Source organism: Vipera ursinii (genome assembly GCF_947247035.1).
Source record: "Vipera ursinii genome assembly, chromosome: 2".
NCBI classification, from domain to species: Eukaryota; Metazoa; Chordata; class Lepidosauria; order Squamata; family Viperidae; genus Vipera; species Vipera ursinii.
In genome coordinates this window covers 146,647,946-146,903,712 of record NC_139513.1, presented here as the reverse complement: position 1 = coordinate 146,903,712, position 255,767 = coordinate 146,647,946, and the positions used below count along the sequence as shown (strand labels likewise).

At 42.8% G+C, this 255,767-nt stretch overlaps 3 protein-coding genes and 1 long non-coding RNA gene across 4 annotated transcripts; 2 read left to right on the top strand and 2 right to left on the bottom strand.

Moving 5' to 3' along the window:
- Positions 1 to 16,445: 16,445 nt before the first annotated feature.
- Positions 16,446 to 142,265, top strand: KMT2D (lysine methyltransferase 2D). The gene is made up of 55 exons (XM_083353039.1): positions 16,446 to 17,272; positions 48,961 to 49,025; positions 50,916 to 51,048; positions 51,595 to 51,812; positions 52,592 to 52,701; positions 55,965 to 56,127; positions 56,368 to 56,533; positions 56,634 to 56,748; positions 58,958 to 59,106; positions 61,326 to 61,492; positions 61,859 to 61,990; positions 62,650 to 63,551; positions 63,742 to 63,855; positions 65,486 to 65,596; positions 66,297 to 66,401; positions 67,096 to 67,277; positions 69,779 to 69,943; positions 71,183 to 71,292; positions 72,660 to 72,707; positions 72,802 to 73,041; positions 74,772 to 74,918; positions 75,024 to 75,140; positions 78,139 to 78,275; positions 79,603 to 79,786; positions 80,506 to 80,586; positions 82,806 to 82,922; positions 83,334 to 83,495; positions 83,935 to 84,022; positions 84,137 to 84,372; positions 86,384 to 86,457; positions 89,657 to 89,707; positions 90,103 to 91,833; positions 92,089 to 92,265; positions 93,830 to 93,978; positions 94,860 to 97,009; positions 99,002 to 99,125; positions 100,950 to 101,040; positions 101,967 to 102,030; positions 104,803 to 105,035; positions 106,797 to 109,829; positions 111,362 to 111,505; positions 114,680 to 114,844; positions 119,261 to 119,417; positions 120,895 to 120,976; positions 121,490 to 121,665; positions 123,406 to 123,533; positions 124,182 to 124,308; positions 124,411 to 124,535; positions 125,637 to 126,780; positions 129,702 to 129,838; positions 131,403 to 131,533; positions 132,537 to 132,822; positions 135,347 to 135,420; positions 136,319 to 136,427; positions 139,002 to 142,265. Exons 2-55 carry the CDS (start codon positions 48,977 to 48,979, stop codon positions 139,092 to 139,094), a joined length of 15,603 nt encoding a protein of 5,200 aa, XP_083209165.1. The 5' UTR covers positions 16,446 to 17,272; positions 48,961 to 48,976; the 3' UTR covers positions 139,095 to 142,265.
- On the bottom strand, positions 114,808 to 117,582 carry LOC310634577. The gene is made up of 3 exons (XR_014491265.1): positions 117,455 to 117,582; positions 116,288 to 116,364; positions 114,808 to 114,884 (listed from the first exon to the last, which is right to left on the bottom strand). It is a non-coding gene; the product is annotated as an uncharacterized lncRNA (long non-coding RNA).
- A 7,282-nt stretch (positions 142,266 to 149,547) lies between the features above and the next one.
- On the bottom strand, positions 149,548 to 159,633 carry ORMDL2 (ORMDL sphingolipid biosynthesis regulator 2). The gene is made up of 4 exons (XM_083353968.1): positions 159,512 to 159,633; positions 157,373 to 157,547; positions 156,497 to 156,648; positions 149,548 to 152,854 (listed from the first exon to the last, which is right to left on the bottom strand). Exons 2-4 carry the CDS (start codon positions 157,544 to 157,546, stop codon positions 152,719 to 152,721), a joined length of 462 nt encoding a protein of 153 aa, XP_083210094.1. The 5' UTR covers position 157,547; positions 159,512 to 159,633; the 3' UTR covers positions 149,548 to 152,718.
- Positions 159,634 to 159,897: 264 nt separating this feature from the next.
- Positions 159,898 to 255,054, top strand: SARNP (SAP domain containing ribonucleoprotein). Its single transcript, XM_083353045.1, has 11 exons — positions 159,898 to 159,949; positions 160,878 to 160,977; positions 170,355 to 170,401; positions 173,485 to 173,552; positions 178,375 to 178,426; positions 191,364 to 191,437; positions 195,055 to 195,083; positions 197,954 to 197,979; positions 201,754 to 201,822; positions 253,184 to 253,273; positions 254,821 to 255,054. The coding sequence occupies exons 1-11, from the start codon at positions 159,914 to 159,916 to the stop codon at positions 254,860 to 254,862; spliced, it is 633 nt and encodes a 210-aa protein (XP_083209171.1). The 5' UTR covers positions 159,898 to 159,913; the 3' UTR covers positions 254,863 to 255,054.
- Positions 255,055 to 255,767: the final 713 nt, after the last annotated feature.

Sequence of the window (255,767 nt, the reverse complement as noted above, 5' to 3'; positions counted from 1 at the left end):
AATATGTGTCTATAAAACCCTATAAAACGCTGCATGACCATGCTGAGGTGCAGAAGCAAAGCTAAGAAGCAGCAGTTTGAGCTGAAACTTTTACAATTTTTGACTTCCCCTTTTGCGAAGCTACCTTTTGCCTTGAATTAGGCATGTTAGCTTAATAATGTAACATACATACATAGAGTTTGTGTAGATAGATGTATATATAAGAATGAAAAATGAAGCTTTTTAAGTAGTTTCTTGTCTATGAAATGGCCAGTCTCTCTGTTGATCACATCCTTAGTCTGAGCCTAAACAACATCGCTGTGATTTTCCTTTGGTGTCTTTCTCTGACTTGGTTGGGCACACACGAGCATTGCATTTAATGCTGGAAATGGGATTCCAGGCTAAAACTGAGCGCTGAACACTGAAGGGAATGAGTGTGCCTAAGCTTCGTGGACTGCAGGGCGAGCCTTTAGAAATGAGCTCTCCAGTGAAGCACAATAAACTTTAGTCTAGAAAAAGTGGGGAGAATTGCTTTGATGTTGTGGAAAGTATGTGCATCTTAGCAGCCAGAGTCTTACCAAAAGCACATCCTTTATTTTCATAGTTCTTCCCGTCGAAAGCTGGTCCTTTGTGCTGAGGGGACTTGAACCTTGGGCCATCCTCGCCTTTTTCTGCAGTCCCTACACAGCTATTTTCCAGATGAAATTTTTTTTATTGTTGTGTCAGTGCATATGTTAGTTTTGATTATGCTATTTTTCAGAAAAGCTTCTGTCTTTTAAAGATGTTCCCAGAATGCTTTTTGCAAGGCCACTAGGAATGTTTTATGCATTCAGAATGAAATTGGATGCATAGATAGGGAAAGGGATAGGTAAAGATTATTGTTAAAAATCCTGTTTTGGGACAAATAGTCTCCTTGTACATTATTTTCAGTCGTAAAAATTGCTTTTTTGAATGAGTGCTTCGAGCTGATAGATGAATTGCTCTCAGAATGAATTCACCTGATCCCTGTACTTGGTGGGTGACCATTCCATAAAGGATTTTTTTGCATTTTATTGGGAGTTTCAGGAAATACTGGTTGTGTGTGTTGTTGCTTCATTTCTACAGTGCTGACTACTTTTCCCAGATCTTGTTTTGAACTATAAAAACCTTCACTCCAAATTTCTTCCCTTCCTGTTAATAAATATGACCATTACTGCTAGCCCTGAAGAGGAGACGTGTGGAACTTTGCCCACATCTTTGTCATCTCCTGATCCTTTTTCAACAGACTATAGCCAGGGCTGAAATATCTCACCTATCTTATTCTCTGGATCCTGCAGCATTTCCCCTATTAAACCTCTGTATTATTGTATTATACATATTATTGGATAGAAATATAGCAGTCTACAATCTGGCTGTCAGTTTAAGTAGGAAGAGAGTCGTGGATTTCCATGCCAAAATATCTCCAATCGCATTGCAATAAACTAAAATAAATTGGCAAATTCCCTTCATGGAACAGATAGAAGGCATTTGGCCAGATTTAGTATTCCTAATTAAAGTGATCTTTCCAAACATGGCTTTGTTTTCCAGGAGCTGGGTTTTGAACTTAATTCTCCTTGCACCCATGAAGTCTTGCTTTCAAATTGTGGGTCAATTAAGGAGAGGGATGGGAGGTAAACAATAAGCTGGGTGGGAGAAAAAAAATGGGTGTTAGCGAATCTAAGTTCTGCCGTTCAGGATGTTGGCTGGCTTTGCCAGCCAGCATCTCCCTCGAAGATGTGGATGCTGAGGGCTTCTTTCCAGCAATGTCACCCACTTGGAAAGTCTAGTCCAGGGCCCAGAGGAGATGTTTTAAAATAGTGCAGGCTGCCTCTATAAGCTCACTTAGTTGTGGAGTGCTTCCATTGCCCATTTGAAAAGGTGTACAGTACAACTCTGTTACAGAATTTACATTGTTGCTTGCATTTTTTGGAGGAAGCCCTGAATGGGGTGAAGCCTCTTTGTCTGCCCTAGAAACTAGTGTTATAAAGCTGTCTGCTTCTGAATGCCAGTTCCCTTGGGGCTGTTTTAATGATGAAAATGTAGAGTGTTTCCTATGAAATAACTGTTAATGCTAGCCGTGAATTACAGTGTATCAGCAAACCTGGCATTTACACAGTTGGGAAAGGCTGTGTCACATTGGTATCTAAGACCTTTTTTATTGCCATGTACTGTATACTCATGATTAACAGGAGCGCATCATACAAGATTGAAATTGATAAATCCATGGGTTTAATTTCAAATCTAGTTTTGTATCAGTGAAAAGGCAGCCTTGTAGGTGTCCTAAGATAGAAGTTGGCTTTTCCAGTGACTGCCATACAGGCCTGCTTAATTACCTGGCCCAATCGATGTTACTGTAGGATGTGATTTCACTCTAGCATCTATTTGTAAAGGTGGATCTATATTTTTGTTTTGCAAATCAGTATGAGGCTTAGGTTGCATTGTAAGAAACATTCTGGAAATAAAGATGATGCTAGAGGCTTTACACTGTGCCAGCTTTCCATTTTACCTTGTCCCGTTTTCAGTGTAAATACTCTATTAAAGTGAATCAAGGTTTTCCTTTAAATGAGATTTCTGTATTGAAATCAAGAACTTGTGGGGGGGGGGTGGCATTAGACAATAGGACAAGGATTGGGAGGGAGCTTCTGTGCTTTGCTTTGTTTCTGTAATTAAACCCTTGTTTTCCCTTATGGCTTCAGCCTCCTAATTAAGACTGCCTGTACATTCTGATTTATGTATATAAAAGGAGGAAAGACTTTCAAAATGGTTTAAGATTGCAAGGATTAAATTTGCACATTGTACACATGTAACATGTACGTGTAATCGTGTTTTAACAAGCCACACCATATGGCTTACGGGTTTAACAGGCCCCACAATTTAACAAGAGACACATCATGGGTTAGCACAATATGTGGGCCAGGTCATTGATGCTACCTGAATTTGCAGACATTGCAAAGGAGATTTCTTTTACCATCCTGAGAGCTGGAAGCAGCAACTTGAGCATGATGATTTCTGTGAGTTCCAGCCAGGCGTCTTGTTTTGCTATTTCAACGTTATTCTGAGCATGGCCTATATTGGAGGTGTCCAACCTTGGCAATTTTTAGACCTGTGGACTTCAGCTCCCAGAATTCCCCAGCCAGCCATGCTGGGAGTTGAAGTCCACAGATCTTAAAGATGCCATGGTTGGATATCCCTGCTTGTATGATCAATGGCTCCTGCCTATTTTTGCCGTAGTACACCTATGTCTAATGGAAACCATAAACGCAAATGCACCTCTACCTTTTGTCAGCTGTGCTGGGAACTTGGTAATGATCTGCCTTGCTGAGCACCCAAAACTGAAGAAGCTTTGGGCTTCAGGCATCTTTGGTACTTGCTGTGTCCTGCTGCCGAGGGTAAAGCTAATTTGATGCTAATTGTATCAATTATGTTATTAGCAGCGCAGGAACAGTATTGAGCCACCACCATCTTGGGTTTTGGCTTTCTTTGAGGTTGCATCAACAGCCTTCAAGAATTCCCTGGGAACCAGCTGAATCCCACTTCTTCCCCATATCTGATCCAAAGAGCTATGGGAGAGTTGATTACAGCCATCCATTTCAAGGATGGTGAGCTCCCCCTCTTTCCCTGGCATCTCCCTTATGCATTAGGCTGTGCTTGCTGCACTCGGATCGTTTGTGCTCTCTCATAAATCAGGACACCAATGCTGACAGCTATTCTTCTGGGCCAAGAGGGGACAACTGGTAACCTTCCAGATGGCTGAATTATAATTACCAGCATTCTTCTCCACTGGCCCTGCTGGGAGTTGGACTTCAGCATCTGGAGGTCCCCAGGTCTTCCCCTGTTTTGGAACTGGATTTTTCTCAAGGGGTATTATGGTCTACCATCATGCCAGGAACTAGAGCTTAGGGCACAAGGATGCAAAATAGCGCTAGTTTCACTCTAGAGAGAGAGCAGCCATAGTAAAGTAGGGAAAAGGGGCCTTGGGATGTCACATACCTTTCTCTGTGGGCTGGAGGATACCTTCCTTGTATGGGAGGTTTCATTATCAAATCTGTGTTTGTATATAGAGAAATTGCTTCAATCCACTAACTACTGGACCTTTCTGGAACCATGATGCTCTTCTATCATTCTGGCCAGCCTCATTGTTGTCTGCTCTGCATCCACTCTGCATTCCATAATAGAGAAATGTTTTTATTGTACTAATACTCTGTTGCAAGAATAGAGGACCCATCTGTTGGCAACAGATCTACACCTTTTTAGAGGGGCGAGTCTGCAAACTTTATACTTGGAAAAGTAAAACTAGTGCTTCCCAAAACAAAAATGTTTAGAGAGCCATCAAGTCCCATTATTTGAAACTATTCTTAAATTTGTCACTGCAGTTGTTAAGTGCAGGTGAGTGGCCCAAAATTTGATCATGCGATCCTCGGGGTGCTGCAACGGCCATAACTTTGAGAACAGTCATAAATGCCATTTGTTCAGCACAATAATAATTTTGAAAGGTCTTTAAGTGAGGACAACCTGTGTGTTATAAATGTGTGTTATAAATATGCACATTCAAACATTTTTGAAACCATAAAGATAATTTTTGTTTTAGGTTGCGCATATATACATTAAATATTGGAGTATACTTCTTAACAGTTTTAGATGTTCATGTTATGGTAAACTATATATCTACTGTGCAGACACATAGGTCCTTAAGTACTCCCCGTTTGCTGATAGGAAACCAACTGGCAACCAAGAGAACAGATTAAGTAGCTTTTCCTCCCATCTTACAGTTTTGACTATTAACATGTTAATACTAAAATGGAACAAGAATATGGAAGTTTCCATTACTGGAAAGGTGCCATGAAAAGGAACAGATTAAGCCAAAACTGAATCACATTTGGTTGAATATAGAGTGGAAGCCAAACTTCTGATGTGAAGCTTTATATAGGTACCAAACAAAGGTACTTTTGCTTCTACAAGTTTTTACAGTCATGCTCCTCATGATTTTCACATTGAAATGATTGGTGGTATCCTGTTCCACATCAGTATTTATTGCTCTACTGTAGTGTACACTGTAAATAAAACAAAGATGAGAAGGCGTGGATGTTGTTTTTTTAATCATTGTGCTAACGCTTCTGGATTTCATAGAAATAAAACCTAATTCTTTTCTCTTGGATTTGTAAGAACGGACTGTTTTCAGATCATGACATTCCTCAGTAAAGTTCAATAAATGCTTTCCTGACTATTTGAATAGCCACTACATCTATCTTCAGTAGGCAATTAAATGGCATTAGATGTACTTAACAACTTCAAATACATTTGTCAGCAACAATCTCCCAAGCTTTTAGTCCTGCCCATATTTGCACACTGCACAAAATCTGATGTGGACTTGACCCAGTGGAAATGGTATATCTTTGCCCTGTAATATAGATGTTCCAAAAATATGTATATGCTTTTTAAAAACTGGTGTAATCTGGCATATCATCCCAAAAGTAGAGTAGAGCTTTATAAGAAGTGCTTGCTGATGGTCATGGAGCAAAATATCGCCCTTGCCCTTCAGAAGTTTGGGCATTATCTCCAGGTAATAGGTTATTGACATTGATGGCAAAAGAGACATTTAGTGCAAAATACCTGAAGAGCAGTAGATTGCTTGTTTTCTGCTTTTGGGAAGCACAGAGGAAAAAGGGTTGTACATAGCCCATCACAGTCTATTTTATGACTTGATTTTTTTAAAAAAAACCTTCAGATTTATTTATTTTATTTTTATTTTATTGAATTTGTATACCGCACTATTCCCGTAGGACTCAGGGCGGTTTACAGGGCAGTATTTATGGTATTCTAATACTAATCAAGTATCAAGCAGATCTAGAAAGTTGCTAATCCTAGACAAAAACTGCAGGGGAGTTTGGTCTTTTGGTAACCAAGTTCTCTTCTAGGAAGGAGACAGCTCGTCTTAAAGCAGGGGTGTCAAACTCAATTTCATTGAGGGCCGCATCAGCATTGCGGTTGCCCTCGGGGCCGGGTGGGTGTGGCCAGGGTGGGCGTGGCCTACCAGGTGGGTGTGACCTACCAGGTGGGCGTGGCTAGAGTGCATATGGCCTACTGGGTGGGCGTGGCCAACTACATGGTTCGCATCAAGGGTACCTATGGGGGCCTGGGCAGGAGTGGGACAGATCTGAGGGTCTCTGGCAGAAGGAGGGTCTCTGGGCCAAGGCAGTGGGGGCCGTTCCCTCACTGTTTCCAGGATGGCTTCGCGGGCCGCATGAAACCACTTCGCGGGCCGGATCTGGCCCCTGGGCCTTGTGTTTGACATGTCTGTCTTAAAGCATTTAGGGGAGGTTTGACATCTGAAAGTTACACAGAGCCCTCTAGTGACTAAAAATTCCATTTAGTATCAGCTTTGCCAAACTAGGTGTCCCATCTCTGTTGGATTTAAGACTGATTTTCTTTTATCCGTGCTGTGAAATTTCTGCTTACAGAAATTTAAGTCTTTCAGGTTGACAGTCCTGTAGTCTAGTTCAGGCACTTGCAAATCAGTCCTTTGGAAGTATGTGTTAGACTTAAAAATAAACGACTATCATTACAGATATAAATCTAGTTCAGCTTTCTTTGATCCTTTCCATCTAGTAGATTAACCTTACTGACTGGAAACTCATGAGCTTAAGCAATGCTAGTGATGAAACTACTGATGAATTTAAGCAACAGATCACTTGTTTATAGCAGTAATAAAATATGCGCAATAGCATTTCCATAGGCACACCAGGACTGGGCAGAATTCAGGGCAAATAATTTCACTACAAAATCAAATACCTTAAATACGCTGCAGATTGTTGGGGGCAATAAGCTGACTTTGTAATAATGCCGCTGGGGGGGGGGGGGCGAAAGCCCTAATAAGCAGGCATATACATAGAATGAAGGCTATTGCTAAGGACATTGGTTTGTGCTTTAGATTGTAAGCCGCCCTGAGTCTTCGGAGAAGGGCGGGATATAAATAGGATTTTTTAAAAAATGCATGTTTAAAGCTGGGCAATACTTAGAGCAATAGCAATAGCACTTAGACGTAAACCCCTCTCTACAGTGCTTTACAGCACACACTTGAGCAGTTTACAAATGTCAGCATATTACCCCCACTAATCTGGATCCTCATTTTACTGACCTCGGGAGGATGGAAGGCTGAGTCAACCTTGAGCTAGTCAGGATAGAACTACTTGTGAGCAGTTACCCTGCAATACTGCATTATAACCACTGTGCCACCACAGCACAAACAAACAAATGAACGTATTGGAAGGAACAAAGTTAAGGCCAAATCTAAGTTCCTGCTTAGTACAGAATTCAAAACTAAAACATTGACAGGACTGTTCAGGTTGCACTTAAATCTACCAGATGAAGAGCTACTCATCATCTCATTTAGCAATTGATCCTCCTGTTGAACTGTTCTTAGTGTTAAGGAAGTTTAACAATCAGTTGGAATCTCGCCTGTCTACAACTTGCCTTGGATTTCTGGACAGTAAAGGACAAGACACCCCACCTGCATGGAGGCACCCCTTCAGGTGCTTGCTGTACCACATCTGTTCTAAAGGCTAAAAGTGTGTTCATTAACCATCTATTGTAACAGTAAGTTTCCAATTCCCTGTCTAAAGCAGGACAATTACGGTATGTCCTGCAGTTTGGAAACTAGGCAGGGTCAGATTCCAATTTAACCAAAATTAGCCATGTTTAATTTCCTTAACTTTGCTCACATGCAGACCCAGAACAGTAACAAAATTCTAGGCACTGGAGGTTTCCACATCATGGTTTTACTTTTCCTCCTCATCTCTCCACCAAGGTAGAGGGGGAAAGGGTAAAATAGGTATAGAAAAAAAAAGATTTCAGCACTGACCTGACTATTGCAGATTCTCCCTCCCTCCCTCCCCCCCTCTCTCTCCATTGAAAGACATGCTCATGTCATTTTCTAGGTAAAGCCTGTCTCATCAGATTCACAAATTCAATCAAATTTGTAAGACCACGTTAGGATACTGTGACAGAGACATGCATACTATAATTATCTGTGGTGGATAAAGCTGTGAAATATAGTTGATTATTTTCGTAGCAAATAGGTAGTAGAAGCAGTTAGGCATTTTTGATATTCTAAACATCTGCCCCATTTAAAAATATTTTTTCCTACTCCTAATTGCTCCCTGCATTTTAAAAAAAAGCTCTATACAATTTGGCAATTATTTGCTGCTGTTGCAGGACAGATTTTTGAGTAGTTTTGGCTCCAGAATTCAACCATCTGAATCAGTCTCCTGTTTTTTGTGTGGAAAAAACAACCCTGGGCCAGAGGTGCTTAGTAGTGTTTGAATCTTGAAATAATCCACGTATTAATATTTTAAAGGGGAGATCTGGGAGAACAGCAGATGTGGAGCTTGCTAATCTTTTTCCATTGAGAGCACCGAGGAAACTCATCCCATTTGCTAATCCTACTGTTTGTCTGTTGACCTACTGAGCGGAATAGTTCTATGGACGTCCTTTCTGCATGTATGTTTTCAGCAACAGAAATCTGTCTCCTTTTAACACACTGGTCTTGCTGCTCAATTTCCTTAAGTTTGCAAATTACACACAGTTGCCCAGGTAAGTTACACCCTCTGGACTCCAAACCATCAGTTCTCACATAAGCCTCGGAATTCACCCAGCAAGGAGAAGATTACAGCCACGATATTAATGCAAATTGGACTATCTCATTCAACCATCAGCAGCATGAATCTAAGAGACAGAAATACAATCAAACTCTTGTTGTTCTTATGGAAGCCCTCCTTTAGTAGGAATTAATGTATGGTTAGCTACTTTTTAGTACAATGTAATTATTCAAAATACTTCAAAGACAGCTTTAAAGGTAAAATGGTTTCTGAATTTAAACACAGGACAATGGCAAATGAATACAAAACACCAATAAAACAGGTAACCCAACCAAGAAATACAGCATCAACGATTCAGATAAAACAACAAAGCAAAAATAAAAAAACAAAAAACCAAGTGTAAGATTTTAGCAAAAGCTTGGAGTGATGGGGTTATACAACAGAAACCTTTGTGTGTGTGTGTGTGTGTGTTTATAAATAAATATTTACTTATAAAATGTTGCATTTGTTTATAAATACTATAGATACACAAGGTTTCTATTGCAGAAGCTGCATTAACCACCTTTTTTGTTTATTTTATGGAACAAGCCAGCAAACATTAAAACATATACAAAAGTTTAAAAAGGTCATATAGTATAAATTACATAGAAGCCACAAAGCTGTGAGGGAGGTATCAGCTGCCTTTTGTAAGCTGTAGCTTCGGATAAAAATAAATTGCTATTGCCCTTTAGAAATTGGACTCTTAAAAGGAAAGCAATGATCTGTTCATCATCAGGGGAATTCAATATTGAATTAACTAAAGTTAAAAGTTTTAACTGACACCATATAGAGAGTGGACATATTAACAGAACAAGGGATGCTGGTTCAACCTCCATTTTTGAACAGATATAAATCTAATTTTCATACAGAGGTTTGAAACTCTTTCCGGTTGTAGCCCTGATGGATAATGCATCAATTTAGGCCACAGAAAAAGGGCCTCCTGTGATGAGCATACATAATCTTTAAAAAAAAAATAACAAGGGAGAGCCCAGGAGGAAAGAGCAATTTTATAACAGAGATGGGAGATTCTGTCCCTACTTCTCCGTTTTGAAAGGTAGTCCAGATAAGAAACAACCCAGGAGTATTACAGTAGTTCTTTTATTTTAAGATTAAGAGAATCTTGCAAGTCTGAAACTGCCCCTCCATTCCTTTACTTTTACTCTCCTCTATTTCAATAGGCAGTTAAGGCTCCAAGAGGCATACACCCCCCCCCACTTTTGATATAGAGAGAATGGCTGCATCATCAGTAGCCATGGGGCAAGAGGAGGAATAGGAAAGCTTGAGTTGTCAAAAACAAGCCTCAACTATGTTGTTCATATAATTATAAAGATTGAAGAGAAAGAGGGCAAGATTGCATCCTTGCTTATCTCTTGACAGATAGCAAGAGGTTCTGTCAGGTCCCCATTACTATTACCATTGAGCTTTATGATACTGTAGTGTCTTCGTGTAATTGTATAATCAATGCAAGTAGATGGCGGTCTAATTGTTCAGGCTGTTAATTTTGTCCTGAGTTCCTCTTGGGATATAGAATCAAATGCCACCTTTAGCTCTAGTAAAGTGATATAAAGTGATATAATCTCAGTTTGGGAGATTATCAGTAGCATAGCAAGGACGTGCAGTGGGAGATGGTCCACCCCAGGTGCAGTGCAATAAGGGGGTGTATGTCTGGCAACTTAGGGATTACAAGGAGAGTATCTGGAGGATTGATGGTGGGGATGGAGTTGAATTCTTCTGCCAGCATGTTGATCAGCTGTTTTGATGGTGCTGTGGCACAGCAACACCAAAGGAGAGGGTGTTAAAAATAATCCATTCTGGGCATCAAACATGTTAGGTATGCTACTGTACAGCATTTTTTGCTAAATGGTGTAGAATTATACACTGGGTGATTGTTGAATATGCAAACCTGAAACCAGCCTGCTCTGGAAAATGTGTTTCTTGGACCTTCGGAACCATGACCAATATATTGCCTAAAGAATTTCAGAGATTTGCTGTTGCCTATTTTAAAGATTTGTTGCTTTGGATAGTATAAGGAAACTCATTATATGTAGATGTGAGCTGGAAAAAAAATGTCTCCCTCCCCGCAAATAGCATTCATTGCTGCTTCAGTGGTCAGGTTGTGATATAAACACATACAGATAGTCCTTGACTTGCAAGCACAATTGAGCCCCAAATTTCTGTTGCTAAGCAAGACAATTGTTAAATGAGTTTTGTCCCATTTTACGACCTTTCTTGCCACAGTTGTTAAGTGAGTCATTGCAGTTGTTAAATCAGTAACACGGTTAAGTGAATCTGGCTTCCCTATTGACTTTGCTTAGATCCTGGGATACTGCAACCGTCACAAATATAAGCCAGTTGCCAAGCGTCAGAATTTGGATCACGTGATTACAGGGATGCTGCAATGGTGGTTAAGTGTGAAAACAGTCATTAAGTCACCTTTTTTCAGTGCTGTTGTAAAGTTGGTCCCTAGATGAATGGTCCTAAGTCAAGGACTATCTGTATGCTGTTCTTCTTATATTGTGAACCTTGAATAGCAATCCAGACTGATGCACACCAGATAGCTTTCTGGAACACAACACTTTTGTGGGCCATGATGCAAGCAGAGCTCAGTCAAGAATCCTGTGGGGTTCTCTTACCAGTTTTAAATTCTCATAAAGTGACTTGTTCAGACACAATTTCTAGGTGGTTCTAATTTTTAACATCTCCAAAAAACTCAGGACCATTTTGAGGGAAACCATTGAGTCAAATGTACATCTCATTATTGGGGAATATATGGCTTAAGTTGCTGCACCTTAATCTGATCCATTAAAATTAAATCAAGAAGTCAGTCTCATTGACCAGAATGCGACTAAAGCACAGGTAGTCCTTGACATACAACTTACTCACTCAGTGGCCATTTGATGGACCATGAAAAAGGAACTTACAACCTTAGATGGCAACTGCATGTTGGGCACTGAGCAACCAGCCTGCATTTATGGCCATTTGTAGTGTCCCGCAGTCATGTGACCACATGACAATGTTTTTGCTGGAAACTGGCATTTTCTTCCACTTTCCCACAAAAAATACCCATAATGAAAAATGGGTTTGTTAACAACCACAGCATTCTCTTAATGACTGCCACAAAAAAATGTTGTAAAACTGGGTGCAGTCATGTGATGATCCATTTAACGATGATCACATCTTATGATGCAAAAGCAGACTCCATTCTGGCCGCACGTACGGAATAATAAATAATATTCAAAGAGCACAACCTCTTAATGACAATAGTGCTAATAGGAACAGCTGTATAAAACAAAGCAAAAGTCTTTTGAGTTCACTTGATCCTCATGGACACATTTCTCTAGTTTTCTTGTCAAGAACATACAAGAAAATGGCCATTGCTGTCTTCCATAAAATGCATTTATTTTGTTAAGTACTACCACCAGGCTTCCCCCCCACCCCACCCCAAATTCTAAAACCACTCAGATGCAGATCCCTCTGATCGAAGTTTCTTCATCAAACTCTTGAGGCTGACTGGCTGAGCAGTCTGGGCCTGGTACAACCATGTAAGAATTTGAAGGCAGGAGGCTATGATCACACATTAAGTAATGGTCTTTTGGATCTCTCTCTCTCTCTCTCTGTGTCCGTATGTCTATGGAGATGCTTCACGGCCAAATAAAGCCCAGTTTTGTACCCAAGCTGAGTTGGACGAGTTCCCATTGTCCTTGGGAGGCCAGCTGCCTGCAGTCCAACCAAAGACTCAGCATGGATAGCACCTGGATACACAAAGGATACACTAATCTGTTTGATGAGAGACCAAAATATTAATGACATGGGAAACGCCATGTCAAATCCTAGTGGCTGCTGAAGCTTGGCACTGTAGGGATAGTCAAAAGAAACATATTTGGAATCAATGTAAAGTACCATTCTGTGGCAGGTATGAAGTTTTTATTAACAACCCAGTACCACAGGTTAACATAAGCAATAATAAAGAATACAAAGCATTGCAAAACATGTTAGTCCTCAAGCTACAACAGTTTGTTTAGTGACCTTTTGAAGTTACATCACTGAGAAAAGTGACATCGTTGATTTTCACACTTATGACCATTGCAGTATCCCAAAGTCACATGATCAAGATTTAGACACTTGGTAACTGGTTCATATTCATGACGCTTGCTGTGTCCCAGGATCATGTGATTATCTTTTGCAACCTTCTGACAAGGAAAGTCAGTGGGAAAGCCAGATTCACTTAACAGCCACTACTAACTTAACAACTGAAGTGATTCACTTAACAAATGTGGTAAGAAAGGTCGTAAAATGGGGGCAAAACTCACTTAACAAATGTCTCACTTAGCAACCCCAATTTTGGGCTTAATTGGGGTCGTAAATCGAGGACTACCTGTATTCGGTCCAAATCTATCATCCTAAAAGGGTCCTGTCTCATGCACTAGGGAACCTTTTTTTTGAGGAATAATTGTTTATTATATAAGGATTGGGGGAGAAATACACAATTTTTCTTGAGGAGAAAATGCACACATATAAAGCAAGTAACTTTACACTCCTCCCAAAAATGAAATTATTATGAAGTAAAAGTATAAATACAAATAAAAAAATACCAGTATTGTGAAATGCAAAGGAAATACTGTAATCATGAACAATATAGTACTGGAGTGGATTTCCAAAAACAGAGAACCAGCCCAGCTGAGACAAAATAATAAAATTATTTTACCCTCAGAAGTCCTCACTTCTGAAAAGCAAAGGTTAATGACTCATGCCCATTTCACCACTTGGTTAGCCTTTTACAATGCACCATTTGTTCGTTCACTCATTCATTCATTCGTTTGCTACCTATCTCACCAAGACAACTCCACATCAGGTCATTTGTGAAACACCCCTCAGAAAATGGCTGGTTCAAATTGGTATAAACTCTTTTACAGATGAACTCTGTCAATACAGACAAATCATGTAACAATAAATGTTGGAAATACCATTACAAAGGAGGAACAACTCATCCTGCATGGTGGTGATGTTAAAACAAAAATCCAGTATTGGACAAATATACATCAAAATAGTCTGAAAATTCTCAAAATAAAATTTACTCTGAAGCCACAAATACTTTTTTAGACATAATTCCAGAAAACATAATTGAGAAATACAGTTAAGATATGTACTGACAATTGCAAGAACAAATATGATACAACATTGGAATAGAAGAACTTGGCCGAAGGGAAACCAAAATGCAAAATTATGGAGCAATGGCAAAATTAATAGTATAAAGCAGAGTTCCCCAACCTTTCCAGCTTTGTGGACTGGCCAGGGGGAGTGGAGGAAGAGGGGATGGTTCTGCACAAATGGAATGCAGTTGCCTGCTGCTTGTGCAAGTGTGTGTGTGTGTGTGTGTAAGCACGCACGGTCACCTGCTACTTCTGTGGCCCAGTTGCAAAGGGCTCAAGCCCTGGTAGTGGGCCATGGTCTGGGCATTGGGTACCTCTGGTTTACAGGGTATAGCAAAAATCAGGCTTCACAGTTTATCATCAATTATATTAAACATTTGAATTGGCTGCCATTTTCTTTTAACTCTTACTTGTTTGATGCGTGAATCTTTCAACACTCCTAAACACTTTCTCAGGAAAAAAATAAAATATATAGGGTCTGACTTTTGATATATCTTGTATATCCATAATATGATAGTATCCATTGGTCCAGTGGTTAAAGCACCAGGCTAGAAACTAGGAGACTGTGAGTTATAGTCCCACCTCAGGCACAAATACTGGCTAGGTGACTTTGCCTCTCAGCCCAACACACCTCACAGTTATTGTGGGGAAAATAAGAGGAAGAAAGAATATTAAGTATGCTCATTGCTTTGACCTGCTTATAAAAATAATAAAGGTGGAATATGAACAAAGAAATAATAAAACCTTGTGCTATTGTTACTTTGAAAAAATAAATGTTTTTGGTGAAATCTATCATTCAAGATTTTTAAGAATACTAAAGATAGCCAAAGGATTAATCAAACTTTTATTTCCTCCCTATATTTATATTCCAGCTCAGGACTGCAATCAGAACTATCACATTAATTTATATAAAACCAACTGATCAGAAACACATACAGTACAGCATCCAAAAAATAGAGATGAATCTACAAAGTACATTTGATGAATGAACCCTAATGTATTTTTTTCAATAATGATAAAAGCAAGTCGTGGGTTACAATGTTGCATGAATCAGGCCCAACAGGCCTTTTTAAGAATTCAGAACTTCTGAAAATGACAAATGCTTCATAATATTTACATTTAAAAATTCCCAGAAAAAATGAAGCTGATCAAAAGGTGGTTTTGATAACCCAAAACAACCATTTACCAAAATATCTCGCTGTACCCAATTGCTTCACAGTGGCAACATGTGGAAAACAAAGGCATTCTAGTTTTTGATGAGTGAATATGAATGCGGGGAGGAGCGGGGACACTTTTGCTGGTCAGTTCCCAGAAACAGTAGTGTCTAATACAGACATGTCAAACACAAGGCCCCAGGGCCAGATCCAGCCGGCGAAGTGGTTTCATGCGGCCTGCGAAGCCATCCTGGAAACAGTGAGGGAAGGGCCCCCACTGCCTTGGCCCTGGCTCAGAGACCCTCCTTCTGCCAGAGACCCTCAGATCTGTCCCACTCCTGCCCAGGCCCCCAAAGGCACCCTTGATGTGAATGAGGTAGAGCTGGCCATGCCCACCCAGTAGGCCATACGCACTCTAGCCACGCCCACCCTGGCCATACCCACCCAGCCCATTGAGGACAACCACAATGCTGATGCGGCCCTCAACGAAATTGAGTTTGACACCCCTGGATATTAACATTAGAAGTGGGCAATATTTTGGAAATAATCAGGAAAGGAGGCTTCAGAATGAACAAAGGCCCAAGAAGTGTATAGTATCTGCAACTCTTGAAAGTAGCTACCTTATGTCTTTTTCTGGAGTTGTGTTTCTGCTGAGAAAGAAAGCCGGCTGCACTAAGGAGTTACAACGAGGAGCTTACATTTAATGCCTGCATACTCTAAAGCGTCCGTCCAATCCAGAACATTTGCACACCGCCTAAATACGTGCGTACACCACACACCCACCCCACCTCAAAGAGAACTTTACAGCACGGTGCAAAAGCATATGCTTTCCATGCAGAGATCTCAGATTGAACCGGGGGGGCGGGGCGGGGAGAGAATCGCTCCTGTATAGAGTCTATATAGAGCCCCTGTAGAATGAGGGTCGAACTACCGACCTAGAAGGGGTCGATTCAGTCTAACGCAGCTTCCTACGTCGGCATCCTCTTTACCAGATCTGGGCAACCAAGCTCCACAGAGATCGAGGTGGATCGGAGAAGTCGGCTTGCAAACGAACCGAAACCGTTCGAACGACAACTCCCAAGTCCACCCGATCCCAGCCCCCCACCCCACCCCACCCCACCCCACCCCGCCACCCCCGAGACCTCGGGAGAGTTGTAAGCTACGACCGCTGGAGGGCGCAGCGGGATCTCACTTGGAGAAGTCCCCGAGGCCGGCGCCTGAGCGAGCGAGCGCCCCCTTTCGGGCTCGGCAGAAGGCTTCTCGTCCTCGGCACGGGCCAAATTGTCCCGGGATCTCTTCCCTTGCATCGTTGGCCTCTTGAACATCCTTCGCCTCCGCCAGGAGGAAGCCGCAGCGCCGCCATCTCTCGCCAGAGCTGCACCTGCCTCCCGCTCCTCCCGCCGCCTCGGCCAGGGCGGAGAAAGGAGGAAGGGACCTCTGAACCCAGCCCACGTGCTTCTGTAACCCACCCGGCCCGGACACCGAGGGGTTAAAATCGGCGAAGTGATTCGCCCACCGAGCGTGCGCTGCGGCTCCGTACGGACGCATCGCTCACTTTCCCCCCCCCTCCTCTCAGCGCGCGCCATTTCGGCGTCTCCTTCCGCCATCGAGCTTCCAACACAAAATAAAGTACCGGGTCGCTTCCTTTTGCGAGACATCGCGCCCGTCTCGCGCCGAAGGCAAGGGGGGGGGTAGGATTTGGAGCGGGCCTAAGCTAGTCCCTTCCCGTCCAGCGGGGAGAGGAAGCCGAGCGAGAAAGGGGGCCGAAGAGGAGGGACGAGTCCCTAACTCCGGGATCCCACCCTCCCTTTGCATAGGAGGAGGAGGGAGGAGGGAGGAGGAGGAGGTTAAGCAAACCCGGAGCTGGCCCAGCAGGACCTACTTTCCTCTCTGAAAATGGCTGCCTCGGTGAACACTTTCTGTTCAATTCCTTAAAGCCCTTCGTTGGGTGTGTGTGCGGGGGGGGGGTGGGGAGCGGAGGGGGAGAAAAGCTCAGCCACCGATGCTTCTTTGACGCCCCTTCTCCGCTCGAGCTGAGGATTAGAGCGCGAAGGGAGCAGGTGAGAAGTTTAAAGGAGGAAAAAAAAAAAGGGAAGGAGAGCGAAACAGGAAAAAGAAAGAGAAAGAGGCCTGGAACAGAAGCTGGGGAGGAGATTAAAGAAGGGACAAAAAAAGAAAAAAAAAGAGAAGGGGAAATCTTCCCCAGGCCCGAGACACGGAGCAAAAGCCTGGGTCGCGGCGGCTTTTCTTCACGAGCGAGAGAGACGATGAGGCCATTTAGCCTGCTTGGGGAAGGTTCGGGCCAGCGAGTAATGATGGTGATCAGCTAAGACTCCGGGTTAGTTCGGGGGCTGCGGGGGCCTAGTGGCGAGGGGAGGCTTGGCGAGGCCGGAGGGAAAGTAGGAACGTTCCGGCAGACGGGGAAACTCTTGAACGTTGGCTTTCCCTCCCTTCGCTCCCCCTCCCTGGGTAAAACCTCAGCGTTCCATCCGGAGGGCTCCAGCGTTCCATCCGGCCTCCCGAGCGGTCGGTTTGGGCAACCTCTCTCGCTAGAACGGAGGGGGGGGGGGGGAAGTGGGGAGGTCTAGGAAGGGCGACCGAGGCGGCGGCGGCGGCGGCAGCAAAGCAGGGCTCTTCTTCCTCGGATGCGGCTGCTTGGAGATCAAAGGCGAACCCGGAGCTCCCTTTGTGTGCCGTCCTAGGAAGAAGATCTTGCCTCTCTCTTGGCTCTTTCTTTTGGCCTTATTTTGAAACTCCGAAGTATCGTGGTGGAAAGGAAGCGAAGCACCCTCTCCCTCCTTCTTGTAAGGGGGCTGGGCTGCCTGGTGGTGGTTGTGTTTTTGTGTTTTTTAAAACCACCACCCCCCCCCCCCGGGTGGAGAGAAAAAAATATCTTCGAATATTTGGATTTAGCATCCTTTCTGAACCTTTTTTTTTAAATGGGTTTGTGGGTTTGTGTGTTGTTGTTGTTTTTTTTCTTTCCCCTGAGTGGCTAGAAGTAAACAACCAGCATCTATTTGGCATCTGGTGTTTTTTTTTGTTTTTGTTTTTTTTTCCGGGAAAGGAGGGGACAAATGCAAATCTTTCCTTTCCCCCCCCCCCCTTTTCGATTTTTGGGATAATGATTTCTGCTGTATCTTGCCTATGGATTTTGGCGGGTGAGAATTCCTGGATCGTCTTGTAGAAGAAGAGAGGTAGGTGAGGGTTTGCATTTTTTCTAGCCCCAGTGCTAATTTCTTTAACTGTATTTGAATATCGATGCTCTTTGTATCTTGAGGCTGTATTTACTTCAAACTTCTCGACCTTGTTTGTTTATGTTGTGGCATTTTGGTGCACGAGAAGAAATCTGTTTAGAAACTGTTCAGGAAGGATGCATGGTAAAAGGCCTTGGATCACAAGCAAACTGAAAATAGGTCTATGTACCCTTGAAGCTTAGGCCTCATGTTTCCATTGGCTTATATAAATAAGTGACTGTGTGGTGGACGGTGGTGGTGGTGGGAAGTATGGCTCCCTTTATATATCCTTCTTACTGAGAGAATCGAGTTATATATTTTTCAGCAGGAGAATCTGTTAATTTATTTTCCTGTCCATTGCATATCCGCTGGTATGTTTTGCACAAAGAATTAAACCAGAGGGGACAGTACTTGTGTGTGGGGTCAAAATGGTTGGTCTCATCATTGTATTATTTTAAGGGTGGGGGGGATAGAATTAGAAATCATTTAACACAGAGGTGGAAGTGTTCATTCCTCTCCCATTTATTTACATTTCTGTTTTGTTTTGGGATTTGGATTAAAATGCTAAGAGTTTGTTTTTAACGTCTAGCTGGGTGTTTCTTAACTCAGCTGCATCTGTGTGATGGGGGTTTGTTTAAATAGAGAGCTTAACTGCCCAAGAGGTTATGGCTGTTCTTGGATGGAGTAGTTCCCTTCTGTCCTTTACATAGAACTGCCCTCTTAAAAGCAATGCTGTCCAGTTTTACAGCCAGAAGCCTGTTTTTTTTTTCCAAAGCAAAGCAGCCAACTGGAAAGCCTGCTTTACCCAGCAGTCCTTTAGTGACCAGTGCAGCCTGCATGGGATTATGGAGGACTCCAAAGGGATTTACAGGAGAAGAAAGGGTGGGTGGAGAGGAGAATCGTATTGGCATTTTCTCTCTCCCTGAACCAGCAGACACCAAGGTGGTTTCATGCTTGGATACAGGGTGGCGGGGTTTCTACTCATCTCTGAGCTGTTGAAGTTCAGATTCTTCCTGTAGGTTATTCTAAATGCAGAGCTGCATAAATTGAGTGGATGGCTTTCCTGTTCTGGTTTAATGGGAGGAGGGTTACTGATTTTTGTCCCTCTGGCTGTCAAAGGGGACTTTGTGGGCTACACCTGTTGCATGGATATCTGATCACTCACAGTTGGACCTATGCTGCCTGGGGTTTAAAAAATGGAGAACTTTGATTTTCTTAACAGTGGGTAGAGAGCAGCTGAACAGCAACTGGTTTTGAGGGGAGTTAACATGAAGGGACAGATCTCACTTGAGACTGCACTGGATGTTTAAAATCCCACTGCATACATAAATAGATTTGGCAATGTTATTACTGAGTAGAAATGGCTGTACCCTACCTAGAGCTTTCCAGGCACAAGTATTTCCAGAGCATTTATTAAAAAATGCAAAGGAGTTTGTAAGCGTAATATATACTTGTATATAGGAATACTTTTTGACTACACAAACATACCTAGATGGACACGCATTCTCTTTGTATGACTGTGTTAGAGAAAGATCTGGTGATGATGTGAATTTTATGTTCAGTTGGAAGGAGGTCAGGGAATAGACCTGGTGGAGCACACTCCTCTAAGGCGGGCTGTGAATCTTCCTTTGATGTCAAGGTTTCATGATGTTCAAGCACATTGATTGCAGTGACTGTGGATGCCAGATCTTTTCACTGTGACAGTTGTGCCTTGATTATATCCTGACAAGATACTAATAGCATGTTCTGTGGAGCTGTCTTTGAAAAGTTTTTGGTAATTTCATGTGGTCCAGAGGATGCAGCTAAGTTAGACAGTAAGGCTACCTATGTTGAAACAGTTCCCCAGAGTACTATTGCTTTGAGGGATAATGTTAACTACTAGTTGTAAACTATGTATCTCTTCATTGAAAGGCCACAATAATTCCCTCTATACTTGCCCTGCCCCTAAAGTCTTGATAAAAGAACCCCCTTCCTAGTCCTGGCACCATTTGAGGAGCACATGAGAGAAGCAGAAGGCCTTTACATGGGCTGCTTCTAAATTTTGGGAGAAGTTCCTTCTGTTATTCTTTCCAGGCCAAGCAAAAACATTTTTAATTAGGGAGTCCCAAGACAGTTTGCTAAGTCATTGCTTTTTGTTTTATTACAAACATATTTTAAAACGTTTTCACATTTGACAATGCAATTTGTAGGGTGCTTTCTATGTTACTTGTTAGTCATGTTGAGCACCAATAATTTCCGCAAATATGCAATATTTTAAACTCTATTGGTCATGAAACCAGGGTTATGATGATGATATGGGAACCAGAAAAGAAATAGAAGACACCTTATTGCCACTCTGCTGTTTTTTTACTAAATCCTCAAGGAAGCAAAACCTGAATGAAAAAAAAGCCTAGTTGAAATATCTCCTGGAGTTTCTTGAACAAAAATATATACCGGTATTAAAGAAACATTCCATGGAAAATATGAATGGCTACCTTTGCTTTGAGGATTTTGTCTGTATCTGGAACCAGACCACTGAGAGTAGTGTGTTTTTCTGTGTATACACACAAAATCTAAGGCTCTGAGGTCAGTAGTTGAGGTGAAACATTACAATGTAATGTCAGTGAATTTCTAATATTTATTCAAGTTTGGCCAAGTAGAGACTTCAAGCTGTTTGCCACTAGCAGAACTTAATGTTAATTACTTTATTTCTGCTGTATCTAAAGAGTGCTGCAATCTAAATGTGCATTGGTCCATGAAACTTGTTATGCAAAGTCCCAGCCTTAGGTTCTTGGTTTAAATCTGTAATTATTTTAATATTGAGAGATCCTAGTATAGAGAACATTTGTTTTTGAGTTCTTTGCTTTTTCACACTTCATAATTGCATATACTTGTTGCCAAATTATAACTTTTGCATACCAGTCTCAGCCTATCTCCTATAAGCAAACAACGATTCTTTTGGAATGCCGGGTTGATATTTCACCTTTTCCATTTAAATGTTTGGGGGAAAGAATGTTCTGTTAAGTTTCCAACATTGTAGAATAACCTATATGTAATTTACACAGTTTGGAATAAAGATAGAAATCAATTTGCTATAGCCTAATTGAGGATGACATCCGCGGAATCTTTATCCAGTATTTGATCTACTAACCATACTTATATACTTTGGTCAGTACACATGGATAGGAAGAGAGTTGAATTGTTATGTAGGCAGATGCAGGATGCTGGGGGTTCTATAGATAGTCCTTGACTTATGTCCACAATTGAGATCAGAAACTGAGATCAGATCAGATCATTTTTTAGATACTTTTCATAGTGTCATTAAACAAATCATAGGGTGGTTAAGTGAATGGCACAGTCGTTAAGCAAACCATTATTCTGAATGGGTGTTTTTTGCCAGAAATGCCAGAAATTGGCAAAATATCGCAAATCATGGTCATATGACTGTGGGACACTGCAACCAGTTATAAAGGCCAGCCAGTTGCCGAGCGCTGAAAATGCGCTCATGTGACCTCGGGGGAGGCAACATGACGGTCTGAAATGCTTTATGGGCTGTAAAGCACCCGTTCTGAGAGAGTCCTAACTCCAAACAGTTGTAAAATGACTGACCGGATCCATCAGTTGTAAGTCAACTACCTGTAGTTCAGCATCTGGAGGGCTATAGGTTCTGTATTACTAGGCTACACATGCAAATGTTGTTGAAATTTGAAAATTGCTAATTCTGTGATGCCTTCCACACTTATTTTGGCAGAAGTAGAGAACTGCAGCCATATATGAATAGAAAAAAACCCCAGAACCAAGGTTTCTGTATTGTAATTACAAATTGACAGTGTAAAATTGACCTTACTTGAATATGAAGTGCTAATGTGCTGTAGGTTAACTTTCTTCGATTTTGGATTCTACCTCTCAGTTCATTGAAGCTTCAAAATAATAAATAATAATAATAATAAAATAACTTCTTAAAATAATACATTGAAGAAGGGATATCTACATCAACTTAGAGACTACAAGATGGTGGTAAAATCGCTCTGGGAGAGAGAATGATGATCTCCGATTATAGAGAGGCATCTAGAACTGAGGTTCTGAATATTTCCAATGGTAGATTTGGGCAGGTTCATGCATGGGCAGACTATATTTAACTTTCCCAGAAAGCATGAAATTCGCACTTTTAGCCTGGCAACCATAGAATTGCATCCTGGAGAAGGCAAGGAATTCCATGCAAGTGTTTGGGAGAGAAGAGGTTTATACAGTATGGAAAGAAGACAAGCTCCTCTGCCCTCAATGCAAGTGTTAGACCTTTCCGGATTTTTTTATTTGACTTTATTACAGTGCAGACCTGTCCAGCGATTCTTTAAACAGTCTTCAAAGTCAGTTTCATGTGCAATTGACTGCATCAATCTAGTCTGGAGGATTTCAATCAATGGATAATTAAAATTAAAGGTAAAGGTAAAGGTTCCCCCGCACATGCGTGCTAGTCATTTCCAACTCTAGGGGCCAGTGCTCATCTCTGTTTCAAAGCCGAAGAGCCGCGCTTGTCCGAGGACGTCTCCGTGGGCATGTGGCCGGCATAACTAGACGCCAAAGGCGCACGGAACGCTGTTACCTTCCCACCGTAGTGGTCCCTATTTTTCTACTTGCATTTTTATGTGCTTTCGAACTGCTAGGTTGGCAGAAGCTGGGGCGAGTAACAGGCGCTCACTCTGTTACGCGGCACTCGGGATTCGACCCGCCAAACTTCCGACCTTCTGTTCGACAAGCTCAGCGTCCTAACCCACTGAGCCACCGCGTCCCTCTAATTAAAATTATCTCTGTCTAAATCAGGGGAGTCAAACTGCCAGCCCATCACGCTGAAACCACACCCACCCCATTGTCGGCAATAGGAAAAAAGTCACGATATGTCGCGACAGGTCACATGACATTACGAGTTTGACACCCCTGGTCTAAATGGATTTATAGCTAGCCATATTACCCAGTGTTTCTCCTTCTATATTCAGAGCACAAGGAACTTTATTTTTTATGATGAGAGCTTTCAATATTTTGTGACATAGTTTTTGTGTTTAAAAAAGAAGTCTCAAAACTTCAGTGCTTTAAAGCAACTTTTCATATTGTTGGGTCTCTGAGTATATAATATTTGGAGTACAGATAGTCCTCAACTTAGAATAGTTTGTTTAGTGGCCATTTGAAGTTACAACGGCACTGGAAAAAATGACTTACGACTGCTTTTCACACATATGACCGTTACAGTATCCCCTTGGTCATGTGATCAAAAGTCAGCTGCTTGGCAACTGATTCATATTTATAATGGTTGTAGTGCCCCGGGATCAGGTGATCACCCTTTGTGGTTTTCTGAAAATCAAAGTCAATGGGGAAGTCAGATTCACTTAACAACTCTGTTACTAATTTAACAGCTGCAATGATTCGCTGAACATCTGTAGCAAGAAGGGGTCATAAAATGGGGCAAAACTCACTTAACAAATGTCTCACTTAGCAGCAGAAATTTTGGGCTCAACTGTAGTCATAAGTCAAGGAGCACCTGTACAACTTTAATCCTCTTGAATATAGAATGCGGAGGTTATGGGAATATTATTTCAATGGGTTCTGGAAGTTGAAGATTAGGAAGTGCTGGATGACTGGATTATAGTTGGTAATCTTTGTTGTTGAAAATGTCGTAAGTGGTGTGCAATGTAGAAAAAAGATGTTTTCATGTATGTGTAAGGACAGGGTGATGTAAAGCAATTCGTAATTTTGACCGGATGGCTTAGAAAAATGTTCTTTTTAGGCTTGAAATATATATTTCCTCTTCCAATGAAAAAGTATTATGTTCTTGAAAGCTTTTCTAGAATTGACCTAGAGGCCCTTCAAGGACTGTTGGTGAGACATCCCTCAAACAAGGACAAGCAAAGAATCCTAAAGATTGATTTAATTTCTTGATATATTTTGTGAGTGTGTTAAATACGGAATAGTTCTTAATGTTAACATTTAATCTAAATGAAGCCTGCATGGGGTATTTATTTATTTATTTTAATTCCATTTATATCCCGCCCTTCTCCGAAGACTCAGGGCGGCTTACAAGCTTAGCAGTAGCCTTCATTCTATGTATATGCCTGCTTATTAGGGCTTTCATACACCCCCCAACCGGCATTATTACAAAGTCAGGTTAATTGCCCCCAACAATCTGGGTCCTCATTTTACCTACCTCGGAAGGATGGAAGGCTGAGTCAACCTTGAGCCTGGTGGGACTTGAACCTGCACTAATTGCAGGCAGCTGGTGTTACTTAAGGAGGCATTAGCCCACTGCTCCACCAAGGCTCTTGGTTAAGCTTTGCCTTGACATGGTGCTGAGCGCCATGGAGGCCATGGAGGTTTTCCATCTAGAGTCCAAAAAGTGATGTAGTTGTGTTTTTTTTTTAACCAAGCATTTTGCATTACCTTGAGGCTTTGTTCTGGGTATCTGGAGGAGATTCTTGCACCTGTGGGTGTGCGTGGTGCGTGCTGGCAATTTTTTTTGACGATTCTTGTAGTTAGCATTAGATTGAGGAAAAGTTTTGAGTGATGCAGAACAACATGGCAGCTTGGCTTCACTTTTAAGGAAAGAGAAGAGGACTACGCTATTTCATTAAGGTGCTTTAAACAGTGCATGGGATGAACCTTTGTGGAAGGGAAGGACTCTTTCAAAGTTTTGCATAGCCATAATATCTATTGATATGTACGGTATGTTGCAGAATTAATGTTGAAAAAAATAGCAACTGCCTGTGATAAATAAAGATAGACACTCTCACACTGAGGTAATTCTTTAGCAACAAACTGGAAATGACTTGTCCTTGTTTTTTTCTGGGAGGTTTTAAAATATTTTTTAGACTTCCCCGTTTAGTCTAAGCCCTGGAATTGGCTGGTGATTTCTCATCCAAGTACTATCCAAATATGATCTTCCTTAGCTTCTAAGAACAGGTAATGTTGATCAGATGGTATTAGACACAGTGGTATGATTGTACAGTTCTGTAAAAAATTATTAACTCTTTCATATTTTTGTGATTTTTGCCTGACTTTACTAACGAATATTAAGGGAGCTTCATTTGAGTCCTATTGATATACGAGGGCAATTTGGAAATAAACCTCTGTTTGGTTATCAATGACAGACACTCACAGATGCAGAACTTTTATAATACACATTAGAAAACTGTAACGTTACATTACTTTTGGACATAATCGTCATTGAAATTGAGGCACTTGTCATAACATCTTACAAGGTTTGAACTTCCTTAGTAGTAGTCGCTTGGTGCCAAATCTGGGCTATAAGGGGTGTGTGTGTGATCAAAAACATCCCAACGGAACTGCTTCAAAAGTTCTTGGGTGCGTCTAGCGGTGTACGGGTGAGCATTATTGTGAACCAACACCACACTGGAAGTCAGCATGCCCTGACGCTAGTTATGGATGGCTCGTCTGAATTTTCATAACGTTTCAGACTTCTGAATTGATGGTCGAACCACACTCCATGAACTTCACTAGCAGTACTCCTTCGTCATCTTCGCGAGAGTGGTGTTGGGAGTCTCCCGATACTCCCACGTTACGCCTCTGCTCCGTGAGCTGCATTGGTTGCCAGTTGTCTTCCGGGTGAGATTCAAGGTACTGGTAACGGTATTTAAAGCACTCCATGGCATGGGGCCGGAGTACCTCAGGGAACATCTGCTGCCGGCATCAAGCTCCCTGCGCCCTGTGCGTTCCCACAGAGAGGGCCTCCTCAGGGTGCCACCGATCAGAGAATGTCGATTGGTGGCCCCCAGGGGGAGATCCTTCTCTGTGGGCGCTCCGGAGCTGTGGAATCAGCTACCGGTTGAGCTCCGGATGGCGCCCGATCTTCGCTCCTTTCGTCGCGATCTTAAGACATTTCTGTTTGTACAAGCCGGCCTAGCCTGAGGGGGAGTGTTGGGGTTATTTTATTTTTGTTTTTTTAATTTTTCTGGGGGTTTTTAGTGTTGTATTTATACTGTTTTAATTAGGGCAATTTGTTTAATCTTTTTTAATGTTTGTATTCATTATTTTATTCTGCCCTGTGAACCGCCCTGAGTCCTCAGGGAGAAGGGCGGTATATAAATGTTATTAAATTAAATTAAATTAAAATTTGGCAGGATTTTCTATGGCAACACTTCCAGTGTGGTGTTGATTCATGATAATTCTCACCCACACACTGCTAGACGCACCCAAGAACTTTTGAAGCAGTTCCATTGGGATGTTTTTGATCACACACACCCCCAGCCCAAATTTGGCAACGAGCGACTGCTACTAAGGAATTTCAAACCTTGTAAGATGTTATGACAATTGTCTAAATTTGAATGGCGATTATGTCAAAAAGTAATGTAACATACCGTAGTTTTCTAATGTGTATAATAAAAGTTCTGTATCTGTGAGTATTTGTCATTGATAACCAAATGGAGTTTTATTTCCAAATTGCCCTGGTATGAAGGGAGCTTGAGTAAATGGACAACACTAACGTTGTGGTGCTTATTTTGTGCAAGTCATCCAGTACATGATGTATCAGTGTGAAAACATAATTACCGCCTTCCAGTTCAATTAATTCAATAGGGTTAGTTATGTGATTACTTAACAATCCGGATTGGTTTGGGTAACCCTTGTATAAGGCTCATAAATGGCTCTCTTCATCACAGTGACATTCTTTTCTTTAAGATAATTTTTATTAATTTTAATTACAGTAGTCAAAAGTAATAACTTAAACTAGGTGAGAGAAAAGAGTGGAAATAAAGAATAAAGTGCAGGAAAAAAGAAATATATTTTCCAACCTTTATCATAAGAAGTCTAAGCATACTTAATAACTCTTCTCTCTGTATTAGGTTAATTAGTTATCCCTTACTCCCATTTCCCATCCCTTGTCTATAAGCAAATGCATAAACATCAACTTTTCAATTTTGCTATCAGCAAAAAAGTCAGAAGCTTGCTAAAAATGTCTTATTTTAACCTTGATCAAATAAATAAACTTTATTACTTCCTTTTCACTTCTTAAAATTTAATTCAATCAAATATTGTTATAGGCTTTATTTTCTTTTCAATTCTTCATCTGCACAGATTTCCTCAAGGCTTTAACAAGTTTCTTTTGTAGACTCAGTAAGAAAATAGTTTCTGGGTCGTTCTCCGGGTTTATTATTTGTATTTTTCTTTAATTTTTTAAAACTTCAACCAGTTTCTGTTGCATATCCAGCACAGGTGGTCCCTGATGTATTATTTATTTATTTAGATTTATATACCGCCCTTTCCCGAAGGACTCAGGGCGGTTTACAGGATATTTAAAAGAAAATCAATACAAAAGTTAAAACAAATTTAAAAAGATTAAACGAAACCCTGAGAAAAAATAAAAACCCAGTTAAAATTAAAAATTAAAAAATTCTCAGCCTGGGCCAGAGAGCTCGAAGAGCCAGGTCTTCAGGTCCCGGCGGAATGAACGGAGGTCAGGGGCAGTCCTCAGCTCCATGGGCAGCTGGTTCCAAAGGGCAGGCGCGCCCACTGAGAAGGCCCTACCCCTGGGTGTTACCCGCCGGCAATCTTTAACCGGCGGCACCCTGAGAAGACCCTCCCTGTGGGAGCGCACTGGACGAAGGGAGCTTGATGCTGGCAGCAGGTGTTCCCTCAAATATCCCGGACCCTTGCCATTTAGGGCTTTATAGGTCATCACCAGCACCTTGAATCTCACCCGGAGGGCAACCAGAAGCCAATGCAGCTCGTGGAGTAGAGGTGTTACATGGGAGTATCATGATCAGTAGAATGGCTTGCCTTCAGAAGTTATGGGTGCTCCATCAGTAGATGATTTTAAGAAGAGATTGGACAGCCATTTGTCTGAAATGGTGTAGGGCAGGGGTGTCAAACTGCCAGCCCGCGGGCCGGTTGCATCATACAGAGGCCGCGCCCACCCCAGCTCTGGCAATGCAAAAAAAGTTGCGATACGTCACGACATGTCACGTGACGCGGCAAGTTTGGCACCCGTGGTATACGGTCTCCTGCTTGAGCAGGGGGTTGGATTAAAAGAGTGGTCCCCAACTTTTCCGGCTCTGCAGACTGGCGCAGTGTGTGTGTGGGGGGTAGGGGATGGTTTGGGGCATGTGCACGCTGCTTGTGCAAATGCAGCTTTGCACACTTGCCTGCTGCTGCTTGCACGGCCCGGTTCCCAACGGGGCCGCGGCCCAGCACCAAGCCTCGGACCGGGGGGTGGGGACTCCTGGACTAGAAGACCTCCAAGGTCCCTTTTAACTCTGTTGCTCTTTTCTGTTCTATCATTTGCCCCGGTGACCACTACAAGTTATGACAAGGCTGAATGTAGTTGGTTCTGGACTCCTTGCAGTTCTAGCCATCCCAGCACCTTTGTGGTCCTATGATTGTGATCTGGGTTCTTGGCAACCAGTTCACATGTAGAGCCAGTTGCAGTGTCCTGCAATCCACATGATTGTCATTTGCTACTTTTCCTGCCAGCCTCCCCAGAAAGTGAGTGAGGAAGCTGCCACGAAAGGTTGCAAAACCATTGGGGTAAGTCTTCCCCATCCACCTACCCTCCCTAACCTGTGTCATACCTCTCTCGCGTATCCTCTCATACCTTGGCACATCTTCCCCAATTGTCGTTGTGCCTCTCACACACCCCTTTGCCCCCTTGTACATCCTCTCCAGCCCTTGTGCATCCCTCACATCCCCTTACACTCTTGTGCACTGCTCCTTCCCCATGCCTCTTGCAAACTCCCAGAAACCCTTCTCACAGCCTTCCCAACCAATGTTGTGCTTGTTACACACCTTTGCTCTCTCTCCCCCACCCAGCAGCAACCACTTACATGCCTGATACAAGTTCTTGCTAGCTTCTTCACTGATTTTGGTTGTGGGAAGCTGGCAGGAAGTTGCCTCGCCTAATAAATGTGGGATTCAGTTAACAATGGCAACCAGGACTGTAGGGATTGCCGTTGCTAAGTGATGCTGCTTCACTTTACAACCACATAACTCAGTGATGGAAATTCCAGTTTCGATAGTTATCATAAGTGGAGGATTTTCTGTAAAATATCTTTTTCTGGTTATTATCTCAGCCTGTCATTTATAGTGCCACATTTTGTACTTTTATCTTATCAGGTAAATTTTGTTTCACATCTGTTATTCCTTCATTAACCATCTTTTAGACATATAGTCTATTCATAGAAGCAGACTTCATTATGGGTGGTGTTGATATTATAGATAATGATTTCTGGTTCTATTCTTTAAAGTTCTCCTTTAATATTTTCAATATTATAATATTTTGTTTTCTGCAAGTCCCAGTATTAATTGACATTAATTGTTATTGATCTAGCTTAATTTGGTCCCTTCTAATGTCCAGTTTCTAAAATCATCATTTATCTTTCATTGTGACTTGCACTTGCCACGATAACCAAAATAAGTCTGTTTTCCCCAAGATCATTTTGTTATAATTAATTCCAAAATCAATATTTATCAAAAATTTATCTGGTCCCTTAATCTGTTGATAACTTTGGGATCAAAATCTTATTTAATGTTTTGCTTTTTATTTCAAGTTCTTTAAATTCTTAAGATTATAATTAATTTTTGTTCAGAGCTGAAAAACTTGTCCAATGAAGATTATTTCTCAAACTTGCATTTATGAAGATTTCTTAATACCTTTAGAATAGTTTAGGCAATTTCCAAAAGTGAGTAATAAATGAGCTTTGTGAGCTTTGCGTTGTTTAAAAAACTCTGCCACAGTTGCAAGCAAGATAACTAATCCCTTCACCCACAGGAGACCATTATCCTGGGGTTTGTTGCGAGAAGCAGCCATCTGGAGCACATGTGGGTGATCTCTTGTCTTCTCCTTATCCAGAGAGGTTAGAAAGAATTATCTACTCATTGGTTCCTTGTCAGCTCCACTTTTGCAGAGCCATCTTCAGTTTGCCATACAATAAGGCATGCTAGAGGTTCCATCTGTGAGGAACCTACTTTTGATAGGTCCCAGGTGGTGGGCCTTCTCTGCCTTGAGGCCCACTTTATGAAACTTTCCCTCCCCTCTTCCCCCTCCCCCCCCCAGGTTAGGTTAGCTGTATCCCTTTGAATGTTCAGGAGGTCCCTCAAGACCTGCTTATGTCACCAGACTTGGGGAACCAGTGACATTTAAAGGTGATTCCCGTATTGTGGGTGATATGTGATTGCTATACTTCTCTTTCCATTTGTGGTTTGTATACTCTTAATTCTTTTAATAATTTTTAAATTCTTTCTAATAACTACAGTTGCAAGAAAAAGTATGTGAACCCTTTGGGATTACGTGGAGTTTTGCATGAATTGGCCATAAAATGCGCTCTAAACGTCATGTAAGTCACAACAATAGAAAAACACAGTCTGCTTAAAATAATACTACACAAACATTAGCTGTTGTCATGTTTTAATTGAACATAAGATGGAAACATTCACAGTGCAGGGTGGAAAAAGTATGTGAACCCCTAGCCTAATGACTTCTCCAAGAGCTAATTGGAGCCAGGAGTGAGCCAACCTTGACTCCAATCAGTGTGATGATATTGGATTTGTTGCTGACAGCTGTCTTGCCCTTTAAAAATACACACCTGTTTTGGGTTTACTGGTCTCGAAGCACTGTCTGATGTGAACCATGCCTCGCAGAAAAGAGCTCTCAGAAGACCTACAATCAAGAATTGTTGACTTGCATGAAGCTGGAAAGGGTTACAAAAGTATCTCCAAAAGTCTTGATGTTCATGTGTCCACGGTAAGACAGACTGTGTACAAATGGAGAAAGTTTAGCACTGTTGCTACTCTCCCTAGGCATGGTCGTCCTGTAAAAATGACTGCAAGAGCACAGCGCATAATGCTTAATGAGGTAAAGAAGAATCCTAGAGTGTCAGCTAAAGACGTACAGAAATCTCTGGCACATGCTAACATTTTTGTTGACACATCTACAATAAGGAAAACATTAAACAAGAATGGAGTACATGAGAGGACACCACGGAGGAAGCCATTGCTGTCCAAAAGAAATATTGCAGCACGTTTGAAGTTTGCAAAAGAGCACCTGGATGTTCCACAGCACTACTGGCAAAATATACTGTGGACAGATGAAACCAAAATTGAGTTGTTTGGGAAAAATACACAACACTATGTGTGGAGAAAAAAAAGGCACAGCACACCAACATCAAAACCTCATCCCCACTGTAAAACATGTCGGAGGGAGCATCATGGTTTGGGGCTGCTTTGCTGCCTCAGGGCCTGGACGGATTGTTGTCATTGATGGGAAAATGAATTCCAGAGTTTATCAGGACATTTTGCAGGAAAACGTACGACCATCTGTCCGCCAACTGAAGCTCTGCAGAGGATGGGTGGTGCAACATGACAATGACCCAAAGCATACAAGTAATTCAGCAAAACAATGGCTTCAACAGAACAGAATACGCCTTCTTTGCTGCCCTGTAAACCGCCCTGAGTCCTTCGGGAATAGGGCGGTATAGAAATCTAATTAAATAAAATAAATAAACAGTAAATCTTCTCAACAGTGGCAGCTCTCTCAAAATTACTTAAGAGCACAGCATAGAATTGTCGTGAAAATCAAAACCCCAGACCAACATCCAGGGAATTGCAGGCCTCTCACCTGGTTTGTGTATGTTTGTGATTCCATCAGCAAAAAAGAATAGGTAAAAATAACGTTATAGAATAGCAAAATGCATATAATTGCTTCCTTGGAGGAATATATTAATTTTTGTCTCAAATTTGTCAAAAAGCATCTGGATGACCCTCCAGACTTCTGGAGAAATGTTGTACAGGTAATAACGGAATTACAAGCGTTCACTTAACGCTCATTTGAAGTTAACGCGATAAGCATCCCCTAGTCTCTTGCGGCTCCCAGCCGCCCGGTGCGCGCGCACCTCTTCCAACGGGCAGTGGTGCGCGCGCACCTCTCCAAATGGAGAGTGGCACCGCCCGTTTGGAGAGGTGCACGCGCACCTCACCGAATGGGCGGAGGTGCGCGCGCACCTCCCCAAACCTTTGGAGAGGTGCGCGCGTACCTCCGCGCGAATGGGCAGCGGTGCCGCTCTTTGAGGAAGCTGCCGCGGCCCGTCTGTGAAGCTGCCGAAAGCGGCAGCTTAGCAGACGGGCCGCGGCAGCTTCCGCAAAGAGCGGCGCCCCTGTGCAAAGGGGCAGCGGCGCCGCTCTTTGAGGAAGCTGCCGGCACCGCTGCCCGTTCGCGCGGAGGTACGCGCGCACCTCCCCAAAGGTTTGGGGAGGTGCGCGCACAACTCCGGTCGTTCGGAGAGGTGCGCGCGCACCTCTCGGAATGGGCAGGGGCGCCGCTCTTTGCGGAAGCTGCCGCGGCCCGTCTGCTAACCTGCCGCTTTCGGCAGCTTCACAGACGGGCCGCGGCGGGCTTCCTGAAAGAGCGGCACCGCTGCCCATTCGCGCGGAGGTACGCGCGCACCTCCGGTCGTTCGGAGAGGTGCGCGCGCACCTCTCGGAATGGGCAGGGGCGCCGCTCTTTGAGGAAGCTGCCACGGCCCGTCTGCAAAGCTGCCGAAAGCGGCAGCTTTGCAGACGGGCCGTCGCCATCGGGCAACCGGGAACCGGTTCCATCTCATTTTTTAAAAAATGGCAGCCGCGTGCGTCCGCGCATGCGCAAAAAACCTTTTTGCGCATGCGCGTGCATGGACACACGCACGCGGCTCCCTCTTTTTTTAATTTGTGATGGAACCGGTTCCCAGTGGCTCTTTTTCTTTTTTAGGTTGCCGACCCCTGCCCTAGTGCAGGGGTCAGCAACCTGAAACAGTGAAAGAGCCACTCACAAAAGGAAAAACTGGGAGCCTCAAAAATTGTGTGTGCATGCGCGTACATGTGTGCATGTGCAGAACAGGGTTTGATTGAAGAGTGGAGCCAAGGCGAGATATGCACCTACCCTGCATATTTGAATTGATTGGTTGAAATTTTTTAGTCCCACTTTTTTTTTTTTTTTTTGACTGCACATGGCAGAGGACTGGGAGCCGCAGGAGATGGCTGAAAGAGCCGCATGCGGCTCCGGAGCCGTGGGTTGCAGACCTGTGCCCTAGTGCTTAGGAGCAAGAAATTACAAATATTGCAGTACCACCACAGTTTTTTGCCCTTATGAGTGACCACAGTGGCACTGCAACATTCACCCTGACTATTCCCTCCCCCTTGCCCCCCCAGGTCTCTCTAAGCCAGTGTTTTTCAACCTTTTTTGGGCAAAGGCACACTTGTTTCATGAAAAAAATCACGAGGCACTCCACTGTTTTCCGCACCGTTGGACCTCCCCACGGTCACTACACGAACGGTCGTAAGTCGAGGATGGCCTGTGTTCTCAAGGGGTTGGACTAGATGACCTCCAAGGTCCCTTCCAACTTCTTCTTCATTATTATTATTATTATTATTATTATTATTATTATTATTATTATTATTATTATTATTATTATTATCCTCTTTATTTTATTTTATTTTATTTTGGGGCTTTTGTTTGTTTTTGCTGTGAAGGAAAAGGAAAGCTTGCATTTCTTTTTAATTTATCTTTCTGTATTTTCTTTTTTCTCTTCTTTTCTTTCTTCCTTCCCTCTCTTCCCTCCCTCTCTTTTCTTTCTTTATCTTCCTTCCTTCCTTTCTCTCTCCCACTTTCTTTCCCTCCCTCTCTCAATTTCTTGCTTTCTACTTGTTGTGGAAATTGGAAGCTACTTGCATTTCTTTTTAATTTTTCTTTCTGCATTTTTCTCCTTCATTTATTTTTTCTTTCTTTCCTTCTTTCTTTCTTTTCTCTTTTTCTTTCTTTCTTTCCTCTTTCTTTCTTTCTATCTTCCTTCCTTTCTTTCCTGCCTTTCTCTCTCCCACTTTCTTTCCCTCCCTCTCTCAATTTCTTGCTTTCTACTTGTTGTAGAAACTGGAAGCTACTTGCATTTCTTTTTAATTTTTCTTCCTGCTTTTTTTCCTTCCTTCCTTCCTTCCTTCTTCCCTTCCTCTCTCTCTTTCTTTTCTATTCTCCTTTTTTTCTTTCTCCCTCCCTTTTCCCCAAAGGTTTTTAATTGCTTTGGTCCAAAGGATATTTTATTATGCAACGTATCAAAAGGACAGGTTAAAAAAAAAATCAGCCATGTAATTTTTCAGACGCAAGCGAAGCCTCCAAGAGCGAAGCGGTCAGATCCCTCTATTTCGGGCTGGGGTGAGGGGTCGCGGCGAGCAAAGAAAGCGGAGCCAGGCAGCCGACCAGGCGGGAGTCTCGCATCCTCAGCCGCGCGGGGAGTAAGGAGTAAGCGGCGCGTGCTGGGGAAGAAGAGCTTTTTCGAACGTTGCAGGCAACCAACCACGCGACAGCTCAGGCGAGCCGGGCTAGCCGCCCGCCCGTCCTCTTCCAATAAGCGAGCCGGTCGCCTCTCCCCAGCTTCTCTCTCTTCAGCAAGAGACCCTCCGAAGCCAGAGAAGGGGGCGGAGCTACGCTGCCATGGAGCCCTGGTGCCTAGAGAGGTCGAGCCCACTTCTTTTCCCGGGCTTTTGCTTCCAGCGAAGTAGGGCCGTCAGCTTAGCCAAGGCTCCCCGCCAGAGAGAGTTGCAGCGCCGCTCTGCCCGCGGCTGTTGCTCCTCCTCCTCCTCCTCCTCTCACCGCTGTCTCCTAGGTCAGTGTTTTTTCAATTTTTCCCACGGCACACCAGGCAACATCTCGCAGCACACTAGTGTGCCGCGGAACAGTGGTTGAAAAACACTGCTGTAAGCACCAGGCCTTCAATACTCATCTTGTGAAGATTGAGATCCTTTGCTTTAGTGGCTGCTCCAGGCCTTTTGTGCATTCACAGAGAATGGAGGCCTAAAGTAACGCAAGATCAAGCGAGATCAGTGGGGGGAGATCTCACGCTACTGTTCTCACTTTATCTCATGGTACTTTAGGCCTCTGTTCTCTGCAACAGAGAATGGAACCGAAGCTGGGGGAATGCTTCTGTGGCCCGATCCGGGCGCCAGAGGCCTTTTCCAGGCCACTGCCGCCTGGATCTGAGGCCGGAGGATGTGTCCGCAGCCCTCTGGTGGCCCGATCTGGGAGCCAGATGCCTTCTGCAGGCCACTGCCACTTGGATCTGAGGTCGGGGGACGCTTCCGCGGCCCTCCAGCAGCCCGATCTGGGCGCCGGACACTTTTCCAGGCTGCAGAAGCGTTTCCCGGCCTCAGATCTGGGTGGCAGCAGGAACCACGGCAGAGAGGAGATGGTTCTTTTCAAGCTGAGTCCAGCGTGGCAGGACGGGAGAGGGAAGCATGAGTTATCTTAGTGGTTCGGGAAGGTCTTGGGGGCCTGTTCCATCACTAGGCCCTCCATGGCCTACTCCACCCTGACATACCTCATGTTCACTTAACGAGCCGCGTGTCTTAACGAGCAAGGGAGTGATCTTGTTCAAGGTATGAGATTCACTCCCACAAGTTTTCAAGTTACAAGTGGAGTGGGGAGGCTCCATTACACTTGTAATTTGAGGACTAGTTTCTGGATGACTTGCCATTATTGAAGGAAGCAGAACATCATGCTATGTTTCCATCACTGGAAAGTGAAGCATAAGTGCGTTATGGAACAAGACAATTCCAAGCATATAAGCAACTCTTCTTGTAGACAGTAGATGACAAAGTCAACTCCATAGAAAAGTTCAGTAGCACAGTAGTTCATGTGAGAAAATTCTCAAATGTTAGTGAGTTGAAGCCCTTTGTCTTGGAGGAAATGGACTATGTAGTGATATGAAAGGCTAATCACCAATTATTGCAGCTAAAAGAAATGAACCAGCCACTGAATTTAACAGGTAGGCTAATTTATCCCACAGGCAGGTTGCATATTGAATGACTTTGTTTATAAACAAATTCCATACTTTGGTATTATTTGTTCACTCAGGTTCCCTTTATATAGTATAGCTATAAGACTTATGCAGAGTATTCATGGAAAACTGTCCAAAAATTCAGATAAATTCAAAAATGAATTTTTTAAAAGAACAGCATAAATTGCTGTAGTTCCATAATTGCTGTAGTCTGGCAATGAATGCTATTTTAAATATCTAAAATAAACAATATTATGATCTACTATAATCACAATTCTGTGACACAGAAATTATTTTCGTAGATTTGATTTGCAATTGTAACGTGACAGAGAGATCTAATTGTTTTTATTAATTGAGACTCATATAAGTGAAAAAAGTTTTACGTTTTAGTTAGAAGGCGTCAGTATAGAAAGATAATCACATTTGCTGTTAGTGAATTGTAATGTTTAGCCAACTGTCTGGTTCAAATAATTCATTTAAAAGCTTTAGTTAAAAATGTCAGGTGTGAACAACCAGATCTACATATAAAGAGTTCAGTTAACTGTTCTACTGTTCAAGCCTACACACAGGAGACTTTTCAGATTGACCATTTGAACCTGGATAAGACTAGATAAGGTTCAACAGCATTCAAGGGAGCGTCAGACTAATTCTGCATTTGATTTTTCCCCAGCTCAGCCAATCTGTCCAACAAAAACTAGACAATCCATGATTCATTGCGTCATCGTTTCAGAAATATTTCCTTACCAGATTCCTCAATGCTTTCAGCATGGCAGAGCTTCTAATATACTGCCTTCAAAATTCAGAGAGATAATTAAAAATTCAGAGAGATATTCATAAATGAATCTGCCTTGAAAATAGCCCATGTTCAGTACAAACAAACACCAGGAGTTGACCACAGGAAATGTGTTATGACTTTCTATCAATCGTAAAATGTTTTATGATAGTTTTAATGATATTAAATGTTTTGTAACATTTGCCAGATTTCAATTCCATGGGAGTGATTGCTTCCAGATTTTGGATGTATTCTGTAAGTTAACCCATTTGTGGAAATATCTTGGTTCAAAAATTATTATCCTGCAATGCACTGTTTCACCTAGTTAAAGGTTGCACACAGACAAAGTTTTAGTAGTATATGGATGTCTTTGGGTAGTGGGTCATTTTTTTATCAGGATTGCTGCAAATGTAAAGCAGAAGTCATATTGGAAGGAAATACTTTTCATTTTCCCCCACATATAAGAGAGAATGACTCTTTAGTTCTGTGAAATGTATTAAAAAATGGGTGTTTTTCTCAGAATTATTTTAATGCAAATTTGTTGTTTATGATGAAAAAATGAAGATTTAATTTATGTGACCTGGCTGTGGTAGAAAGTGTGGAGAAATTAATCTGTGAGTCAAAATAGTATTGTTAAGAATATCAGTGATTAAATTTTGAAGGCAATTTAAAAATAGCAAGACTACTAAAAGTCATAAGTTGTGTTGGTTGTAAATCGAGTCACCCACTTGATCTACCTGAGTTTTGCAGCAGTTGTTAAGCGAACAAGGTCGTTAAGCAAAACAGTGGTTCGCTACTGGCCAGTTTTGCTGAAAAAGCGAAATAAATGCTGATTTTGGGAAAAATGTCATAAAATGCTGTCATTTAACTATGGGACATTGCAAATGACTGTAAATGTGGGCTGAATGTCAAGTGACCAATATTTGGTCACATGATTGCGGGGTTGGTGGTTGTCGGAACTTTGAATCTGGGTCATAAGTACCCCCCAGGGAGATCTGAGTAGCTTTGAAAGATAAAGTCGAAGACTACCTGTAATGCCAAGTTACTGAGTATAGGAGAAGAGCAGGCAGAGCTGAGGGAGCAGAATTAAACAAGTTATCAGCCTAGAGTTGTTATGTTCCCACAAATGGTCTAATTCCAATCCCTCTTGAATTCTGTTAATACTTATTTGGCGCCAATTTAATATTTAACTTTGGTTGAGTAGGTTCTTGTGTATAGGTTTAAGCAATAAATCTAAACTGCAACTTAATGTATGGTCTTGATTCTTTGTGCTGACACTGCTTTTATTTTAACAAAGGAAAACTACATCACTGTTCCCCACCCTGGTGCCCATCAGATGTATCGTGATTTTCTCTAGCCAAATTGGGATTGCAATGATATGACATCAATTTGAATAAGATTGAGCTTCAGACATACCTTGGTTATGGGGAAACTTATTTATTATACTTTCTTTTATACTCCTTCAGTCATCAGGATTATGGTAAGCACCCCACAGCAGCAACACAAGACATAATAAAACCATAATAATACAATTTGTCATAGTTAACAATTACGTAATCATGTTAACTATTGCCTCAAACCTTCAAGATGGGAGGCATATAAATTTAATAAATAAAAATAAATTATATTGAATTCTTTTTTTTTATTGAAAAGTTTTGCAAAATTTTAATAATAACCCCCCTCCCCATCAACCCTCCCCCCCCCCCGGACTTCCCAAAGCAGAATACAGGGTATTACATATTTTATTTTATTTTATTTTAATTCCATTTATATCCCGCCCTTCTCCGAAGACTCAGGGCGGCTTACAAGCTTAGCAGTAGCCTTCATTCTATGTAAATGCCTGCTTATTAGGGCTTTCACACACACACACCCAAGCGGCATTATTACAAAGTCAACTTATTGCCCCCAACAATCTGGGTCCTCATTTTACCTACCTCGGAAGAATGGAAGGCTGAGTCAACCTTGAGCCTGGTGGGAGTCGAACCTGCACTAATTGCAGACAGCTGGTGTTACTTAAGGAGGCATTAGCCCACTGCGCCACCATATAGCAATCTTATGCAAACATATGCTAAATATCTATTACAACGTTAACAAACCTTCCACCCTTTAACTCCCTTATAACAAAACTAAAGTAATTATAATAACACTTCTATAATTGTTAAGAATTATTCATATGCTGTTTGAAACTTTTTAGTCCCATATTTGTTCTGAATATAATCAATCCATCTTTTCCATTCCAAAATATATTTTTCTTGTGACTGTTCTTTCAAATATGCTGAAACTTTTGCCATTTCAGCTACGTCCATTACTTTAAGTATCCATTGTTCTATTGTAGGTAAATCTTCTTTCTTCCAATGTTGTGCCACCAACAGTCTGGCTGCCGTTATTAAGTGTAACATTAATTTAGTTTCTATAATTCTTGAACCTGGATTTCAGAACCAAGCCTGCTAATACTTTAAATTGGACCATCCCACAGAAGTAAGAAGAGTGCAATATATCACACTACATGAGGGTTCTCCAAAAGGGAGAACTGGTGGTACCACCTGTGGTACATTGGCACCTGGCAGGTGGTACGCAACCATCCTAGAAAAATGCTAGCGGGGGAGGGGAATGAGCTGAACTGATGGCAGCAGCGCACAAGCCTGAACGAGAGACGGCTGGAGCTGCAGGGCTGTCAGGGCTCAGCGGAAGCGCCAGGATCAGCACTGCTTTCCAGCTGATTGGCGTTTCTTTGGGGCTGTCAGGGCTCAGTGGAAGTGCTAGGATCAGCGCCCAGCTCCAGCTGGAGCTCAGCGCTGATCCCGACATGTCTGCTGAGCCCAGAAGAAGCGCCGATCAGCTGGAATGTTGCAGCATCCCCAGGGTCTTGTGATTTACATTCAGATGCTCGGCAGCTGATTCATATTTATGACGGTCACAGTGTCCCAGGGTCATGTGAAGTGACCAAAACCTGCTGCAACCACCCAGCAGACGGGGGAGGGAATAAAAACCAAACAACCCCCCACCCCACCCCCGCTACCAATCCTCAACAGAAATGCTCACAACAATGAAAACCTCAGACAGGAGGAAAAGCGCTGCCGGGCGGGCAGGCAGGTGTCTTGCTTGGCTGTGGCTTGGGGGACACTTTTCAGAGCCACTGTAACTTCAAACAGTCACTAAGCAAACTGTTGTAAGTTGAGGACTACCTGTACTTCATCACTTTTTTCTTTTCTTTTTTAAATTATCCAGTTTTTGACACCCTGCTAGGCGACTGGTGGTACTCAGATGTTGCCATATCCTAAAAGTGGTACAAGGGGTGAAAAGGTTGAAAAGCCGTGCTCCAAAGCAATCGGTATTGACTCCCAAAGTTTGTTATTATTATTTGTAGTACTAGTTAAACTCATATTTAGTAAATGATTTTCATATAAAAAATATTTGGGGTCAGTGAACAATCTGAAACTTCATGGTGGGTTCAGTTTGAGGATCTCTCGCACTACACCATCCATTGAGCGCAGGAGAGCAACAAGCATGGCATCTGGGTTGCTTGTCAATTTAAACTCATAATATAAAGTTCTTTCATATTTTGTTTTCCCAAATACTGCCTGCATCTTGCTGAACATTTGCTGAAAGCATAAAAAGTTCCGGTCCCTTCTAAAAGAAAAGCATTATTTTTCTTTAGTAGGGGGAGCTGTGAGGGTGTTTCTCTTGGGGTGAACTGGATCCCCTGGTAACATCATGGACTTGCCTGTGTATTTTCTTGCCAACAATATTTGGTTAATAAGAATATGAAAAATAAAAAGTAAAAAGGACTTGTACCTACTTTTTAGAATATGGCCTTCATATTTGCTGCCGAAAAGAGCACGCATCAAGACAGCTGAAGTAGTGCAACCCTAAACTACCCTAAAATGGCCTACAGAAATTATTAGTCATCTCCAGGATTTCAGGCTGATGGTTGGAGTCATCACACAATATTGGCTCTTTGATGGAGATGCCAAAGACTTGTTGATGGAGACCCCATTTGGCCTAGTGGTTAAGGCACTGCGCTGGAAAGCTGGAGATTGTGAATTCAAGTCCTAACTTAGCCATGAAAGCCAGCTAGGTGACTTTGGCGAGACACACTGTTTCAGTCTAACACACTTCACAGGGTTGTTGCTGTGGGGAAAACAGAGAATATTAGGTTTGTTCACTGCCTTGAGTTATTTATAAAAATAAAGGCAGGATACAAATAAATACTGCAAGTTGTGGCTCTTTTCCCTTCCCTACTTCCCTATTCCATTTGTCAGCAAATACCCTGCTAGATATTGGATAGGTCCATGCTGTGCTAAAAGTAGCCACTGAAGCCAAGCCACATCCTGGTTCTACAGTTTTCACTGAGCCATAAGGACCAAAGAGAATTAGACCCCTGCTATCAAAACAGACTTATTGGCTTTGGGCTAGTGATGTCTTTCAGCCCCATGTACTTGTCAAGAGGTGTTGTGCTGGGAGAAGATTGGAGGAGGGTGTGTTGCTTTGAAAAAAATGTTACATACAATACTTATATACCGTAAGTCTGTCTGTCTGTCTGTCTTATTTGATTCTGGATTAGCATGTTGTGTTAAGTTGGCCAATTGCAATTAAGTCACAAGTTCTATTTAAAATGCACCCTGCTCACCGTAGCATCTTGCAGTGTCTATTTCAGTGTTAGGAGTTGTGTGTTCTAATCATTGTAGGTGGACCTCTCTTTGTGTAGATTTTGGTGCTGCTATGTTGATTCTGGAATTTTGGTTTGGCAACAGTAGTGTAAGTGTTGGTTCTGATAGTTACAGCCCAAACTATTAGCCATTTTACGGAATCAGCTCTGTATTTTATACTCCAACTGAAAATTGTGAACTTTGATTAATGTGTGTAGCTACATCTTTAAAGCAATCAAAATAGTGTGGTAAAACCACTTTACTTCTTGTCCTCTTTTTAAAATAATTTTAAAATAATTAATACAGACCCAGTAGCATTTGGTAGCATTATGCTGCAAATAGTCTAACTGGGAGAGAGAACTCGTAAGCGGAAGAGTGGTGACTTTTCCTGTGATATGTGACCTTTGACCCAGGAACAGAATTCACTTCTGGTTCTCATCTTTTCCTCTGCTCCAATTCAAAAGTGTGCTTGAACATCTTGAGTTCCCTGAACACCTCCTGACAAAAAATGAGAAACAGGTTTTTTGTTGCAGCACTCAGTGAAGATGTTACTTGATTTATTTAAAGAAGCTCATGGCGGAAGTGAGCAGAATTCTTTTTATTCCAGTGCACGATGGGTGGGTAGGGGGGTTAAAATGAAATGTAGCTAATGTGATCCCAGTTTTCTTTTTTCTAGTTCAGAGGTCCCCAACCTTTTGGGCCCCAGGGACTGGTTCCGTGGAGAAAGGTTTTTCTGTGGACTAGAGAATACGTGGTTTTGTGTGCTGCCTGCATCCCATGGATGGGGCTTTGCTTGTTTGTGTGGACCGGTTGCTGGCGTGCCGCGGCCCGGTATCGGTCGATAGACTGGGGGTTGGAGACCCTTGCTCTAAATCTAGGGGAACTTGAATGATTCAGTGCGAGTGGTGATCTTCTGTTTTATCAGCCTGGGTCCTTTAGCTTTAAACGGCAGCATTCTTGCAAACTGTATATTGTACTTAAGATCTTTGTCCACCTCTCCCTCTTCTCTTAAATTTCAGAAAAATGGCATTGCTGGGATGACCCACGTCAGAAATGTATGGCATCTTTGGGTGTAGAATAATGAATTTTAATATAATTGCCACCCACTAGTTTTTCATTGGGAAATTATCAAAATCCAAACTATGTTGACTTGCATGTAGTGGTTGTTTGAAGAATGATATTATTTACAGTATTGTTTTTCTATTTCTCACTAAGCTGTTTACTCTTACAGCAGTTGGTGGTATCTAGCTGAGTTTAGCTGATTTGAAAATTGAGCAGGGTCAGGCCTACTTAGAACTTTGGATGAAAGAGCACCAGGAAATGTCAGAGCTATAGGCTAGATTGGGAATTAAAAACAAAAAAAAATCTGACAAAAGACAATAGCAAACAATTTTCATATTGTTGCCAGGAAAGGAAACTAGATAGCTATGTCCATGAAGTCAAGAGACATCAAATTTGACTTAAGGGAGACCTGGCTGGTTTCACCGGCTTGCAAACACTGGTTGTATTGTGTCAAGTCATAATGTTGCTTGTTTGAACTCAGTTTTTCTTTTTAAATGTGAAATTCACTAATATGGCATAGTTACCAAGTTATTATTAAAACCTGGTTAAGGCCCATTTCAGTTTGGCTCAAGAGGTTCTGTATGATAAACCTATTAACTAAACAGGTCGGGATTTGTTAGGATCTTGTTTTTTAAGCTAATTCTGAAAATAGTGACATTACAAGTTATGTCTAGCTTTGACTTTGACTTGGCAATGAATTCTAGATTGATAGAGATGACCTGTGTTTGCTTCCCACTTTCCTGTTAGTTTGAAAAGGTGCCTAGTTCAAGCTTTCCTTCAAAATGGGAGTTTCCATTTGCAAGAGCCAAGGATTCCGCTGCTATGGCGATAGTGCAATTCAGGCCTAACAAAAAAGCAAAACCAAACTTTTTCAGTGGGGTAGGACAGGGTATGGTGCAGTTTGGACAGGAGAAAGGACAGAGAGTGGCATGCTTGTCTCTTTATTCATCCTGGCATAAAGTAGCCCAAGGTAGCTGATGATTAAAGGAGAATTGGGTTCTCTTGAGCTACAAGGCCTTGCCTGGAACCTAGGCCCTAAAATAACGGCTTAAGAAAAGGCTCCTCTCCCTCACCACTCTCCACAAGGTTTTAAGCAGCTGCCTTCTAAGTTATGTTTCAGGAGTAGTCCAGGTTATCAAAGTTGCAGCCACTTGCCCTGGAAAGTCGACAAAGTACTTAGTCTAAACGAGGTGTAGGCAACCTAGCTGGCTCAGGAATTCTGGGAGTTGAAGTCCACGAGTCATAAAAGAGCCAAGGTTGCCTACCCCAGGTCTAAACCAATACCTTTGGCTTACTCCCTTGCTAGATGAGGCTCCAGAATTTATTTTAATGCCACTAGTTTTTATATGCTTTATTTTATGAAGTCACCATTATTAAGGGAGCATGTGACAAAATCTCCACATCAGTAAAGAAAACATGAAGGAAGGGTCTAGCTTCTCAAGAAACTGCAGATTAATTGCATGCTTGGTCTAATGTCCTTTGAAAATGAAAAAAAAAGGTTTTTGGGGAGGCAGACTAAGTTGCTTTTTCTACATGAGGCCTGCAGAACCATGCCTGAAATGAAGTCTGGAGAGCACGGCTGGAGGGAAAAATGAAGTGGGAAAGCAGCTTGGGTGTAACATTTTGCAAAGTGATCAAAAGTATCCCAAAGGATCCAGTAGTGACTGGCTTCTTAGCTTTCTCCAGGTCCCTCTCCTTTTCTTTTCTCTGCCTGACTCTGTATATGTTTTTCCTTGCATGAATTCAGTGCCCTTTCTATGCTATTCATCCTGTTTGGCAGAGCTGTGCATAGATCCAAATTTCAAGAGCCCTGTGTGTTTCTTAGTGCACACAGACACTTTTTTGGCCCTGAGCCCAGGAAAAGTCACATCTGTTTTAAGATGGTACTGACAGATGTTACATGGGCACCCATACAGTCCCCAAGTCCCACTTTCACAGATCATTGCACAGTAGGACTCTTTGGCATTAGGGTGCCTCGGTGCTTTGCATATTATTTACACCACTTAAAACAGCTATTTTTCTTCCCTTTGTGTGTATTTGTCTGTATATGCCCTTTTGAGTTGCCTGACTCCTGGCAATAACATAAAGAAGTCCCTGGAGCTTTCCTAGTAATATTTTAAAAAAATGGTTTGCCTTTGCTGCCTTCTTGGTTCTGAGAGTAAGTATCTGGCCCAACCTCACCCAGCTGGCTTTGTATCTAAGGTAGAACTAAAGGTAAAGGTAAAGGTTCCCCCGCACATGCATGCTAGTAGTTTCCGACTCTAGGGGCCGGTGCTCATCTCCGTTTCAAAGCCGAAGAGCCAGCGCTTGTCTGAGGACATCTCCGTGGTCATGTGGCCGGCATGACTAGACGCCAAAGGCGCGCGGAACGCTGTTACCTTCCCACCGTAGTGGTCCCTATTTTTCTACTTGCATTTTTACGTGCTTTCGAACTGCTAGGTTGGCAGAAGCTGGGACGAGTCACAGGCGCTCACTCTGTTATGTGGCACTCGGGATTCGACCCGCCAAACTGCCGACCTTCTGATCGACAAGCTCAGCGTCCCAACCCACTGAGCCACCGCCTCCCTAAGGTAGAACTAGAACTCCCAATTTTCTGGTTTCTAGCCCAGTGCCTTTAACTACTTCACCATATTGACTCTTTAGTTACAGTGCTACCCTTAAATGTATTTCTGGTATCTGCTGAGGTCCTTAAGGATCTGATAAGGATGAAAGCCCAGTTGCACCATTAAGACAATCCTATTGTATCTTCTGAGTCATGGTTTTCAAGGAGGACTGTTTCTTGGAGTCTATATCTTATAGTCAAACCAAAATGACCGAAGAAAAAGCATAGATGGAGGTGGTCCCTAGGGCATTTGATTTCTAGTCCTTTCTCTAGTCCCCTTGGCTTAATGAGTTTTGCAGATCTTCATTCTGTGGTGGACATCCTGCTGGTGCAGCCAGAGGGTTGGGATCCCTGCTTCTTCTACAGTTTTGGACTGCCTTTTGTCTCCTGCTCTTTCTCATCCCTGCTTCTAGGAGGAACATCAGCTGAAATATTTTCTGTTGCTTTCTGTGTTTTTTAGTTGAGGTCAGTCTATATACGGTAAATGCCAAAGGACTGTGCACAGCTTTGCCCACCTGTTCCTCATAATGGAGGGCTTCTTCCTGTTCCCTTAACAAGGCAGTTCTTCCATTGGGAATTATTGTTTTGAAAGATGGCTGTGAGGCAAGTATCACTTTCCTGGATTATAGCAATAAATGTGAATTACAGTATTTGTTATCTCTCGCAGGTAGGGATGGAAACTGTCCTAACCTGACCAGCTGTTTTTGAATGGTTTTGCCTTGAAGTCATTTTCCTTGGTTGGGATTGCAGAATCTACTTTAGAGGCAATAATTAGAGAAGACTACAGAAAAGTTAAAATGTGGAATGAAATTCAATAGCCTTGGTCATGTTTGGGCACAATTTAATAATGGATTCTCATTCTCCATAAATTCAGTTTAATGTTATGCTCTTACAAGAGATCTTGGGGAATTTTTTTAAAGCAATAAGGATTCATTAGTTGCCTGTTAGCTTTTTGGCGTAGCTCCTGGGTACCTAACTTACCTTCCTGGACCACCTGATTTTATATATCTATTTATTTTAATTAAATGATAAAGTAGTATTGCTGTAAAGCAGTGTGCCAGTTTTGAGCATCATCTGCCCCCAAATGCCAAAGACAAGTTAAGGTGATAGCATTTTGAAGGCTTAGAATGATTGGAGAATGATAGAATACTGGAGAAGAGAGCGCTGAATTCAACAGAGAGTAATCTCACCAGTTTGTCTTTTGGAAAATGGATGTACTATAATTGGCTGTGTTCTCCATGGCAATTTGGTGAGAGTGCTTCTGTATTGCCATCAAAATTCCAGATGTTCCCATTGACTGAAAAAATATTACGAATTGTGCATTTTCACAATGTGAGCAGAATAAGTGAATAAACCAGTTTGTTTTAAGATTGTAAGTCATTATTGTCACCTTACTGATTGCAATCGTAGCTTACTGTTTGGGTGATGGGTAAGTATAGCATGCCTTTTATAGGTTTCCTGGTTTAATCCTAATTTATTTTTGTATCTTGCCCAAACCTGAAATGTTAAAAGAATGGAAACTAAATCAGAAATACTGCTTCTGCCAGACTGAATCTGGTTTGTTTAACTAAGTGTGTCCCGGTTTAAGTTGTTATGAGATCAAGATGAGCATAGGAGTAGGAAAACCATAAATGACTTTACTTAGGGTGGACATGTCAAACTCACGACATCACGTGACGTTGCACGACGTGTCGGAAGAGTTTTGCCATTGCCGGCAATGGGGTGGGCGTGGCTTCTGGATGATGCGTCCGGCCTGCGGGCCGGCAGTTTGACACCCCTGACTTAGGGATTTTGCATGGTTTTTATACAAGAACTTTAAATGGGGCATTGAACTAATTGATTGCTCTAGTAACAGCAGGATGGTCTCTGAAGGTTACTTTCAGGTAATTTATGTCAACATACCTATTAACGGGTAAATGGAATCCATCTCCTCGTCCACTTTCTTGTTTGCCATAAGAAATAATAAGCATGATTCTTATTTACTGAAAGGACTTTAATTTGAGAGATGCAGACACTGCTTCTTAGTATATTTGGTCACACTTGTCAGAATATATTTGGAATTGGCTGGGGATTTTAAGAGTCTTAATCCAATATAATGTTATATGTTTCTGGTGATCTTTCTGATTTTTGACGTTGTTGGCCTTTTGTCTTTTATTTTTATTTTTGTGGAAATAGTGTGATCTAACCTTGTTTTACTCGAGCAGTTTTGTGTTTAGCATTTGGGAGTTTCAGTTTAAGTTTTTGCTTATATTCGGATTTATCTCATACCTTTGTACTGAAAACTAGAGATGTTGTAAGGCAAAGGCAGACATAATCTATTAGGATTACTGTAATACTATGCATTATTAAATATATATTATTTAAAATCCACCTGAGAAACCAAGTTCCAATAAACTACATTCAGAGGTCTTTTAGCTAGACTGCTTTCTTTCCTTCCCATAAGGCCATTATTACCTACTGCCCTTTGGGAAGATTCCTAGAATTTTTTTCAGTCTGTTTTTAAAAATGCACAGCCCCCCCCCCCAATATTTGTTGCCTATAGCCAATGCTTGAGGGGGGCGGGCAGTCTTTTCTTCAGAGGCAATGTAGATATAATTTTTAGTAAATAAAGCTCACCCAAGCTCACCTAGAGCTTGGGTGAAGATACCATTTGCAGTTTTACGTACATATCTTTGTGTTGGTTACAGAGTAATGTTATTTTCATACAAGGAACTTAATACAAAGTTGTGAAGTCCTCTTTTATGGCTGGAGCTCATAAATTAAATGTCAAGAAAAGGAGGGGAATCTATTCCCCCCACCCCCATACCACTGATAATAATCCTTTGAGCATGAGATTTCTCTCATATAACACTTTTTAAAAATATTTGATTTGTATTTGATTTCATAATGCACTTTAAAAAGCCCCAAAGTTGCAATATTAAAAGCAAAGGTTACACGTTTTCATTTGCACTTGACATGTAGTAGCAAGAATATCAAACTAAATATATTGTGTTATATACACAGTGGATGTTTGTGTTACAGTGCCCTGCAGTTACATTTAAGATAACATTTTAAAAAACGGTAAGAATCTCTGCACGCTGAATGAACCTATTACTTCTATGAAACTATTATAGCCCTTAGAATTTTAATACTAAATTCAAAATACCATAAATATGTTTAGTGGCATAAATTGAAACTGGGTTTTTGTAGTGTGCATTCAGGTATGCTTGGATGCATTGATCGGGGCTTTCAACATCAGAGAGGCCAGTGATTTGATCTTCCTTTTTGTTCCCCCACAGTTGTTGTTCTTTGTTACACTGCTTATGCTGTTGCCCAGCCCTCCCCAATCTGATACCCTCTAGATATCAGGGGTGTCAAACTGCCGGTCCATGGGCCAATTTCATCATACCGAAGCCGTGCCCACCCCATTGCCAGAAATGCAAAAAGAGTTGCGTCATGTGACGTGGCGAGTTTGTCACCCGTGCTCTAGATGTGCGAGACTGAAACCCCTAAATATGGCAGCCAACATGGCAGTGAACAAAGGGGATTGTAGTTATCACAACTAACAGGACTCCAGGTCAGGGCATGCTTCCTAGTTCCAAGCTCATGCCAATCTTTTTTTTGGGGGGCGGGGTATCCTCACTTCATCATTCAGATAGTAGACTAGATTATGGAAGACAAGTGGCTATGAAATTGGCAGACGTAACCATGTGCCTGTGTTAACATAAGTCTTATTATATGAACATATTTTATTATATTTATACGTTACTGCAACCAAACAGCAGCTCTCTCAGCGATTAACACAGTATAAGGAGAAATGATTTGAAACACCCATCGTGCTCCATTAACGCTCCTCCATCCAATAGCAGCACAAAGGATGTAGTCATGAATTAGAGTAGCTACTTAATGAAACTGGTGAAAGAAAGTGAAATGAGCTGTTTTCTGTGTTCTCTAGGTCTCTCTGAGACAGAATGGATGATCAGAAACCACCTGGTGAGGACAAATGCTCTGGTACACCAGGTAGGTATGCCCATTTTGGTCTTTTCTCTTGATGAGCAGTTTTAGGCAGATCTATGACATCATGTAGCACGAAGGTGGGTGGATAGTAGTATTTAGAAAAACATGCAGGCCGCAGCTATAGAACAAAGGACATCCTCCTCCAAATTACACCTACAGTGGCTAGTCACAAATTTTCTTTGAACCTGGCAAAATGGCAGTACATGCATCATACCTGAGGACAACAGGCTAGTTTAGGGTGCATAGGATAGGTTATGGGGCTGGGATTTGCTGTCCAACAGAAGTGGCTATTTCACTCTGACTAACACCTGAGCTTACTCTGCTATCACCAACAATTTTGTGCTTACAGAGAGGGTGCATTTATATATCTCTTGGACTCCAGTTAATCCACTTTCTAGCATAGCCAAATAGATGGGAGATGACATGGCGAGGGGGCACGTTTTAGACCGAAGAAGATAAAAGACCTGCTTTACACTAGAAAAAAATGACTTTTGAAAATGGTACATGTTTTACCCTTGGGAAGAGTAAACTGTGGTGATTAACAGATATTCTCAAACTATTTGACCGGCCTGGCCATGTGAATAGAATTCAGTTTATCTTCAGTCCGGTACTGATGAGTAGGTTCTTAATATGCTTTTGTACAGGGGCAGGTCGTTTGGGCTATTTACTACCTGTTGTTTTTCCCAAGGGGCATTCAGCTTATCAGAGGTTTAGCATACTTTTATTTCTCCCTTAATTTCCACTGGAAAATTCCAGAAATACATCTTTATATGATAATTTGCTGCTGGCTATCAGCAAAATGTTCTTGGAGGCCCCAGTAGTGTCAAACCAGGGTGGGTGGGTAGGTTGTGTATATAAGCTTGAGATTGTCTACTTTTAACAGAAGGGTGCTTTTCATGTTAGAATTTTCAGTGATTGTTGTTCTCTTTCAAAACTAAAATGTCAAAAAAGGTTTAGATGTTCCAGGGCTGTGAAAAGTGGCCCTTTGATCTAAGTCACTTTCTCCTCATTTTCAAGCAAAGCTTTGTGCAGATGGCAGGGCTTCCTATCAGCGTGCTCCTCCGAGACTTCTTCACGAGAAGGATTGAGGGTGGTGGGCTCTTAATTGACAGAAAGGCTTAAGTTTTCCACTTTGAGAGAGAAATGGGCTTCTGTGAAATACGACTGAATGGAATCAGAATATAAAGAACAATGTATGTTACTGATTCTGCGGTCTAGCGAAAGAAAAGGGATAGTTTTGACTTTTCATCATGGCTTTTGGGTGTGTTGAGACTGCAATGTCCACAATTCCCTATAAATGTGGAGACCGTGTGAGATCACTGAGAGCTGCAATCCCAACACATCCAGAAGCTGTCTGGTTGGGGAAGGTCTTATGGGATGGTTCCAGTACTCTGCTTAAATGATTTGTAAAGATGTATTTTATTCCATGTTCATACCTGGGCAGGAACGGTAGTCGCTCATGTCCTTTTCTTACGAAAGGTTAATGGAAGAAGTTTTATTTGCTACACGTGAGCGTAGTCTCAACGTTGTTTTCTTTTGTGCGATTGGGAGAAGAAAAAGCAGGTTGCAAAGAACGTCTAGTGTGGTGGAATGTTGTGAAATAACCTTTTGTTCCTTCTCTAATGTGCCACTCAGTCCTGCATCCTGATACTTCATCTGTGTAATTTGTATGTTACATATCCTCCACTTTCAGACACTGGATTCATAGTTTGGAGCTAAGGAAATGCCCATCATTATTTGTCAGGAAATACTGAAATAGATATAGAACTTGCTGATTTTTTTTGGAGGAAGATCCCCCTATGCTTTGACGTCCTCAGAGCAAGCCATGTGGCAGAAATCAAGAGTCTTATACCAAGGTGCCACACCAGAGTCTTAACAGATGTCCTCTTGCAGCAGCAGATGGAATTGTGTCCTCAGAAGAGCAGGGCAGCGTGGAAGCTGATCCTCTGAAGCCGCCAGAAGAAGGCCTTGTGAGAGAAGCACTGGACACGGTGGATGTTAAAGAGGAATTCCTCCAGACTTGCAGGTGAGAAGTTATTTAAAACCAGGCAGGTAGTTTTGGCTCAGTTGATTAACACTGAACCTAGGGGGTAGATTAGCCTGGATGAATGCCAAAGGTTCAACCCGAGGTTTGTAGGACCTTGCTTGCGCTGTAGCACTGAATGTGAAGCGGAGTATACATGATTTTGATAGCAGAGAACATTTCTAGTTCAGGGTTGAACTCCCGGGTCCTTGGTATTCTCTGAGCTTGGTTTTTTTTTTTCTTTCCTGAAGACATAATGAAATGCCTGCAAGAAAGCCACCAAGCTCAGAGAGCACCAAGAAACCCCCCTCACCCCCACCCCCAGGATATACAAAGCTGTATGGGGATAAAAGAAGCCTGGAGTGTTTATGTGTTATGGGGGTTGGTAGGATCCCACAGATATTTCGATCTGGATGGCTCCTCTTAAGAAGGCTTGGTATTTTGGTTGCTTGTGGAATCAGAGAGATTTTCATTCCTTTGCAGTGATGAGCTTTCTTCTTCTCCTTCTCCTTCTTCTTCTCCTTCTCCTTCTTCTCTTGCCTCCTTCAGCCTCCCACCCAAACGCTGTGCGTTCTGTAACTGCAGCAAGTGGAGCTTACATGGGCAGCGAGAACTGCTGCGATTTGATCCTGCACCTGGCTGGACAGCGGATCTTTCTGATTTGCCAGAAGGGAAGCAGCCTGCCTCTACAGAAGCTGGAAATGATGATCTTACTCTGATTGGCTTTGCAGACAGTGTGTCAGCACGGGAGATTTTTGAGCCAACAGGTGAGTGACAGGCGGGGGTGGGGGGGAAGCTTCCATCAAGGGAAGCCTGGTTTTTATATTCATTATGAAGTTCAATGGTAACACACAAGGCTCCTAATGATCCAGTGAAAGCTCCATCCTGTCCCTACGTGTAGAATACTGTCAGTAAACTGGAGTGGCAATTATTGCAGCTTCTTAACTTTTATTTTCTCCCTCCCTCCTTCTCCTACTTCTTACGTGTGTGTGTGTGTGTGTGTGTGTGTGTGTGTGTGTGTGTGTGTGTGTTACAGTTAGGGAAAATTATATGAGGAGAGGGAAGCCTGTTAGGCTCAGCTTCCCATTAAGTGGAATCTGAGGCCTCCATACTAGACTCAAATGGCAATTAATGGACTTGGAGACATGTCTAAAGAAACAGAACTTGACCGGCATATACTCAGTCCCAGGAATCTTCTTTTCCATGCCAGAGCCAAGGTTTCAGTACTTTCACAAAACCACTTCTAAATTTCTCCCCTCACCTGTTTTCATGTCAATAGTTCTGTGGAAAAGGTGTTGGGAATAGCTGCTGTTTCTGAATAATTAGGGATATGAAATGGTAATTCCTGTATGGAGGTGTAGCAGCAGAGCTTGGAATAATAATAATACATTCTTCCTCTTCAGTTATACCTCCTTGTTCATTCCAAATTCTCTCCCTTATCAACTACCTCTAACCGGTAGGTCTCTCTCCTTGTCTGAACTTCTCACTCTCATAAGTGAAGTTAGCTTTGCATTTACCTATTGTTTTCTTTGCCTTTCTTTTCCAGGGCACTTCTGGGCTCATCACTGGTGTGTGGTGTGGTCAGCTGGAGTTGTACGTGCAGAAGGGTCGTGGCTGAGCCTTGTTCACAAGGCTGTCATCTCAGGGATTGCACAGGTCTGTCCTGAGGGAGGGAGGGAGAGTTCCGTTTTAGCTGCTAGTGAACAAGGACAGAGCTTTGCAGACTCTTGGTTAAAGGGATTCCACAGGATGCGGTATCGTGTACCATCAGTACAGGTAGTCCTCAACTTATGACCATGGTTGGGGCTGGAACAGCTGTTTGCAAAGCAATGCAGTCATTAAGTGAGTCGTGCAAGGTTGCTAAGTGAATTGCCACGGTTCTTTAGCGAATTATGTAGTTAAGCAAATCTGGCTTCCCCCATTGCTTGGCTTGTCAGAAGGCGCCCCCCCTTCCCCCCTCAAAAAAACAACAACAAAACAAAACCCAGAAGGTTGCTAATGGTGATCACATGACCCCATTTATAATTTATTTATTTTATTTAATTATATTTTTATACCGCCCTTCTCCCGAAGGACTCAGGGCGGTGTACAGGGCAATAAATATAAAAAAGCGGAATACAAAAGTTAAAAAACGATTAAATATTTAGCCCAGTTTAAAACAGTATTAAAACATATTAAAACCCCAACCGTAACCCATCAGACCAGGTCAGAACTGCTCGAATAGATATGTTTTTAAGTCGCGCTGGAAGGAGCGGAGGTCGGGGGCCGTCCGGAGCTCAACCGGCAAGCGGTTCCATAGGTCTGGCGCGCCCACAGAGAACGCTGTGCTATCGTAAATATACCGCTCAAAAAAATAAAGGGAACACAAGATAAGGCATCCTACTATTAAATACAGTACATTGTGTTGTTTAAGTGTTCCCTTTGTTTTTTGAGCAGTGTACATGCCAGTTGCCAAGTGTCCGGATTTTGGTCATGTGACTTCAGGGACGTTGTAAGAGTCTTAAACGTGAAGACCAGTTGTATGCTCCCGTCATTGTAACTTTGAATGGTCATTAAAAGAATGCTTATAAGTTAAGGAGTACCTGTCGTTAAACTCAAAGAAACAAGAAATAAGTATATGTTCCTCTGAAATGCATAATCTAATCCTCAGTCTTATTAATATTTAATAAATGTATTTAGGAAGATAGAATACCCAGTTAATTGGTCTGAGTTGGAATTGATGCAAATGATTTAAAAAATCTCTTTGTTAATTCGATCAGTTATCAGTTTCATTTTCCAATAACCAGTGCTTTTTTTGTAAAAAGAAAAAGGTGCCGGAACTCACATACGTCATACAACCCGCCTTGCCTACCCCACAAGGTTCCATCCAAAAAAGGTGCCGGAACTCCGTTCTGAACGTTCTATGAGAAAAAAAGCCCTGCCAATAACTATATTGACTCAGTTTCAACTTGATAACTACTTACGTAGTTGAACCTACAAATAACTGTGTAAACTGTCAAGGTTCTTCCTCCATGTGATGTTTTGCTCATAAATATGAATTAAATATAAAAAGAAATTTGTTTGGATCTTGATAGGAGACAGGATTTTAATTTTGTCCTTTGAGCACGATCAGACTCTTGAAATGAATGTATTTCTTAGAATGTTATACATTTTGCATAGAATTCCTGTACTATCTCTAAAATATTGACAAAAAAATTATACTGCTTTATAAATTTTTAAGGAAGGAATCTTTAATTACAGATGATAGATGTTTATTAAAAAGAAGGGATTTGGTTTTCCAAATCTCGGAACTGCATCATTCTGCATTTCCCTTAGCTAACATCAAATTTTGGATGGCTCCCCCTGGTGGAAAATCTCCTTGGGTCCCTCTAGATTAGAATATTCATACATTACACCCTTAGTTAATTGGAATGCTCAGGGATGGAAATATAATAGTTCTAAAATAGTCTCTCTTACTATTCCATCAATATAAAGATTCTGATACTTTATTTATAGAAAATGACCTTTGGATGCTTTTACTCATCCTAGGCTAAGACTGTGGTAATTGAGATCTTGAAGTTAATTAAAAAATCTCCCAATTGTGCAGAAAATTTGGATTAGGACTAAAATTTTATGTTATGGATTTATTAGATGAAAATGATGAATTGAATTATCAGTTCTATTTAAAGGACAAATATTATCTGCCCAATATGATTCAGTATTTATGATTACAACATCTGTTCATGTCCCTGTTTGCATTTGCAGCATTTTTGGCCTTGGAAATACCTATTCTACTACAAATAGTTAAACCTAAGATATAATTCTGAGGACCCAGATTGTTGGGGGCAATAAGCTGACTTTGTAAAATGCTGCTTGGGGGCCCCCGAAGGCCCTAATAAGCAGGCATATATATAGAATGAAGGCTATTGCTAAGCACATTGATTTGTGCTTCTTAGATTGTAAGCCGCCCTGAGTCTTTGGAGAAGGGCGGGATATAAATGGGATTAAAAAAAAAAACTACAATTACTCTTTATAAAATTCTGTTGTGGTGAATCAATTTAAAATAAAGAATTGGACCTTCCTTTCTTTGCCGTGTTAATGGCAAGCAGTGTTAACACCATCATCCAAAAAGATCTTGGATTATACTTCTTCAACCAACAATAATATTTCAAATTTAGTAGACTCCATGGGACTCCAGTGTTTATGTAGAAAAAGCTACATAAATCATGATGTTGGAAAGTTAGTGAGATATGTTGTTGAATTCAAATATATGTGCAATATCCTATAATTGTTCCATTTTGGGAGGAAGTTGTTACATGTAATTCATCTTTGAGGCAAGATTTCAGATGTCCATATTCCTACTGTGTGGAAATTGACATCTGGGCAAATAAAGTGGATTCTCCATGCACTATTTATTCTGTGTTGGAAACTACACTATGGTCTGCTGAACTGATGTCATTAGTAACTTATGAATGAATTCCTTACCAATGTAGATTAGCTATGTACGATAATAATGGAATATGGTTAATCATTCATTAAAATGCCTATGTAGCATGTATACTTATAGATATATGCCCTGTTTGTTTTGGGTGTTTTGACCCCTTTTTAAAAAAAATTCCATATTTTTTATTTTATTTTTGTTTGTGTGTTTCTTTTTTGTATTCAATTAATAAATGCTAATGAGAGTATTGGTACTGTGTTCCCATCCCCAGTCGGCAGAGTGTGTTTAGTTCACATCTTATAAACAGTGGCCAAAGTGAAATCATAATAGTATTATTCTAAAATACGTTTATAGCTCATTCTTCCTTAAACACAATTGCTTGGACACAGTTATGTGATCATTGGATAGGTGACACATTTCTGGTTTGTTATGGCTACTTTTCTGTGCAGGAATAGTGCTTTTATTCTGCTAGCTATAATTGTACCTTGCTCTTTTACAGAAATGTGAACACTGTAAAAGGCGGGGTGCTACTATTCCATGTCATGCCGAAGGGTGCCAGCGCCACTATCACTTCCCCTGTGCCGCGGCTAGTGGCTGCTTCCAGTCCATGAAGAGTTTGAAACTTCTGTGTCCAGAGCATCTTGATCAGGCTGTACAGATGGGTAAGTTTTTGCAGGACTGAGCCAAGAGCGGTGGCTCCCGTGAGCGTTTAGTCACCAGTCACACTGGTCACACTCTAATGGGTACAGTTGACACACAAGGATGAGAACAAGAGAAGTCCAGAGTGAATAGGATGTTTCCGGATCTGGTTGTAAATAGAGGGTTAGGATTAACGGGAGAGGAGCTGACCCCAGTATCTTTTTCTTTAGTGGTGTTCAGTCCTATTTCTTTTCTTTCTGCAGAGGATTCACGCTGCATGGTGTGCGATGCTCCAGGGGAACTTCACGATCTGCTCTTCTGCACTAGCTGTGGCTTGCACTATCATGGCACCTGCTTGGAGATCACGGTAACGCCACGGAAACGCTCGGGTTGGCAGTGTCATGAATGCAAGGTTTGCCAAACCTGCAGGTGCGTGTAAAGGTCCTCAGCAGGTGCTCAGTACCTCAGAAAGGACTGAGGATGAGGACACATTGATTTGACTGGGATGTATGGTGTCTCTTCCTTTCAGGCTGTCTGGTGAGGACAGCAAGATGCTAGTGTGTGAAGCCTGTGAAAAATGCTACCACACCTACTGCTTGAAACCTGCTATTGAGAGCCTCCCCACAGACTTCTGGAAGTGCAAAGTAAGCCATGCCTTTTTAAGCAGATAAGCAAAAAACGAGGTACCACTTTTTGATAATTTTTCCTCAATCCTGAATCTCCCAGCTTCAGCCAATTAGACACAGAAATGTGCGTATTTGCTGATTTGGTTCATTTGCTGTGGACAGGTATACATAGTTCTTGGCTTATGACCACAATTGAGACCAAAATTTACGTTGCCAAGTGAGACATTTGTTAGGTGACTTTTGCCCCATTTTACGACCTTTCCTGCCGCTGTTGTTAAGTGAATCGTTGTAGTTAATTTAGTAACCTGGTTGTTAAGTGAAGCTGGCTTCCCCATCGATTCTGCTGGTCAGAAGGTCGTTAAAGATGATCACATGACCCTGGGACACTGCATCTTTTATAAATATGCACCAGTTGCCAAGCATCCGAATTTTGATCATGTGACTGCCGGAATGCTGCGGTGGTCGTAAGTGTGAGAAACAGTCATAAGTCACTTTTTTCCAGTGCCCTTGTTACTTTGAAATGACCTGTTGTAAGTCAAGGATTACTTGCATTTGAGGAGGTGAGTGTTAATGCAACTTGTTTTTTTCTGTCCAGTGGATATCTGGAGGGAATCCCATAATGTATCTGTATATTTGCTGGTCTAAGGATTAGAAACCATGTTCTTACACTGCTATGAAATTCTCCCTTAACTAAATAACACTCCATGTAAATGACAGTCCGTAAGCTCCTACCATGTTTATAGTCATGGACCTGTTTTGAATATGACACCAAACAGCAGTTCAGTGTGAACAAGCCATCATCTCCTTTCCTGCCCCTCCTTTTTGACATGGTTGCAAAAGGCGATTGTAGCATTTGTGTCCAAGTTTTGAGTAACTAAAGCTCATGATTTCATTCACAAAGAAGGTATTGCTTAATATTGGTTAAAGTTTATTCAAAGAAGCCAGGGACAAAATGGATTACAGTCCTGGCTCTTACAATGCCCTATTGTTAAAATTAACGAGTTATTACAGTGATAAACTCTGCTTAAAGTGTCGTATAGCAAATCTTCTAGTCTCTTTTTCATGACATGTTTGAATGGCGGCGGGGGGGGTTGAGGGGTGTAAATGCAAGGCTAGGGCTTTCATGAGTTATATATTTTGCTTTGGATAGCAAGATAGAATGAATGAGTGAGTGAATGAAGGAATGAATGATGGTGTATATCACGGGTGTCAAACTCGTAACATTGTGTCGCGACGTATCGCAATTTTTCCCCCATTGCCGGCAGTAGGGTGGGAGCGGTTTTAGCGTGATGCATCTGGCCTGTGGGCTGGCAGTTCGACACCCCTGATGTATATAAAGGAAAACACTGGGAGGATAGGATGTTGATAGGTCTGTTGGACTGGGATTTTAGACTACACTACACTACTATACTACACTACTATACTTGCAAGAAGGACAGCCATCTGTGAACATTCAGAAATTCTCTTTTCATAAAAACAAGCTGTGAATGTTACCATTTTCAGTGGTCTTAAAAGAGTGTCCTAGTGACCAACCCAGAATGGGTCTAAAAGATTTTCCCGAGTCCAGATCATTTCTTAAGGTAAGGCAGTGCACCATGTTTGGCTGTGATTCCTTACTTTTAAGAATTCTTATCTTCAGCCTGAGCAGAACTGATTCTCCCGCTGAAGAGTTGAAATGTTATATTACAAGACTGCAGAACTCTGGAATCTTTGAAAGAGTTGGTAGGGAGAGCAGATATTTGAGATTCTGGGTTGTACTTTTAAGTAAGCCTCCTATCCCTTGACTGTTGCAGAGGCGTCCTGCAAAACATTGCAACAGAATATCAGTATTCAAAGAGAGAGACTGCTATCCTTTACATAGTTGGGCTCTTGAAATTTGGCAAACCTCAAATTTTTGTTGCCTGTGTAGATTGAAAACATTTAGCTAATCTCTCTACAGTGCTTACATAAGAAAAAAAAATCCCATATACTGTGGCTGGTCTTTCCCATCCAGTCAAATGGAATTGATTGCCCCAATGAAAGAGAAGATTCTCACTCCCAAGTAGGCCAACATTTGTTTTTCGCTGCTTCAGTGAGGTCTATTTACTTGCACTGTCAAATTACACCTTACCCTGTCCTAGTTTATTAGTCCCAGTTTTGGGGAAAACCCAATATAGTCAGGCTGTCTGTGAAAGGCCCTCGTGCCCTTTTCCTGTTTGGAACGCCTGTATTTCTCCTTTTTTTTCAGAGCTGCCGTGTTTGTTCTGATTGTGGCTTCCGCCCATCCTCGTTGGAGTCCAGCATTCAGTGGTACGAGAACTACTCTCTGTGTGAAGGATGTCGCGAGCAGCGGTGCAACAAAGCTAACAGTACAGAGTCTGTGCAGCACAGTCTGGAGTGAGTTCCTTCAGCTGTACTAATCCCCATCTCTTTGGCCTCAGTTAAATGGGTTGTCTGCAACGATGGCCCACCTTGTTTTCTGGTCGTGGTGAGGGTGATCGCAAGATATGTTTGCACTGAAAATAAATTCGAAACCTCATATGACAAGTTACAGGACCTTCTGTCCTTGCATTCATCGCATTCGTGCATCATATGCGATCTTTTTATCTCTTTTCGACTTTTTCTTGATTTCATCAGTTTTGTCCAAACCACCTTCTCAACCATTCACTCTTCCGTCATATATTGGTTTTGCGATTCGGTATACATTCATTCATCCTATGTGAGACCAAACTATCTTAGTTTGATTTTTAGATTTAATTTGTATTCTCTTACCACCTTATTCTTGCCCTTATCTCTTGCCCTGTTTTACCACCCATACTTAAGTACTTCGTTCCTACTACTGAACATTCAGTGTACTTTTATGTTTTCCTCACTGTGTAACAGAGGGAGCAGGGCACACACTTTTATAACTTAACCATTTTTAGTTCTTTTGACAAACATTCATTCTTCATAACATACCATAGGATTTCCACTACTTTCTAGCGGTTATTTACACATCTTAAGGTATCTCCCATCTTTAAGAAACGTTCTGCCTGTTTTTTGTTTTCACAGTGTATTTTTTTTAACTTATAATCATTCACACTTTGACCTTTTGCTTGTCAAATATACTCTCTTTGGTCTTTGATAGATTAAATTTTCAGATCCATGTTCACTGTTGCATCATACAGTTCAATATTCACGGTCAATTATTTTGGGTTTGCAGTTGATGTTGTGGCACCAACTTCCTACAAAAAGACAACATGGCATACGATTCCTTGTATATTTGTCCACAAACATTTCATTAGATATTATAAAACCTATGCTTAACTGATGTGGAGAGAATTGCCATTATTTGCGCAGCTGAGAGCGATGTAGTCCGATACTGCCGAGGTTAATTAGGTGTCTGCTATTTGAATATCGTGTAAAGAGATATCTGTTACCCTTCTGTCTAGGCCAGGGGTAGGCAACCTTGGCTCTTTTATGACACGTGGACTTCAACTCCCAGAATTCCTGAGCCAGCATGGCTCAGCTTGGAAACCTCTCACTTTCCCCTCAGCATGGCTGGCTTAGGAATTCTGGGAGTTGAAGTCCACGAGTCATAAAAGAGCCAAGGTTGCCTACCCCTGGCAATAATGGAACACTGAACCTTCTGATAATGGTTCCTTTGGCCCGTATGAAGCTGGTCATCCAGATGCTTCTGGCAGAAGTTATGTTTTGACATGTTCTCAGTGTATAGGTTTGTTTTTTCACCTGGATTACTATTGAAACTGAAAGAGTATCTCCCCCTGGTGGAAGCTTCAAGCTCTTGTAAGCTTTTCTTCCATTGGCTTTGGGAGCTCCCATATTGTAACTGAATTTCCTATGCTTTTTGAGTACAAAAGACATTGGCAATAAGTTCAGGTTTTCACTTTGGACTGGAGGGCTTTCAGGAGAATGGAATATTTCCCTTCACTCTTTTAAATGAAACGCTAGATTTTACTAGATCAAGGAAAGCAGAAATCCAGTTTCCCCCATTCATATTGATGTAGATTTGTTGGAGATTAGTCATACATTCTTTGCTCGTGAGTGTTAGAGCAAATTACCAATTTCATCTGATAAATAATATGCCAATACGAATGGGGAGAGGACAAACTTCTGCTTCCTTGACCTCCAAATATGAATGGACACAATAGACAGCTTCCTTGAGAAGCACAAAATGCTGGAAAAAGATGGAACGAAAGGGAAGAAGATGGCAACTACTAGCAAAGTGGAGGTACTCCGTTACGGTGATGATGGCTGGACTGGGGTGCATCAGGAAGAATTGAAGACCCTGGTTTAGGACAGATCAAGCTGGAAAAAGGCCACCTGTGGTGGTTAAAAATTGACACTGATGAGATGGCAATCTGTGAGTGACTGTCGAGAGAAAATTTGGCAATAGCTTACAAGGCTGAGTTATAAACAGTTATTATGACTACCACAACATTCACAAAGTAGCCTTAGGCTACCACTCTCCACCCTTCTCAAGCTATAAAACAGAAGTAATAACAAAAGCATGCTTCATAAGATTTTTAGAAGGAACATTTATAGAGAAATCTCAGGTGAATGGAACTTCTAACCTCAAATAATTCATCTCAAATGCTTCCTTTTGAACACCTTAGGCATATTCCCCCAGCAAGCAGCATCCCCACAGCCGACGAGGTGATTTCCCCTCAATCCCCAGAAGAAGTTGATGTAGCCAGTCAGGGACAACTAGAAGGTCACGTCAGCCCTGTCAGCATGCAACAAGAAGAACAAGTGCCACTGGAGACTGGCCAGCAGCCCCTTGGTGAGTTACTTTCTTTCTACTTTTGGAAGTGGGCTATACTGAATCTGAGATTAGCCATCATTTGCTTACGCTTTTTACAGCAGTTGGCTAGGCTGAAACATGCCAGAATTGTACGTGAGGTTCAGGACAAATCTTACTCGGCAAATTGTTTTTGTTTGTGTCTTGGTGGCTTTAGGCTCCAAACTCTTGCATGAATAGACTCAGAAATCCTGGAACAACTCTAGGGCAAGGAAGCTTTGCTACTATCGTGTTTTACCTCCCTGCATTCATTTTACCCAGGAGTTGTAGGTCGGAAGAAGAACCAGGCGGGGTTAGATTTGATCTGTGTGCAGATTGTTTTAAACAAGATGCGTGTTTCTGTTCCAGAGGCAGACAGACCTTTAGAACTGTGCAGTGTGGAGTTGGAGGCCATTAGAGGACAGGAGCAAATGGAAGTGGAAACAGCATTAGAGCCTGAAAAAGCCCCCTCCCCACCACCCCCTCCCCCAGTACCACCAGGTGAGTTCCACGTCTTGGATAGTGCTAAATTTTAGAACACAAAAAGCCTGCCCTACAGTCCAGTATTTTAGAGATGGTGAGGGCAGATTTAGTTCCTTGTTTCGATTCTGTTAGTGGGATTCAAGGGTGCTGGTTGTCACCTTTCAAGCCCTTTGTGGCTTGGGACCAGTTTATTTGCAAGACCATCTTTTTCCTGGACTCATCGACCTGACCCACTAGAGCCAGGAAACAAGGAATGTTGTGGGTCCCGTCTCCTAAGGAGGTACATCTAGCAGGACCCAGAAGAAGAGCTTTCTCCATGGTGGTTCCCTCCCTTTGGAACACCATCCCTGCAGAGATGAGACTGGCCCCCAATTTGACATTCTTTCTCAGAGCCCTGAAGACCTGGTTCTACTTACCGGCCTGGGGAACCAAGGTGGGATGGAGCCCGTCAAGTAGGCTTATCTGATGGATTGTTGTTGCCAGGGATGTGGGGGTTGCTGTTTTTATTGTTTGTATATTGGTTTTTTTTATATATATAAATTGTTTGAAATCCGCCCAGAGTCACTGAGAGTGACTCTGGGCGGCCATGTAAATCTTCTAAATAAATTATGTTTGGCTCCTTTCTCCTCGGAGTTCCTTATCTTCCTCTCATCTTTCTTCTTATATCCACCCCTCAGATCCAGTGTTTTCTGCTCCCCTGGAGGAGTCCCCACTTGGTGCCAAAGAGCATCCTGCCTTGGAATTGCTGCCCACAGAGCCAGAACCCCCCGAGAGTCATCTTCCATCCCCACTCTTGGCCCAGGGAGCAGAGTCCTCTCCAAGGAGTCCTCCTCTGCTCCAAGGTGTGCTCCAAGGTGGCTCCTCAGAAACCGTTGAAGGAGGAGAGCCCAGCGAAGAGCCCATGGACACAGAGGTGGAAGCCTCAGGCCTCGACAGCCCTGACAGGAATAGAATCCAGCCCAACCAAGAGGAGGAGGTGGAGGAAGAGGAGGAGGAAGAGGTAGAGGCGGCAGCGCCCCCCAAGATGGAACACGAGCAGAGATTCTCCCCGCAGCTGAGTGAAGAGGAGGCATTAGATGAAGGGCATGTCACCGTTGAAGCAGAACCCAGTGAGATTCACCTCAGCTTTGCCAGTGAACCCAAGTGCTGCTCTCCTTCCCCCGTAGAGGTGGAGTTGTTGGACAGAACGTCTCTTCCAGTGGAAGCCTATGGGTCTGCCCTCCAACTTGAAGGAGGGGCGGTTGGAGAGGAGGAACTAGGACCAGCATCCCCAGCCCCAAGGCCTCACCACCTAGTGAAGTCGGATATTGTGAATGAGATCTCCAACTTGAGTCAGGGGGATGCCAGCGCCAGCAGTTTCCCCGGCTCAGAGCTCCCCTTTGCCTCCCCATATCACGAAGGCGGAGGCTCGCTTTCGCTAGAGATGGCTGGCTTGACCTCCACAGACGTCAGTCTGCAGAGGGAAGATGGGGCCTCTTTGCCTCTGGGGGAAATGGAGGACTCTCTGCTATTTGATGTAAAAGGCGAATGTGAGAAGGGGCGACGACGTAGCTCCCCAGCCCGCTCTCGTGTCAAGCAGGTAAGTGGATGCCTTCAGCCGGCTAATCTTGAACGTTGTTTGCTGTCTTTTCCGTGCTCTCGTTGAAAACCCCCTCCCCCACCTGCATGTCAGGGGAGTCCTGGAGGAAGGGTGGTGAAATAGAGGATGTCTATAACTCCCCTATATCTCCAGCCATTATTCTCCCTCCCTTTTTTTCTTTTGGTCGTAGGGTCGCAGCAGCAGTTTTCCTGGGAGGAGACGGCCTCGGGGAGGGTCTCACACGGGCCGCGGGCGGGGCCGATCACGTTTGAAATCCACCACTTCTTCCATCGAGACACTGGCGGTAGGGGCGGCTTTTAGAAGGCAGGATAAATAAACCTTTGGGACTGGGATCGGATGGGATGAGTGGGATCCAGTCCAAAGAGACCCTTACAGTTCCCATTAACGGGAGATCAGCCGATAATACAGAGAGAGAGCCAGTACAGACTTACGAGCAAAATTGAGCCCAAGCTTTCTGTGGCTAAGCGAGACAGTTGTTCGTGAGGCTTGCTCCGTTTTGTGACTTTCCTTGCCACAGTTCAGTCCCTTCAGTTGTTAAGTTAGTAACACAGTTGGTAAGTGACTCTGGCTTCCCATTGGTTCTGCTTGTCAGAAGTTCAGAAAATGTAATCACATGACCCTGGGACAGTGCAAGCGTCATAAGTACGAACCAGTTGCCAAGCATCCAAATGTTTGGTCGAGTGACCGTGGGGATGCTGCAATGGTTGTAAGTAGGAAAAACAGTTAGAAGTCACCTTTTTCTGTGCCATTGTATCTCCAAACGATCCCTCAATGAACAGTTGTAAGTCAAAGGCTACCTGTAAGGCCCTCCATTTTACTTCTTTGGGTGGCTCAGACAGAGAGGCAGGTAGCAAACCGTTAGCCGATCTGCCTACCGTTGACTGGTCCTGTACTCCTTCCTGCAATGATTGGAGCTGGTGGTCTTGAGTTTTGTCATCTCCCTTCCTTATTTTAAATGGTTTTCTAGGGGATTCCTCCTGATTGGCTGGTTGTCTCCTAGCTGTGACAAGATTTCTCCCCTTTTGGGAGCAGTGCATCGTGAGGAGAATGGAGAAGCTCTACCTGTTGAAATTGCCTTCCTTTCGTGATCTTTCAAGTGTAGGTTTGGGGACAGGGACTTCCTGCTGAGGCACCTTGCACTATATCGAGAGAGAAGAGGACACAGAGTTTGAGTAGTTGGTCGGCCTCCTCTGCTGTAGTCCATAGACAGGACTCTGGTGCATCCGTTAGTTAGCAGGCTGAAGCTACCTGTCCATATGCCCTCAGCTATTAATGCTTACCAAAATGACAGTGCAGAGGTTCTTCCTAAGTCTTGGGTCTCTCCTAAGTGGCCCCGTTCAAATCCATCTCTGGCAGCAAACACAGCAGATCGTGAGTAAGAGAAAGAAAGCCTCTTACTCTTCAGCCGCCATCTTGGGGAGGAGTCCCAACAGCTCATAAGTTCTGTCAGCTGAAGGCCACAGCAGGTCCTTTGCAGCAAGTCTAGGGCCACGTTCCCAAAATGGAATGCATTTTGGGGAGCGATGTCTTATGAGAATCTTAAGGAGTAAAATGGGTACCTTAAACCAGGGGTCCCCAACGCCCGGTCCGTGGGCCGCACTGGGCCACGGTGTGCGGGAAACTGGGCCATGCAAGCAAGCAAAGCCCCATCTGTGAGCTGTAGGCAGCATTGAAAACCCCATCCCCTCCGGTCCACAGAAAAACCTTTCTCCACAGAACCAGTCCCTGGTGCCCCAAAGGTTGGGGGGCTCTGCCTTAAACCCCATTTTCATCAGCTCCACTATGGGCAGAGAAACCCTGAAAAAAAATTGGCCCCTCCTGTTCGGGAAATGGGATGCAGGCCATACTTTTTGCACGCCCGCTCTAAATGCATTTCAACCCTTACTTTGTGCTTCTGCACTCTCTTCTACAAGCTGGCCGATATTGACAGCTCCCCAAGCAAAGAGGAGGAAGATGATGACGACGACACAATGCAAAACACAGTGGTTCTGTTCTCCAACACAGACAAGTTTGTGCTAATGCAGGTGGGTCAGCTAACCACTCAGTTGGTTTCTGATTGCATTAATTACATCAGTGGAAGGAAAGATTGATTTTTTTTGTGTGTGTGTGAATAGGACGCATAGGAGGGCTGAAAGAAACGTGGGTTTTTTTAAAAATGTAAACCTTATATCATGCAAAGCTCTGGAATGGTGCTCCCTGCTTTAAAGAGGGAAGATGCTGCCTTGCAGGATGAGGCTCTGTCTGTTTCATATAAGACAGCCTGCAGTTGACTGATGGCACCCAACCGAAGTCATTATCATTCTTTCCAAACTTGGATCGCATATAGTTCTGACAAGCCTTCAAAGTTACGGAGACATTCAGTTTTGTCACTGCGTGCGTTCCATTCTCGGGCAGTCTGCTTTGTTAGGCAGCAAGCTTTTTTGTCTTCTGGTGGCGAGTGGCAGATGTCCTCTACTACTCTGAAATCAGAGAAATCTTCCAACCGAGATATATTGTAGGCTTGGAAATAATGATTTAACCGGTTAAAAGCCCAATTGCTACGCAGCACCAGCTTTTTGCGGCCAACAGTCCGTGTGTTTATGGGAAGGGGTGGTAATAACGTACCATCCATAGAGCAGGCAGAGTTTTAATAGAAGAGAGAAGTAAGGGTGGGTAAGTAGACGCTTCCCCTAGGCTTGGGGAGACCTGAGGTTCGTATCCTGATTTTTCTTCTTTCCTGGACAGGACATGTGCGTAGTGTGTGGCAGTTTTGGCCGTGGCGCAGAGGGCCATCTCCTGGCTTGTTCTCAGTGTTCCCAGTGTTACCATCCTTACTGTGTCAACAGCAAGGTAAGGCCTGACTTCAGCTGCTCTCCTTCCCCACCATTTAGAAAGCAGCTTTCGACGCTTTGCCCAACACGTGCGGTCAGAATTGCCAGTCTGACTGCGAGCTACCCCTCTTCCACAACGAACGCGGCAAACCAAAAGTGAGGAGTAGAATCCAGCTGGAATCTGGAAGATATGCCGAGGAGGGAAGTTTTGAAAAATAGGATTCAACTTCTGAGGTGTAGCGATTATCATTTGGTTTCCCATGGGTCTGGGGACTTCTGCGTTTGGAGAGAAATAACGGTATGCAGGGAAGATTGGGTTAGGGTTCCCGATAGAAGGGAATATTTGTAGCTGAGGATTGAACTGTTGGGGTCCTTGAGACTCTCTGAGCGTGGTTGTTTTCTTGCAGACCCTACGGGAGAGTAGTTACACAACAAATTTACAAGCAGTGGGTCCCAAACATCCAATCCCCTTCTTATTGTACCGCAGTTTCCATCATCCATAGTCACCTATCCTACAGCATTAGCATTCAAGGCTGAGAACCACCGACACAAAGGAGTGGCAGATGTTCTGAAATCCACATGCCTTGGATCCCAGTAAAACAACACTGCATGCTCTCAATAACCCCTCTTCCCCCCCCCCCACAAGACCCACCAAGCTTTCCACAATGTGTAAGCCCCCCTTTCTCCATGTCTGCCTCTCTTTCTGTGTTAAGATTACAAAGGTGATGTTGCTCAAGGGTTGGCGTTGTGTGGAATGCATTGTGTGCGAGGTGTGTGGCAAAGCATCGGATCCCTCCCGCCTTCTGCTCTGCGATGACTGTGACATCAGCTACCACACCTATTGCCTGGATCCACCTCTCAACACCGTGCCCAAGGGTGGCTGGAAATGTAAATGGTGAGAGACAGATCAGCATTTCTCTAGGCAGCTCTGAAGGGCAGATCACAATGTATATTATTCACTCATCATCCGATTTGCTTGGGCTGTTGGCTTAGCACCATGTATGGATCCCATAGGTCGCAGCTTAGCGTATGCAAGAACAACAGCGCCTTGGATTATTTAATGGAACATGCTTTAACAGTATTTCATTCACATGATATGCAAATTCGTTTGATGTGTTTTGCTGCAAATAAAGCTGACATTAGGTATCATAATGAAACCCTTTTTTCCTCCCAAATTTTGCTCTTACACTGAATTCTCAGTAAGAATCTTACTAGGAATTCTGGTGAGGTTAGCTGAAAATGTACCTAAGTCCTAGTTAATAAGCCCGAGCATGATTTTTTTAGTGTGCGCCTAATATAAGCCCTGCCCCCAAAATAAACCTTAGTTAAGAGCCCGCCCACTCAGTCCCACCATCCAGTTGCTTGCTGCCGCAACGGGGCAGGAGGCCACGCGGTGTGCTGGTGCCGCCGCCATGAATTGAGGCAAGTGGTGGGGATGTGTGGAACTGCCCCCCACGCCCCACATCCGTGCACCTCAGGGTCCCTGCAGCCAGCCCACTCCCCACTTGGCGACCTCTCCCCACCCGTTCAACGACCTAGCTGCCCGTCTGCCTCTTCCCTTTCACTCCCCTCCATAGCATGGATTGCCATGCTAGAGAGGATGGGAGGGGGAGGCTTCTGCCATTTTGGAGCCAGGGGGGAGTGATGGCGAAAGGCTGCCGCCGCCACCGCCGCTGTGCAACAGCTACATCCGCCACTGGAGGGGCTTTCTTTGGTGTCCGCCGGCCCGGCTTTGCCCTGCCCCGCCGATCACCTGCCCAGCAGCAGCCTCCTCCTCCTTTGCCTGCCGCTTGGGTTCTGTGGCGCCCCCTTGTCTGGGCGAAGCTCCTCTTTGGGCTCCGTGGCCTTGTGAGCTTTAGGTAAATAGGTAGTCCTGGTTCCCCTCCGAGGAAGAATGGAACAGAGAATATCTTCCACTGCCTGGCTGCTGCTCTTGGCTGTGCCGCTTAAAAAAAAACGCTGCGTTGCAAACAGAAGAAACGTGCAGGGAAACAAAAGAAGTTCATGGGACTAAAAAGTTCAAACGGACCTTCCAGCTTCTCACGATTTTTCGCCCAGACATTTGAAGTCAGCCTCCCACCCTCCCTGGGCTGCCTCCGCTTCCAGGTTAGAGGCGGACGCCGTCAATGAGATCCCAGACTGGCGGAGTCATGCTTCCATGAGGGGCGAGCTGGTTCCGTCAACCTGTAGTACACGAAGCTGCAAAGGCATTGCCACCCCCACCTCTGCAAAATCTCGGGTTTAGGAGATCTTGCAGCAAGGCCGTGGGGAGGGGAGGCAGGACCGGGACCAGCCAAACCTCGTTCCTTCCAATCTAGAAGCCAGACAGGGGCAGCCGGCTTGCTCTGGGTGGCATCCAGACGAGTGCAAGTGCTGCAGAACGAGGGGAGCAGGGCGGTGGCGCACCAAGCTCTCCAGCTCTGTGGCAGTGGAGAAACACAACCGAGCTGGAGAGCAGAATTGTTTAGGAGCCCCTCTTGCAATTTGGAAAAGGACTGAGTGCTTCTGGCAACCGAGGGGAGCAGGGCGGCGGCGCGCTAAGCTCTCCAGCTCTGTGGCGGTGCAATTTGTGAAACCCGGGTAGGTTCGGCACTCCCGCAAGTGGCGGAGCAGGGCCGCCCCCCCCGCTTGTGAGAGAGCCTGGGGCTCGGCAGGGATAGGGGAGAGATTGATCCGGCACTTCCCCACCTGGCTGGACAAGGTCTTCGACACTCAAGGGCGTGTAGACGAGCATGGGAAGTGTAGGGCTCTCAAACATGGCACCAAAGGTAAATTAGCAGTCACTGATGGGGTGGAGAGGAAAGGCCCACGCAGTGGTCTTGTCCCTGCACTAGCCCCCCCGTGGCCTCCCCCCCCCCCCGAGATGCCTGTGCATTTGATTAGCGAATGTGTGGGCGAAAGCAGGGAGTGATGTGTTCAAATTACGCGATTCACTCCTACGAATTCTCAGGTTACAACTGTAATTGGCAGGCTCCATTACATTCGTAACTTGAGGACTACCTGTATTTATTTTACTAGGACCATTCTTTTTTCTTTTTTTTTCCCTTTTTTTTAAAAAAAATCTGATATACTTACATACTTGCACAATTTGTAGTGGCAAACTGTAATGAAAAATTAGTTTCCCACAGTGTAACCCCCTCCAGATATTTTGCAATTACAACTCTTATAAATCCCCACCATCACATCTCTGAAGTGTACTGACTGGGCATTATGGCAGTTCCCATCCAATAGAATTGGACGACAGGCACCTCTAGAACGCTGAATATAAAAGAGAAAATTCCTGAGCTCTTATTGCCACTTTAAAGTATTTCTGGCTTTCTGTTCTTAGAGATGAGGAGGGAAATAAATTGAATCTTACAGGCAATAGTAATTGTTTGCCCATCTCTCTTTTATCAGGTGCGTGTGTTGTGTGCAGTGTGGAGCAGTTTCACCTGGCTTCCACTGCGAATGGCAGAGCAATTACACCCATTGTGCTCCCTGTGCCAGTCTTGTCACTTGTCCCATCTGCCATGTGAAGTACGTCGAGGATGACCTCTTAATTCAGTGTCAGCATTGTGAACGGTAAGCCCCAATCCCTTTGCCCACCTGATATTACCATTTTTATCGTGGTATTATATTTATGGAAATACTTTGTTTCCTGGAACATCCCTTTAATGTAGTTTGTTTATTGCTATACTTGTGGACATTTCAACTTGCAAAAGGGTAAAGCTCAAGGAGGCTAGTATAGCCTAGAATTTTCCTTTACTTCATTTTCATTATTCATTACAAATTCTTGACACAGGTGAGTGACACAGATGAGAGGGTATATTTGAAGCTGTGAAAATGAGAAGGAAGGGGAAATACCATCTAGAAAGTTTAGTATGTGGCATTTATGTGAGCAACAGGATGGTTTTAACTGATAGATGAGTCTTCCCAAACCTAACGTCTCTAGAAACATGGATCTCCATCCTGGCTTGGGGCTAACAGGAGCTGAAATCCACCACACCTGGAGAATTTGCCAATAAAGGGAAGACCGAGCTACAGCTGTTCACTACTATGCTAATTATGACCGGTCCCCAAAGTTACGGCCGTTACAAGGTCCCATGGTCATGTGATCAAAATTCAGCACACTTACGATTCAGTTTTTCCTGGCCACCTATCTTCTCTGAGGACAACTACTAGTACTGTAGTTTATTTCTCGGAGAAACCACAGGTTCACCGCTACATTGTATCCTGTCGTGGCTCCTAATTCTGGATTAATTCTAATCCGGGGGGGCGGGGGTCTTCAAACTTGGCCCTTTTATGACTTGTGGACTCTGGGAGTTGAAGTCCACAAGTCATAAAAGGGCCAAGTTTGAAGACCTCTCTGTTCTAATCCCTTCATAGTACTTGCCTGTCTGGCACTGGCCAAGGCCATCCTGGGAAAGGTGTAGGGAGCATTTCCTTCTGTAGCCTGTCTGTCCTTTGAGGACTTAGTATTCTTCTTGGATCCCTAGTGAGAACAGAGTTGAGAACTAACCAGAATAACGAAAGGTGTGAGTGGCAGTGTGGATCTGCAGCAAGGGCTCAAACGTGTTAGCTTCCTCTCTTTTCCCTTAAAATGAACTAGGGTGCTTGAAATGTGTATGTACGTTTCCCTTTGCCCTTCCTTTTTGCCTTGTGCTTCCTGTCCCCAAAAAGATAATTGAAGGAACAGCCTTACTCCTAGAAGGACAAAATGTATGGCAAGAGCCGCACCCACGTTTAGCCTTTAACATTAGCAGTGTCCACAAAAACAGGAGTGCAGGTGGTACCACCCTCCTCTCACTCTCTGTTTCTCAGGTGGATGCACGCCGTATGCGACAACCTTTTCACTGAGGAAGAAGTAGAGCAGGCAGCAGACGACGGGTTTGATTGCACTTCATGCCAGCCATATGTAGTCAGGCCTGTGGGTGAGTACTACAACGGGTACGAAACTTTTGATCCTTTCCTCCCCCCCCCAATAGGGGAGGCAGGATCTGTTGGGCAGAGGATTGGAGAGTGGAGATCTGCATTACATCCTTTTTAAGGTAGTTGTGTACTGGCAAGAGTATATAGATCCTTGCCTTGGCTGTGTTTTTGTTGTCGTCGTACTTCAAAGACTACCTGGAGGCTGAACCCAGGAATGGTTCCTACAAATAAATGTAAGAAATAATAAATAAATAATAAATAAATTTGCAAGAAATTAGGAATGTTGCTCCTAGAAGCAGCTGCCTGATGTGCTCATAAGCTGCCGGCTTCCCTACCACAAGATAAGTCCACCATGGACCATTTTGAGAGAACGGTTTATTAAAGTTCTCTCAAACCTGGAGCCCTCCTAAGAGGGAGACTTCGCCTCTTAAAAGAGTTGGCAGAATGGATCTATTTCACTTAGAGTAGAACACGGGTGTCAAACTCGATCGTCTCACATGACTTTGTGAGTTATCGCGTTTTGTTCCTTTGCGGAGCCGGGGTGGGCGTGGCCTGCGCATGAAGCATCAGTTTGACACCCCTTCAGTAGGACTTCATCTAGGTGATCCCCAGCTAACTCTCACTTCTGCAAAGTCTTTTTTTAAGCCAGGCGTGTCAGAGGCAGGAGTCAAGGCTACTGATAGCCTCTAGACGAGTGTTAAATGGCATGAAGACATTGCCCTCCAGATATTGGAGAACAGGAGGGAAAGAAGCAGATCCTGGCTACCTGATAGGTACAGCAAGATTATTTGGGGTGCCCATTTTAAGGGCATGCGCTGAATAAAAAGAGACTGAAAATTATAAACAAGTATATGTTATAACACGGGTATAATAGGGCAACAATGAAGCTGCTGCAGTTAGAAGTGAAGAGAGTGCGGTTGGGTGTTGGTAGTAGAGAATAGTGTGTGGGAGCAGAACAGGGGAGATGTTGGGTATGAGGTATGCTCTTAAAATATTTAAAATGGGACCTCTGGGATTACATTTATCTAAGACAGAGGTGGGGAACCCTTTTATGCCCTTGTGGACTTCAACTTCCAGAATGCACGGCTGGCTCAGGAATTCTGGGAGTTGGGCCACAACTCTTAAAAGGGCCATAGTTCCCCATCCCTGATGTAGAGCAGGAGTCTTCAAACTTGGCCTTTTTATGACTTGTGGACTTCAAGTCCCAGAATTCCTCAGCCAGGCACGCTGGCTGAGGAATTCTGGGAGTTGAAGTCCACAAGTCATAAAAGGGCCAAGTTTGAAGACCCCTGATGTAGAGGGACACAAATCGTATTAGTAAATTGACTTACTGCTCCCAGCAATGATTTACCTTTTGCTTTCTTCCAAGTTCCTGTTCCCCCTCCAGAAATTATCCCAGTGAAGATCAAGGAACCAGGTAAATTGCTTCAATTCAAATACCTCAAATTGCATGTATCTACTTTATCCTCAGGTAGGTCCAAGCAAGCTTTTCTTTTATCCTGTCCGTGCAGAACCCCAGTATTTTCGCTTTGAAGGTGTTTGGTTAACGGAGGCAGGCATGGCGGTGCTACGTAACTTGTCTTTGTCACCACTGCACAAGCGTCGGCCGCGCAAAACCACACCAATGACAGCCATGATGTCACGGCCAGGCGTTCTTAACGGGGAAGGTGGACTGGATTGCATTGGCCCTCTGGGTGCAGATGAAAAAAAGGACGGTGATGTGGAGGCAGATGAAATCCTGAAAGCTGAAGGTTCGTGCTTATCCTACTAGTTCCTTGGAAAAGCAGTAGAATAGCTCAATACCGATTGAGATTACATGCCGCAGCTTCGTACCTGAGTTCTTGAAATCGGACCCTGTTAGTCTGGTCATCTGACTCTGCGAGGTGGGATAAGCTAGGATGCAGTTGGTTGGTTACAAACTAGAAAAAACTTGTTTTTCTTTTGTTTTTGCGCTATGGAGAAAGATTTTCCCCAAGTGGTTAGTTCTGAGTAGTGAGCTTTGGGGCTTGCTATTTCAAGCAGAGGCTGGACAGGCATTTGTCCAGGATGCTTTAATTTGGATTCCTGACCTGAGCAAGCGTTTGGCCTAGATCAGGGGTCCCCAATCCCCAGTCCGTGGACCAGTAGCGGACCACAGCGTGCCAGCAACCGGTCCTCACAAACAAGGAAAGCCCCATCTGCAGGATGCTGGCAGCACACAAAACCACGCCCGTTGCGCAGAAAAACCTCTCTCCACGGAACCGGTCCATGGTGCCCACTAGGTTGGGGACCTCTGGGCTAGATGGCCTACAGCACGCGTGTCAAACTTGATCACGTCACATGACGTTTTTTGTCTTTGTGGAGCTGGGGTGGGTGTGACCTGCATGTGATGCATCCGGCCCCGTGGGCTGCTAGTTTGATACCCCTGGCCTTACAGTATGGCCTTTTCTAACTGTGTTTTTGAGATTCTAGGACTCTTAAGTAATCAGTTCATCTGTTTCCAAATATAATCTGACTTCTCAGTTAAGGAGTGCTTGGTCTGCTCAGAATGTCTGAACCACGACAGTGCTATAGTTACAGTCTTAATCCTAGTGGATTTGTAGGAGAAGGAAAACTGAGACCTTAACCCTATCCCCCACCCCCAAATTAGCTTTGAGTGCACATGAAAACTCCATTGTGGTAAACCTCATTTTGTAAGACTGCCATTCACCAGGCTTCATATGTAAGGAACAGTTCTGTACAAGGGTATGCATGCAGGTGACTGGTGTGGTCGGGCAGGAGCACAGAGGGGAAGAGGAGACTCACCGAAGTCTCCTTCCGTGCCAGCTTCCCCACTGACCTTGATGGTGGGAGCTGGCAGAGAAGGTCGCAAATTGCGATCCTGTGACCGTACGATGCTGCAGCCTTCACAAGTGCAAGCTGGTTGCCCAGCAGCCAGATCACGATTACGTGACTGGTGGGGCTGGGATGGTCAGAACTTTGTGGATGAGGCGTAACCATCATTTGTTCAGCCCTCTTCTAAGATGAACACTGACCGAGGTCATTAACTGAGAACTACCTATATGTAAATTATGTGATTTTTTTTTACACAAATTGTATACCTTTCCATATAAAGCAGGGGTGTCAAACGCAATTTCATTGAGGGCTGCATCAGCATTGCGGTTGCCCTCAGGGGGCCGGGTGGGTGTGGCCTGGGTGGGCGTGGCTAGAGTGCGTATGGCCTACTGGGTGGGCGTGGCCAGCTCTACGTCGTTTGCATCAAGGGTGCCTATGGGGGCCTGGGCAGGACTGGGACAGATCTGAGGGTCTCTGGCAGAAGGAGGGTCTCTGGGCCAGGGCCAAGGCAGTGGGGGCCGTTCCCTCACTGTTTCTAGGATGACTTCGCGGGCCGCATGAAACAACTTCGCGAGCCGGATCTGGCCTCCGGGCCTTGTGTTTGACATGTCTGATATAAAGGCAGCGGGAGACATTGAACCGTTTTGGTTTTTTGCTCCCATTGCAGTTAGTGTTGAACACATGGAGTGTGAGATCAAATTGGAAGCCCCGCCTACTCCAGACAGGGTAGCTGCAGTGGAGGCTGAAATGGGAAAAGGCCTTTTGGAAGACTCTGAGGAGGTCAAGAAGAGGAAGCGGAAGCCCTACCGCCCAGGTAAGTACTCCTCGCTTTGGCCAGGCACCAAAGAATCTGTCTTTCCCACACAAGATAATTTTCTAGCTCCGTCTCTTGACTTGTTTCTCCTCTGCACCGGAATAGGTATTGGAGGTTTCATGGTGCGACAGCGGAAGTCACACACACGCTTGAAAAAGGGCTCAGTCGTCTTGGCTGAAATCTCTCGGGAGCTGACAACTGCTGAAGGGCAACCAGAAGAAGGTAAGTGCTGTGCTTGTTTTGTGCTTCTCCCCTTGCTTCATCCGCATAATCTGAACAAGTGTGCAAGGGACTTCCTTTTAATCGAGAGCAGACTCACCCACATGGCATCCTCCAGCCCCAGTCACTGGAGGGATGCAAGTTTGGGAAGGCTGTTAAAACTCCCCTAATAGCCATAATCTTATTTTTAAAGAAAGAGAATTACCTTTTCGGACATTCTTCAGATTCAGTAGAAGAGAATATTTGTAGTTCAGGATTAAATTGGGAACTTTTTCTAGCAAGGACTGATGATGTTATCTAGTTGGGAAATGAAGTATCTGTGAGTAAAGAACCAAGCTCAAAGAGCACCAAGGACTCCGTGCCTCAGTTTACTGGCTGAGTCATTTACATCAGTGTTCTTCTTCATCATCATCATCATCATCATCATCATTCTAGCCATTCTCTATCCACTGCAGGATGAAGGCCTCTTCCCCATGTTTCCAACCAATACGGTTGTTCTGTACCAGCCTACTACCGGCCCTGCAGAAAAGGCAGGGACAACCCCTTTACAAAACGGCAAGAGGCTGGAACTAAGCCTGCCAAATTTATTAACATAAAACAGAGCAAACAGAGCAAACACGAACCATGAAACAGGAGCTATTCAAACGGTTGCCTTCAGCAAACCAGCCTTCCCACACATTTCCCTTTTAAACAGTTCAGGGCGTGGCTTCTCTCTGCCTCCTTCCGAGGTGCCCCATTGCCTTCCTCTGTTTACTCCTGCTTGACTGCCTCCTGCGTCGGGAGTCCTTGAACAGGGCCAGCTGTGGGTCATCTTCATCCACGCTGTCAGGCTCACACAGCTGGGTCTGCATCGTAACCAGATGGGAGGGGCCTGGCTGAGGGCTCTGCGGAGCCTCAAGGCTATCCTCAGCAAGCTCTCCAACACCCCCCTCCTCTTCCTCTGAATCGTCCAACCCAACTGCCGAACCCACAGGCTGACCCTGAATCACAACACTGGTCTTGAGCTTTCCTTTGCCAGTTGGGCCCACAATACTTGCTGATGTCGTAGATCCATCTTGTTTTGGGTCTCTTTCGTGGATGCTTTTTATCAAGTGGGACCCATTCTATGACTGCCTTGGTTTTTCTATCTTGTCTTGTGATGCCGAGCATGTATCTTTCCATGGCTCTTTGCTCCACTCTTAGCTGTTGTATGGATCGTGAGTTTAGTGTCCCTTTTTTCACTGGCATAGGTTAGAGCAGGTAGCACACACTGATCGAAAACTTTTCAGGCATAGGGGGAGGTTGTTCTCAAAAATTTTGCTTAGCTTGCTGAATGCCTGCCAACCACATTTAACACGCTGTTCAGTTTCCTTTACTGTATCACCTTCCATTGAGATCCGTTGGCAAAGGTATATGTAGGGGTCTAGTGCGTCTAGTTCTTCTCCAGATATAAACCTTTTGCTTTCTTTTGTTAATTTATTAAATGTAACCTGGGCCTTTTTTTAAGCAAAATGGTTTTGCTTTGTGCAGCCCTTGTATGTGTCTTTGTAGCTCTTCTGGGTCTTGTGAGAAGAGAACATCATCTTAAGTGATTTAAATAGGTGCCATTGATTTTTATTCCAGCTTTTGCCCAGTCTAGTTTGCAAAATAGTTCTTCAAGGCAGGCTGAGAAAAGGATAGGTGATATTGTATTGCCTTGTATTGCCTGTGGCGGCGCAGTGGCTAGAATGCAGTATTGCGGGGTAATTTTGCTGACTGCCAACAGTTTGGCATTTCACCAGCTCAAGGTTGACTCAGCCTTCCATCTTTCCGAAGTCAGTAAAGTGAGGACCCAGATTGTTGGGGGCAATAGGCTGACTCTGTAAACTGCCTAGAGAGGGCTGTAAAGCACTGTGAAGAGGTATATATTAGTTTAACTGCTATTGCTTGTCATACACTTTGTTCTATTTTGATTTAATATCATTAAAGTAAATTGTTGCCATTGTTTTTTCATATATTGATTGTAGTAAGTTTATATAAGCAGCATCTACACCATGGTTGAGCAATGTATTAATTATTGGCTGCTGGAATACTGTGTCAAATGCCTTTTCGTAGTCAATGAAACTTGAAAGCCATTGCACAGAGGCAATGCACTCATGCCTTTCAATGACTTGCTGAATAATCTAGATGTGATCCATTGTGCTGTAGCCACTTCTGAACTCTGCCTGCTCCTTTGGCTGGGCATCATTTAATGTTTTCAATATTCTTTTTGCTATTATCTTGGTGAAAACCTTCTAGATGACTCATATTAGACCCCTTTCTTGTGTATAAGAATCACCTCAGCATTTTTCCATGCATCAGGTATTTTTTCTTCTCTGAGGCATCTGAAGTATAGTTTTGCTAATATCTTGTGTAAACTATGATCACCAGCTTTCAGCATTTCAGCCGTAACACAGTCATTTCCTGAAGCTTTGCCATTTTTCATTGATCTTATGGTACTTTCTCCACTAGGATATCTGACATTTCCTCTTTCGTGGGTGTTGTTGCTCTTGAGTGATCTTGATCTTTGTATAGCTTTGTATAGAATTTTCCAATTATTTCTAACATTTCCTGTCTTGTTCAGTTATACCTATTTTTACTTTAAATTATAGTGCATATTCCGATTTATAGACCTGTATTTTCAAATTTGGAATAACAGGTAGAGGGGGGGAGAGAGAGAGAGGAGTGTCAGCAACTAGAAGAAAAATAAATTATGGAAACAAAGGCAGGAATAGGGATCCTTTGGCCCTCCAGATACTGGGCTCAAAGTTTATCATGTGTGAGTTTTGGTCTTGACGGATGGGGCTCCTTGCTCCTAGAATTTGCTGAGAAAGATTATTAAGGTGCAATTATCATCAGTCCTCTATGCACTTCCTTACCCTTCCTTTCCTAATTTTCCTGACCCTAAAATGTACTGCAGCAAAGCCTGCAAATGTGCTTAGCATTCCCAGGCTTGGTTGGTCCACACAGGACCATGCTAAACTCAATCCTCTCTCCTTATCAGGGGTGCAACCTAACCCACCTGCTGAAAACCCTGCTGAGTCCTTGGCTGAACAGGGAGTGGTTGAAGCTGATGAAAAGAAGAAACGGCGGGGGCGGAAGAAAAGCAAGCTAGAAGACATGTTCCCTGCCTATCTTCAGGTAAGAGGTTTTTTTAGTGCTGTACTCCCCAATCTTCCAGCTCTGTTTGGATACAGAACCTCATCACCAGAATGCTCAGTAGCTATGGATAATGTGAGTTTTAGTCCTACACATCTGAGGAAAAAAAAGCCCAGGAGAGGGCTAGCTTAGTGGCAAATAAATATCTCTGGGTAAGGATTACCAAGCTTCCTTAAGTCCAGTTCTTGTTTTAGTAACATTGAAGGAGGGCAAGGAAAAGGGAGGTGGATCTCATAGACCAGACGTGTCAAACTCGCGACGTCACGTGAGGTCACGCGACGTATCAGGACGGTTTTGCCATTGCCGGCAATGGGGTTAGCGTGGCTTCCGGATGACGCATCCGGCCCGCGGGACGGCAGTTTGACACCCCTGCCATAGACCAAAGAAAACAAGTAAAGGAAGTAGATCTCTCTCTATGGACATTTTCAAAAGGAAATTGGGGGGATTCGGTAGCTTGGAAGATGGCAGGAAAAACCAGATGCACAGGTGCAGGATAGGTGGTACCTGGCTTGACAGTAGTGCCTGTGAAAGGGATCTAGGAGTCCTGGTGGGTCACCACTTTTGCAGCTGCCAAAAAAAGCCAACACAGTCCTGGGCTGCATCAACCGAGGGACAGAATCAAGGCCACGCAAAGGGTTAGTACTGCTCTACACTGCACTAGCGAGGCCACACTTGGAATACTGTGTCCAGCTCTGGTTGCCACGATACAAAAAAGATGCTGAGGCCCTAGAAAGACTGCAGAGAAGAGCAACAACGATAAGCCCCCCCCCCACCGGAGGCTAAATTGTGTGATTTATGGCAAAGGGAGCTAAGTATGTTTAGTCTGTGAAGAGAAGGCTTAGAGGTGACACGACAGCTGTCTTCTAGTACTGGAGGGGCAATCACAGAGACGAGGGGAGAGATGCAGACCTATTCTGCCAAGTGGCTGAGGACAGGACAGCAAAGCAGTAGGTGCGAGCTTCTTAAAGAGAGATCCTACCTAGAACGAAGGGGAGAAATTTCCCGACAGTTGAGAACAATTAATCTACACAACAGAGAGGTAATTGTTCTCAGCTGTCTCCTAGAGTTGTGAGTACTCCCATTGCTGGAGGTTTTCGAGAAAAGTTTGGGATGATATACGACTCCTGCCCTGGGTAGGGAATTAGGCTAGATGACCTCCAAGGTCCCTTCTAGCCCTGTGATTCTGTGTTTGTTATTAGTTAAAGCTATAGCCCCAGGCAATTGGAATGAGGGAGTTTCCAGAAATTCATTCATTGATTCACCAGGCCCTTTATCGTATTTTTGTTCCTTCTTCAACCTCTTTTGACAGGAAGCATTTTTTGGCAAAGCACTCCTAGACCTGAGCAGGCAGGCTCTGTTGGCTGCTGGTGGTGTGGGTGGAGATGGAACTGCCCATCCTCCTGTCGGCCAGGGAGCTCCCAGGCCCAAGGTAGATCCCATCAGGCTCCAAAAAGGGCCGGAGGATGGAAAGGCACTTACAGTTCAGCCGAAAGGTAAGTGAAAGGCTGAGGGAAAATAACTGGATTAAGGAGGTAGAAATGATGGGATTTACGTTGAGCTTGTCGATCAGAAGGTCGGCAGTCGATCAGAAGGTCGGCAGGGTCGAATCCCGAGTGCCGTGTAACAGAGTGAGCGCCTGTTACTCGTCCCAGCTTCTGCCAACCTAGCAGTTCAAAAGCACGTAAAAAATGCAAGTAGGAAAATAGGGACCACCACGGTGGGAAGGTAACAGCGTTCCGTGCGCCTTTGGCGTCTAGTCATGCCGGCCACATGACCGTCCTCGGACAAGCGCTGGCTCTTCGGCTTTGAAATGGAGATGAGCACCGGCCCCTAGAGTCAGAAACGACTAGCACGCATGTGCGGGGGAAACTTTACCTTTACCTTTACCTTTGATTTGGATCCCTAGTGGGGAAGGAAGGGAGGGAGGGAGGAAAGGGAAGGAAGGAAAGAAGGAGAGGGAGGAAGTAAGGACAAAAAGTGCATGCTCTAAATACATTTGCTTGGGAATTCAGAAGAAAATTTCATTTGATTTTGAAGAAACATTGGCCAAATAAAATATCCTCAGGCTCATAGGTGGAGGCAAGCTGTGAAGTGAACTTTTATTCCGTGCAGAAATGGTTGGTCCTCAGAAGCCAGGAGCCATTTTTAAAGTCAATATTCGGACGTTAGCTGTCTGTTCTAAAAGATCAGCTTATTGTCTTTCCATCTCCAGGGGATGAATGCCTTAGTAGCAGAGAAGCAGCAGCTCCTGAAAGCAACTTGAAAGCAGCTGATGCCAAGACTGAGAATACTAGTGGGTATCACGATTTTTAAAATTGCATAGGAGGCTTTTGGTCCTCAGGATATATTTCCATGTTATTTGGGGGGGAGGGGGATAACACTCCACCTATGTACTTCAATAAGTATGCGTAGCATTGTGCTCTAGAATAGCGCCCCCCCCAACCCTTTTGGGCACCAGGGACTGGTTCCATGGAACAAGCTTTTTCTGTGGACCAGAGGGTGTGTGTGTGTGGTTTTGCGTGCTGCCTGCATCCCGCAGATGGGCTTCGCTTGTTTGCATGTCCCGGTTGCTGGAATGCCACGGCCCTGTGCCGGTCCACGGACTGGGGGTTGGGGACCCTCGCTTTAGAATACTTGAAATGATTATTTTTATTGCCTTTGATATATTTGCTGCTTATTAATCTGTACAATTTCTTACAAATTCATACCCAAACATCTTTCTTTTGGGAAATCAGGAAAGTTATGTGACATGCACAAAAATCAATTAAGAATTAGTAAGCCAAAAAAAACCTGAAGATATAAGGGGAAAAAAACCATAGCTAAAATTAGTTTACTTCTAAACACCATATCATATATTGTTGTTTATCCTTTAAACTTCTTAGCTCGCTCTTGTTGTGGAACTCATCATCTCCATCCAACCACAATTTGCTTGCTATTCATCAGCTCTACTATACAGGATCAGATTACTTTCATTCTGATCTGTTACCTACTTTTCAGCTAATTTCACACAAAAAAACACAGCATATTTTTTTTTTATTTCAATTGATCTGTTTTCCTGCTCTTTATTCCTGTTACATTCTAAATTGCAGTCTTTCTTATATTCTGGAAATTGGTAGCTGGACCTGTATGTACTGATCACTCCCACCTATCGTGACTTTGATCTATTGGAGTTTTCAAGTAACACTTTTTAGTAATTCGGAGAAGATGGAGCCTAGATTACCGATCTTAGTCACACTGGTGCCATGTGCATCATCCCTTGCTAGAAGTTAGCATGAAGACCTTCAGTTAGGGCACATCTAGGCCACTAGAATTTCCAGAACCCAATTTTTACGCCCAAGCACGGTCTCTCTCTAAGTTGTCAAATCTAGAGATTAATTTGCAATCTTAAAAGCCTGGAGCCCACAGCACAAAATGGATTCTTTTGACATGTAAGACGAAAGAAGATGGATTTGCTGCTGCTCCTTCCTGTCATTTTGTCCCAAGGTCTTGGGAATGGAATGAGAGGCTCCCGCTTTGTCTGCTAGTCTAGTGCAATAAGATTTAGCTGGAAGCTTTTGAGTGTGGCCTGGACATGGTTACAATCAGTGTCACTTTGTCAAGAAATGCTAACTAGGAGGCAATTTTCCATAAAAGGTTTAGACCATGATTAGAGGAGAAGGCAAAACTATTCCCTCTTAGTTCCTTTTAAAAGGATAGATAATGCTTAACATCTCTGCAGTGCTCAACCATAAAATCATATTGTCCATATAAGCCCACACTCACTAAAATACCTAAGAAAGATAAAAACTCTCCCCAACAAGTATCCGAATGGTAACAATCAGTCCTTGTTTTATTTCCGAGGCAATAGGTATCCATAGTGTCTGGGCAGTTCTTTTTAAGAAAAGTTTCCTGTCACAATTGTTTGGACCTTAGATTACTATCAAAAACCTTAAACCTGCCCCAGGGGCAGTTTAGCCTCCAATGTACATTTTTTTCAGCAATAGTGCTAGTTGGCAGCGCCTAAGACGTAAAGTGTAGGAATTGTATTGTTGCATGTTTCACTATCTACAGTAACTAGAGGCAGCGTCAAAGCAGTCCCTGGTGGCATGTAAAGCAGCAGCCGTCGAGATTTATAATTTTAAGTCTCATCGTAGTTCTAAAAGCCTTGCTTGCTAAATACCTAGCTATAGGGCAGGGGTCTTCAAACCTGGCCCTTTTATGACTTGTGGACTTCAACTCCCAGAATCCCTCAGCCAGAGTTGGTAGCTGAGGGATTCTGGGAGTTGAAGTCCACAAGTCATATAAGGGCCAAGTTTGAAGACCCCTGCTATAGGGGATTTGGGACCAGACTCTTCGACAAGCTCAACTTGTTTCCATAAGGATGCAGTCAGCTTGGGGGGGGGGCGGCAGGGGGGGCGCTAACCTTTCATTTCAAGGAGTAAGCCATCCTTCCAAGATATAGAGGTTAGACCTCTTGCCCGTACTGTGAGTGATGCCGTGTGCTGATTGACATGGTGTGCTTGCTCTCTACAGGCACGGAAGAGCAGATGGTACCCAAGACCTCTCCAGAACCTACAGGTGCCGAGAACCCAGCCACACCCCCGGGGGAGGGGGTGCTCAGCTCCGACCTTGACAAAATCCCCACTGAAGGTCAGGCGGGTCTTTGAACAGACCCTACTGTCCCCACCCACCCACCCCGCCAAGGGTCTGCCGCGTGGAGAGGAGCAGAGAAGGAAAGCTAGGTTTCTCGTCTGGCTTCCCTTCTGACTGCTGGCGAAAGGCTTAAAAAAAAATCAGTCTCAGGTGCTCTCGTTTCCCCACGTTTCTTTTTTTTTTTTATTAAAGAGTTTTACAGTTTCCCCACGTTTCTTGGTTTTGTTTTGTTTTGTTTTGGTTTTTTTTTGCTCTCCTCATTTCCCCATTCACCTCTCACTTTCCCGGTGATTTAGCCTGCTGCGATGGGAGACGGCCAGATCCCCTGCCTTACTGAGCTTGCTCCAAGGGAACTCCACGGCCCCGTTGATTTCACCCCTGGCTTTCTTTCTTCCTCCTTTTTAACAGAGTTGCCGAAAATGGAGAGCAAGGATGTCCAGCAGCTCTTCAAAGACGTTCTGGGTTCTGCTGAACGAGAACAGCAGCTTAATTCGGTTGGGGTAGACGGGGAGGCCAGAGGCATGCGGGATCCGAACTGCTCCCAGCTTGCCCAAAGGCCTTTTCTCCAAGGTGAGCTGGGGATGCCGAGATGGGGGTGTTAACACGGATTCTTACCTGCCTTGAGGTATTTTGGATGAGGGGCCACCTGGTCCTCTCCGAGCTGGCTGGTTTCCTTGCAGACGTTTCATTACCCTAACGATATTTTGGCTTTTCTGCAATAATAATAATAATAATAAAGGGTACTAGGACAGCCGGTCAAATAAATGTGCTTTCTCCCATAATAAGGCAAAAATACGGTATCTATTTTGTACACGGCACATATTTAAATGTTCTTTTACCCGTGACCCCGTTAACTTTTAAAAAAATTTAATTTTTAAGATGACTTGAAGACCTCACCTGCTTAAGCTCACACTTTGGTGATATTCACCAGAATATCTGGATGGTACTTTATTTTTAGGTGATACGTATGTGAACTCTTTTTGATTCAGTCTCTCAAACTCATTTATAGCTGGTGGTACATCTCTTGGGCCCCTGCAGCCTGCTGTACCCTTGGAGACTTACTCTGGAGTTTGCCAGTCCCCATTTCTTGATAATAAGTAAGTCACCTACATGCACAGCATGATAACCTCGGCTCAGCCCAGCCCTTGACAGTTTCCCTCATTGTACCCTGGTGTCATTGTGTTTTCCTGTCTTCCCTCACCTCCGTGTAGGGAGAGGAGTGGCTTCTTCAGCCCTGAGCAGTGTGAACCAGAGAGTCCTTGGGCCAGCAGCTCTGCAGCTTCCACACCAACTACACCCACCACAGAGGGGGAAAGTGATGGACTCTCCTATAACCAGCGGAGCCTGCAACGTTGGGAGAAGGATGAGGAATTGGGAGAGCTTTCTACCATCTCACCTGTCCTTTATGCCAACATGAATTTCCCCAGCCTGAAGCAGGACTATCCAGGTGAGTTACCTATCTTTCCCCTTTTTTTCCCTTTGTGTTTGAGGCCCATCTCCTTTTAATGACCTCTCTTGTCAGATCTGCGGAGATGGGAACAATATGCTTCCCTTTTGCTGTGAGCCTTCTGTGCAACAGAAGTCAAAGTCAACAGCTCAGGGATCCCAATCGTCGTCTTCAAGAAACCAAAAATTATGTGATTCAAAGGATCCAAGTAATGCCACTAGAATCAAATAAATTTGCAGGGCATAACTACCTTACTTTGGGATGCTTTTGCTTCCTTTGTTGGTATTATTGTTGTGTATTATCATTATGTGACCCTGCTATTGCCAAATGCTAATAAATTTCATTCAGTTGTGTTGTTATTGTACAGGGGTGGGGCAACTGGCCCATTTTCAACCTGTGGACTTCAACTCCCAGAATTCCTGGGCCAGCCACAGCTCTACATTTGTCAGTTTGGATCAGCTGTCCTTAAGCTGTATGTCCTCCTAGCACAGGGGTCTTCAAACTTGGCCCTTTTATGACTTGTGGACTTCAACTCCCAGAATTCCGCAGCCAGGCACTCTGGCTGAGGAATTCTGGGAGTTGAAGTCCACAAGTCATAAAAGGGCCAAGTTTGAAGTCACCTGTCCTAGTATATATATACAGAACTATTAACGTTGCCACTAAAGAAATCCTTGATTGAACCACTTTTTCCTATGTGATAATAAACTAGATGGAAAATAAATCTCTCTCCTTAGTTCATCATATCCCAAATTTGTTTCCAAATGACACATCTCATTTTCCCAGTTACTTTCTATAGTATATCCTTTTTATCAAAGAGATCGCTAGGAGATGATACTTTAGAGTTAGTTATGGTGTTGGTCTCAGAATATTTTTCATGAATCTTGAGTTCTCTGCAATGTGATTATTTGTAAAGGAGAGTGTCCAAACACTACTACATCTTAGTTTTATCCAGGTGGTTAAAAAGCCAGTCCTTCCATGGCTATTTGTAGCAAGGTGATCAGAAAAGCTGATGATAGATATTTTTTCAGAAATGGTTGGGGGAGCAGTGGAATTTGGGAAGAGGCCTTGGACATGGGTGGTTGTGCAGAGGTAGGGAAGGAGGATAAGGAACATGCTGGGGAGATTGTGGAGGTAGGTCTGTGGGGTATGGTGTTCTGGGATATTGGAGGTAGCAGCTGAGGGAGGGCCCAAGGAAGCTCAGCAGGGGCAGGCAGACCTGGAGTGGTAGAATGGGCAGCAGCTGTGCGACCTGCAGCAGTCTAGCCCTGCTGGCTTTGTTCAGATTTGTTTTTCTGAAATAACCAAAGTGTTCTGGATTTCAGTTGATGCAAAATTGGTTTCCAGGTTCCAAGCAAGAGATTTCCCATTTCACGCACACTGTTAGTGCTTCTCATAACCTGTGAAACAAATTCTACTGCTTGCCTCGCTGCTGAAGCCTTGTGTTACCTTTATGATTGCTCCTAAGAGATAGTGGTTCTAACCCTAATTTGTCTTCTGCATGGCATTTTCTTATGCATTCTTCTCTCATCTGTTGCTTCTCAGATATATTGGGCTTCTAGTACCATTATGGCATTTAAAAATCCAAGACATCTAAAAGCCATTGATTGAGGAAAATTGGCACAGTCTATTATCTTATTTTTCTCCAGATGTTGCTGATTATGGCCAGTGATGAGGGATACTAGGCAATGTTGTATCCTGTGGTTGTCTTGGGTTGACAAAAAGGGCTGGCTGTTTTTGTTTTCTGAGATGCGTTTAACAAAGCTGTTTAAAAATATATAGATAGAATAAGCAGAGATCATGGAGATACTGACTGGGAGACTAGGCAGATGTGTTGCAATAAGAATAAAATTTTGCTAGCTGGGTGGAATAAAGTGAACCTTTCCCTAAGTAGACTCCTACGCTGGCTTTATGATAAAATGTTTTTGTAGAATCCCTGGACAAAATTAACCTGGCCTTGGCATATGAGTGTTTCCATTTCATTTCAATTTTATTGTTGTTGTTCTGCCTTCAGACTGGTCTAGCCGTTGCAAGCAGATTATGAAGCTTTGGCGAAAGGTGCCAGCTCCAGACAAAGCCCCATATTTGGTAAGTGGCCCGTGTAAAAATGAGTTTTGAATTGGATGTTTTGTGTAGCTTTAAAAAAAAAGACTTTATTTTTTTCCTCTTATATTTAACAGAATTTATTAGATTTCTTAAGGGGAGGGTATGCATACTCTCTGCATCCTTATATCAGTGCAACTCCTACGTTCTTAGTACAACCACTACAGAATGTTGTGCTGTATGTAGAGCATTTGTGTTTAGCTACTCCCTCTTTACTACACACCCTATTTCATTTTCTCCTAATTCTCATCCTATCCCAAGCTTTCTTTTTGGGAGGGTTCCCTCTTTAATATTTTTTTTTACACTTCTCCAAACTGAATGCCTTGATTCAGGCAATACCACTCTTGCTTGCAAACAGATAGCCTGTGCTGAAATCCACCCTTGGAAAATGAGATTGTTATTATGAGCCTCTGAGGGGAAAAGAATCATTTGTTCTAAGAGTCTGTTGTGCTTTTCTCACAAATAGAAGTAAAGCACTTGTGCCAGTCTTTGAGCTGCTTTAGGAGCGGGACAGATGAAGTTCCGGAGTTTCTCTATGAATAAATGAAGAGAGTGACAGGCAAAATAACAATCCTGGTGACAGTGTTTCACTCAGAGGAGCCGGAGGGACACCATTAACACGAAGACTCTGAAAGAAAGGGGGTTTCTTCGAACTATAATAATCTAATTTTTGGGTTGGGGGACTAGAAAAGATTAAAAAGGAAAGGGAAGACAATTACTAAGTAAGGTTGGGTGGGGGGGAAGGGAAGGGAAGAGAAAGAGCAAGGTGGCAACTCCTTGACCAAAAGAAAGACAGAAGTCCTAATTCTAGTCCTCCTTCCTTTCTCTTTTTCTTCCCTTCTCTTTTTATACTTGAAAGATTTGCTGTCTGGTAATTTGGTCTAACGAATCTAGTCTAGATGTCTAAGCTAATGAAGAGAAGAACTGGGGTAACTTGAGAGCAGTCTTCCAGTATTTGAGGGACTGTCAGGAAGAGAAGGAGGGTCAGCCTCCAGGGCACCTGGGGGGCAGAACAAGAAGCAATGGAAGGAAAGTAATCAAGGAGAGAACCAACCAATTATTCCCTGACAGTGAGAATAATTACCGTATTTTTCGGACCATAAGACGCACCCAGTTTTTAGAGCAGGAAAACAAGAAAAAAAATTCTTTCTCCTTCTCTCTCTCTCCCTCTCTTTCTCTTTCTCTCTCTTTCTCTCCCTCCCTCTCCCATTGTCCCTTCCTTTCTTCCTTCCTTCCTTCCCTCTCTCTTTGTCCTTCCCACTCTGCATTAGAGCAGTACCCGCGGAGGCGGCCCTGCAGCCCGGCTTTCTCTTGCAGAAAGCAAGCTGAAACGGAGTGAGGGAGATTGCCAGAAATGCGAATCGGCCGATCTCGCGCTCCTGCAAACTCCCTCGCTCGGTTTCAGCTTCCCTTGCTACAAGAGAAAGCAGGCTGAAACGAGGCAAATTGCAGCAGCGCGAGATCAGCCAATTCGCATTCCTGGCAATCTCCCTCACTCCGTTTCAGCCTGCTTTCTCTTGTAGCAAGGGAAGCTGAAACCGAGCGAGGGAGAGTGCAGGAGCGTGAGATCGGCGTTTCTCAGCACGTGCCAATTCGTGCTTCACTTGCGGAGGTTGGGGCTGGCCATACGGATCACCTTCGGACCATAAGACGCACCCTCGTTTCCCCCCCCACTTTTGGGGGGGAAAAGTGCGTCTTATGGTCCGAAAAATACGGTAATCAGTGGAACGACTTGCCTCCAGAAGTTGTAGATGCTCCATCACTAGCGGTTTTAAAGAAGAGACTAGACAGCCATTTTTTTCCAGGATAGTATAGGATCTCCTGCTTGACCAGTGAGTTGGACTAGAAGACCTCCAAGGTCCCTTCCAACTCTTGTTATTCGGTATTCTGTGATTTGTGATCCAAGGGTCTTTAAAGCCTGTTTGACTTGCAGAAAGAAATTCCTAGTTAGGTCTTCCTTCTCTTCTGTTGTAGCCAAAGCTAATCAGCTCCGTGGGAAATAGCAGGGCTTCTCCTGTTCTATCTTGTTCGATGTTTTGTGTAGTATTCTAGTATTTCTTGGATGACTCCTCTGCTTCTGCATACCCAGAATAGAACAGTTTTGGGTTGTCACCTTCTTATTTTCTTTCTTTTCTTCCATTCTGAGGACAGCTGCAGCCCCTGTCATTTGCTCAACTGGGCAACAACTGTTCAGGATTCCTCCCCCCCCCTGTGTTGAACGTTTGCTGCATACAACAATGGCAAGAAAGTGAGGTTAAAGGAAATACTCTCTATTGCCCTCCTCTGCCACAATACCTATTCAGATTTGTCTGGATTTGTCTGCTAAATGCAGACAGATATCTGATTTTTAAAACATTAAACCATGCTTTTGACAGTTGATTTTGATCCCGAAAGGATGTTATATACTTAAAAGTATATGATTTTGAGTGACTATATAATTAAGAGCCGTGCTGGCACAGTGGTTACAATGCAGTGTTGCAGGCTAATTCTGCTGACTGACAGCAGTTCCATACTCATCGGCTCTAGGTTGACTCAGCCTTTCATCCTTCCGAGGTCGGTAAAATGGGGACCCAGATTCTCGGGGGCAATATGCTGACTCTGTAAACCACTTAGAGAGGGCTGTAAAGCACTACGAAGCGGTATACAAGTGCTATTGCCATTGCCAGAGAAATAAAAGCTTTGAGACAAAATACTGTTATCTTTTTTTCAAGTGTTTTGAATTGATAGCTATTAGCTCTGGACAGTTACATATTTTATGTTGCACATACCTATTGTTATTCGTTTGATTTGTATCTTGCCTTTATGATTTTGACAAATACCTCAAGGCACTGGACACATCCAATGCCTCCTCCTCCTCCTCCTCCTCCTCCTCCTCCTCCTCCTCCTCTTTTTCCCACAGCAACAATTCTATGAGGTGGGCTGAGCAGAGAGAGAGAGAGAGCACGGGACTGGCTCAAGGTCACCCAGTCAGCTTTCACAGTCTCCTGCTTTCTAGCCTGGCGCCTTAAGCACTAGCCCAAACTGGCTCACATAGTATTAGAATACTATGTATTTAGATGATTTGAAAATAACAAAATTATGTTATGTGACGTGTTCGATAGCATTGGGTGACTTTGGAGGGGGGGGGAATGTGTGGGAGGGATGTTGCTTTCCTTCTCTCATCTTATGCTTATTTCTCTGACAGCAAAAGGCCAAAGATAATCGGGCAGCCCATCGCATCAACAAGGTGCAGAAGGTAGGTAAGACAAAGGAGAGATGAATTGAGATTGGTTGCAAGTGGGACAGGGAAATTTAGGTGGGGAAACCAGGCCTGAAGTGCCGTGGTACCCATATGGGATACGTCCTTGCCGAGGTTGCATGTAATTCTGTGTCGAGAAAAGCTGAAACCTGTTTTTCAGTACACATGAACCAAATTTAGGGAGGAAAAAAAGAACGGAGACCACCTGACAGGTTCTTAAGGGTTTTTCAAAGGCTACTCAGATATTCTTCCTCTCTGACCTCCCCAGGAATATCTGGCTTCCCGCATCCCTTAAAGCTTTAAACTCTTCACATTTCGCCTTTTGAGTTTGCTCTTCTAGCATTGACGATGCCTTTGTCCCTCCGGGGCCCTTTCTTCTCCCTTTTCCACAGCAAGCGGAGAGCCAGATCAGCAAACAAACCAAAGTGGAGGTGCTGCGAAGGCCTGAGCGCCCCACCCTTCATCTGCGCATACCCTCCCAGCCGGGGGTGCTGCCTGGCGCCCCTCAGCCATTGCCGCCTCCTTCCTCTGCGGCTTCAGCCTCGGGACAGCCCCTCTACATTAATCACGCTGCAGCCCTGCCAAGCGGGCCGGGTATTGAGTCGCCCAGCGAGCTCTTCCTCAAGCTTCCCTCTTCTGCCGCCAGTGCCCAGCCCCCAGTGCAAGTGCCTTTGCACGAGCCCTATGGCATGGCCTCTGCGTGCCCCCCACCAGATCCAGGTTTTCCTTCCCCCTCCTTGGTGGGCCAGAGTCCTACAGTGCCTAGCGGCTTTGTCTCTTCCTCTTCTGCCTCCTCTGGACAATCTCCGCTCCTACCAAACCCTCGTCTGGTCCCGCAAGGTGGCGAGTTGCAGCCCACCCCGCCTGGGACCCCAAGGCATCAGCCCTCTACGCCGGACCCCTTCCTTAAGCCCCGCTGCCCTACTGGATCCCTGGAAAACTTGACTGTGCCTGGAAGCCCTCAGCGAGCTGCACTTCTGCTTTCCCCGCCGCCCTTTGGGGAGCAGCAAAAAAAGGGGCTGGATGTCAAGAAGGAAGAGACCGGTCCAGGGATCAGCTCTCCTAGTTACAGCTCCAGCTATAGCAACTCCCCTTCCAGTGCTCTTCCCTCCAGTGAAATGAAGGCCCCGGATGTTTTTAAAGCCCCGCTCACCCCCCGCCAGTCTCAGGTGGAGCCACAAAGCCCGGGCTTAGGGCATCGGCCCCCAGATTCTCACCCTCTCTCTGCTTCCCCGCCCAGCCAGGCCGATCTCTACAGGCAGTCGCCTTACCCAGATCCCTATGCCCAGCCCCCACTGACCTCGAGGCCTCAACCCCAGCCCCCGGAGGCCTGCTGTGTTTTGCCTCCCCGTTCGTTGCCTTCGGATCCCTTCTCCCGCATACCTGCCAGCCCACAGTCTCAGTCAAGCTCCCAGTCCCCTCTCACTCCCCGTCCTCTCTCCACCGAAGCCTTCTGCCAGTCTCCCGTCACCCCTCGCTTTCAGTCCCCTGACCCCTACTCCCGACCCCCCTCCAGGCCCCAGTCCCGGGACCCCTTCGCCCCCCTGCACAAACCACCTCGCGCTCAAATTCCAGACGCTGGCTTCAAACCGATGCCCGTCTCCCACAATACCTTGGCAGTTGGGAATTTTTCAGCAGTGCCACCCTCCTCCGAGTCCCACCCAAAGACCAACCAGCAGTCTCAGTTTATTCGTTCCCCTGGTGCCAGTGTCTTTCCCGGTGCTCAGCCGCAGATGCGGTTCACCTTCCCTCCCAATGAGCCCGTCAAGAACTCTCCTTCCCATGGGGTCAACAGCCATTTTGCTCCCGGCAAACCTCAAAGCACAAGCTACGTTTCTTCACCGGGCTTCCACCAGGCTGGGAGCCCTCTGGGCCCAAGCAAGAACACCCCAGACTCTTACACGGTCTCCCCGTTACGACCTCCATCGGTGCTGCCCCAGCCGCCACCTTCACAGCAAGATGGCGCTTTGTCCTTCCTGCCACGAGGAGGCATGCCTTCAAGTGACAAGAGGGAGGAGGGGACAATAGGACCCCCCAGTAGAGAGCTGCAAGAACTGACAGCTGGCCAGGAAGGGTCCGTTGGCAGCAACGCTACCCAGACGGAGATGGAAAAACAGCGCCAGGTAAGTTGATTACCTTGGGGCAGGGAAGTTGAACTCTAGCTTTATGGGAACTAGAGGAGATGGACCAGGAGACGGCAAGGGCCTCAATGGCTCTTTTCTCGTCCTGTTACCCGAGCGCGTAGCAATGAGGTGAAGGAGGCTAGGAAAGAATTATGCGTGTCCTGAAGGAGACAAGAAAGAGAGATTTGCTTAAAGGGCTTCTGAGCACAAGCTATTCATAACTGCCTCTGCCCTGTTCCTTTGGTCCTCTACCAGCGTCAGAGGCTCCGGGAGTTGCTTATCCGTCAGCAGATCCAGAGGAACAACTTGAGGCAAGAAAAAGAGAGCGCAGCAGCTGCAGCCACCAATGTCCAGTCCTCCTGGAATGCTGAGGGCACCGGACCAGCCTTTGAGCAGATCAGCCGCAGCATGACTCCTTACCCGTCAGCACAGGTAGGCCCATGGCCACAGAGAGGCCTGGATTCAGCCGGGCCGTGAATTGTGGAATCTGACTTTCCGTACAGCCTTTTGATATATCGCCAAAAGGATTCTGTCGGGCACGAAAGACGAGATCCACGCTTGAAAGACCAATCAAACTGATTTATTGGTATTGGTAAGGAATCGTCTCAACTAGCGGTCAGCACCTGGGCAGAGTTAGATAAGGGTTGACAGCAGGCAAGAAGGGGTTGGACTTGGTTCACTTGTGGCTGGGTAGGGATTCTAGGCTGATCTCCCTTTTCACCGTGTCCTCGGGTTCTGCCATTCATTCTCCTACCGATTCCGTTCAAAGATCTGAAAGAGGTCCTCTTTCTGACAGTCTGGAACAGAGACGGCACCAGTGTCGTTAAGTCTGGCCTATCCGTTGCGTGCATAACTTTTTACGTGTGCTGCTGGGTCCAGTGTTTTAAAAAAAAATGATACCGCCCTGGTGGGTTAAACCTGTAATGCTAAAATCGCGTTAAATCTGGCGAGATAAACGTTCAAATGAATACAATCGGGCCACAGTCCTTATTGCGCTAAACTTTTTTTACATTATTACTTTTTTATGCCGCCCGTCTCCCCCTATAAGGTGACTCTACGACCTTATGACTTTCCTGAAAGTAGTTTACTCTACGTAAAACTCAATATGAAGAGAAGAGAATATTTGTAGCTCAGGGCTGAACTGTGGGGTGCTTGGTGCTCTCTGAGCTTGGTTGTTTTCTTGTACATGTTTCATTACCCAACATGGGGCTTCCCTTGAGGACCACCCGGAGGCTCCAACTGGTACAGAATGCAGCCGCGAGAGTTGTGTTGGGAGTCTCCCGATACTCCCACGTTACACCTCTGCTCCGTGAGCTGCATTGGTTGCCAGTTGTCTTCCGGGTGAGATTCAAGGTACTAGTAATGGTGTTTAAAGCCCTACATGGCAGGGGTCCGGAATACCTTAGGGAACACCTGCTGCCGGCATCAACTTCCCTCCGCCCTGTGCGTTCCCACAGAGAGGCCCTCCTCAGGGTGCCTCCGGTCAGAGAATGTAGATTGGTGGCCCCCAGGGGGAGATCTTTCTCTGTGGGCGCCCCAGAATTATGGAACCAGCTACCAGTTGAGCTCCGGACAGCGCCCGATCTCCGCTCCTTCCGCCGTGACCTAAAAACATACTCGTTCGAACAAGCCGGCCTGGCCTGAGGGGGGATTGGGGGGGGGTTTATTATTATTTTATTGGGGTTATTTATTATGTATTAATTGTTCTTTTAACGGGCATGTATTTAATTACTTTTAACTTTTGTAATTTTGTATTTTATTCTTGCCCTGTACACCGCCCTGAGTCCTTCGGGAGAAGGGCGGTATAGAAATATTAATAATGAAATGAAATGAAACAAGGTAAACGTAGACACTGCTACTACGATGATGTTACCTAGTTGGGGCAGTGAAATGCCTACGAGAAAAGAACCAAGCTCAGAGAAACAGACGACCCCCAGAACTCATACTGTTCTGTCAAGTAGGAATGGTCTTGAATGTTGACTCTTCCTTTCCATAGGACAAGGGGCTACTGGGCAGCCTGGGGAGCACTCCAGGAGGCAGCAAGCTGCCCAGTGGTGTGATGGCACAGGCACCCTACATGCAGGATGAGCGACTGGCTCGGCCACCTCCGGCAGCAACACCCTCTGCCATGGATATCAATGGCAGGTAAGACTCTAGTTGGGGTTAGAAAAGCTCCCTGCGCCCTGTGCGTTCCCACAGAGAGGGCCTCCTCAGGGTGCCTCAGGGTGCCACCGATCAGAGAATGTCGATTGGTGGCCCCCAGGGGGAGATCCTTCTCTGTGGGCGCTCCGGAGCTGTGGAATCAGCTACCGGTAGAGCTCCGGATGGCGCCCGATCTTCGCTCCTTTCGCCGCGATCTCAAGACGTTTTTGTTTGTACAAGCCGGCCTAGCCTGAGGGGGAGTGTTGGGGTTGTTTTATCTTTCGTTTTTTTAATTTTTCTGGGGGTTTTTAGCGTTGTATTTATATTGTTTTTAACTAGGGCAATTGTTTAATCTGTTTTTTAATGTTTGTATTTCCTATTTTATTCTGCCCTGTGAACCGCCCTGAGTCCTCAGGGAGAAGGGCGGTATATAAATGTTATTAAATTAAATTAAATTAAATTAAAAGCCAATCCAGTCACAATAGCAAGATGGACCAAGGAAAAGAGGCCAATCGTTGATCAACAGAACCCCCTTTCTAGCCAACAAGAGGTGTTTGTGACTCACTCCACCCACTTTTATGCATTCTCCCCAAAGCACCCTAGGATTGTGCCACAGAAATTCCGTGATGAAGACTGTGATATTGATTAGCGGAAGCAAGCCTATTATTCCACCTGCTAGGGAAAACTCTCCCCTATTTTTGAGGATTTCTCCGTCCTGGCGCTATTGTATTACCAGAGGGGGTGGGGGGACTTATAAAGGGTATTCATTTATTTATCAAATTTATAAATTTCCCGTCTTGCTGTTTGGGTCGACTCCAGATAGCTTTTCGGGTGGATTGGTAATAGGTTACCTAAACCGCTTTTTAAAATGTCTCCTTTCTCAGGCCATCGGTGACGGCAGCGGGCCAGCCCTTTTATGCCCGCAGCGTCTTCCAAACACCACCTACACAGCAGCAGATGTGGCAGCAGCAGCAGCAGCAAGCAGCATCCATGCGCCTCCCAATCTCTTCACGTTTCCCCCAGCCCCCCAGCCAAGACCTAAGTCGACAGACTTTGGGAGGCCTGGCTCCACGCCTGCCTGGCCCTGGTGAACAGTTTCAGAGTTCCTCTGGACCACTGGGAGCCCAGTTCATTGAGTTGCGGCACAATATCCCAAAGGGAGTGCTAGGAAGTGGAGCTGGCCCTCCCTTTGTGCAACAGAATCTGCAGGCTCGACCCAGATTCTTCCTGCCTGGGAATGACAGCACCAATCAGGCTTTGAAAGCTTCCGTTATGCCTGTGCAGGTCTCTGTCCTGGGAAACCAAGGCTTACAAACACAGAAAATCCCTATTTCATCCTCTCTTCAGGGTTCAGAGATGAGCAATAATCATCACTCTCATGCCAAGGCTATTCCCCAGTTGATACTGCCCCCTGGTAACATGGAGGTGCGACACATCGCAGCTCGAACACCCTCTTCGTCTGTCCCTAAAGATGTACCCCTCGCCTCAACTAACGTCGATTCTACCCCAGCCACTGGCAAGAATCAATTGAGCCTGGTCAGTAGACCGTTAGCTTGCGAGGTCCCAGTGGAACCCGATTTAGATGACGATTTTGATTCTCACAAGGATCTCGTTGAAGATGATGACGACTTGGCCAACTTAAGCCTTGATCCAGATGTTGCCAAGGGTGACGATGACCTTGACAACCTGGATAACCTGGAAACCAATGACCCGCACCTTGATGATCTATTAAACGGGGACGAGTTTGATTTGCTAGCCTATACAGACCCAGAATTGGATACTGGAGATAAGAAGGATATCTTCAACGAGCATCTGCGGTTGGTGGAATCTGCCAACGAAAAGGCTGAACGTGAGGATCAGCTTAAAAAAGAGCCCTCCGTAAGTCCCTACCTCAAGGATGCTCCTGTTGGTCTTGGCAAGCCAGATGAACAGAAGGCACCGTTAATGCCCAGAGATCACGTTCCCAAAGTGAAAGAGGGACTTGGGCTTCTTCAGGTTCCCTGTTCATCTTCTGCAAGGGTCTCTCCATCTCCCACCCTTGCATCTTTCAAAGCCCCAAGTGACATGCTGGACAACAAAATGGCTAGCCTGCCAGCTGATATCAAACCCAAGGTAGAGGAAGGGTGTTTAAAGCCCTCGCCCTGCCAGTTTAATACCAGCACTGTAGAGAAGCCGCCTGTGAAATCTGAAGGAGCAGAGAAAATGATTGCTACCTTAGGGGTAAACATAAAAACCAACCAGAATCTCATGAGTCCTGGCGGAGTGCAACTTGGCATGACTCAGTTCCACAACAACAATCACCCTCCCATATCAGATAAGGTCCTCTACAGCACCCAAACGCGCCCATCACTTATTCCTGTCTCAGTGCCCAACAACACTAATTCCATCCTGGAAAAGTTTGAGCTAGATGGAGGACCCTTGAGTCTGAGTAGTAGCCAGCAGCATTCTCCGGCTGATGAACTGGACAAAATGGAAAGCTCCTTGGTGGCCAGTGAGCTCCCTCTTCTGATTGAAGATCTGCTAGAACATGAAAAGAAGGAACTGCAGAAGAAGCAGCAGATGTCTGCCCAAATGCCGGGGGGCTCCCAGCACCTCCAGTCCCACACTGTCTTGGCACATTCTGCTCCCCCTTCCCAACCTCATGATGGGCAGCTAGTAAGCCCTCAGCAACAGCTTCAGTTGAGCATTGTGGCTAGACCACAGGGCATGGTGGGCAACCAGCAACTGATGCATCAGCAGCAGCAGCAGCAGCAACAACAACAACAACAACAACGTCTGGCTGGTCCGCAGCAAAACCAAGGACTAGCACCACACCTGGCAGTGCCTCAGAACCAGTCTCAACTGCTTACCGCTCAGCATGGCATGCAGACAACTCGCAGCCAACAGAACCAACAGCAGCTCTTAGCCCAGAAGAATATGCAAGGTGTCCAGCAGCAGCAGCAGCAGCAGCAGCAGATGATGGGACTTAAGCCTCAGCAAATTGTGATGCAACAGCAGCAACAGCAGTTGGCTAACAGCTTCTTCCCTGATACTGGTATGTGTCACGTGCAAAAGATCAGGACCACCTGCAAAGTTCCAGTTAAAGTTTATTACCATGTTTCCCCGAAAATAAGACCGGGTTTTATTTTTATTTTTATTTTTTTGGACCACAAGATCCATTAGGCTTTATTTTCGGGAGATGTCTTATTTTGCAGCTGCCTGCCTGCTCCCTCCCACCATCTGCTTGTCCATGACCGCAACGGTTTACAAGGCTTCCCAGGCCAGAGGCACTTTTCGCCCAGACGGAGAAATGATGGAGACTGGAAACTTTGTCTACTTGCAAATGGGGTGCTTTGAAACGGAGTGATCCGCTCCATTCCGAAGTGCCCCGTAGACGCCCAACCACTTTTTGCTCAGAGGGAGACTGGAAGCTTTGTCTGCTTGCAGTCATGTCTGGGCACAAAATGCATGGAGGAGCCAGAGACACGGGAGGGGGACGGCAGGCAATCCAGATGTGCTGCGCGACCCCCTGGCTCACAGGAGGCTTGTGCGGAGGCAGCAGGGGCGGGGGGAGCTAGGCGATCCCGACGCACTGCCCACTCCATCCCACAGTCTTTTGCCTTGCCTGCAGCCGCACCTGGATTGCCTGCCTCCCCCACCCCCGTGCCTCTGCCTCCGCCTGCTGCCAGTGTTGCCATGCAAGCCTCCTGCGAGCTACGTGGCTGCGCAGCACGTCTGGATTGCCTGTCTCCCCCTGCTTCTGCCTCCGTGCTTGGATTTACCTGCACTGCGCTAAGGGGCCAGAGGGCTGCGGCTGTGCCAGATACCGTCAGTCCCTGCGTGCTCACCGTCTCTTGTGCTTATTTTTTGGGGTAGGGTTTATATTAGGTCCACCCTAAAAAATCAGGCTAGTGCTTATTTTGGGGGGTGGATTTTATTTTTGGGGAAACATGGTATTAATCATGCCTATACACAAGCATCTACTCAGCTAATGGTTATCATTAACTTGGCATTAGATAAGGATCAATGGAATTCAAGAGGGATTGGATTTGGTCCATTTGTGGCTACGTAGAGACTCTAGGCTGATTCCTCTTTTGACTCCTCCCCTAGGTTCTGCCATTCTTTCTCTTATATGATGGGAACTATATTAACTTATTCATTTTGTTTGACCAGGATATCCAGTGTTCTTAATTGCCATTATGCAAGTCCTACTTTAATTGCAAGTTAAAATTTGTTATTCTACTAATTGGCGGGGGCGCAGGGGCTAATTGAAAAGAAAACATTCGGAGAATTGAATCATATGACATTTTCAATATAGTTTCATCAGGCCAAACCTGATCTAAATTCAAACACAGTCTTTTCTTAATCTGTTAAGAAAAGCACACGAACAACAAATGTTCAAGACTGCAATATACGTGTGTGTCTACATTCTGTTTTAAATGTGATATGAGCGAATCAGCCTTTAATTTCATCTTATCACTCCTATCTACTGATTTAAATAGTTCCAGCCAACTGGGAACTATGCAGCAACACATCTGGGGAGTGCATCAAAATTCCATAGGGCATATCTATATGTAACTATGTGTACAGTGAGGATATTATGTCATTCAGGTGTGATTTATACATATGAAGGAAAGAAGACTTAGAAAAATTACCTTTACCATGTGGTAGGGATCTTAGCTCTAAAGACTTAGTTCTCTGTGAATTTGGAGCTGTCATATGGTGAGTTCAATTCACTTCCATATTAGTAATAATATTCGGAAGCTGCTGTGAATTCGTGGTGATGTTTGTTTGGGTTTACTGTATGTAGATAATAAAAATCCAGGTGATCACTAAATGGCAGCAGAGAATTATAGTTGATTATTTCCAGCAAGTCTTTAGCAAGGAGTGGTTTTCCGGTCAACTAACTCTTTGTTTTGGTGAACTATGGATTAGATCCCAAATGCTTTAATGTTGAGATAAGAGCAATGCATAGCCTGCTCACATGTTGGTCTCTTTTCTCTCTGTTTGTAACCTCCCACCTCCTGTCCCCCATATGTTTGTAAAGATCTAGATAAATTTGCTACCGAGGACATAATGGATCCCATTGCCAAAGCCAAGATGGTAGCTCTAAAGGGTATCAAGAAGGTCATGGCGCAAGGCAGCATCGGGGTTGCTCCAGGCATGAACAGGTAAGCAGAAAACTGGGTCATTGATGGAGCAGAAGGTCATGAGGCAGGACTCCCATGTGACAGTAATAGCAGTTGCTTACAGTTTGAGCTTCCTCCTCATCTTTATTACATTCAAACAATGAGTTTTATATGTAAAAGATAAACGATAGATTTGCATCAGCTCTCCTGCCTGACTTAATGGAGTAGTCTGGTGTCTACTAAACTGGAAATTTTAGGGGCTGTGCTGCAGAGTAAGTAGAGAAGGGCTACTCTGTCATTCGTAGCAGGGCGTTTTTAATTTTCATTTGATTACTGAAGAGATTGTTGTTGTTACGATGATGATGATGATGATGATGATGATCTGGAAGCAAAGACAGTGGCTTTCTAACAATGGTTTCTGATGAGGTGTTTACATTGCAACAATGAAAATAGAAAAAGGCCATCTGTCCCCCACGCCTAGTCTGTTGCAGGAAGTCCTCGCTTAACAGCCAACCGGTTGCTTAGTTGTTAAGCAAAATCGCTTTATGGTTGTTAAGCAGAGTTATGGCAGACCACCCAAAGGCTGTTTATGACCAGTCCTGAAATCGGAGCTGTTGTACCACTCCCGTGGTTGTTTGTCCTTACGGCTGACCGCAGAAATGCTGCAGTACTCTCCCGCCTAGCTCCCCCACCGGGTCCCCTCAGGTCTTTCTCCACCCTCACCAGGGTCTCCACGGGCCTCTTCTCCCCCAATAGGTCCTTGCAGGGCTTGGGCCTCCTCCCACCCACCCTATGTTACTGATTAAACACTTTGAAAATCTTGGGAGCTCTGGAGCTTTCTGCAGTGCTGTGTAACCTTTCCAGAAGCAGCTACCATTTCCCAGGGGATCAGAACGGCACGCGTCCACTTGGAAAATGGCAGCCGATTTTGAATCGTACCATGCAGCGGCCCAACAAAGCAGTCCCTTCTGCTTCCCTAATGCATTCTGCACAGCACTGCGGTTACCTCCTCGGACGTTTTCACCAATCGGGAAGGGCATGAATCTCATAAACGGGTGACCAAACTCGCACCTTTTTTGCTTCCTTGGGGCCAAGAGGCTGCACCTTCACCCCACGGGTCCTGTACCAAGGCTAGCCTCCCGTTGGAAACAAATATTTTGTTCGTTCTTTTGGTTCGCTCGATGTGCCAACGATTTGTCAGCATTTTGTAAGCCACCCTGAGTCTTCGGAGAAGGGCGGGATATAAATGGAATTAAAATAAATAAATAAATAAATAAATTTTTTGCCGGATTCCCAATAATTTAACTTTATCCTCCTCAAAGCAGTTTAACTTGCTCAGTGTAGAAATCAGCCAGCTCCATCTTAGCTAACATAAAAGCATTATATGTTCGGTAGGATATTTTTTTTCACTGACTGAAAACAATGATCCAGGTCCTTCAGTTCACCTTATATGCATCCCAAATTAATCTAACACTAGTTGGATTACAATTGGTTTTTTTTTAAAAAATGGTAATGTTTGTTGTCTAATATAAATAGAAAAATTACTACACTATTACAAAAGTATTACAATTTTAGCATCAACTATCATTTTTAAATTGAAGTGTTTCTATGATTGAAGTTTTATCTGATATCAGCCTTAGAACCTAAAACACAATCTAATAAAAGACAAAAACCAAAAAAAAATAAGCACAAAATATTTGCCCCAGACAATGTGGTCATATGTGAAGGAAGATGGGAATTGCAGTCCAAAAATGTAACGGAGGTCCAGATGTTGCCCATCCAGTCCTAGACTAATACTAGCTGTATTCATTATATTTAGTGGTATTTTCCAATCGTTCTGTGCCCTGCAATCCTTCTTCCTTCTAGGCAACAAGTCTCTTTGCTGGCTCAGAGGTTAGCTGGAGCTTCATCTTCATCCGAAATGACGAATCACATTTTACCTGTAACTGGAGGGCAGGTGAGTGAGATTTTCTGTTGGTGGGTTTGGGGGGAGTTGAGGTGATTCACTGGGTGTCAGGTGCAAAACCAGACTCACATGTGCAGAGTTCAAGCTAACTATTTGATTCTGCCTTTATAATACAGGAATCTCCCCCAGTCTGGCAACCTTTTCTTGGGAGCTATTACATAGGGCTCCAAGGAACCTGGGGGTGGGGGGCGGGAAATGTTATTGGTCCTAGCCCTTTTGCAGTTGTGCAATGACTCCAGGCTGACTCCACACTTGATGTCTCCTTCCTGCCAGGCTGAATGCTTCTGAACAATTGGCAGTGGAGAATAAGGGTTTTGGGTAGACATGCTATAGAGCCGTGGTGGCGAACCTATGGCATGCATGCCACAGGTGGCACGCAGAGCCCTCTCTGTGGGCATGCGTGCCGTCGCCCCAATCCTGGGCCTTCAAGCTGGGTTTTATAAAACCTTTTTGCTTTAGGCCTCCGCTGCCGTGTGCAAAAAAAAAAAAAGTTCAATCAATCAATTAATTTCAAATTCTCGCGGGGAAAAAAAATCTTGCAAAGTTGGAATTGATTGATTGAACTTTTTAGTCCCACCCAGTTGGCCGTTACCACCGCAGCCACGCCCACCCAATGGGCCATGCCCACCCAGCACCCGACCATACATAAGCGGGTTTTGGGTTGCAATTTGGCCACTCAGTCTCTAAAACGTTCGCCATCACTGCTATAGAGAAAATAGGCGGAGATTCATTTTTAGCCATGAAGTTTATTAGCTTAAACTTTTAAGTTATCTCAAGGAATAACGTATAGGAGGAGGAAGGTGTTTTTTAAAAAAAAAAAATCCATTGTGAGGTGGTTTGTGCATAAATGAAAGAGCTACTGTAAAATATTAAAAAAAAGATGACTCATAGTTCTTACAGTGTAAAATTCCTTGCAGGAACGCAACAGTGATCCAGCGCAGGCTCGTCCAAACCCTCCAACCTTTGCTCAAGGTGTCATCAGTGAGTAGCTGGCAGTCTAGGCTGGGTTCAACCGGGTAGTGCTTTTCTTCAAAGCCTCTTTTTGCTCACGTTGCATACAATACTGTCACGTGCTGAGATTGTTTTGGGTTGCTTAATCTGGAATAATTATTGCTTTCTGGTTCCAAGTGCAATTTCTGTGCTGCATAAATATTTTTGCTCATGAGTGTGGAAGGTTGACAACAAAAGGCTAGTAACATAATTCTTATTTGTATTGGTTTTTGTGTTAAAATCAGTTCTTTCAGCTGTACGTGGAAAGTACATTCTCAGAAATAAATAAGGACTTTTTAAAAAAAAAATCCCATTTATATCCCGCCCTTCTCCGAAGACTCAGGGCGGCTTACAATCTAAGCACAAATCAAATGTCCCACATTTGACATTTCAAGGTCCCACATCAGTTCTCAGCAGATCCTAAGCTATCTTCTGGGAAATTTATGAGTTCTGAAATAATGGACCCAATTGGACTATATGCTAAAGAGAAAAAAAAGGAATTTTTTGGAAGCATACTCCCTAATCTTCATTTTTATGTACAGTGAGGGAAAAACAGTCCTTTGATCCCCTGCTGATTTTGTACATTTGCCCGCTGACATATATAATTTTAATGGTAAGTTTATTTTAACAGTGAGAGACAGAATAACATCAACAAAAAATCCAGAAAAATACATTTCAAAAAAGTTATAAATTGATTTGCATTTTAATGAGTGAAAGAAGTATTTGACCACCACGCAAAACATGGCTTAGCACTTGGTGACAAATCCCTTGTTGGCAATCACAGTGGTCAGACGTTTCTTGTAGTTGGCGACCAGGTTTGCACACATCTCAGGAGGGATTTTGTCCCACTCCTCTTTGCAGATCCTCTCTAAGTCATTAAGGTTTCGAGGCTTTGGCAGCTCGAACCTTCATCTCCCTCCACAGATTTTCTATGAGATTAAGGTCTGGAGACTGGCTAAGCTACTCCAGGACCTTAATGTGTTTCTTCTTGAGCCACTTCTTTGTTGCCTTGGCCATGTTTTTTGGGTCATTGCCATTCTGGAATACCCATCCATGACACATTTTCAATGCATTGGCTGAGGGAAGGAGGTTCTCACCCAAGATTTTATGGTATGTGGCCCCATCCATCATCCCTTTGAAGTGGTGGAAGTTGTCCTTTCTTGAGCAGCGGGACCATGCAGGCACTGCAGGATTTCAGTCGTTCACGGTGTAGTGTTACCATTTGTTTTCTTGGTGACTATGGTTCCAGCTGCCTTGAGATCAATAACAAGATCCTTCTGTGTAGTTCTGGGCTGATTCCTCACTGTTCTCATGATCACTGAAACTCCATGATGTGAGATCTTGCATGGAGCCCCAGATTGAGGGAGATTGACAGTTATTTTGGGTTTCTTCGTTTTGCGAATTATCGCAGCAATTGTTGTCACCTTCTCACCAAGCTGCTTGGCGATAGTCTTGTAGCCCATTCCAGCCTTGTCTACAATCTTGTCCCTGACATCCTTGGACAGCTCTTTGGTCTTGGCCATGGTGGAGATTTTGGAATCTGATTGATTGCTTCTGTGGACAGGTGTCTTTTATACAGGTAGCAAACTGAGATTAGGAGCACTCTCTTTAAGAGAGTGCTCCTAATCTCAGCTCATTACCTGTATAAAAGACACCTGGGAGCCAGAAATCTTGCTGATTGATAGGGGATCAAATACTTCTTTCACTCATTAAAATGCAAAACAATATATAACTTTTTTGAAATGCATTTTTCTGGATTTTTTATTGTTATTCTGTCTCTCACTGTTAAAATAAACCCACCATTAAAATTATAGACTGATCATTTCTTTTGTCAGTGGGCAAACATACAAAGTCAGCAGGGGATCAAATAATTTTCCCCCTCACACTAATGTGTCCCCAATTGTTATAAAAACAGACTGTGAATATTTTAAAAACTGGCTGAAGTTTGCTGAAAAATAATATGCCACCTTGAAAATGATGTCATTCAGTCATATTTTCTTTTTTAGTCTACATACAATTGATAGATAGCTTTTAAAAGCACTTACTGAATGCTAGTTGGCCTGCTGAGAAAAGGAAGAGAAATGCCTGTTGTCTTTAGCTCTATTGAATAAGTAGTTTGTTTGCCAATACAAATAAGTACTTTTAAGGACAGCTAATACTTTGTGATGTTTCTGGGGTGCCTTAGTTACCCACAGATATGCCTGAGCAAGAGAATGGCTTTCGCCCACAATAAGACTGTCACATTCCAGTGCAGTAATGTGGTTTGCTGAATTCTGACTTAGTGTAATGTGTGAAATCTGCCACTGTAGTTTGATATGTAGGCTTTATTACAATGCACCATGTAAACCAGGTTATTGTCATTCAGGAGACCATGTTGTAGCTAATAACATTAATATTAATAACAATGTTAATATGATGGAGGCAGCAGTAGTAGCGCATAATACAGCTTTTGCGTTCTTTCTGATCCCGAGATAATAGTCCCAGTAATATTTGCTCAGTGCTTTTTTCTTTATCCATGTCTCTTACCGTTCCTTGCACACACCCTAAAAATCCCAAAAATCTGAACTTGAGAAAAAAAAACCCTGAAGATTTTACTATCAAACCAGCAAATAATACCTATCCTGTGCTGCTTCCTGCAGTGTTTGGTCTTGACTTGCTGCAGATGTTAGCGCTTTTCTTCCCCCCCCCCCCCCATGCAAGGTGTGATTCCCAGGCGTGGCTTTCCAGCTACCCAAAATCCTCGTCTTCTCTTTCCACCTGCAGATGAGGCTGATCAGCGCCAGTACGAAGAGTGGCTTTTCCACACCCAGCAGCTTCTCCAGATGCAGCTAAAGGTGCTGGAGGAGCAAATTGGGGTGCACCGCAAGTCCCGCAAGGCCCTGTGTGCCAAGCAGCGGACAGCTAAAAAAGCCGGTCGTGAGTTCCCTGAGGCTGACGCGGAAAAGCTGAAGCTAGTAACTGAGCAACAGAGCAAGATCCAAAAGCAGCTGGATCAGGTATGTTCCCAGTATCGGGGCTCTGCATACACGCAGTTCCTAATTTGACCAAGAAAGTGGCACATGTGTATTTGTTTGCACATGTATATACAACGTTAGCAGGCCCTAGATTACGTATTCATGTATGTTTTAGTTCACCCGATAAGCAGAGCTCTCTGTGCAGTTTAAACTGGCTGAAAGTTCGTAAGAGATAATTGCCCTCTATGGAAACAGAATCAAAATAACCTAAGAATGGGCGAGATGGGTGGCACACAAATTTAATGAATAACAACAACAACAACAACTATTAACTAATAACCTATAAGAACAAGAGATTTGTTGTTTCTCACTAACAGAGGAAGAGTGCGAGTTTGACAAATTAAGGTAAAGATCAATCAATCAGAATAGAGCGGGAAGGGACCTTGGAGGTCTTCTGGTCCAACAGCCTGCTAAAGCTGGAGACCCTATATCAGAGGTCCCCAACCTTTTGGGCGCCAGGGACCAGTAATGTGGTGAGAGGTTTTTCCATGGACCGGAGGGGGCGTGGTTTTGTGTGCTGCCTGCATCCCGCGGATGGGGCTTTGCTTGTTTGTGCGGACTGCTTGCTGGCATGCTGTGGCCTGGTACTGGTCCACGGACCGGAGGTTGGGGACCCCTGCCCTATATCTATTTTATTTATTTATTTTATTTTATTTTATTTTATTTTATTTTTTTATTTTATTTTATTATTTTATTTTATTTTATTTTATTTTATTTTATTTTATTTTATTTTATTTTATTTTATTTTATTTTATTTTATTTTATTATTAGATTTATATACCGCCCTTTCCCGAAGGACTCAGGGCGGTTTACAGGGTATTTAAAACCAAACCAATACAAAAGTTAAAAACAATTTAAAAAGATTAAATTATCCGTAAAAAATAAAAACCCCAGTTAAAAATTCTCAGCCTGGGCCGGAGAGCTCAAAGAGCCAGGTCTTCAGGTCCCGGCGGAATGAACGAAGGTCAGGCGCAGTCCTAAGCTCCACCGGCAGCTGGTTCCAGAGGGCAGGCGCACCCACAGAGAAGGCCCTCCCCGTGGGTGTTATCCGCCGGCAGTCTTTTACTGCCGGCACCCTGAGAAGACCCACCCTGTGTGAGCGCACTGGACGAAGGGAACTTAATGCCGGCAGCAGGTGTTCCCTCAAATATCCCAGACCCAATCCATTTAGGGCTTTATAGGTCATCACCAGCATCTTGAATCTCACCCGGAGGGCAACCGGAAGCCAATACAGCTCACGAAGTAGAGGTGTTACATGGGAGTATCGGGAAACCCCCATCACAACTCGCACGGCCGCATTCTGCACCAGCTGAAGCCTCCAAGTGGTCCTCAAGGGCAGCCCATGTAGAGAGCGTTGCAGTAGTCTAAACGGGAGGTCACTATATCATTCCAGACAAGTGGCTGTGTTTTCTTAAAAACCTCCAACACCCACAGCTTCTGAAGGCAAGCTGTTCCACTGGTTAATTGTGTCCTCACTGTTAGTAAGTTTCTCCTTAATTCCAGGTTCCAGATTGAGATGTCCAGTGAGAACAAGGAAGGGGAAATTGCCTAGTAGTGAACGGGGCCAACTGCCAGGTGGAAGAGTGGGAGGAGATGGTATATTTGCAGCGAGGAGGTTAGAGTTCAGAGTGAGGCAAATCTCCCTCCTTGACACTTCAGAGCGAAGAGAGTTGCCCTCTCCTAAGGAAAGAGAAGGAAATAAGCAGTGGAATTCCTTCTGATGTACTCTTTCCCACTCAACAGGTCCGGAAACAACAGAAGGAACATACCAACCTCATGGCTGAGTACCGCAACAAGCAGCAGCAGCACCAGCAACAGACCTCCACAGTCATGCCCCTCAGCCCCTCCCAAAGCCCTCGTCTCATGAACAAGCTTCCCGGCCAGTTGCTTTCTGCTCACGGCCTCCAGCAGGGGACACAAGGCCTGCCTGGCCAGGCAGGGGGCCTGCGCCTCCCTCAGGCTGCGCCTGTGGCCGTGCAACAGGGCTTACCATTCATGAGCCAGCAACAGTCGCCATTGCCACCACCATCCGGGGCCACCCCTGCCAGCAATTTCTTTCCTGGCAACCGCCTATTACAGGAGAGGCAGCTGCAGCAGCACAGACTGCAGCTGGCTCAGAAGCTGCAGCAGCAGAACTTCATGGGACAAATGACAATGCAGCAGCAGCAGCAGCAGCAAGGCATGATGGGACAGCTATCTGTGCAGCAGCAGCAGCAGCTTCAGCTTCAGCAGCAAAACCTGATGGGACAGGTATCTATGCAGCAGCAGCAGCAGCAACAACAGCAACAGCAGCAGCAGCAACAGCAACAAAGCACAATCAGCCAGTCTGGTTTGATGGGTCAGCCGCCCCCACCCCCACCCCCCACCCCACAGCCAAATCAGAACCTGCTCCCTAAGCAACAAGGGCTGCTGAACAGCCAGCCAGGAGCTGTGGTCCAGCAACTCTCTCCGCAGCAGCAGCAGCAGCAGCAGCAGCAGCAACAAGTCATACTAGGGCACTCCATGCTGCAGCAGCATCAGGGTGTGTTAGGCCACCAGGCTGGGCAGAGGCCAATGTTGTTGACTCCTCAGCAACATCGCACTCTGGGTTGTCCTCAGCAGCTGGCCCAGCAGACTCAAGGGATGATGGGGCATCGGCTTCTTTTGTCTCCTCAGCAGCAGCAGCAGCAGCAACCACCGCCACCGCCCCCACTACCACCACATCAGGCAGGGCTCCTTGGCCAGCAGAGGTTGCTAGGACAGCAGCAACAGCAGCCACCGCCGAATTCCCTAGCCCAGCACCAGGCCCTCCTGAGCCAGGGGCAAGGCACGCAGCCAGGAATGTTGGCTCAGGGCCCTCCACCGAGTGCCCTCAGCCAAGGGCAGGGCATAGCCCCCGAGCCTATCCAGCACTTTGCGCAGCAGGGGTCTCTGAACCAGGCGCTGCACTCAAGTCAGGGAATGCAGCCGGCCTTGCCAGCGCAGCAGCAGCAGCAGCAGCAGCAGCAGAGCTTGGCTGTGAAGGAACAACAGGGAGGGCCAGAAGGCTCCAGTGTCCTTTCCCAGGATGGAGCAGTTGGCGTCCTCCAGCAGCAACAGCTTCGGCCCCATTTAGGAGGTCAGGAGCTGGGAGGGCAGATGAATCACCCTGACCAGCAAGGGATGCCCAGCCACGGAGCCCCTCCGCAAGAGCAGTCCTCTCAGCTGATGCTCCAGCAGCACGGGGAACCGCAGAAGCAGCCAGCTGATATGGGCCAAGCACAGCAGCTTCTCCTGGACTCTCAGCAGAAGAGCCTGTTGGGCCCTCTGCAGATGCAGATGCAGCAGCAGCAGCAAAACAGCAACTTGCAGCAGCAAAGCAGCCACCTGCAGCGGACTCACCCAGCAATGGATGGCATCTTGCAACAAGAGGCATCTCCTCAGCAACCGCCACACCACCACCATCAGCACCGGGAGGCCGCTCAGCCTCCCCACTTGCTCAATCAGCAAATGGAGCAGCAAAGCCAAGGGCAGAACACCATGGCTCCACAGCAAAGGATTGTGGGCCAAAACCTGGAACAACCTCCCAAAGGCTTACCGGGCCAACTGGCGCAACAGCAGCAGCGACTTCAAAGCCCAGCCGGAACTTCCAAAACTCCTGGGTTGACAATGTCATTGCAGCAGCAGCAGCAGCAGCAGCAACAAAGTATGATGGTTCCACAGTCATCACCCCAAGGCCAAAACTTCCTGGCCAGCCCTGTAATGGGTCAAATCCGGGCTCAGCTTCAGGGAGTCATCTCTAAAAATCCACAGCTCCGGAACCTCACTCCTCAGCAACAGCAGCAGTTACAGGCTCTGCTAATACAGCGGCATCAGCAGAATTTGCTGCAGCAGAACCAAGCATTGCGGCAAGGCAGCCCTTATCCAGGGCAGGCCCAGGTGTCACTGGACCAGTGCCGGCCAGGTGCTCCTCAGCTTCCCCTCCCCAGCTCCATGGGACAGCAGATCCCGAGGCAGCCCCCTCTTGCCGTATTCCAGTTTCGTCCAGAGCAGGGATTTGCTGCATCTGCTGAGCAGCAGAAGGTCCCAGTGAACCAGCAGGTGGCCACCAGTCCTCACCAACAGGGCGCACCAAGGCTTCCTATTCCTCAGACTCCCTCTGTCCCCTTGAGCGTCGCTGGGGTGGCCTCTCTCCCACCACAGCAGCCCAGCCCTTCAGAGCCAAAGAGACCGTCCCCTTTGCTCCTGGTTAAAAGCCCCGAACAGCAGCCGGCGCCCAGCCAGAAACATCAGCCAACCACTCCCAGTCCCCTGCTCTCTCCTAACCCAGCGCTTTTAGTTCCAAACACAAAGGAAACGGCTCTCGGCCCCGGGAGCCTCAGAGACTCGGTGTCCCCCAGCAAAGTGCCCATGGAGCCATCAGCGGTCAATGGGCAGACAGGGGAATTGGCTTCCTTAGATGTGGGAAAAGCTTTGCCCCAATCGGGACACCCTCCCCTTGTTTGTATCAAACAGGAACCCAGGGAAGAGGTAACCCAGTGTGCACTGATGAGTGGCCCCCAGCCAGTCAAGCGGGAAGCCAATGGGGAGCCCGTCTCCCAAGCCGCCACTGTGGCTGCCGTTGCTGCCGCCGCCGCTGGGCCCACTAACAATAACAGCCTCAGCCGCACTGAAGCTGGCCACCTCTTGCTACAGAAGTTGCTACGAGCCAAGAATGTCACGCTGGGGACTCAGCGCTCGGGGGACGTCAACGGGCACGTGGATGGCAAGTTTGCTGGCGCGGAGGGCCGATTGCAGATGCTGCCAGATGTTCGGGAGGTGAGCATAAAGGGGAAAGGGAATAGTGGCTGCGGCAGTGACAGAAATCCCAGCTTTCCACCCCACCTACTTTTCTGATATCTCTGTGGCTAATGAATACCCAAATTGAAAACTATTATCTGAAAAGCCAGTCCCGCCTACCCAATGGTAGAGAAGGTTGTTTTTTTTTTTTTGCTTGATGGGATAGATTTCACTAAGAATCTGTTGGAAAAAGCTTAGCAGGCCTTCTTGGAGAAGAAAATCCTTTATAAAGGAGAGAACTGTGACGTAGCGCCATCCTCAGCTTTTGGTGGGCATTTGCTTCTCTGCCACTGGCTAGTTTGGACCACCCTTTTATTATGGTTTAACAGTCACAGTCGGTGGAGGGATAATATCACTAAAACGGGCTGAGTCAAAATGTCACGAGTTTCTCCCCCCCCCCCCAAAAAAAATAACCCAGAAGAAAGATTCGCATTTTATTTACCTATTTATTTATATCCTGACTTTATAATTTCTACAAATAACTCAAAGCGGCAAACAGATCCAAAGTGTCTTCCTCCTCCTGTTTTCCCCATAGCAACAGCCCTTTGAGGTGAACTGGGCTGAAAGAGAGAGGGGCCAGTCCAATTTGGTAGTCTTAATTTCTGCAAATTCTAGGTACTCTCATGAGGCTGCAAGATGGCCTCCTTCGGTCTTTTTGACTGGCTTCAAATGTTTGCGGTGCTTTTCCAAAAGGCATCTGGACTCTCTTGGGGTTTTTTTTCCTTGAAAATGTTTCGGTTCTCAAGCTTCTTGGATGAGAAGCAAAATGTTTTCAAAGAAAAAAACAAAACCAAGAAAGTCCAGTTGCCTTTTGGGGAAGCACCTTTGGAACGACATTGCCTTTCGTTCTGGTTTTGAAATAACTTATTTCTGCCCTTTATAATGCTAGTTCATTTCTGCCCTTCTTTCTCCTGCTGCAACCATTGAGACGAAGAGTCTTAAAAAATAGGGACGTGCTTCCTTTCCCCATTATTTTAAAAAAAGGATCTTCCTTGACTGTGGTTGAATATGTAGATTGCCTAGTTCAGGGGTAGGCAACCTTGGCTCTTTTATGACTCGTGGACTTCAACTCCCAGAATTCTTGAGCCAGCCTGGCTCAGCTTGGAAACCTCTCCCTTTCCCCTCAGCATGGCTGGCTCAGGAATTCTGGGAGTTGAAGTCCACAAGTCATAAAAGAGCCAAGGTTGCCTACCCCTGGCCTAGTTAGTAAATCAGCAAACTGAGATGAGAGGTTTGGCATAGCCACCGGCAGGGTTCTGCCACTGGACGCATAAGGAAGCAACGTTTAAAACGGCCCCTCTTCATCTACAGTGTAAAATGGGGCTGCCTATAAGTCTGTCCCTCCTGCTTGGGCTTTTTGGTACTTTTGCTTGTGACTCACTTAGCCCATCTGGCGCAGGGATGGTTGGGTGGGTGAGCTTTGATAGCTCCATAGAATGACTCCCTTCTGGGAACTGGAGCACATTTGCTGAGGAGAGAAAGGGACTACTGCCTGCCTCTCTCCTCACCAGGATGCCCTTGTAGCAAAGAAAATCCCCCCACCGAAGCCAAAACGATCCCAGAAAGCTGGGGAGCGACTTGTCAATTCCCGCAAGAAATTGCGCAAGGAAGATGGCGTGAAGTCCAACGAAGCCCTCATGAAACAACTGAAACAGGTACAGCTATTTTGGGTTTGCTTGGCTGACAGGCTGAGTCGAAATCAAGTGTGTTAGTGTGTTCCGTGAAAAAAGACCACAACAGTCTTAACCAGATACATAGGGCTTTTATTTTTCTGACCGTGGTCACGCGGTTTTTTTTTCCCCTGCAAGAATTTGTGTCATTAATATTTGAGTACATTGAATATGCAATATTGAACATTGGATATCCCACTCTTATTAATCCTGGGAAGAAATTAATTTAGGAATGGTATTCTCTCCCCCCCTTTCTTTCTATTCCACTGCACGGAGTAGAGCTATCCTAAACTCATGTACACCTCCAATTTTTCCTCATGTTTTAAATCCATTTTATGAATCTAGTGAAACATGTCAATTATTTTCTGTCTTTTCACTTAGGGTTGATTTTTGGTTAGTCAGAAAACAAAAATAAGTGGACCCATGCAGTTGAATTCATTTTACAAATCGTGCTTGTTTTTCATTAAAAACTCATAAATTACATCTCCAAAATGTCTGAAGCTATTTTCCCTCATTAATTTACCTTTAATAAATAAGAAAACAAAGTGGCCTAATACATTTTGTGCTAGAGTAGAATGCCTGCAGCTTCTTTCAGCACAGTGAGGGCTGTACACACTTTCCTCTCATGGTTTTAAGCCCTGAAAATTTAAATCTGATTTTAGGAATGATCTCCTACTTTTTGAAATTCAACTCCTGAGTGTGAGATGTTGATGCTGATACATTACCGTTTCATTCAAAGACATTTAATTGAAACAAAACATTTAGCAATTCTCATCTGTTACCACAGAGGCAGGTTTAATCTGTATCTCTACTTTATTATAATACAAGTATATACTTTAGTCATCATGAAAGATGAGGGACTAATTCAGAAAAAGGTTGACTCAGCCTTCCATCCTTCCGAGGTAGGTAAAATGAGGACCCAGATTGTTGGGGGCAATAAGCTGACTTTGTAACAATGCCGCTTGGGGGCCCAAAAGCCCTAATAAGCAGGCATATACATAGAATGAAGGCTATTGCTAAGCACATTTGATTTGTGCTTAAATTGTAAGCCGCCCTGAGTCTTCGGAGAAGGACGGGATATAAATGGGATTTTTTTTTTTTTAAAAAAAGAGGAAAACAATTTTTTTTGAAAGACTTGTGAGGTATTTACTACACCAAACTAATAAAGAGTCTTATGTTTTCTTTCAGCTAGCAAAATTGCTTGTATTCAGATTATTATTTTTTCCTTACCGTAACTGATTGCTGCAAAGAAGTAATTGCAGTATCTCTCCAACCCAAGTGGCTTCCTTATACAGGTAGACCTTGCTTAACAACTGCCCTTTTAGTGACCATTCAAAGTTATGACAGTGCTGCAAAAGTAACTTCACAGTCAGCCCTTGCATTTATGAGCCTTGCAAGATTCCTGCAGTTGCATGATTGCTGTTTGCTTGCTTTGTAACTAGCTTCCAACAGGCAAAGTCAGTGTAGAAGCCAGCAGTAAAATTGTAAGTCATGGTCAGGTGATGTCTTGCTTACTAACCCGTGGTGACTTAATAACCTAATGAGAAATGACTTAAGTCCACCACAGTCACATGATACTTGCTTAGCAACTGCATCACTTAGTGACAGAGTTGTGGGCCCCAGTTGTGATTTGCTAAGCAAGGGCTACCTTAGATGGGAACTTTTCTTAAAGAATACTTAGTGTTCAGATGCATTCTGGTTAAAATATGGTGATTTAATTTTTTTAAAGCAAACAGTTACATGCTTCAACAATATTATAATTATATTACAGTGTATACAATGAATTTACAAATACTCATTTTAACTACTCATTAAAATCATCACGGTATTATTGAATGGATAGCATGTATATAAGACATATGAAAAAGAAAAGGGCATTTATAAGATGAGAAATGAAACAGGAAATTGAAGCTTATGTTATTTCCATTTGTTATTCATTTCTCCCCAGATTTTTTTTGAGGAATTATAAAGTACTAAACATAAATTGCTTTTTGTTAGAGCAGGCTGTGCACAAATACGCATAAGCAAAGAAATTGAAAATCGGTAGAGTTTCAGGGGCAGATTATTTTCTTACAGAATAAGATAAGGCAGAAATAGATAAATGGCTTCTTAAATGTGAAAACTTTTGCCACACAAAGAGTTTGAATGTTCCAGTTTGTTTTAATGAAACCTACATTACTGTAAATTCTAAAATCAGAAAAAAAATCCATAAATGTTGGGCTAATTGCAGAATCAAATTGGTATATGGATTCTTTCTAATTAATGAATTCCAAAAGTAACAGTTTTCCTGTTCAGCCAGGATTTTATTTGTCATAGACAAGGAGTTGATAATTCCGCGCATCAAATTTATAGCTCTTTTGACTGAAAATAAATCAATACACATTTTTCATTCCTTCAAAAAAATATATTTTCATACAGATTTCTAAGTGCGGCCCATAATTTTATATTATTTTTGAAAGATGAAAAGAAATAGTGTTATGTCTTCTCAACCTTATTTGTAGAAGAATGTTCTGCAACAGGGCGCTGTCCTTTTCTGTTTTGTGCAGATGCATACTAGGAAGTTGTTTTGTTCCTGGATGCCCTATTGGTGCTCATTCATAACCTTGAATGTTACATATCTCAGTAAAATAGATTTGGTATCCTTTTCTGAGTGTAATATTAGAAGTTCAGAAGCAGCACAAACAAGTCATAATTCAGCTGCGTCAACACACACTGCCTTAGAAAAGACCTGAGCTGGTTGTGTTAATCCAGGGGTCTTCAAACTTGGCCCTTTTATAACTTGTGGACTTTGACTCCCAAAATTCCTCAGCCAGGCAAGCTGGCTGAGGAATTCTGGGAGTTGAAGTCCACAAGTCAAAAAAGGGCCAAGTTTGAAGACCCCTGGATTAATCTAATGTAGCTTCTTGTTGTCTTCAGCAAAATCTCACCAGATCTGGATGCTATAGAGAGAGAAATATATTTTCAAAAATCTTGCAGGAACTACTTTTTTCCTGTTAAAGTCATGGGAGAATAGCCCTAGATAGGAGTCCATTCAACCTTCAGGGCCTGTGAACTCATATTGTTCTTTTTCATTTAAATCAGAGAATTCCTTTAATATGGTCTGCAGGATGTATCGGCATATGAAGAAGCCTTGGTTTGATTCAGTTATTTCCTCCTCAGGAACTCTCTTTGCTGCCTCTGATGGAACCAGTAATCACCGCCAATTTCAACCTCTTCCCTCCCTTTGGAAGCAGTCCAATCAATGGCAAGAGCCAGTTGAAAGGCACGTTTGGCAATGCAGCCTTGGACAGCATTCCAGATTACTACTCCCAGCTGCTCACCAAAGTAAGGCCAGCTGAGTGGCATCTTCTTCTTTTTTAGCTAACTGAATATAGAAAAAGAGGGGGGGGAAAAAGAAAACATAATTATAATAAAAAGAGGGAATTAGCTGAGAAAAAGGGAAAATTGGCACAAAACGTTCTACAGATGGTATACCACTCAACCAACAATTGCTAAGATGGATAAATCCTGTAACAAGAACTGTTGGAAATGCTACCACAAAGAAGGAAAGTTTTTAGGATCTAGCACAACTTGCCACAGCCAGCTCGCCACTGCCAACTTGCTTCTGCCAACTTGCCACTGTTAAGTCGCCACAGGACACCTGCACATGGCCAGTTGGCCACGGGGACAACTCGCTGCGGGTGGCCAGAGGGAAAGTGAGGCAGGTGAGCCAGCAGGTGGGCAGAGTGTAGAGGGTGCGATGAAAGGATGGACCGCGTGGCAGAGCTGGGTGAGCAAGTGAATGGATGGGCAGATGACACTACCTTTGTGGAAGATGCCAGGGGGAGGCAGCGGTTGCGGTGGGGAGGTGGGGGCATTGCTCAGAACATGTCTTCTCAGCAGTTCAATTTCTTGCCATTATAGAAGTCAGAAACAAAGCATCCAGTGGCATCTTACAGGCTAATTTATTGTGGCACAATGTTTGAGGGTTCCTCTTTCCCAGAACGTTTGTTTCACAATCGACTCTCATCCCTGGTGGCCCCTGTGCCCCCGGCTGCCACCACCTCTCTGCCACCTGCTCCAACCACGCTCTGCCCACCCACCCACCCACTCGCCCACTTCTCCCTCTGGCCGCCCACCCAATATATCATCTTGCCGTGCCCTGCGCACTCTGCCCACCTGCTCGCTTGCCCTCCATGTGCTCTACCTGCTCAGCCACCCTCGGTGAATTATCCCCACAGCGAGTTAGCTGTACAAAGGTGTCCCGCAGCGAGTTGACAGTGGCAAGCTGTGGTGAGCTGGTGCTTTCTGAAGTGTTTACATCTATAGAGCCTTGGTGTAGCAGTGGGCTAATGCCTTCTTAAGTAACACCAGCTGCCTGCAATTAGTGCAGGTTTGCGTCCCACCAGGCTCAAGGTTGACTCAGCCTTCCATCCTTCTGAGGTAGGTAAAATGAGGACCCAGATTGTTGGGGGCAATTAAGCTGACTTTGTAATAATGCCGCTTGGGGGGGTTGTGTGAAAGCCCTAATAAGCAGGCATATACATAGAATGAAGGCTACTGCTAAGCTTGTAAGCCGCCCTGAGTCTTCGGAGAAGGGCGGGATATAAATGGAATTAAAATAATACACACACACACACACACACACACACACACACACACACACACGGTGGTACTGGAAAGAAGTACCCCCAAACAATCTGAAAATAAAATTTAAATTAAAACTACAAATATTTTATTAGGTTTGATCTCAGAGAATATAAATGACATGTGTCATAATTAAAATACCTGCTGACAGCAACAGCAAGAATCAATCTGGTGCAACATTGGAAAAGAAACCTTGCCGTCAAGATAGGATTGGGAGACTAAAATTGAAGAGTATGTAGCAGCGGAGGAAAAAACAAAATGACAGAAATAAACTAAGCAGAAGTGGATCTCACACAGTGTGGCAAGCTTCTTGGTATATGTTTTTTAAAGAAAAGGAACTTTTTAAATAATAATAGTAGCAACAAAATGATCTAAACAGAAATCAGTAATAATGTCCAGAGTAAAATAAATAAATATTGAAGTAGTAATTAGTAGCATTTGCCATGTGCTGGAGCTGATGGCTCAGTAATTTTTTAAATGAATGAATTAAGTTTATAGACAGTTAACAAAACAATCTTTAATCTTAAAATGATTTTTTTAAAAAAAATAAAAGTGCAAACTAAAATTGGAAACTAGTTCTGCTTAATAATTATAAACTTTCAGTAAGTGTTTGATCTGTTCTATAATCCAAGATTCTTCCTGTTTGTCAATAAAGGAAAATTAGATATAAACATCCTCATTATATTTTACTAATATAACAATATCAATTCATAAATCAATATCCTTTTTTCATGTTCTTATTAAGGTTTAATTTCCCATCAGTATTTGAAGTATCTTTGATAGTTACAATTTTCTCATTGTTAATTACATTTAGCTAACAATTTTTATTCATGCCAGCGATCCTCTTATTTTCATGTTTCCCATATCAAAAAAGAAAGAAAGAAAAAAATGCTATTTTAATTTTAACTCATATCTTTCATTCTAAAAGTCTAATTATATATAAGGGTCATCTGTTCTTTTAATCATATTCGAACAAATATTTAAACATGCAATGCCCCCTCTTAATAGGTCAAATCTTCTGTTTTTTAAATCTTAACTCTCACTTTCTTTCTTTGCCAAGTAGCTTTCCAAGCCAAGGCAATTAAATCACCCAGGAATTTTCTTTCTATTTTTGTAAAAGTTGCTCGGCATGAGGAAGACAATTTAGGTAGGGTATTTTTGGTGGGGAATTCTGCAACTCCCACTTTCCTTCTCCCCCAACTTCTCTCTTCATTTTTTTTTGTCTCCAAAGTTGTAATATTTCCCCTGACAGCTCTACATTCCATTTTTTAAAGTCGTCTTCCTTATTATCAGGTATATTTTTCAAACCTAAGGGGTAAAGCATCTTTTCCATTTTCGTTGTTATGGCTAAGTCTTGCAGTATTTTATATGTATATGGTAGTTTATATTTCCCTTCTTTTATCTCTTCCATCTCTAGGTCCATTTCCTCTGCTTCGTCTTCTGATTTCTGGTTTATTTGTTCATTTCTTTGTTGTCGTTGTCTGGGAATTTTCTAGGTGCAGATTTAGATTGGAGATTTGCTCATTTATATTATCTAAATTGTATTTAGTCTCACTATGGTTTCTTTTTATATCCTCTTTGTGTGGGACAATTGTTTGGTGAATTAGTTGTAGCATAGGGTATATTTCCTTCTGAAAGGTGTTTGTTTTTTCCTGAGGCATCATTCCTGGAGATCCTCTGGGATCACCAATCTTAATACGAGTAGAACCAGTCCTAAAAGCAATATTTTATAGTAATCTTTTGTCTCAAGTGTGCAAGAACTGTCGGTCAGGCAAGGTTGTAATCCACAATGTTCAAAGTGCTCAAAATGTTCAACCACCCTGAACACAGCTCAGAAGTCTCTCTCCCAGTCAGACGTACTCAAAAGTCAAATTTTTCTTTCTCTCCCAGTAGTTCTTGAGATTAAAAGTTCAAGCTCAGTAAGTAAGTATAGTCCAAGAAGGTCAGGGTGATAAGTATGCCAAAATATTCTCCTATATTGCCAGCTGTTCTCCATTGAGCTAGGAGTCGCCAAGCAGCCAGGAAGCTAGTTGTAGTGCTATACTCAAATCCACCACTAGGTGACATTCAGAATCCGTTTTTGCACTCTTTAAGACAAAGGATTAATTTCTTACATTTCACCTGGATGTTTTGTTTTTTTTCTTCAAAGAGAAAATCTTAACAATTTTCTCAGTTCTCAAATTTATCAAAGTTGTAGCTTTATATTACTTCCACTTCAATATTATGTATTTCTGTCCCGCATAAAAAAATAAAACACCGCTTCCGTTTGTTCACGTTCGGAGATTTTAGCTTCTTGGGAGCCTTTCCTAGGAAATTCAGTTGTAAAATAGTAAAGAAAGGATCAGTGTTCTCACCCAGTTCCAAACAGGCTGTTTACAATGTGACAACTGAGGCTTTTCCTTCTTCAGTTGTCAGCAGCTAATGGCTGGCCATTGGAATGGAGCCAGCCTTTCCCCTGCCGGGTTGGAAGGCTTTCCTCGGATCCAGCGGAAAGACCACCATCTCTCCATGATTGACAAGGCACCCCTCCTTCATCACCTCTTTGGGGTGACTTTAGGCTCTTTTAGGGCCCCCGGCAGGGTGAAACTTGGCGCTGAAGGCAGAGCAAAACTGGAAGTTGGCTATAGTTTAGTTTTTCCCTAAACTTCTAACGTGATCTTGGGAAGGTCAAAGAAAAGAGAGGAATACCGTATCACTTTTGTTCTGCTATGCTTAAGTAAATCAGTGCAGAGAAGGGTTGCGTGCGTTTCCATTCAGGGGCAAATGTAACACAATGCTGCTCAATAACCATTTAATAGAAAAAGGTGTTTTTTCTTTTCTTTTCAAGGCAGGGCATAGAGTGGCAGACCGGGCCTCCAGAGAACCGTTGTCAGCAAAGATCACTCTCTTAACAGTTCAACCGTCTTTTAAAATGTGTTCATTGCTTTGCATGACTTACATGCTTCTCCATCACAATTTTGGGGCAGCTCAAACCGTAAAAGAAAGAATGTAAATGCAGCAGGTGACGGAGCTGTCTGTCAGATCTGTGTGCAGCTTTGGAAATTAAGAGCGTGGGGGGGGGGAGAAACAGGTGGTGGATTGTGGTGGGTGTTGATTCCTATGTTCTCTGTCTAGAACAACTTGAGCAACCCTCCAACACCACCTTCCTCACTGCCCCCCACACCCCCACCCTCTGTGCAGCAGAAGCTGGTGAATGGCGTCCTGTCTTCTGAGGAGCTGACCGGGCAGTCCAAAGAGCCAGAGCTACCCCATGAGCTTGAAGGACAGAAGGGTAAGAGCTATTGTATGCTGTAGCATAGTGGATATTCAACATGTGTTGTGTTCTGTATCTGGTGGGATAACACCAGGAGCTTCTGATTTTAGTGTTTGTAGTGCAGGACGCGGTGGCTCAGTGGGTTAGGACGCTTGAGCTTGTCGATCAGATGGTTGGCAGTTTGGCGGGTCAAATCCCGAGTGCAGAGTGAGCGCCTGTTACTCGTCCCAGCTTCTGCCAACCTAGCAGTTCGAAAGCACGTAAAAAATACATGTAGAAAAATAGGGACCACTATGGTGGGAAGGTAACAGCGTTCCGTGTGCCTTTGGCATCTAGTCATGCCGGCCACATGACCACGGAGACGTCCTCGGACAAGCGCTGGCTCTTCGGCTTTGAAACGGAGATGAGCACCGGCCCCTAGAGTCGGCAACGACTAGCACGCATGTGCGGGGGAACCTTTACCTTTAGTGGAGGAGGAGAAGAGGGAATTAAAAAATTGGTTCAGTAGAAGGTGCTGTGATTCCAAAAGGTTTATCTTAGCAGTGAAATGCATTATAAGCAATACAGGTAAACCCTCAACTTACTACCACAATTGAGCCCAAACTTTTCATTGCTGAGCAAGTCATTTGTTAAGCGAGTCTTGCCCCATTTTACGAGTTTTCTTGCCACGGTTGTTAAGTGGATCATTGCAGTGGTTAAGTTAGTAACACAGTTATGAAGTGAATCTGATTTACTCCATTGATTTTAGCCATCAAAAGGTTGCAAAAAATGACCACATGGTCCTGGGACACTGCAGCTGTCATAAATACATGCCAGTTGCCAAGCATTTGAATTTTGATCACCTGACCATGGGGATGCTGCAACGGACGTAAATATGAGAACCGATCATAAGTCACTTTTTTCAGTGCCCTTTTAACTTCAAATGGTCACTAAATGAATGTCGAGGATTACCTATAGAGCAAACATTTAAGGCAAAGTTGCAGTTAGGGAGAAGGCAAAGGGGAAGAGCTTTGAGGAGGTCTCTGGAAATGATTTTGTACGGGTTGAGCCCTGAGAAAAGTTACAAATATAGAGTATTTATAAATTGCTGTTTTCAATTTTTTTATACACAGTTTATTCCCATCTTCTGAGGATCCTTCACTTATTTTTTATTTATATTTTATAGGAAATTTAAAAAGGGAATTTAAAAAATGATAAAGGGTGGCCAAGAGGAAAATAGAAAACGACTGCAAATTTCTGAAACATAAATGGTGGTTTATCTTTTCTTGTTTATAGAATGGCATTTTGCCAGGTACTACTGTATCGCTGAAAAGGCCTATTCCTTGCTTGCCATTGACCTCTTCTTTGCCAAGAATTGGGGAAATATATAGAAAAAAAGCCTCCGGGTGTATATTAGTGCAGATTCAGGCTGTGGATTCTCATGCTGTAGGCGTGGTTAATGGCAATCTTGCAGCATCTGATATTTGATCTTTTCTTTCTTATTCCATGTGTGCAGATGCTCCCCCTGTGGAAGTGAAAAGCTTAGATCTACTTGCAGCTCTGCCTACCCCGCCACACAATCAGACTGAGGACGTCAGGTGAGAATAGAAGTCTGATTGAACACAAACACAAAAGACAGACTGGAAACGAAAAGCTGTTTAGTTGTGTGCCATCCAAAATGTTCCCCAACCCGGTTTCCTTCAGATTGTGCTGATCATTAATTCACACCATCCCCAACTAGTGTAACAAAGTCGATACATCGGGGCAGAGAGGGGGAGGAGGTATGAAATCAGGAGATATTGCTTAGTTTATAGGAAGCAAATGAGACCTGGTACATAATCTTTTGAACTTTGGAAAATATAAAGCTTCTTTTGGGGAGCGTTAGCCTTTTTTTGTCTGGGCGTAGTTGGGAGTCCCTTGCTGATTTACTGGATTTCATCAATTCCCTATCAGTAGGTCCAGTTCTACATCCTGCCAACCTCTAACTCTGGAACTGGCAAGATGAGTTGGTATCCACCAGCACCCCCATAATGCCCTAAATAACTTTCACAAAAATCGGGCAGGAGCAGAAGCGTCCTAAATTGCATAACCGTTCTCCAATATCTCTGCAGGATGGAGAGCGATGAGGACAGTGACTGCCCTGACACCATCGTCCCAGCCTCGTCTCCAGAGAGCGTCTTGGGAGAAGAGATACCACGCTTCCCATTGCTGGTTGGAGCCAAGTCTGAAGTGGAGGAGTGCCCCATGTCCCCTGTCATCCCCATAATTCCAAAGGCCAGCATCCCAGGTTGGTCAAAAGTGATGACTTGTATGGAAGATAACCCATGAGCTAGAACAACGGTTCTTGACCTGTGGTCTGTGAACTCCTGGGGGGGGGGCTGCGATGTTACAGGAGGTCTGGGAGGACGTGAAGAAATGCTATGATTTAAATCTTAAGTTAAATCTTGAGGGGAGGGGATCCACGGCCACAAGAAAAGCCTGAGAACCGCTGAGCTAGAATAATCTTTAATCCTTGTTGCATCTGCATTTCCCAGACGAGAAGTACACTGTAATCCAAACTGTTTTAATCTGGAAAGATTCTACATGTTATATACCTGAGCAATGATAACAGCATATCAATGTCGATAATGACCACAATAAACTGTTGCATTGTACACATTATAAAGGTAACAATAAGAATTCCAGTTTGGCATTAGACATAAACTCTCAAGACATCTCAAGATAGCCATGTCTTCACTAGGTTATGAATGGGTGTGGGAGATGACAAGGTATTCTAGAACAGGGGTCCCCAACCCCCAGGCCACAGACTGGTACTGGCTCATGGCCCATTGGGAATTGGGCCACGTAAGTGGCAAGCGAGTGTGAAAAGCTTCATTTGTGCGTGCGCAGGAGCTATGTTGCATGCAGAAACCATCCCCTATCCACCACTTGCCACTGCTGCCGGTCCATGGAGCCAGAAAGGCTGGGGACCGCTGTTCTAGAGGAGAGGCACTTCTGTGACCCCACAATGTCCCATTATAGATGGAGAACTTCAGCAGACATTCTATAGTTGCTCAGATGGACGGGCAGAACCTAGCTTGAAAAAAACAGTACATTAGACAGCCAGGCCCTTGAGAGGGTAAGGAATAATCAACGTTTCGAATTGCACTCGGAAACAGACTAGCAATCAGTGCAGCTCCTGTAGCAGTAAGTAGTGTTAAATGATAGCAATGCGACAACTCTGTAGGCATCCAGAGCATTGCATCATATATACTAGTACTTGAAGTTTCTGGGTTGTCTTTACACTGTCCTGTGTAAAGTGAAATACATTAAATGAATGAGGTCAGTTAATGAGGTCTCCTAGACGGTGAGTTCCCCTAGCTCCTTGGTGGCGAACCTATGGCACGGGTGCCACAGGTGGCACGCAGAGCCCTCCCTGTGGGCACACGCGCTGTTGCCCAAGTCCTAGGCCTTCAGCTGGGTTTTATAAAACCTTTTTGCTTTAGGCCCCCGCCATGTGCAAAAAAAAAAAAAGGTTCAGTCAATCAATTTCAACTTCTCTTGGGGAAAAAAAAAGATCTCGTAAAGTTGGATTTGATTGATGGAAATTTTTAGTCCCACCCAGTCTGCCGTTACCACTGCAGCCACACCCACCCAATTAGCCACACACACACCAATTGGCCACACCCACCCAGCACCCGGCGATACATAAGTGGGTTTTGGGTTGCAGTTTGGGCACTCGGTCTCTAGAAGGTTCGCCATCACTGCCCTAGCTTATTGCTATCATTATCCTCCACTTCATCTCTGACCTTCTGCTCTGATTAATTTTTAATCTCCCAGACTGACACCGGGAGCCGCCACACCTTCAGGAAAACGCTGGCATTGGCATTGGTTGATCTATGACTTAATTCAGGTTACACGATTTTGGGTTGAGTGCTGAATTACCCAACCTTAGATAAGCGATTTGAATTACTGGAATAAGAGTTTGAGCAGCGGCTTCTGACAGATTTCCTCCCCCCACCCACCCCTTTTGCTTTCCTTCCTTCAGCTTTCCCAGATTCCAAACCCTATGGGACTGTAGAGCCAGTGGGAAAGGAGACACCCGGCACTTCCTGGGACAGAGCCAAAGGGAGTGAGGTTTCTGTCATGCTCACGGTGTCTGCAGCTGCTGCCAAGGTATGGAGCGAGGACCAAAATTTGTCTTCAGCCTTAGGAATTATAGACCAAGATCAGGGGTAGGCAACCTTGGCTCTTTTAAGACTCGTGGACTTCAACTCCCAGAATTCCTGAGCCAGCTGGCTCAGGAATTCTGGGAGTTGAAGTCCACGAGTCTTAAAAGAGCCAAGGTTGCCTACCCCTGACTGAAGATATTTGAAGGCTGTGAGTTGGCAATACAGTTGCTGTGTAGATATTTTAGGCGTGATAATGTCCTCATGATGTGACTTATCTGCCTTGCTTGTCTCAGGGGCCCTCTCAGCTGGGGCAGTACTATCAATTTCCCACATCTGGTAGAAATGTGAGGAGTCTCTAGTTTTGTTTTGTGCTATAGCCCCTTTTTTGCTGAATGCTGCCCATTCACTTATTGTGACAGCTTTTGCTGCTTTTCTGGTCTCATTACTAAACAGCTGTCAAGCACTTGGCAGATGTTCAGATTGATGGGTCCCCGCATCAACAAGGTACTAACGTTCTGATGTCACACGACCTGCGCAATGGATACTTGAAACCAATTTTTTTTTGGTGATTAAGCTACACTGAAGGGTTTGGGGGGTTCCATTTCTTAATCTGCTCAAATATTTTCCTGACCACTCCCGTCGTCTTCTCCAGAACCTGAACGGTGTCATGGTGGCAGTGGCAGAGCTTTTGAGCATGAAGATTCCCAATTCTTACGAAGTGTTCTTTCCGGAGCGAAATGTAACCAGTGAACCCAGGAAAAGTGAAACTGATGCACAAAGTGAGTATCCTAGTCAAGATAGCCTCTTGGTAGTATGTCTTTTTTTAATTTTTCCAGTCTTGTCTTTTATTGGTGCCTGTTCCTCTGTCCCAACCTTCTTAGGCAAAGAGAAGCCAGTAGTTTCAAAGGGTCCTGAAGGTGGACCAGAGTGGCTGAAACAGTTTGACGCCATGTTGCCTGGCTACAGTCTCAAGAATGAACTGGACATCTTAACGTTGCTCAAACAGGTAAAGGAGGAGCCGGGAGCTATTTCCCCCACCCACCCCCAAAAATAAAAAAAATAAAAATCTCCTTTGTTACTGAGCAGTTTTTAACTAGTTGCGGTAAGCTTATTTGAAAGAAAATTGTTCAAGCTTTTTAGCGTAATTCTTCCTTTTTCATGTAAGAATAGATAACAGTTTATCACCACAGCCTCATATTTTGATGTGTATTTTGTTCAAATTAGAAAAAAAAAGATCTTGAAAGAAGATAATGATACTTTACAATAGGGCCACATCTCTCCCTCCACCCCCCCCATTTCGCTTTTTTGCACAAGGACCCTATTGAGAAAAGATGTTGATTACCTCAAGTAGCGCTTGTCGTCTTCCACAGACTTTGTTGCTTTCAGGGTGGAACTCCTCTTTCTTGTCTGAGGACACCCATGCTCTCCTTTCACGACATTCAGTCACTTCCCCTAGCCCAGGGGTAGGCAACCTCAGCTCGTTTATGACTCATGGACTTCAACTCCCAGAATTCCTGAGCCAGTAAAGCTGACTCAGGAATTCTGGGAGTTGAAGTCCATGAGTCATAAAAGAGCCGAGGTTGCCTACCCCTGCCCTAGCCAGACCTCTCTCTTAACCAAACTCTGAAGAAAAAAAAGAACCATCAAATTTCTGATAACCAACTGGCTTTGGTGTGATGGAATAGTGCTCATATTAAAACCGTATGCTGTCCTGGTAGGATGTCTCCTATCAAAGAAATTGGCTGGTGGCCTTAGTTGCCTCTGCTTCTTTTTCAAAGAAATTTGTGGTTGAATCTCCAGCTAGAGTGGGAAAGGAAAAGTGAAAAAAACAACTTATCAAGGATGGAGTCCTTGCAGGATAAGGAAGCCAGAGAAGCCAGATTCCAACACACACACACACACACACACACACACACACACACACACCCTCCGAATTCTGAAGCCTTTATTTGATGGTTCCCAAGAGACCGTAGTCAGTCTGATGAAATTCTTGTAAATAGTCAAGCAGCAATAAAGGAGCAGCTCTGATCAGCTCCTAAGAGTTGTTCTGGTTCTTAGTACCTGACAAGTTGTTTTTTTTTTCTTTTTTCCCCCCTTTCTTCTTTAGGAGACTTCAGTTCCAGAAAAAGCTGCTCAACACTGCTACATCAACAATGTTGCCAATCTGGATGTCCGGCAACTCTTGACGCTTCCTGAAGAACCGTCTCCTCCTCTGTCCCCTTTTGCACCCTCTCCACCGAGCCCCCCCAAGATTCCTGAGCCACCCCCTGAGCCCGAAGCACCTCCCCCGGCTGTGACCTCCCCTCCACCCGCATCTCCTAAAGAAGAAGCTCCTCAGTCTCCTCCTAAAGCCAAGCCTCGCTCCAGGCCCCTGGAGGATAACGAGGAGAGCAAGCCAAGGCTCAAAAAATGGAAAGGGGTGCGTTGGAAACGATTACGTTTCCTCATCACCATTCAGAAGGGTGGTACCAAGCGTGACGGGGAGAGGGAGATTGCGGAGTTCATTGAGCGCTTGGCCACTACTCTTCGGCCGGAGAAAGTGCCACGCGATTTACGGAAGTGCTGCTTTTGCCACGAGGAAGGAGACGGAGCCACAGACGGTCCAGCCCGCCTCCTTAATCTTGATCTGGACTTATGGGTGCACCTCAACTGTGCCCTCTGGTCCACGGAGGTTTACGAGACTCAGGGCGGGGCCCTAATTAACGTGGAAGTAGCACTGCACCGGGGCCTGCTCACCAAATGCTCACTTTGCCAGAAGACGGGTGCCACTAATAGCTGCAACCGTATCCGCTGCCCCAACGTCTATCACTTTGCTTGCGCTATCCGTGCCAAGTGCATGTTCTTTAAGGACAAGACGATGCTGTGCCCACTGCACAAGCTCAAGGGCCCCTGCGACCAGGAGCTCAGCACCTTCACTGTCTTCCGACGGGTGTACATCGAAAGGGACGAGGTCAAGCAGATTGCCAGCATCATCCAGCGCGGGGAGCGCCTCCACATGTTCCGAGTGGGTGGCCTGGTCTTCCATGCCATAGGGCAGCTCTTGCCCCACCAAATGGCAGACTTTCACAGTGCCACAGCACTCTACCCTGTGGGCTATGAGGCCACCCGCATCTACTGGAGTTTGCGGACCAACAACCGGCGTTGCTGCTACCGATGTACCATTTGTGAGAACAACGGCCGGCCAGAGTTTGTGGTTCAAGTGATAGAACATGGTTTGGAGGATTTGGTCTTCACAGATTCCTCGCCACAGGGTAGAGATCAGCTTGGGCTCTTGCTTTTCATGAGTTTGCTGGTTGTGAGCTTTCGAGCAAGACCAGAATTCTTCCTCTTTTAAGATCCCGAATGTCTAAAATTGTGCGAGGTTGACTTGAGAAAATCCACTTCCTCTGCCCAGAATTAGTGGTTTAAAAAGCACAGCAGCTGTAGGCGTATGTTAAGAGGGGTCTATTTTCTGATGCATTGAGCTTATTTTAAGGTTTGAAAGTAGGAGGAAGACTCTTGGGCCCCGCAAAACTCAACTGGGATGTCCAAAGATGTCCTCTTGGGTACATGTAAAATTAATAACACTTTAAAATAGCTGCTTCAATGTAAATCTTGCTTTTCAGACAGCCAGTCTTTAAAGTGGCTAAAGGTGTGTGTGGGGGGGCTGTTTTCATGTTTTCGATCTAAAAAGACTATATGGAGGAGAAGGAAGATTATTTTCAAGATCAGGAAGATGAGGGAGTAATACATTGGCATATAGAGGCAGTTCAGGCTAGCCCAGAGGTAGGCAACCTTGGCTCTTTTATGACTCGTGGACTTCAACTCCCAGAATTCCTGAGCAAGCCATGCTGAGGGGAAGGGAGAGGTTTCCATCCTGAGCCATGCTGGCTCAGGTATTCTGGGAGTTGAAGTCCAGGAGTCATAAAAGAGCCCAAGTTGCCTACCCCTGGGCTAGACTAACTATTTCTTTGTGAAGTTCCTATGGAAGTAACAATCTGTCACCATTCCTGAAGGAACTTTGGTGGTGGGGAGGCTGAGCGTTTACCGGGGCTGACACAATATAGGCAGTCCTCAACTTGCGAGCACAGTTGAGTCCAAAGTTTCTGTTGCTAAGCAAACCAGTTGTTCAGTGAATTCCCCCCTTATTTTACTTCCTTTTCTTGCTGCAGTTGTTAAGTGAATCACTGCAGTTGTTTAAGTCAGTAACACAATTTAATAATTGAATCTGGCTTCCTCAATGACTTGTGCTTGTCAGAACTTTGCAAAAGGTGATGATCACACGATCCCCAAGACACCGCAACCATTATAAATACCTGCCAGTTGCCAAGTGTCCAAATTTTCATCACATGACTACGGGGATGCTGCAACAGTTGTAAGTGTGAAAGACGGATATAAGTCACTGTTTTCAGTGGTGTAACTTCAAACGGTCACTAAAGGAATATTTTTGTGAGTTGAGGACTACCTGTATTTGCCGATATGAGAGCAATCTTTTCCCCGAGCCTAAACAAGCAAACAAACAATCTCTACCCAATTTAAAAGAGGTAACCTAGTGCGTGTGCTTTCTCTTTCTCTTCCTCTTTCCTAATTGACAAGGTGAGTCACTTTCCCACTAGAATGACACATGTACTAGTTGAGAAGCATAGCTGTATAGTCTTACATCTCAAACAGTTGCTCCCCTTTAGGGTAAATTTCATTTTCCAGGGATTTTCTTAAAAGTAAGACAGCTTTCACTCACATCCAAATTTTTGGCCTTGTTCATGTCAGAAAGTAGTATCTATTCCAGTATAAATTATAGTTCTCGTTTAATGACGGCTCACCCGTTCAAAATTACAACGCAACTATGTGACTGGTACTTAACGACCAGTTCTTGAAGGTCTGGCTGTCCCAGCACCACTGCAGTCGTGTGATCAAATCTGGGTGCCTAGCAACCGACTCACACTTTTGAACGCTTGCAGCGTTCAAGGGTTACATGATCACCATTCGTGGCCTTCCCTGCCTGCTTCCCGTAAACAAAAGAGTCAGTGGGGAAGCCAGAAGGGAAGGTTTGCATGTTGCTCTGGTAAGTCATACGCGATCTCCCCCACCTGGCAGCAGCCAAGCCACCTACGCTCCTGTTGTACCTCACTGGCCACCTGCACACACTCCCTCACCCAGCTGCAGCAGCGTACCTGCCTGTCGGCCTACTTGTGAGTCACCTGGGACTTATTTAATGATCCTTCTCAATGACAGCAACGGAGAGTGTGAAGATTGCTGTCACTAAGTGATTTAAGTCATGTGATGTTACGCTTTGCAGCTACATCACTTAACAGTGGAAATTCCAGTCCCAATTACTATTGTTAACTGGAAGACTACCTGCACTCTTTATATTAGATGGATTTTTAATAGGAATAGGAATAGAATAAGAATAGGATAGAATAGGAATAGAATAGGAATAGAATAGAATGGAATGGATTAGAATAGAATAGGAATAGGAATAGGAATAGAATAGAATAGAATAGAATAGAATAGAATAGAATAGAATAGAATAGAATAGAATAGAATAGAATAGCTCTGAAAAAATACCAGTGCATATACCACATACCCACACCTATATGATACAGAGAAACATCACAGTCTAGTTCGAATGTATACATATGCATGGCGAAAAAAAGAACCCTGTGAAATTTCAAGACGGCATAAGGAACAAAACTGTTACGGAATCTAGTGGTTCTGCTATAAATTCAGATACGAAAAAAGGTAATAAAGTAGAACAAATTGTTTTAGTGGAACGAATATTGGGTGAATGCTTTTCGGCATGGACATTATGAGAGGGAGCTTTTTGCCCAATTCTGCCCTGCTGTCAGTCAGTTTTTAGGGACCTGGCTGCATGTATCTACTTAGCGGTTGTTAAAGGTTGCCTAATGCACGCTACTTTTTATTTTATTTATTTATTTATTTATTTATTTTAATTCCATTTATATCCCGCCCTTCTCCGAAGACTCAGGGCGGCTTACAAGCTTAGCAGTAGCATTTTTATGCCTGAATTTCTCAATATGTGTCTCAAATCCTGGAGGGCTGTCCTGTAGCCAAGCATGTTGACAAATTTGGAGTCTGGTTTCTGATTCTCCCTCTCAGTAAATATGTATGTATCCATCGTAGATGAATGAAAATGTCTCATCTTCAATTCTTCCCTTTTCCTCTCTTGTAACAGCTGTCTGGAACCGCATCATTGAACCGGTGGCTATGATGCGCAAGGAAGCTGACATGCTGCGACTTTTCCCCGAGTATCTAAAGGGAGAAGAGCTCTTTGGCTTGACAGTGCATGCTGTTCTGCGCATCGCGGAGTCCGTATGTACCAAATGCAAGAAACAGGAACCCTGAATCAGGAAGTACAACTGGTGCCAGCAGCCCAAATCTTGACAGGAAATAATCTAATCATAATAGGATCATTCAACTCTTTTATGACCGGCTCACCTCTAGCAACTAAATCAGATTGAGGATGTATCTTGCCTTCTGTCTGGGCAGAAGGCTGAATTCACGGAGACCATGAAATGCCAAGCTAACAACAATCTTGGCATGGATATTAAAGCCCCCCAAGATTACAGCTACTACCTGTAGGACTTCCCTGGCCATTTTTCAGGAATAAAGCTGTGAAGTAGAGTAGGTAATGGTAGAGTAGCAATATTTGACATTTATCTCTGTGACCATCACTAGATGCAGCCTGCTCAGATTCTAACACTAAGAAAAAAAAGAACTAGTAAAATTGATAGTCTTTATGGACCTTAATAACACCTCATTCAGAAGAGATTGGACAGCTGTTTGCCTGAAATAGTGTAGAATTTCCTGCCTTAGCAGGGGGTTGAACTAGAAGACTTCCAAGTTCCCTTCCAACTCTGTTATTCTATTCTATTAATTTAGCAAACTATATGTTTTCTTGATTTTTAGTAACAAACTGAAGATGCCTGATAACTAAATCCCATCCTTGCCCCCTTTTTGGGTGGGGTCCATGCAATTAATGTGTACTCTTGGTAACATTTTAGTTCTCACCAAAGGGACTTTACATTCTCTGAGAGATGCTCTCATTGTGTCTGGGTTGATCCACAGTTCATAAAAAGTGTAATAAAAGCCACAGTCCCAGAAATACAACCGGTCCGTGGACCAGTACCAGGCCACGACATGCCAACGACTGGTCCGCACAAACAAGCAAAGCCCCATCTGTGGGATGCAGGCAGCACACAAAACCACGCCCTCTCCGGTCCATGGGAAAACCTTTCTCCATGGAACCGGTCACTGGTGCCCACAAGGTTGGGGACCTCTGACCTACAGCATGTTTTACAGCTGATATTGATAAAGTGGTCAATGAGACGAGTCCTGGAAGTGAGGATGCTAAATTTGATCATGTCATATTTTTACCACTTAAATTTTGCGCTCTAGGAATAGATTTGCTTTGGTGGACACACCTGAGGGACTGGCTTATTCTCCATTCATACTCTGTTTTCTCCAGGAACCCTGGCAAGATGGCATAACACACACACTTCTATTTTTTTTCCATACCGCCAATCCTGTGAGGTAGATTAAGGTGGCAGTGAGTTGCAAATAGTTACCGAGTCAGCCTCTCTAATTGAGGGTAGACTTGGCTCTGGGTCTTCCTATGTCTTAACTCAGCACTAAGAGAAAGGACTTCTCGTGTAGTAGAAGTATTGATGCTCTCCATTTCAGTTGTGTCCAGTTTTTGGAGAGGCTATGGATCAGCTCACTCCAATCTTAGGTAGCTTCTGCCAGTTGTTTTTATTCTGGTTGGTTTTGGTTTTGGTTTATCTATCTAGCCATTGTGCCTTTCCTTTTATTGCTGACCATTCTGGGCATAATTGACCTTTAAGTGAAAAAAACCCACATCCTCTTCTCTTCCCAGCTGCCTGGTGTTGAGAGTTGCCAGAATTACCTATTTCGCTATGGACGCCATCCACTCATGGAGCTGCCACTCATGATCAATCCCACTGGCTGTGCTCGATCAGAACCCAAAATCCTTACACACTACAAACGGTGAGTGAACACCATCTATGTTACTCCCTTGATTGCTGATCTTCAGTGAAGAACCCGTGTTGAGACATCAGGCTGAGAGAGTGAAATGTATCAATTGTAGGAGCCCTTCCTTTGTACGCAGAAGTTTCTGGGGCAGAATCATATTTGATAGGAAAGATGATAACCAGTCACTTGTGATTTAGAACAAGAAAGCTTCCTGTGTTGCTGTGGCTCTGATGTAATGGCACCAGCACCTAGGCAAGAGGAGCCACTGAGAAGCTTTGCCAAGGATAGAATGAACCCGGTATTTCTCTTCTTTCTAAAATACCAGGGGCAATTTTGATCACCACTTTTGGAAAGGAATTGTAATACAGCTGTAAAAGAGGACAATCAAAATGTTTAGCGGAAACCAAAGGTTTTTATTAGAAAAAGGTAGAACATTGGGACTGTTCAGGTTAGGAAGAGGTGACGTAATGTGTACAACATCATGGATGACATAGAAGAAAATAACAGGAATATATGTTAGTTTTGTTATGGTCAATATACTAATACCAATAATTTCCCAGTGAAACTAGTTAGGATATTTAGAGCAGATGAAAGAAGGCACAGAGTGCAGAATTAAGTTGTGGAATTCATTGGCTTAATGAATGACCTGTAACTTAGATGGTTTTACAAGGGTCCAAATTCATATAATCTTTGAAGATTCTTCTTCCAGCTGTGTGATGCAACATAAGCAGATTCTTGATAGTTTTGTTAGATTTGGGGGACAAGTTTTTTATTTTAAACTATATGCCTATTTTATAGCTTATAGTTTAGAGGTCTTCTTTCCACTTTGAAATATCAAAGAACTTGGTCAATGGATTTCAGCAATTAGGATCAGAAGACATTGAGTGCTACATATCCAACACAGTCCCAGTGATTGTTGCAACTCAAAACTCTGTATTTTATCCTAATTCTTCACTACCCTTACTGATGGGCTTAATATCCTTTGTTTTTCTCCGCTCTCCCCCTACATATTTTGAAGGCCCCACACTCTGAACAGCACCAGCATGTCCAAAGCTTACCAGAGTACGTTCACAGGTGAAACAAACACACCCTATAGCAAGCAGTTTGTGCACTCCAAGTCCTCACAGTACCGCCGTCTCAAGACCGAATGGAAGAACAATGTGTACCTGGCCCGGTCCCGCATCCAAGGACTTGGGCTTTATGCTGCCAAGGATCTTGAGAAGCACACAATGGTTATTGAATACATTGGCACCATTATCCGCAACGAAGTTGCTAACAGGCGGGAAAAGATATATGAGGAACAGGTAAGGGGTGGAATAAGGACTCTGTATTGGAATATAGTTGCACTAAGGAAATAGAAACATCCACTTTTAATTATTTTATTTATTTATTTATTTGATTTGATTTGTATACCGCCCTTCTCCCGAAGGACTCAGGGCGGTGAACAGGGACATAAATATCAAAATGCCCAAATACAGAAATTGAAAACAAATTAAACCCTAGTGCCCAAATGCAGAAGATAAATTACATGAAAACAATAATTAAAACAAAACCCATCAGACCAGGCCAGATTGTTCAAACAGATAGGTTTTTAGGTCGCGTCGGAAGGAGCGAAGGTCGGGAGCCATCCGGAGCTCAACCGGTAAACGGTTCCACAGGTCAGGCGCACCCACAGAGAACGCCCTCCCCCTGGGGGTCACCAGACGGCATTCTCCGAACGGCGGCACCCTGAGGAGGCCCTCTCTGTGGGAGCGCACTGGGCGGAGGGAAGTTGATGCTGGTTGCAGGTGCTCCCTAAGGTACTCTGGATTAGAAGAGGGATGGGTGGCCTTAGCTTGGGTAGTAGGTCTTTGTAGACAAGGGTGTCCTAACCGTGGCAACATTAAGACATGTGGATTTCAACTCCCAGAATTCCCCCTCCAGGGTGAATGGCTGGGGAATCCCGGTAGTTGAGGTCCACACATCTTAAAGTTGCCAAGGTAAGGAAACCTGTTGTAAAGGGTATTCTAGGGCTAACGTTTGTAGTGAGAAAGTTACTTGACTTAGCTGTTGGTATGAAGAGTCCTCAATCAGAATCGGATTCTGATTGGATATTTGGCATTTCTAGATCTGCGATTGCCACTGAACTTGGATGATTATCTCCCTGAATTCTGCCTTGTCCTTTAATTGGAGAAGAATAGCTTACAATAGAGATGTATGAGTCATTATCACATAAATGGCATCGGTCCACACCATCAAAATCCTATAGATTCATTAATTTTACAAAAAGAAGACGCTGCATTTTTTTCATATGCCATTTCTTCTGACATCTTTCTACATACTTTGGCTGTAACATACGCAAAGTTTTGAGGTGGGAGGCTAGCAGGCTTGGTGAGTTAGCTTACCCAGATTCTGTTTTGACAGAACTCGGATTTTGCTTGTGAGGAAAGGTGCAGTGCGCTGCTTTCTGAAGTCGAAGAAACCAGTCTGTTTCTGACTTGTTACATTTCCATGTGGTTATTTACTAAGTTTGTTCTAGTTTTTCCCATATTCATATGTTAAAAGTACACACCTTGCTTTCTGGTCATTCTTTCAGCAGCCATTTGAAGTTACAAAAAGGGACACATAGAGCCGACCCTTAAAGTACCAGTTGTTCACAGCACTCATGTAGTCATGTACAGGAAGTCCTCGACTTATGACCACAATTGAGCCCCAATTTTTTTTTGGCTGAGTGAGACATTTGTTAAGTGAATTTTGCCTCATAGTACAACCTTTCTTGCACAGTTGTTATGTGAATCACTGCAGTTGTTAAATTAGTAACACGATTGTTAAGTGAATCTGGCTTTCCCATTGACTTTGCTTGTCAGAAGGTTGCAGAAGGGGATCGCATGACCCCGGGACACTGCAACGGTCTTAAACACTTGCCAGTTGTCAGGCATCTGAATTTTGATCATGTGACCATGGGGATGCTACAACAGTCATCAGTGTGAGTCAGTTCCCAAGCATCTTGATTTTGATCATGTGACTATGGGGAGGCTGCAACGGTCGTGTGAAAAACGGTCATAAGTCATTTTTTTTCAGTGCTGTTGTAAGTTCGAATGGTCACTAAATGAACTATTGTAAGTCGAGGACTAGCTGTATCTGATACAGGTGACCTGGATGCTTGGCAACTGGCTCAACTTACAAAGGTTGCAGTGCTCACATGATCGCCATTTGTGATCTTCCCTACCAGCTTCCCACAACAAAATCAAAAGACCTTCCCCCTGCCTGGCGGCAGCTACCCCCAACCCCATCATGCTTGCACCGCATCTCTCAGGCCACACACACACACACACACACACACACACACACACACACACACACACACCCTCCCCCATGTGGTAACAGCCCCCCCTCCCCCCCAGCCATGTGCTGCACCTTACCTGGGTCTCGCGAGCCACCTGGGACTGATTCAGTGACCTACGATCCTCACTTAATGGCAACGGGGAGTGCTGCTGCTAAGTGATGTGCTCACATGATACTGCAGATTACAACCCTGTTGCTTAGCAACTGAACTTATGGTCCCAATTATCATTGATATTCAAGGATTACCTGTATAGATTAAACATACATTGATGTTTCTTCAGCCAATGGATGGATAGATTTCGGTCTAAATATTTTGGTGCTGGATATGGATGAAGTCAGCTGATGTTTTAGGTTTTTCCAAAGAGAGTAATCTCATGCTTCTCTCCCTAGCATTTGTGCTACTAAAGCAGTTAATCTGAATTCAGCTAAAATTGATGGTAAATCTGTGAGGCCTGAAGGAAACATAAAACGTGCCGTATAATTTCTCTTTTCATGCCTTTCCAGAACCGAGGCATCTACATGTTCCGTATCAATAATGAACATGTGATTGATGCCACCCTGACGGGTGGCCCTGCCAGGTGAGCAAATTTGAATTTATAAGTGTTTGTTTACAAAATTAAAAGTTATTAGCTTTATCGATCCATTTAAATGGGATTTTGATTTGATTTTAAACAGGAATATGTTTCTTTAGTTCTCAAGTTCTCATCTGAAGCATAGGAAAAGCAACTTAGGTAAAATTAATTGATTTCAATATGCCCCGGTTGTGTTTTTCATTACTGGTTAATACTGTTTATTCATTACTAGTTAGAACATTTTTTCCAGCGAGAAGAAACAATTGATAGAGTGTCATAAGCACTTCTGAACTTCTGCAACTAAGAGTTGCATAGCTTATTGACCAATTAAGGTTCACAACTGAATACTAATTTTCATATTTTGTTCCTCTCAAATAGAAAGCTATTATTTTCTTAGCACTTTCTTAAAAATACAATTGTTCATATTTTATTAATTGTATTATTAGTAATTAAAATTTATTAATAAAAGGTTAATTTGTGTTACTGTATTTTATAATAAAATAGTGTGCAAATCAATTAAAACAAAAAACAAAATGTAAAAGCCATGATAGAAAGCATTCAGTAAGCAAGGTGATAGTAACAGTAAGAATAATAAAATAAAGTTAATGTGAGCGATCATTATTAAATCCTGCCCAAGGTAGTTCCTTCAGAGCAAAGGATTCTTAATACACCACATATTTTTGCATAAGTTCTTTGGTCTCATAAACCCCCGTAGTCCTGTTAATGTTAAAAATAGAATGCAAGAATCCTGGGAGGAGGAGCTTGAGCAAGCACCATTCCAGAGTTTCAAGAACGTTCTGAAGAATTCCATGCTGAGCTCTTCTGACTTTTCATGGAATGGGCTTCCCACAGTGACAAACCCAAGGGCCCCGTTGCATGATTTTCCTTCTTCTTCCCCTCCAAGGTACATTAATCATTCCTGTGCACCGAATTGTGTGGCTGAAGTGGTGACTTTTGACAAAGAGGACAAGATAATCATCATCTCGAGTCGCCGAATACCCAAAGGAGAGGAGGTGAATATTGGATTATTGTAGGCGCAAATGGCACAAACATGAACATGCAGGTAGTCCTTGACCTACGACAGCAACCGATTCAGTCAGCAACTGTTCCAAATTATGACAGCATTGAACAAATGCTGGTTACAACTGGTCCTCAGAGTTCCAGCTATCCCAACACATACACACACCCCTCTGTGGTCATGGGAAGGCAATCTGGATGCTTGACAATCCATTCACGTTTGCAACTGGTTGCCAAACACCTCACAAACATGTGATTGTCTTTCTGGAGTAAGTCTCCCCCATCTGCACACCCTTCCACAGCCCTTCTGTACTCACACCACACCAGCTATTATCACACACACACCCCAGGCCCTCTCCCTAATTTGGACTGTAACTCTCACGTGCTGCTGTGAACCCTTCCTGATCCGCACTGCACCTCTTGTGCACCCCCTTGCACCTCTCGGGCATCCCCTTGCCTCATCCCTGACCCGTGTGACACCTCTCACACCTTTGCACACCCTTCCTGACTATCTGACCCAGGCTGCACCTCTCATGCATGCCCTTGCATCCACCCTGTATCTTGCCTCTCACATACCTCCTTGCACCCTCCCAGACCTGTGTAACCCCTCTCACAGACATACATGCACACCCTCCTTGAACCTTCCCAACTCTCCCTGTGTGTCTCACGCACCCTCCCTGACCCATGTTTTGCCCCTCACACATCCTCCCTGACCCGTCCCTGCACCCCTTCTGCTCCCCATCCTCCCCTTTGCACTCTTCCTCACCCAGCAGCAACCATTTGCCTGCCTTTGGACCTGGCGCATACGATTTCCAGCCGACTTCCCCACTGCCTCTTGAAGTTGCCTCATCTAACTATTGTGGGATTCAATTAACGATGGCAACTGGGACTGCAGGAATTGCCGTCACTAAGCGATACTTTACATCATTTAGTGATGGGAATGCCTGTCTCAATTGCCACTGTAAGTTGAGGACTGTCTACATGGTGCGTAATTTCCCTTAAAATGTTACAAAGAAAATACCTGTCTGATGATAAGAGGGTAGATTTCATATTCTAGTTCACTTTGAGCTTATTTACTTAGAATGTTCTATTTTTCATCAATTCTTGTTCAACTCAAGCTAGAACATACAGGCTTCCAGACATCTCTCACCTATATATTGACAAAACTGACCTGCTAAGCTTCAACAAAGTTTCTACATTATGTTCCCTTACATTATACTTTGGAGAAAGTTTTTTAACCATTCTCCCATAATGAATACATTGCTTTAAAATGGTAAGAGCCATATGTATCCTAAATGAGGAGAGAGGAATACATCAAAAAGAGTTATTTCATTTTGGTTTTAATGCTGCACAAACTCTTCACTTGGCTTGCTTATTCTGGACATGGGGATATGAAAATCACGTTTTAGGTGTTTGCATTCAATCCTTTCCTTGTCTGTACCAATATCTTGACAGGTATGTGTGTGTGTGTGTGTGCGTGTGTGCGCGCACAGTCATGTGAAAAAGAAAGTACACTCGTTGAAATGTTTGACTTTTTTTTAACATCTAGGTATTCCTGGAGTTATGACCATTCATTCAGCAAATGTTCAAAGTTATCCTGACATTGAATAAAACAAAAGTTACATCCAGTCCCTGAAGTTATGGCTGTTGCAGCTTCCCTGTGCTTATGTGATCAAAATTTGGGTGCTCAGCAGCTTGCCTGCCCTTATGACTGAGGAGTGTTTCAACTCCATCCACCCACCATCTCCCCCCACCCACATCTGCCCTTTTGACCATCCTGCATAGCAGTACTTCGTGGTGGGGTGTTGAGGCTGAAGTAGAGATCTTGGGCCTTCAGCAGCCTCAGCTGGCCACCATTGATCCCAGACTTCAGCCCCAGTGCCCTTGCCACAAAGGAGGGCCACCTCAAGCCCTGTGCTGTGGCCAGCAGACATGCTGCAAAAGCCATTCCCCCATTGACTTTGCTTGCTGGAAGCCAGCTGGGAAGTTTATAAATGTTGATCACATAATCCCGGGACAGTGCATCTGTCGTAAACACATGCCGATAGCCGAGCGACTGAATTTTGATCACGTGACCACAGGTGATGTTGCAAAGTGCCGTTGTAACTTTGAACGGCTCACAAATGGTCGACTTACAACGGGTCATTTAGTGACCCGTTCAAAGTTACAACCGCAATGAAAAAAGTGACTTGCGGCCATTTTGCGACATTTATGACTCTTGCAGCATCCCCAGGGTCACATGATCGAAATTCAGACGTTTGGCAGTTTCAGTGTCCCAGGGTCATGTGATTTCCCCCCCCCCCTTTTACCACCTTCTGACCAGCAAAGTCAATGGGGTGGAGGGAGCCAAATTCACTTAACAACCATGTTACAAACTTAAGGATGGTAGTGATCCACTTAACAACTGTAGCAAGAAAGGTCATAAAATGGAGCAAAATTCGCTTAGCAACAGAAACTTTGGGCTCGATTTTTGACTGTGCGTCGAGGACTCGCCTGTATTGTAAGTGGTGCCAGAAAAGGGCTTGAATTAAGCCTGAGCCTTACCCTGACCTTGTTTCTTTCTTCCGCAGCTGACGTACGACTACCAGTTTGACTTTGAAGACGATCAGCACAAAATCCCATGCCATTGTGGAGCCTGGAACTGCAGGAAGTGGATGAACTAGATCCCAGGGGCTCTTTGACGAGGCAGAGGCCTACCCCGATCACCTGGCACAGATGGTGCCCTCGGCTGGGCGAGAGAGGCCTTTTCTGCCAGCTCTCCCAACTAGCCAGCATGGCCGAGAGTCACTCGGGGAAAGCATGATTGGAACTTGCCATCCCAACATGCTCGTGGGGTAGCCGGGACCCAGATTTAAAGGGGGTGATGTCAGCCTACCTGCCCCTGCGAGCCAATATTGTGGGTGGTTTACATCCAGTTGGTTCTTTTGGCAGCTGGGCTTGGTTGCCTCCTGCTTCTTGACAAGGCAACCCACGTTTTCCCCCAACGAAAGGCAGCAGCCGCTAGTGACTCCACCTGGGGTGGGAAAATGGATAAACTGGAACTCAGGGTTTTCTTTTTAGTATTTTTCTTTTGCGGGCAAAATGGGGATCCTTCTACCCCTATGCACCTGTATATAATGGACTATCAGAAATATACTGCGGTGGGGGGGGGGGAGAGAGCCCGGGGCATTCTGTCTAGCAGAGTTGGGGAAAGAGGGCTGCAGCATGGCTACGGAATCCCCAGGGAAGAATTTGTAGGGTTTTTTTTTCTCCCCACCCCCCTTTGTGTGTGTGCGTGTTGGACGCGAGAAGAATTAAAAAAAAAAACCCCTAATCTCTATTGCTTGCTAATCTACCAAGGTAACAAGAGACTTCAAAGAGACTTGTTTTAGCTTGACAATCCACCTTCCAGAGCACCTCCCTCTGGATTTTCTTTAATGTAGGTGTTGGATTTAAACTGTGTGCGAGTGCGGGTGTACATACGTGTGCTTTTTGGAGTCGGTCTGTTTCTGAGAGAGAGCAGGCACTGTGCCTTGCGGAAACTGGAAACAGATCCTCCCTGTCTCTAGCCCTGCTCCCACCCCCTCGCCTCTCCCCGAAATCTTCCATGTGCAAGGAGCATCTGCACTTGAACCTACCTCATTTGAAGCGTTAGATTTTGGTGTCTTTCCCCCCCCCCCTTTCCCCTCTCTCTCTAATGTGAGCCCCTCGCTGTGCCGCCCTTCTTCCCAAGCCCTCCGAACACGGAGAGCCACAGTTGCTCTGTTTTCCACGGGAAGTTATTTGGAGGTGAGATGGGAGGGGGAAAAGAAAGTCTTTCTTCTGGACTTGTCCTTTGCCTTTTCTCCTCTTCTCTCTCCGGTCTCCCTTCAACCCCAGGTAGTCCTCAGTCTCCTGGACCTCTTTGGAGACTGAACTGCAGAGCTCCGGGAATCCCCATCCGTCCACAGAAGAGCCGGACACGCTGCGAAGCAAAGAGGTGGCTTGACTAGGCCAGGGCATCCTGAGGAGACAGAGAGAGAGAGAGAACTTCAGGTCACCTGAGAGCTGCTTGGCTGGTAGACCCAGACCCAGGAAAGGGAAATGTCCATTGGATTAAGAAGGCAAGGGTTAGCACCCGGTGAACTCTCGACGGTGTCGGGTGCGGGTGGGTGGGGGAGCTGGTTCCCAATGAGACTCGCCCCCCCCCCTCCGGTCAAGAGGCAGTCAGCTCCCTCTCTCGTCTGTCTCCCCCTGGTTAACGTGCTGCTCTGAAGGCTCACCGTGTGGATGCGTGCGAGTGCGGGTGTACAATTATGTCTTGTGTATATAAACGGAGGAGATTGAGAGACGTGGGCACATTGCAGAGTTTGGGATTATTTATCTATTTATATAAATAAATATATAAATATATATATAAATATATAAATATAAATATATTGTGTATATATTTGATATAGCACGGGGAGGAACAATACCCTGCCTGCAGGGTTTTTCTGGACTGCTGGGTGGATCTCTGCAGAACCTTTCCTGCCCTCCCTATCCATTGGGTGGGACGGGAACTATGGAAGAGAGAGAGAGAGATTTGTTTATTTGCAGAATTTTGGGTAGGAAGCCTGTAAAGAGCTTGTTTCTATGCTTCCTGTGTATATACATATATATTTTCCTTTTTTTAAAGAAGAAAAAAAAATCAGTTTATAACCAGTATCTAAAGAGCCATCTGCCCAGCAGCATCTCCCTCCCCCCCAACTCCATAGGGAAATTCCTTATTAACCGAAGGCAAACTATGGGCATTATACAGGTGAGACAGTCAAGACATGTGTTTTCGCCATGTAAAATACGACACCTGTTCTCCCTGCTGCTGAACGAAAACTTTGGAAGACTGCTGTACCCTTGAACTGAAGTTGACGCGCGAGAGGAGCGAACGTCAGAGGGTCTTGATGGAGAAGGCTCTCTCGACTGACAATTGTATCATTCAGATCTTTTAGCGCACAATTGTACCACTTCCCTTCTCCAGTTTCTAAACACACACACACACACACACACACACACACACACACATCCCCCCAATACGCCCATAAGAGTGGCATCTAACCGACCACAGTTCACAGATGATCGATCAGACAATGCAGAGGGAATGTGTGCATAGTCGAAGTCAGAAGAAGGACGAGGGGGAGGGGTATTAAAATCAGGGTTAGCATGCAAAAGTGTCTTTTTTTTAAAAAAATGGCAAGATGAGAACCATGTTCTTGAGTGCAAAGCTGCTTCTGCAAAACCGATCTAAGCTATGACGGTTAGAAAAACAGTAAGAGATAATGACAGATTATTAAAGTAATTAAAGCTGTATATAAGATGACATTTGTGTAGAGAAGGGGGGAATTTTTATCATTTACAAAACCACTGGACGTTGTTTTAAAATAAAGGTTTGAGTTAAAGCCAGTATACATTTTTTGTCTTTGGATTTTGTTTGTGTGTCTTTCCATTAATTTGGAAAGCTGTAAAGATGTAAAAAAAATAAATTTTAAAGAATTGCTACAAAGGTTTAAAAGCTTGAGAGAGATTTTAAAGATGATGAAATGACTGAATATAATAGATTGTCAGGATTTTTTGGGATGACGGTTAGAGTTTAAGATAATTCTGTAGATTTTAGCTGATGAAGAAAAAGACTATACAATTTTTAATTTTTATATAAACTATAACCTGGTCTTGAAGCTAAAAATTTTTTTAAAGTTCTCTGCCTGTATAACCGCATTTGACGCCTTGTCCCATACATCTGTTTACAGTTGCACATATTATATATATTAAGTTTTATCCCTTTTATGAACCTAAATAATCACTTTTTTAAAAATAAAGTGTGGACTTTGTGAGGAATAATATTTTGTGTTGGGGATTTTGTTACTTTGTGTGTGTGAGTTCTGTATAGCAAAGTTATCTTTCGTAATGAAAGAACTGAAAATAAAATAGACCTATTCCTTAAAAAGCATAAATAAAATTCAAAAAATCAAAAATCAAATCCCATTCTGGCTCCTGCTATGTTCTGTAATTGGTACAACTTTGAAATATATATAATTTGGGTTCAAAGATGAAAAAAAATGGTCTCATGATTGCTTTTCTGAGAAGACTGTGTAAATCAAAGAGATTTCTTAAAAATGTTAAATGACAAGCCTGATTTTTTTTTATACTTAATATGTGCTGATGGAAAATAGACTCACGTCTGCTGTTAAATGTTTATTTTCTTATTAGCTCTCTTTCAGTCAGTAGAGCACATCAAGACAAGGCCTGACTTGCCAATGAACATATATTTGAGGCAATATCTGAGTTACCTTTTTTGGTGGCCAGTCAGTGGATACTTCCTGTTCTTTCCTACTGTTTTGTGTAAAAAAAACCCTTGGATGGCCTGCTTGGCAATTGAATGGGAGCCACCATGAATGGTTTAATGTTTAATTTTAGTTTAATTTCTCTGCTGAGTTGCCAATGCCTAATCACCATCTGCTGTAAATTATCTCTGCTGGATTAACTGACACTGCCCTTATTCCCTCTCTTCCTCTGTATAGATTGCAGCAAGAAGGGCAGGCAGGAAACTCATTTAAAACAGAAATGTCCTTCAACCTCATGACTATAGGGCATCTCTCTTTGGTGATCACCTTTGAAATAATTTTTTTGCATTTCTAGCACTATTTTCTTGTACAAAATAGTTTTATCACCACAAGTACTTTTTGGATGAGAGATTTTAAATTAGCTGTGCAAAGAGCTCTTTAGAGCCAGACTAACCAGATGCACACGGATTAAGATTGATGGAATACTTGGTACTCTCTGAATTCGGTTGTTTGCTTGCAGATGTTTAATTACCCAAGTAAGGTAAGTTTTTAGTGTTAGAAAAGAGGGGTTTGCTCTGTTTATAAACAGTAGCTTGCCCTGTCATGTTGGTGGGGCTGTGTTTTCTCCTTGGTAGTTCCTTGATTTGGCTGCTGTTTATTGTTTGATGGTTGCTGCTTGGGTGGGAAAGGGAGCAAGGGATTGTGAGACTGGCTGGGAAACTGTCACAGAACATTGAAAATCAAAATCGCATGACCGCATAGAATTGAAGCAGGCAGCTGCAGCTTCCCCAAATTTCATTCCCTTGAGAATCATGGGTTCCAGATTTTGAACACATTCTGTAAGCTAGCCATTTGAGTTACCTTGGTTCAAAAACTGTTGCCCTACAGTGCACCATTACACCTGATTAAAGATCATGATGAGAGTTTTAGTATATATATATATGCTATGATAGTAGAGTGACATTTGCCTTCTCAATAGAACAGAGGTCCCCAACCTTTTGAGCATCAGGGACCGGTTCCGTGGAGAGAGGTTTTTCTGCAGACCGGAGAGGTTGTGGTTTCATGTACTGCCTGCATCCCGCGGATGGGCCTTTGCTTGTTTGCATGGCCCGGTTTCTGGCATGCTGTGGCCCAGTGCCGGGGTCCACAGACGGGGGTTGGGGACCCCTGCAATAGAAGATTGCTAGTTGGAACTGAGCAGATTTTTTTTTATTCACTAAGCTAGTTTGATCTTTTTTCCTGACAAGGTAGAAGGGCTTCACCTGAATGCAATTCTTGTCAAGATCAAGTAGGACTTTGAAACTGGACCCACTGAACTGACTTAAATATTTTTAAAAACCCAAAGAAAAATAGCAAAATCAATCAATAAATAGGCAGTTATCCCTGGAGTAAATTCCTTCTAGTGCTACCCAATTATTTTCAAGAGCAAGTTTATCTGAGACCAAGGACTGAGACCGAGTGGGCAAGATTACAGAGAAATTCGCAGAGATGAAGCCAGGACTTCAATCGGGGCCTATCTCCAGTTGCGACCCTATCTGGACCGAGATGACCTACGCACAGTCACTCATGCGCTCGTGACCGTCTAGACTACTGCAACGCTCTCTACATGGGGCTGCCCTTGAGGACCACTCGGAGGCTTCAGCTGGTGCAGAATGCGGCCGCGCGAGTTGTGATGGGGGTTTCCCAATACTCCCATGTAACACCTCTACTCCGCGAGCTGCATTGGCTTCCGGTTGCCCTTTGGGTGAGATTCAAGGTGCTGGTGATGACCTATAAAGCCCTAAATGGCGAGGGTCTGGGATATTTGAGGGAACACCTGCTGCCGGCATCAAGTTCCCTTTGTCCAGTGCACTCACACAGGGAGGGTCTTCTCAGGGTGCCACCGGTAAAAGACTGCCGGCGGATAACACCCAGGGGAAGGGCCTTCTCTGTGGGTGCGCCTGCCCTCTGGAACCAGCTGCCCGTGGAGCTTAGGACTGCCCCCGACCTTCGCACATTTCGCCGGGACCTGAAGACCTGGCTCTTTGAGCTCTCCGGCCCAGGCTGAGAATTTTTAACTGGGGTTTTTTAATTTTAGGGATAATTTAATCTTTTTAAATTTGTTTTTAACTTTTGTACTGGTTGTTTTAAATACCCTGTAAACCGCCCTGAGTCCTTCGGGAAAGGGAGGTATATAAATCTAATAAAATAAAATAAATAAATATCTCACAGGCACAGGAATCATCAAAGCCCTTTATACAACCCAGGGCAAAAAATTTCTGAATTCACCCAAGCAGGAAGAAATGTATTAATCAGGAATTGGTCCAAAGACATACAGTGGGACAAAAAAGTTTTTAGTCAGCCACCAATTGTGCAAGTTCTCCCACTTAAAAAGATGAGAGAGGCATGTAAATTTCATCATAGGTATACCTCAACTATGAGAGACAAAATGGGAAAGAATCCAGGAAATCACATTGTAGTATTTCTAATGAATTAATTCGTACATTCCCCGGTAAAATAAGTATTTGGTCACCTACAAACAAGCAAGATTTCTGGCTCTCACAGACCTGTAACTTCTTCTTTAAGAGGCTCCTTTGTCCTCCACTCGTTACCTGCATGAATGGCACCTGGTTGAACTTGTTATCAGTATAAAAGACACCAGTCCACAACCTCAAACAGTCACACTCTAAACTCCACTATGGCCAAGACACCAGAAACAAAATTGTAGACCTGCACCATGCTGGGAAGACTGAATTTGCAATAGGCAAGCAGCTTGGTGTGAAGAAATCAACTGGGAGCAATTATTAGAAAATGGAAGACATACAAGACCACTGATAATCTCCCTCGTTCTGGGGCTCCACGCAAGATCTCACCCCGTGGGGTCAAAATGATCACAAGAACGGTGAGCAAAAATCCCAGAACCACACGGTGGGAGCTAGTGAATGACCTGCAGAGAGCTGGGACCAAAGTAACAAAGGCTACCATCAGTAACACACTACGCCGCCAGGGACTCAAATCCTGCAGTGACAGACGTGTCCCCCTGCTTAAGCCAGTACATGTCTGGGCCCATCTGAAGTTTGCTAGAGAGCATTTGGATGATCCAGAACAGGATTGGGAGAATGTCATATGGTCAGATGAAACCAAAGTAGAAGTTTTTGGTAAAAACTCATCGTGTTTGGAGGAGAAAGAATGCTGAGTTGCATCCAAAGAACACCATACCTACTGTGAAGCATGGGGGTGGAAACATCATGCTTTGGGGCTGTTTTCCTGCAAAGGGACCAGGACGACTGATCCGTGTAAAGGAAAGAATGAATGGGGCCATGTATCGTGAGATTTTGAGTGAAAACCTTCCATCAGCAAGGGCATTGAAGATGAAACGTGGCTGGGTCTTTCAGCATGACAATGATCCCAAACACACCGCCCGGGCAACAAAGGAGTGGCTTCGTAAAAAGCATTTCAAGGTCCTGGAGTGGCCTAGCCAGTCTCCAGATCTCAACCCCATAGAAAACCTTTGGAGGGAGTTGAAAGTCTGTGTTGCCCAGCGACAGCCCCAAAACATCACTGCTCTAGAGGAGATCTGCATGGAGGAATGGGCCAAAATACCAGCAACAGGGTGTGCAAACCTTGTGAAGACTTACAGAAAACGTTTGACCTCTGTCATTGCCAACAAAGGGTATATAACAAAGTATTGAGATGAACTTTTGTTATTGACCAAATATTTTTTTTCCACCATAATTTGCAAATAAATTCGTTAGAAATCCTACAATGTGATTTCCTGGATTCTTTCCCCCCATTTTGTCTCTCATAGTTGAGGTATACCTATGATGAAAATTACAGGCCTCTCTCATCTTTTTGAGTGGGAGAACTTGCACAATTGGTGGCTGACTAAATACTTTTTTGTCCCACTGTATCTCTGCTGTAACATGTTTGCCTTGGGGCAGGTAAACAGTGATTGACCTATCATGGGGCTCTTGGATAATATGACCAGACCAACGACAGAACTAAGTTAAACACATTCCCAAGTTTACTGAGGATACAATCCTGAATAGAAGTTAATCTGCCTGCTGTTGATAGTCAGGAGAGGCATGGTGGCAAATACTAGTGGTGGCGCACAAGGTACTTTTTGAGGAACATTTAGTGGAGTCTGATGATTTATATAGAGGCAACCATGATGGACAGGTGTCAATCTCTGACAGTTAAAGGCAAACCATGAGGAGTTGCCCAATTACCCGACTAATTGAAGCAAGGATTCCTAATTTTTTTTTTGCCATCGTACCTTGGTGTGATCTCAATGTACATTTGAATCCTATGGTAAACTTTCAGCTGAGTGAAATGGGATACCATCGGGCAAAACGTTTTGAACCAAGGTAGCTCATATGAACTAACTTAACAGAATGCATCCAAAATCTGGAACCTACATCTCCCAGGGAATTGAAATTAGGCAGATTCTATAAAATGTTCTTATGACATAAAATATCATAAAACCGTTTTTGACATAATGCAAAATGTCACAAAACATTTTATGTGCTAATACTTGACTCTGCTCTAGTTCAACACGGGCTGTTTTCAAGGCAGATGCATCTCTTCCAGGGAAGACAGTACATTAGAAGCGGTCATTGTTGAAGGCATTGAGGAATCTGGTAAGGCAGCAGTCCCCAACATTTGCAGCTCGGCCCAGCGGCGTGGGCGTGGGTGGGGATGATTTTGCACACACGTGTGTACAAGTGGAGCTTTGTGCACTCACCTGCCACTTGTGTGGCCTGGTTCCCAACGTCTGGGGATTGGGGACCCCTGTGGTAAGGAAATAACTCTGAAATGAGGACCCAACAGAACACAGGTTGACTATTAGAACCTCCCCCCAAAAATCTGGAACACCAAAATGAACCCAAGTGAACAATGGAACAATACAATGAAGTTTTGGGAAAGACGGATTTATTGTAACAATGTAAGCTAAACTAAAGGCTGCTCAGACTCTCCTGGACTTTGTGGATACCTGCCCAGTAGAAGGACACTTCATCATTTGGGAAACACCCACTTAAAGCTATTCACCATAACAGTGACTGTCCGAAAGAGGCTACTGGTGTGCCTCTGACTTAAATGGGAACTGATCATCCAACGTCTGGTTTTGTACTTAGCAAAACATTATCAGAGAGAGAATCCCATTGGAGCATTGCAGAATGAGAGTGCTATAGCTTTGGTATGCTTTAGAGAAGCTGGGCCTCTTGGAGCCATAGATTCCTACCGATAGACTATTTGTGTGAGGGGCCCTTGGTGTTCTCTGAGCTTGGCTGTTTTCTGGCAGATGTTTCATTACCAAAGTTAGGTAACATCACCAGTGCTGAGGCAAGATATCAACCAAGCTCAAGAGAACACCAAGGATCCTTCATTTCAACCCCAAGTACAAATATTCCCTTTTATTGGGACTATGCTGTGTGGCAGTGGATGAAAGAGTCCCAAGATGTATTTCATCCACTGAAAGAGTGTGACTTCAGGTAGAAAGATGCTATAATCCAGAGAATTGTTTAATGAAAGGAACTAGTGCCCCTCATTGTTGAATGCTTACCAAGATGTTTTGCTTCTCTGATTTGAGAAGTGTTAGCTGAGGTTAAAAACAGCAACACAATGAGCCAAACATATTTTCCTCTTTGGGTTTAATTTTATTTATAAGCTGCTCTAATCAACTCAGAGCAGCATACATCCCAACTATTGTAAATCAGATTAAAAACATACAGTAAAATAGCAATAGTTAACAATGCTTAAAACAGGACATGGTGACATATAAGCCAAAATTTAATTCAACTACCAGGCAAAAGGCCATTTCTATTGCTGGAGAAAACAGATTGTAGTAGTACTCCCACCTCCAAGGCCTGTATCTTTTGATAGTGTTCCTAAAAACCAGCAGGGAGGGAGCCTGCCATTTGGATATGTGGGCATTTTTGGAAGCAGTTAAGGAGGTATGTGATTGTTGCATGAGCAAAATAAATGAGAAATGTCATTCCCAAATGTATGAGTTAAAGGATGGGTAGAGATCATCAAAATGCTAAATAGCCAATCAGGAAGATTCTGCTCTTTAGACAGACCAAGAAGAAACAAGAAAGATCAGCTTTATTCTGCCTTTTGCCTGCTTTCTCATGCAAAGGAGCAACTTTTTCAGAGGTGGTTCAAAGCAAGGCAGACATAAGCTTCCAATCCACAGAAATGTGGGCTTTTAAACCTGGAAAAATACAGGGACTACAAGATTACAATTTTATGGAAAATGATTTCAGCAATGATGCCTTTGTTTTGGGGGTTAGGTTTTATTCTATCTGTTCTGGCTGAAAGAACACCAGTTGGAATAATCATTTAAAAGTTATTATTTCCCCTGTGGGTTTTCAACCTTGGGGAATTCTGGCAGTTGAGGTTCACATGTCTTAAAAGTTGCCCAGTTTGAGAAACACTGATTTTCTAGATAATCCTATAAAATCTTATCTAGTTGGGGAGGGTGCAAACATAATTGTGGGAGAACCATCTCTGGTCATGAAAGCCAGAAGGTTAAAGCCACACTTCAAACATCTACAGTGAGGGGGGGGGAAGTATTTGATGCCCTGCTAATTTTGTACGTTTGCCCACTGACAAAGAAATGATCAGTCTATAATTTTAATGGTAGGTTTATTTTAACAGTGAGAGACAGAATAACAAAAAAAATCTAGAAAAACGCATTTCAAAAAAGTTATAAATTGATTTGCATTTTAATGAGTGAAAGAAGTATTTGATCCCCTATCAAAAAAGCAAGATTTCTGGCTCCCAGGTGTCTTTTATACAGGTAACAAGCTGAGATTAGGAGCACTTTCTTAAAGGGAGTGCTCCTAATTTCAGTTTACCTTTATAAAAGACACCTGTCCACAGAAGCAATCAATCAATCAGATTCCAAACTCTCCACCATGGCCAAGACCAAAAAGCTGTCCAAGGATGTCAGGGACAAGATTGTAGACCTACACAAGGCTGGAATGGGCTACAAGACTATCGCCAAGCAGCTTCGTGAGAAGGTGACAACAGTTGGTGAGATTATTCGCAAATGGAAGAAAAACAAAATAACTGTCAATCTCCCTCGGTCTGGGGCTCCATGCAAGATCTCACCTCGTGGTTTCAATGATCATGAGACCGGTGAGGAATCATCCCAGAACGTCACGGGAGGATCTTGTCAATGATCTCCAGGCAGCTGGGACCATAGTCACCAATAAAACAATTGGTAACATGCTACGCCATGAAGGATTGAAATCCTGCAGCCTTGCAAGGTCCCCCCTGTTCAAGAAAGCACATGTTCAGGCCCGTCTGAAGCTTGCCAATAAACATCTGAATGATTCAGAGGAGAAGTGGGTGAAAGTGTTGTGGTCTGATGAGACCAAAATCAAGTTCTTTGGCATCAATTCAACTCACCATGTTTGGAGGAGGAATGCTGCCTTATGATCCCAAGAACACCAACCCCACTGTCAAAACATGGAGGTGGAAACATGCTTTGGGTGTGTTTTTCTGCTAAGGGGACAGGACAACTTCACCACATCAAAGGAACGATGAACAGGGCCATGTACCGTCAAATCCTGGCTGAGAACCTCCTTCTCTCAGCCAGGGCATTGCAAATGAGTCGTGAATGGGTATTCCAGCATGGCAATGACTCAAAACACTTGGCCAAGGCAACAAAGGAGGTCCTGGAGTGGCCTAGACAGCGTCCAGACCTTAATCCCATAGAAAATCTATGGAGGGAGCTGAAGGTTCGGGCTGCCAAACATCAGCCTCAAAACCTTAATGACTTGGAGAGGATCTGCGAAGAGGAGTGGGACAAAATCCCTCCTGAGATGTGTGCAAACCTGGTGGCCAACTACAAAAAACGTCTGACCTCTGTGATTGCCAACAAGGGATTTGCCACCAAGTACTAAGTCATGTTTTGCGAAGGGGTCAAATACTTATTTCACTCATTAAAATGCAAATCAATTTATAACTTTTTAGAAATGCGTTTTTCTGGATTTTTGTTGTTATTCTGTCTCTCACTGTTAAAATAAACCTACCATTAAAATTATAGACTGATCATTTCTTTGTCAATGGGCAAACATACAAAATCAGAAGGGGATTAAATACTTTCCCCCCCTCACTTTATGTTTACTCAGTTGCGAGAGTATTTAAATAGGTGTTTAAGCTTATCAAAGTTATACCATTCTGATTTGGTGATTTATTTTATTTTTTTTGGGGTGGGGGTGGCTCCAGGAAGCACAAGAGGGCTGCTCGCTTCTATCTTAACTATTTCAGTGATAGAGACTCAGTATTCCTCTAATACGCTCTCTCAACTCTTTTATCTATATAGCTATAGACAACAAGATCTTCCAATAGCTGAAATGTGGTAATATAAATATTGACGGGCCAGAGTCTCATATAGGAGATTCTACTGTGCTTCCCCTCTTTTTCTATGGAATGTGCCTAAAAGGTACAAGTGGGAGGATTCCCTAGGCATCAGGTCATTTCCAATGACTTTTCTCTTTTGCCACAATAAATAAACAGTGTAACATAACCTGTAAGCTGCCTACAGTCACCTTATAGGGGAAATGGCTGGCATAATAATAATAATAAATAAAATAAATAAAAATATTCCTGCATAGCTTGAGTTGGGGAGCTGGGACTAATCTAGTCTCTATGGTGTGAGTGTAAGTATGCGTCTACCTTTTTATATTACCATAACATAATAGTAGCACATCTAGTTCTTAGACTTGTAGCCCCCTTGGATGTTTTTAGTCTTACACTATTATTAGCTATCTCCTTAGTTAATGGTAAGGAATGACAGAGTACAGTCCCTTGTGGATTTTTGAAGCCAATTTAAAATCACCATTTTAATATTTAGTACAAATTTTGATCAGAAAAAAATGGCTATAAAGAGTTTGCTGACAACTATAAGCTTTTGTTTATTTTGACTGTCTTTCTTGCTCTAGAATAGATGGCTTATTTGTAATACCAGTAAATAGAGCGCTCATCTTGTACTTCAAACCAATCCCCTCAACCGTAACATTGGATCACTTTCACAGATGTGTGAAAAAGCCTCACAAGAAATGAGATTCCTGTAGCTTGTCAATAGCAGGTTAGAGATGTCTGCCCTATAAAAATAAGGACGTTTTTCTAGTACTTTTTTTTTTTAACAAGCTGGGGAACTATGATAGAAACTAACAACAAATAAGGTTCATACACAGATGGAATAAGTCATCTGCACGTGTCATTTATCTTTTCAGCTTTTAATGTTGACAATTTCATGGGGCTGGTATAAGCGGGGCTGATAAAAGAACAAAAGCGGTGCAGAACACTGACTGAACGTATCATTTAATTTGCATCTTCCAACCTCCATGTTGTGTTACATTTTTCCTTTATAACCAGAAGAACCTATTTTAAAGGGGGGAGGGAGTAGAGGGACAGTTGCAAGGGGGAGTACTCTATACTTTGCATTCAACTGGAATGAACAAAATTACGCTAATACTGTATGTTCCTACCATGCAAGTATTTACAAAATATAGTATTTGCACAGCTTGGAACCCTAAGAATGAGACCTGTCACATACTTACAGTTCTAATTCATCTTCCTGAGTGGGAAAACTCTATAAATTTAGCAGCACAACCACGTTTGAAAAAGAGAAGTTTTCAAACCAAAGAACGGTGGTCTTAAGCAACATGAAATCCCTTCCAGTCCCCCACTACAAATAGCAAAAGCAGGAGTTTTACACAGGAGAGCTAGAGAACTCATGTTCACATGACAATTCAACTATTGTTTTATTCCACCAGAGAATTCCACCCGTAGTATAGACTAGCCGCAAGAAAAATGGCTTAGATTTCCTTGCCAGAAACATCGAAGAACGCTCCATACTGCTCAGTCATTTGAGCAGTGGCAGCTTGCCCTTCCTTGCCCAGTGAAACCTGGTTCCAGAGAGTCCGAGGTGATGCAACCACAGCTTTGCCCACACTTTCTTGGAACTAGTTTTTCTTTGGAAGAATAACGTCTCAGCGATGCCAAGATTCCTTCTGCTTCAATACTGGTTGATACCAAAGAGACGGACCCCATGGAATAGGGGTAATTTGGGCAAGAGGACGCTCAGGAGCGAAGTGGTGTTGATTACGAAGTGCACAGGGTCATATTTTGTATAAAAGCTGGTTAAAATGTAGCTGAAAGTAAGAAATACACATAATTAGTTACAGATATGAATTCCAGCCTCTCCAATTCATGTTTCTAGTTTTTCTTTAAGGAAAGATGATGGAAAGAGTCACGCAATACAGTCATTACAGGTAGCCCTTGTTTAAGGACTGCCTTGTTTAGTGACCATTTGCAGTGGTGAAGGTGGCAAAAAAGTAACTATGCAAACAATCCTCGCATTTATGACCTTCACAGGTCTGTGAAAGAAAAGCTGAAGTAAGGTCATAAGCACAGTCATGGTTTCATTTAGCAAAGACTCTGCTTAATGACCAAGTTCTTGGTCCCAACTGTGGGCATCAAACAAGGACTATGTTTTAAGAAAATGAAATTACTAGCAGGCCAGCATTTAGTTTATAGACAATCAGCAAATACCTCTGAGCAAATCAAACCTCAGTAAATTCAATTAAAATGCTGCATTTCTGTTGGTGGAAGTTTCAATCCGAGTAAAGAAATCACAATGATAATATGGATTTTCCTACCAAAGGAACTGCTATTTCACATCAGGTGAGTGACCGGTGGGGAAAAAACCATTTCATCTAACATCTAAAATCTGGATGAACATATGCATCTACTGTATGTAACAGTGAACTAGGTGCAGGTAGAATTGGAAATCTTTTTCAGCTGCTCAGCCTATCAGATTACTCCACATTACAGTACACTAGAGGGGGGTTACTATCTACGGAAATTCTTTCTTATGTCTTTGAGCACCTGTTGTATGACTGAGTAACTCAAAGTGTGAATGAATTCCAATTCCTATTGTTGCCCAACAGTTTCTCTGACTAGGGGAACAGGTCAATCTACGGAGAGGCTTTGCTTAAACTTGGAACAGAGCCTATTTTTGATTTGTTATTCTGTTGAAGCTAAACTGAATCTCTGAAGACCCAGGTAATCCCCGAGTTACGACAGCTCAACAGAGATTCCACTTCCTCAGGGTCTTGTGGAAGAACAGGGTAGAACAACGGCTAATGACCTTTTACCGGTCTACTATAGAAAGCGTCCTCTCGCACTGTATTGTGGTTTGGTATGCTGGCCTGACAGCCGCGGATAGGAAGATTTATTTATTTATTTATTTATTTAATTTATATACCGCCCTTCTCCCGAAGGACTCAGGGCGGTGTACAGGGCAATACAATAAAATACAATGTACAAAAATTAAAAAATATTAAATACTACAGAAGGTGGTGAGCGCAGCACAAAACATCATGGGCTGTCCCCTGACACCACTGGATGACATCGCCAGGGCTCGCTGCCTTGGAAGAGTGAGGAAAATTCTCAGGGACGACTCACACCCCAGCCGGTCCCTCTTTACTCTCCTACCATCAGGTAGGAGATACAGAAGTATAGCCAGCCGTACCAACAGGCTGCAGAACAGCTTCTATCCATGGGCTGTCAGGCTCCTGAACTGGGAAATAACTTTATGTATGATAGACTTGCGAGGCTGGTGCGCTGTGCAATTAGCTCACATTGTGTAACAAGATGGTGGATTTGTTGTCACTGTGAGTTGTGGTGAAGGGGGGGCACGAAAGGGGGCTCAGCCAATCTCAATGTATACATGGTTGTACTTTGACAATAAAGGTTCATTTATTCACTTAGCGACTGTTCAAAGTTATGAGCTAACCCCTCCCCAAGTACTTACGACATGGTCCCGAAATTGCAAATGTTGCAGCATCATGGCAGTCATTCACACTTACGAACAACTGCAGAGGCTCTGCAACATTCGCCTTGCCTATTTCTCCCCCCACCCACCTTCCCTCCATTTGCAAAGCCTTTTGCTGTATTTGCAAAAACACTTTGCCGCTGAGAACAGAGGCCAGGAGGAGCACGTGCATCTTTTCGGGCCTCGTTCCTTGTCGGCAAAGGCTTCTGCCACTCAGAGTGAGACCTGGAGGGATGCGCACGCCCCTCAGGGGCTCCTTTTTCGTCAGCAAGGGGCTTGAGGAGGCCTTTGCTGATGAGAGCGGAGGCCTGGAGGGACGCATGCTCCCCTACAGGGCTCTGTTTTCATCGGCAGAGTGCTTTGAGGAGGCCTTTGCCAAGGCGCACACCTCTCTGGGCCTTCGTTCTCATTGGTAAAGGCTTCAAGCCTTATAGGGCTCTTTGAAGCAGTGTCCCATAGGTGTCTAAACACTTTTCGGCCAAAAACGTCTGGGGGCCACGATCTCATGCGACTTCAGGCACCCATCCGCTTTTGCAGAGAATGGGTGCCTGAAGTCCTGCAAGTTCCGGGCACCCAGAAGCTTCCAGTCTCTGCACGAAAAGTGTTTGCGCACCAACAGAAGGCTTGAAGCAAGGCCATTACGCTGCCCCAAACCTCCCTTCAGTGTGCAGATGTTTTACTGTGCTAAAATCTTAGGAGGGAACTCCCCGAGACTACCCACCATTCCAGAAACGGCAGGCAGCCTCGGTGAGTCAAAGAAGCTGAGCAGGGGACATTTGTCCTGCTCTCCCCTCTGCTCTCCCTGCTCTCTGGGAGCAGGCAAAGAAACAGAGAAGCTGGTGAGGAGACAGAACTTCACAAGGTAAGTGACCCAGAGGAGCCGGATGGGGGGGCGGGGAACTGTGGGGACCCCAGGAGAGGGAGAATGAAGTATCTCAGTGGGTCGGGGGAGGCCTCGGGTGGTCTGAAGCAGGTGGCCTGTTCCATCACTATCCTTCATGGCCTTCCCCACCCTGAGATAGCTCCTGTGCTCTTAACAACCCACGCGTTCAATTAGCAAATGCGTGGGCGAAAGGGAATGATTGCGGTCAAGTGACGTGATTCACTCCTATGAATCCTTGGGTTACAAATGTAATGAGCTGGCTCCGTTACATTTGTAGCCCAAGGACTACCTGTACAGCTATTACGGGTGGCTCTATTATCACAAACACATCACTTTCTACTTGCAATATATGAATTTCTACCATGAGAATAGATTGGTGTTTAACATCAGAAATAGTTAATTTGGATATTTTCGAATTTAGATCATTTAAACATCCCAAGAATGAGAAAAGTGCGTCTGGAAAAAGCACAAGGTATTCTGCTGATATAGTCCTGGCGAAAACTAGTTTTATGATTTAGAACAAGGAGCCTTCTTTGATTCAACAAACCTGGGAAATTCAAAGTCATTGAATGTACATTCTTAACTAAGAGTTGAGAAGATAATAGCATTGAAATTCCAGTTGTACATGGCTGATAATCATTATGAGCTAAGGCTCCAATTTCAAATGAATATGGAGACCATGTTACATAACATGTGCTAATAGGGGGCTCAAATTCATACATATGCAAAATGTAATAAATACTAAGAGCCCTGGTGGTGCAGAGGTTAGAATGCAGTACTGCAGGTGAACTTTGTCCACAGCCTGGACTTCAATCCTGACAAGGCTTGAGGTTGACTCAGCCTTCCATCCTTCCAAGACTGGTAAAATGAGGACCCAGATTGTTGGGGGCAATATGCTGACACTGTAAACCGCTCAGAGAGTATTGTAAAGCACTATGGAGCAGCACTATGGAGCAATAAGTGCTATTGCTATTAAGTATTAAAAATTAGTTAAATTAAATTAATAATACAATTAAATCAATTATAGCAGCAATTTTAATAGCAAGGCTGGACTGAGCAATACCTAACACTTACAGGATGATTGGGGAAATGCTTAAGAATTTGCGGGAGGATGTCCATTGTGTGCCATAGTCAATCTGCTCCCAATGTGTGAGTAGGCGATCTTTGCCCTGGTCAGACGTTTCGAAGGGAGTCCCTTTCACTGTATGGAGAAACCAATACATCACCTGAGAGGAACAAAAAAAAAGAAGTAATAACCTTTCTTTCCTTCCTTCCTTCCTTCCTTCTCTCTCTCTCTCTTTTCATAATTCTTAACCGTCCATCTCCCTTTCTTACTTTCCTGAAGAATACAACAAGAATCATAACAACAATAATGATGCAAAATTACCTAGGGCAGGTGTCATGGTTCTGACAAATAAAGCAGAACTCCAAGGCTTGCAAGTTCCTCAATGAACATGTTTATTGATACAAAGTATCAGCACATCAAAAGTGAAACCAAATCTGAATAGACACATAACAATCTCCAATACAAAGTTAAGAAATCTCACCCCTAAAGCTATGCAAGCTACTACGTTCCAATACATCTTCTTGGCGGGCTTTTCATGAAACACCCAGCCTGCAGTCCCGGGAGGAGCCGATGACCTTGGTTCCCATGGGAGAAAATCTGTTTAGTCTAGCAAAGCACCTGGTAAACCCCGCTCCTTCCGTGCTATGTGCCAACCAAAAATGAGTAGAAAAAATGGAAGCAGCCACACTCATTTTCAAAGTTAACAGGACCATTTTAGAAAAAAAATATTCCTAAATAAATTGTGCAGTGAATGAAACCACAGTTGGATGGAATGTGGTCATTTGTGGCAGGCCTTATAGGAGGCTCCAAGATTAAAAGCTGTCTATTTGTATCCTAAAAGCTCAGAATACGGCCAATAACAGGATTCAAGAGTTTTGACTTACCAGGTTATGGATAACATTAGTTAGAGTCCAGACCACGGGGACACTGAAGAAGGGTATGCTAAGAAAGATGATATGGAGCACAGCCACAGAAATGCTGTAAGCCAACCAAATGCCTCGGCTGTTCATCACCCGTGTGTTGGGATTCATCTCGCTGTGGGCTACTCCAACATTCATGCTGTTGAGAAAAGATACACTGGTGTGTATATTTGTGGTCACCCATATGTTGGTATATGTGTGTGAATGCACATCAAAAAACAAAACAGGCCCTGTTTAGGCTCGCTAGTTCGGGGTGGGAGAGAACAAACCTGAGCTATATGAAGCTAAATCAAAATACTGTCTCAGAATCACTCAGTTAATCCTTGCACATCCCCTAATTTCCTCATAACAATGGGTTAAGGCAAGCTGTTAAAATATTTGTACACTAGTTGACAGTAATCTTTCACAATGTTCTTTTCTCACAGAAAAGGCAAGCATCTAGGAGTTGAACCAGAGCCTTCACGACATCACCAAGTCAGCCCTTAGTGGTGATATAAAGCTGGATATCATCAGGATCACAATACCTTATCCCAGGGGTTTCCAATCTTGGCATCTTTATGATTTGTGGACCTCAACTCCCAAAATTCCATGGCTGTCTGGGGAATTATGACAATTGAAGTCCACAGGTCTTAAAGTTGCCAAGGCTGGACACCCCTGCTTTATTCCATATGGTAAGATGACTTCATCCAGCAGCCTCCTGTAGATATAAAACAGGAATGGAAGACTGTGGGCTAGAACAGCACCCCCCCCCAACCTTTTGGGCACCAGGGACCGATTCTGTGGCGAGAGCTCTTTCTGTGGACCGGAGGGGGCGTGGTTTCATGTGCTGCCTGCATCCCATGGATGGGGCTTCACTTGTTTGTGTAGTCCCGTTTCTGGCATGCCGTGGCCGCTGCCTGTCCACAGACCATGGATTGGGGATCCTGGGCTAGATCTTTCCCCACTATCAACTCCAACTGGACAAGCCCAGAGGAGGGAGTCACTTCATTTTATTATCAGAGCCATAACCGCCAGGCCGTAACAAAACAAATGGCGACAGCAGTTTTTCGTTATTTGCTTAGCTTCCTGTTGCTGTCATAGTAAGGAACGGCAACACAAATCCTTTCCACCCCGAATCTGCAGAGCACAGCGACGACTGGAAGGAAACGAAGTATCTCCCAGTGGATTTCATCATCGTGGTTTCCTCCTAAAGAAAGACTACACATATATAGAAACACCAAACTACGATGACTTCATGGCTGTTTTTTTCCAGCACAACTGCCTTTTTTAATATATATATATATATATATATATATATATATATATATATATATATATATATATATATATATATATATATATATATATATATATATATATATATATATATATATATATATATATATATATATATATATATATATATATATATTAGTGTTGCATTTTCCGTTTAAGGACTATTTTAATCATGGATATGAACAGCTTTGGAATTACGAACGTTGCCGGAAAGCACAAGACATCCCGGAGGTGGAGAAACCCAGGGCGTCTTGCGATGGTACGTTCACTAGCCCTGATGAGGTCCCCTAGGTTTGCTAACGAAACGCCTGCCAGAAAACAAACAAGCAAGCTCAGAGGGCACCCGGGAGTCCTCACGTTCACTTCTTATCTCAGCCGTCCTCGGTCGGAGGTTTAAGGCAGGGGTAGGCAACCTCGGCTCTTTTAGGACTCATGGACTTCAACTCCCAGAATTCCTGAGCCAGCTTTGCTGGCTCAGGAATTCTGGGAGTTGAAGTCCATGACTCCTAAAAGAGCCGAGGTTGCCTACCCCTGGTTTAAGGCAACGAACAGCTTGCGTGGTCAGCAGGCTGTAGCTTAGTAGCTCCGTCCCATCTCCAGGGCCCGGCAGCTGGGAAAAGAAGGGGAGGATATTCTACTCCGCTCGGGATGGGTCCCCGTTTTGTTATTTTAGAAAGCGCGTGGGAAGCTTCCTTCGACAGGGAGGGAAAGTAAGACGGCGGTCATTCTCGCTCCCCATTCGGTCCCCTAAAAAAAAAAAGGATCTTTTTCTTCCTTTTCTCACTGGGAGCTCCACAGTTCTGCTCCTAGCCCTCATCGGCTGCCTACCTGCCAGTTTCCGCGACGGCGCCCGCCGCTAACTGAAACGAGAAGAAAACCCCCGGCAGTCTCCTCTTCCTTCTCCGCCCGCAGGTCCAACGCGGCCGGTTTTCTAACAACACCCTCCACTCCCTCCCACCCTCCCGCCGCCACTCAGTCCGCCCACCGTCTCTACTTCCTCGACCTCGCCAGTCAGCGAGCTTCCTTCCTTCCTATTGGCGGTTTCCTTTGCCCCCCCCTCTTTACCCTCCATCCGGTTCCTCAGCTCGGAACCAACGGCGAAGGGCGATGCTTGGAAGGCGCCGGGTTCCGAGTGAGAGCGCGGCCAGGATTGGGCAAAACTCGGAGCGGGGTTCTGGAGGGGCGGGCTCGTCGACCTGGGCGTGGACTGTGGAGGGAGGCGAAGCTAAGATGGCAGCCGAGACGGTCGAGTTGCACAAGTTAAAGGTATTGAGGGCGGTCTCGGCGGAAGCGCGCCTTCCGTTTGCCCCGGAGAAGCAGCGCTCGGCCTTCTCCTCTCTCTCGACTGTCGGAGGGAGTTGCCTTCCGTTTGTGGGTGGGTTAGTGGACGGACTTCTTTGTCACCGTGCCGAGAGCGCGGGAAAGAGATTGCTGTGGTTCTCCTCACGCCGCGCGTCTGGAATCCTCTCCCGCCCCGGACCTGATCTTGCCGATGGGCCCTTCTCTTCCGCCGTTGTCCTTCTCTCCCCTTTTTCGGAGAACGGCGACCCTGCTTTCTCGCCTTCGTTTTTCAGGAACTACAAACCGCCTGAAAGTGCTACGTGTTGTTGTTGGTTTTTTGTTTTTTTTTTTTGCTGCTTATGCTCCAGGAGCTTGTCTCAGCAGTTGAACAACAACAAGTAAAAGCTTTTTGTGATAAGAGTGTGGAAATTCAGGGTTGCCTACTTGTCGGGCAGCTGTTAGCGTGAACTTTTAAGAAAATCATTAACGTGTCATTACTGTGCTCTTAAAATGATGGAGTTTCTTGAGTTTCCTCATTGACCCATGTTAATATATTTTTGAAGGAAATTCTTCGGGTTTTCTTGGTTTCAAACTCCCAACTGATGCTTTTCTTTCGAGGTCATGTTGATGTAAAAAAATTGAGACTCATCCTTAAACCACGGCATCTGCCTGCACAGGAGTGCCGCTCTACAGGTAGACCAGATCAGGAAAAAAAGCTCCACAGGAAAATTAAAGCTATACTTTATTGAAATAGGCTATGTAGTAACAGAATCTTGCCTGTTTCGCTGAAGGTCAACTCTTTCACTTGTTGAAAGGAGGCTTTGGCCTGATTTTTAGATATTAGCTTTATTTTTTATAAGTCTGTAGGAAATCACATATTTGATTAAAATTGAATCTTTTCTACTTTTAACAGCTTGCAGAGTTGAAACAGGAATGTTTAGCCCGAGGATTGGAGGCAAAAGGAAACAAACAAGATCTCATCAACAGACTCCAGGCATATCTAGAACAGCATGGTAAGTTCCTTGCTGTTCTTTGTTAAGATCTTCCTTGGTTGAAGTGTACAGTGTTAATTTGTAGTATAAGTAATCTGGTATTCTGTAGAAAAGATGGTTGTTAACAACAAGAAATGTTAATGTATTTACTTCTAGTGGAGGTGTCACAGGCTTACACCCACTCTTAATTCTTTTTTCTTAACTCCAGAATAGAAGTAATATCTTAGTTTCTTGAGTAGCGACATGATGAGAGGAAGATGATGGTGACAGCTGCATTCTTAAGAATTAAGCTCATTGGGGATTGCTTGCTAGTATGATTAGAGTCTGTGACAAACGTTTATTCTTCGATAGGAAGATTTTTTTCTTTATACCGTATTTTCCGGCGTATAAGACCACTGGGCGTATAAGACGACCCCCCAACTTTTGAGATGATTTTCAAGATTTTTCGTCTTATACGCCGGAAAATCCGCGAGCCCAGGAAGGCACGCCCTCCCCTCTCACTGTGGAGGAAGCAGGGCAGGCTGGCGTCTGGCGGGAGCCGGCAGGGCAGTCCTGCGCACGTGTGGGCGCAGGACTGCCCTGCCAGCTCCCACCCGACGCTGTTCCCTCTTGAGGCAGCATCGCTCCCCGGCTCCTAAGGAGTCCTTGGGGATGCTGCCTCAAGAGGGAAGGACTGCCCTGCCGGCTCCCGCCCGACGCCAGACGGCTCCGCCGATGCTGCTTCAAGAGGGAAGAGCGTGAGGCGCCTGCCATGGCTCTTGAGGCAGCATCCCCAAGGACTCCTTAGGAGCCGGGGAGCAATGCTGCCTCAAGAGGGAAGAGCGTCAGGCGGGAGCCGGCAGGGCAGTCCTGCGTGCGTGCGCAGGACTGCCCTACTGGCTCCCGCCAGACGCCAGCCTGCCCTGCTTCCTCCACAGTGAGAGGGGAGGGCGTGCCTTCCCGGGTTCGCTGATTTTCCGGCGTATAAGACGACTGGGTGTATAAGACGACCCCCCCAACTTTTGAGGTGATTTTCATGGGTTAAAAAGTCGTCTTATATGCCGGAAAATACGGTAGTTTAATCTTGGGGTCCCCAGTCTGGTCCCTTTGACAGCTCTCTTGATGTCTTCAGGGTTCTGTGTTCTACCTGATATTTTTACTAATGTCATTGACTACACCACCATGGCAGCTTTTTATAAATTGGGTAGGTTTCCTAGCTGCTGTAGTGCCCAAGTATTATTTTAATTTTAATGAATTGCACAATGACTGCTTTTCACTAAGGGCTAAGTAAGTGCAGATAAAGTGGAGGCTAACGCATAGTAAGAAATATCTAGTAATGGGAATCCAGTCAAAGTACAAATATGTACATCAGCAATTTCCATAGACTCTTACAATAATAAGCCAGTTTGGTATATCAATTAAGGTATTGGCCTAGAAACCAAGAAACACTGAATTCTAATTCCATCTTAGACATAAAAGCCAGCTGGGTGACTTTAGGCCAGTCACTCTCTCTCTCAGCCCAACTCATCTCACAGGGTTACTATGGGGAAAATAGGAGGAAGGAGTGTTATGTTTGTTCACTGCCTTGAATAATGAAGGCAGTGAACGTATGCTATTATAAAGGTGGGATAAAAATCTTATCAATAAAGGAACAGTTCCATAAATGGTGCTCTACAGCCTAGATGTCTTCAGCTGTGATGACATTTTATAAATTGACAGTTCCTAATCATTTGCTGCCAGACAGCAGTTGATGATACCATAAGCCTTCAATTGACACTGGTCTGCTACATGTTTCTCACAAACGATATGTTCCTCTATACATATTTGCTTTATTTTCTTTATGTATATGGTTGACATGCTGCCTTTTTTTGCAAGAATTCAAAGTAATTTGCATAAAGATAACTCTTTAATTTTTCCCTACAATAACAACCCTATGAGATAGGTTGAGCAGAGAGTGAATAATTGACCTAAAACAGTGATGGCAAACCTTTTAGAGACCGGTGCCCAAACTGCAATCCAAAACCCACTTATGTGTTGTCGGGTGCCGGGTGGGTGTGGCCCATTGGGTGGGTGTGGCTGTGGTGGTAACGGCAGACTGGGTGGGACTAAAAAGTTCAGTCAATTCCAATTTTGTAAGATCTTTTTTCCCCCCGCAAAAAGTTGAAATTGAATCGATTGAACGTTTTTTTTGTTTTGTTTTTTTGCACACAGCAGTGGAGGCCTAAAGAGAAAAAGTTTTATAAAACCCAGTTGAAGGCCTAGGACTGGGGCGACGGTGCGTGTGCCCACAGATAGGGCTCTGTGTGCCACCTGTGGCATGCGTGCCATAGGTTCGCCACCACTGACCTAAAACCACTGGGTGAGCTGTGAGTAACAATGGACTAATCCTAATAGAGCTAATAGCTCTATACTATTCTGTTAATAATTGCCTATAGTCCTATCTAATATATTGTAAATGGTAATTTTGAATAATATAGAGACAAGCAGAAACCTTGTTTTGTAGCAGTGAACTAAAATTATTGTTTTATGTGAGGACTAATTTATTTTTCTTTATGAAGAGAGCCATCCATAGTCGTCTTATTGGGGAGATGGGCAGCATAAAAAATTAATAAAATAAAAGAGGAAAGAAGCTTTAGTCAGAAAATGAAATTCTTATGAATTGAAGAGAACAGGAAATTTGAGCAAAAAAAAGTACAAGAAAAGTAAATGGGATGCAATAAAGAATTTGCAGAGCCCTTTGACATAATTTGTAACCCATTTGATTTTCAGTTTTTTAATTTATCTTTTAGATTTCTGTACCACAAGAAGTAGTATCTAACATAAAAACACATTCATAAATATTAACATTATTAAGGCTTCAAAAGCACACTTATATCAGAAAAAAACTAATAGTGGTACAGTACAAGTACTAATATATCTAGGTAAAATTGCAAAATATTTTTCCTGTGGTTTCTAAGTGGGGAAAAAAGAAATAATTACTTACTATATTGTTGAGAAGCAATTTGACCTTTAAGCAATTGGAAACTAAAGGTGAAGTAAAGAAAAATAAATGGACATTTATCCAGGGAAGATATGTTGGGGTGGGTGGTGGGTTGGTGTCTGTGTATGTAGGGCAGATAACTGAGCTAAATTTTTCAGAAAAGAACTGAGCGAGATAATAAGTATATTCTAGGATCATTGGCAAAAAAAAACCTGGATTCAGGTATCTGCTCATGGAAAATTTATCTGTATCATGTTTGAATTCTTAATTGTGGGTAGCGGGTAGAAGGAGCTAGGAAATTACAGCCTGGATAGTTTAACAACTGGACTAAGAAAATTGATCAAACAAAATTGTCAAGCATGTTTAATAATACATTTTCCTGAAAAAAGAAGCTATATGATTGCTGCATGAAAGGATGGCTTAATTCAAAAGATATGGTAGGCTGACTCTGAATGTGTCATTTAAGTCAAACTGCACCCAGATTAAAAAAAATAATGGGTTAAAAGAAGAATATGCAATAAATTGCCACTATGTACAAACATCAAATGTAAAATGTAAAAAATGTGATGTCTGAGGGCCTGAAACCTGTGATGGAGAATGTAAATTAAAACATCAAGAGGAGAGGATCAGTGTAATAATGATGAATAAAATATGTGTTGTTACTTGCTTACGTTAACAACTGCCTTGTTTAGCAATCAATTGTTCAAAGTTACAGCAGCGCTAAAAAACTAACTTTATGACTGGTCTTCACATTTATGACCGTCAGAGTGTCCTGCAGTACCATAATTGAGATTTAGGTGTCTATGGAGATTCTCAGTCATCCAGGTCATACTTATCCCGAAGATGCTTTTTCATGAGGTAACTGTACTTTCTTGTTTTTCTTCGAAGATGTTTTGCTTCTCATCCAGGAAGCTTCTTCAGCTCTGACTGGATGGTGCCTCATCCAGTTGCCTCATGAAAAAGCATCTTTGGGATGAGATTTGGGTACTTTGCAACCAGTGGGTGTTTATGAGTACAGTACTGTAGCACCCTAAGACCATGTGATTGCCATTTGCACACTTCACAACTGGTTTCTGATAAGCTGTAAATAGAGAAGCTGGGAGTAAAATTGCAAGTTGCAATCATGTTGTGTCTCACTTAACTACTAGTGACTTGCACAATGACTATGGCACTTATAATGGCTAGCTAGTCCCTATTGTGGTAATCAAACAAGGGCTATCTGTAGTTCTTACCTGTAGACTTAACAATTGGTTGGTTAGCAATTGTTCAAAGTTTGATGGACCCCTCCCCCCCAATTATAACCTGTTGTGAAGCCATTCCAGCAGTCACAGCACATATTGAATGCTTGGCAACTGGCCGACATTTAGAGACATTTATAGCATCCTGTGGGCATATGACTACAATTTACAGGGTTTTTGCCCCAAAATTGGCCTTTATTTTTGGTTTTTGGCAAAAATGAATTATAGCAAACAATGGGTTTGCTTTATAACTGCAGAGTTCACTTTGTGATGATGGCATTCATTTTACAACCACTTTGTTTGCTTAATGACTATTACAGTCATAAGTCAAGGGCTATATCTACTTGCACTGGAATTAGGAACCAAGTACAGTTGTAATTATAAAGAAAAACGTTTGATTCACAAACTTTGGGTACAAGAGGCAAACTTTCTGTCCCAAATCCCCCCCATATAATATATCCATTCCATCTAAAGTAGCTTGGATTAGGCAATTAAATATAATTTTACAATATCCGCAGTTATGTCATAATGAAATCTTTGTGTACACCATGTAAATGGATATGAATTACATCCTTGTGGAGTTAATAGACATGGATTCAGATACTCTTACCCCCAATTAATGCATTAAATCAAGGTTTTATTGTATGTGGAGGAACACAACAATAGAGACCAAGAATAAATAAAACAATAAAATACCTGTTATTTTTTTCTAGAGTAAGCTCAGCTCATTTCCTTCTTTTGAAATCTATGGGAAGGAAATCTTCACCAGACCCAAGGGCAATGTGAAATAAAATTTAAGAACATGTCAGAGAAACTGGAGAATTTTACATCTTGCAGAACAAAAGTCATTTTTGGCATGCTTGAAGATTGTTCATTCTCCAATTCTTCTTTTCAGTAGATGGGGCTATAAGACAGTGATTCAACCAATTCTTTAACCTTTATAGTATCTTTATGATTTCACTCTATTCACTCTAAACAAAATAATATAGACGAAAGACAAAGAAATAAAGGATAGCAGCAATTAAAACAGAAGCCAGGAAAGTGACTAAGAAAAGTTATTGGCTAACATATGCATATACATATACATACATACATACATATTGATATTCTAAACCAAAATACCATCTTTCTGATGCATTGGGCTTGCAGCTGTTCAGATTACCCAAGCGCCATGAGTGACATGGATCTACGACTTCTGGAACCTTTAGTGTAGTCCCATCACACTGGGAGGAGGCCAGATTGGGAAGGCCAGCAAAATACAGAATTATTTATTTATTTATTTTATTGGATTTGTATACCGCCCTATTCCCGTAGGACTCAGGGCGGTTTACAGGGCAGTTAAAACCATGAATACAAAAAATTAAAAACAAATAAAACAAATTAAATTCAAGCCCCAAGAGTAAATCTAAAACCCAGTTAAATTAACAACCCCACAGCCTGGACCAAACAGATCGAAGAGCCAAGTTTTCAGGTCCCGGCGAAATGAGCGAAGGTCAGGGGCAGTCCTAAGTTCTGTGGGTAGTTGGTTCCATAGGGCAGGCACACCCACAGAGAACGCCCTTCCCCTGGGAATAACCCGCCGGCATTCATTAACCGGCGGTACCCTGAGAAGGCCCTCCCTGTGGGGGCGCACAGGACGATGGGAAGATGATGCTGGCAGCAGGTGTTCCCTTAGATAGTCCGGACCCAAGCCATTTAGGGCTTTATAGGTCATTACCAGCACCTTGAATCTCACCCGGAGGGCAACCAGAAGCCAATGCAGCTCATGGAGAAGAGGTGTTACACGGGAGTATCGGGAAGCTCCCATCAAAACTCGCGCGGCTGAATTCTGCACCAATTGAAGCCTTCGGGTGGTCCTCAAGAGCAGCCCCATGTAGAGGGCATTGCAGTAGTCTAACCGGGAGGTCACAAGCGCATGAGTGACTGTACGTAGAGCATCTCGGTCCAGATAGGGACGCAACTGGCGCACCAGGCGAATCTGGGCAAAAGCCCCCCTGGTCACAGCTCCTATATGATCTTCCAAACTGAGCCGTGAATCCAGGAGGACTCCCAAGTTGCGAGCCCTATCAATGGGGGGGTAACACCTTATCCCCTATTGTTAATGATGGAGAAGGCTGGTCAGTCCGAGATGCCGGTATGAACAGCCACTCAGTCTTGTCAGGATTGAGACAAAGCTTGTTTCTCCCCATCCAAACCCGGACCGCCTCCAGGCAACGGGACATCACAGTGAGGGCATCACTGGGTTGGGTCGGGGTGGAAAGAAAAAGTTGGGTATCAGCGTACTGGTGATACCTCACCCCGAAACCACGAATGATCTCACCCAGCGGCTTCATGTAGATGTTGAACAGGAGGGGAGAGAGGACTGACCCCTGAGGGACTCCACAAACGAGAGATCTCGGGGTGGACCTCTGTCCTCCCGTCAACAAAAAGCAAAAAGCAATATCAAAAACTGTAGGGAGCAATCCAAAAATGAATTTTCCAAAAGGATAAAAAAGCAGAAATGGTTACTCTATATTCTGGAAAATTATTCAATAAAAATGAAATGACAACAGTTCGCAAAATGGGAAAAATCCTGAAAATTTAAATACATATGCCATTCTGGAGGAAAAATTAATTAATATACTTTAAAGAACACATTAAAAAAATAAAATTACATTAAATTATGTTCTTTATTTTGGAAGCAGTATGTATTTTTAAGTAGCGTTAATGCAATTCAAAATCATAATATATTTTTATATTCAACCAAAACACAGATTTTCATTTAGTGACAGCCTTGACCTTTGCAGGTCTGTAAAGCAAAGGAAAGCTGAAGTAAGATCATAAGTACAGTCACGGTTTCACTTAGTGACTATTTCACTTAACAACTGAGTTGCCAGTCGCAATTGTCACTAAATGACGGCTACCTATATCTTTGTTATTACATATTCACACAACAATAATACTTTATTGATTAGTCATTAGACCATATCAAAATACACGACTCAGTAATAATGCCATATGTTAGAAAATAATGCCATATGTTAGAAAATAGAGTAAAAGACATAAGTAAAAGAAAATACAAATCACATTTCTGTGTCACCACCTAAAATTTACAAATATACACAATCAGAATAGTTAAAATAAACATGGAGGATCTACTCTTAATAGTTGTTGCAGAATACATTTCCCCTCATCTTACTACATTGCAACAACATAAAATTAAAGTTTTTGAAAAAATATAGCAAATTAATTCTTCAACTGAACAAATCCGAATGCTGAGATTAATCTTGGAGGGAGATAAATATAATTCCAATGTACATAGATACAGGCTGCTATCCTATCCCATTGGATTTATAGAATTTATTATTTCTTTTGTGGTTGTAAAGAGATCTCTAACCTCAAAGGGGATATCTAACATTGGATTGTTCTTCCATGGAGGGCTGAGTTTTGTTTTTACCATGCTGATAACAAATTCTGGCTAACTCTGGAACTGATTTGTCTCTATTAAAGTGCTGCCAAAGGAAAAAATAGCCCTCCTTTTTGGTCTCCAAAGTTTGCATGTGAGATTTAGGAATAAATTTTTTTTCTTCTTATAATTTGCATAAAATATAATTGAATCATGTGTGTTCTAAAAGTGAGCATTAGTAAAAAAACAACTGAGTGAAGAACATGCTAGCTAAAAAAAGGTTATATATTTACTTGTATATTTTAAACAATATGCCAAATGTGTTTCTCCTGTTACAGATCGGTTGCATTGTAGGTTTGGGTTATGTTTAATGGGACTATTTAATCTAATATATCTAGATTCATATATCACACCAGAGTATAACTTAATATAGCTTGGCCTAATTCCCTTTCTCACATCTTAGTACAAGCCACAAAATATCTTAGCATCAAACTGGTTTTGGCTTGTTCAAACTAAAACTGAAAACTGTAATTAAATAGATTTGCTTTTAACTAAATAATAAGGAGTATGACGGCTCACGTGGTTAGGACACAGGGCTGACAATTGGCAGGTTCGTGTTTGAAACCTGTTTGCTGTCGTGGTAGGGTGAGCTGTCATTCGCTCCAGCTCCTGCAGGCTCAGCAGTTCGAAAGCAGGCAACCATGAGTAGCTAGATGGGTACCACTTCAGTGGGGACAGGAAAGGAGCCCCCAACCAGGCATCTCCTGGGCAATGGTGGTGTTGCTGGCTAGTCCTTTCAACCCAGAAGCACCTCGGTACTTCTGACGTGAGAGTGAGCAAGCAAGCTAAATAATGGAATACCTTGCAGACATAAGGAAAATATGCCCTGGAATTCAAGAAGACTATGTGCATACAATTATCTTGGTTTTTGGCAACACTGTCATTTGTTGCTGCATTGTTTTGGAATATTTTTTGACTTCCCAGTGTGGCCTACAGCCTCAATATTCGCTTTGGTACTGTGGTTTTCCACCCAAACGCTATTTAGCTTCCAGGACCAATCAGATAGGAAAATCATTTATGCACAGATAATTGACATTTAAAAAGCAGACCTTGTATCTGAGGGAAAAACTCTAGGATGATGATGGTGAATTGACATTAAAAAGATGACTTCCAGCTTTTATTATTTATTTATAACTACTTTCATTTTAAACTTTCATTTTTAAAAATGTCAAAGCAATCCATTGTATAATAAATATAAAATGTAGAAATAACAAATGTTATACAGTCAACACAATAAATCAGCTATCAGTGCAGTTGTTGAAATGTTAGATGGGAATTGAAAAGAGAGCATTGGTCAAAAGATTTTTATTTAATGGTAGAAGCCTTAAACTGTACTGGTCTTCCAATGTATACAGTGTATAAATTAGTATTACAGTTCAATGTACTATTTCTACTTTGAGATGTTTTGGATAACTCTAAAAAGACAAATACATTAAAACAGAAAAATATTTTTAAATAAAGACAGAATAATATTTAAACTTCTAGGCCAGGCCATGGACCAGTATTGGTCTATGGTCTGTTAGGAACCGGATTGCGTAAGTGGTGGGTAAGTGAGTGATGGTTCATCTGCACATACACAGGATTTAGGTTGCTCACAAAACCATCCCCCCCCCAATCCATGGAAAAATTGTGTTCCACAAAAAACAGTCCCTGGTTCCAGAAAGGTTGAGGACCACTGATCTAGGTTTCAATATGTCTTTGATTTATAATCAAAACTATTTTAATTAATAACTTCAATTTCCTCTGAATTATTTAGCTGAGGAAGAGGCAAATGAAGAAGATGTTTTGGGAGAAGAAACAGAAGTAAGTCTATGTCATACTATTGTAGCATCAGTTCTTTAATCATGTAATGGTGGATATATTTGTGTAGGAATATTCTGTAAATCCTATATAATTTGTGCTAGCAGAATTCCTGTTCAGCAAGAATTTTTTAATTTTGTTTCATTAACAAAATTTTACCTTCCATTTCTTTCATGCCTGAAAAGCATGATTAAGTGGTCTTTACATTATCCTTGAGTGAAGTAAACCTAGCCTGCAAATTAGTTAGAAATATTTTTATAACAAGTATTTAGAGGTTCATAGAAAAAAAGAAAAAGGAAAGCCATGGCAAATCTAGACAGCTCACTAAAAAGCAGAGACATCACCCTGCCAACGAAAGTGCGTATAGTCAAGGCTGTGGTCTTCCCAGTTGCTATGTATGGCTGTGAAAGCTGGACCATAAGAAACGCTGAGCGCCAAAGAATGGAGGCCTTTGAACTCTGGTGCTGGAGAAGACTCCTGCGAGTCCCTTGGACTGCAAGGTGATCAAACCGGTCAGTCCTAGAGGAGATCAACCCTGACTGCTCTTTAGAAGGCCAGATCCTGAAGCTAAAACTCAAATACTTTGGCCACCTAATGAGAAGGAAGGACTCACTGGAGAAGAGCCTAATGCTGGGAAGGATTGAGGGCAAGAGAAGAAGGGGACGACAGAGAATGAGGTGGCTGGATGGAATCACTGGAGCAGTAGGCCTGAGCCTAAATGGACTCCAGAAGATAGTAGAGGACAGGAAGGCCTGGAGGAACGTTGTCCATGGGGTTGCGATGGGTTGGACATGACTTCATGACATGACATGAATGTTATTTTTTATAAATGTGTAAGAAATCATAACAAAACAACAAAGCATTATTATAATTCATATAGTTTAGCGTTTTCTAGGCTATGTGGATTATAATAAGAAAACATTCTATATAATACAGTATTCAGTACAGTAGAAGATTATGCTCAGAAACTGAATAGTTTATGTAACTTCAGTAACTGACTATAATGGGGAAAATGTTTATGGTTTTTTTCAACTATATTTGAAATAGTTTAAGGTGCTTCTAACTGGTTTTGAAAATTGATTTAGGTATAGCTATTAACTTATAATTTCCATATTAATTGCTTAAATAAGTTTTAATTTTATGTAAAATCTTTGTAACAATTATTAGAAAGGGCTCTGAAAGTATTAATGAGGAATAACAATCAGCTAAAATGGCATTACATTTTTTGTTCTTTATAAATGTTATAGATATTGTACTCTAAAATAATAAACTAATGCAGAAGTATGATTTATTTTAAGTAGTTACATTCTTTCAAGATGCATAATCTTTGTGTCACGCTCATGGAATAACATAGTTCATTATGAATTACTCCCCCTGTCCTGTTCCCACATGTTTTTGAGATATTGCTATATGGTCCATACTTTCATACATGGCTTCCTAAAGTATGCAAATAAGATCCTTAGATTACTTATTTTGCTTGTGCAGATTATGGAAATTTATTTTTTGTCACATATAACCAGACATTTAGAAAAAATCAGCTTAAAGTTAGTCCATAAAAGTATAAAATATTTGCAGGGCCTCATTCTCCAAAGTCAGCATGAATCAAAAAGCTCTTAGCAAAGAATAAAGGGGAGAAAACATTTTACATGACTGATTGAACGGAATTGGATCAATCCATTATCTTTTTTCTATGGCTGGCACAGAAACCAAGTGTTTTGTGTGTGTGTATGTGTGTGTAAATATATAAAGCTGGCACATTGCATTAAATTCTTGAATGCCTATCACTATCAAGAGAGCTACTAAATATATAAGCATAATTATTTCCAAAAATATCCAAAAGTTAAAGAAGTCAAACTTTGTAAATTCACATAAAAATAGTAATATTGGGGCATGGGTGGAAAAATTAATACTATATTGAACTGTAATTTTGTATGCTCATCCCGAGGTTGGGTTACTATATTGAAGCAATAATCTTATATGCTCATCCCAAAGTTTATAAAATAATCAGATAAATTCTGACCTTTATTTATTTATTTATTTATTTATTTATTTATTTATTTATTTATTTATTTTAATTCCATTTATATCCCGCCCTTCTCCGAAGACTCAGGGCAGCTTACAAGCTTAGCAGTATGCTAGATTATATGCTATATGCTAGATTAGAGCTGGCGGCACAGTGGTTAGAATGCAGTTTTTCAGGCTAACTCTGCCCATTGCCAGGAGTTTGATCCTGACCAGCTCAAGCCTTCCATCCTTCCGAGGTCAGTAAAATGAAGACCCAGATTGTTGGGGGAAATATGCTGATATTGTAAACTGCCCAGAGAGTCCTGTAAAACACTATGAAGCGGTATATTAAGTGCTATTGCTAGGGCTATTGCACTTTTTCTTGACAAGAGAGTTATTCTTGCTTTATATGTGAAAAATACCAATTTTAGCTCTTCAGTTCACTGGAGAAAAAAATTATCAATAGTATTGTGATTCTATAGCCTAAATGTACATGTATTCGTTATATATTTCTTCAAATTATCCCTAGCTTTTAATTGCTGGTTTGTTCGCTCTTCTGTTTTCCTAGAAGGAAACTATGTATTTTACTTCAAGTTGGGAGCTATTCTGAGTGTTAATAGCAGGAATTATATTTACAGAAATGGAGAATACAAATTATTTATTTTCCTAAAAGTCTTTGAGAAGAACATTGGTGCAACTGAATGTCACTCTGGTTAGGAATAAATTTTTATAAGGATAACATTTTTAGGGCTCTGTCTGCACTCCACTCTCATAGGCTATCCAATAGACTGAACTACAGTACAGATTAAATACTGGGCATGGTGCCCTCCCCCCCAAAAAAATATCTGTTAAATATTTCCTACCTCAGGTTTGCAGACTTGTCTGTTGACCAAGAGTTGTGGTTGTGGGCTGGATCTCTTCAGAGGTGAAATTCTGTGAATGTTTACTTTAATTCATAATTTACTCATTAATGTCTACTTCAGTAAGTCGTATAATGTAAGATTGGGCTGGAACTGTTTGTGCAGCCTATATTTGTTCTGCTTTGTAGTTTTACTCTCTAACTTTGAATATTTACATTGCAGGAAGAAGAACAGAAGCCCTTAGACAATCCCATCAAAGAGGATATAACTACAGAGACCTCTCCTGAAATGTAATTTTACTTCAGAATATATATTGGTCAAGTATTACTCATTTCTGTACACTTTCAGAATTTATTTGCCATTTGTTTATTGCAATTCTGACTCTGTCTCATAAGCAAGTGGATTATGAATCTGGATTAAGAAGGATTAGTAATGGATTACATTTGAAATACTGTGACATTTTGGAAATCTTGAGTATGAGTACAAAGAAGCTAAATATAATTGACCTGAATAAAAAGCCAAATTTAATGAAATGTATTTAAAATAAGTATGGTTCAGAATTCTGTAATTTAACATCCAGTCCTCATGACTATTTTGTACTTAAGACAGATTTACCTAATCTCTAAATTTGTAATACTGCATGTATTTTACCTTTGTTTTTTGTTAAAAAAATTAACATTCTTCTCCAAAACATTTAAAATTGTGTTCTAGATAAAGGTCATTTATAGAACCTATATAACCAAAGCTGTTATAGTTCTTTCTCCTCCCTTGAATGACATTGCTTTCTTATTTTTCTGCATATACATTGACTTTCCCTATATATACATTAGGTGGAGAATTTCAAATTTAGTTCTACCAAGCTTTCCTAGGGAAAAGAAAGATATTAGAAGTTATCCCGGTATTAACAAAGACAAAACAAAGATACACAGTTTAGCTTGCAATGCCCATTCTCATTACACATCAAGGAACAGGCAAGTTGTAAAAGCAAATAGGGCCACCTGTGTCAACGACATGCTTTAAAGGCTAAAAGAGAGAGAAGCAAATTGCCCATTTGGCCTTAGTGCCATTCGTCAGCTGAACATTTGAAGTAAAAAACAGTGTACTCCTGTGGCCCAGTCAAGCAAGCAGGCATTCAAATTGGGCTAAAAGAGGTCAAGGAGGGTGAACTTGTAGCTCATCATGAAATGATCATATATGCCACATACTGAAAATTATGTTTAAGGTAAATAAACAATAGGCTTGCTTTCCAAGCTTAGATTTTGGCATTTGGAAATAATGCTGTAGAATGGGTTGGTGGTATCCAAGAAGTCAAATTGTAATCCAGTTGTTTATGAAGTGATTTTGTACTACTTTTCAAACTAAAAGACTTTCAGATATGTTAGGGGGGGAAAGACTTTTAAAATGCATTAAGAATACTAATTAAAACACAAATATGTTTGCAACAAAAGTGATACGTTATAACACTAAAATAAGGATTGTAGTGTGATCCACTTTCACGCCAATTTTAGGTAAACATAAGCATGATATTTATTGAAAGAATCTACTGTGCTTTACATTGTATTTCTCTTAAAAGGGAAGCAATAGTAAACAATCCTTTTAAATTTTTTGTTAAATTTATATAGCTACCGATCTCACTTCCATGACTCTTGGCAGTTTACAGAATTAGCAAAACAGGGCTTAGACAGGCAAAAATCTTATTCCTTTTCAAATATATGTTTGGTAGTTTAGACTGTTATGCCAGTGGCTCTTTAAAGATCATGTGCAATCAGATGAATGCAATCTTACATGGATTCGTTCTTAGTTGTCCTAAGAAGTCCTACGGGAATAGGGCGGTATATAAATTAAATAAAATAAAATAAATAAATAATGTAGCTACATTTATAGTGCAGTGCAGTAAACGCAGCAGTGAAACTGGCATATTCGTTTCCTGCGACAACATCAAATCTGTTATTTCTTGGTGAATGTGATTAGACCATTGTTTGTTCAAAAGGAATAAATTGTTCCAAAATGAAATACGTTTGATTAAATCATAGCTGAACATTTAGTACAGTATCAGCTTCTTGGCAGCAGGGGGTGCCATTTCTCTATATCTATTGCAGGTTGCAAACCGCGCTTGCAGGGATAACAAATCCCTGGTTCCTGTTTCGAATTGCTTCCTGTGAAAAAGTCATTAAACCATTACTACCTTTCAGGGCATAAAATAGAAAAAATGTCCAGGAATCTTGGAACAAAAGCCATCCATTTCTCTAAATGGGAGGCCTTAATGAGTCAGGCTTTGACCCACTGTTTTATGGGAGCTGTTTGGAGGAGGAGGAGGATGCGGTTTCATTTAGCCTGGGAACTTCCGAACTTTGTGTCTCCCACTTTTGTTTTTTCTTCCAAATCACAACCTTGTTTTTAGAGCATAAACTTCCAAGCACATCTACTCTTGTTATATTTTTGCTCAAGCAGCTAACTGGCTTCCACTGAACATTGTTAAAGAAGTATATATTTGATATGGACATAGGCCGAGCTAAAAGTCAACCATAGCTATCTCGTTTGTTAATATAGGGTCATAAAAGGATAAAATTCTCAGGGGATGTAACATAGGCATTAGCTCTCTGGTTGGGATTGACTCCTTAGTATAAGTGATCTTTTTCCTTGTTTTGCTTTGTGTATGAGTGATTATATGCTGAATGAAATCTCATTTATCTTCATACAGAAGGCATCCAGATATTTTAATAGTCAGAAGTTCAAATAATAGCCCAGTTTACATTGCCTTGTAGGAGAGAAAGAGTGAGTTTAAATTGCAGTGGTTCAGGCAGATTGATTTCTTTTTTGTCAGCTGTCTTCCTTCTTCACCAATGTACTGTTTTTCCCCCCATGCTTTTGAGTTAAATGACATTGTTTTCCTCAGAGCTGAAAATAATTTTATCCCTTTCAGTGTGGTATAGATAGCAGACGTAAGTTAACTAAAATGCAAAAGTTATCACTGTATGATTAAATGAAGAGTTACAGTCAAGCCTCACATTTGATCCTTTGTTCATAAATTTTGTTAAGGGAAATCTGGAATTCATGTGTTAAGCCAAACCTTGCTTTGATCAAAATAATATAGCTGTCTTCAAATTTCTTTTTGTGCTAAGTTGCTTTTATCCCCAAGACTCATATTGCCTTATGGAGTATATTAATTTTTAGGTCCATATCATTTTCTCATCTATTTCTTTGTTAGACATGGAAAGTAACAAAAAATATTTTAGCATAAAGTCTAATCTTTTTGAATTAGCATAAGGCTGCCTTCAAGGTAAATTTCTACATATATTTTACCCATTTTATTAAAACTTTATCATATATGAATTTTTCTTTAACCATCAAAATGGCAATTGAATATATTCTGCCTCAATTGAATATATTCTGCCTTTACAACTATATAGACTTTTTCATTAATGTAATATGCCAGATTTCCTTAATACGTTGATGTTACCACCTGAAGTATTTTAATAATTCTTCTGAGATTGCTAACATTTACCAATTGAACATTATTTTTTGGTAATAACTTGTAAAGTATAACATGATTGAGGTAATGTTTAGGGAACAATTATTCCAAGACAGAGTTTGAAGGGTTCCAGTGTTTTGCAGAGTAGATTGTTTACAGACAAAAGTCTCTTTGAATGTTGTGTAGTTACTCAAGATTTATAGAGAAAGCTAGTAATGCTTCACAGGAATATAACCACACAGAAAAAGCAGTCCATGTAAAATTGTTAAGCCTAAATAAGTGATGTTTTTAAGTAGATAGAATTCAGGCAAATAAGAACATCAAATGGAGTCCTTACTCTATTTGATAAAAAGCTCTATTTATAAAAGACAGATAAATCCAGCACCGTGGATAGCACCAAGTGAAATTTATTGTCTAAAATTCTCCCTTGCCTCAACAATGAGGATGTTGTCTCAGCAACAAGCTAAAGGTAGCCTAATCTATAATATGGGCAGCTCTTCATTCTCTGGAGAAACCCAATTAAAAGATCCTCAGCTGTTACTGTAGCTGTAGAACTAAAAATTATTGAGGGTTCATTCTCTAGATTCATGGCAGGGCAGCTTTTCTGACTGGAAGAGACTTCATTTAAGATTGTCTTTCCTCTGAGAGTACAATTTCATAGCTAGATTTTTCTGCTACATCTTGAAAGGGATGTTGTTTAATGAGCATGATAACAATACAACAGTACTGCTTTTATAATTGTAGAGTCAAAAACGGACTATTTTCAGAATATCTATGTTAATTTATGGATCCATATATTTTCCTTATTTCTCAATGTACCAAACCAAGGACTGGGAATTGTGCCAGCTCTAAAATTAGTGTAATATTTCTCTCATTTTATTATCAGAGAAATATTACGATAAATACATAGTTGTAGGGAAGGGAAGGTTACCAACAAAATATCTTTGACGACAGCTGGTTATACTTAATTAGGCTTCAGAAGTTCATATATTTGTAATGCCTGTGGTAAGCTTTCTCAACTTGATATTCTCCAGATATGGCTACATCTCCAAAGTTCCACTCTTTTCAACCACTGTGGTTGAGAATCTTTGGACTTGCAGTTCTTATGTATCTTGCTTGTATCATATTGGTGAAGCTTTATCTATGAGAAAGACAAAACACACTCACATAGCAATAGCAGACATATACCTCTCCACAGTGCTTTACAGCACTCTCTGAGTGGTTTACAATGTCAGCATGTTGCCCCCAACAATCTGGGTCCTCATTTTACTGACCTCGGAAGGAGGCTGAATCAACGTTGAACCGATCAGGATTAAACTCCTGATGTGTGGACAGAGTTATGCTGCCACACTGCATACTAACCACTGTACCACAACGCCACATAGCTTGAAGTATGAGCATATTGTGTTCCATACTAGCGACAAGCAGGAAATAGCCCTGACTTAGTAACAAATCAAACATTGGATTCTATACATCCCAAAGCAAGGGCCTTTCAGTGTCCATGGCTTGCAGTGCATCTCAAACCAGTAAGCATCCCTTATTCAGTAATGTATTTTTATGTCCATCAAACTGAATTTGCTTTGTTTATAAGAGGCAAGTAATAATTTGTGTTCTGATTAATCTGTTTTGCTTTTATTTAGAAGTGCAGAAAAAAAGGTGGTGAAAATTACCTCAGAAATTCCTCAAATGGAGGTAAGTTGCCTTCTTGTACTTTCCAGGTACAGCACCCAAATATGGGAAATGTTTTCTTCCGAAACCATAATTTTGTCAATACAGCGGAGATTTAGCTAGTATTTTAGAGTGTAACAGACTTAGGTTTTCTAATTTTCTAGCATGTTGCTTATCTTGTAATATTAGTTGAGAATAGTTCACGTATATCAACTTTCAGTATGAATCATAACTGACTGAAGATGTCTCCACAAATGAACGGAGATGAAGACTGCTGTGAAGAATAAAAGACCAGTGGGCAGGTTGGTCCTTCAAGTCTCTGTGGAGAAGGAGAGATTCAAAGATTGCCCATTGGTGCTCTAATTGGTAGCTCCTTACAAAGAGACCCTAAAACAAGGCTCTCCTGTGGGTTTGAGCTCCAGGAACTGAGGGAGATGACATCTTTGCTATCAGCAGTGGCAGAACCCTTTCTAAGGACGTTAAGCAAACCTAACTCACTTTCTACTCACACTTGGAAATGTTCAATTTAACCATTTATGGATATTAGGGAACTTCAAAATGGCAAACTTTATTTAACACCTGATGAGTTTTAAATGGAGACTTGGCAAATTGGCAAAAAAGGTGGGGTGATTTAAGAAAGTTTTAAACAGATTAGGAGACCAGAGAAATTTGGTATAATGTATGCGGTGGCTCAGTGGGTTAGGACGCTGAGCTTGCGATCAGAAGGTCAGCAGTTTGGCGGGTCGAATCCCGAGTGCCGCGTAACAGAGTGAGCGCCTGTTACTCGTCCCAGCTTCTGCCAACCTAGCAGTTTGAAAGCACGTAAAAATGCAAGTAGAAAAATAGGGACCACTACAGTGGGAAGGTAACAGCATTCCGTGCGCCTTTGGCGTCTAGTCATGCCGGCCACATGACCACGGAGACGTCCTCAGACAAGTGCTGGCTCTTCGGCTTTGAAACGGAGATGAGCACCGGCCCCTAGAGTCGGAAACGACTAGCACGCATGTGCGGGGGAACCTTTACCTTATGCATATAAAATGACTGAAATGAACGAACGTAGGTTTGATGAAATTTGCAAATGGACACTAGAAGGATCTAAAAGATTGGGCAGAAAAGAATTAAAATGGCTAAGCCGACTATAACTTTTTGTATTTTTAAGAGTTTTTTTGAAACGTACTGAAATATTAATAACCATTATCTCAGAAAGGATACAGATTTCAATGAATTAGCTTTCAGAAGATGATGAGAAAAAGTTTTACCTGACACAGACATTGTAGAGTTTCAAGGCATGGAAAATTGCAAAATCGACATTACCAAAATGGGAATACTAAAGACAAATCAAGCAAAGGATCTGGACATGGAACAGCTCTGACCAGACAGTGTTTCTTTATGGGATGTACAAACTAAGCTGGTGATAAGTTTTGAGGACTCCTAAATGCCAAAGAGTGATGAAAGATAAAATCCTGTGATGCCACAGTAATGATTTAAAAGTCAAGATTATGCACATGAAAAAGAAGGAATATAAAGTTGGACTACTAGACCTGAGATAAACTATTTGTTTGATATTTCTTGTAACCCCTAGTGGCCTTTAGTGAACTAGGATTGAAAAGATGATTTTGGGGTTGCATATAGATACAAGGTAGGCTATGGAGAGAAGTGTTTCTTTATTTGTAACTTTAAAAGAGGGTGAATATGCAAGATAAAAGATCATACAACTCACATAACAAGAAACTATGGCTTTCCATTTTGTTTGAACAACCTTTCAAGTCTCTTGTTGTATATTTGTTGTTCTAACTAGTTCTTTTCTGAGTTGATCAGCTGAATTTTCAGCACCTTTTCTTGATTCTGTGCAATACTCTTGCTAATTCTTATGTAAACAATCTCACTTTTAATTTTTAAATAATACATATATTTTCTTTGTAAAAGTGCTATGTGCCTGATTTCAAATAATCTCTATGCTGGGTAAGCTATAGCTTGCTTTGTGTAGATAGGACAAGAAGAACATTAGTCATGCCAGGGCTTCTCTTGTGTCTTTTTATCATCCATTTATGTTTGGGGTGTACAATATATTATACTGCAATGCATAGCATTGAAACTTTGACCCAAGAATGAAGTATTATTGTGTTAGTTTGTTGAAAGAAAATGTCTTGCTTTTCATGGCACTTGAAATTCTGTTGCTGGCATGCAAATATCTTGCACTATAAAAAGTTGAGTCTTCAAAAAACTCTGATATAAGTGTTGAAGAGAGTGTAACAAGTGCTAGTATAGTGCTTTCAGGGTAATAATTAACTGCCAATACTGATTGGTTTTTCTGGTCCATAAATTTCTGCTACCTTGATTATGTGGTATATTTAAACAAGCAGAAAGGAGCTTCCAGTTTTGCGTCGTGGCAAGACGGACACAGGAAGGCAAGTCTCTGTCTCTGCGCCCAATTTCGCCCTGCTGGGGCCCTGAAAAGGGTCTAAAGTTGCTCCAAAGAGGTGATGAAAAAGGAGGGGTGGCTTGTCAATCACAGAGAAATGGCAGTCTCTCCATTCGATACAAGGAAAGCCTTCTAAACCAGCAGGGGAAAGACCGGCCACACCTCTGTGGCCAGCCATTAGCTGCTGACAACCGAAGAACAAAAGCTTTAATTAACATATGGTAAACAGCCTGTTTGGACTGGGTGAGACTATTGATCCTTTCTTTACTATTTTACAACTGAATTTCCTGGGAAAGGCTCTCAAGAAGCCTAAAACCAGATATGAACGGAAGTGGCATTTTAAGTATGAGGGACAGAAATACATAATACTGAAGTGAAAGTAATATAAAACTACAGTTTTGATAAATTTGAGAACTGAGATAATTGTTAAGATTTTCTCTTTGGAAAAAAAAAAGATGGTAAACCCCAAGATTTTTTTTTTTGAAAAAGGACTTCGAATGACATCTAGTGGTGGATTTGTGTATAGCACTATAATTTGCTTTGCTTGGTGATTCCTACCCTGGGAGAACAGCTGGCAATAAAGGAAAATATTTTGTCATTCTGACTTTCTTGGTTTATAAATACCTACTGAGCTTGGACTTCTAACTTCAAGAGCTAGTGGGAGAAAAAGAAAAAATTGACCTTGGACCACACCTGGCTGGGAGAGACTTTTGAGCTGTTTTCAGAGAGGTTGAACATTTTGAACACTTCTAACATTGTGGATTACAACCTTGCCTGATTGACAATTTTTGGGATACTTGAGACAAGGGTTTACTATAAAATATTGCTTTCAGAACTGAACTTATACTTTAGAATCTATTGGATTATAAAGAATACATATAAATACCAGAAAATTAATTTCCAGGAATGATGACTCACGAAAAAACAAACACCTTTCAGAAAGAAATATATTCTATGTTACAACTAATTCACCAAACAATTGTTGAATGCAAAAAGGATATAAAAAGAAATCATAATGAGACTAAAAACAATTTAGACAATATAAATGAGCAAATTTCCAAATTAAATCTACAACTAAAAACTCCCAGATAATGACTACAAAGTTTGAACAAATAATCCAGAAATCAGAAGACGAAACATAGGAAATGGATTTGGAGATAGAAGAGATAAAAGAACTGCAAGACTTAGCTATAGCAACGAAAATGCAAAAGACCTTTTACCCCTTAGGTCTGCAAAATATATCTGATGGCAAGGAAAAAGATTTTTAAAAAGGGAATATAGAGCTGTTAAGGGAAATGTCACAACTTGGGAGACAGGAAATGAAAAGAGAAATGGAGAAAGAAAGGATCTGGAAGTTGTTTAAGGCAGGGCTTTTCAACCTTTTCATCCATTGTACCACTTTTAGGATATAGCAACATCCACTAGTCACCTAGCAAGGTGTCAAAAACGTGATGACCAAAAAAAAAAAAAAGGAAAAGGAAAAAAGTGATGAAGTACAGGTAGTCCTCAACTTACAAAAGTTCACTTAGTGACTGTTCGAAGTTACAATGGCACTGAAAAAAGTGCCCCCCAAGCCACAGCTGAGCAGGACACCTGCCTCCCCGCCTGGCGGCGCTCTTCCTCCTGTCCGAGGTTTTCATTGCTGTGAGCATTTCTGTTGAGGATTGGCAGTGGGGTTGAGGTAGGGGGTGTTTGGTTTTTATTCCCCCCGTCTGCTGGGTGGTTGCAGCAGGTTTTGGTCACTTCACATGACCCTGGGACACTGACCATCATAAATATGAATCAGTTGCCAAGCATCCGAATGTAAATCACAAGACCCTGGATGTGCTGCAACATTCCAGCTGATCGGCGCTTCTACTGGGCTCAGAAGCACCAGGATCAGTGCCGAGCTCCAGCTGGAGCCTGGTGCTGATCCTGGCGCTTCCACTGAGCCCTGACAGCCCTGCAGCTCCAGCCGTCTCCTGCTCAGGCTTGTGCGGTGCTGCCACCGGTTCAGCTCATTCCCCTCCCCCGCTACCACTTTTCTAGGATGGTCGTATACCACGTGTTAGATGCCAGTGTAACACAGGTGGTACATGTACCACTGGTTAAAAAGCCCTGGTTTAAGGAATATAAATGGGCGGAATTCCCCCACAAAAGTACCCTACCTAAATTGTCTTCCTTATGCCAAGCAATTTTTACAAAAATAGAAAATTGCTGGACAATCTGATTTCCCTGGCTTGGAAAGTGACTTGGCAAAGAAAGCGAGAGTCAGATTTAGAAAATAGAAGATTTGACCTTTTAGAGGAAGCATTTTATTTTTAAATACTTATTTGAATAAGATTAAAAGTATGGAAGACTTTTAGATATAATTAGACTTTTACAATGAAAGATACGATTTAGAATTAAGATAGCATTTTTCCTCTTTTTTGATATGGGAAATATGAAGATAAGAGGAGGCTTGATTTGAATAAAACTTTCAGCTATATAAATGTAATTAATACTGAGAAAATCATAACTGACAAAGATATTTCAAATACTGATGGGAAATCAAACTTTAACAAGAGCACAAGAAAACAGGATATTGATTAATGAATTGACTATTGATTTATGAATTGATATTATTGTTATTTGTATGATATTAGTAAAATATGATGAAGATGCTTATATTTAACTTTGTATACGTGAACGGTACCAAAAATTGTAATGGTGTAATGAAGGGAAAATGGAAAAAATATAGAAAAGAAAGGAGGATCAGGGAAAAAATACTGGATTGTGTAGTATTGAACAGATTTATATTGAAAAAGTTAATGTTAAATATTTGAACACAGACATGTTTACTAAGCACTAAAGACTGTAATTTTAAAAATAATAATAAAACTTTTATTAAAAAAAACAAGCAGAAAGGTATTCTGAATGTTAAGTTTTATTTGTTTATTAGATTTGTATCTCTTCTTTCCTTCAGAAACTCAAGGCAATGAATATGGCAGTCAGGGACGAAACTGGTGAATGCTTCTTTATGTAGGAGGAGATGCTGCAGCCTTTGAAAAAGGCACTGCTGCACTCCTTTCTTTAAGCAGCCAGTTCTGCATTCAGTCATTTTAAGCCATTTCTAACTTTCCCCTTTTGGGGTAGACGTTGATGAGATATCAGCTACAAAAGACTCTGGAAGACGTAGAGTTTCACCTTTTCAGTCTAAGGTGCTGCTTTTAACCCGAGAAGCTCTGTATGACTTGGGACCTGATTATCTTTAGGACTACCATGTTTCCCCCAAAATAAGATCCAACCGGAAAATAAACCCTAGCATGATTTTTCAGGGCGCTCGTAATATAAGCTCCACCCAAAAATAAGCCCCAGTTAAGATCATCACCCAGACCAGGGGTAGGCAACCTTGGCTCTTTTATGACTCATGGACTTCAACTCCCAGAATTCCTGAGTCAGACTCAGGAATTCTGGGAGTTGAAGTCCATGAGTCATAAAAGAGCCAAGGTTGCCTACTGCTGACCCAGACGGATGCATTTAGTGCCGTATTTCCCTAAATATAAGCCCTAGCCAGAAAATGTGTCTTTAGGAGCAAAAATTAATATAAGTCCTGGTCTTACTTTCGGAGAAACACGGCAATTACAAGGGCAGTTTGGAAGTAAACCTCCGTTTGGTTATCAATGACAGACACTCACAGATACAGAACTTTTATTATATGCATTAGAAAAATACAAGTAATTACATTACTTTTCGACATAATCGCCATTCATATTGAGGCACTTGTCATAATGTCTTACAAAGTTTGAAATTCCTTAGTAGTAGTTGCTCAGCGCCAAATCTAGGCTATGGGGTGGGGGGGTGATCAAAACATCCCAAGGGAACTGCCTCAAAAGTTCTTGGGTGCGTTTAGCAGTGTACAGCCAAGCATTATCGTAAACCAACACCACATCAGAAGTCAGCATGCCCTGATGCTTGTTTTGGATGGCTCATTTCGTAATGTTTCACAGTAGACTTCTGAATTGATGGTCGGACCGTGCTCCATGAACTTCACTAGCAGTACTCCTTTGGCATCTTCATATGTGGCAGGATTTTCTATGGCACCACTTCCGGTGTGTTGGTTCACGATAATCCGCGCCCGCACACCGCTAGACGCACCCAAGAACTTTTGAAGCAGTTCCGTTGGGATGTTTTTGATCACCCTCCCCTCCCCCATAGCCCAGATTTGGCACCAAGAGACTACTACTAAGGAAGTTCAAACCTTTTGCAGACGTTATGACAAGTGCCCCAATTTGAATGGCGATTATGTTGAAAAATAATGTAATGTTGTAGTTTTCTAATGTGTATAATAAAAGCTATGCATCTGCGAGTGTCTGTCATCGATAACCAAACAGAGGTTTATTTCCAAATTGCCCTCGTATCTGAAGAGAGATCTTCCCATCCAAAAAATCCTGAAAATTCCTACCTCCTGTAATATACCTCCTGGTCAGCAGGCCTACTGAGGCCCTGGCTTTTGGTTGCTGCTGCTTAATGCCAGCTTGGTCAGTAATAAAGTGCCCCTTATTTGTGATCTTATCAAGAATGATCTGCCAACCTCACATGCATTACCAAGACCTGGCTAGGAAGGGAAGGAAAGATGGTGGAGGAGGTGATTGCACTGTAGCTCCAGAGGATCCTGGATGAGACAGATTATCTGGACCCCTTCCAGTCAGGTTTCAAGTCCAGATAAGGGATGCAAACAACGTTAGTGGCACATTTGGATGACCTCTGGCAGGAGCAGGATAGAGGTACTAGATCAATCCTGACTCTTCTTGACCTTTTAATAGCCTTTAATACCATTGATCATGGTATCATTTTGGTCAATTCCAGGAGGTGGGGATTTTGCACTGGTTCACCTCCCTTCTGGACCAGCCCCAGTCATCGTAGATAGGGAGGAAGAGGTCCAGCCCGCAGTCCCTGCTTTGTGAGATACGATAGGACTTGATACTCTTCTCCATTCTTTTTTAACATCTATATGAAGCCTCTAGGTTAAATCATCTGTTGCTATGGGATGAGGTACCATCAGTAAGCAGATGATACCGAGATGTAGATCTCCATTTTGGGTGATGCAAACAATGCTGTGGATCAGGGGTGTCAAACTCAATTTCATTGAGGGCCGCATCAGCATTGCGGTTGCCCTCAGGGGGCCAGGTGGGTGTGGCCAGGGTGGGTGTGGCCTACTGGGTGGGCGTGGCTAGAGTGTGTGTGGCCTACTGGGTGGGTGTGGCCAGCTCTACATCGTTCGCATCAAGGGTGCCTATAGGTCCTGGGCAGGAGCGGGACAGATCTGAGGGTCTCTGGAAGGAGGAGGGTCTCTGTGCCAGGGCCAAGGCAGTGGGGGCCGTTCCCTCCCTGTTTCCAGGATGGCTACGCGGGCCGCATGAACCCACTTCGCGGGCCGGATCTGGCCCCCGGGCCTTGTGTTTGACATGTCTGCTGTGGATGGTGCTTGGAGGCTGTGGGGGCCTGGATGGGGAACAACAGGCTTCAACTTAATCCTGGTAAGACAGAATAGTTATGGGTAGGTGGCTTCTCTGTATCTTGGGGTTTACCATCTTTGATCCTTGATGAAGTAGCGTTGACCCATGGAGACTTAGTATGTAATCTGGGGGCCCTTCTGGATTCACAATTGCTGCTCGAGGAGCAGGTGACAATTGTGATTAGGAGAGCCTTTGCTCAGCTTCAGCTTGTGCACCAGTTACTCCCCTTTCTGGATCGAAAAGCTCTCCTTTCAGTCACTCATGCACATTTTTCAGATGGACTACTGTAATGAGCTCTACATGGAGCTACCATTGAAGAGTATCTGGAAAGTGCAACTGGTGCACAGTGCACCAGCATGAGCAGTTTTGGGTACCCATAGGGTGGTGCATGTAACACCTCTGTTATGCACACTGCATTGGATATTAGTTTGCTTCTGGATCCAATTCAAGGTGTTAGTTATTACTTTCTAAGTCAAGGTAATAGTTTTGTCTACTGATCAGAAAGAAATAAAAAATCCAAGCAAGCCTCCATTTTGCTCCTGCTAACTTATGCAGGGTTCTGCTCAGGTTCCCAGGATAAAAATGGGGATGAGCCATTCCTTTAAAAGAATTGTTAAAGGAATTGTTAAAGGAATTGTTCCAGACAATTCAGAGAGGGGGAAAGGTGCCTCCGTCTTGGAGAACTGCTTTTATCTCTTTGATTCCGAAGGAAGATCAAGATCTTACTCAAGTTAAAAACTATAGACCGATATCACTTTTAAATACAGATTATAAGATATTTGCTAAGGTGTTGGCTAACAGATTGATGAGGGTTCTGCAACAGGTGATTCATGGGGATCAAACTGGGTTTATTAGTGGTAGGCAAATGAAAAATAATGTGAGGCATATAGTTATAGTTATAGTTATAGTTTATTTGATTTATATACCGCCCTTCTCCTTGGTAGGGACTCAGGGCGGTTCACAGGGCATATATCAAAAAGAGAATACAAAAATTAAAAAAGGAATTAAACCCATGCCCAATAAAACAGTGGTACAAATTAAAAACAATTAAAAACCCATAATCCCCCATCAGGCCAGACCAGCTAATTCGAACAGGTGGGTCTTCAGGCCCCGACGGAAAGTTCGGAGGTCTGGTGCCATCCGGAGCTCCACCGGCAGTTGATTCCATAATGCCGGAGCCCCCACAGAGAAGGCCCTCCCCCTGGGGGCCACCAGTCGACATTCCCTGACTGGCGGCACCCTGAGGAGGCCCTCTCTGTGGGAACGCACAGGGCGGAGGGGAGTCGATGCCGGCAGCAGGTGGTCCCCGAGGTATCCCGGACCCATGCCATGTAGGGCCTTAAAGGTCGTAACCAACACCTTGAACCTCACCCGAAAGACAACTGGTAACCAATGCAGCTCGCGGAGCAAAGGTGTAACATGGGAGTACCGGGAAACTCCCAAGACAACTCTCGCGGCCGCATTCTGTACCAGTTGGAGCCTCCGAGTGGTCTTCAAGGGAAGCCCCATGTAGAGAGCATTACAGTAGTCAAGGCGAGAGGTCACGAGCGCATGAGTGACCGTACACAGGGCATCCCGGTTCAGATAGGGCCGCAACTGGTTGATGTGTTAGAGTTTTTGGAAAGGAACAACCAGATCCCTGCGGCGCTAATTTTTTTAGATGCTGAAAAAGCCTTTGATCAATTGAACTGGCAATTTTTGATGAAAGTTTTAGATAAAATGAATTTTGGGGATAAATTTTTGCAACCAATTAGGGCATTATATGAAAAACAAACTGCCCGAATAATAGTTAACAATAGTTTGACTGAAGCATGTAATATTGAGAAGGGCACAAGGCAAGGGTGTCCGTTATCGCCTTTACTATTTGTGTTAACATTGGAGATATTATTAGTAAAAATACGGAGTTCGGAAAGAATTAAGGGTATAAAAATTAGAGATCAGGATTATAGACTGAGGGCGTTTGCAGACGATCTGGTTGTTACAGTGACCCAGCCAGAAAACTCTGTTGTGGACCTGATGGAGATAATGCAATATGGGAGGGTTTCTGGATTTAAAGTTAATGTACAAAAAACTAAAATTCTGGCCAAAAATATGACAGTATCGCAAAAGGCTCTTTTAGAAGGATTAACTGGATTTGAGATTGCTAAAAGGGTCAAATATTTGGGGGTGTTTTTGTCACCCTCTAATACAAAGTTATATAAAAATAATTATGAAAAACTATGGGGAAAAATTCAAAAAGAAATGGAGAGTTGGGAAAAATTGCAATTGTCTTTGTTGGGAAGAATCGCAGCAGTGAAAATGAATGTCCTGCCTAAATTTTTATTCTTATTCCAAATGATACCGGTTCTTAAGAAAGATTCTAATTTGGAAGAATGGCAACGGGGTATCAATAAATTTGTTTGGGCAGGGAAAAGGCCACGAGTTAAACTTAAGATTATGCAGGATACTCGTGAAAGAGGTGGTCTTAAAATGCCCAATCTTAAATTATACTATGAAGCTGCTGCGTTAGCAGGGATAAGTGATTGGATTACACAAGAGAGATTATTAAATCTTGAGGGCCACGACTTGTTATTTGGCTGGCATGCATATTTGTTGTATGATAAGAAGGTAGATAATGTGTTTAAAGTGCATATTTTAAGACAGGCATTGTTGAGAGTTTGGAAGAAGTATAGACACAAGTTAGACTGTAAGATGCCATTGTGGGCAATTCCAAAACACGCAATAGAAAACATAAATGTTGGTTTCAAACATGACGTGACCACGTATAAGGAGATTTTACGCTTGGAAAGAAGTGTATGGTGTTTAAAATCGTATAATCTCTTGCGAGATGAGAAGATTGTTCAAACCTGGTTTCAATATACTCAGTTACGGGCCAGGTGGAAAGAAGATCAGAAAACTGGTTTTGCAATGACTGATGAAAATTTGATAAAGCAAATTAGAAATCAGGGTCCAGCACATATCAAACGGATATATCTTGCATTGATAGAACTTGATTCAGAAACAGAACTTGTTAAAGATTGTATGATAAAATGGGCCCAGAACATCCAAGAAGTTATTACAATGGACACGTGGGAAAAGATCTGGGTGAGGAACGTAAAATTTACACAAGCTCAAAACTTAAGAGAGAACTTTTATAAAATGTTTTATAGATGGCATTTAGATCCTAAAAAGCTTGCAAGTATGTATCCGAACTATCAGCCAAAATGCTGGAGGTGTGGTGGTGAAGATTTATTTTTATTTTATTTTATTTTAATCCCATTTATATCCCGCCCTTCTCCGAAGACTCAGGGCGGCTTACAATTTAAGCACAAACCAATGTGCTTAGCAATAGCCTTCATTCTATGTATATGCCTGCTTATTAGGGCTTCCCCCCCAAGCGGCATTATTACAAAGTCAGCTTAATTGCCCCCAACAATCTGGGTCCTCATTTTACCTACCTCGGAAGGATGGAAGGCTGAGTCAACCTTGAGCCTGGTGGGATGCGAACCTGCACTAATTGCAGGCAGCTGGTGTTACTTAAGGAGGCATTAGCCCACTGCTCCACCAAAGATGCAACATATTTTCACATATGGTGGACTTGTAAAAAGGTCAAGGCTTTTTGGATAAAAATTTGGTGGAATATGCAGAAGATCTTCAAGCAAAAGATAAAGTTTTGTCCGCAATTCTTTCTGTTGGGTATAATTACAGATGCTACTGTTGTGGACACTAAGTTGATGTTGAATTTAATTACAGCAGCAAAACTTTTAATAGGTCAGTATTGGAAGAAGGAGGAATTGCCAACTATAGAAGAATGGACTTTAAAGGTTTCTGACCTGGCAGAAATGGCAAAGATCTCGGCTTATTTGAAAGATCATTCGCAAGAACGCTATATTATGGAGTGGAAAAAATGGATTGAATATATCCAGAAGAAATATGGGACTAAAAAGTTTCATTTAGCATTTGAATAAGTCTTCCTTTCTATTTTCTTTTTTTTATATGAAATATTAGTATTGTTTGTAGTTATCTTATATGAGCTAGAGAGTGATAGATTTAAGAATTTATTGTTGGTAGCATATGGATGTTTATGATTGTTCTTTGTTTTTATACCCTGTACTTAGCTCTGGGAAGTCGGGGGGGGGGGGGGGAAAGGGGGGAGGGGTAGGGAGGGATAGGTAGGGGAGGGGGAGAGGGGATTGTTAAAGATAAAATGTATTTTAAAACTTTTCAATAAAAAAATGGGGATGAGCCTTCATTTTTAGCTACAAATGTATTTCTTCCATTACTATCAAAGAGTAACCCACCTTAAACTCCCCCTTAAAATTGGGGGAGGGCAGGACCTTAGAACGTTTTCACTTACTCATGGATTCTCTTTGCCTTAATAAGACAAAATCTGCACTCTAACATAAACGCCATCCCTTTTGGATGTTCAGCCTGATGCATATGTTTTGCTTGTCAGTTTCTGACATATCTTGTGTTTCTGATAAAACCTTTGGATTCAACAGATTCTTCTGATGGAATTTCTTGAACTTCATGCTTCTCCTCAATGTTAGCTTGTTCTACTTTTTGCCTTGCCTTTACTGAAAGTTAGGCTTCTTCACTGTTAGAATCTGCTGACCATTCCTTCAAAGCAAAAAGATAGGAATTGTATTTATATTTTCAAAGGGAAACCCCCACTCCTCCTGGCATCTACTTCTAGTTTGCTTCTTGCTCTTTATCCATTAGTGTTGTTGTGAACATGTAGGAGATGACCTGTCTGAGTTGGGCCAAGCCAGGAATTTTCTGCAGTCATTCACCATTCAATTACATTTCAGTTTTCGTTGGCTTAATATCTAAGCCCAGTTTAGAGGTAGGCATGATGGTATCATAGTTGAATAAAATTCATCCTTTCAGAAAAACCTATGTAAATACTACATCCTAGTTTACTGCTTCTATATGTTATTTTCCAACACTCAGAATAGCCAAGACTGCACTAAAAATGAGAGTTTGAAATGTACAAAAATGCAATAAATAAGCAACAAAATTAAATGCACTTCTTTTCTGTGTTGGTTATGTTAGATTGTGTGTATTTTATCTTTAATCTTAGAGAATGCAGAAGCGAGCAGAGAGATTCAATGTTCCTGTGAGCTTGGAAAGTAAGAAAGCTGCACGAGCAGCTCGGTAAGTATGTATTTGATTATTATTGTTCCCTACAGCTGTTTAGTCTTATAAATAGAAGTGTATTCTGGGTGCATCCTCTAACAAGTGTCCTCTTAACTGGGGCAACTTCAACTAAGAATTTCTGGAATTTGAGTTGAGGATAGCTGTTATTTTGTAGGGATGCTTGTGTAATATTGAAGCCTCTCATAAATAATATTTTGCTTTCCAATGAACAACTTTTCAAATTGTTGGTTCTGATTTTTTATTAGAAGTAGGGAGCCTGAACCTATAGTGTCTGGTTATTCTGGGCTCTTAATTCCAGTTACTAATTACTGGCCATGTGATCTGGAAATAATGACAATTTAAGCCAGAGTTTCACATCTAATTAAAAAATGGGTTTATTAATTAAGTAAAAATGAAATACAAGATGGGATGTCCAGAACAGTATTATGGAAGACATAGATGAGCAGAGTAGGTGTTTCTCTTGTTGCTTATTCAGTACAGGAAGCTTTCCAGAAAAATGCCAAATTACTTTAAAATGTAGGAACAGTACACTGCACTAAAGTGCAGCTTTAATTTCTAACAAATGTTAAAGCATTCCTAAATTACTAAAATTCTTTTTGTGAATTATATAATATTCTGTGCTTTGATTTATGCTGATATAAGTGCCAAAGTTGAAAGATTGCAAATAGTTAAAATTGAAACAAACATTTAGTATTGAAATTTTTCCTTCTTCTGTCACTACCTGATAGAATAGCATGCATTATATATCTTGAAACGTCCTGAATTTTGAGATGTAGGTGGATAATGTGTTTAAGATACATATTTTAAGGTATGCTCTGTTGCGAGTTTGGAAAAAGTATAGACATAAGTTAAATTATAAGATACCCATTTGGGCAATACCTAAACACGCAATAGAAAATATAAATGTGGGATTTAAACATGATGAGACTACATATAAGGAAATCTTAAGTTTAGAGAGGAATGTATGGCAATTAAAGCCATATAATATTTTAAAAGAAGAAAAGATTGTACAAACTTGGTTTCAGTATGGGCAATTACAGGCTAGATGGAAAGAGGACCAGAAAGTTGGTTTTTCGATGACTGATGAAAATTTGGTAAAACAAATTAGAGATCAAGGTCAAGCACATATAAAAAGGATATATAATGCATTGATAGAAATTGATCCAGAAACGGAACTTGTTAAAGACTGTATGATAAAGTGGGCTCAGAATTTTCAAGAAGTTATAACAATGGACACTTGGGAAAAGATCTGGGTTAGAAATGTAAAATTTACACAGGCCCAAAATTTAAGAGAGAATTTTTATAAAATGTTTTATAGGTGGCACTTAGATCCTAAAAAATTAGCAAGTATGTATCCGAACTGCCAGCCCAAATGTTGGAGGTGTGGTTGTGAGGATGCAACGTATTTTCATATATGGTGGACTTGTAAAAAGGTTAAAGCTTTTTGGATCAAAATTTGGTGGAATATGCAAAAGATATTTAAGAAAAGGATAAAGTTTTCTCCGCAATTGTTTTTATTGGGTATTATTACAGATACTACTGTTATAGATACTAAGTTGATGTTGAATTTAATTACGGCAGTGAGACTATTAGTAGCACAATATTGGAAGAAGGAAGAACTGCCGACTATAGAAGAGTGGACTTTAAAAGTTTCTAACTTGGCGGAAATAGCAAAGATTTCAGTGTATTTGAAAGACCAATCGCAACAGAGATACATTGTGGAATGGAGGAGATGGATTGAATATATTCAGAATAAATATGGGACTAAAAAGTTTCATTTAGCATTTGAATAAGTACTGGATCTATATGATGTATAACTAGTTAGTAGTTATTTTATTAATATTTTGACGATGGAGAGTTAAAGTGCGACAGAATTTAATGTCTTATTATTGTTAGCATATTTTAGATTATGCTTGTTTGTATTTTTATACCCTGTATTCAGCTCTGGGAAGTCGGGGAGGGGAGGGGAGGGAGGGGTTGGGGAGAGGGGAGGGGGAGGAGGGGGGGTTGTATTTAAAAATGTATTGTGAAACTTTTCAATAAAAAATTAAGAATTCTATTGTTAAGATAGTATGAAAGAGCAAGATATGATTTTCTAAGCACCGTATATACTTGAGTATAAGCCGACTCGAGTATAAGCCGAGACCCCCAATTTCACCCCCAAAAACTGGAAAAAGTTGTTGACTCGAGTATAAGCCGATCCGCCGTTCTGCAAGCCTCCGCCGCCAGCAGAGGCTCGATCCGCCATTTTGCAAGCCTGAATACACAGGAATACCCTGTGTGGCCGCGGCTCTCGGGGAAGCCCTGGCTGTCCGCTTCCTCGCTCCATGCTGCCATTCGGGGCCCACGCGTTCCCCGGGCAAATCGCAGCGCCCAGCAGGCGAGGAAACACGCCCGCTCCAGTCGCCCCCCCTTCCCTCAGGAGACGCGAAGCAAGTGACCGCCCGGAGCTTACCGAGGACTTGCTTCGGTGCTTCCAGGATCGCGCGCACCTCTCCCAAGCCGCCGCCGTCCGGAGACCTGCCAAAGTTTGGGGAGGTTTGGGGAGGTGCGCACGCACCTCCCCAAACCTCCCCAAACGTCGGCAGGTCTCCGGACCTCCGTGCCCTGCCTGCCTGCTTCTTTCCGCAGCGGAAAGAAGCAGGCAAGCAGGGCGCGGAGGTCTGCTTCTTTCCGCAGCGGAAAGAAGCAGGCAAGCAGGGCGCGGAGGTCTGCTTCTTTCCGCAGCGGAAAGAAGCAGGCAGGCAGGGCGCGGAGGTCTGCTTCTTTCCGCAGCGGAAAGAAGCAGGCAGGCAGGGCGCGGAGGTCTGCTTCTTTCCGCAGCGGAAAGAAGCAGGCAGGCAGGGCGTGGAGGTCTGCTTTCCGCTGCGGAAAGAAGCAGGCAGGCAGGGCGCGGAGGTCTGCTTCTTTCCGCAGCGGAAAGAAGCAGGCAGGCAGGGCGCGGAGGTCTGCTTCTTTCCGCAGCGGAAAGAGGCAGGCAGGCAGGGCGCGGAGGTCTGCTTCTTTCCGCAGCGGAAAGAAGCAGGCAGGCAGGGCGCGGAGGTCTGCTTCTTTCCGCAGCGGAAAGAAGCAGGCAGGCAGGGCGCGGAGGTCTGCTTCTTTCTGCAGCGGAAAGAAGCAGGCAGGCAGGGCACGGAGGTCCGGAGACCTGCCGACGTTTGGGGAGGTTTGGGGAGGTGCGCGCGCACCTCCCCAAACTTCGGCAGGTCTGCGGACGGCGGTGGCTTGGGAGAGGTGCGTGCGATCCCGGAAGCACCAAAGCCTCGGCCGCGCACAAGTCCTCGGTAAGTTTTTTTGTTGACTGGAGTATAAGCCGAAGTGGAATTTTTCAGCCCAAAAAGTGGGCTGAAAAATTCGGCTTATACTCAAGTATATACGGTATATTGTAGGCTGTTCACTTAGTTGGTAGTGATATTTTAAATGTAAAGATAAAACCTGGATTCATTGTTTCTTGCTCTTCTCATCAAGGCCAGTTTTATATGCCCGGAAGGGCCTTTGCTCCATTTTCAAATTATTCACAGTTCAGCTGTTCTAGTATTCAGATTAGTCTATTGTGTGTATAGCTTTAAACTCAAACATTACAGTTGCTCATAGGGCTATTTCCTTCTCCATAGGTTTGGTATGCCTGCTGTTTCAACGAAAGGTATGTGACTTATGAGATTTAAAATATATATTATTATGGTTGGTTGCCAGTCAGCCAGATATTTAAACTGGAATTGGCATTTTTATCTACCTATTGAGTTTTTCCCAAGAACCTGGGATGGGCAGATGTTGTTTGATAGTGTTCAAGATATTATTGCAGGATGTCAGGTGTTCCAAGTAAAGCTGCCTTTTGCAATTGACTGGTGGTGATTTTGTCAATGCCAATGGTGTTCAAATGGTGCTCCAAATGTTTATTGTTATTATGGTTCGTTGCATAGTCAGCCAGATGTTCAAATTGGATTTGGCATTTTTCCAACCTATTCAGTCCTTCCCAAGGACCCCGGATAGGCAGATATTATTTGTTGGTGTTAAAAGATATCTTTGCAGGATATAAGCTGTTCCAAGTTAGGCTGCCTTTTGCAATTAACTGATGGTGATTTTGTCATTATTATATTTTGTTGCACAGTCAGCCAGATGTTTAGAGTGAATTTGGCAATTTTATCTACCTATCCAGTCTTTCCAAAAGATGTGGAGTAGGCAAATATCATCTGATGGTGTTAAAGGTATCGTAGGATGTAAGGCCTTTTGCAATTTTATTGATGGTGATTTTGTCAATGGTGATAGTGTTGATGTGGTGGTCCAGATGTTTTGGGATTTCACCCAAGATATCCATTACAGTTGGTACCTTCTTTGCTTCCTTTTGCCACAGTCATTCTTTTATTTGCAGGTCTTTGTATTTTGTAATTTTCTGTAATTCTTTTTCTTCTGTTATGCTGTCTCCGGGTCCCTGCCATGTCCACTATCTGGACTTTTTTGTCTTTCGTATCTACAGTTGTTAAATCTAGGGTGTTATGTCGCAGGTGCTTGTCCGAATTCTAAAATCCCAGAATACTTCAGCTTCTTCATTTTCTATTATTTTGTCTATTTTGTGGTCTCACCAATTCTTGCTTGCAGGCAAATGGCATTTTTTGCAGATATTCCAGTGTACCAGTGCTGCTATTTTGTCATGCCATTATTTGGTGTTCTAGCATCTTAACCTTTGAGAAGAACTAAAAAAATTATTGCAAAAATTGAGATACGGTAATTCCACATGATCATTCATAGTGACTACTTCAGATGGATAGTTTGTGAGGCATTGAAAAACTGACAGCCAATTTATCTGTCCATACCAATCTAAGATACCTGCCTTTGAAAGCTAATCTGTTAAGATATTGCAGGCGGGGGCATGGGGGGAGGCTCCTGAGCCCTGCAGCTCTTCCGAGTGGCGGGGAGGAGAAGAGTTGGGAGGGGATGTGCTGGGATCGGGGCTCCTCGTGCCTTCCACTGCACACTTGCGCTCTTCTGCTACAGATGCCATGACTCCGCTTGCATGGCAGGGCGGGGGCGCACTCACGCTCGGGGATGCACATGGGGCTGCTGCCTCGCTTGCTGTGCTGTGCCTGGACTGGGCGCGGAGCCTCCTCACCACTTGTTTGCCCACGGACATCTGGAGCACTCATCCCATCTACTGATCATCCCGGGGCTGCTGCCGTGACACGGGCAGCCACAGTTCTCACTCCCCTCTGGCCTCCATCTGCCTGAGACCCAAGCTTGATGTGCCCGACTGGCTGGCAACAGGCTGGAGAGCACCAGACGGCGGCAGCCGCCCCAGGACGAGCAGTAGGCGGGGTTGGTGCTCCCGATGTCCGCAGGACAAGAAGCAGCCTGGAGGCTCCAGGCAAGCGGAGCCACGGCATCTGCAGCAGAAGAACGCAGGTGGGCAGCCGCTGCAGCTCCGCTTGCCTGGCAGGGCGGGACGCATGTGGGGCTGCTGCCTCACTTTCCGTGCCGGGGCTGGACTGGGCGTGAAGCCTCCATGCTGGGCACACCGAGCTCGGGCCTTGGGCAGATGGAGGTCGGAGGGGAGCGAGAGCCGCTGCTGCCCGGCTCCTCTGCTTGAGGACGTGTGCGGGGAGAGGCGCCACCCAGCTCGGTAAGCCACAGTCTGCCCACAAAAGGAGGAGAAGGATGGAGGAGGAGGACTGGCTGGGGACGGGGAGAGGCCGAGAGGGCCCAAAGAGAGGCAGACGTGCTCGGAGGTAACCGCTCTCTCCTTTTCCCCCCGTGCTCCCACAGAAGGTCTGGCTGACTTCGGTGTCACCTGGTTAGGCCTGGCTGCGCATCTGCCCAGCAGCGCAGGCGTGCCCTCCCTCCCTCCCTCCCTCCCTTCCTTCCTTCCTTCCTTCCTTCCTTCCTTCCTTCCTTCCTTCCTTCCTTCCTTCCTTCCTTCCTTCTCTCTCTCACTCTCTCTCCCTTTCTCCAAAGTCCAAACTTACATGTCCTCCTTCCCCCGCTAGCCTTCTGCAAAGCACAAACGGACACCACATCCTACTTGTCTTCTCCAAACTCACGCCCACCATCGCTTCCAAAGGCCGTCTGCTTGCTCTCTCGCTGCACTCCCGCCAAAACCTGCTATTATAGGTTCCCCTCTCCCCGCCCAGCTCTCGCAGTTGTTCCAACGAGAGCGCTGCTGGATTCAGTTTCCCTGCCCTCTCCAGTTCTCACTAGTCAGGTACATGTGGAGAGGCGGAGGGGAGCGTCCCTCTGGCGCACGTGCTGACAGAAAGGGCTCTGCGTGCCCAGTCTGGCATGCGTGCCATAGGTTCGCCACCACGGCCTTAAGAAATGGTTGCCTCTCATACTTAGGCTGGCTGGCAGGGAGAAGGAAGAGAAACTTTTATGATCTAAGGGGATTGAAGTATTAAGTTCTAGCAAAACCAGGGTTAAACATTCAGTATATCAACATTATTAAATAAAAGTCGTAGATTCTGATTTACTTAAGCAAATGAAAGGAGCTGTTTTGGATCCAGTATTTTGTTGTTGTTGTTTCAGGTCTGAACACGGAAAGTAAGACTACAGTAAGTAGCTGTTTTGTTTCCTTATACAGTTGGCATGGTTTTAAATAATTCATTAAAGCAACTTGACTGTAATATTTATTTACCCATCTGATGATCAAATATGTTAGACTTCATGTAACATTGTCCTCAACTGAAACACTGTTTTAGGTGCCCCTGCAACTTTCTGATTTTGTTTATATTTCTAAAAAGCTGTTGCTGAAATAATTATTTCCTCTCAGTATTCACCTGTTTTAAACCATTGCCTTATTAATACCTTCTAAAACTGTAATCAAACCATGGACCTTGTCTTGTCTTAGTTGCAGGATATATTCTGCTATGTCATTTTTCTAACATTTCCTTCCTCACTGCCCAAAAGTCTTATGTTTGTGTTTTTTCTAAACATCCCTCCTCACCTCCTGTTTTTAAACATCTCTCTTCCTTCAAAGATCAGTTTTGCAAAGCATTTGTCGTAATCTCTTAATGTTCCTTTCCAGTCAAAATAAATTTAAAATTTGTGCATACAGTATTCATCTCTGTTAAACCTTGTCTCCTTTATTGCCAGATTGTAGAATGCAAGTTCCTTGGGTAGAAACTTTTAGCAAAGAAACATGACTCCACCCGTACAGCATTTTGCTAAAGTTACTTTATAAAGCGTCATGTACATGACTGTTATGAATACAGCAGAAAAGTATTCAGTGATATCTATGGTCCATTATTATCTATGGCTTAATTGGATTTATATCCTACCTTTCATCCTCAAGGCGAAGTGTAGATCAAGTGTGGTACATTGGCACCTGGCAGGTGGTACGCGATCCTGCCTAGCCTAGACAAGTGTAGCGGGGGGGGGAGGGAACAAGCTAAAGCGGCTCAGAACAGGATTTGCTGTGAGAAAGTCTTCAAGGGCTGCTGGGGCGAGTCAAAGGCCTCAGGATTGGTACTTCCAGCACACACGGAAGAGACGGGAGGAGGAGGGCGGAGACGAGAGAGGATATAAAAGGAGGCAGTTTCGGCGGGAGAGGGAGAGAAAAAGCAGGCTTGGGAAGAGGAATCAGCTGGACCTACACCAAAGAGAACAGAAAGAGGGGGAGAGAGGAGAGGATATAAAGCAGGCCGAGCGAGAGCAGATCTACAACTTCGTGGCAACCATCCGTGCCAGGGGTGCACACAAAGGGCAGCGAAAAACAGGTAAGAAACCCAGCTGGGGAGGGGTCACCTTCCGCGAGGAATGAAGAAAGGCACCATTGGCTGGAGGTGACCAGCTTCACACACCCGCCTTTGTAGGCTCTGGGGGAGGGGACGCTGTGAGCAATGTGAGAGTCCACGTTACCTGCATGATGCCGCCCAGCTTGCCCAGTTTCAGCAGGTAGCGGCACGCTCTCCTGGCCCAGTGCAGAGAGGCTAGGCCAGGCAAAGCGAAGCTGTCGTGAAGCTGAATCTGCCTGGGCATGCGTACAGGGGGCTTACTGCAGGCTGACCACGTTCTGAGCTCTTCCCTTTCACCTGGGACACTAGGCCCCGCAACCTTGCCCCCTCCTGTATGCGCGCCCAGGCAGGTTCGGCTTCTCGCCAGCTCTGCCTTGCCCAGCCCAGCCTCTCCATGTGATGAGAACACACAATTACCTGTTGAAACCTGGCAGGCTGGGGGCTGGGTGGCACCATGGAGGTAACATGGACTCTCACGTTGCTCGCGGCGTCCCCTCCCCCCAGAGCCCATAGAGCCGGGTGTGTGAAGTGGGCGAAGGCCAAATGCTGGTCACCTCCAACCGATGGTGCCTTTCTTCATTCCTCGTGGACGGTGACCCCCTCCCCAGCTGCATTTCTTCCCTGTTTTTCTCCCTCCGTCATCACAAATATCTTCTCACCACAATGCTCTTAAAGCAGAGGAATTTACAGTGGCCTTTCAAGCCATGGCCACTGGCGGCACAGCCACCAGCCACACTGGCAACCTCTCCCCCTCCCTTTGTCCCTTCCTGGGAATGAGACAGAGGGAACAGGGAAGGAGGGAGGGAGATTGGAATGAGAGGGAGGGAGGGTCTGAGGGAAGTCCTGCCTTAGCACTTGGCTACCAGCAGCCCCGCTGCCCTTTTGCCTCTTCCCCCCTCCTGGCCTATCCTGGTGGTCTCCCATCCTATTGCTAAGGATGCTTTGATTACAAAGCCGGGTCTCCTCGCATGGCGATGGAGGGGACCTCCCTCTGACCCACGCACTTTGCCCTCCTGCACCACTATGAGCACCCTTGAGGAGGAGATAAGCGTAGCTGGGCTCCCCCTCGGGGAAGTGGGGCTGGACTGGGTTGGGCTGCGGCGTCCTGCTGACCCGTGAGCTCGAGGGCTAGACTGGGCGCTTGTCCTCTGCTGCCCAGAGCTCTGGGCAGCCCGTGCCACCATCCAGCATGGCCCGAGAGAGATGGTGAGGCTCCTCCAGTGGACCATGCCCCGGGGCCCACCCCAGTCCCACCCCCCTCCAACCTGAGTGATTTTGACCTGGCCACGCCTCCCTGGCCATTGACTTTGCTTGTCCAAAGGTTGCAAAAGGGGATCACATGACCCTGGGGATGCAGCAACGGTCATAAGTGTAAAAAATGGTCATAAGTCACTTTTCAGTGCCGTTGTAACTTTGAACAGTCACTAAGTGAACTGTTGTAAGTCGAGGACTACCTGTACTTCACTTCCCCCCACCCCCTTTTTTTGTCATCAATTTTTGACACCTTGCTAGATGACTGGTGGTACTCAAATATTGCCATATCCTAAAAGTGGTACAATCTGCGAAAAGGTTGAAAAGCCCTGGTGTAGATTAAGCCCTCTTCTGATTTTTTTCTCAGCAACAACTGTTGAAATAGTATGGCTGAGAGATAATACTGGTCCGAAGTTAGTAAGGTGAAAATGACTTTGATACTAGGTCTCCCTAGTCCTAGCATAATACTTTTAACCATTGTGCCACACTTCCTGGCTATATGTGAATTAAAACAAACGTGGGGTTTTATGCTGAAAGTCAATTGCTTTAAGTGATCCTTTAAAAAAGTAAGCAGAAATAGATATCTGTCTTTGTGTGGCAGCTATCATTCCAAAGTTGTCTTTAGGATTACAATAATGGGTAATATGAAACCTTTGAGTCCTTTTCCCCTATCTTGCCAATTTGCCAAGACAAGTGTATTGGTGGTTACACTCCTAAACCTTGCAGCTACTTCAAAGATGTCAATCCTAGCAACAATATACTGCCTTTCCATTAGTATTATTCTAACCGAAGAGGATGATCTAGCTTAGTAGCAAAAATTTGTTTCCTAGGATGCTTTAAAAACAAATTGAAAATTTCATCTTAAATTTAGAGTGAAGGCTTCTTTCTTCCATATATAATTAATGTCTGATTGAAGCCCATAATACTGGAATATGTTGGAAATATTTTCACCTTCTGGATAGTTCAGTTACTTCCACGTTAAGGAGCTTGATTGGTAAATGCACAAAGAGTGCTAGACAGAGTACTGAGTTGAAAATAGTGGTTTCCACTTTTCCTATCCATTGATCTGTTAAACCCATAATCCATTGATCAACTCATAATTGATCTGCTAAAATTATATCTGAAAGTTTTCTCAGAAGTGATTTGCAGTAAGCTGCTGGTTCTATGGATGCCATTTTCATTTAATTCCGTAAGTTGTTCAAGGGTTATTTCAGTTTCAGTACAGGAAGTAATGTTTTATTATGTTTCAACAAATTTATCCATACTGGCATGATTTCAACATTTATAATTTTGAAATCTTTAAATTTACATGAATATACTTGTTTTCGATTGCTTTTCTAGATCAACATGGACAAATTAAAGGAAAGAGCTCAACGATTTGGTTTGAACGTTTCCACAGTCTCCAGAAAGGTAAGATTTTAGGACAAACACTATGTAGCAAAAGTGAATATTTGAATTTTTGAAAAATACCAACAATACATAAACTTGTTATTTTCCTTACATGTATTCTGCCAGATCCATCAAGTTTCAAATGATAGATTTTATTCACGCTAAGATGATAAATAACAATATTCATCATTGATTAAGAATGTATAGCTATTTTAGCATATATTTTGACTGTCCTAAGGATACATCTTTTCAGATAAGATAATTAAAATATTTTTCTGTGGTTTAATCTTTTTCCTAAGAAAGCAGATCTGCAAGTCCAGATTTCTTTTCTCCTCAAGGTGATAATCTTGTGTGCCTCTTCAAATTAATTCAAAGCTTAAATTAAGTAGAAAAGTAAGAAATCAAGGAGAAACCTAGGCCAGAAATCATTTCTCTGTCTTCTAGCTTTCTTTGTGGAAGGATTTTTGTTAATTGTTTATTTATTTTTTTATTTTATAGAATATTTACAATGATACAAGCCCTTTCTTTAAGTTACCCAAACTTAGGTTTTGCCCTTTAATCAAGAATAGACATTGGGTGGTTCTTTCTTCCATTAGAAAAAGTTCCCAAAATTGAATGTGAAGACTTTGAATTCATAGTAAGAAAAATAACAATGTATAGAATGAAATGTTCTTCAAGAAATCCAGAAGAGGGTATGGCTGTGATTTAGCTGTGATTTCCCCATAACCTTTAGCGAATGAACTGTTCCATCCCTCTTGGGATTTGCACATGGAATGTTTAATGCATTCCATTCTGTAGGAAGGCACTGAACGTGGCACCAGGGAATTCAACCATGTAGAAAATAACTGGAGGTGGAAGCCACTTCCCTTCCCTTCCTTTTCTTTTTTTTTTGGGGGGGGGGCAGGGTAAAATTGTGCAAGTGCATTAAAGCTAGAATATGTGGAGAGACAGGTCAGAGTGAGAGGCTGCTCAAATGTCATTAACCTTGTCACCAGGAGTGCCCATTTTTCAGGAAAAATATATGCTTTGTCAGCATTTATGGCCAGGTTTCCTTTAAGTACAATTGTGTAGGTGAGGCATTATATCAATTCTAAGATATTTTTTTAAGAGCTTCCCACAATTTAGTCTGCCTAGAATTTGATCAAACATAAGCATTGTTTAATTTTAATTCCCTTTAAGAATATACCTGCGTTACATTAGCAAATTGATCTTATTATTCACATGGAGAAAATTATCAACAAGAGAATGACATGTTTCAGAGTTAAAAAAAATAAATTATGAAAATAATACTACGGATGTGTGTGTGTGTTTGCATATGTTTTTTAAACTGTGTGTTTTATCTTTGTGATTGGCCTTGCATATATCAAGCAATAATTTCATCCATTAGAACAATTATCAAGGGTTTAATTTCTTTGTTCTACCGTTAAGTAGAATTCAGCTGCTTATAAGTAGATTTCCTCTTCCTGAGGAAAGAAAGAATTTACACTCATGAATTTTATTGAGGAATATTATTGCTTGCTTCAATTAGCCTCTAGTATAGAGTTGCCCACCTGGGTGTTCTTTATAGCTTTTCATCACAGAATAGCCTGGTTGCATGGGTCTTTGCAGATTTTTAATGCCATGCATTGCAGCAAAATCTTTACAGTAAACCATTGTGTCTCAGGAGCCACATTTCATTTCCTATTCAAATTGGTTTTGAAAAAGCAAGGTGGGGGGAAAGGGAACATAGCCAAAGGCAATTTCAAACCTGCTGGGACTGGGGGAGTAAACTTAGATTGGAGTAACAGCTCTTCAGCTAATCTGTAGCCTTGAATTTATTGCTAGTATAGAATCTGTTAAGTTAAAAAAAATCCTTTTCCTAAAAGATAACATACCTCATCCTTTTACAGTAGATTGTTACCATTTGGTATAATAGAAGTGGCAGGTGCTTGCTTCTGTTTTTGTCAGGACAGAGCCATCAAATAAATTTTTAAAATAAACCAGGAAAGCATTTTTCTTTCGTGAACTAATCATACCCCCTCCTCTGTACTCTCATGGGAGGCCTCCTTTTAAAATTTACCCTCTGACCTGAGGCTGCTGTCCCTTGATTTCAGTGAGTTACACTTAAACTGCTCCCTTCCCTTGTAAATTTCCCCTATGTAGCAGCTGCTCTCTATACCACTCAACTCCTTGCTTCCCACTGGGAGAGCTGATAGCTTGCAGGCTTCTGTGTTGCAAGAGGGCCACATTGTAACGCAAAAATCACATTCTCAGAGAGCTTGCTTTTTTTCTTTTTATGCATAAAACAACTTTGTAAATATCCAGCACGGGATTAAAGAATCTAAGAGATCCCTTAGATTAGCATAAAGGTACAGTATCTTTCTTTTTCCCGCACTGTGCTAACTGGCACCATTCTCAGTCAAAAGCATGATTAAAACAATTTGTACTCCACATCATCCAATTTAAGGGTTTGGGAGTTTTGCACCTTATTAACCTTGAGCCAATCAGAGGTTAGAAATGAGAGGTTAAAAATGCTGCAAATGGAAATAAAATTACAACTATTTAATCTCTGACATTTTAGCATCACTTTTCTCCAATTTTCCAACTGTCGGTTTCAGTTGAAAGCCAGCAAAAGTAAAAAGTTCCTTGCTCAGATTTTCTACTTGAGCCAAACTAAATAATCAAGCTGGAATTTATTTACGAACTCACCGTTATTCAAATTTATTGTGAAAAGTCTCCTGGTATTACCTCACTCCATCGAGAAAAAGAGAAATCAGTTGGAACGAATGTATTATCTTCAATCATGAGTTGAAAGATTGTAAAATGAAAGAAAGCTTGCTGTTATTCAATGTCTTTCTAGCAGAAGAAATAGAAAAGTGTGGTAGAAAAGAGAAAAGAAACAAGGTAATACAGCAGTAGAATAAAAAGGATTCCTATCTTTTTGTTGTTCATTAGCTTTTAACGGTGGCTCAGTGGGTTAGGACGCTGAGCTTGTCGATCAGAGGGTCGGCAGTTTGGCGGGTCGAATCCCGAGTGCCACGTAGCAGAGTGAGCGCCTGTTACTCGTCCCAGCTTCTGCCAACCTAGCAGTTCAAAATCACATAAAAATGCAAGTAGAAAAATAGGGACCACTACGGTGGGAAGGTAACAGCGTTCTGTGTGCCTTTGGCGTCTAGTCATGCCGGCCACATGACCACGGAGACGTCCTCGGACAAGCGCTGGCTCTTCGGCTTTGAAACGGAGATGAGCATTGGCCCCTAGAGTCGGAAACGACTAGCACGCATGTGCGGGGGAACCTTTACCTTTACCTTTAACCTGGACATCAGGTCACAAGTATTCTCTTTAACCCGAACACAAATTCTTTTTGGGCCATTAGTGATGGTATTTAGTCATTTCGTCTTCTCTTGGCCTCTTTTTCAGTTGCCTTTGACTTTTCCAGGTACCTGGGTCTTCTCTATTTTATTCTTGGTTTTGCATTATATGTCCAAAATATTGTAAGTTTTAGGTTCATTCTAAATACACCCAGTGCTCAGTCTAGTTTATGTAGTATTGGATTATTTGTTCTTCTTGTAGTCTAAAATATTCTCAACAATTTTCTCCAACGTCATAATTAAGAAGGATCCATATATCTTTGTTCAGCCTTTCTGAAAGCACAGTTTTATTTATTATTATTCATTTATTTATTAATTACTACCCATCTCACTATCCAAAGCAACTCTAGGCTGCTTTCAGTACAATAGAAGTACAAATATAAAAACATTAAAATTAACAAGAATTAGATAAATCTACAAACCAGGTAAACTAATGGTACAAAGGTAGGATATTCTCTCTTAAATTCCACCAGCCACTTCCATCGCAGTAAAGTGCCCCCATCGTAGCCCCAAGCCAATTGGCAGAGCCAGGTTTTGAGGCCCTTCCAGAAGGCCAAGATGGTGGGGGGTGGATCTCATCTCCAGTAGCAAGATGTTTCAAAGGGCGGAGGCTATGACCGTAAGGGCTGTTCTTCTAGAGCCTGCCAGCTGAAATTCTTTGACTGATTGGGTCTGTACATGCCCCTTCTGCCAGAGGGAGTGGGGTGGGCCAATCCCATTGAGATGAGACAAGTTCCCCAGAATCTGGTCCCATGACATAAAGGACTTTAAAGGTGATAAGCAGCACCTTGAACTGGACCAAGTGCAAACCGGCAACCAGTGCAGCTTGTGTAATAACAAGTGCTTGCGTGCTCAGCCCTAGGGCCTTCTAGAACGGTCTAGAACTGGTGGCCATGAGCTGCTTTGAGGCCATCCCCAGGGATGGCAGGTTGAAGTCCCCGGACCATAAGCCTAGAGAACTCCACTGCCAACCCTGGGCTAGCCTGCAGAAATTCCTCAACAGGGAGGCTGGTAGTCCCAACTGATCCTGCAAGCCCAGCTTCACAAATAGGGTCTCAAAACTGAAAACTTGGGGAGCGTTGCTCCTGATGGTTAAAAGAGATTCCAGGATGGCAGCTGATAGCCCCTCTCCCCTGCCCTGAGGTTTTGGCTGACGCCAAACTCTAAAACTGGCTGGATACCTCTCTGAGAGAGGAGATTTCCCCTCTGGTGTCAGATAGGTCTTGTGGATGCTTGCTTCTTCTGAGTGAGGTCACAAATAAGGGGTGCCTATTCAGCAGCAGCAGCTGAAGATCCAGGCCTCCATGGGTCTACTGACCAGAGTCTGGGCTATCCCTTGATACTTAAGTGTCAGCTCTCAGCACCAGCAGGGGTGCCCACTCCCCCCAGCCCCAACCCACAATGTTCTCCTTCCCAAAGCTGGTCTCCCACCAGTCAGCTGAGAGAGGCCACATTCACACAGACATCCTCTCACTTGAAGGGGAAAGTGGCAATCGTCCAAAACCAGCACACAGTGCTCCCAGACTGCCACCTAGGGGCAGGCTCCCTAATTGCCTCAGGGAGCCCATCACTCTCATGCCACCAGAACCCAACTATTAAATCAAAATTTTCATATAGATATGTTAAAACTAGGAAAACAATAGTCTTGAAAATAAAAATCATTTTATTTGTTGTGCTGTCTCAGCATTTTAATAATTTGTCTACCTCTGTTACAGACTTTGTCCTAAGTAGAAAACATCTCTATTTCATTTCTATAACATCATCTCTGTGATGTTTTGAACCTATGAAAATAAAGTTTGTTATTCACCTATTTGCATTGGGTTGGCAATGCCTATCAACATAATCTTGGGGCAGCATTAATACTAAGCAGCAACTGAGCTTTCGCAGTCTCATTTTCAACAAGATTATCCTTAAGTGTTTCTCTCTTACAGCCATCATGGCATATCTGAGGTCCTTGTTTCATCAGCAGTTTTAATTTCAGCTTCTAGTCCAACATTTGTGATGAAAAAATCTGAATATAATAAAGTAAATTGACAGTTATACTTTGGTGTTCCCCTTCCCCAATTTTGAACCATTTAAAGCTATGCGTTTTGGTCTGTGGCCACCTGGTAATCATACATATTTTTAAGACATTTCATTTATAAAAGCATTTTGACTTTAGTGTTTTCAGTTTTGGATTGCCACGTGTGCTCTATAAAAATACATTTAAAGGTCTAACATTTTGAATTTTGTACTTGACTTTTCAGTGTAAATTGTGAATGTTATCTAACGTATATATTTAACATAGTGGATTTTCCTTTTACTGTTTTTTCCTCTCCCCACCCCCACTGTTTTGAAATGATGTCATCATGCTCCAACTTTGGTTACCATGAATTTAGGCCTGTTGATTTTAGAATAATGAGAACTGACAAGATGAATAATAGTGCTGGCAGTCATGGCCATTTCAATACAGGGTTGCTGAAAGCAAGGCCACCACCTCCCCCATGCTGCTAGCTGTTCTGAAAAAAAGTTTAATGGTCTGTTCAGCTCTATGCGGTTGGTGTGCAGATAGCACGCAGGTCTGAATAGCTTACATATCTATTAGGGTGTATTTTAAGTATTAGATTAGTAAAAATATGTACATGTTTGCTTTCAGCAATATGTTCCTTTATATTTTATCTTTAGTTTTAAAGGCCATTTGATTTTTAATTACGTCAGCTTAAATGAAAATAGCTTTCAGCACTTGAAAATTATACTTTATATATTTTTATATATAACCTGTTTTAGGAAGCTTAGGCTGTATTAAAATAGTTCTAAATGGTCAGAATAAATCAAAATCCAAGAAATCTTGTGCTATTTCTCTCTTCCCTTGCACCTTGGCATTCCCCCTCACTTTGTGCCTATTTTGTGTGTGGATGTGTGTGTATTAGCATTACATCCTACCATGCTATGTAGCATATTGGGCAGCAAGGGATCTCCAACATTTTCGGTTTGGGGCAAGTACTTCAGTGTTGTTCTGTCCCAGCCTACGTAAGTCCTTGTTAGGCTCACAAGGAGAAACCCCTCTTCCAAGAAACAGGTAGGAACCGCAAGAAAAAAACCAACCCCTTTTATTCTCACAGACTTGAGTCAATGTCCAAGGCAAACAAACACAGTCCACAGAAACTCCATCCTCAACACAAAGGGTTGCCTTTGGCAACCAGCACCTCCCACACCTTCCCTTTTATAATTCAGCCAAGGTGTGGCTTCCTAATGCCTTCTCCTTTGCCTTTGGAGCCACTCCGTTGCATTCCTCTGTCCAACTCACTTCTCTTGCCAGCGCTTTTGTGCATCCTGGATTTGTCCAAACTGTTCTTCATCACTGTCCAACTCAGGCTCCCAGCACAGCTGTGTCTCAGGCTGAGCGCGAGTAGAGGGGCCAGGCTCTTCGTCTAACTATAAGTCTTGGAGCTCCTCAAAGCCTTCCTCTGACTCTGATGTCACTCCAGGCCCCTCCTCCTCACCTGATTCCTCAGACTCAGCTACTGGATCCTCTGGCTGGCAAGGAATCATAAGCGTCTTCCTATGTGATAGTAGGAATCTTCCATGAACATTCTTTGCCATGTATTTCAAAGGCATCCTTTTGACCGTTTGACATCAGTGGAGCCATCTCAATGCCATCTTAGGAATTTGATTGTTCTCCATGTGTAGAATATGACCTGCAAGTTGGAGTCTTTTGCATGCAACAATGGTATGTAGTTTCAGGAGAAATTCTTTTGGAGCACTTCTTCGTTAGCAATATAGTCAAAATAGTGACTCTTTAGGATTCGGTAAAGGCATCTTTGTTGCAAGATATCATGTCTTTGCTAATATCTGCTAACGCCTTCCAGATCTCACTGGCATAAATGGCTGTCAGGATCACTATAGGGCTGTGGGTGTGTATCCACCCAACTCAAACATTGTGACTCTGGACAGCATACAAAACAGTAAATAACAGAATAACAGAGTTAGAAGGGAGTTTGGAGGTCTTCTAGTCCAGAGGTCCCCAACCCTTTGGGCACCAGGTTCTGTGGAGAGAGGTTTTTCCGCAGACCAGAGGGTGTGTGGTTTTGTGTGCTGCTTGCATCCCATGGATGGGCCTTTGCTTGTTTGTGCGGCTCATTTGCTGGCATGCTGCAGCCTGGTACTGGTCCACGGACTGGGGATGGGGACCTCTGTTCTAGTCCAACCCCCTGCTCAAGCAGGAAACCCTAAACAAAAATAAAAAATAAGTACTTACAATTTTAAAAAGTGAATCAACGCAGTGATAATCAGAGACTAAAATTTGTTGTAACTCACAAATGGGAACTCTACTTATCCTGACCTAACTGATCCTGTTTTCATCTAAGTTTCAGATTGTCCCTACTCCTTACCACATTTCTACAGTGGTTGGCTTTGATTCAGAAATCAGTGGTATTTTGCACACATCAAATATTATTTAATATTTTTGTGCCTGTTCCTACATGCATATTTTTATATTTATTCTATTTGTTACATTAATATTCCATCTTTGTTTCAGCTTAAAATGGTGTGTATAACACTCCCTCCTTTTTTCTGAAAAGGGCAAATATTGTGTTGTCAAAAGATCTAAACATTATATACAGGTAGTTCTTGTTTATCAACCAAATAGGGATCAGCAACTCAGTCATTAAGAGGTCTCTAAGTGAAATAACAACTGTGCTTACAATCTTACTATATCTGCTTCGCAGACCTGTGAAGGTTATAAATGCGAGGATTGGTTGTAAAGTTACTTTTTCATCACTGTCTTAACTGTAAACAATCACTAAACAAAGCAGTCGTTAAACAAGGACTAGCTGTAGTCTCTAATAAACTTTTATAATATTGGATCCCAAGTCATAGTCATAAGAAAGCAAATAAAAATTCTAATTGTTTTGAAGAAACTCCCAAGTTCCTTTAGTTTAGCCTGATGTGTAAAATGGGATAGTAATACTAAACACAATGTATATGAATGATGTCAGATTATCACTTCCAAGTGTCAGCAGTAGGGGCATCAACCTGAACTGGTGAAAGTGTCTTCATAATTAGTGGAGCCATTTGCCCTGCCAAAGACAGTGTTGGATCCTGGAGCACTTGAATCCAAGAAAATGCAGAATTCTTCAGAACAAGTTGATGATGGACATTCAGCAGTACCCTGGCATTTTAGAATTATATGTTTGTTTGTTTGTTTTGTTTTTATAAACCGCCCTTCTCCCGAGGGACTCGGGGCGGTGTACAGAATAAGGTAGGTATACAGAATGAACAATAGTGAAAAAAACAATAGCAAAAAACAAACTGGGACCCCAATTAGAGCTATCAGGCCAGGCCGGACTGTTGGAACAGGTAAGTTTTTAAGTCGCGCCGGAAGGTGCGGAGGTCGGGGGCCATCCGGATTTCGGTTGGTAAGCTGTTCCAGAGGGCTGGCGCACCCACTGAGAATGCCCTCCCCCTGGGGGCCACCAGCCGACATTCCTTGAGCGGTGGCACCCTGAGGAGGCCCTCTGTGAGAGCGCACAGGACGGTGGGGTGCTGACATTGGCAGAAGGTGCTCCCGTAGGTAGTCCGGACCCATGCCATGTAGGGCTTTGTATGTCATTGTTAGCCCCTTGAACTTCACACGGAAGGCAACTGGAAGCCAGTGCAGCGCACGGAGGAGAGGTGTGATATGGGAGTATCGGGAGGCTCCCAAGAGTGTCCGTGCCGCTGCACTTTGCACCAGTTGAAGCTTCCGAGTGGATCTCAAGGGCAGCCCCATGTAGAGAGCGTTACAGTAGTCTAGGCGAGAGGTCACAAGAGCATGGGTGACTGTACGTAAGGCATCCAGGTCCAGATAAGGCCGTAATTGGCGAACTAGTCGAACCCGGGAGAAGGCCCCCTTGGTCACAGCTCCTATGTGATCTTCCAGGGAGAGCTGCGAGTCTAGGAGGACACCCAGGTTGCGGGCCCTATCAACAGGGGGTAGTAACTTGTCCCCGATGTTAAGGGATGGGATGTTCTGAGTATCCTGGTTTGCCGGTACGTACAGCCATTCAGTCTTGTCCGGGTTCAGTTGAAGCCTGTTCCTCCCCATCCATTCCCGGACCGCTTTCAGGCAGCGGGACATCACGTCGAGGGCATCACTGATGTTGTTTGGAGTTGAGATGAAAAGCTGGGTGTCATCAGCATACTGATGGTACCCTACTCCAAAGCTGCGAATGATCTCACCCAGCGGTTTCATGTAGATGTTGAACAGGAGAGGCGAGAGGACCGACCCCTGAGGGACTCCGCAAGCGAGAGGCCTCGGGGTTGACCTCTGTCCCCCTGCCAGCACCGACTGCGAGTGACCCTGGAGAAAGGAGGAGAACCAACGCAGAACCGTGCCTCCCACTCCCAGTCCCCTGAGGCGTCGCAGCAAGATACCATGGTCGATGGTATCGAAAGCCGCCGAGAGGTCTAATAAGACTAGGACAGAGGAATGGCCCCTGTCCCGGGCTCTCCAGAGATCATTTATCAGAGCGACCAATGCCGTCTCCGTGCTGTAGCCCGGCCTGAAGCCCGATTGGTACGGGTCTAGATAAACCGCTTCATCCAGGATCTGAGGAAGTTGGTGCGCCACCACGCTCTCAACAACCTTCGCAAGGAAGCGAAGATTGGAGACTGGACGAAAGTTATTCAGTGAGGATGGGTCCAAGGTGGGCTTCTTGAGGAGAGGTCTCACCACCGCCTCCTTCAAGGCGGTGGGGAAGTGACCCTCACTCAGAGAAGCGGAGATGACCACCAGGAACCAGCCTCGTGTCCCCTCTCGAGCTGCATAAGCCAGCCAGGAAGGGCACGGGTCCAGTAAGCATGTGGAGGAGCTCAACCTCCTCATAATCCTGTTGCATTGCATCCTACGCTATCTAATATTCACTGCAAATGTTTTGGGTTTTCAGACACCAGTATAGCATCATTTGCATCTAAAAGCCTTGGTGGAGCAGTGGGCTAATGCCTCCTTAAGTAACACCAGCTGCCTGCAATTAGTGCAGGTTCGCATCCCACCAGGCTCAAGGTTGACTCAGCCTTCCATCCTTCCGAGGTAGGTAAAATGAGGACCCAGATTGTTGGGGGCAATTAAGCTGACTTTGTAATATTGCCGCTTGGGGTGTGTGTGAAAGCCCTAATAAGCAGGCATATACATAGAATGAAGGCTACTGCTACTGCTAAGCTTGTAAGCCGCCCTGAGTCTTTGGAGAAGGGCGGGATATAAATGGAATTAAAATAAATAAATAAAATAAAAGAACATACATATACAGTATTCATATACCGTATTTTTCAGAAATATTTCCTGTAGCCATTTAAAGAGCTTTCTGTTTTAGGACTTTTTTTTCTACCTTGAAATATTCTTTCTTTTTTTTTAAATTAGAATATTCTTAGTTTCCTTTCATGCATGCTATCTTTGAGATTTCCCTCCAGATCTTTAAAAATATTTAAGTCTGTGGATACGTAAGGTCATTTCAAATTCTTTTGTTTCCTGTAAGTACTTCATGGTTGATTTAAAAGTAGGTTTTGGATCATCTTATTGAAGTATTCAACCTCTTTTTAATTGGTTTTTATATTAAACAGCCTGGGGACCATCAAACATATTTGTTTTTCTTCATGTTTAATGTTGAACCATTCGGTAAGCACTCCATTTTCATCAACCATTATATCACATTGCAACCTTCACCTTTGCATTTGCATGAAGCTTTTCAGAGTTCGAGCCTATTCATATTTTAATCTGCTTTTCCTAAATCAATAAATGTATAATAGCAATAGCACTTATACACTGCTTCATAATGCTTTACAGCACTCTCTAAGTAGTTTACAGAGTCAGCATATTGCCCCCAACAATCTGGGCCCTCATTTTACTGATCTTGGAAGAATGGAAGGCTAAACTCCGAGCAGTGGGCAAAGTTCTTTCTTTCATTCAAATTTCTCAGTGATCTGGTGAAAAGCCAAAGGCTTATATGAACATCCTATGTCTAGCATAAATTTGTACTATACTTCCTAAATTTTGCTTGTTCTTGCTTCTTTCAATCAGAATTGAACTACAAATTGAAGGTCTAGTTTCAGTAAAATATCTCCCGATAGTTTATATATTGCTTCTTGCTATCTTTCCATTTGCATAGAGAACAAAAATGCATCCTTTTAGTTGTCAGGAAAAGATGCAGTCTTCACAAATGGGTTAAACGAGTTAGGCAATTGCTAAACATTAATTCATTGAATATTAACATAGTATTTAACTTTCAATTTCACTTTTTTGACATATTTTCATGCAGATCTCTAAAATATTCTTTCCAAGATTCCCTCACTTCCATATTCCCTCATTCCAAATCATTTAAACATATTTAATTTTAATTCTGTAGAGAGCTTTTTTGTTTAGCTTTTTTCAACTACTGATAGTTCTCGACTTACAACAGTTCATTTTGTGACCATCCAAAGTTACCATGGTACTGAAAAAAGTGACTTGTGACCGTTGAAGCATCCCTCATGGACACATAATCAGAATTCAGACTCTTGGCAACTGACTCATAATAATGACAGTTGCAGTGTCCCAGAGTCACGTGATCCCCTTTTGCAACCTTCTGACAAGCAGAGTCAGTGGGGAAACCAGATTCAGTTAACCACTGTGTTACTAACTTAACAACTGCAGTGATTCACTTAACTGTGGCAAGAAAGGTCATTAAATGGGGTAAAACTCACTTAGCAAAAGTCTCACTTAACAACAGAAACTGGTCTCAATTGTGATTGTAAGTCGAGGACTACCTATAGTTTTTGTTCAGCTCTTTCTCCCTTGTTTTTATCCTTATCAAGATGATTTTGTATTTTCTATTTCTCTTTTAGCCTTAATTGTTTCTTGTGTTTTTCTCACATCCTCACCTTGGACAGCAGTCGTTTTTTTATGTGCTTTTCTTTCATCTACAGCCGCTTTCAGTTTGGCGCTATGCCAAGCATCCTTTCTCCTACTTCCTGTCAACATAGCTGTCCACACTTGTGTCACTAATAATTTTTTCCCCATTCTTTTCAAAGCAGCTGTCACATCTTCATTCCTTATGTCTACTTTCCTTTCATTCTATTGGAATAGTTATCTGTCTTATAAGACTTCTTCAACAAAACTTACAGTCATGGCCGAAATTGTTGGCACCCCAGAAATTTTTCCAGAAAATCAGGTATTTCTCACAGAAAAGTATTGCAGGAACATATGTTTTGCTATACACAGGTTTATTCCCTTTGTGTGTATTGGAACACAACAAAAAAGGGAGGAAAAAAAGCAAATTGGACATAATGTCAAACAAAACTCCAAAAATGGGCTGGACAAAATTATTGGCACCCTTAACTTAATATTTGGTTGCACACCCTTTGGAAAAAATAACTGAAACCAGTCACTTCCTGTAACCATCCATAAGCTTCTTACACCTCTCACCCGGAATTTTGGACCACTCTTCCTTTGCAAACTGCTCCAGGTCTCTCTTATTGGAAGGGCGCTTTTTCCCAACAGCATTTTTAAGATCTCTCCACAGGTGGTCAATGGGATTCAGATCTGGACTCATTGCTGGCCACTTCAGAACTCTCCAGCGCTTTCTTGCCATCCATTTCTGGGTGCTTTTTGACGTATGTTTGGGGTCATTGTCCTGCTGGAAGACCCAAGATCTCGGACGCAAACCCAGCTTTCTGACACTGGGCTCTACAGTGCGACCCAAAATCCTTTGGTAATCCTCAGATTTCATGATGCCTTGCACACATTCAAGGCACCCAGTGCTAGAGGCAGCAAAAGAACCCCAAAACATCATTGAACCTCCACCACATTTCACTGTAGGTACTGTGTTCTTTTCTTTGTAGGCCTCATTTCGTTTTCGGTCAACAGTCGAATGATGTGCTTTACCAAAAAGCTCTATCTTGGTCTCATCTGTCCACAAGACGTTTTCCCAGAAGGATTTTGGCTTACTCAAGTACATTTTGGCAAACTCTAATCTTGCTTTTTTATGTCTCTGTGTCAGCAGTGGGGTCCTCCTGGGTCTCCTGCCATAGCGTTTCATTTCATTTAAATGTCAACGGATAGTTTGCACTGACACTGATGCTCCCTGAGCCTGCAGGACAGCTTGCATTCCTTTGGAACTTGTTTGGGGCTGCTTATCCACCATCCGGACTATCCTGCGTTGCAACCTTACATCAATTTTTCTCTTCTGTCCACGACCAGGGAGATTCGCTACAGTGCCATGGGTTGCAAACTTCTTGCTAATGTTGCGCACTGTGGACAAAGGCAAATCTAGATCTCTGGAGATGGACTTGTAACCTTGAGATTGTTGATATTTGTCCACAATTTTGGTTCTCAAGTCCTCAGACAGTTCTCTTCTCGTTCTGTAGTCCATGCTTAGTGTGGCACACACAGACACACAATGCAAAGACTAAGTGAACTCTCCTTTTTATCTGCTTTCAGGTGTGATTTTTATATTGCTCACACCTGTTACTTGCCCCAGGTGAGTTTAAAGGAGCATCACATGCTTGAAACAATCTTGTTTATCCACAATTTTGAAAGGGTGCCAATAATTTTGTCCAGCCCATTTTTGGAGTTTTGTTTGACATTATGTCCAATTTGCTTTTTTTCCTCCCTTTTTTGTTGTGTTCCAATACACACAAAGGGAATAAACCTGTGTATAGCAAAACATGTGTTCCTGCAATACTTTTCTGTGAGAAATACTTGATTTTCTGGAAAGATTTCTGGGATGCCAACAATTTCGGCCATGACTGTATATTTCCTATTATTGTATTTTCATTCTTGCTTTTTTCACTTTGTTTCTACCATACCATTTTTCCCCTCCAAGGTCCACTGTTGACACCACCACAAAATTACACGTCTCAATTCAAAACTTTTCATTATCCAGCCTATTTTTTTTCTTTTTACAACCCTAATTAACCAGAAGATTATGTGTGCAAAAACAGACAGATTCTGAAATACCCACAACTGAGCAATGGTTGGTGAAGATGACAGAACTAGCAGAGATAGTAAAATTAAACTGATTAGAGAAATATCAACAACTACAGTTATTACTGACTGGAAACCACTTGCAGACTCTTGCAGGCAAAAAAATTAAAAGAAAAATGAATCTAATGTATGGATATGAAGTTTTCTTTATTTCTGTCTTTATTTTTTTTATTCTTTTCTATGCTTCTCTATGATCTTTTATGTTTTCATTCTGTTTGTTAAAAATTATTTAGTAAAAATTACCAAAACATGCATTATCCTTGTAACCCTCACTAATCCTTTCATTCCTCATGAAGAAATAGATCAGTCATGGTTTTAGTCTTATATTTATTCCTTTGCTATGTGTTTGTATGAATAGACTTACTCTTGAACCATATATATTCAAAACAGACCTTTTACTGAGCAAATTATCACCAATCAGCATTCTCATTTATTCTTTGACATCTAAATGCCCCTGACATTTCCCCCCCATATTCTTTTCATTTCATTTTCACATACTGTAAACTGCGCTGTAAACCGCCCTGAGTCCTATAGGAATAGGGCGGTATACAAATCCAATAAAATAAATAAATACTCTTTAGAGTAGCTTTTTATCATGTACTAGACCATGATATACAATTATTAATATCCTATCAATTCCTAATTTCATCCATTCTTCCTGATATACTCCCCTTTCTTTTAATTTCACAAGCATACAGCTAAGCAATTATTTCATGACATTGGTTAATTCATGCTTTTAACAATTTAATAGTTTTCCACCTGCTGTGATATTTTGATATGCAACCATAAATATTGGTCTCTGCTGTTCATCATGATTGTGGTTGTTAAGGAATTTATTGTGCAGAGGTCTCCTTGTGCTACCAAAGAGTTGCACAGACAAGGAATGGTACTGAGAGTAGTAAAAGTCACACAAGAATACACTGAGTTATAAAAACAAAAAGTAGTTTACTTTTGAGGTGGTGTAAGAACAAAAATGCACAGTCAAAAAATAAATAGACCAGGTCATAAACAATAGCAACAGTCCAAACTACAAAGTCTTCTTACCGGTCCAGAGGTCAATACACAGTTCAGGTTACAACAGTAGTAAACCAACAGCAGAGCAAAAACAGTAACAGTAGATATCAGTGAATTCAGAGAGAGAGAGAAGCTACATTCCTAGCTTCCTCTTATGGCCATGAGAACACTTACACACCCATTGGCCAATTAACATCTTAAAGTCATAGCATTATGGTTAATATATTTTCAACCCAACATTGTAGGCTAACACCGTATGCCTAACATTCTCCCCTTTGGGTAGAATAATATATAACTCTTACAATCTTATGCACATTCTTTCACAATTAGCATTGTGTTTCACAGCACTTTGTACCTTTGTAAAATGGTCTGCAATATTTACATCAGATGAACAATACTCTAGCTGTATTAATTTATCTTTGACATATTGTCTGACATTTAAATAACGAAGATCAGTATGTTTAGATCTTGTTCTTACTGCAGCATTGTTTGCCATCTTTATCACAGCTTGATTGTCCTCATACACAGTAAATGGATCATTTACATTTAAACCCATATCTAACAATAATTGTTTGTACACTAGCAGTTCTGTACATAACACTGATAGACATGAAAATTCAGCCTCCATTGTAGATAAGCTTATGTGTTTTTGTCTAATAGACTTCCATCCAATCAAAGAATCACCCAACATTATAGCCAACCCTGAGGTAGATTTACGAGTGTTTGAATCAGAGGCAAAACTCGCATCTGCATATGCAGTAAGGATTAACTCACGATTTGGCTCTAAATATAATGAGTAGTGAATAGTTTGCTTCAAATACCTTAATACTCGTTTAGCTGATTGCCAGTGTCTAACAGTAGGATTATTGTTGTACCTAGCCAATTGATTTACACAGTAAAAAATATCAGGTCTAGTCCAATTACTAAGATACGTAAGACTTCCTATCAAAGATTGGTACATAGTCTTATCAAGTACAGGACTCTCAACATTAGTGTCCTTAAAATCCATAGCCATCGGAGTTTTTGCTGGTTTACACATTTCCATATTGTATCTCTTTAATAACTGAGATATTTTACTGGCTTGTGAAATCTTAAAACCCCTATTCGTTTTCACAATATCTAACCCCAAATAGTGGCTTATTCTCCCAAGATTTCTAATTGTGAATTTATTTTCCAATCTTGAAATGATAGTTTGTGCTTCTAACTCAGTTTTTGTTATTATTGCAATATCATCTGTGAATAATAAGAGAAACGATAATGCTCCGTTGTGTTCTCTTCTAAACAAACAAAGATCAGCATTACTGGCTACAAAACCTAATGCACTTAACTCATTTACTATACATTTATTCCACTCATAGCCTGATTGTTTCAATCCATAGAGGCTTTTCTTTAACTCCCAACAAGCATGGTCTCTATCATTGGTCAATCCTGGTGGAATTTTTAAATAAATAGTATGTTGCAATGGAGCATGTAGATATGCAGTTTCAACATCTACATGGTTAACTATATATTGGTTTTTAGCTGCCCATACTAAAGCTGCTCTTAAAGTAGTTGCCCTCAGACTGGGTGCAAACACTTCGTCATAATTCTCAGTAGTTTGGGCAAAACCTTGTGCAACCAAACGTGCCTTATGGGTTATAGTTCCATCTATACCCTTCTTTATCTTATATATCCATTTGCAACCTATAGCTTGCTCACCAGGAGGCAGTTTAGCTTCCACATAAACCTTAAGATACTGCAAAGAGTTCAACTCCCTGTTCATTGCAGCTTTCCATGATGCCTGTTCCTTTTCAGGATACATCCTGATCTCATCATAGTTAGAAGGCTCTACACTAACTTGATATATTATACTAGCTTCATAGCGATCAGGTGGATGTCTGATGCGCGTTGAACACCAAGGAATTACAGGGCTTTGAATTTCTGACTCCTCTCCTTCCTCTGACTCATCTTTTATCTCCCCTATCTCCTCTTCATCTTTTATATTTACAGGAGATGTATTATCATTACTAGTTACATTATCAGAGGAGTCCTCAAACACTAGAGGATCAGTATTAACAGTTTCTTGCTCTAACCTATCCCAACCAACGTGCTCAAGGAATTTTGCACACGCACTGTTATATACATTAGTTGTGCCTCGTTCCCAGAAACGATAGGATCTATGGTTAGCTTCATATCCTACAAAGTATAATTGCCTAGCCCTATGTTGACCTTTACTCCTGAGTTGTGCAGGAATGTGGACCCAAGCTGGGGTGCCAAACGTGTGCAGGTAATCAAGGTTTGGTTTTCTACCATGCCATATAGTATATGGTATTTTACCAGTAGAAATATTAACAACTATATTCAGAACATGGTTTGCACATTTTGCTGCCTCCCCCCACAGTCTATCTGTTAAGCCAGAATCTTGTAACATGGTTCTCATCATGGCTTGTAACGTTTGCCCACGTCTCTCAACAAAAGCATTATGTTGAGGCCTATAAGGGGCTGAACGTTTATGCTCAATGCCAGCAGATTCTAACATATCAACAAAGCGCTTGTTTGTAAATTCAGTACCATTATCAGTAATTATGCACTGAACCTTTTTCTTTGTTTTTCTCTCCACGAACTTCAGCCAGTTTGCAAATTGTTGGAAAGTGTCTGCCTTTGACTTAAGCAGATAACAAAAAACATAACGAGAGTAGTGGTCCAATATACTTAAAATATAACATGACCCTCCTAAACTTGGTTTCATGGGTCCAATTAAATCAGCAAACACAACTTCCAAAGGAACAGTTGTTTTGAAGCCGTTTAACCTGTTTGCAGGAGTTGCCTTGCTCTTTTCCTGATTACAGGCATTGCAATTCAAATACTTACTACATGGCTTCAGTTTAATTCCGTCTACTAACTCAACTGTTTTACGTAGTGAGTTAAAGTTTATATGCCCTAATCGCCTATGCAATAAATGTATACACTCATCATGTGGCTTCTTGTTCTCACATATTGAGTTAGCTTTAACTGTACTAACCTGGTTACTTGTGAGAAAGAATAAACCATTTTTCAAATTAGCAGTTACACAGGTTCCATTCATCTCAATAGTGCATTGCTCCCCTCTGAATGTTACCACAAACCCAACTTTAACCAATTCCCTTACAGATAACAGGTTGAATCTTAGCTTAGGTATATATAACATAGGTAACTGTTCATCAATGCATGGACAATAGGAATTACCTTCACCAGAGGCCTTCATCCTCCAACCGTTTGCCAGTGAAACATACTGGTTGCTGTTTTTCATATTAATAAACCTCTTTTTAGTAATGCATTGTGAAGCCCCACTATCAACAACCCACAATTCATTATTTCTGGATGTTGGTTCACCAGAAATAGCCAAACCAATGCCCTTTTTAGCCTTCCCACTGCTATTTACATTTTGTTTTCTACCCTTTCTACAGAATTTGGCTATATGCCCTCTAGCCCCACAAGAATAACATTTCTTGACGTTGTAAGCAGTGGTAAATTGCTGCTCCTCTCGTGGCTGTGTCTCTCTCAGCTGGTCTCTGTCATGCCTCCTTCTGGACTCTTCCAGCAGTCTCCCAGTAATGTTAGTCAATGTCAGTTCCTCTCTGGTCAGGACTTCCAAAGAAGAAACATACTCATCATAACTCTCATCCAAAGATGACAAAATCATGTAGACCTGATGCAACTCTGAAAAAATCAGCTCCTTTTCATGAAGCACTTGAAAATTTGCCTTCCTGTAATTTAAATGGGTCAGCATATCTCCATTCTTCTGCAAACGAGCCCTAAACAGCTTACGTGTAAGGTGTATATGTGCACCCACACTGTCTCGAACATAAAGCCTTCGCAAAACGCCCCAACACCTAGCAGCAGACTCCTCACCACGAATATGGACAAGCTGCTGGTCATTCAGTGTTAGTCCAATAATGCAAAGAGCTTTCTCGTTGCTTCTTTTAAAGTCGTCTAACTTCTTTGCATCCTCTTCGTCATCTGGATCCCAAGCAGTAGTATCTGGTGGGTTATTTACAACAGTCCATAGTCCTTCCTTGCGCAAAAGCAAGCAGCATTTCGTGGACCAGGAAACATAGTTTGTCCCATCCAACCGGGTTATCCAGGAGATGCCTGATAACAGTTCTTGTGCCATTTTACACCAAAAAGCTAACACAAACTCAGCTAGGAAAACTGTGTGTACTAACTCTCAGTACAGGCCTGGGCCCATAACCAGTGTTAAGGAATTTATTGTGCAGAGGTCTCCTTGTGCTACCAAAGAGTTGCACAGACAAGGAATGGTACTGAGAGTAGTAAAAGTCACACAAGAATACATTGAGTTATAAAAACAAAAAGTAGTTTACTTTTGAGGTGGTGTAAGAACAAAAATGCACAGTCAAAAAATAAACAGTCCAGGTCATAAACAATAGCAACAGTCCAAACTACAAAGTCTTCTTACCGGTCCAGAGGTCAATACACAGTTCAGGTTACAACAGTAGTAAACCAACAGCAGAGCAAAAACAGTAACAGTAGATATCAGTGAATTCAGAGAGAGAGAGAAGCTACATTCCTAGCTTCCTCTTATGGCCATGAGAACATTTACACACCCATTGGCCAATTAACATCTTAAAGTCATAGCATTATGGTTAATATATTTTCAACCCAACATTGTAGGCTAACACCATATGCCTAACAGTGGTAAAGTAAGATTGAGGTGGTAGGCTACATTACTAATCTATCAGCTTAGTTACATCAATGCTGCATGCAGATTCTCTAATAATAGTGACAACAACACCTGCCCGTTTGGACACATTTTGACCAATAGGCGACAAGCACAATCAAAGCACATTTCTACTCAAGCATGCTTTCGTTCTCTCAACCTAGCATCCTTAATTTCGAACCTACCTTGTAAGCCACCATACTGAATGTAAAATAAAATAGTTCATGAATTTGCATATCATTCATGCACAGGAGGCTTCTTTGAAAAGAGCCCTTTGAACATCAAGTGAGATAAAGATATATAAGGCAGTATTAAATAGTCTCATTTGGAACAAACATAGACCTGTTACGAGTACCAGTTAACCTGGGAAAAAAGACTTGTGCTTTTTAAAGTAGGGAATGGGGTAACGGAGGACTATAGAGTTATACATAAAATGTATAAATCTTTTGTTCCGTGTTTGAAACAGAATACCTCCACTTGTTGGTTATATTCTAGCGAAACAAAACACATATTCAAGTACAGAGGCTAATAGGAATTTTTAAAAAGCCACTTGTTTTCTCACTTTTCATCATAGGGCAACTAGTTCGTAGTGTAATATAATAGTCTATGCTAAGTACTAACAACTGTATAAACTACATATATTACTCTGTGGCTAAGAGGGTGTTTAAAAACATTAGCTCTGTAGCAAAGAATAGAAGCAAGAATTAAACACACATTTTGCAACTCCACCCCCCCCCCATATCAACTGAACTGACTGTAGCAAAGAAACAGTAGCAATGGATTCACTTCAACAATACATCCAATAACAAGCTTAATAATAGCCTAAATGCATTTTTCTAATTGTTTCACTCTGTTTGCAAAGCTAAACAATTAGATCTTGCTATCCATATCCTGAAAGTTCAGTTCTCATAGCAACACTGTATTATACATACACAGTGCATACTGTACTTATGCATCCTGCCTTAAAGGAACAAATGCACACAACAACATTACATCACGAGGCACAATGTAAAACTGCTAAAAATGCTTCCCAGGTATTGAGAAATTATTTTTTGAAATCCCCATTTACTTTATAAAGTGACATCTAGGTTTGATATTTTAAAAAATGGGATATTTATCTGCCCCTCATTTTCTGATGTTTAGTTCGTGTGTGCTTTGTGACAGCTTATTTGTGACTTATATAAATACAAGATTCATCTCACCAGATTAAACATTCAGATTAACAGAGCTATAATGATCTGTGAATATAATTGGTATGTTAGTTCTAATTTGTTTAGATGGTATAGTTGTTGGTATATGAATATTTTCCTATACAGGGTATATTTTCTTTCTAAATTGCCATTGAAAATGTAAAAAAAATTATAATTGTTAATTCTTTTAATTATTTTCTTTAATATCAAATTGGTTCTGACAAGAATTCTAGAATAGCACATGCACACACATACACATGCATATAATTTTACTTGAGATAAAACACATCTAATGCTGGAGATAATTTTCAAAACAATTTTTCCAGATTTTGGAAAGAGTGAAAAATAGACTCAAAATAGTGTATTCTTCCAAATTTCTGTAGCAAGTTTTAATGTTCTGCCTTTACTAAATTTGCGGTATAGGCAATACTAATATTTGTGAGAAGAATTAAATGCAAGAATAAAATTAAAACATCATCGTTTCATTGATTTTTTTTGTGTGCTTTCCAGTGTTTTTCCCCCCCATAGATTGAATGTTTGTCATACTTCAGTGTTTAGGATTAAAATTACTACTAATGTAAAGTGTATATCATTGGCCACACTTACATTACATGATATTTTAAAAATAGCGATGCTAGTGTTCTAGAGGGTCAAGGGGCTTCTGATCTTTGCTTTCTTCACAGTGTCATTCGAAAAGGATTTTGAGTCCTCAACAACCTTAGGGAAAAGTGGAAGGGTTGCTTAAAGCAAAAACAATGGCAAGGGGTACTCTTCGACTTTACTTTGTCCAGTCATCTGGTTCTTCATTTGTCCCTGCTGTGAAACAGAACTCACCTTTTGTCTGTAACACAAATACATCTTTTTCTTCAACCCACCCACCCCGCCCTTTGCCTTCTATTATAATTCAATCAATGATGTCATTATGTGTGCCATTCAGGGAACTGTTGAACCACATGGCTGCTGGAATTTGGAGGAGCAGCTAAAAGAAAAGAGAGCTGTTCTCTCTCTCTCTCTCTCTCTCTCTCTCTCTCTCTCTCTCTCTCTCTCTCTCTCTCTCTCTCTCTCTCTCTCTCTCTTCCTCCCTCCCTCCCTCCCTCCCTCCCTCTCTCTTTCACACTGGTTTGTTGTCTGTCCTCAAGAGTATTCTGATTTTAACCAGAAAAACAAAAGTCACCAAGTCATTATTTTTGTATTTCATTATTTATGTATGTTTTGTTTGATAAAATACTTGTCCGGTATTGCTAGAGAAAAGGTGCTTTATTTAATATAAAACAAGATCTTTAGGTTTTGAACTATAACTAAGAATTCCTGTGGTATTTGGTGAGAATTCCTTCAGTGTTTTGGTAACGTGTAACTAAGACTGCTCCAAAGAATTTCCTTGGTTACCTGAACCACAGGAAGGAATGGTGAGGTTATTTTATTTTAGATTCTTTAAAAAGTGCTGATGTCACAAAATACTTCAGTGTTAGCCACCTGTTGTAAGGACATTCTAATCTAAGGGAGCTAGTCCAGAGCCTGTAAAATTAAGTGTCCCTAGTCTTATAAAGAATAAAATGCCTTGTAAGATAATACCATCCATATTCATGGCATTCTACCAATGTTGATAGGACATGTTTTTGGAAATGAAAATAAGGAAAAGTATAAAAAAATAAAAGGAAATTAAGATGGGATAAGCAGAAGAAGCATATAATATATGAGGATTTGATTTTTCCCGTTTGTTTACTGTAGATCATTGGAAATCTTGTTCCCCATTTCTGACCTGACTTTCCTTAATATTATTAATTAGTATTATAAGATTGAAAGTTGAAATGTCAAGTTGCTGTAAAGGCGATCTATATTTAATATTTTATGTGAATGTGACCGTTTCCCATTGTTGCAGATATAGCATTCTAATTAATGCAGTACATATGAAAAGAACAGAAATCTCTCTAAAAAGAGAGATTTATATAGCTGCCCATTTTACATATCATGATGCTGGAAAGTTACAACTATTAATAAAACAATTTTGAAACATAAAAACAACTTTAAAAAATCCCAATGCCCCTTTAGTGGGAAAAGGCAAGTCTCTGAGGCTTTTCAGGGACCAGGAGATTAGAGGCCTGCCGGACCTGAGGGGGGAAGGATGTTTCAAAGGGGCAGGAACTGCTACCATAAAGTCACCCTGCCTAATCCCTTTAAATGGCAACAGGTTTTTTTTTAAAATGTTTGCATATGTTTGCCACTGAATCTTAGGAGAGTCTCATAGAGTTCCTAAGAACACATCAAGAGATTCTGAACGAACGAAGAACATCACCAAAGTTGGGGTTCAGTGCATTTATTTCATAAAGTAATCCAACATGGTGTACCAGTTTGGAAAAGTATTTTTCAGAGGGATAAGTAAGCCCAGTTGCAAAAATACTTCATTAAACAATTAGAGATGATATAGGCCAAGACTGCTATACATAAATCTCACAAATTTTACCTTTTCTCACCATAGTGAAATGTTCATGGTAAAGGTTCTAGAGGTATATCATAATTCACTTAGAAGAATTTCTAAATGTCTCTGTAAGGTCAGTGATGGCTATTAACCTAGAGAAAATTATAAAGGCATTTGTAAGGTTCTGGGGCTCCCAGACAGAGACATACAGGGAGTGCAGAATTATTAGGCAAATGAGTATTTTGACCACATCATCCTCTTTATGCATGTTGTCTTACTCCAAGCTGTATAGGCTCGAAAGCCTACTACCAATTAAGCATATTAGGTGATGTGCATCTCTGTAATGAGAAGGGGTGTGGTCTAATGACATCAACACCCTGTATCAGGTGTGCATAATTATTAGGCAACTTCCTTTCCTTTGGCAAAATGGGTCAAAAGAAGGACTTGACAGGCTCAGAAACGTCAAAAATAGTGAGATATCTTGCAGAGGGATGCAGCACTCTTAAAATTGCAAAGCTTCTGAAGCGTGATCATCGAACAATCAAGCGTTTCATTCAAAATAGTCAACAGGGTCGCAAGAAGCGTGTGGAGAAACCAAGGCGCAAAATAACTGCCCATGAACTGAGAAAAGTCAAGCGTGCAGCTGCCAAGATGCCACTTGCCACCAGTTTGGCCATATTTCAGAGCCGCAACATCACTGGAGTGCCCAAAAGCACAAGGTGTGCAATACTCAGAGACATGGCCAAGGTAAGAAAGGCTGAAAGACGACCACCACTGAACAAGACACACAAGCTGAAACGTCAAGACTGGGCCAAGAAATATCTCAAGACTGATTTTTCTAAGGTTTTATGGACTGATGAAATGAGAGTGAGTCTTGATGGGCCAGATGGATGGGCCCGTGGCTGGATTGGTAAAGGGCAGAGAGCTCCAGTCCGACTCAGACGCCAGCAAGGTGGAGGTGGAGTACTGGTTTGGGCTGGTATCATCAAAGATGAGCTTGTGGGGCCTTTTCGGGTTGAGGATGGAGTCAAGCTCAACTCCCAGTCCTACTGCCAGTTTCTGGAAGACACCTTCTTCAAGCAGTGGTACAGGAAGAAGTCTGCATCCTTCAAGAAAAACATGATTTTCATGCAGGACAATGCTCCATCACACGCGTCCAAGTACTCCACAGCGTGGCTGGCAAGAAAGGGTATAAAAGAAGGAAATCTAATGACATGGCCTCCTTGTTCACCTGATCTGAACCCCATTGAGAACCTGTGGTCCATCATCAAATGTGAGATTTACAAGGAGGGAAAACAGTACACCTCTCTGAACAGTGTCTGGGATGCTGTGGTTGCTGCTGCACGCAATGTTGATGGTGAACAGATCAAAACACTGACAGAATCCATGGATGGCAGGCTTTTGAGTGTCCTTGCAAAGAAAGGTGGCTATATTGGTCACTGATTTGTTTTTGTTATGTTTTTGAATGTCAGAAATGTATATTTGTGAATGTTGAGATGTTATATTGGTTTCACTGGTAAAAATAAATAATTGAAATGGGTATATATTTGTTTTTTGTTAAGTTGCCTAATAATTATGCACAGTAATAGTCACCTGCACACACAGATATCCCCCTAAAATAGCTATAACTAAAAACAAACTAAAAACTACTTCCAAAAATATTCAGCTTTGATATTAATGAGTTTTTTGGGTTCATTGAGAACATGGTTGTTGTTCAATAATAAAATTAATCCTCAAAAATACAACTTGCCTAATAATTCTGCACTCCCTGTAGTGAACCTTCAAATCACTCCAAGAGTAGAGCCAAAATATCCAGGAAGTCACAGGATACCCAGAATAATATCCAGGAATCTGCAGGCTCTCTTTCTTTGGCTCAAGTGTTCATACCTCCACCAGCAGAAAGGCAATTGGCTAGAGTAGGATTTGGGGGAAACTAAAAGGTTATGTAACTACTTTGTTTTCCCAAAAATAAGATCCGGTGTTATATATTATTTTTTTTGCCTGCAAAAGAGGCAATAGGTCTTATTTTGGGGGGATGTCTTATTTTTTTCACTGTCTTGCCTCACGGCAGTGGCACCAGCAACCCTATCCAGCAGGAGGCTGCGTGGCTGCTGGCGGTTCACTTCTACAGCCGCTCACCATTGCTCATGCGCATCACCTCCCAGCCTCTGTTTTGCTTACAGAGAGGCCTTTAGGAAAGGCCTCCACAGCTGAGAATGGAGTCCCGTGTTGACTTGCGCATTGCCCTCCTGGCCTCTGTTTCGCAGAGCGGTGATGAGTGGCCGCAGAAGTGGGCTGGCGGCAGCCATGCAGGCTCCTGCTGGACAGGGCTGGCAGTGCCACTGCTGTGAAGCAAGGCAGGTGTTGGAGTGTGGGAAGCCTGGCTGTGGGGGCCCTGAGTTAAGCTGGTGTGGGGTGCATGGGGCAGTTCCCCCCCTCCTCCCTGCCTTGCCTCACCTTGTGGCAGCGGCACTGCGAACAACCAGATGGAATGGGCAGGTGGCCAGCTGCACAGGCTCTTAACTAGGGCTTATTTTGGTGGTAGGGCTTATTTTCAGGGAAACACGGTAGCAGCAGGAGACAGTTGTTCTTGAATGACCTCTCTTTGTTCAATGATCCTGATTGCTTCCTTGGTTCATTGAGAACTTCTGGGAGAAAAAGCAGAAGAGACACTTAGAATCTTGGTGGAGGAAGATCAGAAATAAATAGAAGTATTCCTTGACTTACAACCTGTTGCTTAATGAGCATTGAGAGTTATGTTGGAACACACACCCCCACCCCAAAAGGTACTTGTGACCCAGATTCGAAGTTCCAATGGCCGCTGCCCCTGATTGTCACTTGGTCACATTTTGGGGGCTCACAATTTGCCCATCTTTACATTTTTGCCAGAAACCAGCATTTACTTCCAGTTCCTGGCAAAAAATACCCATTGCAAATAATGGGTTATTTTAGCAACTGCAGCATTTGCTTAATGACCGCTGCAAAAAAACGTCGTAAAATTTGGTATGGTCACATGATGGCCTGCTTAACTACCAACACAAGTTAGGACAGTAATTCCGGGTTCAGCTATTCTAAAAACCAAGGATTACCTGTATCTGGATCTTTTTCAGTTGAGATTCATAGTCACAGGATGGAAATTGCAATGGTTGCACTGATTGATAATGTTTGTACATCCCTTCTGGACTTAAGATCTCTTATCTGCCTTTGATACCAACAGCCATGATAACCTTCCGGATGGTTTGTTTGGGTTGGGGTCACTTTACTCCATTGATTACAGTCATTCCTCAATGGACATCTCCAGATGATGATGATGTTGGAAGGGTCCTTGGAGGTCATCTAGTCCAGGGGTCGGCAACCTGAAACAGTGAAAGAGCCACTTGGAACCAGTTCCCTCACAAAAGGAAAAACTGGGAGCCGCAAAAAATGTGTGCGTGTGCATGCACGCATGTGCACAACAGGGTTTAACTGAAGAGTGGAGCCAAGGCGAGACATGCACCTGCCCTGCCCCCTCCGCTCTCATTCACTCACATTTTGTTTGGAAAAGCTTCTCTCTCGCTCATTCACTCAAAAGGCCAGCCGCGACGCTTCCATTTACTTCCATGGGGACACTTGGCAATGAAGGGGCCAATTGAAACTGCTCCCGGTAGTGCTGCTACTGCTAAATTTTCCACTTGCTGCTTGGTTCCAAGAACCCCTGGATGCCACTGGTGGGGGTGGAGGAGGGTGTCCGGTTTCAGCCGTAGTGGAAGCCGACAGTAGCGGTGGAGGCGGCGGCGAGAGATGCTAGAAGTCTGCTGTATCTCCGTCAGTCTCTGCCTCCCCCGCAGAAACAAATTCCCGGGCCTGGGCCCATGGCAGCAGCGGGCCCCAAGGGCCGAGCAGTCGCTCCAGCGGCGGCGGCTGCTGTTGGAGCGGCCTAGTGCGCTCACTGAGAGACGCTGGAGGTGCTCCAGGCCGGCGTGGTAGCCGCTGTGCTCGCCGTCTTTGGCCCAAAGGAAGAGGAGGCGAAGGCAGCAGCTCCGCCAGCCTCCGCCTCCCTCTTCTCTCCACTGCCTGGCCCGAAGGAAGAGGAGGCGAAGGCAGAAGCTCCGCCAGTCTCTGCCACCGCCTTCCCTCTGCTGCCTGGCCCGAACGAAGTGGAAGGGGGTGGAAGAGGCTGGCGGAGCTTCTGCCTTCGGCTCCCCTCCTCCAGACACACCGCTGCTGTCTCACCTGACTCTCTTTCCACCCCACTCTTTCGCAGCAGGACTGTCCGGCCCTTTTTCCATCTGCTGCAACTTCCTTGGGCTCCCCTCTTCCGAACACACCACTGCCGCCTCGCCCGGGAAAGTTTGCAGCCCCTGCACAGCTTTGGCAGAGGGGTAGCAACGTCTGCCTGCCGGGTGAAAGAAACAGGAAGGATGGCGGCGGCTGTGGCTGCTGTTGAAGTAGCTTACTGCCCTTGCAGAGATCCTGGAGGTGCTCCAGGCTCGGCAGAGCCACTGCGCTCTGCGGCTTTGGCGGCAGGAGCATCAGTGTGTCCGGGCAGCACCGCCTGGTACTTGGAGGGGCAGGAGCTGCCGGTGCATTGCCCATGCCCACTTGCCGAGTACTGCCTGCTGGGCGCCTGCTGCCGCCGCCTTCCTGTTTCTTCCTCCCGGCAGGCAGGCATTCCTACTCCTGCCGTGGAGCGCTTTGGCTCCGCCATGCCTGGAGTACCTCCAGGATCTCTGCAAGGACACTAAGCTGCTTCAACAGCAGCAGCTGCTGCCGCCGCCAACCTTCCTGTTTCTTCCGCTCGGCAGGCAGGCATTGCTACCCCTCCACCAGCGCGGAGGATCCGCCGGGCCTGAAGCACCTCCAATATCTGTGCAAGGGCAGTAAGGTGCCTCAACAGCAGCTGCCGCCGCCAACCTTCCTGTTTCTTCTGCCCGGCAGGCAGGCATTGCTACCCCTCCGCCAAAGGCGCTCCAGCATCTTGGCGAGTGCACTAGGCCACTGCAACAGTAGCCGCTGCCAGCGGAGCAATTGCCTGGTCCTTGGGGCTCGCAGCTGCCATGGGGGCCGGCACGGGGATTTGTTTCTGCGGGGGAGACAGAGGCTAACGGAGATGCGGCAGACCTCCAGCGTTTCTCTCACCGCCGCCTCCACCGCTACTGTTGTTGGCTTCCGCTACGACTGAACCCGGGCAGCCTTCTCCAGCCCCAGCAGTGGCATCCGGAGATTCTCCAGTTTCACTGGAACCAAGCAGCAAGTGAAAAAGTTAGCAGTAGCAGCACTAGCGGGAGCAGTTTTAAACGGCCCCTTCATTGCCAGGAAGTAATGGAGGCGCCGCGGCTGGCCTTTCGAGTTGGTGAGTGAATGAGAGCGAGAGAGAAGCATTTTCCAGCAAAGTGTGAGTGAATGAGAGTGTGAAAGAGGCTTTTTAGAGCAAAATGTGAGTGAATGAGAGCAAGAGAAGCTTTTGCGAGGAACGTGTGAGTGAATGAGAGAGTGAGATAAAAGCTTTCCTTTTATCCCTTTCTTCCGACGCCACCTTGCCCCCCGGTCATTTCTCCCGAGTCACCAAGCTTCACAGCTGCCTGCCGCTAGCAAGAACCATCTTTTTGAGTTGTTTACTCTTCTTTTTCCAGGCTAAGGGAGTGCCAGGCCTGTTGATGTAGGAAAAGCGAAGCAGGGGCCCTGCTGGCTCTCCAGAATAGAGGGGCCGCTTCCTAATAAATGCAGCTGATCAGTCTTAGTTTCTTCTGCAAGGAATGGTTGGGGAGGGGTGTGTTTGCTTCACCCTTTCCTCCCCCAAAAGGTTCCCTGCTTGGAAGGAGGAACATGAAAAGGGGGGGTGGCTTTGGGTTTCTTTCCTTCTAACGGACAGAGTGGTGCCCAATGGGTATTAGGGAGGGTACAGGTCGGGAAAGGGGATTGCGTCTTTCCTCATCCAGTAAAACTGGTAAGAGAAAGCTTGTGGGCTGACCAACTAAGCTGCTAAATCCCTTCTTTCTAGTGGACCCTCTTCACTGGGAAGAAACCTTGGCAATGAACGGTTTTGGAGGTGCGTGTGCATGCGCGCACACACACACACACAGAGAGAGAGAGAGAGAGAGAGAGAGAGAGAGAGAGAGAGAGAGAGAGAGAGAACTCCCCCTCCCCAGCACGCCCCATCTGACCGACTCACTCACCTTTCCAGCAGTCCTCCTGTCTCTTCCTCCGCTGCCGCCATGTGCAGTCCGAGGAAGAAAAGAGGTTTGTGGGCAGTCCCACAAACAGCTTGTGGGAAGTCCCACAAACCAAAGAACTTCAACCAATCAATTCAAGCTTCGCAAGTTTTTTTTTTCCATGAGAAGTTTGAATTGATTGATTGAATTTTTTTAGTCCCAGGGGTTTTTTGGGACTGCACATGGCAGAGGACTAGGAGCCGCATGCGGCTCCGGAGCCGCATGTTGCTGACCTCATGCTGTGTTATATTGTGTTATCTTTTTCTGATCAGTAGGAGCTTCGTGAAGCTCTGATAAAAGTTTTAGAGCAAAGGTTTATAAACCTTAAGAAATCTGAAGTGTGTGTGTGTATTTTTTTTTAACTTAGAAATAAATGCCACTGAGTTCAATGGACTGACTTCCGGTTAATAGGACATAGTGTTACATTTGTTGATTTGGGAAGAATGTATGCCAAAAGGCAAGACAAATATGCATCTGGGAAGTTAAATGAGAGCTTGGAAATTATATAACCTTTCTTTAAATTGTTCAGAAGAAGATTATATTGTATTTTATCAGCAGTGTGTTGGCATCCAGAACTCTAAAAGCGAAGATAGGCCTAGCTGGTTGACTTGCAAGTCTTCATGAGAAATTATTTTACATTTTTACAAGTTTTCTGTCATATGAGAATATATCATTGGCTGATCTCAGAAAACCAAAAATTGAAAATTAATATTTCAATAGGAAATTTCCAGGAAACCCTAAAGTAATAGCCTAGGCTGGAAAATAAAATTTAAAAAAAACCTTGAAAAGGCAAGATCAGGTGGTTCGTTTATCATTGTCATGAGGATGATGTGGATGTATTCATGGAATTGCCAGGAATCAGGCTCAGGGAAGAAACCCTTTATTCAAATTCACTGTGCTAGTAAAGTTTACATATCAGGTAGTATAGCCATGCAAAACTTTGAAGAGGTGTGTGGGATGGCTTTGCCATGTACACAGAGCTGTCTTTGTACACATGGACAGAGCCTGTCGATCAGAAGGTCGGCAGTTTGGCAGGTCGAATCCCGAGTGCTGCGTAACAGAGTGAGCGCCTATTACTCGTCCCAGCTTCTGCCAACCTAGCAGTTCGAAAGCACGTAAAAAGGCAAGTAGAAAAATAGGGACCACTACGGTGGGAAGGTAACAGCATTCCGTGCGCCTTTGGCGTCTAGTCATGCCGACCACATGACCACGGAGACGTCCTCGTACAAGCGCTGGCTCTTTGGCTTTGAAACGGAGATGAGCACCGGCCCCTAGAGTTGGAAACAACTAGCACGCACGTGCGGGGGAACCTTTACCTTTACCTTACAGAGCCTGATGGAGCTGCTTCTGCATAGGGCAGGGATCATCCAGGCTGTAAAGACTCTTCTCTCCCCCCACCGCCCTGCATTGGCCCAAAGCATTTTGAGCCCACCAGAATAATTTCATTGAGGTGAACTGGGTAGATCCTTCCCTTTTAGGAATTAAGCACATCCTCTCCAAAGCCTGAATGGCTGTACTCTTACCTAGTACAATCTCACCTCGCTAGTCTCTTCTCTTTCTCTCTCTCTGCTTCATGTTTTTTTTAAATTAATAACTTCATTTTGTTTTGGATTTTCTTGTCAGTGGAAAACATCATGAAAACCTAAGCTTAAATTCCTATATCACATTACTGCTAAAAGCATCCAAGTGGGACCATGTTATTTGGCAGCTCAAATCAGAATTAGGATAAAGACTGAAATTCTACTTTTCTGTTGCATTTAGCACACATCAATTTGTGTGTTGAGTAGTGCCAATTAAATTTAAAAATTTCATCCTTGTAATAAAGGTGATTTGAAATACTAATCAAGAGATTTTGTAATAGCTTCCTAAGTTTTTAATTTCTCAAAAATAAAAGAGTGTAAATAACAAGACAGGCCCTAATAGTGTAGATTTTTGTAATAAAATAAGAACATAAACTACCCTTTTAACTGTACAAAACTAATTAAAGTTCTTTATGGGCATTTTCTATTCTCCCACTCTCAGTTTTGGTTTTAGTTGCATTCAAAAGCATGTAAGAGTCAGATCCAAACTTTTATTTTTGCAGGGTGCATCGTTCCCTTAATTTACGCTCGCTATGTTGAGAAAACTAAACTACTGCAACTAAAAGATTTCTATCTTGAAATGAATGCTCTTTTAAAAGGTTGCCCAGTCTTTTTGTCAACAACTTCCTCAATGGCATATTCTTTTTTTAAAAAAAATGTATATCAAATATAACTGAAAAAAAGGCCGACTGAGAAGAATGAGCAATATGCCACAATGATTGTCAACTATGCTTTATTTACATTATAACCCCTGGCTGCGTGATTTTTTGATAACAGTGTGGTTTTTATGACAAAATACTATATAGCTAGGATATCTGGAATAAAATAATTTGATAGCAGAGTTCTACATATTGGTTTTAAAATAATAATTCTTTTCATATGCATCGTCTGTTAATTTTCCATCTCAGTTGACCAGTGCTTCTAATTTACAGGGAGTGCAGAATTATTAGGCAAATGAGTATTTTGACCACATCATCCTCTTTATGCATGTTGTCTTACTCCAAGCTGTATAGGCTCGAAAGCCTACTACCAATTAAGCATATTAGGTGATGTGCATCTCTGTAATGAGAAGGGGTATGGTCTAATGCACAGGTCGACAACCTGCGGCTCCGGAGCCGCATGCGGCTCTTTGAGCCGTCTCTTGCGGCTCCCAGCCGCCCGGTGCGCGCGCACCTCTTCCAACGGGCAGTGGTGCGCGCGCACCTCTCCAAATGGAGAGTGGCACCGCCCGTTTGGAGAGGTGCACGCGCACCTCCCCGAATGGGCGGAGGTGCGCGCGCACCTCCCCAAACCTTTGGAGAGGTGCGCGCGTACCTCCGCGCGAATGGGCAGCGGTGCCGCTCTTTGAGGAAGCTGCCGCGGCCCGTCTGTGAAGCTGCCGAAAGCGGCAGCTTAGCAGACGGGCCGCGGCAGCTTCCTCAAAGAGCGGCGCCCCTGCCCATTCCGAGAGGTGCGCGCGCACCTCTCGGAATGGGCAGGGGCGCCTCTCTTTTTGAGGAAGCTGCCACGGCCCGTCTGCGAAGCTGCCGAAAGCGGCAGCTTCACAGACGGGCCGCGGCAGCTTCCTCAAAGAGCGGCACCGCTGCCCATTCGCGCGGAGGTACGCGCGCACCTCCGGTCGTTCGGAGAGGTGCGCGCGCACCTCTCGGAATGGGCAGGGGCGCTGCTCTTTGAGGAAGCTGCCACGGCCCGTCTGCAAAGCTGCCGAAAGCGGCAGCTTTGCAGACGGGCCGTCGCCGTCGGGCAACCGGGAACCGGTTCCATCTCATTTTTTAGAAAATGGCAGCCGCGTGCGTCCGCGCATGCGCAAAAAACCTTTTTGCGCATGCGCGTGCATGGACACACGCACGCGGCTCCCTCTTTTTTTAATTTGTGATGGAACCGGTTCCCAGTGGCTCTTTTTCTTTTTTAGGTTGCCGACCCCTGGTCTAATGACATCAACACCCTGTATCAGGTGTGCATAATTATTAGGCAACTTCCTTTCCTTTGGCAAAATGGGTCAAAAGAAGGACTTGACAGGCTCAGAAACGTCAAAAATAGTGAGATATCTTGCAGAGGGATGCAGCACTCTTAAAATTGCAAAGCTTCTGAAGCGTGATCATCGAACAATCAAGCGTTTCATTCAAAATAGTCAACAGGGTCGCAAGAAGCGTGTGGAGAAACCAAGGCGCAAAATAACTGCCCATGAACTGAGAAAAGTCAAGCGTGCAGCTGCCAAGATGCCACTTGCCACCAGTTTGGCCATATTTCAGAGCCGCAACATCACTGGAGTGCCCAAAAGCACAAGGTGTGCAATACTCAGAGACATGGCCAAGGTAAGAAAGGCTGAAAGACGACCACCACTGAACAAGACACACAAGCTGAAACGTCAAGACTGGGCCAAGAAATATCTCAAGACTGATTTTTCTAAGGTTTTATGGACTGATGAAATGAGAGTGAGTCTTGATGGGCCAGATGGATGGGCCCGTGGCTGGATTGGTAAAGGGCAGAGAGCTCCAGTCCGACTCAGACGCCAGCAAGGTGGAGGTGGAGTACTGGTTTGGGCTGGTATCATCAAAGATGAGCTTGTGGGGCCTTTTCGGGTTGAGGATGGAGTCAAGCTCAACTCCCAGTCCTACTGCCAGTTTCTGGAAGACACCTTCTTCAAGCAGTGGTACAGGAAGAAGTCTGCATCCTTCAAGAAAAACATGATTTTCATGCAGGACAATGCTCCATCACACGCGTCCAAGTACTCCACAGCGTGGCTGGCAAGAAAGGGTATAAAAGAAGGAAATCTAATGACATGGCCTCCTTGTTCACCTGATCTGAACCCCATTGAGAACCTGTGGTCCATCATCAAATGTGAGATTTACAAGGAGGGAAAACAGTACACCTCTCTGAACAGTGTCTGGGAGGCTGTGGTTGCTGCTGCACGCAATGTTGATGGTGAACAGATCAAAACACTGACAGAATCCATGGATGGCAGGCTTTTGAGTGTCCTTGCAAAGAAAGGTGGCTATATTGGTCACTGATTTGTTTTTGTTATGTTTTTGAATGTCAGAAATGTATATTTGTGAATGTTGAGATGTTATATTGGTTTCACTGGTAAAAATAAATAATTGAAATGGGTATATATTTGTTTTTTGTTAAGTTGCCTAATAATTATGCACAGTAATAGTCACCTGCACACACAGATATCCCCCTAAAATAGCTATAACTAAAAACAAACTAAAAACTACTTCCAAAAATATTCAGCTTTGATATTAATGAGTTTTTTGGGTTCATTGAGAACATGGTTGTTGTTCAATAATAAAATTAATCCTCAAAAATACAACTTGCCTAATAATTCTGCACTCCCTGTATAGGCCTTCCATCTATTGTCTCAGTCAATTCAATGGGGTCTAGATAAAAGATATGATGTGTATTTAAAGTCAATCTCCACATGTATTGGCTACATGCAGGGGGGGGAGTTCAATTCTAATTTCTTTTGCTATGTAATGGTATTTGTGCATTGCGTGACCCATGATTCTGAGAAAAAGGACAGATATTCAAGGAGTTGCTGACAGGTGCTATGCAGCATACCACATACCAAAAAACATTTTCCCTTTGAATTTGAAGTTCTACTCACCTTTAATATATCTATCCTATGACTGCGTGATCTTATCTTTTCTCTAATTACAACCTCAAATGCAAGAACAATAGTATGGATATATACAAGCCTTGCAAAATAGATATGTACAATCTTTACAAACTAACACACTTCACTTATTCACCTTTTCTGCACTGACGATGTTGCCTAGTCTGATAATGAAATATTTGTAACCTGCATATCTAAATCAGACAACTTTTAACAACATACATGGAAGTCATAAGTATAACATATTTTCAGAAACATGAGCTAATATTTGTCATGATTACCCTGATTTGTACCAATATCTTTGGTAAATTAAGTAAATGTGACAAAATTGAGCTCTAAGCCTACTACATATAATATTTTTTTAATCTTTAAATATTCAAATTTTATAGAAATGCTTTGTTGTGTTTTTGCCTGCACCTGAAATGTGTCTCTTTCACTGTTCCACATGGCATTCCTTAGATATGTTTCATCCTCTGATGTCTAGGTCAAAGAATTCTTTTCAACTGCAGAATTAAATGCTGGGAGTTGCAGGTGTGCTCTTAACACATGGCTGTGACTTTTTTTGTGCTTTACTCCCCTGCTGATCCTGTTTGGAGCAAGCATAAACTTTTATCTGTGAAGGCCTTGGTATTTTGACACAGAGAGCTTTCAGAACTGCTGACTCTCAGAACTTTGCCCTTTTACAAATCCAGCACCTCAGACAATTTTGATCTTTTAAGCTTCCTGTTTTTCTTGGCTTATATTTTTGTCCTAAGTAGAGGGAGTTTAGGAAATAAAAAAAGGAATAATGAAGGTAATGCTCATAATATTCAACTTCCTGTATTTAATAAATTCTTAATTTATATAATCCAATAATGAATGTATTTGTGATTAAGAGATCTGAATAATTTGTTGTACAAATACATAACTAATTCTTGTACAGCAATGTTATACAGTCATTTTTCTACTTCATAGATAAATGTTTGTCCAACAAGCATTCAGAATTCTTAGATTTAGTGAATAGGACCTACATGAAAAAGCAAGTAAAGATGCTATTTCAAATTGAGGTGGAATTGAATATTAATTATGGTGTATTGCTATCTTTCATTATGTAAGCAAACATTTCACATTTTAAAATAAAATTGTCAGCTGTCTGCCTAGAAACAAAGCCATGAGCTTCTTTAACGTGGTTCACAAATACAGCTTCATTTCCAAATACCTTTAAGTCCTGGAAAAGATTATTTCAATGTACATTCTTGTTCAGATACATAGAATTCTTGATGATGCATACCTCATGAAAAAATGGAAATAACTTGGTAGTATTTTACTTTCTCCTGGTCTTTGAATTAAGAGCTTTGTTTGACTGATCCTAAACAAGGAAAAAATAGTCCCATACGGGCATTTCATGGGACAGCTTGATTTTGCCTGTCCCATTGTTCATAGTGTATATGAATATATTGCAAAAGTATTATCTAGGGCCATAAAAGTGAGGTGCATATATTATAACTAATTTCTGTCACTCCAGTTCCACCTACATATTTCATATAGCTGATGCACATGTACACAAAGTAGTGTCCACTAGGGAAAAGAGCAAGAACAAATAAATATGTTGGAATGAATTTCAAAAAGATGGTGGGTGACAGCTGTGAATCTGAGGATTAGAGTGTTTTGAAGAAGAAAACTTATCAGTTGCTGTCATTCACCCTCCGGATATGAAATTGGAAGCCAGCTACTCGTGAGTGTTTCATAACCTTTACCTTTTGGAGGTCAAGGCCATGCCATCATTAATCTACCATCGCCTGAAAGCCTAGAGGCTCTGCTTTTCATCCTATCATCCGTCATGCTGCAGTGGAGATAGAGGAGTAGCGGCCAGAAGGGTTCCTCTTTATATATATATGCCCTCCTATTGGCTTGTAAAATTCAATTCCTAATAATGTCTTGAGGTTTTTTTAAAGGGCACCTGAAAAAACTATGGGCTGGAGCTCAGTTTTTTTTTCTGCATTACCTATAATTGCATATATTTGCAGAGGACACAACCGATGTATTGAAGTTGATTTTGTACTGTTGATTTGATACCAACTTATTATGAGGAAGAACAAGTTTATCTAAATACCAGCTAGAGTTAATTACTAAGAAATGAGGCTAGTAAATTTCTGAATCTTAATCTTTTGAATAAAGAGGAAATAGTTGAAAGTGTAGAAAATAATAATTCTGTATGATTTACCTGTATGATTATTTTACTGTATAGTATCTTGTCATCATAAAGTTGGGCAGCCTTATAAATTTCTAAAATAAAAGAAATAATTCATAATAACAAGCTACGCAAAACATGTATAAATTCCTACTGTTTTTATTTTTATGTTACATTTAGAACAATTCTTATATAGGGAGAGAATGAGCTAATTTTATTATTATTATTTATTTCAGTAAGCCTAGTCTTAATTGAAAGGATAGTTTATCATTTTAGTTGCTAAACAGACTCTGAATTGTGCAATTTCTGACACACAGAAATAATTTTCCTAAATAACTTCATTAAATTTCTGTATTCAGTAATTCTCTTTGCTGTAAGAACTTGAATTAGAACTAAAAGTACTAGTATTCAGAGGTAAGTCCTGCTTTGTATTTTAATACAGGGGTCCCCAATCCCCGAGCCGCAGTTCACTACTGGGCCGTGACCCATTCAGAACTGGGCTGTGGAAGTGGCAGGTGAGCGTGCACAGCTCCATTTGCCTGCACAGAACCATCCCCTTTCCCACTCCCCCCTCCACCAGTCCGCAGAGCCGGAACGCTTGGAGACTGCTGCTTTAATATATAAATCATATTAACCATATGAGAGGTTTTCTCTTTCAAAAGTTACTTGAACCACGTAGTTGTTTTACATTTCAAATGATTATTGAGAATTATAATTTATTCTCTGAATTCTACAAGGTCAGTACTTAAAGTACTTATAACTGACCTAACTATAAACAGACAGAACAACAATGAACAGTTTCTGAATTATCTGTGCATAACTTGGAATTTTGTTTCTTTAGATTATAATTATGGAGTCCTTGGTGTTCTCTGAGCTTGATTGTTTGCTTGCGTACATTTCATGACCTAACTATGTAACATCATCAGTTCTAATGACTGTGAGGTTTGCTTCCTGTTTATATACATTAGCTTGCCCTGCCAGTATTGATTGGAGTGTAGTGTACCCTTTAGTTCAGACATGTCAAATTCGCGACATCACATGATGTTGCGCAACGTATGGGAGCTTTTTCCCCACTGCTGGCAATGGGGCGGGTGCAGTTTCCCTGTGACGCGTCCGGCCCATGGGCTGGCAGTTTGACACCCCTGCTTTAGTTAGTTCCTTGATTAGAGTACTGTATTATTTTATGGATTGTTTGGTGTTCATTCTGCTCAACTGGGTGTTGGCTGCTCAAAAGCCTAAAGAAGGACCAAACCATCATTATCCTCCCAGCAGACAGAAGTCAGATGACAGTTATCATGGACAGATCATAATACAGTGAGGGGAGAAAGTATTTGATTCCCTGCTGATTTTGTACGTTTGCCCACTGACAAAAAAACGATCAGTCTATAATTTTAATGGTAGGTTTATTTTAACAGTGAGACACAGAATAATAACAACAACAAATCCAGAAAAATGCATTTCAAAAAAGTTATAAATTGATTTGCATTTTAATGAATAAAATAAGTATTTGATCCCCTATCAATCAGCAAGATTTCTGGCTCCCAGGTGTCTTTTATACAGGTAACGATCTGAGATTAGGAGCACTGTTTTAAAGGGAGTGTTCCTAATCTCAGTTTGTTATAAAACTGTATAAAAGTATAAAAGACACCTGTCCACAGAAGCAGTCAATCAGATTCCAAACTCTCCACCATGGCCAAGACCAAAGAGCTGTCCAAGGATGTCAGGGACAAGATTGTAGACCTACACAAGGCTGGAATGGGCTACAAGACTATCGCCAAGCAGCTTGGTGAGAAGATGACAACATTTGCTGTGATTAATCGCAGAAGGAAGAAACCCAAAATAACTGTCAATCTCCCTCAATCTGGGGCTCCATGCAAGATCTCACCTCATGGAGTTTCAATGATCATGAGAACGGTGAGGAATCAGCTCAGAACTACATGGGAGAATCTTGTCAATGATCTCAAGGCATCTAGGACCATAATACCAAGAAAACAATTGGTAACACACTAAGTGGTGAAGCACTGAAATCCTGCAGCACCCGCAAGGTCCCCCTGCTCAAGAAAGTACATGTACAGTTCCATCTGAAGTTTGCCAATGAACATCTGAATGATTCAGAGAACTGGGTGAAAGTGTTGTGGTCTGATGAGACCAAAATCGACCTCTTTGCCATTTGGAGGAGGAGGAACGCTGCCTTATGATCCCAAGAACACCATCTTCACCATCAAACATGGAGGTGGAAACATTACGCTTTGGGGGTGTTTTTTTGCTAATGGGACAGGACAACTTCACCACATCAAAGGGATGGTGGATGGGGCCATGTTCTGTCAAATCTTGGGTTAGAACCTCCTTCCCTCAGCCGGGGCATTGAAAAGGGGTCGTGGAGTGGCCTAGCCAGTCTCTAGACCTTAATTCCATAGAAAATCTGTGGAGGAAGCTGAAGGTTCGAGCTGCCAAACGTCAGCCTCGAAACCTTAATTGACTTGGAGAGGATCTGCAAAGAGGAATGGGACAAAATCTCTCCTGAGATGTGTGCAAACCTGGTCGCCAACTACAAGAAACGTCTGACCTCTGTGATTGCCAACAAGGGATTTGCCACCAAGTACTAAGCCATGTTTTGCGAAGTGGTCAAATACTTACTTCACTCATTAAAATGCAAATACTGGATGTTTTGTTGTTATTCTGTTATTCTGTGTCTCACTGTTAAAATAAACCTACCATTAAAATTATAGATAGATCATTTCTTGGTCAATGGGCAAGTGTACAAAATCAGCAAGGGATCAAATACTTTTTTCCCTCACTGTATATACAAAACGGGCATAGTATTTCTAGAAGACAAAGAAACCTATATCTCAGTAAACACCAACCTAATACAGAAAGTAGACAGCCTGATCAAGAGAAGTCTTAATAACCTAACCAAGAAAACTCAAATCACAGAAGGCACCAACAAGCAATCAGAAGACATGATGGAAATTCTTAATTTCACAACACATGGACCAAGTCAGCCATACTAGGAAACTGTGAGCATCCTAGATTAAGCAAAATCCAAAATGCTACAGAATTTCTGGAAACTTGGCAGTCAGATAAATCAGTCACCAATAGACAAATAGAGATAAACCACATTTATAAATCATTCAAAAGAAACAATAAAAAGCCTAAGAATGGGTAAAAAAAACCTTATTCTTTCCAGCAGACAACACCCAAATAAGCAGATTAACATAAACAGTCAAGCAGAGAGCAATATTCTAATCAAGAAACTAGTTCACAAAACGGGGCACGATTTTTAAAAACCACAAAATAACTCCGCCTTGATTTTATTTGGTATATGATGGGCCAGAGATTTCTGAATGGCTTTTAAGATCTGTTATCTTATTCTACAATAATATTTCATTGTATAAACATACCTGGAGTCTGTGCTACTTCTGTTTTTAAATGTATTATCTATCTTGAAACGCTGACATGATAGTGAATATATTGCCTGCCCAGATGAGTGGTGTCCAACAGGAAAGGTCAGTATATAGTTTGGGAGTGCTTTCAAATGCATCATTGTCAATGAAATCACAGGAGTCCCCAGTGGCTACAAGGCTGAAAGAACTGGCATCAGTTATACACAACTTTGCAGTATTCTAAATACAGTTGGGTAGTTAACAAGGACTAGTAATCAAATGAGACTTTTTTTGTCATCTGACATGACAAAGCCATTGCATTGGCTTCTGATTGGTTGTGGCCTCCAGCCAACATTTTTGCATCTTCCAAAGAAGACCTGAAATTGCTATAACTAAAATGTTGGGAAAATTTGGGGGTGGAATAAGGGTGGAATGAGTCTCTTAAGGAACCTATTTTATTTTAATCCAACATTGGCCTGATTTTTCCTTGAATTATAGAGTGGGGTTTAAGGGGCAGAATAGCCTTCTAAGGCCTGAGTATCATTTTTTTCCTTTAAGCATTCTCTCTCTCTCTCTTTCTCTCTCTCTCTCTCTCTCTCTCTCTCTCTCTCTCTCTCTCTCTCTCTCTCTCTCTCTCATACACACACACACAGAGAGTTTAAAAACTTTTTTTTAATTCTGATCTGAAGATCAGTCACTGGGAGGCCTAAAAAATTAGATTATAGCCCTAGTTTCAGGAAATCATCTTCCTCCCTTCTACCTTCCTCAGTCTAAAGACTTTTGTTAACTTACAGCAAGAACACAAAATATAATATAGAAACATTAGCTAAAGCCCACTAACAATTAAGTGGCATCATATCCTTAAATTAATGAACGTCTAAAGGAAAGTCATAGCAGAGGTCTGGCCTTATAATTGAAAAAAAAAGTCCTTCCAGTCCTCACAACTCACCCCCTTGACTTCCTAAAAATGGGAAATAATCAGCTGCTTGATTGAATAGGTCAGGCTGACTTCCACCTGCAGAGAGATGCAGTCCTGGACATAAAATGGGGTGAGCCATAAAAGAATTTGTAAGTAGAAACTGGCACTTTAAATTGTACTTAGAAGCTAATAGGGAACTAATACAGGATGTAATATGATCCCACTGACTATTGCCAATAAACACCTGGGCCACTATTTTAACCAACTGAGGTTTCCTTCTTTAAAAGCAGCCCTACATGTTATAAGACACTAAACAGGTGGTAATAGCACACGAGCTCACATTCCAGGTAATGCTGCAATCGGCCAAAAGGTAAATTTCCAGCTCTCAGGTAGCCAAAGATATCAAGTCTTCAGTTCTTTCAAGTTACATGCCAAGAATTCCAGATACAACAACAAGAAAATGTTCCAGTCAGAAAATGATCCCACCAACCTTGAGGAAATCACAGCAAATTTACTGGCAAAATGTTATGCTGTACTACATACCACGTTGGTCAAAGTGGCCAGGAGGTTATTCCTCTTGGCAGCCTTTACCAAATAGCTAACTTCTTGAAAAAGAGTCACTGGACAACCACCTACCAATACAATAAGAAGAGTAACAGCATGTTTATCATCAGACCTTTGAACTTTGTCTTGTGTCCATTCTTAGTCAAGACTCACTTGCACTCCCAGATCATATTCCAGAGATCCTTCAAAAAGCAAGGAGCCGCCTCAGCCAAGAGTCACAACCTTGGCCCATATCTGACTTGCCCCCTCAAGTTGTAAGGGAAACCCCAAATGCCCACCAGAAACCGGCCTTATCCATGAAGTGCCCATAGTGGGTCATCTAAAGAGGCCAAGCCTTGCAAGGGAAATAGGTGGCAGCCAATCACATTGGAATAGCATAGCTTTCTTTTGAGCCTTGTCTTTTTTTGCTGAGCCTTTCATAACTTTTGGTGCTCTTTTTCATATGCTCCCATCAAATGAAAGGAGCAGAAGGAGGGGGCCTTGTTTATAAAATGACCTCTCTAGAAATCATTTTTGCCTGCCTTATGTTGTGATAGTAGCTTTTAAATTTTGGTTTCTTCTTGTTGCTGAGAATTTAAATCACACACACACACTACATATACATATACACACCATACTATAATGGTCTCCAACCTTTCCAGCTTTGAGGACCGGTGTGGGGGGAGCAGGAGCGGGGATGGTTCTGCAGATGCGAATGGAGCTGTGAGTGCTTGCCTGCCGCTTCTGCGACCTGGTTCTGAACGGGTCACGGCTGGTAGTGGGCCGCAGCCCAGAGATTTGGGATCCCTATATTAAAGTGCAAAGCAGGACTTACCTCTGAAATACTAGTACTTTTAGTTCTAATTCAAGTTATTAACAACAAAAAGAATTACAGAATACAGAAATTTAATAAAAGTTATTTAGGAAAATATATAATTAACAATCCAGCAAGTGAATGCAGATTCACATTGTGTCTTTTCTACCTAAACGAATCTGTGATGTATTTAAAATATTTAATCTACTCTAAAGGTAAAGGTAAAGGTTCCCCCGCACATGTGTGCTAGTTGTTTCCGACTCTAGGGGCCAGTGCTCATCTCCGTTTCAAAGCCGAAGAGCCAGCGCTTGTCCGAGGACGTCTCCGTGGTCATTTGGCCGGCATGGCTAGACGCCAAAGGGGCACAGAACGCTGTTACCTTCCGACCGTCGTGGTCCCTATTTTTCTACTTGCATTTTCACATGCTTTTGAACTGCTAGGTTGGCAGAAGCTGGGACGAGTAACAGGCGCTCACTCTGCTACGTGGCACTCGGGATTCGACCCCCCAAACTGCCGTCCTTCTGATCGACAAGCTCAGCGTCCTAACCCACTGAGCCACCGCGTCCCATCTTAATCTACTCTACTTTACATTATATAATGCTATTCACTTGTACGCTGTGTTTTTCTCACTAAATATATATCCTAGCCTTGATGGGTAACAGAAAAAAATCATTGCTTTCATCAACTTTAAGAATTCAGGAAGTGTAGCAATATATTTCATCTTCTGTAGAATTTATGTAATGTGAGTTTTTTTTTAATCTAGCAGAGTTTGACTTTGTACGACATCAGCTTGGAAACTGGGAGACCAGGACTTCTAGTCCTGATCTTGGGACATTCACTCTTTCTCAGTAGGAAATGGTAAAGCACTTCTGAAATCTTGTCAAGAAAAAACAACAACTGCAAGAACTAATCCAGGCAGTCACCAAGTGTCAATGCTGACTTCTATACTGATCTATAACTATAATAAAGATTTAATTTGAACACTGACTTGAAGTCAGAAAAAAGTCAGTTTTAATCAATATGAGTATGAAATTAATATTCCTGAATAAATGATTAGGGATGTGCAACATTTCAGATCTGATTGGACAGCAGTGCTTCAGAACACGTGGGAGCACTTGTGCAAACTTTGGTCTACTATTACTAGCACTGATGATGTTGTCTTGTTTGGTAATGGGAGATCTGCAAGAAAACAACCAATCTCAGAGAGCACCAAGGACCCCACAGTTCAACCCAGAGCTATAAATACTCTTCTTAGTTATTAAACAGTTGTGCTTTTTTCCCCAAGATCATGTGGTGCAGCAAAAACCTCCCTATAGCAACTGCACCATCTTGGAGACGTGTGGCTACTTTCATAAGTTGGAGGATGGACTGCATTTGTGTCCCCCTCCGTTCTGAAACTTCTTTTCCCAACTGAATCCAAACCATCGTACAGCTTTCTTATGTATATGAGCCTCTCTGTCATTCAGAGTGCACATGTTCTTTTTGAGATTCTTAAAAATATGCACACAAGGCTGTTTGTGTTTTCTTTGTGTTATTAGTACAACTCAGTGAAGGGATTCCTAGTTATTTTACTATTATTTAAAGTTATGTTTTGATCAGAACCCTTCCCCCCCAACCACCACCACCCCCCCCCAAAAAAATCAGCTCTTCCTGCCAATTTGTATGGTAAACACTGCAGATAGAGAAGATTGGGGGGGGGGAGAAAGGAAAATTTGGCACCAGTTCTTAAAATTATGTTGAATGATTTCAGCAGAAGTAATGAAATGGCACTATTTTTCATCCCTCCTCCTCTTGCCTAATGGAATTGCCTTTGCTTGTTAAAAATGATGGATGAACCAAAGGCAGTAGGTCCTTTGGCAGAGCTGATGGAATGATTCTGCTTCCTCTGTTTTGCTTCTCTGCAGTCATAACCTAATAGCTTACAGAGAACCAGTTTGGAGTAGTGGCCAGGCGACTGTGACTTCTAGGCCTCCTTTAGGCATGAAAGCCAGCTAGATAACTTGGGCCAATCACTCACTCTCAGCCCAGCCCACCTTACAGGGTTGTTCTGCAGAAAATAGGAGGCAAGGATTATTAAGATACAGGTATTCCTCACTTAATGACCATTTGTTCAGTGACTGTTTGAAATTATGACACTGCTGATGAAGGGACTAATGACCCATGCCTGAAATTATGGCTCTTATAGTGTCCCCATAATTGTGTGATTGTGATTTGGGCTCTTGGCAACAAATGCACGCTTACGACTCTCTGCCAAACTCCCTGCACTAATGTGATCGTTGTTTACAATCTTCATTGTTAACTTGCCCAGAAAGTTAATGGGGAAGCCAGCAGCTGCCTCCTGCCAAAAAGTCTCCCTTTTTTCTCTGAGGGGGCTGGCTCTGAAAAAAAAAAGATCCATCCCAAAATCCAAGCAGATTTTTAGTTGTTTCTCAATTAGTGTGGATGGAGATCTTCCATCCATCCATAGCTCCCTCGGATGGTTCATATATCCTTTCTCTTTTGCAGGAGCACTCCATCAATTCTGGGTGCTCTTGTTTTGTCCATGTGGGGCTTGTTCCAGTAGCCCACTTCCTGTCAGATTATCCCGGTTCCCCAACATTTGATGCAGATTTTGTTAATCTGGGCAATGCCCAGACCAGCAAGACTCGACAAGTTTATGTCTGGTGAAAGGTTAGGAGGTCTCTACCCAAGGACTCTTACTGGCAAGGTAGGGGCACTGGCCAGGATTTGAAGCCCAATCTTTTGAAGAAGATGGCAGCTCCTATGTTGTCTCGATAATGGCCTTAAGGTTCAGAAAAGCACATTCCACTTGCATGCTAGGGGAAATCTTCTAAGGCATGATAATCGTAGCAGGGAAACAAGAGCCTTGGAATAAACTTTTATCTAGGAAATTGTGTACAGTAGATGAAGGGACAGGCTGCTGAAATGTCTCACATTTCGTTGTTAAGTTTCCATCAACTTTCAAGAATGTTTACTTTTCCCAGAAAATATTTTTTTAAATAAAGAGGCTAAAGGTTTATTAATATACTTTGCAATGCCAGTTGCCATACATTTATTTATTTATTTTTTATTTTAATCTCATTTATATCCTGCCCTTCTCCGAAGACTCAGGGCGGCTTACAATTTAAGCACAAACCAATGTGCTTAGCAATAGCCTTCATTCTATGTATATGCCTGCTTATTAGGGCTTTCGCCCCCCCCCCCCAGCGGCATTTTTACAAAGTCAGCTTACTGCCCCCAACAATCTGGGTCCTCATTTTACCTACCTCAGAAGGATGGAAGGCTGAGTCAACCTTGAGCCTGGTGGGACGCGAACCTGCACTAATTGCAGGCAGCTGGTGTTACTTAAGGAGGCATTAGCCCACTGCTCCACCATGTAATACAAATGTGCAGCTTTTCTAACACATTGTTTTTTAAAAAAATAAAAATAAATAAATCATGAAATAGCCCGGAGACTGTATGTAATGCTAGGCTCTATGCAATATTTTGGGTATCAGATTCCTATTAGAATAACTAGAATTGTTCTTCAAAGCTTTCTGCGTGAACAGTACAAGAAGAAAACATTAATAGCACAAGCTTCAAGAAATGTATCTTATCATTTCAGAAGAAAAGTCAGCTTCCACCCCTACTTCTCATGCACAAATGCCCACATGCGCACTCAAGTGTGCCCCCGGGGCTATAGCAAAGCTTGATAGATGCTGAGATAGAAGTGTTTTGATAGAGGTAATTTTCCTCAGATGGGTTTCAGCATCCCATGAATCAAAACCTGTCAGTGAGGAGCTAAGGATGGAGTTGAAGTTTATTGTAACATGTTTGCATCTGACACTAGTATGCTAGGGGGTCAAGTGAGGGAGATCATTAGAACCATGTTGATTTAGTGGGTTTGTTACACACTTTCCCTTCAGGCAGTGAGTGGGGGTGGGGGGATTACAAGGGGTCACTAGAAAAATAAAAAGCTCCCTACAGCCCCTTCTGTGCCCCATTATATATGTTCATTCATTTAAAGTTGTGGTTTGGCTAATTATTATTTTTTTCTTAAATGTTCTTTTGGCTTTAAGGATAGAGTCATGGTTACCATCATTGACCTAAACAATGTGGTTTGGGAAGCATTAATACTTCAATACTGTGTTGAAATATATATAAATTCTATGTTTAGTTTTAATAAGAATTTCTATTACATTATGCATATTTTCCTTGTAGAAAACTGAATGTTGGTGGGCTGGTTATTAATCTTTGTGTCACATAGAGTACCTTTGTAAAGTAAATTTTAAAAAGGATACTATATTTCACTTTTTATATCCATTTACAAGCAGACGGAAGTATGCTATATAAAGCATACGATAATGGCCTTAGGTATGCCATTAAATTCAGGCAATGCCTTTTCCCCTCCTTTGTTTCCTCTTTTTCCCTTTATTTTAAAGTACTATATATCTTTGTTTACTTAATAAGTTATCAAATAGAAGAAGAAAACCCTTTAAGCAGAAAATATTGAAGTTTTATTTGTAAAGTAACAAAAATAACTAATTATTTAGATAAAATGATGTTTTTTTCACCTTGTTAAACAAGCCTACCTTTCAATTAAGATGTGTTAATAGTCTTGCTTGTTTGGTAAAAGCTGGCAGAATATAATTTCAGATATCCTTAATCAAATTGTTCTGCGTTGCAAGACCTTTGTTTGCCCAAAACAGAGATGCACAACCTGAGATCAAGAGCTGTATGTTTCTTCCCCAGGTTCCCCAAAAGTTGTTATTGCAGATTAATTTTTTTAGCCATATTTATTTTTAAAATGGGTTGAAATGAAAACGTCTATGGAGATTCTCAGTCATCCAGGTTATAGTTATCCCAAATATGCTTTTTCACTAGGCAACTGGACTTTTTAGTTTTTCTTTGAAGACTTTTCGCTTCTCATCCAAGAAGCTTCTTCAGCTCCACCATCCAATCAAAGCTGAAGAAGCTTCTTGGATGAGAAAGAAGAACAAAGAAAAACAAGAAAGTCCAGTTGCCTCCTGAAAAAGCATCTTTGGGTTGAAATGAAAAGAAACAAAATTTTGTTTTCTTTTTCCAGCAAATACTTCTTAGCTTTTAGAATGCTCTCCCTGTCTCCAATATCTCTCTCAACAAACCACTGTGGTTCCTGACTCAGAAGAAATCCTTTGGGATATACTGGCTCAGGAATACTGGGAGTTGAAGTCCACGAGTCATAAAAGAGCCAAGGTTGTCTACCCCTGGTCTAGCGTAATAAAACCAAATGTATATCTTCTTGCCCTATCTTAACATTAAAATAAGCAGTTTCAATTGTTTGGGCAGTTAATTTGTCTAGACAGTTTAAAAAAAACACCTTCTAAATATAAAACATTTCATTATTCTTTTGGCATTCTTGGCCAAACTATTATAGGTCCCAAAAGATTCTATTTCATATTTATTAAATTTTTATACCGCCCTTCTCCCGAAGGACTCAGGGCGGTGTACAGGGCAATAAACATTAAAAAACAAAGTACAAAAGTTAAAAACCATTAAATGATTTATGCCTGATATATACAATAGTTAAAACCATATTAAAACCCAACCCCAAACCCATCAGACCAGGCCAGCTTGCTCAAATAAATAGGTTTTTAGATCCCGCCGGAAGGAGTGAAGGTCGGGGGCAATCCATAGCTCAACCGGCAAGCGGTTCCACAGGTCTGGCGCTCCCACAGAGAACGCCCTCCCCCTGGGGGCCACCAGTCGACATTCTCTGATCGGAGACACCCTGAGGAGGCCCTCTCTGTGGGAGCGCACTGGACGGAGGGAAGTTGACGCTGGCCGCAGGTGCTGCCGTAGGTAATCCGGACCCATGCCATGTAGGGCTTTGTAGGTCATTACCAGCATGGAAAATATGTTTTGTTTTAAACCTGGGACAAATAACTTCAGTCTGGAGTTTCAGCTGAATTAATCCAAGCAGAAATAACCTAATATTTTGGTGGCTCCTGGTTTGGGCCAGAGCAAAATCTGCAGGACAGATAAGGCAAGGCTGGTGTTTCATGTGTGTCTTTCCATTGTTTTCCACTTGGATTTTTCTTTAATTTCTGTTAATCGCTGCCAGTACCCTTGAATTCAAATGCAACAGATACAAATGGCTTCCGGCCACATCCTTTCTCTACCTCATCCAGCTGTTCCTGTTTCCCTTGATTTCAACTACGGCACATCTAACCTATATAGATATCACTTCCCAGCAGCTTTATTTCCTCCCCTCCCCTCCCCTTGCTTCCTTATTATTTTTGAATTCAAGGGTGGTGTATCCAGCCTATTCCTCTCCACATCTTCCCACCTACTTCTTTTGCCTAGTTACACTTCAGTACTACTGCTATCCTTGTTCACTTGTCGTTGTCCCCCAACTCCAAAACATTTGTGTCTAGAATGTACTTGTTTCCGTTCTGTGCCCGAACCAAATATGCATATTTCAATCCAGATTTGGACCTCCCTCTCACTGCTTAATAATTTTTCTAAGATTGGAAAATAAAATCTGAAGATGTTGAGTTAGGCAGGAGCCATTCCAAAGTTATAAGTGTATAGAAAAGATTTTGTGCCTGTCTATATTCACATTGATACAGTCTGAAGCCCGTGCTGGATTTTAAATTATTTTTTTCAACTGTTACTATTGCTGTGATGGATTAGGATGTTATAATTAACAAAGTTGAGCTCGATTACTGGAGTATTATTTGTGGAAAGGGTCAATATAACAAAGACAATTGCAGACCCTTGTTCGTGATGTAATCAGCACAACTTTGATGGCAAAGGTAGCGTAATATATTAGTGATGTGAGTGAGCGTATGAGCGAATTGATAAGTTTGTTTTGCATTTCTTTTATAAATAAAGCTATTTGTCATTGCTTGGATGATTAAGCTTAATCAGAGAAGTTATTTGCATAGATGAAACTTGAAACAAAGCAAGCTTTAAATTGTCACTATAATCCTGATATTTCATCAACATTTCAACAGTTTTAATGAAGACTTGGCTCCGTTGATTAAGGAGCCACTCTGTGAAAAAGGCGGTCGTATAAGTTCTATCAATAATAAATAACATTATAATATAACCTAGCCAGTGATGAAGTTCAGATTCCATTTATCAAGGTTCTTAATGGATACGGGAAGTTTTGCATTCAAGTGAGATTAATGATCCAAGCAAATAAATTTAAGTATTTTATGTGGTTATATTTCCATTTCCATCCTTTCCTTGACTCTGCTTACTTCTGAGCTCCTCATTACTCAGTTATCAAATATATCAAATAGGAGAGGGAGAAGACTGCACATATCCTGTATGAACTGGTGAGCAGAATTAAGAGAAGCAAAGCAAAGTAATGGGGCAATTTTTAGAGCTGAAAATAGCACAAGAGAATTTATATGCCAAATGGATGGCATGGAAGCTCTTAAAGGTTAATAGGTGACTTTGATTATTACTGTTAGGCCAAAGCCACAAGCATGGTTAAAGGTTAAAAGAATAGAAAGCCCCAGGCTTACAGAAAAATCAGCTGAAGAAATCCAAAGAACCCACATCAACTAGCATTTATTTGCTCACTCATAATTGAAAATGAAACAGAATTTATGAAGGCAAGTTAAGTGCTGTACAAGTCAACTAATGCAAATGCTTTCGTTAATGGTAGCAAATGGATTAAATTAAAAATATGGCCTGTTCAGAAATAAATTTCAGGTGCGCTGTTTATCTCATTCTAATTATTACCTTCATGTTCTGAAAATCTTAATGATTAGATTTTGTTCAGTAGTTTCTAAAGTTCTGCAAGTTTTGTTCATACTAAAATAAAAAAATACATCCTCTATTTTAGGAAGGTTTTTTTTTCTGTAGTTAAAAGTATTATAAAAAGTATTCTAAAAGTATTATAATAAAATGCACATTACTGTATATAATTCCCAATCTTTAACAAAGACCTAAAATGCCTTTGTCCTGCAAAGAAGCTGATACGCTTTCAGCTTAAATTTTTAATTGTAGAGAAAGAAAGACTATATTTTTAAAATCATTAGTTCATAGGTCAAACTATTATCAACGTTTTTGGTTTAATGGGTGAGTAGTTTGGTCCTGCTGTTACCTGTGGGTTAAAAGAAGCACAATAATATTAGGTGCTTGTGATGTTCATTTCAATATTTTTTTCTTTTTTGAAAATGCCTTGTGGCTGCAAAAACCTAAACAAAAGGAATTCAAAAATATGACATAGTGTACCTGTGTCCCATTAGCATTATATTAGGCATCATTGTTTCTGGTAGCAACTGCCATTTTCACTGAATCTGGATTTAGCTTAAAGTTTTTAATTACTAGAAAGAACTTGATTATGCAGCAACTCTGGCTGTGTCTGTGATTAACTTATTATTATTGCACATTGTCTATATTGATGATGTCAATTCAATGCATGCAATAACTGGTGGTTGTGAATATTCTTCTACCAATGCTTTGAGACTCTAGGTAGCAAAATAAGATGATAGGATTTAAAATTATTACCTTGGTCTACATTCTAGTGTTACTCTCTTTCTATATAGACTGAAGATGATGAAAAACTGAAAAAAAGAAAGGAGAGGTTTGGCATTGTTACAAGTTCAGCTGGAGCAGGAACTACAGAAGACACAGAGGTAACATTTTTTTTTATAATGTCTTGGGCACTGAGACTTTCTGTAATTGAAATAATGTCTGGCACTCCACAAGATGGCACTGTGTGACTTTTCTGTTTTTTTTGCCCAGTCCTCATAGTCCCATTAAATTATTGTATACTAACTTAGATATAAATCATTTTCGATTATGTCAGAGATTTGCTTTTTTTTCTCTTTAAGTTTTAGTTTCAGATTATTGCTTTGTGATAGGTTGGATAATTTTTGAAAACAGACTAGTCAGGGTTTTCTGCCATTAACTTATAAAATAGATATAAAACTTGGAATAGTTTAGTTTTATCTTGTATGTCTACCCTTATGAGTTGTCCAGGATTACCCAGTTATCAACATAGTTGATTTTGAATTAAGGGTTGTAGAACCAGACAAATTTTCTTTCTAATGTAGAGCTTAAAGAGTGCTTTTTAAAATGTGGGATGTATGTATATCACATGGCATGTATGCAGCATTGTTTTATTGTCTCTTCCAGTGTTAAAACAACACTGCTATTGCTTTAATCTTTTTGTAAATTCTTGATGGCAGGCATCTGCCTTTATGCTACCAGACCTACGATTCCTTCCCAATACTAATTTGATCTTTCTTTTCCTAGTATGCAGGGTTGTTGTTTTTTGGTTCAGCAACTTTGCTTTTAGGTTGGTTACACTATTAAGATGTAATCTCGGCCACAAGTAGTTCCTTTCCTAAAGTCTAATTTCACTTACAGAAGGGAACCATATTTGGATATTGGATTGAACCCTGAGTGTTACCAACAGGAACTTTATTTTCATTGGCACCTTCTGTGGGGTGCTTTTTGTTTTCCTTAGATATAACACAAGCATTGCTTCACAAAATGAAGTAGCAGCTGTAGAATGATCTGCCTGTTCAGTTGGAGCAAAGGGGGTGGCTGGGCTGTGGTCTGAGGGATTCCATGCTTTTCCGTCAGGGCATTTAGTGAGTGTGCCTGAAACAAAAAGCTCTTTTTGTAGCATTGTATATACTAAACGACACCTTTTCCCTGGAGATTCTTGATTAGGACTTCTGTTGCCCCCTAAGCTATTTATCGTGGTAAAAATTAAGATTTATATGCCCCTGGTGTATTGACTTAGAGGCATATCTCAAAGATGCATGAGTGTATTCAATGCATTTGACTGTGTCCCACTCGCCTTCTCTGTGAATAGAAGAGTGTTAACCCTTTGGCCTTTTACATTTCCCACCTCCTATTGCCTAGAAGGCTTTCTAAGCCTGTAAAATGGTAATTGTTCCAAGCAGAACTTTCTCATACAAGCCAGCGGGATGAAGCAACTAACAGGTCACTGTATCTCATGCTTTATAGCTTAATTTCTGACTGTAGTTGGAGGCCCCATTGCAATAGGAGTGCCTCTTGTGAAACCTGATATGAAAGATGCTTTCTTAGAGAATACTGTTGCACTCCTTATAGACTTTCTACTTTCCTTTATGCCAAAACACATGCTCAGAGTTGCCATTCCCTTTGGTTTTGACTTTTTTTTAATTCATTTTTTAATTCCTATTTACAGGCAAAGAAGAGAAAAAGAGCAGAACGTTTTGGCCTTGTCTGACGATCTTCCTCTTAGTATTTACTTGTTCAGGGTGTATGTTTTAAACATTCTTCATCTCTAAGGAAGAATACAGTTTCTCCCTAACACACATTTTGACTTTGTATTTCAAAACTAGCTATTGAGTTGTGCTGTTTGTACCCTACCCCACACTCTTTCAGATCTGAAAAGTACAGAATAAAAGTATTCTGTTTATGTATATTGTGACTAGTTTGGATCTAGTGGTAAATTTTTTTAGCCATTTGTATCCAAAGTACACATTGTTGCTTCTTTCTGGAGTAGAGACAGCTGCACAGGGGGATTCCCCAAGGACCATAATAAGAATTGTCACCTTCAGCTCCATTTAAAGTAAATCACTAATAAAAAATTAAAAAGTTGTTTGAGCACTCCTTGCATTTTTAGCTATTGCCTAGGTATTTCTAATTTCCCATTAACTCTGGCTAAGAAATATTTTTTCTTTCATTTATAAATTCCAATCATAAAGTTGATCAGTTTCTTTTAATTACTCTTAAGCTTAGATTTTACTAAAAAGTGAAACATTTTCTCCTTGGAGTTATACTAAATATTGCAGCTTATGTAGTTATGAAAACTTAAGATGGATCCTGTGTTATCCTTTGCTAAAATGGAACTACTTTTTACATGTTGTTCAGTTACAAAATATGAGTGGCCCCCAGAATAGGATAAATTGCATCCCAATAAAAAGGTAATGAAATTGTCATGTACATAGGTAGACAGCTTCCTGCAGATCTCTATTCATAGTAATCTGTTAGAATTATGCCTCAAAACTTCTAAAATTTGTCATGAATGCAGAATTTCCTCCGTTAAGAATAGTACCAAAAAGTTATAAAAACAATAGTTATAAAATTATTACAAAATATTATATTCATGTTCAACTTTTTTAAACACAG

Excerpts from the sequence above, each read along its gene's own strand:
- KMT2D (XM_083353039.1), top strand. The coding sequence starts at position 48,977 with ATGGATGATCAGAAACCACCTGGTGAGGACAAATGCTCTGGTACACCA. Across the intron at positions 61,991-62,649 it reads CCCTCCCCCAGTACCACCAG|ATCCAGTGTTTTCTGCTCCC; the intron begins GTGAGTTCCACG and ends TCCACCCCTCAG. Across the intron at positions 126,781-129,701 it reads CACAGATTCCTCGCCACAGG|CTGTCTGGAACCGCATCATT; the intron begins GTAGAGATCAGC and ends CTCTTGTAACAG.
- SARNP (XM_083353045.1), top strand. The coding sequence starts at position 159,914 with ATGGCAGCCGAGACGGTCGAGTTGCACAAGTTAAAG. Across the intron at positions 191,438-195,054 it reads AAAGCTGCACGAGCAGCTCG|GTTTGGTATGCCTGCTGTTT; the intron begins GTAAGTATGTAT and ends CCTTCTCCATAG. Across the intron at positions 195,084-197,953 it reads GCCTGCTGTTTCAACGAAAG|GTCTGAACACGGAAAGTAAG; the intron begins GTATGTGACTTA and ends TTGTTGTTTCAG.
- ORMDL2 (XM_083353968.1), bottom strand. The coding sequence starts at position 157,546 with ATGAATGTTGGAGTAGCCCACAGCGAGATGAATCCCAACACACGGGTG. Across the intron at positions 156,649-157,372 it reads CTAATGTTATCCATAACCTG|GTGATGTATTGGTTTCTCCA; the intron begins GTAAGTCAAAAC and ends TGTTCCTCTCAG. Across the intron at positions 152,855-156,496 it reads AGCATTTCCCCAATCATCCT|CTACATTTTAACCAGCTTTT; the intron begins GTAAGTGTTAGG and ends TCTTACTTTCAG.